Raw genomic sequence first — 288,358 nt, forward strand, 5'->3', positions numbered from 1 at the left:
AATCAGAGGGTTACAGTATAGTGGTCATAGAATCATAACACAACAATAAAAAGTCAACTTCCAGGTAGATGATTAATGTAAACACTATGAAGTATATTAATATAATACAAATAAACACTTCTTAAACACTTTTATGTCCTATCCATTTCCCATATTCCACTGTCCACCTCCATATCTTTGCCTCCAAAAGTCTCCATAAACGACTCCCTGAAACCTATACCATGTGCCTCTCAGGTTTTCCCCTTCACTGCTGTTCTTCTCGAGTTTAATTTTTCATCATATTCTATTATGGAGAAAAGAACCAATGTGGCAACTGACAAAATCTTCTTTTGAGTGATCTAATCTCCCCTTCTTTCCAACTTGGATTTCTGGGTGGGATCAAAACTAAGAAGTGGGGTGTAGCAGTGACTATTCAGAGATATAGGAGACAGAGTTATGAGAAAAGAAGAGTGTTAAGCACAATGTGTCCCTTCTAACTTCTGAGATTAAGCTCTGTGAATGAACAAAACAAAATATATGCGATTAGATGTAACTACAAAGGGAGGGAGAAAGATTCCCAAGCAGGGTCCTCACTGGCCTGGGGGGGTAGATCCAGAGTTCCTTTCTTAACTGACTGAACCACTCAGACGCGCCCAAAACTTATAATTTTAATTAATCTTTTCTCCTTTTTAAGTGTCCTAGTTTGGACAATATATTTTGTGGTTACCATAATTAATAACCTGGCATCTTTAGGAGAGGTGAGATACACAGCCAACTTGTAGCTCGCTTTGAGGTTACAGGTAATCTCAAAGTTCCCTAGTGACCCAGTGGGATGAAGATGTCACCGAGAGAACCATTGAGCTTGCCAAAAGGTTGCCGTGACGTGCAAGTTAAATCCTGTGCAAGAGACACTGCATTACACTGAGGAGCGGGAACACTTAACTCACAAAACCGTTTGCTGTACTACGGAAGGACATATAGAAGAACAACACGCTTCACCATGCGCTTTTTTACTTCTTCTCGTGGTCTGATTGGTCAATTTGGAAAGAGAGCGTTGGCGTTGTGACCCGCCTCTTTCTTTCCTCTTAGGGAGGAGCTGCCCACAGGAAGTGCCCAGTTAGCTCCGCCCTCCAGGCTGTAAGGTTCCCGGGCACCGGTTTTACCTCTGCGCCATCATCACGGTCGTCGCCAAGTCGGTTGGGTGCTGCCTGTGGCATCGTTGGTAAGTCGAATGCTGGGGTTCCGAGTCAGTACGCCTGCAGTTTATAAGCCACGGTCTTCAATATTTTCTCCGGCGGTTACAACGGAATATTTTGTTTTCCTGCCGCTTTACTTCTATTTCTAAAAGAGAGACGTTTACATGTCGGACTCCTCACACCCCGACATCCAAGATACAGAGTGGGAGTAAAGAGAAAATGAAAAAGAAGAATGCTGTGTTGGAAAGCGTGGAGTAGAGCTTCGGGCACGCTTCTGGCATGGCTACAGTGGGAGGTGTTAAAAACTTTGATGATCCCAGACTAGGCGCTCACCACGTATTTTCCGTGGTAGTGGGTTGTTACAGCTCATGGCGGTTTTTTCCACTGGGGAGCGGCTGATTGTATGATGGTAAACACCCATTTGTTTGGTGGCAAGTCTACATGCTTTCGGCTGTAAGTAAAGGCAGGCAAGCTTTGGGGGTGCTCAGCAAGCAAAATCGGACTAGAAGTGCAGACATCCTTACTCGATGCATCCTAGTCAAATTGTTAACTGCTGCTTGACCTTAAACGCGGATATATAATTTTTTTCTTTTTTTATTTATTTTTTATTTATTTTTAAAATTTTTTTTTCAACGTTTATTTATTTTTGGGACAGAGAGAGACAGAGCATGAACGGGGGAGGGGCAGAGAGAGAAGGAGACACAGAATCGGAAACAGGCTCCAGGCTCTGAGCCATCAGCCCAGAGCCTGACGCGGGGCTCGAACTCACAGACCGCAAGATCGTGACCTGGCTGAAGTCTGACGCTTAACCGACTGCGCCACCCAGGCGCCCCTATAATTTTTTTCTAAGTAGCCTTGTGTGAGACAAAGTTTTGGTAATAAAGCAAGCCCTTTTCATGTACCAGCCTTTTTTAGGTGTGTGTGTTAGCTGTACGTGCTGGAAATGTTTAGGGCCAGGCCTAGACTGGTGGCACAGAAAGTCTCAGATTCTCATCCGCTTTTATGTTTTGACTCCTCTTCAGAGTCAAGGGAAGGAGTGTTGGAAGAACAAATCTAGGAATCATATGACTTGTCTATAGGTTTAGAAGTTGTTCTTACCTTTTGATTTCAGGTGGCTCTGAATTTGATCGTTCCATACAGTTTGACTATGACTTTTGATTGCTGAGATTCAGACTGGGACTCCATTCATAGGAGATTGATGGATATCAAATTAAGGAAGAATAGGGGTCTTTACTGTAAAGAGCATATACCTTCTCCTTAAATTGAGGATCAAAAATAAAATGTTGCAAAAAAGGTGGCTTAGAAAGCCATTAAAAAAAAAAAAGGGCTGTGCTTGGAATGCTCTGGCTTTAATAATTGATCTTGCTTAGGAATTTAAGGGGTTAGAGTCACTTAAAACTTGTGCTTCAGTGTTAATGTAGAGTAACGGAAAGAATTGGAAACAAAAAAATCAGCTGGAGGAAAATAAAACTTTTTTAGGAAAAATCTAGAGAAATTAGGGGACGAACTTGATAAAGGTGCCAGAAAATAAATCGACGTTCAAGTAGACATCTGTGAGAGAGAAATGGTGAGTCGGAGGGATGTAAATTCTCTTCAAAAGAGTATTGGAAAAGGGAAAGGGGTTCGGTTGTTACCAGATTGAAATAGGGGGGTAGGTCTCCAGTTAATCAAAAAGGAAGAGGAAAGATCTCAAGTGGAAGGACTCCCTCAAAAAGAGTCGGAAAAGTACTGAGAGATCACAGATAAGGGATGATGTAAAAGATATTATCAGAACAGCATCTTAAAGATTGGGAAAGACTAAGAAGACCTGTAGAATGCACAGAGTACCACTGGTTGATTTTTAAGGTAATATAGTAATTGTAGGTTTGTACAGAAGTACAGTTTGTGCTTAGAAGGAACAACCAAGAATTAGGTCTCGAGACAAGACTCAGCAAATAGGGCATATTGAAAGGAGTCAGGCAAGAGGATGAGTTAGATCCAAGCTTGGATGGGGATGATTCCGTTGGTGGGAGAAAAGATGCTGTGTGGAATTATGCATCCCAGGGAAGCGGAGGAGAAAAAAAAATTTTTTTTAAGAGTAGGTGCTTTTAGTAAACTCAGAATTGAATGGTTTCATCATTGCTTTTAGAGAAGATTCTGGAATTTAATAAATAGAGGCATATATTAGGAAACAAACCCTAACATCTAAAAAACATAAAAAGGAAGCCAAATACTCATTTCCAGCAATCAGCAGTAATCCTGTATGTTTTGAAGAGACCAAATTAATAGATTAAGCAGTTAGAAACTCGCCTTTCTAAACATATTAAACATACTAAAAAATTTAAACTGAAAAGTGTAGACGAGGATGGAAGAAAATGAACACTAGAGGCATATTTCATTGCTGCAGAAAAAAAAATGCTATTCAAGGTCTGAACAATTCGATGATGAAAGACAGTGCCTGGAGGAGCACATGGAAGAGGTATTGGTTCTTACTGGGCCTCTAGGGGTTCAGGCTTCAGAAGCATCGGTTGAAACCTCAGTTCCGGAATCTCAGTTGAGAGTGATTTGCCAGCCGAAACAAATGAGATGAGAGAGAAACCCTCTCTAAGAGGCAGGCCTCACTAGCTTTGCAATTCCAGAATGAGGTGGTGGAAAGTGCCCCTTGTAGTATAGGATTCAAAATATGTGTTTACTGAAGGTAGTAGCCCCTGTTTCATAATATAGAGTCCACTTCGAGCAGTTGCAGAGTGCCAGGGACAGGAGGTTAAAGGAAGGAAAAGAAATGAAGAGATTTTTGAGGTAGGTTGCAGAGGAATATATTGTACTTCAAATACAATTTGGTGATTGGGGTTGAAAATGTTTGAAGTTTTCTGGAAGGCAGGAATGTCACAAATGTTATTCTGTGAGAGACAACAGTATGCTAAGTGCATTGTGTCCCTAGATATGATGAATCTGTAGTGTCAGAATTAGTGCTTTAATAGAAATTTTATGGAATCTGCTACTCACACAAACTGACAAGCATCCTAATTGAGCTGAAACCAAGAATATTGCCAGGTTCGTTTTTCCTTGAGATGTTACTCAGTTCTGGTTTCTAGGAACACAGTGTTTTGGGAAGTAATCTGATCTGAGAATGGCTTGTATTTAAACTTGGATGTGGGGCCAGGTTTGTTAAGTTTATATTTTCATTTACTGTAATTTTTGAATCATACATAATTCAAAAACTAATAGTTCAGAAACTAGAGTGATATAAAGAAAAGTATACATTGACAAGTCTTTTGTCCACTTTGCATTTTACTTATCTAGGTGTTTAACAAACAAGTCTATAATACTAAGTGCCCAATACTGACCTGTGTATTTTGCAAATGTTAGCCCATTTATTTTGTGTATCAACCCTATTATGGAAGAATTCCTATAATTCCTATTTTATAGATAGGTCTAAAAAAGTTAATTAATTTGTAAGTGGCAGAGACAGACCCAGGCAGTCTTGCTCAAGTTAGACTAGTTAGGTAGATGATTTAGTATGTTCTATACTATATATGCCTCTCGTGTCATTTTTTAAAATGCAATTACAAATATATTTTCTTAATTTTTCCTTTTCTTTACAAAAGAAAGCAAACTTTACATACTATCTGCACCTTGGTTTTTTTTTTTTTTCTTCACTTAACTGCATATTCTGGAAATACTTCCATATCAGTATATAGAGGAGCTTTTCACTTGTTTTTACTGCTGCACAGTGTTAATATTGTATTATGTGAATTTGTCACAGTTTATTTTTTAATTTTTACTGTATATCATGTCATAGTTTATTTAAACAGTCTCTTGGTGGACATTTGGGTGATGTCTACTTTTCTGCAGTTACAAATAGTGTGGTAATAAATGTATATACTTGTCATTCTTGGCAGATGTATCATATCTGTAGTATAAATTCTTAGAAGTTGAACTGCTGAATCAGATAAATGAATATGTACTATTGTTTATATATTACCAAATTCCATGAGTCTCATTCTGCTTCATCGTAGCCTTATCAACAGAAGTGTTCACGTTTTTGTCAGTCTGATAGGTGAAAAATATTTTTTCAGGGTTGTTTTAATTTTTTATTTATTAATAATAAGATATGAATGAGTTGAGTGTCTTTTCATTTGTTGAAAGGCCATTTGAATTTTTTTGTGTGAAAAACAAAAAAATTTCTTTGCTCATTTTCTTTGCTCATTTTCTTTTTTTTATTTTTATTTTTTTAATTTTTTAACGTTTATTTATTTTTGAGACAGAGAGAGACAGAGCATGAACGGGGGAGGGGCAGAGAGAGAGGGAGACACAGAATCGGAAGCAGGCTCCAGGCTCTGAGCCATCAGCCCAGAGCCTGACGCGGGGCTCGAACTCATGGACTGTGAGATCTTGACCTGAGCTGAAGTCTGACGCTTAACCGACTGAGCCACCCGGGCGCCCCTCTTTGCTCATTTTCTATAGGGAGTTTTTAGTGTTTTACTTCTGTTAGATATTTACCTGTTCTTTATATTTTGAGGGGAATGGACCTTTTGCCTGTGTTGTGAGTTTTAATTTTTTTTCCCCCAAGTGGGTCATTTGTTTTTTGATCCTGGTTATTTTTTTTAATGTTATGTAATATACAAGTATTTCTTTTATGGTTTTGAATCATGTTTAGAAGTGTCTTTCTCCAATTTATAAAGGAATTTTTCTCTTCTAGAACTTTCATGGTTATATTTTTTTTTCCTTTTTTCATTTAAATCTTTGATTCCTTTTGAATTTTTCAATGGTCATGGAATATGATATACAATTCAACGTCATATTTTTTCCAGATGACTGTTTTTTAGATTCTTTAAAATTTAGTTAGTAAAAACTTGTCTTTGACATGATGCAATTTCTGAATCCCTGAAAGAACTGTACTTATCCTAGACATTGAGAATGACTTACTGAGAGGAAGTAGAAGAAATTTGTAAGGAAGGTATTTGTCTTGGACTTTGAACTAAGTAGTATGATTTTAACTTCATGGAGTTGTACCTTACAGGGGCATGAAAATTTGACTGTAGACATCAATTTCTTTGAACTTTAATTTGTTTTGTATTTGTATATAACTGTCAGGGTAATTTAATCTTTGGACTTTAATTTCTCTTTGGGAATTTAGTAGTTTAAGGAGGTTATTTTCAAATTTGGAATATCTATAATGTTAGACTTTTGTTCTTAGAATTTAAGCCATTCGATCTAATTGTAGCAAATCCTAGATAATAAGCTGTTCATAATTTGGGATGGGAAATAGAATGGAGAAAACATGTTCAGCTTTGGATATAGAATGGCTACATATTTAATTAATGTGTTTTTGGACTATTTTGAAGGATTCTGGGCTCAAAAATCTGCACTGCTAATAGTGGTCGCAGCAGGATACCCAAAATCACAGGTGGGGTAGGTTACTCAAAAAGATAGGAGCAGTAATGTCTTGATAGATTGCTGATCCTTTTCTCTGGGGGGACAATACCTTGGTTCAGCCGAAGCTTCATGATTAAGCACAGTGGTTTAGGAGAATAGAAAGCTGTAGAATATTGGTATGTAGGAGGGATTATTGAATGTTTTCTTCCTACTTCCGATGCTTCCTTTTATGTGTATGATCCATTGTCCTAACATATTAGGCCTCTAACTTCTACTTGAGTAGTTCAGGGAGTTATTTGGTGAATTGAGAAGAGACTGGGAGTCTCTTCTCCCCTTGTTGGGATTGAGCTGTCCTCAGGAAGCTGCTTCTGCTCTCCATTTTACCATGTTACAAGGGTAGGAGAATGACTGTCCCCATACTATCCTGCTGATACTGAATGAGAAAGTCTAATTTTGGATTCAGTACTAGAAAACACTTTAATAGATAAACCTTCCCTAAATAGATAGTCTTCCCTATCTGCTCTCATCAGATACAGAAGTAAAATTTTGATCTCTCCATAAGCCAACTCCCCTGTATCTCTTAACTGTTAGAATTTGAGCAGGAGTACCAGTTATTGACCTTTCCCTCTCCTGCCTTTATCAAGATGAGAAGTCAATGGTATGGACAATAGGGTGATTCATTTGAAATTTCAGAGACTTGATTATGCCTCCTAACTGAGGTGGGAATCAAATCAGCAAGGACATCACGATTTCACTACACACTCCAGTAACCTGTGTTTAATGTCTGTGTGGAGGGAACATATGACAAGTTATGTTGCCATAAGATATGTGTAGAGAAATGAACAAGGATCAAGAGTTGCATACCACTCTTGATGCCTCAGTGTTACATATGGTTTTCTGAAACCAGAGTGAGAAATCACAGGAAAAATCTAAATTTAAAAACCAAGATTGAAGTTTTGTATTAGGCTAAGTTATCAGAGGCAGAAATTATAATGAGATGTGGAAATAAAGTAAGTTATGTGTTGTACGTGTGAATTTTCAGACCTGCCAAGACTGTAAGTTCACACTGTGTTGGGTTTCAGGTTTTTAATATTTATATTTATTTTATTTTGAATGCACACATATGGTGTTTTATATCAGTGACAGATTTTCCTAAATAATAAAAGCCTCTGACCTTACATTTGTGGTGACATAATGCTACTTTGCAACGAAAGTAGCACAGCTGTCCATAGGTGAAGAACATGAAAAAAACCATTTTTCTCTGCTTATTGAGTGGTAAGGAGGCAGCTATCTTTCTCCCCTCCTGCAAGAGTCTCCTTGGAAACATTATGGGCCTGATTGCTAACTATAACACGTTGGTCTGTAAGTAAACTCTCCCCAAAACTCAGATAGCTCTGGGTGTCTCAGACCTAGAGAGGTCTCTAAGTCTTGGGTCTCATTCCTGCATGAAATGTAAATACCTAGAAATAGTCTCCCTAGCACTTTTAGCCAGTACCTAGGTACCTGTCCCAGGATGTAACCTTTTGTCTTTATGGAAGATAAGTTTTATTATTCTTTCAGATCAGAGCAGTTAGCACCATAATGTGGGGAAGAAATGGTTACAGATTTAATCCTGTAATATATGAAAATATTTTCAAGGATAAATGAAAAGATTCTCTAACTTTATAGTAAATATATTGGAACATTGAGAAATCCAGGAATGTTTTATTTTCTTATATATATGTTATATCATTGTTATCATTTCTACTGAATAAAAGATGTTAATACTGTACCTGGGCATAGCAAGTACTCTACAAATGATTGACATTGTAATAATAACTAATGCTTATTATTTTAATATGTTAAAAATGCCTGTATTTATGTTGCAGACAGAATCAATAAAATGGAAATTACTTTTTATTTATTACATGTATGAAATGAATTCGTGGCTGAAATTTAGGTTGGGTAGTGTTTGTCAAGAGCCTTGAAATCTACAGAGAGGAGTCTGTATTTTCCTCATGGAAGACTATTTACCTCACAAGTCAGTAACCTTCCTTGGTGAAAGAGTTCCCCGCATTATGTATATGTACATATATCACTTAGACACATGGGCCTCCTTGAAGTGCTCTTAGGTTTCCATTCTCTTAGGAGCTTTATAAAAATGGGTTTTATGCCTACTAACACATAGAGACTTCATTCTCTACTGGTAGCTAATTCTAGTAGTTAGAAGATAATCTCTTATTTGCCACATTTCTTAACTCATCTTTTAGATTCTAATTATAAAGGTTCAGATTTTTAAAAATTTCTGTTTAATACTCTGATGGCTTTTCAAACAGCGTACTGTAATACCTAGCTGGAAAGACAAAGTTACTTCACATGAAGTACAATACAGGATGTTGTGAATCTGTAGGAATCGATAAAGAAGGATCAGTACAGGTTGAAGTATTGATAATGTTTAGTGGAGGATATGGTATATGAGTTGGGCTTTGCTTTTCATAAGAAGATAGAAGACAGCATATCAGGTAGGGATACTAACGTGAACTAAGACCATTTTCTGAATGCATGTTAATTTTTTTTTTTTTCTAGCGACGTACAGTGGTAAACAAGAAGTGATGAAACAACCCCTTACTTCATGATTTTATAGGATAATTTTAAAGTACACTGTGATTCATTATTGGTTACTTCTGTGATTAGGGGACAGAAAGAGATATGCTATTAGCAATGAACCTATCAGGTTAGACCAAAGAGTTTAAGATAATATGCTTTGGGCAGTGTAGGGTCATCACAGTTTTTAAACAGGAAGGCAAAAGAATGAGAAACAGTATTTTAGGAAAATTTGTCATTGGTAGATTGAATGGAAAGAGATTTGTGTCAGGAAGACCAATTAGGGAAATACTGGCATAACCTAAGCAATAAATGATGAGAACATCTAATTTAATTTTGGCCTTTGGAACAGAGAATTCAAAAGAAGAATCAACAGCTTTTCCAGACTTAATTTATGAATGGAAGAAAGAGGTCATTTAGAGGTAACCTCAGGATTCTGAAAAAAGAATATAATTTTGGAAAGGAAAGCAGTAAATTAGTTTTTATGCATATTTGGGTATTGGCCAGTGACTAGATCCAGGAGAAAAATCTCTGTATAGACATTGAACATATGTTACCAGAATTCTAGTTAGGAGAATTCATCAATCTAAAGGTGGTAGCTTTTATGAGAGTGAGTACACCTTCTGAGTTATAAGGCCCAAAAAGTAGATTAAAAAAATTTTTTTAACGTTTATTTCTGAGACAGAGAGAGACAGAGCATGAGTGGGGGAGGGGCAGAGAGAGAGGGAGACACAGAATCCGAAGCAGGCTCCAGGCTCTGAGCTGTCAGCACAGAGCCTGACATGGGGCTCGAACTCACAGACCGCGAGATCATGACCTGAGCCGAAGTCAGATGCTCAACCGACTGAGCCACCCAGGTGCCTCCCAAAAAATAGATGTTAGAGAGATAGCTCAAAGAGAGCTAGGAGGAAAAACAAAGAGATGAGGTTCAGAGAACGTAGCCAGTATACTTAGGGAAGCTGAAGAAATAGCGATACCAAATTAATGTGGTGTTGTGTGTCAGTCTCAGCCTATGGATAACGAGCGTTGTGGCTGGACTGGAATAACCATCAAGAAACTTTGAAAGAAAGTTTACTACTTAGAATTCTTAGAAGTTACATGGCATACTTGGGGCCACACAACACGGTCCAGAGGGAGATGAGAGAGAAGAAGAGAGGGAGGGAGGGAAAAGGTGTGGACTTGGGGTTCTGCTTGTATTGGGATCCAGGGTAGAGGGTCTAGAGCTGTTTACTGGTGAATTTACAACGTAAAAGTGAGAATTTAAAGTGCAGGAAGAGAAAAGACAAGCAGCCCAAGTGGACAGTTAGTGAAATCAACCAAGATCTCTGAAACAAAGAAGCCTGGGGCGTCACCTGACTCTTTATCTAGTTTCATAGCTAACAGTGTGTTTATTCAGTTTTTACAAAGTGTACGGGGCGCCTGGGTGGCTCAGTCGGTTAAGCATCTGACGTCGGCTCAGGTTATGATCTCAGGTTTTGAGAGTTCAAGCCCCACATTGGGCTCTGTGCTGACAGAGCTCAGAGCCTGGAGACTGACTGCTTCGGATTCTGTGTCTCCCTCTCTCTGCCCCTACCCTGCTTTCGCTTTCTCTCTCTCTTTCTCTCTCTTTCTGTCTCTCTCCCTCAAAAAGAGAGAGAGAGAGAGAGAGAGAATCCCAAGCAGGCTCTGCAGTGTTAGCATAGAGCCCAACGTGGGGCTTGAACTCAGGAGCCTAAGTCGTGAATCGTGAGATCATGACTTGAGCCAAAATCAAGAGGAGGACACTTAACAGACTGAGCCACCCGGGCGCCCCTGACAATGTGTTTATTCAGGAGAGCCATCTTTGAAGGGGATGCCTGTTTGAAGCCAGTGCCTTAATAGTCAAAACTTAAGGGGCGCCTGGGTGGCTCAGTCACTTGGGCGTCCGACTTACACTCGGGTCATGATCTCATGGTTTGTGGGTTCAAGCCCTACGTCAGGCTCTGTGCTGACAGCTCGGAGCCTGGACCCTGCTTTGGATTCTGTGTCTCCCTCTCTCTCTGCTCCTTCCCCACTCATGCTCTGTCTCAAAAATAAATAAACATTAAAAACAAAAAATAAAAAACAAGAAAACTGAAGTCAGGCACTTGCATTACCAAAAACAGAAAACCCAACTGTCTGAGCTTATACAACTTGTGGTTAGCTGCATCAAATTTTGAAGTGAGTTAAAAGAAAATGAGGTCTGAGAAATCCTCATTAATTTCTTGGTTTAAAATATTATCCAGGATGAAGTGGGGTATGAAATGGGGGGAGACCTGAACTCTTATATTCATGTCAGTTTGCACATTAAACCACTGTCACCCACTATTGCAGAATGATGTGTCAGATAAATTGTGAATAAGCCATTAAATTTGAGCAGTGAGAGAGAAGAGAGGTTAAGAGTGCATGTGGTGATGGGCGAGCAGTACAGAGATGGCAGCCATAGGGGTTATCCTGAGGGGTGCTTGAAGAAACAGAATACAGGGGGCAATAATGGTCTGGCTCCTAAATTGTGTCTTCTGTTAATGCAGGCAGTGACTATTCTCTTAGCAGATGCCCAGGTGATGTTTATCTGTTGAGTGGGGATCAAATAAAGATAACACCAAAAAATACAGCTTTTCCTAATACTCGAGAGGATGAGTGCTTGGCTGAGATGGTGTTGGATTGATAATTTTTATGTGGATAAAAATGAGATGAAATCTGGAGAGATACCAACTCTATTTCCACCTAAAGACCTGAAATAAGAGTGGTGGTAGGGGATAGAAGGGTTGAAACCTTAATTTTACAATAGTGCCAGCAGTTCACGATGGGGCTCACAGCCTGAGTGACCTGTATTTCCAGACACTTGACCCTGTTTGTTTCTGGTTCTGTGGCCTGTGCTCCTAGGGTGAAGCTAAGGACAAAGGACAATTGGGAAGCCAGCGATGGCCTACAAAAATAAGCCTTCATTTGTCATTTTAATGGGTGTACCATTTCACCTTAATTTAATTTTCCTACCTCTAAGAATATATCTTAGTTTGTAAGTTCACAAGCTGACACATCATCCAGAGAGACTATTTATTTTCCCTATATTCTTCACACAAAGGCTGAGATTATTCTTGCAATAGTAATCAAGATCTTCTGTCTTTGGCTTGCAAAGAAAATGCATTCAACTGTACTTGAAAGAGAAAATTGAAATTTGGCTGCAAATAATAAAGCACTTTCAATTCTTTCAATTCTGTCTGTTCATATCAGCTGAGCTGCATTAATAAAAGCAAAAAGGTGCCTGTTGCTTGCTATTGGCAAAAAATAACAATGTTCAATTGCCCTAACTGTGTATTAGGTGCGTTGAAGTTTATTCCTATTATAGAACCTTGTGCTTTTAGTCCATTTTTTTCCTTTGTTAGTGCTAGCGTGGTACCAAATGAATTAGGAAAGTAGTCCCCAGAGAAAGGCTTTTCCACCAGCTTTAATAGCAAAGCAACGATGAATCTTCCCCCATCCCCCCCCCCCCCCCAAAAAATCAAATCTCAAAGTGTAATTGGCTTGTCTATCTGCCTGTTGTAACCTTTGTTTTATTGGTGTAATTGTTTTAGGAAATAATCCTGTAGACTTATTAGCATGCTTAATGCTAGTTTCAATTATTTATTTTATTAATTGGGTGTGTAAGTCATGAAATTGCTGTTGAGTACATTTACCAATAGCACAACCACCATAATAATACAAGGCATCTGAAAATAAAAGTAGGTTGGTACCTCTGAGATAAAGATTTCTGTAAACAAAGAGTGTACTGCAGATTTTTCTTTTTCCATCAGACAATCTCATGGGCACGCCAATTGTGAAACCGTAGTCAAATTTTTAGAAATGCAAGGGTACGGACAAAATAAAAGTGTGTACTCATGTACACTTAATTCTTTTTAGCTAGCACTATAACATGAGACCAGTAGCACAAGTCTAGGCAAAATTATGAAGTAGGAATAGGTTATCTTTAGGTACCTCTAGCCTCTTTGTGTGCCTAATAATATCCTTTTCTCTAAAATCCTCATTGATTTTTCTCTCCTCTTCACAATTATTTAGTCTCAAGAGAAGATGAAATTCATTAACACTGAGGTTTGAATGATGAAGGTGGTAATGGTGCTATAGAAAGAACTCTTTGAGACCAAACAGCCCAAAGCTTCAAAGTCCACTTATAATCATTTCCAGCTATGTGATTTTAATGAATACATTTTCCCTCAGGGAGCTGAGGGTTTGGTGCAGACTGGAGCTTACGTAATTTGGGGGAAAATACAAAACCATATATATAAATTTAAGTAAGAAAGTAGATAATTATATGTTAAAATGACAAATGCAACAAAATTTAGAAAAATAAATTTAGTCATTTCCCCAACCATATTTATTAATAAAAAAAATTATTTCCACAGCAACAATAAAATCTCAAAGCAGCTAGTGGTCTGGGGATACAGTGATCTATTTTGGTTCTTATTTTCTGAAGATGTGGGGGCTACTTTGATTTTATTTCCTTGCAATGAGTCATTTTTTCTAAGGAAATGGGATGTGGGGAAGAAAGCCAAAGTTTGGGGTGAAGGAGGCAGGCACCATTGAAGTAAATCACCTTTTAAAGTTCGCTGAGCTCCACCTTCTGTACAAACTGATGGCAAGTCCCCAAAGTAACTCACAGGCAAGGAATGCTTGCCCTTGTGTGCTTCAGTTTCTCTATCATGGCCAAGCCAGTAAATACCAACTGTGAGATACATCATAAATGCTATCATGGATAATAGAAATAAAGATACATGATATTGACTTAAAAGATGTACACTTCTGCTGTCTACCTGTATTAACTCATGTGACTGACATTCCTGATAGAGTTGTCCCACTAATATCAACAATATCAGTGATGTCTGATAAAGAACACTTGTGATACTGTTCTTCTTTTTAGCCTATACTATAACCTATAACAGTAATACCAATAATCCCTGCAATTAATATCAAAGTCAGGAAGACTCACAAGCTGCTGGAGTTAACAAGAGGGAATCTGATTCTCCTAGGAGGAAAGGTGCTTTTTCTTTGACATTGATGTGTTAAGTAGACTGTTATTTGGAACCTTTAGGTTGTACTCAATTATAGTCCTTAGTATTTGCCTTTCCTGAAGGATGCCCAAGAATAGCTAAAAATAAATTTAACAGAATAGGGTGAAAGAATAAGAAAACAAACAAATACAGAAGAGGTCCATTGCACAGAGCTGGCACAAAAGAAACCTACTTATATCTAAGACTCATTTTCTCTTCACTGCGTTAGAATAATATGCCTGTAATTTAATTTTGCTTTACAATGCTCACAAACGTAGCTTTCAGGATGTGTGATTTTTGAAGAATCTGTGGTCTCTTTAGCTTGTGCTTAATCCAGTGTCATTACAGTGATACAGGCTGGAGAAGAAGGGGAAGAACCAAGAGGGCTAAACAAACTTAGCCATAATGGGATGGCCTGGTATTCACTACTCTACTACATACATTTCAAAGGCATGGGGAATACTTAAATTTGACATAAGCTAATGTTTTTCCTGCAGGGCACTGAGATCAGAGAGAAGACAAGGGAACTACATAGTTGTGTTACTCACTGTGTATTCTCTTAGACACTTTGTTCATTTGGCTTTGGGGGCATCTTTTTTCCTGATCTTTTTGTCTCTACTCCCTTTCAGTCCTCTGTTGGTTCCCTGTCTCATTCTGACCTTAATTGTTGAAGTGCCCCAGGACTCTGACCCTGGACACTTCCTTTTTTTCATATGCATTCACTTCCTAGGTGGTCTTTAAATTACCATCCTTATATTAAAGATCACCCAGGTTCTGTGACTTGAATCTTTCCCCTGAACTTCAGACCCATATCCAACTTTGTACCTAAACCTGGTATATCCAGATTGAATTCTTTATTCTTGTGTACCAAATCTGTTTTTCCTATAGTATTCCCCTTCAAGTAAATGCTAGCAGGTCAAAAATTTTAATTTCATCTTGTCAATCCTCATTTCACATCCCACATCAACAAAACTGAATCTGACTGCCTCCCTCCATTTCTGTTGTCATCATTTTTCATTCAAGCCATCATCATTTCTAGCCTGGACCCAATTATGCATAAAAATTAATTTGCTGCTTTCCCTTTCAAATTTATATTCTTTTTTCCAATCCTGAAGTTACCTTGATATTACCTCTTTCTTCTATTAATAAACTAAGTCTAGAAAAACTTTTGATTCTTTTCTTTTTAATTCTCTGTTCCAAAGGCCAAAATTAAATGATGAGATGTTCTCATCATTTATTGATTAGATTGTTCTAGTATCTTATTCTCCTACCTCTTGTATCTATTCTTGTGGGAGATGCAGGAGAGAAGCATCAAAGGAGAAGACTTCAAAAGGGAAAGGCTGGAGAAGGTGCAAGGCCTTAGGCCATGTTTACACAGCTGAATGGGGCTGCAGCTCCTAAGGAATGCCTAGAGCCATTAACATTGTTCAGCCAGGGGTGTCTGGGTGGCTCAGTCGGTTAAGCATCTGACTTTGCTCAAGTCATGATCTCGCGGTCTGTGAGTTTGAGCCCCGCGCTCTGAGCCTGTTTCAGATTCTGTCTCTCTCTCTCTGACCCTCCCCCGTTCATGCTCTTTCTCTCTCTGTCTCAAAAATAAATAAACATTAAAAAAAATAATAAAAAAAATCATTGTCCAGGCTGGATCCTCCCTCAGAGACCTGACCCTAGTGTTACAGAAACCAGTTAACTCAAAATTCAACCTTGAAAAGCCAAACCATTAGATTGATTAAAACACTTGCTTACCTGACTTTATGCACATAGTCTTTAGCAATTATCCTAATAAAAAGAACTTCATTCTGGAGTGGGGCCTCATTCCAACTGAAGACCGTATGAGGACCTTCACTTAACTGTACTTTGTTTGTGGAATTATCTTTTGCAACTCTGGCCATACTCCCTGCAACATATTCTTGCTTCCATTTAGCTATACTTTACACATGGTCAGAAGCATCCATTTAAAGTGTAAATATGCAGTTACACTCCGAATAAAACCCTCTAATGATTTCCTATCACGCTTAATAAAATTAAAAATCTTAACTATGGCCTAAAGGCCATATATTATCTGATTCCAGACTAACTAGTTTCTGTCCCTGGTCACTATTCTCCAGCTGCTTTGCTCTTCAATACAGGAAGGACTCTACGTCAGTCCTTGAACTTCTGTTGCCTCTGTCCAGAGTGATCGTCACCCAAATGTTCACATGATTTTCTGTTGTATTTCTTTCAATCTCTGTTTAAGTGTCAGCTTGAGAGAAAACCTCATTGCTTGTCCTGTTCAAAGTAGCATCCTTCTCCTTTATTATTATTATTTCTTTCATTTTTGTTTATTGCTGTATCTCCAAGTAGAATGTAAGATGGGTGTGTGACCTGACATGGTCTGATTTGTCCTCTCTTAAATTCCCTGAGTCTAAAATGCCTGTTAGGCACTAAGTAAATATTTACTGAATGAATAAATAAGGCATCATTAATGTCCTAGGGGCTCTGTTTGCTTTAGAGCAGTATCCTTCTGTTGGGATAGGTGTAGGGAGTATATCCGTAGTCAAATTCATTATAGTTCCCAGCCAGACCCAGACCCAGCATTTAGCAGCTAATCTATACTAGAACAGAAGCCAAATCCTTGTGATTATGAAAATATGCCATGTACTAAGGAAGGCCTAGAGTTAGGCGGTTTTTCTACTCAAGCACACTAGAGTAACATAAAGCTTCAGGATTCATTCCAGATTCTATGTAGTAGGGGCTTAAGTCTGTTGTCTTACTGCCTTCAGCTAGATTCATTATTTCTAGAGCTGAGCTCTGCTGGCTGTGCAGGTCAGAGGTTTTAATGCTTAGGTGAATTTTCTAGTATTCATGCTGCTGGCATTTATTCATTTGTATAAATCATTTTTTCTAGTAACATATACTAGATTAATGAGGAAATATTGGAAAAACAACAGTTGCAGAAAAAAGCAGAAAAGTCATTTTTTTTCAAAATTCCAGTTCTCAGAAAAATCCATTATTAAAATCTTGATATATTATCACTTTTATTTTAGTGTGGGTGTATCTGTGTATGTGCTTACATAGTTAGGGTCAGCCAACAGTATTTATTGAGCAGTATTTGGATTCATAGCCCTTTGTTCTTGTCTTAAGTATCTTAATAAAAATAGATGGGGGTGGGGGTGCCTAGGTGGCTCAGTCAATTAAGCGTCCAGCTCTTGATTTTAGCTCAGGTCATGATCTCATTGTTCATGGGATGGAGCCCTGCATCGGTCTCTGTGCTGTCAGTGGAGCTTGCTTGGGATTCTCTCTCTCTCTCTCTCTCTGCACCTGCCTCCCCCCAACAAATAAATAAAACTTGAAAAAACAACAACAAGAAGATGAGGGGATTTGACTTTTTGTCCTCATTAACTACTCCTCAGAAGGCATTCTTTTCACTTGAAATTAGACTTCATTCTTTCCATGTTCACCATTACCCTGTACTTTAATATTCATCCTTTTGTCATACCTTTCTAATCTCTCTCTCTTCTCCCTCCATCTCTTCCTCTCTCTCTCTCTCTCTCTCTCTCTCTCTCTCTCTCACACACACACACACACACACACACACACACATATACACATGTAATACCCAGCCTGCTTGGATGCACAAAAACAGCATTGGAAAACAGAGTTGAGTAGTCAGTAAAATGAGAGTTAAAGTGTGTGAGAGTATCTCTGACTTGAAGAAGAGTGATGTGGTGGTAGGCCTGGTGAATATGGGGAAGAATTCAATGCTGAGACTGTTTGTGATAGAACCTAAATCTAGGGAGCAGGTGGCAGGTCTCTAATAGGACTATACTTTAGGTCCACGGCCAGACCTAACAAGGAAGATGGTAAGTCCTTGCCAGTGAGAATGCAGATTATAAGCATAGTTGGTGATGGAAAAATGAGAAATTTTTATAAGGGTAGTTTACTTTCTTCCTGGGTTTGTTGAGTTAATTAATAAATGATCATTATAGGAACACTAGAAAATACAGGTAAGTAGCTGCCTTAAAAAAGCTTTTAGTGGGGTGTATCCAGGTGGCACAGTCAGTTAAGTGTCCGACTCTTGATTTCAGCTCAGATCATGATCTTATGGTTTCTGAGATCAAGCCCTGCATTGGGCTCTGAACTGACAGTGAGGAGCCTGATTGGGATTCTTTCTCTCTGTCTCTGCCCCTTCCCCATTCCCCCCCCCCCAATAAAAACAAAACAAACAAACAAAAAACACTTAAAAAAACCTTTTGGTACTTGCTTTGGAGTATTGGTGGTATCTAGAATGAGGGATTAGGGGAAGAGATAGAACTGGGAATTGAAGAAAGTATAAACGAGATGAAGGGGGGAGAGCTATCTTTGCAATATAATTATTCAGGAAGAAATGTAGTAATCTGTCCTCTTTAGAAATACAGTAACCTGTCTATTACTGTTACTTGTTATGTATTACTTTTGTGATTTGAAACGCATTTATTATTTAAAAGTAATACTTAAATTCTTAAAGTGGCTTTAACAAGGTAGGAATATACCGGGATTTAAGTGTGGTGTGTTTCCTATAATTCTAAAAGAATTCATTAAAGTTTTGGTGGAATGCAGTGTCTGTTACCTGAAGGCACCCCTCTGAGAACCAAAGTCTTTGCCTTAAAGGAAAACACTAAGTTCTTGTGGCACCTTCTAAGGGACATCACTTTGCCACTCCTGTTGTGCTTCTAATGCACAGTATGCAGCATGTGAGTTATTGCTTCTCTGGGAAGTTCTGATAGTCACTGTGAAATGTTGTTTTCCAGATGTTTGAGTCATTAAGAGTAGTGTCAGCACAGCAAGCAGGCTTTTCATTTTGGGCATCAGTGCCTTCAGCAGGGATTGGCAGCCTACTGGTTCTGGCCTGATTAATAGCACCAAGTGGGAATGAGGCATGTCCAGGAGGTGGCAAAGCAGTCCCTGGGCTAGGCTAAGTCCTGCCTTTGTTTTCATTCTCCAAGCTGTCTGCAGGCTTCAGTCTCCTAATTCTGTGGGGGTGAGGGTGGGGAAGAGTCAAGTAGTAAGATGGCTTGCCTGCTTAGTATGAATTGTCAAATAAGGCTTCATTGTCTTCTGTGTTATGGGATATTTACTTTGTAAAGTCTTGCATACATGATCTTATATGAAACCTTTGAGCCCTATATAGTAGGTAGTGTGCAAATGAAGGACATAAGGCAGCCTTCCCTGGTTTTCACAGATGTCAGACGGGCTAGGAGTAGAATGAAGTTTTGCATCTTAAATGAGTCTGTTTGTTTGTTTGTTTCCTAATACCCTTTAGCTAGGAGGACATAGGATCTTTCTTTGGAAAATACACTTGAAAATCTGTCCCCTAAAATTTTTGTCAGAAAAAAAGTGAACAAAATGAAACAGGAAGATTAAGAAGAGATGGGGTTCATTCTGCACCCCCCCCCGCCTTTTTCCCTTGCTTCTTTCCTTTCAATTGGTTTTGTATTAAGTCCTAGATGTGGCACACACTTAATGGTAATAATGCTAATTGTTAAAAAAAAATATGTTTTCATGTTGCCGAGATTTCTGCCTGGAGTAGAAAACACCTGTTTGTGATTTTTTTCCATATCAATTAACAATTCTGTCCAGTAGGTGGACTCCTTCATATTCACATAGGAGTTTTCTTTATTCTTTAATCAAGTGTTCCTTAAGTCTATGGAAAGGCTTTTCCTCATACTGAACTTTGGTTTCACCAACTTATTATCTGAGGCTGAAAATAGATTCTGGGATACTGCCTATTCCTGTTTGAGAAATAACTTCGTCTTTAGTTCCTTTTTTTTTCTTTTATTTCATTTTTGTTTTAATTTATATCTTGGCATTTTTATTTATAAATCAGAGTTCCTGTGCAGTAACTAAACTTACCATCTGATTGGATTTTTACAAAACAAACTGCATTTCTGAACTTAAATTCATCAGAATATACAAATATGTGAATAATTATAATTAATATAATATATTGACACCAAAGACTGATAATTATATTTGTACTGAGAATAAATCTTTTCATAGTCTCTGTAGTTGTTTTCTTCATATCGTTCTATAGCAAATGATTTTTATAATGCGTTATGTAACAAGAAATCTGGCATATGGGTTATTTTTAAATTAGTCCCTTGTCACAATACTCTAGGCTCACCTGAAGTCGAATAGTGTCTTTGGCAATTTCCCTATGTTCACTGGGACAACTGCAGATTCTTATTCTGTGTTATCAGTCTGCCTTTGTCCCTAAATTGTTACCTCTCACCCCTGTTCTTTGAAAATCTTATTTTACCATGGGCTTATAGAAACTGGGATGCCTGCATGGCAAAAATTCCAATAGTTGATTCAATAAATTCTAATATGAAAAATAAATCTCAACCTGGAACCCAATTCAGGAAAAGCCTCATTTAGGTAACCTTTGTGTGCTATTTTTCTGTGACAAGGCTAATGATGATAGCATGTGACTTGAAACCAAATTTCTCTAGTTCCACCTCTAGTGGAAGATATAAATGTGGAGACAAATGGAGGGGGGAAAAAGGCAATCTTTTTTCTGTATAATCAAGTCAGGTTTTTGGTGATTTTATTCTCCATTGTAAATTTGGTGAAGGAAAGGGTTCACATCTTAGTCATCTTTATATTATCCTAGTATCTGATATCAAACATGGAGGCATAGTTGAACAGAATATATGTATTACTTCAAAAATTGAGATAACTTGGATTAGAACCTTATATTTTTTTAATTTTATTTTTTATTTTTTTAAATTTACATCCAAATTAGTTAGCATATATAGTGCAACAATGATTTCAGGAGTAGAGTTCTTAGTGCCCCTTACCCATTTAGCCCATCCCCCCTCCCACACAACCCCTCCAGTAACCCTCAGTTTGTTCTCCATATTTATGAGTCTCTTCTGTTTTCCCCCCTCCCTGTTTTTATATTATTTTTTCCCTTACCTTATGTTCATCTGTTTTTTATCTTAAAGTCCTCGTATGAGTGAAGCCATATGATTTTGTCTTTCTCTGACTAATTTTGCTTAGTGTAATACCCTCTAGTTCCATCCATATAGTTGCAAATGGCAAGATTGCATTCTTTTTGATTGCCGAGTAATCCTCCATTGTATATATATACCACATCTTCTTTATGCATTCATCCGTTGATGGACATTTGGGCTCTTTCCATACTTTGGCTGTTGTTGATAGTGCTGCTATAAACATGGGGGTGCATGTGCCCATTCGAAACAGCACACCTGTATCCCGTGGATAAATGCCTAGTAGTGTAATTGCTGGGTCGTAGGGTAGTTCTATTTTTAGTTTTTTGAGGAACCTCCATACTGTTTTCCAGAGTGGCTGCACCAGCTTGTATTCCCACCAGCAATACAAAAGAGATCCTCTTTCTCTGCATCATCGCCAACGTCTGTTTTTGCCTGAGTTGTTAATGTTAGCCATTCTGACAGGTGTGAGGTGGTATCTCATTGTGGTTGTGATTTGTATTTCCCTGATGATGAGTGATGTGGAGCATTTTTTCATGCATTGGTTGGCCATCTAGATATCTTCTCTGGAGAAGTGTCTATTCATGTGTTTTCCCCATTTCTTCACTGGATTATTTGTTTTTTGGGTGTTGAGTTTGATCAGTTCTTTGTAGATTTTTGATACTAACCCTTTATCTGATATGTCATTTGCAAATATCTTCTCCCATTCTGTCGGTTGCTTTTTAGTTTTTCTTACTGTTTCCTTCCCTGTGCAGAAGCTTTTTATTTTGATGAGGTCCCAGTAGTTCATTTTTGCTTCTGTTTCCCTTGCCTCTGGAGAAGTGTTGAGTAAGAAGTTGCTGCAGCCAAGATCAAAGAGGTTTTTGCCTGCTTTCTCCTCGAGGATTTTGATGGCTTCCTGTCTTACGTTTAGGTCTTTCATCCATTTTGAATTTATTTTTGTGTGTGGTGTAATAAAGTGGTTCAGGTTCATTCTTCTGCATGTCACTGTCTGGTTTTCCCAGCACCACTTGTTGAAGAGACTGTCTTTATTCCATTGGATATTCTTTCCTGCATTGTCAAATATTAGTTGGCCATACTTTTGTGGGTCCATTTCTGGGTTCTCTGTTCTGTTCATTAATCTGAGTGTCTGTTGTTGTGCCAGTAGCATACTGTCTTGATGATTACAGCTTTGCAGTATAGCTTGAAGTCTGGGATTGTGATGCCTCCTGCTTTGGTTTTCTTTTTCAAGATTGCTTTGGCTATTCAGGGTCTTTTCTGGTTCCATACAAATTTTAGGATTATTTGTTCTAGCTTTGTGAAGAATGCTGATGTTATTTTCATAGGGTTACATTGAATACGTAGATTGCATTGGGTAGTATTGACATTTTAACAATATTTGTTCTTCCTATCCAGGAGCATGGAATATTTTTCCATTTTTTTGTGTCTTCTTCAGTTTCTTTCATAAGCTTTCTATAGTTTTCAGTGTATAGATGTTTCACCTCTTTGTTTATATTTATTCCTAGGTATTTTATGGTTTTATATTTATTCCTAGGTATTTTATGTAAATGGGATTGATTCCTTGATTTCTCTTCTGTCACTTCATTGTTGGTGTATAGGAATGCAACCGATTTCTGTGCATTCATTTTATATCCTGCAACTTTGCTGAATTCATGAATCAATCCTAGCAGTTTTTTGGTGGAATCTTTTGTGTTTTCCATATAGAGTATTATGTCATCTGCGAAGAGTGAAAGTTTGACCTCCTCCTGGCCAATTTGGATGCCTTTTATTTCTTTGTGTTGTCTGATTGCAGAGGCTAAGACTTCCAATACTATGTAGAATAGCAGTGGCCAGAGTGGTCATCCCTGTCTTGTTCCTGACCTTAGGGGGAAAGCTCTCAGTTTTTCCCCATTGAGGATGATATTAGCGTTGGGTTGTTCATATATGGCTTTTATGATCTCGAGGTATGCTCCTTCTATCCTTACTTTCTTGAGTGTTTATCAGGAAAGGATGCTGTATTTTGTCAAATGCTTTCTCTGCATCTATTGAGAGGATCATATAGTTCTTGTCCTTTATTTTATTGATGTGATGAGTCACGTTAATTGTTTTGTGGATATTGAACCAGCCCTGCATCCCAGGTATAAATCCCACTTGGTCGTGGTAAATAATTTTTTTTAATGTATTGTTGGATCCAGTTGGCTAATATCTTGTTGAGGATTTTTGCATCCACGTTCATCAGGGAAATTGGTCTATAGTTCTCCTTTTTAGCGGGGTCTCTGTCTGGTTTTGGAATCAAGGTAATGCTGGCTTCATAGAAAGAGTTTGGAAGTTTTCCTTCCATTTCTATTTTTTTGGAACACCTTCAAGAGAATAGGTGTCAAATCTTCCTTAAATGTTTAGTAGAATTGCCCTGGAAAGCCATCTGGCCCTGGACTCTTGTTTTTTTGGAGATTTTTGATTACTACTTCAGTTTCCTTACTGGTTATGGGTCTGTTCAAATTTTCTATTTTTTCCAGTTTCAGTTTTGGTAGTGTATATGTTTCTAGGAATTTAGCCATTTCTTCCAGATTGCCCATTTTATTGGCATATAATTGCTCATAATATTGTCTTATTATTGTTTTTGTTTCTGCTGTGTTGGTTGTGATCTCTCCTCTTTCATTCTTGATTTTATTGATTTGGGTCCTTTCCTTTTTCTTTTTGATCAAACTGGCTAGTGGTTTATCAATTTTTCGAATTCTTTCAGAGAAACAGCATCTGGTTTCATTGATCTGTTTTTTGTTTTTTTTGTTTTTGTTTTTTGTTTTGATAGCATTAATTTCTGCTCTAATCTTTATTACTTCCTGTCTTCTGCTGGTTTTGGGTTTCATTTGCTGTTCTTTTTCCAGCTCCTTAAGGCATAAGGTTAGGTTGTGTATCTGAGATCTTTCTTTCTTCTTTAGGAAGGCCTGGATTGCTATATACTTTCCTCTTATGACCGCCTTTGCTGCGTCCCAGAGGTTTTGGGTTGTGGTGTTATCATTTTCACTGACTTCCATATACTTTTTAATTTCATCTTAAACTGCTTGGTTAGCCCATTCTTTAGTAGGATGTTCTTCAGTCTCCAAGTATTTGTTACCTTTCCAAATTTTTTCTTGTGGTTGATTTTGAGTTTCATAGCATTGTGGTCTGAAAATATGCACAGTATGATCTTGATCTTTTTGTACTTACTTAGGGCTGATTTGTGTCCCAGTATATGGTCTATTCTGGAGAACATTCCATGTGCACTGGAGAAGAATGTATATTCTGCTGCTTTAAGATGAAATGTTCTGAGTATATCTGTTAAGTCCATCTGGTCCAGTGTGTCATTCAAAGCCATTGTTTCCTTGTTGATTTTTTGATTAGATGACCTGTCCATTGTTGTAAGTGGGGTGTTGAAGTCTCCTACTATTATGGTATTATAATCGATGAGTTTTTATGTTTGTGATTAATTGATGTATATACATATGGGTGCTTCCACATTTGGCACATAAGTGTTTACAATTGTCAGGTCTTCTTGGTGGATAGACCCCTCGGTTATGATACAGTGGCCTACTGCATCCCTTGATACAGTCTTTATTTTAAAGTCTAGATTGTCTGATATAAGTATGGCTACTCCGGCTTTCTTTTGTTGACCATTAGCATGATAGATAGTTCTCCAGCCCCTTTCAATCTGAAGGTGTCTTTAGGTCTGAAGTGGGTCTCTTGTAAACAGCATATAGATGGATCTTGTTTTCTTATCCATTCTGTCACCCGGTGTCTTTTGATTGGAGCATTGAGTCCATTGATGTTTAGAGTGAGTACTGAAAGGTATGAATTTATTGCCATCATGATGCTTATAGAGTTGGAGTTTCTGGTGGTGTTCTCTGGTCCTTTCTAATCTTTATTGCTTTTGGTAGTTATTTATTTATTTATTATTTTTATTTATTTATTTATATTTTCATCCTTTCTCCCCTCAGAGATTCCCCCTTGAAATTTCTTGCAGGGCTGGTTTAGTGGTCACAAACTCCTTTAATTTTCATTTGTCTGGGAAACTTTATCTCTCCTTCTATTTTGAATGACAGCCTTACTGGATAAAGAATTCTTGGCTGCATATTTTTCTGATTCAGCACATTGAATATATCCTGCTACTCCTTTCTGGCTGCCAAGTTTCTGTGGGTAGGTCTACTGCAAACCTGATCTGTCTTCCTTTGTAGGTTAGGGACTTTTTTTTCCCTTTCTGCTTTCATGATTTTCTCCTTGCCTGAGTATTTTGTGAATTTGACTATGATATGCCTTGTTGATGGTCGGTTTTTGTTGAATCTAATGGGGGTCCTCTTTGCTTCCTGGATTTTGATGATGTGTCTTTCCCCAGGTTAGGAATGTTTTCTGTTATGATTTGCTCACATAACTGTTCTACCCCCATTTTTCTCTCTTCCTCTTCTGGGACCCTTATGATTCTGATGTTGTTCCTTTTTAATGAGTCACTGATTTCTCTAATTCTTAAATCGTGCTCTTTTGCCTTAATCTCCCTCTTTTTTTCTGCTTTGTTATTCTCTATAAGTTTGTCCTCTGTATCACTGATTCTCTGTTCTGCCTCATCCATCCTTGCCACTGTTGCATCCATCCATGACTGCAGCAGAGTTAAAGGATTTTTTATTTCATTCTGTTTTTTTCTTCCTTTATCTCTGCAGAAAGGGATTCTAATCTGTTTTCGACTCCAGCTAGTATTCTTATTATTGTGATTCTAAATTCTGGTGCAGACATCTTGCTTGTATCTGTGTTGGTTATTTCCCTGGCTGTTGTTTCTTCATGCTCTTTCTTTTGGGGTGAATTCCTTCATTTTGTCATTTTGAAGGGAGAAAAGGAATTAATGAGGTAGAAAAATTAAAATAAAAAGATTGAAATTAAAAAAATACTAAAATTTTAAACGCAAATGGAATAAATGATACTAGATTCTAGGTGTCTTTTGGTTTCGTTGTTGAAAGTGGTTTGACAGATTAGAAAAAAAGGGGTGGGGAAAAAAGGAAATTGAGAATTTGAAAAAATGAATATGCTGAAGTAGACCAAGATGAGATGATCGGAGTAAAATAGAATTTGAAAAAAAATTACACAAAAGTAAAGAATGTAGTAGAAAAAATTAAAGAAAATATTTTTAATAAAAATTAAAAATGAATTTTTTCTCCTTCTGTATTCAAGAAAAAGAAAAACAAAAGAGAAAAAGAAAAAAAATTGTCTGAAAATTGAAAAATGTGAATACACTGTAGTAGACTAAAATAAAATGATGGAAGTAAAATAGAAGTTAAAAAAATTACATGAAAGCAAAAAATATAGTAAAAAAAATTAAAGAAAAATATTTTAATAGAAATTGAAAGTAAAAATGAGTATTTTCTTTCTGTATTCAAGGAAAAGAAAAGAAATGAAAAAGAGGAAAAAAAAAAGAAAATTGAATAGATGGACCTAGTAACAGGTTGAAATAGGACTGAAATTACTTCATTTTCCCATGGAAGTCAGACTGTGAAGCGCTTTATTGTCCATAAAGTAATCAGGTGGTGAGACTTGTGTTCCTGAAGAGTGAGCAAGGTTGGCCTAGTTGGGTGGGGCTCAGTGTAATGGCTCCGTTCTCCACTAGATGTCGCTGCTAGCCTACTTGAGTGGAGTGTTGTGGCGCTCGTAGGTGCATATGCACATGTGCGGGAGCGGTGAAAATGGCTTCACCCAGCTCCCCAGTCTCTAGTATGGGAACTCTGTTCTCCCGGATCAGCAATCGCGTATCTGTCCTTTTCAGCTTTTGTCCACTCCCCACTTTTTCACTGTCCGTGACCAAGCCCCAGGCAATACCTCTCTCCCGGGTTTTGTGTCAGATGTGGCTGTTTTCCCTGTCCCCTTACTTCCGAAGGACTGCGGCTTTGACCTGTTCTACCCCTCTGTGGGAGGGTCTCACTGAGCAATGGCTGAATGTCGACTGCACCCAGGAACGTTTGCTGGACCCTGATGCTGCCGGTGCCCTGAGACTGCGGCCAGGTGCCAGCCTGCCCCAGGAAAAGTTTGCGAGATAGTGTAGCAGCAGCTTTTCAGGGATTATGGAAAATCACCACACACATCTGGCACCAGGCTTCACCCTTAATGACCTTGTTACAGCATCAGCGAATGTGGGCGGTTTTCTGGGGTCTGCTGGGACCAGGTGACTTCAACAGTCTCTACCAAATATCCTTCCAGCAGTGGAACCGCTTTTCCCTGTGTGGCCCAAGAACCTCCTGGACCCACTGTGCTCCTGGGGATTCACCCTTCCCACCAGAGCACGGCCAGGTATTGAGCTTCAGAGTTGCAGACTCTGCACTCCCCTTGTTTACAGTCTTAATGGAATTTAAACCCTCTCCTGTCTCCTTTATCCCTTTTTAGTTTAGTCCCTGTGGCTGTTTCCAACTTTCCACTTTCTTTCCAGCTGTTTTTGGGGAGGGGTGCTATTCCCGTATTCTCCCCCCAACCCGTCTCCATCCTCTCTCCACCTACAAAAATACCTCCCTTACTGTGGCTTCTCGCTCCCCAAGTTCACCTCTCCGTGTCGCGTACCTGCTGAATTCTGTGGTTCAGGTTGTGCAGATTGTTGTGTTAATCCTCCAATCAGTTTTCTGGGTGTGCAGGATGGTTTATTGTTGGTCTGGCTGTATTTCACAGATGTGAGACACAGAAAAAACTTCCATGCTGTTTTGCCATCTTGGCTCCCCCCCATTAGAACCTTCTATGAAAAAGAAGAATTAAGGGTGTCATTATAGAGAGGATTTTCTAAAAACCCACACACAGATATTGAAGACAGGTAGATATAGTTTTATATCATGACTCTTTTTATTAGCTGTCTGACCTTGGGCAAGTTATTGAACCTCTTAGAGCTTTTAAGTTTCTCAGTTTCTAAACTATAAGCAATACCTAGAAATAACTGAGGACAGTATCATATAATTTATCCATTAATGTGTTACAAAAACTGAAGACTTTAACCCAGCTCTTCTCATTTCTACTGTATAACACTGAAATTGCTGTTCTCTACGTTAAGTACTTACAAAGCAAGGACATGATGGGGCGCCTGGGTGGCGCAGTCGGTTAAGTGTCCGACTTCAGCCAGGTCACGATCTCACAGTCCGTGAGTTCGAGCCCCGCGTCGGGCTCTGGGCTGATGGCTCGGAGCCTGGAGCCTGTTTCCGATTCTGTGTCTCCCTCTCTCTCTGCCCCTCCGCCGTTCATGCTCTGTCTCTCTCTGTCCCAAAAATAAATAAATGTTGAAAAAAAAAAAACAAACAAAGCAAGGACATGAATTAGAACTCTCCATACTAGTTATGATCCATCCTGTTCCAGAATGATACAGGGAGAAGAAAAAAGTGTGCTAGAAACTTCATTCTGAAAACAGATTTAATTTTGAAACTTTGCTGTCTTCTCAATCATCCCTTCCAAATTCATATGTTAAAATCCTAGTGCCTAATGTGAAGGTATTAGGAAGTGGGGACTTTGGAGGATGCTTAGGTCATGGGGGTGGAGCCTTCATGAAAGAGATTAATTGCTTTTATAAGAGACACCATGCAGCTCCCTAGCCCCTTCTGTCACATAAGCATACAACAGAAGTCACCAGTCCATAAGAGAGCTTCCACCTGACTACACTGGCACTCTGATCTTAGACTTCCAGCTTCCCAAAATGTGAGAAATAAATGTTTATTGTTTATAAACCACCCAGTTTTTATGGTGTTCTCTTTTAGCAGCCTGAATGGATTAAGACACACCCTGACAAGAATTTTAAATTAATGTTCAGGCAATGTAATTAAATGTTTAATACCATATAAGTTGGTAGGTAAGAATTAATTTTAGAGAAAATTTTAGTGCCAAAAATAATGTGGAAAGATAGGGGATCCTGAAAGGACCAAACTGGAGAGATTATTTCCTAAATTAAGTCAAATAAATGATCGAGCCATACACCATAATATTAAATTTACAAAGTAATTTAAGGAAGCATGAGGAAAAGAAACAATTGGATTTTTTTTTAAATAATTGAATTTCTTAAAGCAATTGAAAGGAATTGATAACATTCTTCACATGGTTAAACATTTTCTTCTAGAATTGAAAAATGTAATCCAGATGTGATTTTTATTTAATTATACCCAAGATTGGTACTAGCCTTACCTAGGATTCAACCTTAAGGATGAAAATATAATGCACCTTGATTTTTTCTTTTTTTAAATCAAAAGTTTAAGGTATAACAAGGTATTTGAAAAGATGTTCAACATCAGGCACCTGGGTGACTCTTGATTTTGGCTCAGGTCATGATCTCACGATTTGTAAGCAGAGCCTGCTTAGGATTCTCTCTTTTTGCTCCTCTCTTGCTCTGTCTCTCTCAAAATAAAGAAATAAACATTAAAAGGTGTTCAACATCATTAATGATTAGGGAAATACAAATCAAAATCATAGTGAGATCACCTCCCTGATTAGAATGGCTGTTATCAAAAAGACAAATGATAAGTGTTGGAGAGGATGTGGAGAAAAGGGAACCCTCATATACTGTTGGTGGGAATGTAAATTCGTGCAGCCATGATGGAAAACGGTATGGAGATTCCTCAGAAAATTAAGAGTAGAGCTACCCTATGATCCAACTATTCCATTTCTGGATATTTATTTGAAGAATATAGAACTGCTGATTTGAAAAGATATATGCGCTCCTGTGCTCACTGCAGCATCATTTACAATACCTAAGAAATGGAAACTACCTAAATATCCATTGATGATATATGTACACCACGTCTTCTCTATCCGATAGAGAAGTGGAACACTGCTCAGGCATAAAAAAAATCTCGACATTTTATGACAACATGGATGGAGCTTGAAAGTATTAAGCTAAGTAAAACTAGCTAGAATGACCAAGGTACCATATGATTTCACTCATGTATGGAATCTAAGTAACAAATTAATGAACAAAACAGAACACAAACTCATGGATACAGAAAACAGAGTGGAGAGGGAGGGGGTTACAAGAGGGCAGGGCAAAATGGATGAGAGTCAACTGTATGGTGATAGAAGGTAACTAGACTTAAAGTGGTGATCACTTTATGTGGATATTGAATTATAATGTAGTTTACCTGAAACTTACGTAATATTATACATCTAGTTTACCCCAATAAACAAAACCAAAAACCCAAAGCCAAAAAAATTTAGAGATTTTATTCCCATGTCTATCAAAAGTAAGGTGAACCTGACTCTATATGTACAAAATTGAACCTTCAAATTAAGTTACCCAAGACCCCAAGTGAAGGATATTGATTAAATGCCTCTTCCCAGTTCCAAAATTCATCACAGGTAATGAGGAATAGTACAGGTATATAGTAATAATGATGGTTGCAGACAGAAAAAGAGTTGAGAATTGTGGCTACATTAGTATTCAAGAAAATAACCAGTTTGTTGATTCTATTTGATTTTTACCCTACCCTGCAGGCAACTATATCTAATGGCATTCAAAGGATTGCTTTCTTTTGGGATCTACCTAATATCCTTTGGGCCTTTGCAAATCTGCATGCTATATTGGAAAAGCCTCAGCTTATAAAATGTCCTGTTCTTACAAAAGCAGAGGAAGTAGCAGAGGAAGTAGTCAGGACTCCTCTTGAGATATTAGTGTAAAAGTTTACTAAGCTAAAATTTTAATTATCGCCCAGCTTCAGCTGGACCCATTAAAATTGTTTATGGTTCAGGGTAATATATTAGATTTACGTATCTATTGGCGTAATTTATAGTGTCCTATAGACCACGTACAGGTGTAATTGAGGAAAAAGATCTTTGTCATTCCTTAGTCTCTTTTGTCTTGGAGATGTGACAGGAGTAGTAGAGAATAAAAGCAAAGCAAGCTGGAATCTATTCTTTATCTTAGATTTGGGATAAGAACTCTGTTCTCACATAGGTGATACATATAATATACAGAGTTTAGAAGGAAGAGAGCTTTGATTGTCAAAGAGATATTTTTGCTATTTTGGGATAAAGGCATAAAAAATTCTAGAACTTTCAGTGAAATATTTTTGCATAGCTTTCAGTCATTTGTACCAGCCACTTCTTCAGGGTGTCTTTTGATCAATGATACCCATGATACTGAAGGAGAGGAGAGAAACTTTCTAAATAGTAGAGTGAAATCTGTTAAGAGATGTCTGGTTGCTGGCTCAAATTTTTAACTGTTCCATCTTTTCTAATGTTTCTTGTTAGATCAAGAATGCATATTTTTATGGTAGTATTTTTATGTATTTTAACATTTTTTTAATGATTTCTGGTTAGCAAGGACTCAGTCCACTATATTTGGACTTAAGCCAGTCATTACTGGGCTAGTCCAACTGCCTATTTGAGATGATTTTTAAGAATTTTATTTGGGGGGCGCCTGGGTGGCGCAGTCGGTTAAGCGTCCGATTTCAGCCAGGTCACGATCTCGCGGTCTGTGAGTTCGAGCCCCGCGTCGGGCTCTGGGCTGATGGCTCAGAGCCTGGAGCCTGTTTCCGATTCTGTGTCTCCCTCTCTCTCTGCCCCTCCCCCATTCATGCTCTGTCTCTCTCTCTGTCCCAAAAATAAATAAAAAACGTTGAAAAAAAAAATTAAAAAAAGAATTTTATTTGGAACGACCAAAGGTTTAGTCTTGTCATCAGTTGTATTCAGCACTGATTAGGTCTAGCAACTCTTCACAGTACCAGCAATGGCGGATACGTTTTCAGCTGTGATGCTGCACACTCCTTTTTGGTACTTGCATCAACCTTTCCTGCTCTAGTTTATTTTATATACATGTGGGTTTCCATTTCCATTTTAACACATTTTGATAATTTTCAAAGTATTTGTTAATGATTTTCTTATGGAATTGCAAGCTTACAAATTGGAAGCACAATACAGAGAATGTTTTTTACTCCTGAATCATTTGTTGAGTAAGTTACTGGTTTGATTCCTTATAATTCCCAAATATTTGTGTTTAAACCCTATAAACAAGGCAATTCTCCCACATAATCATGATATTACCATCAAAACCAGGAAATCAGTTTTGATACATCCAGAGAAATCTCATTCCAGTCAAATTTTGCCAGTCACCCTACATGCATCCTTTATAGAAAAAGCGTCCAGCTCAAAGTCACATAATGCATTTAGTTGTATTGTCTCTTTTCACTTCTTCAGTTTGGAATGTTTTCACCATTTTTTCTTTGGATTTGTATGACCTTGACACTCTTGAAGATTGCGGGCGATTTTGTAGAATGTTTCCTCAGTATGAATTTGTCTGATATTTCCTCATGATTACGTTCAGATTAGGTATCTTTGTCAGGAAACTACAGAAGAAATGCTTTCTTCTCATGGCATCCTATGAAGGGGTGCATGATTTCAATTTGCCCCATTACTGATGATACTCACTTTGATTACTTGATTAAGGTGGAGTATTCTAGTTTCCTTACTGTAAAGTAACTCTTTTCTATGTTGTAATTAATGAATGTTTTGTGGGAAAGTACTTTGGAACTCTGTAAGTATCTGTTCCTCATAAATCTGTTTAATATGTGGGGTTCCTGGGTGGCTCAGTTGGTTAAGTGTCTGACTTCAACTTAGGTCATGATCTCACAGCCTGTGGGATCAAGCCCCGCGTCGGGCTCTGTGCTGACAGCTGGAACTTGAAGCCTGCTTCGGATTCTGTCTCCCTCTCTCTCTGTCCCTCCCACACTCGTGCTTTCTGTGTCTCTCTCAAAAATAAGTAAAAACATTAAAAAAATTAAAAAATATGTTTAATTTGTTAACTTTGCCTATATAAACTAAAGGTTTCTATTTTTGTGCTCAAATTGTTCCCAATTTGGCAAGCATTTGCCCACTTAAACTGACTTATTTGTTCTTAGGGTATGTTCCATTATTTGAGCGCTTCCTTTCTTTGAGGCTTTTCTTTAATTTTTTTTTGCCAGCTTTATTGAAGTATGATTGGCAAATAAAAATTGCATATACTTAAGGTTGTATAATGTGATGATTTGATATGTGTGTACATTGCAAAGGAATTATTACTGTCAAGCTAATTAACATATTCATCACTTCACAGTTAACTTTTTTCCTTGTGGTAAGAAGACTTAGATCTAATCTACTATTTTAGCAAGTTTCAGGTATACAGTACATTATTATTAACTATAGTCATCCTGTACATTAGGTCACCAGAACTTACTCTTCTTGAAACTGAAAGCCTATACCCTTTGACCACCATCTCTCATTTCCCCTACCATCAGGCCCTGGTAACCACTTTCCATTGTGTTTCTATGGATTCAACTTTTTAAAGTTCCACATATAAGTGAGATCATGCAGTATTTCTTTTTCTGTGTCTGGCTTATTTCACTTAGCATAGTGTCCTCAAGTTCATCTCTGTTGTCACAAATGAAATGATTTCCTTCTTTTTATGGCTAAATAATATTCCATTGTGTGTGTGTATCTTTATATATTATATATAAATTTTTGAATTATATATATATAAAGATACATAGATATAGGTATATATGGATGGATAAAGAAAATTTGATATATATGTAATTCTCCTTATCTGTTGATGGACACTTAAGTTGTTTTCATGCCTTAGTTATTGTAAATAATGTTGCAGTGAGCATTGGAGGGCAGGTATCTCTTTGAGATACTGATTTCAACTCCTCTTGATATATATATATATATACACACACACACACACACACCCAGAAGTAGAATTGCTGATGGTAAGGTAGTTCTGTTTTTAATTTTTTGATGAATCTCCATACTGTTTTCTATTTGGCTCTTCTAAATTACATTCCCACTAGAGTGTTCTTTTTTCTCCACATAATTACCAACCCTTATCTTTTGACTTTTTGATAATAGCCATTCTAACATGTTAGAGGTGATACCTCATTGTATTTTTGGTTTGCATTTCCCTGATGATTAGTGATGCTGAGCACCTTTTCATATGTTCATTGGCCATTTTTATGTCTTTAGAAAAATGTCTGTTCAGGTCCTTTGACCATTTTTTAAATTGGGTGTTTCTCTTGATGTTGTTGTTATTGTTATTATTTTGCTATTAAGTTGTATGAGTGCCTTACATATTTTGGATATTAATATCTCCATATCAGATACTTGTAGCTTATCTTATACTTTCTCTGTCTCAGGCCTAGAATCAGCCTTTTCTTCAAGTGGCCTGATTTCTTTTAATAGAGAATGGTAGAAGCTAAAACCCAGGAGTCAGGTATACCATTTGCTTTTGGAGTGTCACTGCTTCCAGACCTTACAGTGGATAGATCTAAGAAATATAAATAAGTATAATGCACACACACACACAAATCCTGTCAATAATTATTTCTGTATAGTGAAATCCTTAAATTCTCATTAGTACAACCAATAGCAGTCTAGAACCACAGGACTTGTTCTAGTTTTCTCCCTTTTTTGTATGTGTAGTTTTCATCTGTGATTCTGAGAAACCAGTCTTCCAAGTTTCTCTCAGGAAATACGTTATCCTAATATACCAATATCTTGTCTTCCCTTCCAGCTCCTCCCCCACACAGATGCCCTTCGTATCCTCTTCCAACTCTGACTCCTCATATGTGGATATTCACTCAAGATCCTATACACTATCCTCGTACCTCCTCCCCCTGCTTGGACTGTGACATCCATTGTTAGCCTTTTCCTCACTTACAAATATCCTTTTCACTCCATTTGAGCTCTTGATCTCCCTGATGGACCAGATTACATTCCTGAAGATCCTTCTCACCTGCTTTAACTCTGACACTTCAAAGCAGACTACATCCATGCATGGACGTTCTCATCGTGCATAGGGGCTGACATCTGACATCCAGCCACCTTTCCATAGGGATCACTTCTCCCTCTGCTTGTTCAGAGTATGTGTATTAGGCTTTCCCTCCTCTCTCTTGTTTAGATGCTTTCCCAACTCATGTCTCACTTCAGTTTGCTCTTCCATGAGGATGCCTTCTTTACCCAGTTCAGACTCTGACACTCTGTCACAGGGAGACTTGGAGACTTTCTCTGTGAATACCCTCCCCCTTTAATTTGCGCCCTCATGTACTGTTCTAGGTTACTCTGTGTTCCCTCTCACAGTAGACAGATATGTCTGCTCTCCCCTGCCTGTTTATTTTTGTAATTCCTATTTTAGAAAATTGAAAAGCTTTTTTCTGAAAAGAGTAATACAGAAACCTGTGTTTGAAGCTCTGAAAATCAGGTGGTCCTCTTATCTTTATAAAGAGACTCACCAAAAGATTGTTTAAATCTCACTAGTGCATTTAACCTTTTATTTTAGTTATAGAAATTTGATCTTAATATTTTGCACCACACACAGATTTGCCCCATTCACATTTCTTAGACAATCATTAATGTATCCTTAGGTAATAGTGCAAGGACTAGAATTGCATTTTGTAAACTTTTTAAAAAAAGATTATCATAATGAGTCCACTTTATGTTCTCGTGTATGTAGTATGTTTCCGGCAATGAAAAAAGTACAGTGGATAATAGGAAGGAAAGATAGAATAGAGAATTCCATGGCCTCAAGCAGTTTATGATCTACTTGGACCAGCAGTAGTTCAAAACAGAAGCGATGCAGTACAGCATATAAACTTCCCGTTGTGTGGTTAGAGGGTGAGTATAGTGTAAGTTCAGAGAATAATATGACTTGAGGGTTGGAGCAGTTGAAATTTTTTATAGGATTTGTGACACTTTAGTTTGTCCTAGAGGACAGATAGGATTTGGATAGCTGTAGAGATGGAGGGAAAAAGAAGAGGTGAATATTTGGAAAATCACTGAGGCAGACTAAGCATCGACACATGGGGAATGAAAAGGAATTTATCCTGGTGGGAGCAACAGTAAATTGGGAAGTCATAGGAGGTTAAATTGATAACTAAAATGAGATACTATATCCTAGCACTGGGAACCTAACAGTGTAAGAAGTGTGGGCTTTTTCCCATAGTTACTAGAACCACAGAAGGATCTTGAACAACACTGTGCCATGATGAAAGTGGTGTTTTAGAAAATTTAATCTAGAGGATGTTTGTAGTGTGGGTTGGAGGTGGGAAAAACTGTCATTTACGCAGTTAAAGATGAGCTGGAAGTGTTCATAGCCTAGGATTGAGGTACCATACTGAAGAGTGAAAATATGGAACAACTCTGAGCTCTTTTCCAAGGACAACTGAGGACACAAGGAATAAAAAAAAAAAAAAAAAAAGGTTAAAAGTGACTCTAGAAGATGGCAGGCAAAATTAGTGGGCAATGCATTCTCTGAAAGAAATATTAAATAAAATGTGATATTTTGCTCTTGCCATTGGATTTAAAATGCCTTTCATTGATCCCTGTTCAGTTAATTGTTTTGTGACACCTCCTGAAAATCTAAAAGATGCCTACTGAAAAAGCAAAAGAGAAAAATGAAAAATAATTAGTAATAAATGATTAGAAACACATGTGCAGAAGATATCATTATATGCAGTATGGTAGTTAACCCATTTGCAGGTACCTGTTCTAGACATGCTGTGCAGTCTTAGTTCCTAGCCACAGTCCTGGAAACAAAGGGAAGATATGAAACATTTTTAATATGCAGTTTGGGGAGACCGAAATGAGCATGTAATTTTCAGAGAATAGTTAGTAGAACAGCAGGTAACCAGAGATATCTCAGATAGGGAGCATTTTAGTTAAACAGTACTGCGGTTATGTCTGTGTACAAACAAACACATAACAGAAGAGAAGCAACCAGCATAGAATTTCATATGCCAGTCTTACCAAATACACAAAAATGTCAGTGTTGAGAGAAATTTCCATAAAACATCTGCTAGATTTGCAGTTATTTGGCCAAGTTTACATTTTAAGGATATTTTTAAAGCCTCATATATTTAGGTACACACAGACCAAAAAAACTGTGTACTTTTAGAACACATCAGGGACTATAAAACCTACATATCAAAGCATAAAATTGATTTTGAAATATGATTAATATACCTGAGAATATATTCTGCTCTTTGAACAAAAAAAAAAATGCAGAAAAGAATCAATATGATGGGCCATATGTTCTTTGGTAGTTACAGAAACGAAATATAAAATGAAGACCAGATAGCTTTCAGCTTGTCGGTTTTTTAGTTTTGCATATTAGATGTTGCAATTGAAACAGTATCTCCCCAGTGAAGATTTCAGGGGTGAAATTCTACTCACCACGTCCTTCCTTTGGGATCTTCTTGCATCTTCACTGTAACTAAGAACACCTCAGCTTTGACTTTAATATATTGTGAATCTTCAACGTATCATGAATTAAGCAAATTCTGACCTTTCTCCCCCCTCCCCAGCTGTGTTGCTCTTATTTTAATATAAAATAAAATTAAATATTGGATTTTGATTATATGTTGTAAATTATGCATTAGATTTAGTTTTCACAGAAGTCTAAGCTTTAAAAAAACATAGATTGGTAAGCTGAAGTTCACCGACTAAGAGAAAACTTGGTTTAATTTGATTCGAGACACAGAGTGAATTGTAATCCAAGAGCAAATATATTTTTCTCTTTATAGTTTATAGTATTTTAATCCATTTATCCACTGGATATCAATTTCAGTCTTCTGATAATTTAGCCAGCAAAATTGACTGTGGTTTAAATGAAGGGCATGATAATACCTTTACCAACAAATGGCAAGATGTTTTGAGCTCCTGCCATATTCCAAGTGCTTTCTACTTTATTTAATTTATATTTAATTAACACCAAAGCTCTATTGGGTAGGTAGCATTGCTGTCCCCATGTTAGATACAGAGTATTGTCCAATGTTACACACCTAGAAGAGGTGAGGACTTGAACTGAGACTCCAACATTCTGACTTTGGTTCATTTTCTTAACGCAGTGCTATAGAACTGCTCTATACCTGAACTTGTAAATGTCAGATTCCGAATTTGAACTCAGATCTCTGACTTCTAAAATCCATGCACATTATTATTATTATTATTATTATTATTAATTTATTTTTAAGTTTTCACTTTAATCCCAGTTAACATTCAATGTTATATTAGTTTCAGGTATACAATATAGTTGATGTAACATTTCCATACATCAGTCACCCTGTGCTCATCACAAGTGTACTCCGACATGTCTATTACCTACTTAACCCATTCCTCCATGCTCCTCACCTCTGGTAACCATCAGTTTGTTCTCTGTAGTTAAGAGTCTGTTGTTTGGCTTTGTCTCTCTCTCTCTCTCTCTCTCTCTCTCTCTCTCTCTTTCTCTCTCTTTTTTCCTTTGCTCGTTTGTTTTGTTTCTTAAATTCCACATATGACTGAAAGAAATCATTTGCTATTTGTCTTTCTCTGACTGACTTATTTCGCTTAGCACAATACTCTGGCTCCATCTGTGTCATTGTAAATGACAAGATTTCACTCTTTTTTATGGTTGAATAACATTCTATTGTATATATATACACCACTTCTTTATCTATTAATCAATTGATGGACACGGGCTGCTTCTATATCTTGACTATTATAAATAATGCTGATATAAACATGGGGACATATGTATCCTTTTGATTTTAGTGTTCTTGTATTCTTTGGGTAAATACCCAACAGTGCCATTGCTGGATCATAAGGTAGTTCTATATTTAACTTATTGAGAAACCTCCGTACTGTTTTCCACAGTGGCTGCACCAGTTTGCATTCCCAACGACAATGTAAGAGGATTCCTTTTTCTCCATGTCCTTGTGAACACATGTTGTTTCTTGTGCTGTTGATTTTATCCATTCTAACAGGTGTGAAGTGATATATCATTTTAGTTTTGAGTGACATTTCCCTGACAATAAGTGATGATGAGAATCTTTTCATGTGTCTGTTGGCCATCCATGTATCTTCTTTGGAGAAATGTCTGTTCATGTCTTCTGCCTATTTTTAATTGGATTATTCATTTTTTGTGTGTTGACTTGTATAAGTTCTTTATATATTTTGGATATTAGTCCTTTATGAGATATATCATTTGTACATATCTTCTCCTGATTCTATAGCTTGCCTTTTGGTTTTGTTGATTGTTTCCTTCATTGTGCAGAAGCTTTTTATTTTGATGTAAACCCAGTAGTTTATTTTTGCTCTTGTTTCCCTTGCCTCAGGAGACATATCTAGAAAGAAGTTGCTATGGCCAGTGTCAAAGGGGTTATTGCCTGTGTTCTCCTGTAGGATTTTTATGGTTTCGGGTCTCAAATTTAGGTCTTTCGTCTATTTGTGAATTTATTTTTATGTATGGTTTAAGAAAGTGGTCTAGTTTCATTCTTTTGCATGTTGCTGTCCAGTTTTCCCAGCACCATTTGTTGAAGAGACTGTCTTTTTTCCATTGGATATTCTTTCCTGCTTTGTCAAAGATTAACTGTGCACATAATTGTGGTTTTATATCTGGGTTTTCTATTCTGTTTCATTGATCTGTGTGTCTATTTTTGTGCCACTGTCATACTGTTTTGATCACTACAGCTTTGTAATGTAAGTTGAGGTCCAGAATTGTGATGCCTCCAGCTTTGCTTTTCCTTTTCCAGATTGCTTTGGCTATTCAATGTCTTTTGGGGATCCATACAAATTTTAGAACTATTTATTCTGGCTCTTTGAAAAATGCTGTTGGGGCTCCTGGGTGGCTGAGTTAGTTAAGCGTCACTTTCTTGAGGTTCGTGAGTTTGAGCCCCTGTGCTGACAGCTCAGAGCCTGCAGCCTGCTGCAGATTCTGTGTCTCTCTCTCTTTCTGTCCCCGCCCTGCTTGCACTCTGTCAGCTTCTCAAAAATAAATAAACATTCAAAAAAACTTTTTTTTTTTAAATGCTGTTGGTATTTTGGTAGGGATTGCATTAAATGTGCAGATTGCTTTGGGTATCATAGAAATGTTAACAATATTTGTTCTTTCAAACCATGAGCATGGAATGTTTTCCATTTCTTTGTTGTTGTCTTCAATTTCTTTCATCAGTGTTTTGTAGTTTTCAGAGTACAGATCTATCACGTTTTTGGCTAGGTTTATTCCTGGTATCTTATCATTTTTGGTGCAGTTGTAAATGGGATTGTTTTCTTATTTTCTCTTTCTCCTTCTTCATTATTGGTATATCAAAATCTGTGCATTGATTTTTGTATCCTGGGACGTGACTGAATTCGTTTATCAATTCTAGCAGTTTTTTGGTGGAAGTTTTGGGTTTTGTATATATAATATCATGTCATCTGAAAATAGTGAAAGTTTTACTTCCTCCTTACTGATTCGGATGCCTGTTATTTCTTTTTGTTGTCTGATTGCTGTGGCTAGGACTTACATTACTATGTTGAATGAAAGCATTGAGGGTGGACATCCTTGTCTTATTCCTGACCTTAGGGGAATAGCTCTCATTTTTTTCCCATTGAGGATGATACTAGCTGAAAGTATTACATAGATGGCCTTTATTATGTTGAAGTATGTTGCCTTTGAACCTAATTTGTTGAGGGTTTTTGTTATGAATGGATGTTGTACTTTTTCAAATGCTTTTTCTGCATCTCTTGAAATGATCATATGTTTTGATCCTTTCTTTTATTGATGTGATGTATCACATTGATGGATTTGTGAACATTGAACCACCCTGGCAACCCAGGAATAAATCCCACTCAATCTCAGTGCGTAATTTTTTCATATATTGCTGAGTGCACTTTCTTAGTATTTTGTTGAGGATTTTTGCATCTGTGTTCAATATCCAATATCAGTTATGTTTACCTATAGTTCTCTCTTTCTCTCTTTTTTTCCCCGTAATATCTTTATCTAGTTTTGGTATCATAATGCTGGTCTGATTAAGATGAATTTGGAGGTTTTCCTTTCTCTTCTATTTTTTGGAATAGTTTGAGAATAGGTATGAACTCTTCTTTAAATATTGGGTAGAAGTTGCCTATAAAGCCATCTGGTCCTGGACCTGTGTTTTGGGGGAGGGTTTTGATTACTGACTCAGTTTTTTTGCTTGTTATCAGTCTGTTCAAATTTTCTATTTCTTCCATTTCAATTTTAGTAGCTTATATGTTTCTAGGAATTTATTCATTTCTTCTAGGTTGTCTAGTTTGTTGGCATACGGCTTTTCATAATACTCTTTTATGATTATATTTCTGTGGTGTTGGTTGTATTTTTCCTCTCTCATCTGTGATTTTATTTGAGTTCTTTCTCTTTTTTTCTTGATAAATCTGGATAAGTCTGGATAAATCAATTTTATTGATTTTTTTCAAAGAACCAGCTTCTAGTTTCATTTATATGTTCCATTATTTCTTTAGTTTCTGTATCATTTATTTTTGCTCTAATCTTTATTATTTTCCTTCTTTCTGCTAACTTTAGGTTTTGTTTGTCGTTCTTTCTCTAGGTCCTTTAGGTACAAAGTTAGGTCATTTATTTGATATATCTCCTGCTGCTTGATGTAGGCCTATATTGCTATAAACTTTCCTCTTAGAAACACTTTTGCTGCATCCCAAATTAGTGGTTATTTCAAAAACCACTAATAAATATGCAAAGAACAAAGAGAAAGAGAAAGACAATAAAGGATCAGAGAAAATCTTCAGAAACAACCACAAAACAAGTAATAAAATGGCAATAAATACATATCTATCAATAATTACTTTAAATGTAAATTGACTAAATTCCCCAATCAAAAGACATAGGGTGACAGAATGGATAAAAAAATGACTCATCTATATGCTGCCCGCAAGAGACACATTTTAGACCTAAAGACACCTGCTAATTAAAAGAGAAGTTGAGGGGCATCTGGGTGGCTCAGTTGGTTAAACATCTGACTTCAGCTCAGGTCATGATCTCACAGTTCATGGGTTCGAGCCCCATGTTGGGCTCTGTGTTGACAGCTCAGAGCCTGGAACCTGCTGTGGATTCTGTGTCTCTCTTTCTCTCTGCCCCACCCCTGATTGTTCTCTGTCTCTCTCTGTCTCTCAAAAATAAATAAACGTTAAAAAAAATTAAAAGAGAAGATTTATGGGGTGTCTGGGTGCCTCAGTCAGTTAAGCATCCAACTCTTGATTTCAGCTCAGGTCATGATCTCACAGTTTGTGGGATCGAGCCCCACATCGATTTCTGTGCTGACAGCACAGAGCCTGCTTGGGATTCTCTCTCTCTCTCTTTCTCTCTCTCTCTCTCTCTCTCTCTCTCTCTGTCTCTCTCAAAATAAACAAATGTCTTTTAAAAATAAATAAAGGTGAGAGAATTGAGAAACATCCATTATGCACATAGATGTCAGAAGACAGCTGGGGTAGCAATTCTTATGTCAGATAAACTAGACTTTCCTTTCTTGCCTTTCTGTGTTGCTGATTTTCTTTAGCGATTTGGATTTCTTTCTCTTTGTTCTTTGCATATTTATTAGTGTTTTTTGATGTTGGGTTACTATTAGGTTTGTATATAATCTCTTGTGTATATAGCAGTCTATGTTAAGTTGATGGTCGTTTTAAGTTTGAACCCATTTTTTTCTCTTCTCACATTTTAGGTATATGTTTTGTATCCTTGTGTGTGTGTGTGTGTGTGTGTGTGTGTGTGTGTGTATGTGAAGTTCCTTGTTTTATTTCTAACAGCAATACTCATTTTTAGTGGTTTTGTGTTTCCTACTTCTATACTGTCACTTTTGGTCTCTCCTTTCCAGTCAAAGAGTCCGTTTTAACATTTTTTTGCAGAGTGGGTTTAGAGGTGATAAGCCCCTTTATTTTTCATTTGTTTGAGAAACTCTTATTCCTCCTCCTGTTTTGAATGGTAACCTTGCTGGATAAAGTATTCTTGGCTTCAGATTTTTTCCATTCAGCACTTTGAATATATCATACCATTCCCTTTTGGCTTGCAAAGTTTCTAATTTTTGTTTTTACATTTATTTATTTTGAGAGACAGAGAGATGGAGCACAGTGGAGGAAGGGCAGAGAGAGAATGAGATACAGAATCTGAAGCAGGGTCCAGGCTCTGAGCTGTCAGCACAGAACCTGATGCAGGGCTTGAACTCAGAAACCGTGACGTCATGACCAGAGTGGAAGTCAGACACTTAACCTGCTGAGCCTCCCAGGCACCCCTGGCTTGCAAAGTTTCTGTTGAAAAATCTACTGGTGTTCTTTTTAGTTTTCTTCTGTATGCTAATGACTTCTTTTGTCTTGCTGATTTAAAATTTTTTTCTGTATCACTATATTTTATAAATTTAATTACAACATGTCTTGGTGTGAATGTGCTTTTGATGATTTTATAAGGGTTCTCTGTGCCTTCTAGATCTGGATAACTAACTGTTTCTGTCCCCAGATTAGGGAATTTTTTAACCATTATTTTTTCAAATAGGTTTTCTGCCCTTTTTCTTTTTCTGGGACTCCTGTAATACAAATATAATTACATTCAATGTAGCCATTGAGTTCCCAGGTCTATTCTTGCTTCCTGTAATTCTTTTTCCCCTTTTGTTCAGCTTGATTACTTACCATTGCTCTGTCTCCTGGGTCATTAATTCATTCCTCTGCTTTTTCCATCTTGGTGTTCATTCTACTGATAAGCATGTTTCTAACTTTGTTTGTTGTACCTTATCTTGGTTATGTAACTCCTTATTTCTGTGTTATAGGTCCCAGTCATCTCTTCTACTCTTTTCTCAAGTCCAGTGAGAATCCTTATGATTATTGTTTTAAATTCTCTATCAGGCATGTTACTTGTATCTATTGTGCTTAGAATTCTGGCTGTGGCCTTGTTCTGTTTTTCATTTGGAATAAATTTCTCTGTCTCCTCATTTTGTCTGCCTCTCTCTGTCTGTTTCTGTTTTAAGGAAGTCACCTGTGTCTTTTGCTATTGAAAGTAGTGACTTTAATGAAGAAAAGGCCCTCAGTGGCTTGCAATTCCCTGTTCCCCGTTCACCAGAACCTGGCACTTCAGGAGAGTATTCTGTGTGTGTTGCTCATCTTTTGCTGTTGTGTCTGAGTCACTTTTCCTTTCAGTGCAGTTGTCTGTACTGACTCTTGGCCTGTTGTGAACTGTGCTTGCTCTGAGGTGTTAGTGAGAACCAGGCAAGCCAGTTATGAGGAGACATGCCCACTGGGGAACTTGGGAGCAGGGCAGTGGTGTTAGCAAAATTTTTGCTGGGCTACTAGTCCTGTGCCCGTCCCCTTTGAAGCACTATGGTGGCCGGGCCCTATGCATGATAGCGTTTGGGTGTGTGGCTGGGTGCAGTGTGGTGGTTTGGCCCTGTGGCTGGGCATTGTGCATGATAGCAGCCGGGGGTGCATGGCTGAGTGTAGTGTGGGTCAGTGCCTGGGGACACTTAGCTAGGCCCAGCATGGTGGATATGCCTGGTGGCAGCTGTGTACCTGGTAGCTGGGTGGGGCACATGTGTGGCTTTCACAAAATTTTCCCAGAGCGTGTCACCAAGGCTAGCCAGCTTGGAGTGGGTGAGCCCTCAGAACTTGTGGGTATGGTGCCCTGCTATTGGGTTAGGTATCAAGTATCTATACATCCCTGGTTCTTTCAGGTGTCTGTATATTTATGGCAAAGGGTGGGAAAGGAAAATGGGGCCTGCCAGTTCTCTTATTTTCAGAGAAAGGAAAATACTCATTCATCAATAGGAATAGATCTGTCTCCCATTTGCTCCCAGAATTGTATAATCTGTGTAACCTGCCATTTTTATGTTGTCTCTCTGTGCAGCCTGCTGTCTCCTTAAGGATGCTGACCCAGCTGTCACTTGCCCTGGTTTGCCCACTGCTGAGTCAGCTGACTTTTAAAGCTCCAGGTTCCAAGTCCCACTGGTTTTACGAACTCATGGAATTCAGCCCCTCTGGTTTTTAAAGCCAAATGTTATGGGGATTAGTCTTCCCCATGTGAGCTTTCTGGTGTAAGATCCCATTTCTCTTCCCTTTCCACATGAGTAGTTCCCTCCCTCTTGTGGGCAGCCTCCCTCAGCCTTTCTGAACTTCCTACCTTTTCAGATGCAGCTTCTTTATATTTGGTTGTGGAGTTTGTTCTGCCAGTACTCAGATTGTTCTCTGGATTATTGAGTTGGATGTGAATGATACCTATTTTGAAAACAATGGGATAGGGTGATGTCAGGCTCCTTTTACTGTGCCAACTTCGCCCAGAGTCCTAAATCTGTGCTCTTTTGCTAGGAACCTGAGTCAAAAAAGAGGACATAGAAGGAGCAGTTGAGTCAGGTTGAGTATAAATCAAAGAGGTTGTACCAGTGGCCATGGCAGTAAGAGAAAGGAGGATGCTTGGTAGGGCTGGGGTCTGGGTATTAAGATGGATAGCAGGAAGAGACCATACTTCGGACGAGAGACAGAGATTTCAACAATCTCAACCCTATTGTGGAGCCCATGGGTGAGGGCTTGTTCATTTATCCATGCATTTTTCATCAGACTTATCCAATGTTAAGGACCACACACAATTCCTGAAAGAATATTTTTTCCATCTTAAGTCAACAGACTTTGAGGTTCTAGTTCTGCCAGCTACTGGATAAATAAATAGAGGAAAATCACACATAGCTTTTTTGAGTGGTAAGCAGCATTTATCTCTCAAGGTTGTGGTAAGGAATATTCATTAATGTTTATGAAATGGATTTTTTTAAGTTTATTTATTTTGAGAGGGGAGAGAGAGAGAGAGAGAGAGAGACCGACCCAAGCAGGTTCACACTGTCAGTGCAGAGCCCAATGCAGGGCTGAAACTCATGAGCTATAAGATCATGATCTGAGCCAAAAATCAGAAGTTGGAGGCTTAACTGACTGAGGCACCCAGGTGTCCCTGAAATGGCTTTATGAAAGTGGTCAACCCTGTTTTATGTTAGTTACTATTATGACTAGTTACCTTTATTTCCAGCTTTAAATGCCTCAAGAATAAGACACTTCTCCATCATCTGCAGAAGGCTAGGGCTGTCATTGAGAATCTTTAAAACACCTGGAACCCAGACAAATATACACATGCATACACACACACACACACACACACACACACGCACGCAGAGTCACTCACACTCGCATATGGTACCCATCAGAATCTTGAGCTGGGGAAATAAAGCTGTATTGTTGAAAAAAGTCTCCTGCCCTCAAGAAATTATTAAGTATTCCCCTGGAGTGTGTGAGCCTATACCAAACCAAATAATTAGGTTAGGTTTAACTTTGAAATGCAGTATATTAAACCACTAGAATAATCTCTATATATTTCCTCCTCCTTCTCTTGTAGTTAATGCAGAGCAAATCGTTTCATGAATGAAAAGTGGCCTGAAACTCACTCACTTACTGCTTGAGTTAGTATACTAAGATATAAGTGATGCTACAATGTTTTCTTCACTTTGTTGGGAAATTTGGGGGAAAGTATGTAGTAAAGAAAGTCAATGAGTGACATTTATGTTTCCCCAATTTAATTAGCAGTATCTTTTCTCTTCACATTTGTATAAACCATTTCTTCTGTTTGAACATTGCCACCATTCTTTCCCACTTAGTCCCCAGCCCTGGCTAATTCCCACATTTTCTTTAGGTCTCAATGTACAGGTTAATGGTCTTGGAAGGCCTTCCCTGTTCTTTAAGACTGAGAAAGTGACCCCACCAATTTCTTGTTCTCAAATCATCTTTTACAGTTTTAATATCTCAGCATTTTAACTGCCTAATAACATCTCTATATCTTTCACTAGATTTTGTCTTTGTGGGTAGGTCCTTGTGTTTTAATCCTATTATATCACTATTGTAGTCTTTATCTAGAGGTTACAAGCTGGGGAAGGAGGAGGGAGGTCTGCAGTTTTTAAATGTAAAAATTTTTTTAAACAGCCAAAGTTTAAAAAATTATCTTCAGCAAATTATGTTGGGAAACTGGACAGTGACATGCAGAAGAATGAAACTGGACCACTTTCTTACACCATACACAAAAATAAACTCAAAATGGATGAAAGACCTAAATGTAAGACAGGAAGCTATCAAAATCCTAGATGAGAATCAGGCAAAAACCTCTTTGACCTCAGGCACAGCAACTTCTTACTAGACACGTCTCCAGGCTCAAGAGAAGTAAAAGCAAAAATGAACTATTGGGACCTCATCAAAATAAAAAGCTTCTGCACAGGGAAGGAAACAATCAGCAAAACTAAAAGGCAACCAACAGAATGGGAGAAGATTTGCAAATGACATATCAGATAATGGGTTAGTATCCAAAGACTATAAAGAACTTATCAAACTCAACACCCAAAAAACAAATAAATCCAGTGAAGAAATGGGCAAAAGACATGAATAGACACTTCTCCAAAGAAGACAACCAGGTGGCCAACTGACACATGAAAAAATGCTCAACATCACTCATCATCAGGGAAATAAAAATCACAACCACAACAAGATACCACCTCACACCTGTCAGAATAGCGCACATTAACAACTCAGGCAACAGCAGATGTTGGCGACGATGCGGAGAAAGAGGATCTCTTTTGCATTGTTGGTGGGAATGCAAGCTGGTGCAGCCACTCTGGAAAACAGTATGGAGGTTCCTCAAAAAATTAAAAATGGAAATACCCTACAACCCAGCAATTGCACTACTAGGTATTTATCCAAGGGATACAGGTATGCTGTTTCAAAGGGACACATGCACCCCCATGTTTATAGCAGCACTATCAACAATAGCCAAAGTATAGAAAGAGTCCAAATGTCCATTGATGGATGAATGGATAGAGAAGATGTGGTGTGTGTGTGTGTGTGTGTGTATATATATATATATATATATATATATATATATATACACACACACACACAATGGAGGATTACTCGGCAATCAAAAAGAATGAAATCTTGCCATTTGCAGCTACATTGATGGAACTAGAGGGTATTATGATAAGGAAAATTAGAGAAAGACAAAAATCATATTACTTCACTCACATGAGGACTTTAAGGCACAAAACAGATGAACATAAGGGAAGGGAAACAAAAATAATATAAAAACAGGGAGGGGGACAAAATATAAGAGGCCTAAATATGGAGAACAAACAGAGGGTTACTGGAGGGGTTATGGGAGGGGGAATGGGCTAAATGGGTAAGGGACATTAAGGAATCTACTTTGGAAATCATTGTTGCACTATATGCTAACTAATTTGGATGTAAATTAAAAAATAAAAAAATTAAGATACTTTACATTTAAAAAAATCCAGTTTCTTTTGAAGAAAATAAACATCAGAGGTTCTGGCAACACTGGTCTGTTTTTCAAGGCTGATTGTGAGATAAATAACTTCCTTTCTCATGTTTTATATTATTTCTGATTTTCCTATTAAAGAGAAGACTGTTTTAATGGGGATAGTACAATTTAGATTTTTAAAGGAATCAAAGTCTTCTTGTGAGTTTGAAACTAAGCAAATTATTTATTTAAGAATGTAAATTATGTTCTTTGCAGTGATCTTTGCAGTGATCAAGGAAGCTTTTTTCTTTGTAATGATCAAGGAAGCTTTTTAACTCCTTTGAGGATGAGATCATGCTCTCTGGGATGTCACAGTAAGACATTTTAAGGGAAACTGAGTATCTTCAGGTGAACATAAAGAATGTAACTTATGAATAATTCATTTAGAAAGGACATAACTTTTTTTTCAAATATGGGAATAACTTTATTTGGGGGTTGCTTTTGGTTGTCTGATTTAGGAGGACAGTACATCAGATAATTTTGTTCATGTACATGTGTCAGCATGATTTTCAAAATCTTTTTCTCTTAGGAAAATAGTAAAGACAATAAAGGATGTTGTTGATTGTTGCTTGACATTGGTAGTACATAAAAGCTAATAAGCTTAAGGAAATGTACTATTACCATTAAAACATGAATAGAAAAAGGCAGTATCTTCAGCTTATTAGCTTTTAATGTTCTGTTTTGTGGTAAATGTTAAATTAAATATTTATGTTTTATATATGATCCACTTTCCCTGATTTTGCCAGTATGAAATATCTACTGTCACCAGGCCAGTTTCCAAGCTGTTCTTTAAAAATACCATGCTCATTCCTTCCCCTCAGTATTCACAAATTGGCTCTAACTAAAACCATTTGGTATCTACCCCCTTGGTTGCTCTTACCTACCATCCCGTGTCTAACATAAAGTTCTCTTTTTCACACATCCTTTTTCTTGATAGAGTTTTATAACAGAAAGGGACATTGGAGTTGGACAAATCTAGTTTTGAAACCAGATTTTCTACTTACTGGATATGTCACTATGTAGACATTATTTAGATTCCCTGATCCTCAATTTTCCCATAAAATTGTAAAAATTGGTATAATAAATTAAGGTTTTTATGAGAAGAAATGTTATAGCATGTTAAACATCTGAAGCATTATAAAGTGTCAACAAATATTTTTTCTGTAGCACTTAATAAAACTAAAGATTGTGAACTAGCAGCTCACAGGCTGCATATGCCTCAGAGATGTGTCTGCTTGATTTATACGATGTTTTAAAATTGGTTTGCAACACACACACGCACACACATACACACACACACAGAAAGAGAGAGAGATTTTACATTCACCTCTAGATTCTTGTTTCTGTTTAAAAAATGAGAAGACCTGGGAACCCTGGGCCTCCATTCATTCCCATTGGCAGCAGTCCACAGGCACTTGGTGAGCAGCTTTTCTGAGAAAGCATACTTCAGTTTGGCTGTGTATCTACTTTGCCCATTGTACTTATTTACTTGGCCTTCCTGGACCTGAAAATCATTTGAATTTATGATCCCACTGTTAAGTCATTTATTTGTCTACTTGAATGCATTCAACCTTTTATCTTTAACTGTGTATATATATCTTATTCTATGGTACATAAAAACACCATATATTTTAATGCACCAAATTATGTATAGCATATCTTATATATAGGCTTATTCTGTGAGATACACACACACACATACATACATACATACATACATACAGGCTCTTAGAGGCCAGACATAAGATTTTTAAAAATTCTTCAAAATCCCCACCTGCTTTTAATAGTTAATAAGCTAACTAAATTAATTACAAGATAATACATACTCGTTAAATTAGATTGTGATATTGAAAGATACAACTGTGATAGTGGAATTTATCTGTTATCAGTATTCCTTCCACCTCTCTATGAGGCTATGAAGGAAAAGAGAAAAAATGCTTACTATATTGTTTCTTACTCCTCTGCTCTCACCAGCATTGGTTTTTCAGGGCTTTTCTTCTGTGCACTGAAATTTTACTACTGCATACATTCTGAAAACTCTTTGTTTTGATCAGTTTTTACTTCTGTAGCTTTCCCACTGGGAAATTGTACTCGCTCTTTGTTTAATTTAGCTGTTACATAAATATGTTGAAATGCTCCACTATTTCAGTTCCTACTGTGAAAATATTTTGTAAGCAGCAGTATTAAAACACTTTTTTTTCCTCCCAGCTATATAGATCATAGGAATTTCAAAGCAGCAAGAGAATGTAAAGCTTACCCCAGTACACCTCCTCATGACACCACTGGGACTTAGAAAAGAAAATAGTGAGGCCACAGTTCACTTCCAGGTAGAAGAACTGCAACTAGAGGCCAGTATTCATGACTTCAGTTCAAACTGGTCTTTAAATTTTAAATAGAAATTAGCATTTTATGGTGTTTGTAAGCCAAATAAAACAGATTCCACTGAAATAGTTATTCAGTACCTCACAGTCCGAATCAGCTAGCACTTATTAAACTTACTATGTGGTATAATTTTATTCTCCTCAGGGCTGTGTGGGGTAAGTATTATTACTGCCTTCCTTTTATAGTAGGGAAATCTGAGGTATAAGAAAGGCTAAGTAACTTGTTGAAGGTTAGACAGCTCGTGATAGCTGAGATGGGATTTTGACTGTTGTTGTCAGGCTTCAGCTTCTGTGCCCTGAACCACTAGGCCACCTTTCTTGTCATTGTGTGCTTGTCCTCTCTATTCTGTTCTTCACTTGTCATGTCCGTGAAAATATTGACAACATTTTCAGTCTTTCTACCTGTGAGCACTTGAACTTTAACTTTTACATTTAAAGATTTGTACCTTTGTTACTAGTTGTATCAAACCATATCACCATTGTTCCAACTACTTTTATTCCTAGTCACCATTTCATCTATCTATGAAATTTTGAAGTCATTATAGTTGTGATTTTCTTCCACTGCAAATATTCTCTCCTCTTTAAAAAATAAAAATAAATAATAAAAATAAAAACTTCAGCTGTGATGACTTTGGACGGGCACAAAAATTGTCATAATAGCTTTGCCCAAGGCTTTTTCTCAATTACTCAAAAAATGTCTTTTCCCCTAGAAGTAGTTTTAGTCTTCAACTATTAATTTTACCCTTTCTATGTAAAGAGAGACTGCTGGGATGAAAAACTGCATCTTCTATTCAAGAGAGAATATCTTGTTCAATTTAATATCTTTTTTTTTTTTTTTTTTTGTAAATCTCCTTCCAGTGCTAGATGAAGTGCACTATGAGAGGAGACTAAAGGAGTGGAAACCAGACTTTGCAGTTGAGGAATAAAACAAAGGGGCAGCATGGCAAATAAAATCCCATATAAGGTAGCCCTGAGAAGTAAAAGTCAATATCCAGTCCTCTAGTGCTGAGCTGAGGTGAGTGTGTGAAGTACAGCTGAGACAGGTGATGTTAGTCAAGGGCTTTTGAAGGAAATCGTACCCCATCCTGGTCCTGTAGTCATATCCTCTCCCTGGCTTTTATCCCTCACTGACCTGTAGGAACTTGGAGGAGCAGATAATTCCGAACTTGGATGTATGTATATCATTTTATTTTTATGATTATAAAACAAAACCAGACTTCATGATGAGCATTTTAAAACTATAAAAAAAAGTATGAGGAAAAAAATTGTTACCCAACACCCAGAGAAATCCATTTAAAACAGTTACTTGTCTATCCTCTGGGTCCATGTGTTTAACTGCCTAAACACCTTTCTGTTGCCTCTACATTATTTAAGTTCAATAAACTTAGGATCATATTATCTATATAGTTTTTAGCTTAGTTTTCTCACTCAACCCATAAATCAGAGTAGCATAATGTACTTGTCTAGTTTGCTGTATTTTTAATATTGTTCAAAAGCATGTTTTAATGCTTTATTATGTTTTCTTCTGTGATGATTGTCATATATTTTTGTTATTCTCTTTTCGTATTTTATTAGGAGTAAATATTGAACACTCTTATATAGAAATCTTTATTTCTTTATAATGAAGTAAAACTTATATAATTATTTTTGATCAGTATATCTTGTTAATTTCTTTGGGAATAAATCCTAGATCTAGGCTGAAGTTAAATGTTTAAGCTTTACGAAACAAACAAGAAAAATCTTGATTTTTCCTATGACAAATTAAAAAACGTTGTTTTAAAAACTTTAGGAAACATAAATTGACAAAACGAAAGTTAGAATATAATCTGATAACTAGGTTTCACTCTCTTTATAGTGTTTATTGTTTCATATTTATTTCCCATTAAAATGTTGCTGTGGCTTATTTTGCTTAACTATAGAACATGACTGTCTTTCCAAGTCATTAATTTTTCTAAATACCCCTTTTAGTGGCTTTATAATATTCCATTATAAAACTATATTATTATTTTGATGACTGCATTTTGTAGGATATACAAGTTAATTTCATTGTCTTATATTATAAAATTTCTGTAATAAATACCTCTTGTTACTTGTTGCTTTATTTTGTTCCTGATATTTTGCATTTAGTCATTGCTTTCACAAATATGTTTTGAGTGGCTATTATATGCCAGCCCCAGGAAACTAGCCTGTAGCCTCATGGAACTTATAGAGTAGAACAGTGCTGTCCGATAGAACATTCTGGAATGATAGAAACATTCCAGACATTCTGGAATGATAGAAATGTCTGACCTGTCAAATGGCAGTTATTATATTTTAACTAATTTCTATTTCAGTTTCAATAACTCTTTATAGCTAGTGGCTACTGTCTTGGATAGAGCAACTGTAGAATTTACTTATTCATATTCTCAAGTCTGTCAGCTATCTTGACCTTTTGTGGGATTCATACTAAGAGTTCCTTTCATGTAGTCTGTAAGGAGAAATACCTTGAGTAATTTTATTTTAGAGGTTTTACTAACTTCTGTAACATTTTTTTAAAACTCAGTGTGTTAGGTAGCCAGTAACTAAGGTAAATAAATGTGAAAGCTCTAAAAACAGTATGTTAATATATGTTGGTGCATGTATTTATATACATTGTACTGTATTTGTTCAATCTCAAAGGATTAAGAGTCACTAAAAGTTAATTAGTAAATCTAACTTAAAAATTACACTCTACTCAGTATATCTTGTTGCTTTAATTTATAGAGTTAAAATATTTTGTTCTGATTAAAATAATTTTAAAGAAGCTGAGTTCACTTGAACTGTCTACAAGAAAGATATTTGATTCTTTTGCTTTTAGATTTTCTCATCCTACCTGTGTGAAAATCTGTAGTTATATAGAACTGCATGTAGCAAATACAGGTTCTAGAATTGAAGTGGAAAACATTTAAGTTCATGACTTGTAAATTAGAGTCAATTGATTTAAAATACACCATTAATGACCCTTCTATTGGCATATCTTTTTGTACAATTCTGACTCTTGGAATAATAGTAAGATTTTACATATCCCCAATATAAACAAATATAAAATTAAATGAGAAAGTAGGGAGAAGCCAAAATAGGATATAAACTAAAAAATAAATCTAACTATATTACAAAAGAGTAATATAACCACATTGAAGAGAATAGGGAAGAAAATAACCAAAATTATTGTGGAAAACAGAATCTTAACTGGATATTGTATAGCCAAAGAGAAAAAAAATGTATATAAATGCTGTGATTTAATTAGTAAAAGTGTTTCTAACATGATTGGAATAGCAAGGCATATATTTTATATACATATTATACACACTAAAATTTTTATGTATATACTAGAATTGGACAAATAAACTTTAGATAATGAGACCTGGGTTTTCTCACTATTGCAGAAAGAGGTTTAAATAAGGAAAGAGGGGAAGGCTAAAATGACTCCTGTGATATTGGATTGGAATCAAAGGTATCAATATAAACTCATTGTGGGTTTTTTTTTTCATTTAACTGATATATATCATTTTAATAATATCATGAAACACTTTTGAAAGAAAAAAAATAATAGAAAGTTTAGAACAAAAATCCATGTCAGAAACCCCAAAAGGTATAGAAATAACTTAACCACATAGTTTTGTAAGATACTAGAGACAATGAAAGAACCATGGAAAAGGAGTGAAGCAAATCAGACATGGGTTGAGAAAACACCCATTGTATCATGCTTGGAACCGTGTAAACTATTAACAAAAGCCTCTGGTACTCAGAAATCTAGTGCTTTCTTTTCTTTCTTTCTTTCTTTCTTTCTTTCTTTCTTTCTTTCTAAGTTTGGTTGACATATAATTATAATATATTAGTTTCAGGTGTACAGTATAGTGATTTGACAATCATATACATTATAAAACTTTAATATATATTCAGGTAGATTCAGGGTATGTGGGGATAGTCAGAGTGGGTGAAGAGGAGTAGGAGATACAGACTTCCAGTTATGGAATAAATAATTCACAGGAATAAAAGGCACAGCATAGAGAATACAGTTGGTGGTATTGTAATACTGTGGTATGGTGACAGATGGTGGCTCCGCTTGTGGTGAGCATAGCATAAGGTATAGGTTGTTGAATCACTATGTTGTATACCTGAATTAATGTAACATTGTATGGCAACTATACTAAAAAAATATACAGTCTATTCTTGTTACTTACAATAGTTATGATCTGTGAAGTCACCACAAACACTGAGCTAGAGAATACCAAACCATTGTTCCTAAGATAAATACAGGATTAGGTTCCTGAAAGCCTCTCTTCACAATAAAAGTGAGTATCATAAGAGGGTGTGGAGAAAAGGGAACCCTTGTGCACTGTTGGTGGGAATGTAAGTCGGTGTAACCACTGTGGAAAATAGTATTGAGGTTACTCAAAAAATTAAAAATAGAACTACCTTGTGATTCAGCAGTCCCACTTCTAGGTATATACTCTGAAGGAATGTAGTCATTTCCATAGGAAGAGATATCTTTACTCCCACGTTTGTTGAAGCATTATTTACAAAAGCCAAGATACGGAAACAAGTTTAAGTGTCCGTTGATAGATAAATGGATCGTGAAAATATGGTGTGTGTGCATGTATATATGGTATATGATATAATGGTATAATATATGGTATATGGTATAATGGTATATGGTATGGTATAATATATATAGTATATGGTATAATATGGTATACCATATGGTAAAATATATATATGGTATAATATATAGTATGTGGTATAATATATATATATATATATGGTATAATAAATAAAATACTATTTACCCATAAAAAGGAAAGCAATCCTGCCATTTCAGCAACATGGATGGACCTTGAGGGCAATATGCTAAATTGAGTAAGTCAGACAGAAAGACAAATACCGTATGATCTCACTTATATATGGATTCTAAAATAAACCTGAACTTACAGAAACATAGAGTCGGTGGTTGTTGCTGGTGTGGGATGTGGGGAGAGGGGTGGGTGATGGTGGTCAAAGGGTACACACTTCCAGGTGTAGGATGAGTAAGTTCGACAGATCTAAAACATAGCATGGTGACTGTAGTTAACAATACTGTATTGTTTGCTTGAAAATTGCTGGGAGAGTAGATCTCAAGTGTTCTCCCCACCCCAAATTTCTCCACACACACAAAATGTTATTAACTATGTGAAGTGATGGTTGTGTTAACTGGCTTTATCTTGGTAACAATTTCACTGTACATATGTATATCAAATCACCAACTTATATACCTTTAGCTTACACAGTGTTATATGTTAATTATATCTCAGTAAAGCTGGGGAAAAAGATAAACTTTTCTTATTTGAATACAGTTTGATTTGTATTGAACTGCAAAGTCAGTACTCTTCAGAGACCACTTACCATCTTGGATCCTATCATGGGCCAAAACACCTCTGATGGCAACTCTGTTATAGTCCTCTGCACATATATCCCCAAATAACTTGTGTCCTTTATCAATTCTATCACTCCTTAATTTTCTTGGCATTACTTAGTTCAGATTCAAAGAGAAAGAAATAGATTGCCACCAGTAATTTTTTTCTAGTTGGACAAGCCCTCATCTAATATCACAAGCCAACCTAATGGATTCACTACCCTTGGATTAGATGCCTATCCTAGCTCTGGTGAGTTATGATTCTGTAGGTGCATGGACATGTGATACACATTATCCCTTATTCATCAGAGGTAATGGCTTCAGCAGCTTGCTATAGTATTGGCAGGCTATGTTTTAGGCCTTTCTAGAGTAACGATTTGTTCTCACTTGTATAACACTGGTAAATAACTATACTTCTTTACAGTGTTAGTAATCAGTTTACATTTTGCAGTGCTTTACAGGCCAAAATTGTGTTCACATAACTTCATATGGTACTGTACATGAAAATGAAGTAAAGCCTTACCCTTTGGGAAGTGGGAAATAGATATTAATATTGAGGTATGTTTTTCATGTGAGTTATCAATACAGTGTGGATACGTTGTGTATTTTGGAAAGTACAAGAAATTTATGTTCATTTAGCAGACTTTTTCTGGTCTTCAAAATGCTTACCAAATTGTCCTAAAAAATAATTATCGACTGATATATGCATCAGTAACACAAAGAGTGGTAGTAGAATCACAGTATAAATTCTGGATGGAGCCGTATATCTTGTTCAGTGCAACACTTTAATTTTAACAATTTCCAGTCAATTTTTCCATCTTGCTTAAGACCATTAAGGGAGATATGTGCTCTGATTTTTTCCTTAATGATCCTTGTAATAAATACTTAGAATTTACCACCCAGGAAAAATATTTTGTTTGTTTTTTAATAAAATGAAATATTTTCTTTTGTTGGAAATAAGGTTACAAAAATCTGTATTTCTCTGTTTGTAATAGCTGTGGGAAAGCAGAGACCTAGATTTAATTTTTAAATATAGTTATACATGAATATTTTTTAAAATAGTTATTGTGTCCAAATTATTAAACAAATTATTGAGCGAAAAGTATGGTTTAAACAGTTTGCAGCCCCTTTTTATTTAGCTATAGTTTGTGTATGTTTATCCAACAGTGTATTTACATGTTTTTGTCTAAGTATATATTTCTGTTTTCACGCAGGCCACCTCAATCATTTTGGAAAGTAGCTAATCAGCTAAGTAATGCTTATCAATCACATACTATGTGCTAAAAGGTCTATTAGTAAAAAGTTAATAGGAATCTCTCCTAAGGAGAAGCTTACATTTCAGGTGAGGATAGGCAGAAAAAAAGGAGAATAGGAAAGCTGTCATTAAAAAAACAGGTTGAGGGGCGCCTGGGTGGCGCAGTCGGTTAAGTGTCCGACTTCAGCCAGGTCACGATCTCGCGGTCTGTGAGTTCGAGCCCCGCATCGGGCTCTGGGCTGATGGCTCGGAGCCTGGAGCCTGTTTCTGATTCTGTGTCTCCCTCTCTCTCTGCCCCTCCCCCGTTCATGCTCTGTCTCTCTCTGTCCCAAAAATAAATAAAAAACGTTGAAAAAAAAAAATTAAAAAAAAAAAAAACAAAAAACAGGTTGAAAACTCCTTCATGACATGATCTAGTCTTACATTTCCCCTTGCCTAAGAGTGCCAAGTATATTATTGAGAATAACAAAGACTGCTAAGTTGAACAGACTGGACCATAATGATTTAATCTTTGGGGCTTGATGATAGAACAAAACCTGGGGAAAAACGGATGGTTGCAAGGGACAGAGTTGTATTGCTAGGTTAGGCAGGGTGTATATAGGCAAATAAACTATAAATGTATAGCATATACACACACATACTATATAGTGTATATATAGATAGGCAAGGTGTATATAGACAAATATACTATAAGCTAGGCAGAGTAAATGTCGATAGATACACATATACACAAGTAAAGAATATTGAGGACATAAATGAAACACATTTTGGATAGTACCATTCTTACAGAAGGAATTGTGAATACTCGTTAATCCAGTTTGCCCCTTTGTATACTTTAGTAAGTGCTCAATACATCTTCACTGAATTAATAAATAGAGGAGAAATTGCTTTCAAAGCATTATAGAAAATGGAATGCCAGCTATAGATAAATATAGATAAAAGCTGAATACTAATCATATTAGGGCACATCATAGCCTTTGTGTGCCACTGCTCTGTACGTAGTAGGAGTGTGCATGTGAATTATAGTGTGTGCCAGTGCTCTATCCATAGTAGGGGTGTGCATACAAATTACACTATGTGTCAGTGCTCTATACGTAGTAGGAATGTGCATACAACTTACACACTGTGTGCCAGTGCTCTATACTCAGTAGGAGTGTGCAAACCATACGTATACAAAAGCAGGAGGGCATCTCATTTCACTGACTATAGCTGTTAATTCAGGGCCTTGCACATAATACATGTTCATTAGATTTGGTTGTATTGATTAAAAAAATAAATTACAAGCCAATCTAAGCATGTCTAATAACAATGCAAAGTTTAAAAATAGGTTATGTGAGCTACTTAGTAATTAAAATGAGCTGACATTGATTGGTATTAAGTGTTAGCCAGTTTTGAAATACCAACTTTCAAAGTCTTACAAGCAGCAAAGTAGCACAACCCTGGCACTAATTGGGTCTTCTGGGGAGACTGTTAAGACTGAATTTCATTTCATTTATTTGGTAGTGCGTTTTACCATTTTCTCCTCAGAAAGAGGCTAGAGCCAAGTAGCACCTGGCTTCTTGTGTCCCTTTCAATGGCGATTACCTGTGAGCCTCCAGTAGGACAGCAGACTCACCTGTCCCATTGCTCTTTGTCTCAGATTTCTCTGAGGAAGCTGGGGATAAGCCTCTTGAAGAAATGCTTTTCTGTTGGTTTTCCTCCTACCTCACTGGCCTCTTTTATTTGGCCTTTTTTCCCTGGCTCTTTCATATCTCCTCACCTCTAAATGTTGTAGTAACTCAAGGCTTGCATTACTTTGCTCTTGGTGTATAAGAAATCACCACAAAATTAGTGGTTTAAAACCACACACATTATCTCTGTTTCTTTGGGTGAGAAGTCTGAGCACACCCTAACTAGGTCTTCTGCAAGACTACAGTCAAAGTGTCATCTGGTGCTTGAGGTAGCATCTGAATGCTTGACTAGAGAAGGATTTATTTCCAAGTTTACTCAAATTGTTGGCAGAATTTACTTCCTTGAGACTGTGACAGTGAGGGCTTCATTTTCTTGTTGGCTGGTGGCTGGAGACCTTACAAGATGCCAGCTAGAGGCTTCCCTCAGTTTTTATAGGCCACACTCGTTTCTTTGCCAAGTGGTTCCTCAGCATGGCTGTTTGCTTCATAAAAGTAAGCTAGCAGAGGGAAAATCTGCTATAATCTTACATAATGTGACAATGTAATCACACAGTATAATTCATATACACCCTGTCTCATGTATCGAGTTAGAAACAAGTTAGAGGTCCTGTCCACATTCTAAGGAATGAAAATCATACAAGGGCATGACCACCAAGAGGCACGGATGATGGAGCCACTGGAGTCTACCATGTTCCTGGCTAGTCTCTGTCTCTGTCCTCTCTTTCCTCTGTCTGCACCCACTTCCTTTTATATATCATGGCTTTAGATATTGTCAGTGAGTGAAAAAAAAAACCACCTTGGTTTATAGTTGAGAGCTTGGTCTCCTCTAAACTCTACACTGATTTGGTTAACTGCTTACTTTATATTGCTCCTCATGAGTCTGTCTGACAGACATATAAAAATTTACATATCCAAAGTCAAAATAATTATTTCCTCTAGTAACTGCTTTTCTTACTGTTTCCCGGTCCCACTAAATGGCAGCTCTATCCTTTCATTTGCTTAGATAAAAAAAGCTTTGTGACATCCTTAACTGTTTCCATTCTCTCATACCCACCAGCCGTTTCATCAAACTATTTTACAAATTTGTCATTTTTTGGCTATTATCCTTATCTTCAGGTGGCACTAGAACCTTATTTAAACTATAGGTCACTTGGTGGCTCTCTGGCAACCATTCCAGTTTAGTGGGGAATAAACTCTTCATTTTCTAGTAACTAAGGGCCCGCTTCTAACAGGATGGACCACATGGAACCCCAAATACCACTGCTTTTTAACTTTGCTGTTGATGGAAAATCATGTGGCTTTACCATATGCCAGATTGGTTCGTGTCAGCTGTTCCCTCTTACCAAACAAGGCTTCCTTTGTCTTGGTCAACAGTAATTGTTTCTTTCACTCATCAAGAGGGAGTAACGTAGGTAAAAGTGGTCACCTGACTCCAAACGTACTTCTTTCTGGAGGGTTCTTTCCTTCATAGCCTGATCTCTTTTCGTCCTGTGTTCTTTTTTTTTTTTTTTTTTTAATTTTTTTAATGTTTGTTTATTTTCCAGAGGGGGCAGGCAGAGAGAGGGCGGACAGAGGATCCAAAGTGGGCTCTGTACTGACAGCAGAGAGCCCAGTGTGGGGCTCAAACCCATGAACTTGCGAAATTATGACCTGGGCTGAAGTCAGGTGCTTAACCTAGTGAGTCATCCAGACACCCCAGTCCTGTGTTGTTTTTTTATTTCCATCCCCTCCATATACTCAAAAATTATATTAAAATCTACTTCTGGGTAGGTAGGACTTCCCATCATTCACATATACTTTGATCCAAAGTAATGAATAAATTTATCTTTAGTCTCCAGGTATTTTTACTTTAAATCCTTACTTTTGTTCTAGAATGAAAAATTTGGTATTGTCAATAGGATTTGAAATATTAGTATTCTGATGAATTTCATGTAGGGTGCAAACAGTAGATAGGTCCATTCATGTGTCCTTGAACTTAGCATTTGTGGTAACAACCTTCTCTTCATTCATACTCTGTTAACCTTGCCCAGAACTCTTCCAGTTTAGGCACAGGTAGATGATGAGTCAGGGAGGCAGCTGGTAAAAAAAGGGGGTGATCTCAACTACATAGGTTGAGAAAAGTTTACAACTCTCTCTACTACATTGGAAGACCGGTAGCTATGTCCTCTTTCTTTCACAAACTTTGTGATTCAACTTTAAGTTGTGTCTTAAAGCTTATTTAATCAGATGTCATTTGTATAAAAATGTTTACTATTGATAGAGTAGTAAATGGTGATTTTCTCTGGGTAACATAACCCAAACTTACTTTTTGCCTCTTTCTATTTTCTTGAAGCCTCACACTGATTTTCTAATTGTATTTTTAGGAGTCTGAATCTTGAACTTCCTGAGAAGAGCGTCTGGGCTTCAACGTTCTTACCAGGTAATGAGAAAATATGGAAAAGTCCCATGCTGCCCAGATTAGAATTTTGCTGTATGTCAATTTTAGATGACCTCTTTTTTTGTGGTGGGAAGGGGGAAACTAGATGGGGATTTTGTAAAAAATAAAGTGGGCAGTGAAACCATTTTTAAAGTTTTATGAACTCTTAAGCAGTTTGTTGACTATTGAGAACCTGCATAACCACAGAAAGAATAAGAGACAGATGCCAGTCTAACTAGACAAATGTTTCCAAAATAAGATGTTTCGTATCAGCAGAAAATGTTTTCCTTGGTAGACTAACTTGATAGTCTTAACAACACAAACATTTTGGATGTAAAAAAAAAAAAAATGTGTGTGTTGCCAGAAAACATTTTCAAGAGATAAGCACTTGTTGCAAGTACTATATGCCTAGAAAAAAATCTCATTTTGGCCAACTGAGACCACCATGTGTTTTAAAATATGTCATCCATCATTTCAGTGTTAAGAGCGCCCCCTGGTGTGGTTATGTAATTATAGATTCATGAGAAATTTATACATTATTTTTTAAAACTCTGTTCGCTATTAGATGGTGATAGTTCGCTATCAACTAGGTTGATTTGGTCAGTATGGTGTGTAACTGTCTAGAAATATGCATTTGATTTTTTTCTTGCCCTAATTTATGGTTATATCTGGAGTCAGTGGTCAGTTTGAAAGTAGAATTTGGAAATATCTAGTCCCTAAACATCTTCATCTCAAGATAATGACAAGTAATATATCATTTAGTAAGTGTGAAATTATATAGTGAGATAAATTTTTACATACTAATCAAATTCTTTGCTGGTAATAACTTTGTTAAGTGGAAAATTGCTATGAGCAGTTTCTTTTTGGTAAACTCATGGGTATTTTAATACTTAAACATGAAAATTCAGACATACATTTTGTTTTTGAAATGTAAATCATGTGAAAGATAATCTAGGTTTTAATATTCCCTTAAAATCCAGCAGCTCCCCAATAGCTACAGAACTTGCAAATATAAACATAGTATTTCATCCGTGAATCATATATAGAGCTCTCATCTATCCCTTGAAATCACTCCCACCAGCACAAACTCTTACTCAAAATTGACAACAAAAAACTCATTTTTTTGTTACTTTTAATTTTTAGTTTTTTGGAAATAGTTAAACCATCCTTGCAGACTGAAAGTATGTATAATCTTTTAAATTACATTTCTGTAAATTTGATAGTTGCAGTTATATTTTCTCCTATTGTCTCTTCTCCAGACTAAATTATCTTGATTGTTTTAACCATTTCTCACAGGTTCTGTGTTCTAAACTTGATCATGTCCAGGGCTGTAGTACGAGCTTTTTGCAGTAGACTGCTTTTGCTCTTATTTTATTCTGTATGTTCCTTTTCCGTCTTTGATTTAATTCTGAAGCCATAACCTCAGCACCGTATTTATGTCAAGTCCTGGCTTTTTGAAAGGATATCTTCTAAAATGTAGAATAAAAAAAATCAGAGCAATCTGCTGTATACCACAGTTGATCTGTACTTGAATCCTTGTTCTGATATTTACTAGCATCGTGACCTTGGACAAGTCACTGACCCTCTCAGAGCCTCAGTCTCATCTCCTGTAAAAGAGAAATGCAAATCACTACTTCCCAAGATGCCGTTAACCCATCTTTTATGTTGATATCTATTTAAGACTTATTTATGCCAGATATGGAACTGGGTGCCTTGTAAGCATTTATTTCTCACAGTAATTCTGTGAACTAGATGCTATTATGTCTATATTATTAATGAAACTTAGAGAGGCTAGGAAATTCTAATACAGATCTTTTTGACTTAAAAGTGAGCTTACAACCACTATGCTATGCATTTGTTTTAATCACATTCATTTCTGCTAATTTGTTGATTTCATTGTCCTTAAGGTCAAATAGTCTCCCAAGGCATAAACGCAGAGGAGAGAAATCTTTTGAAAAACAAGAGATGGATTCTTTAATATGGATGCTCTTCTTGTCTGGAAGCCAGAATTACTTTGGACATTATTCATTCTTCTATACATTTTTTTTTTCAAACCAGAGAATGCATTAAGAGATTCCCTGTTATTAGCATGGTTGAGCTGGTAACAGCAGTGACAAGGCCTATTGGGTTAGTGAACCTTAAGGCACCTTTAATGCATAATATAAAGGCAGGATAATAGAATGCTAATTTTAGAAACTGTTGCACGCTTCCAACGCACCACTTGTGTTGGTTTTCTCTGGACCTGGGACTGTAATCTATTCCTATGTGTCTTGCTATTCTATTTAGGTATGGATTGGCTTTGTGAAGCCTGCATCGTTTTCCTTATGGTTTAATAATTTTTACCTGATATTTTAGATAATAGATTTTATTTTTAATTGCTACAGAGGCCAGTTTAATAAGTTCTTATTTCCTTTTTTTAATTTTATTTTTTATTATTATTTTTTAATATATGAAATTTATTGTCAAATTAGTCCATACAACACTCAGTGCTCATCCCAAAAGATGCCCTCTTCAATACCCATCACCTACCCTCCCCTCCCTCCCACCCCCCATCAACCCTCAGTTTGTTCTCAGTTTTTAAGAGTCTCTTAGTGAAATAAGCCATACAGAGAAAGACAGATACCATATGTTTTCACTCTTATGTGGATCCTGAGAAACTTAACAGAAACCCATAGGGGAGGGGAAGGAAAAAAAAAAAAAAAGGTCAGAGTGAGAGAGAAAGCCAAAGCATAAGAGTCTCATTTCCGTAATAAGTTGTTTTGAAGGCTCCTTAAGTAACTCACTATGGAAACATGGTATTGATCAGGACTGTGTTTTGTTTAATAATATCTGGTGTTTTATATTATTCCCTTGGCCTTTGAGATTTACTTTAGGAAGTAGGCTGTTTATCCATGATTCAAGAGCACATTGTTAGGTTTCTCAGTGGCTGAATGACTGTTTTCTTGGTGAGGTGGTCTCAAGTTGTGCTTGTGTCAGATGTATAGACATTGATATGAAGAGGTGTGTATATTTTTATTTTGTCTTAGCCCAAACATATGCTATCTTTAGGAAAATTGGCTCAGTCATTATTATTGAATTGGTGAATGAGTGAAGAAATGGAAGTTGTCTTATTTTTCTACCCTCATTTCTGCCCTACCTCTATACTTGTTTTTCCTGCCTGCCCTCCACCCCTTGCCATGAACACATGCACACACAGCATTTGGTGAATGTGTTTTTGGCTTTGACTTGTTTAATGTCTTTAGAATCAGTATCCTTTTTTTCCCAATTCCTCTGGCATTGTTTTGAGATGGGCTTTCATATTTTTCACTTGAACAATTAGAATAGTCCTTTAACTGAATTCCCTCTTTCCAGTATTATCTGTTTCCAGTAAACTGTCTTCAGTAGAATCAGGATAACTTTCCTAAAGCATGAAACTAGTATCAGCTTAAAATGGTTTAGTGTCTCATTGTGTAAAAACACCCATCGTTTCTTACATACCTCTCTTTCTAATTTCTCTCACTACCATTGTCCTCACCCTTTGAATTCTGTGCTTTGCACCACTAAAAAAATAATTGCAAATCCCAGAATACTTTTTACTTGTCTTGCCTTCCTGGGCCTTTATGCACTAATACTCTATGCCAGCAGTCCCTTCTGCACGTCAATTGGCGAGCTTCACTTTCTCCTTCTGTAGCAGTTCTTCTCTGACTAAACTCCTACTCTACAAGCACAGATCCATTTTGAGTTAAGTGCCTCTTCAGTGGACCACTGCATGACCCTGTGCTCACTACTGATATTGAAAAGTTCATTTTAATTAAAGTTGGCAGCTTGAAGACAATTATTACATAATTTTACTCAATGTATCACAGTGCCAGATAAATAGAAGGTGCTCAGGAAAACTTTATTTATTTATTTATTTATTTATTTATTTATTTATTTATTTAATGTTTTTATTTATTTTTGAGACAGAGAGAGACAGAGCATGAGCGGGGAAGGGACAGAGGGAGAGGGAGACACAGAATCTGAAGCAGGCTCCAGGCTCTGAGCTGTTAGCGCAAAGCCTGATGTGGGGCTCAAACTCACAGACTGTGAGATCATGACCTGAGCTGAAGTCGGACGCTTAACCAACTGAGCCACCCAGGCGCTCCAGGAAAACTTTATTTATGAATCCCATGAAGAGCTGAATGAAAAATAGAAAGACATTATGTTAGGATTCCCTTGAAACTTATGCCTCAGTAGGGCTTTAAAGCTTATAAATCAAAATGCTTGACTCCTGTCCTCCATTACTGGACAGGATGGAGAAGCAGCCATCAGTTGATTTCATGTGCTCTCTCTTTTATTTACATTGACTCTCTCCTGGCACCTATATACTCATCAATACCCTTCTGACAGAGGTTTCCTGTGACTTACTCAATATTTTTTCTCCTCTCCCTCTTACTTATGGAGTTCCAGTATTGCAGGCAAACAAAGGCAAAAAAGAAGAAAAAAAAAATACAAGCCACCCCCCCCCCCCTTCTCATCCTTTTTGGTGTTTTGAGGAACAGTCTCCTGTAATTCTGTCTAGTGAAATATAACCAAAAATCTGATGATATAATCTGGAAAGGTTTTGCTTTCTTGATACAGATGTTGCTTTGTCCCCCTTCTGGCCCATTCTTTCTTTCTCATTCACATGATGACAGGAAGTGGAGCAGCCACCTTGTAACCTTAAGACCAGGAGTATTATTGATATTTTTAGACATGGCATCCTTGAACTTCCAAAACTATACCAGTAATGTGCTTCCTATAGAATTCTCATTGCATGAGAAAAATCCACCATGCTGCATCAGCCATTGTTATTTAGATTTTCTGTTGTAGCCACTGACTCAGTTCTCTAACTGGTACTTATTAGCACTGCAGTTAAAATAAATGCATAGAGCCTTTAGGGACACCTGGCTGGCTCAGTCAGTAGAGCATGTGACTCTTCATCTGCTGGTTGTGAGTTCGAGCTTCACGTTGAGTATAAAGTTTATGAAAAGAAGAAAAAAAGTAAATACATTGGAATTTTCTCACCTTTCCACCTATATTTCATGTTTATCAGCTCCACAATTGTGTAGTTAGACCTGTCACCATGTGCTACCCGAAATACTGAGGATTGGAATACTATTCCTATGCAGATGGCTTACAGTCTTCTTGGAGGCACAGAAGCAAAATTAGTTACAATATATAATGCAGTATAAGATAGAATATATAATATGGTAAGCGCCATAGTAGTTTATATAGAAAATCCTAAGGGTAGACAGAAAAGAGTATTTGAAATTTGCTAAAGTTCTCCTGAGAATATTAAAGTTTTGGAAATTGGAGAAATGAATCTGCCATCTGGGATTTTAGGCACCCTGGACAGGACTTAATCCTTGTGCTTTTTCAGTGACACAGTATAAGTGGTCACTTACTTTTATGTGTCAGCCTTGCTGCCTCATACTAATAATTAAAATGAACACAGTCTAAGAGACCACAGACAGAATCCACACTTTGAACTGTTGACAGGCTATCTTTGGAAAATCAAATTGGTGAAAAGCAATCTGTGGAGAAGGAGAGGCAAGAAATGACACAGGAAGCTGCCAAGGATTCTATTGACACACAGACTGAAGCAGTAAGCCAAGAGCTGTAACAAGGAAGGCAGTAAACAAGAAACTGAAGCTCAAAGGCAAGAGTTAGTTAATGGAGAGAGACATCAAAACATCAGACAGCCGACAGCCTGGAACAAACTCACAATAAGGGAGGGCCAGGGAACAGGCCTCCTCAAGAGAACACAAAAATAGTCTGTTCTACTCTGGGACTCTCGGCAAATTCTGTGAGGAAAGCCAGAAGCAGACCATAATAAGGGCACTATTTATAAAATCACAGAGATTCAAAGGAGTTAAAATGAGAAAATGGTCTTAAAATAAAGCATAAAAATTATAATCAGTAGATGTTTTGAAAAAGAAGTGCTCAAGAACCTGAGTCAAAAAAGAAAGTCCAGGGACATTGGCATTGATTTCAGGGTTTGATCTTGAGGTTTTTTTTTTTTGGTGCAGATTTTGAAATGAAAAAAAGCTCCAGGAAAGGGAAAATCAATGTGGAATAAAATGTCTGGGATTGAGCCAAATCCAAATGCCATTTAGTATTCTCATATCTTAGGATAAGCTACAGAAAGATATTTGAGTACATTATCATTTCTTCTAACTGTGACACGCAGGATTTTCCCAGAAGATGAATGAGAGGAATGCTGCCAGTGACCCAGGTTTAAATAATAAGGACTGACCCTCTCCAGTCTCCCACACACTTGAGAGAAGCTATAAATACCAGTAAGGCATCTAGACATGTTTGTGCCATCACAAAATACTCCATAATTTTACTCTACCCAGGATTAATGGACCACATTGTGCTTTGATGCATGACCACAGGGTCTGATAGAGAATTAAATACTTTTCAGTGACACAAGTCCAGTCTTCCTGAAAAAACAAAGAACAACTAACATAGATAACAAGTATTTTGGCTTCTGTGACCATGCTCCGTCTGTACTCTTCATCTAATAAGGAATAATAACTACCTCAGCTAATGAAATTTGACAGTGGTTTTCTGAAATAGATATATATCCATATCCATATCCATATCCATGTCTATGTCTATGTATATATCTATCTGTATGCATTTTATATATCTGATACATGAAATAGGTCACCTAAAATATTACAGATGTTCTAAATTATTTTCAGTGTAAGACATATAAGTAGTTTCTTCATGATTTTTTTTGTTGTTGTTTTTACTTTGAAAGTGTTGCCTCTGAGGCCACATAATTATTTGGCATGATTTCAAGTGCTATAGAATAGGGATGAACCTAAACACCTTTTGATTCTCCTTCAAAATTTGATGCTTATCTAGAACATATAAATTCACCTGAATGTTTCTTGAAACTATTTTGCTTATGGTGGGGATGCTGCTTGCTTCATCTCAGAAACAGTAGTATATTTTCAAAGAATATATTGTTTCCTAGATTTATGTTCTAGGCATCTAGGATTCAGTAAATACTCATGCTCACCTTGTCCATGTCTTCTTTGTTTACAGTTATTTCAGGTTTTCAGCCTCAGTCTTTTGAAGTGTAATAGTTCTGATTTTTTCTTTATTCGCTTGTAAATCTGTTTTATAGTTCATTATTTTTCTTGTCCTTTTTTAAATCCTACCTTGCTCTTTGGTGTTTCTGAATTGTGGTAACAAACAACATGAGATAGTGTAAGAACACGTAAAGCAGAAATGTTACAAAAATCCCTTCATGGATATTTGTCATTACTTTTCTAAGAGCCTCATCTCATCCTGATGATGAATCCTGTTGCAAAATTATGTACTCCTGATTTTTATAAACAAATGTATGATTATAGTGGGCCATTAATATGTAATGAATATGAATGGAAGATTGCATTACATTTCCACAAGAGATCAGGGGAATATAATAATCAAGAATTAGTTATGAATTTGCAAAGGAGTTGGATTTAAGGAGTTTTTTGTTTTAGCTTTCCAGTATCCTCCTTAGATTATCAGTACAGGAAGAGATTGTTTTTTTTTTTTTCCTGCTAACAGTTTTCATCTATAAAAAAAGGGTAATTGTTTTATTAATTTATATCTTACACTTGCATGTTTGGGCTGGATCTTATTTTTATGTTGCACATGCTCCCCTACATGAGTCTGATGCACACTAGTTTATGTGGACATTCTAAAATATTCAAGAAAATGATGCAGAGTGACACTTTTTGTAATGAGATGATACTTCAGAAATAGGTTTAAGGTTCTGTGTTGACTTCAAATTAGATACAATTGCAAAGTATGTGCTATGGACTGTTTTCCCCCAAATTCAGTTGTTGCAACCCCAACTTCTAATGTGAAGGTATTAGAAGATGGAGGTTTGGAGAGGTAAAGTTTAGATGAGGTCATGAGAGTGGAAGGGACCTTCATAATGGGATTAGCATCAGAAGTATAAGAATTATTGGTGCGCCTGGGTGGCCCAGTTGGTTAAGCGTCAGACTCTTGATTTCAGGCTGAAGTCATGATCTCATGGTTTCTGAGATCTAGCCTCACATCAGTTTCTGAGCTGACAGTGCGGAGCCTGCTTGGGGTTCTCTTTCCCTCTCTCTCTGCCCCTCCCCTGTTTGCTCTTGCTCACTCACTCTCTCTCTGTCTCTCAAAATAAATAAATATTTAAGAAGTAGAAGAATTGTAAGTATAATTAGTATAAGGAGAGGAAGAGACCAGAACTCTATGTGAGGACACAAGGAGTTAGGACACACTGCAAGCCAGGGAGAGGGCTCTTACCAGGAGCCAAATTTGCAAGCAGTTTGATCTTGGACTTCAGTCTCTAGAGCTGTGAGAAATAAATTTCTATTGTTTATGCCACCCAGTGAGTGGCATTTTGTTATAGCAGCCTGAGAAGATTAATACAGTATTAATTGGAAGCCAGGAACAATTTATAAAATTTCATATTTTTTTCTAACCAATTAAGGTTGACTACTAGTACTAACTCACAGCTGCCTTCAAGTATCAATAAAGAATGGTAACTAAATAACCATTAGTGGGCATTACTGAAAAGGTAATCTCTTAGGAAATAGAATGTTTGGAAAATATTGTGTGGATATTTTCTATACCTAAATTGCATATAGAAAAACTTGGTTAGACAGAATGCCTAGATAACAGCATTCTAATTTAATTGTATCTTTGATAAAAGTCCAGCTGAATGGTTTTTGTGACTCTGTTGTTGTTGAAAATTTTCTTTAACTAATATTGTCCTTACCTTCTCCCTCTGATACAGTGATAGCCAGATCTTTCTTTGCATTTGGAAACTTCTGTGAAGCATATTTCTCATTCTGTAGTCTAGAGGGATAAAGATGAAGGAAGTATAAGCATTTGTTTGTAATGGAACTTTGTAATATCAGCTTTTGTGATTCCATTGTTACTAATGGAATACATGATATTCTAGCTATCTGAAGGTTCCAATTATGATTTTATTGAAAAAAAAAGACTGTTTCAAATCTTAGTTGTTAAAAGTATTTTCAGTAGTTGAGTTTGTAATGAAGAGATTGACACAGTAGCCATTAGTTTGGACAAAGAATACAAAAGAAGGGCGCTTGGGTGTCTCAGTCAGTTGAGCATCTGACTCTTGATTTTGACTCAGGTCGTGATCCCTGAATCATGGGATCAACCCCTGCATTGGGTTCCATGCTGAATGGAGAGCCTGCTTAGAATTCTTTCTCTCTCTCTCTCCCCCCGCCATTCCTCCCTCCCTCCCCCTCTTCTCCCTTCCCTGCTTACTCCCTCTCTCTTAAAAAAAATGTAAAAGAGGGTTTAGGAAGTTGACATAGTCTAAAATAAAGTATTTAAAGCTTTATCCTGATTCTGCATACTACTTTTTAAAATTAATGTAGATCTAAACAGAGTTCTATCTATAGTTTATGTTCTCTATATATTGCTACGCAGTACTAAGTACTTATTCTCTGCTAGAGGTATACACCTATACAATCTCGTATGTTTTATATAACTTCATTTCTATAACAGACTCGTAAAATGAATATGTTGGTGAAATTAACATGAGCTGCGCAATTAACACGTGTTAATATTTACAGTAATATTAAAAAAATCTATTTTAGTATCAATCAGAATATATTTTCTATTATTTTTGTTAGTTAAAACTGTTCTAAAACTGGAGGAAATAGAACAAAAACTTAATTGGACTCTCTCAGAATTGAAATTTGTAAGACTGTCAGAAGAAGCATTTTAGGATGTTTTACAATCAAGTAGAGAAGTGAGTTAGGTAAATACAAATTAATTCTTTAAAATGGCAGTCAGTAGTTATAAAACACTTTCTGTACACTCTTTTTAAAACATTTTTTATTGTGGTTTTATATATATACACATATATTACTTATATGTATTTAATATATGCATATAAATATACATGTATGTGTGTTTAATATACATAAATATGTGTATGCATATTAAATATGTGTGTATGTATGCATGTATATTAAAACATCCCATATTTAAGTGTATGATTTGGTGGCATTAATTAAATTCACAGTGTTATGCAATCATCACCACTATTTTTCAAACCTTTTTCATCACTCAAAAGAGAAACTCTGTACACCTTAAGCATGAACTGCCCATTCTCCCCTCCACTAAGACCCTGGTAATCTCTAATCTACTTTGTGTCTCTACGAATTTGCCTATTCTAAATATTTCATGTAAGTAAAGTCTTATAATATTTGTTCTTTTGTGTCTCGCCTATTTCACTTGGCATGCTGTCTTTGAGGGTCATCCATGTTCTTGTGACCGAATAATGCTCCATTGTATGTATGTATTGCATTTTGTTTATTCACTGCTGATGGACACTTGGATTGTTTCCACCTTATTATTATTTTTAAAGTATCTGCATTTCTTGAACTAAGACCTTTTCATTTCTTAAACTAAGTCCCAGATCATTGTGAAGATCTTTAGGTCCTCTTTCTTTTGGAAACCCGGGCCTGAAGTGAAGTCAACATGTTAAAATGAACTTATATCTCAACTAAATAATTGTTGTACCTAAATGTGAAGTGAGTTAAATTATTGTCTACTTGACATGAAAAAGTATATAGACATTTACTTAATTCATGTTAATTGTGCCGTTTTCGTATTTTAGAGTCAAAATATTTGGTTTTCACACCACACATTTTCAAAGATTTGATAAAGTTTATGCCCTAGATATAAATGTACTGGGTTAGTAGCTGAATTTTAAGAAGCTATGTCCTGGGCAGTCAGTTTCTTCAGTGAAGGCCTTTTTTTTTACTTCTTCTAAATCACTAACGACACTAGCCATGCTTACTATCCCAAAGTGCAGGTATCAAACTATTCTTCCACTTTCCAGAGGTCTGCTTTCTTAGTGTAAGTGAATGTGTGTGTGATGTGTCTGTGTATCTCAAACCAGTTACTGGGTATTTACTTATTTGGAAAGTAGCCTATTTTCATCATGGGATGTTTACAAACTAAACTAGAGGAACATTTGATATGCTAACTTTGCTATTATAAACAATGTTGCAACAAGTAACCTTCTGTGTACAGTTGTGTCTGTGTGTAAGTATACTTAAGGTAAAAATATGCACGTTTATAATTTTGATAGATGTTTCCACATTTCGTCTCTTTAAGTTACACTGTCACACACATTGCCACCAGCAATATGTGAGAACACCCGTGCCTTATACCATTCTCGTTAACACAGTGATTTATTAAATTTTTGAGTCTTTACCAATCTATTAGGGAAAATTTTTTTCAATATACTTATGAATTTTATTATTCTTATTATGGTTAAGAAATTTTTCATGTTTAAGAACCGCTTGTATTTCCATTTTTATAAGTTAGCAGTTTACATACTTGGCCAGTTTTTCTTTTGAGGGATTTTTTTCAAAGAATTTGGACACTGGCATATTGTTTGTGACATTAGCTGCCATTATTTTTCTCAGATTACTTGTATTTTGATTTTATTCCTCCAGGATTTTGTCAGTCATATTTTTTTAAATTAAATCATTCAGCATTCTTGTTGCACACTCCTTTTTTCTTATGTTGTTGTTATCTATAAGTATGTATACACACTGTAATATTATACAACCATAAAAAAGGATGTTATTGTGCCCTTTGTGATGACGTGGGTAGACCTATTGGGTATGATGCTAAGTGAAATAAGTCATACTGAGACTGATAAATACCATATGATTTCACTCATGTGGAAGCTAAAGAAACAAAATGAATAAACAAACAAAAAGGAGAATCAGACCTGTAAATACAGAGAACAAACTGATAGTTGCCAAAGGGGAGAGGACGCAGGATGGGCAAATGGGTGAAGGGGAGTGGGAGATACAGGCTTCCAGCTGTAGAATGAATAAATCATGGGAATAAAAGGTGTAGCATATGAAATATTGTCAGTGATATAGTAATAACAGTGTATGGTGACAGAGGGCAGCTGCACTTGTGCTGAGCATAGTGTAATGTATAGAGAAGTTGAATCACTGTGTTGTACACCTGAAACTAATGACTATACTCAAATAAAATAAAAAAAATGAATTATCTACACGGACTGATGCTTCTCATCATTCACTGACTCTTTCATCCCTTTTCATTTCATTTCTTCTCTCAGAACTATTAAGTCCACATGATTATAAAGTGACATAATAGTCTAAGTCATTCATTCCCATCAGTTTTTCCCTATGTTCATCTTCCTTGCCTGATTCGTGATTTGATGCGTTTTATTGCCTCTTCTTTCTTAAAAACCTTCCACTAGGTTTAGTGACACTGAGTTTCTGGGTCTTACTTCTGAGTCTTTATTTCGTAAATGAAGTTAAAAAAATACATGATTTTTAGGAGCTTCCAGTTTGATTCTACTGCTCCTATATTTACTCTTTTGTATTGTCGTCTGCTATTATGCTTTCTACTTTAAGAATTTGCCTACCACTGCTCACAGAAAAGTGGAAGCCATATGTTAAGAATGGTAGAAAATTTTCAGCCAAGCCTCCTAAATTTCTGTGGGGCAGATTCCCTCCCCTCTTCTACACTCTTACTAGGCTTTACATGAGCAAGAAATAAACATTTATCGTGTTAAGCCACTTAAATGTCGAGGTTTTTATGGTACAACAGCTATAATTGCCTTGACTAATACAATTGCCCTTTGAACATTTCCCTTTAAAGGTATCTTGGAACTTCAAACTCATTATGTCTAGAATATATTTTCTTATATTCTGCTAAACATGATGTCTGGAAAGGAAAAAACTCTAACATTTCTTGTCTACTACTGCTTTGCCCAACAAATGTGTAAAGTTTTTCCCCACACTAACCAATTCTCCAACATCACCGTTGGGTCCTGCAATTCAGTTTAATTTCAGCACTTACTAAAGTTAGCGCAGACCCCACAGGTTAAGAGCTTAGTCCCAGAAGATGCCTCCGTCCCTCAACTTCAGAAGCCCATTGCCAATAACAGGTTCCCAGGTTACTCACAACTTCTGTCCAGCTTGGCTACAAATCAGAGGTTCCCAGATATCCTTGTGTTTGATAATTTGCTAGAGTGGCTGATAGAACCCAGGAAAGCAGTTTACTTATTACTGACAATTTATTATTATGAAGCATATTTTAAAGAATATAAATGAAGGGCCAGATAAAGAGATGCATAGCGTGAGCTCTGGAAGGGTTCCAAGTGCAGGAGTGTTGTCTCTGTGAAGTTGGGCTGTGCCATCCTCCCAGCCCTTTTGTGTTGACCAACGTGGAAGGTCTCTGAAGCCTATATTTTTGGGATTTTTATGGAGGTTTCCATCACCTGGAAATTCCAGGGGATTTAGGAGCTTTGTATTAGATCACTCAGATCACTCAGGACATTGTAAGTATTTCAGGAGCTCTTCCTACATTAAAGATCAAATATTAACCGGAATCAGGGACAGGTATAGATATAGATATACAGATATATAGTTATAGATATATAGATATCTGATCTATATAATATATAATTTCATACCTGATCTTGCTCCTCTTCCTTCATACTAGTAATGAATAAAGTATACTACAAGACACTGAGACTAAAAAAAAATTAGTCATTTGATTATCTCCCCCAATTGCTTCCCATTTCTAGAAAATTTTCTGTACATAAATTGTTCCTCTTCTCTCCGTTTTCATAGCATCTTTTCTATTTCAGACTCTCATTATCCCTTTGACAGGACAGTTATTTTAACTTTCTAACCAAGTTCCCCATGTCATGTCATGTCATATCATGCCATTTCTTCTCCAGGCTCTTTGCTTGCAACTGATTAATACTCCTAACTTGTTTCTGATACACCATTACCTTTTACCCAAATTGCATGTAATAAAGTTCAAATTTTTTATCTTTGATCTGCCTTTTAACTTAATTTTGCTGTCTTATTTCATATGTCTTCCCTGTATGGTATAATAGATTGTGTGAACTAAAATACTCTTTGTTTTCTCACCTCCTTTTGTTCTCTTTATTTGGAACATCTTGCTTCTCCATCTTAGAATATCTGAATTTTCTCTAACTTCAGGTCTGGCTCTAATATTATTTCATCCACAAGGCTTCTCTGGTCTCCTTATTTTGTAATTTCTTCCTCTTCTAAAGGATGGAGTATCATTTATAACACATTGCTATTATAGTTATTCTATGTCCTTCACTACAAAAAAGAGCTTCATGGTGACATTCTTTCATAAAACTATTACTAATTGAATTTTACCTGAAAGTTTTGCATATGGAAATAAAGGTCTCAGAATTTTTTGCAAAAGAATAAAGTGGCTGCAGCTCAGGTAGAAAATAGATCTTGTATGGATTTTTAAGTAGATTATTCATAGACAACATAAGATATACTTACTCTACAATCACCAAATGATTGTTGTGAAATGAGAGACAATATTACTTTATAATGTTCAGCTAAACTGAATCATGGTTCTTGATACATTTTTCAATTTATTCATTAAAGTAATTTTTTTAATGTTTATTTTTGGAAGAGAGAGAGAGACAGAGTGTGAGCAGGGGAGGGACAGAGAGAGAGAGAGGGAGACACAGATCCAAAGCAGGCTCCAGGCTCCGAGTTGTCCACACAGAGCCAGACGTTGGGCTCAAACTCGCGGACCACGAGATCGTGACCTGAGCTGAAGTCTGATGCTTAACTGACTGAGCCATCCAGGCGCCCCCTACATTTTTCAATTTAAAACAAGATTAGTCTTGGCGATATGACACACACCGTGAAAAATATTTGTATTCTCTTTAACGGGAGAAAAAGTAGTAAAAAAAAAATGATCCTTTGTTATTCCTCATGGAATGCTGTATGCATTTTTATATGAAGGAAGACAGTAATCTGACGCACATGTTTAGAACACTGCTGTTGTCTTCAGAGTTTAGGCTATCATTTGAGAAAGGAGTAATAGCTCAGATAAAAGAATATGGACATACCATTACAAAAGTATTGAGAAGAGTGAACATACATAAATACGTTTTTCCTTTATGTATGGAGAATTAATGGTAGTTCTCTGATGTCTATCTGTGTAAGACCTCTCTTGTGTTTTTATAATTGCCTTTCTTGATTCCCTGTCTCCACTGGCATTCCTCTGTACTCATACTCATATTAGACTTTGAGTTAAATATATATTTGCAAATTATATGGTGTTACTCCGAATATGTGTGTGTTCATGTGTTTTTAGTTTATGTAAATCATTTTGAATCATATGTTTAATAGTTTTGCTACTCAACACTTTTTTATTTTGATTTCTTAATTCTACTGTGTGTCTAATTTTATTCTCACTGTTGCCTTGAGTTCTGTCTCATGCATATGCCACATTTTACTTACCTTATCTTCTATGATTGACACTTAGTATTACCTGATGAGGATTTTGCAGGTCCCATGCGCATTTAATTTCACTAAGTACTTACTGATTGCTCTGTGGAATGGCCGGATCAGTTTATAAGCCTAGCAGCAACGCCTGGCAGCTTAAACCCTTATGCTCTCTAATATTTGGTACTGTCCAACTTTCTGATTTTTGTCATTTTGAAAACTGCTAATTTTAACTTTGGTTATTTTGTAGTGAAGATGAACCTCTTTTTCTTAAATACTACCTTTGCCCACCTTTCCTTTGGGGTTTCCTTTCTTCCATGTTGATTTTCAGGAGTTCATTGTGTACGCTCGTATTAATACTTCGTTAATTGCAACATCGCAAACATTCCTACCTAGTCTTGAATCTTTTAACTTTGCTTATGGTATTCTTCATTAAATGGAAATTCTCTACATTTTGTCAAATTCATTAGTTTTTTGCTTATGTGTTAAATTTAACAAAGTATAATTTATATAGAATAAAATGCATCCATGTTAAGTGTACAGTTTGATGAGTTTTGATATGAATACACTTGGGTGCTCATCCCCACAATCAAAATATAGAAAACTTACATCACCCCAAAAAGTCCCTGGTGCCTTTCAGTCAATTTATGCCTTTGGTCCCAAACTCAGACAGGTAGTGATCTGTTTTCTGTCATCAAAGGATACTTGTGTTTCTTGTAAAATGTCATCTAAATGGGATCATGCCATGTGTACCTTTTGTGTTTGGCTTCTTTTATCAGCAAAATGTTTTGAAAGAAAGGAAGAAATGTGTGTGTGTGTGTGTACACATAAATAAGTATGCAGGCACATATACATATGTATATATACATACACAGGTGTGTATATATATATACATACATATACATTATACATATATGTACAGTTTATATGTCTTGCTATGTAACTGAGTTAGTATGTGGTATCATTTCTCTTCAATCCTCCAGACTTCCTTTAACATCTCCTTTAGTGTGTATCCGCAACTAACAACTGACTTTTTTAAAGGTATTGTATTTCAACATCATTTGACAAAGTACAACATCCATTCATGATAAAAACCCTCAACAAGTAGGTTTAGAGGGAACTTACCTCAACATAGTAAAGGACGTGTATGAAAAACCCACAGCTAGTGTCATCCTCAGTGGGGAAAAAAAAAGAGAACTTTTCCTTTCCAGTCAGGAGAAAGACGTGGATGTCCACTATCATTACTTTCATTTAACATAGTACTGGAAGTTTTAGCCACAGCAGCCAGACAACAAAAATAAATAAAAGGTATCCATTTCAATAAGGAAGGAGTAAAACTTTGACTATTTGCAGGTGGCATGATATTATATATACAAAACCTGAAAGACCCCACCAAAAAGCTCCTAGAACTAAAACATGAATCCAGTAAAGTCCCAGGATACAAAATCAATGTGCAAAAATTTGTTGCATGTCTATACACCAATAATGAAGCAGCAGAAAGAGAAATCAAGGAATCAACTCCATTTAAAATTGCACCAAAAACAGTAAGATACCTAAGAATAAGCCCAAAGAGGTGAAAGACCTGTGCTCTGAAAAGTATAAAACACTGATGACAGAAATTGAAGACAACAGGAAAATGGAAAGATATTCCCATGCTCATGGATTGGAAGAGTAGATATTGTTAAAATGTCTATACTACCCAAAGCAATCTACACATTTAATTCCGTCATTATCAAAATACCAACAGCATTTTTTCACAGAGCTACAACAACAATCCTAAAACTTGTATAAAACCACAAAAGACCCCAAATAGCCAAGGCAGCCTTGAAAAAGCAAAGCAAAGCTGGAGGCATCACAATTCTGGGCTTTACCTTCCAGGTTTATATTATAAACCTGATCAGATCACCGCAGTGATCTGTGGTACTGGCACAGAAATAGACACATAAACCAATAGAAGAGAATAGAAAACCCAGAAATGAACCCACAACTATATGGCCAGTTGATCTTTGACAAAGCAGGAAAGAATATCCAGTGAGGAAAAGACAGTGACTTCAACAAAAGGTGTTGTGAAAACTGGACAGCAACATGCAAAAAGATGAAAATGAACCATATTCTTACACCATACATAAAAATAAATTCAAAATGGATTAAAGACCTAAATGTGAGAACTGAAACCATAAAAATCCTAGAGGAGAACACAGGCAATAATATCTTTCACATCAGCAGTAGCAATTTCTTTCTAGATGTTTCCTGAGGCAAGGGAACAAAAGCAAAAATAAACTATTTTTGGGACTTCATCAAATTAAAAGGTTCTGCACAGCAAAGGAAAAGTCAACAAAACTAAAAGGCAGCCTATGGAATGAGAGAAGATATTTGCAAATGACATTTTTGGCAAATGGTTAGTGTCCAAAATAAGGAGTGTATATAACTCAACACCCAAAAAATGAGTAATCCTATTAAAAATGGGCAGAGGACATGAATAGACATTTTTCTAATGAAGACACACATGTGGCCAACAGACACTTGAAAAGATGCCCAACATCACTCATCATCATGGATGTACAGATCAAAACTATAATGAGATATCACCTCACACTTGTCAGAATGGCTAAAAACAACAGAAGAAACAACAGATGTTGGCAAGGATGTGGAGAAAAGGTATCCCTATTGCACTGTAGGTAGGAATGCAAAGTGGTGTAGCCACTGTGGAAAACAGTATGGAGTTTCCTCAAAACATTAAAAATAGAACTACCCTATGATCCAGAGTTGTACCACTAGGTATTTACCCAAAGAATACAAAAATACAAATTCAAAGGGATACATGCACCCTGATGCTTATAGCAGCATTATCTATAATAGCTAAATTATGGAAACAGTCCAAGTGTCCATCAATTGATGAATAAAGAAGTGGTATATATATACAATGGAATATTATTCAGCAATAAAAAAGTGAAATCTTGCCATTTATAGTGACATAGATGTAGCTAGAGAGTATTATGCTAAAGTGAAGTAAGTCAGTGAGAGAAAGATACATTCCATATTAAATTTGTGGAATTTATGAAACAAAACAAGCATAGAGAAAAAAAAGGAGAGTCTTGAGAGAGAGGCAAACCAAGAAACAGATTCTTTTTTTTAATTTTTTTTAATGTTTTATTTATTTTTGAGACAGAGATAGAGCATGAGCAGGGAAGGGGCAGAGACAGAGGGAGACACAGAATCCGAAGCAGGCTCCAGGCTCTGAGCTGTCAGCACAGAGCCTGACGCGGGGCTCAAACTCACTAACCGCAGAAGTCGGACGCTTAACCGACTGAGCTACCCAGGCACCCCGAAACAGAGTCTTAATTATGGAGAACAAACTGATGGTTACCAGAGAAGAGGTATGTGGGGGGGGGGGCAGTAAAATAGATGATGGAGATTAAGGAGTGCACCTGCTGTGATGAGCACTGGATGTTGTATGGAAGTATTGAATTACTGTGATGTACACCTGAAGCTAATATTACACTGTATGTTAACTAACTGGAATTTAAATAAAAACTTTAAAAAGTCAGTATCAATTTTGAAAGGTAGTGTCACTGGATATAGATTTTTAGGTGAGCTTTTTTCTCCTGTACTTTGTGCCATTCTGTTGTCTTCTGTCCTCCACTGTTTGTGTTATAAAATCCATTATTGAATCATTGTTAATATCTATGTAATGTCATTCCAGAGATTTCTCTTTATCTGTAGCTTTCAGAAGTTGGCTATAAAGTATAGGAGTATGATTTTCTTTGTGTTTATCCTTCTTGATATTTGTAAAACTTCTTGGATCTATAAATTAATATTTCTGTTTTTCTTTTTTTTTTCTTCGTACTAAATCTGTGAACAGTACAGCCCTTATTTTTTGAAATATTTTTTTCTTTCACTACTACTACTGGGACTCTTGTGACATGTACATTGAATCATTTGGTGTTACCCCACAAGTCTTTGAGCTTTTATTCATTTTTATTCAGTATTTTTTCTCTCTGTTCTTCAAATTTTGTTTTCACATTTCTGTATTTCTTTTTCTTTCATCTTAAAATTGATGTTAATCCCATATAGTAAATTTTACATTTTGGTTGTACTTTTCAAATCCAGAGTTTTTTTTTTCTTTTCAGGTTTTTATTTAAATTCCAGTTAGAAAACATATAGGGTAATAATTAGTTTTAGGTGTAGAATTTAGTGATTCACCACTCCTGTACGACGCCCAGTGCTCATCACAGGTGCCCTCATTTAATACTCATCATTTATTTAACCCATCCCCCACAGATCAAAAGTTTCTGTTTCATTCTTTGTTATGATTTCTGTTTCTCTGATGAGATTCCCTATCTGTTCCTTCATTGAACTCTGTTTTCCTTTAAGTTTTAAATAACTCTCTTTAATTTTTTGAACATACTTCTAGCTTCTTTGAATTCTTTGCCTGGTATATCCAGAATTGGTACCTAATCAGAGTCATATTTTATTATTTCATGAATAGGCATCACAGTTTTCTGCTTTCACTTTTATTTTGTGCTTGCTTAGTAATTTTCAGTGGAAAAGTGGACATCATAAGTAATACGCTTTAACAACTCAGAAACTCGTGTTTGCTTTTGATGATGATGACGATTGATGATGATGATGATAATGATGATTTTGTTCTTCTCCTTATAAATGAACTTATCTGGACTCAAACTGTGAAATCTGTTTCTCCTGCACTATTCAACAGCTGATACTTTAGTTAAAGATATTTTTTCAGCTCCCAGCTGCTGTTACTGTCTCCTCCTCCTCTTCTCTCCTCTTCCTTCTTCCTCTTTTGTATAGCCTCTCAGACATCTTATATCCTGCAGTTTTAGCAGTTAATCAGGTATTTTATGTGAAGAGTTTATACTCAGATTCTGAGGCTCATGCAGGCTGTTAGTTTATTCATTTATTGACATGAATTTTATTTTTCTTTTTTATGTTCTTATTACTGTGCATTACATTAGTTGGTTTCCAAATGTAAAACCAATTCCTCATTCTGAGGTAATATCTATTTACATATGATTTATTTTCCTTTCTCTACATTTTTGGATTCAATTGACTAATATATGATTAGCATTTTAATGTTGATTTTTATGTATTTTTTTACCCTAATAAGGTCTTACTCTGGTTTTGGTTTCAAGGTAATGTGGGGCTCAAAGAATGAGTTGTGATTAATTCTATCCTCTGTGTAAAAAATAAAATCATAATTGGTATTATTTCTTTCATATGTGTTTGTTAAAATTTTCAGTAAAGCAGTTTGGCTTAGAGCAGTCTTTGTGGAAAGGTTTTAAGTTAGAAATGCAACTTCTCTAGTATATGTAGCTGTGGCTACTTAGTTTTACTGTCTCTTCTTGAATCAGTTTTGGTAATATGTGTTTCTTAGGAAATATTTCCATTTTACCTAAATTGTTGAATTTATTAGTATAAATTTATTAATACTCCTTATTCTTTTAATATCTGTACACTTTTATAGTGTTGCCTCACTTATGTTACTGTTATTAATAGTTTGCGTCTTCTTTTTCATTAGCCAGTCTAGCTGGAAGTTTTACAATGTAATGTTACTGATTTTTTCAGTTAATCAGATTTGGTTTCATTAATTTTGTCTTTTATTTTCTTATTTTATTTATTCCTACCCTGATTTTTTTTTTTATTTCTATGCATCCAGTTACTTTGGGCTTAATTAGCAATTATTTCTGACTTCTTAAAATACAACCTTAGGTTATTGATGTTATACCTTATGAGTTATAATTTTTCTCTAATCTGCTTTAGGTATATCTGAAAAATTTTGACATGTCATTTTTTTAACTTGTGATTTTGGTTTAACCCAGTAGTGTATCACTGATTTTCAAATATCTTTTTGCTGTAATTTTTAAGTAAATTGTTTAGTTTTAGTCATAGAATATAATGTTTGTGGTATGAGCCCTTTAAATTTACTATGACTAGTTCACATGGTTCAATGTATGATTTGTCTCATTGAATGATGGGTGGAATGTTCCATAAATGTCAATTAAGTAACGTTGACTAATATAGTATTTTATATCCTTGATATTTTGTTTATTTAGTCTGACACTTGCTGGGTCAATGATAACTATATGTTTAACTTTCTAAGAATATGCCAAACTGTTTTCTGAAGTGGCTACATCATTTTGAATTCTTACCCTCAATGAATAAGAGTTACTATTGTTTTATATCTTCACCAGATTCTTATTATCGAGATTTCTTCATTTAGTTTTAGCCATTCTAACAGTTACATAGCAATACCTTACTGTGTTCTAAATTTATATTTTTCTAATGCCTACGGATGTTGAGACTTTTTTCTGTGCTGATATACTACCTGTATATTGATGTTGGTGAAATATCTGTTCAGATCTGTTGCTGCTGTTGCTGTTGCTTCTTCTTCTTCTTCTACTTCTTTTTTTTTTTTTTTTTTGTAGATTTTTGGTATTGAGGAGTTTTTTTTCCTTATTTTTATTGAGTTTTAAGAGGTTTTAGTATATTCTGCCTACAAGTGTTAATTAGCTACCTGATTCACAAATACCGTCTTCTAGTCTGCAACTGGTTTTTTCATCTTATTAACAACGTCCTTTGTAAAAACAAGTTTAAGACTTTAATTAAGTCCTAATTACCAAGTTTTTTCTTCTTGTTTTGTATCTTGCTTTTAGTGTCATATAAAAACACTTATTACCAAACCTGAAGTCTTAAAAGATTTTCTTTTCTTTTACATGTTTTTTTCTAGAAATTTTATTTTTACACTTTGCACTTATATGATCTATTATGAATTAATTTTTGAATAAAGTATGAGCTGTATGTTGAGGTTCATTTTTAGAAAATGTTCAGCTGTTGCAGCAATAATTGTTGAAAAGACTATGCTGGTTTTATTCATTTGCTTTTACACCTTTATCAAAAATCCATTGACTCTATTCATCTGGGTTTACTTCTAGGCTGTATCTGTCTTTCTTCCAGTACCACCCTGTCATAATTTCTTTAGTTTTATAGTAAGTTTTGAAATGAGGAGTGTGAGTCTTCTAACCTTGTTCTTCAAGAATGTTTGGTTAGCCTATTTTTTTTTGTCTTTACATGTAAATTAGTATTAACTTGGCAGAATCCATAAAAATACTTGCTGTAATTTTGGTTGTGATTGCATTGAATTTGTAGATCAATTTTGGTAGAATTTATATATATTAAGTTTCATATATTGAGTCTTTCAATCCATGTACATAGTATACTTCTCCATTTTTTAGATCTTCTTTGATAGTTTTCATTAGTATTTTGGAGTTTTCAGTTACAGATTGTGATGGTTAATTTGTTAACTTGACTAGGCCATGATATTCAAAATACTTGATCAAACACCAGTCTGAATGTCACCGTGAAAGATATTTTATAGATAATATTAATATTTAAATAATTAGACTTTGATGAAAGCAGACTGTTTTCCATGGTGTGTGTGGGCTTCATTTAACCAATTTAACTGTTTTCCATGGTGTGTGTGGGCTTCATTTAACCAATATTTTATAGATAATATTAATATTTAAATAATTAGACTTTGATGAAAGCAGACTGTTTTCCATGGTGTGTGTGGGCTTCATTTAACCAATTTAAGTCCTTAAGAGAAAAAGGACTTCCCAAGGAAGAGGAAAATATGTCTTTAGACTGCCTTCAGGTTGAGCTGCAACATCAGATCTTGTCTGGATCTGCAGACTGCCAGCTTACTCTGCACATTTTGGACTTGCCAGCCTCTAAAAACAAGTGAGCTGGTTACTTAAAATCAATCAGTCAATGTCCTCTCTCTCTCTCTCTCTCTCTCTCTCTCTCTGTGTGTTTGTATATAAAGAACAACCCTTGAGCAACATGGGTTTGAACTGTGTGGGTCCATTTTATACATGGATATTTTTCAATAAATGCAGAACAGCACAGCAAATATATTTTCTCTTCCTTGTGATTTTGTTAATAGCATTATACTTACTCTTGCTTACTTTATTATAAGAATATAGTGTATAATACACATAAAATGAAATACGTGGTAATTGACTATTGGTAAAGCTTCTGGTTAATAGTAGGCTATTACTAGTTAAATTTTGAGGGAGTCAAAAGTTATACATAGAGTTTCAACTGTGTGGGGGGCCAGTGACCTTAACCTATGTGTTGTTCAAGGCTCCACTTTACACACACACACACACACATACACATTCTGTTAGTTATGTTTCTCTGGAAAACCTGGCTAATACACAGATCTTACATATCTTTGGTTAATTTATATGTAAATATTTTTGGTGCTACTGCAATTGGGATTTTCTTTTAAAATTTCAGTTGTTCATTAATGCTATATAGGTACTCAGTTCACTTTTGTATGTTGACCTTTACCCTGCAGTCTTGAAATCACTGAATAGGACCTTTCTTTTTAGATTCTTTGGGGCTTTCTCCATAGATACCCATGTTATTTATGAATTGAGGTAGTTTCATTTCTTCCTTTCTAATCTGTGTGCCTTTTATTATTCTTGGCGTTTTGCATTGGCTAGAGCTTCCAGTAAAACATGGAAAAGGAGTGGTGAGAGAAGGTATGTTTTTGTCTTTTTCCTGATTTTAAGGGGAAAAAATTCAGGCTCATCATTTTCTATGATGTTAACTGCAAGTTTTTTGTATATTTCTTTTATTGAATTAAAGAAACTCCCTTCTGTTCCTAATTTGGTGAGTCTCATTTGTTTGATTTTATCAAGAATGAATATCGAATTTGGTTGAGTGTTTTTTGGTATCTATTGAGATGATCATATGTTTTCCCTTAATTTAGTAACATGATGAACTATAGTGATGGATATTTAATGTTAAATCAGCCTTGAATTCGTACAATGAACTTCATTTAGTTGTAATATATTAACTATCGTATGTATTGCTGGAATGGAAATTTGTTGATCATTTTTGCATCTGTTTATGAGGAATATTGGTCTATGATTTTATTTTCTTGAAATATCTTTGTCTTGTTTTGGTTGTTAGAATAATTCTGGTCTCACAGATTGAATTGGAAAGTGTTCCATCTTATTTTCTGGAAGAGATTGCATGTAATTATTAGTTCTTCCTTAAATGTGTGGTAGAATTTGCCAGTGGAAATTTCTGGGTCTGAGTTTTCTTTTTGGAACACTTTTTTCTTATAAATTTAATTCTTTTAGTAGGTATAGGATTATTCAGGTTATCTGTTCTTTAGTATTTCCTTATTGTCTTGTGTGTGTCTGTGGTATCAGTAATGATGCCCCTCTTTTCATTCCTGATGCTGGTAATTTGTGCCTTCTGTTTTTCTTTGTGAGTCTTGCTATGTGTTTGTTAGTTTTACTGATTTTCCAAAGAACCTGTGTTTGGTTAATTTTTCTTTATTTTTCCTGTTCTCATTTTATTGATTTCTGCTCACGTCTTCGTACTTTCCTTTCTTCTGCTGGCTTTATATTTAATTTGCTCCTCTTTAGTTCTTAGGGTGAAGCTTAGGTCTAATTTTACATCTTTTTAAATGTAAGCATTTAAGCTAAAATTTCCCTCTAAACATTTCTTTTAACTGAATCCCACCAATTTTCATATTATATTTTTATTATGTTTTGGTTCATCATTTTAGAAATTTCCCTTGTGAATTCCTTTTTGGTTTATGAGTTTAGAATGTGTTTAATTTCTAAATATTTGAGGATTTTCCATATATCTTTCTGTTATTAATTCCTTTATGGTCTGAAATGTACTTTATTTATATTCTTTTTAAATTCATTAAAGTTTAACATATGTCCCAGGTTGTGTTATAATTTTAAAGTATTTCACGTTCACTTGAGAAAAATGTATATTCTGCTCCTGTTAGGTGGATTATTTTATGAATGTCAGTTAAGACAAATAGTTCAGAGTGCTGTTTAAGTTATTTATATACTTAAAGCTTCTTTGCTTAATTTTTCTGTCAGTTACTGTGAGATGAATGTTGAAGTCTCCACCTATAATTGTGGATTTCTCATTTTCTCCTGTCAGATCATCAGTCTTTGCCTCATATATTTTAAAATTCTTTTGTTAGGTTCATGCACATTTATAATTACCTTCTCAGTGAATTGACCACTTTATAATCATAAAATGTGCCTCTTTATATCACATAATCTCCCTTGTTCTTAAAACTACTTTGCCTGAAATTAATAAGGCTACAACAGCTTTCTTTTGTGGTTTTTAATTTTTTTTATTTTCATGGCATGCATTTCTCTATCCTTTTAGTTTTAGCGTATTTAATAGTTTATATTTTAAAAAGTGGATTTGTTATAGACAACATGTACTTGGGTATTGCTTTTTTATCCAATCTGAGATTTTTGGTCATTTGAATGGTTGTTTGGACCATTCATATTTCAAGTGATTAAATTAAAATCTAACATCATACTAGCTGTCTTCTTTTTTAATTTTATTCTTTTTTCATTATGCCTCTTATTTTTCTTTCCTCTCCTCTCTCTCCTTTCCAGTATCCCCCCATTGCTCTTTCTCTCCCTCCCTCCGTTTCTCTTCTCTCTCTTGCTCCCTCTCTCCTTTCTCTTGTTTCTTTCCTTCCCTCTATCCATCTTCTTTTTCTTTCTCTCTTTCTTTCTTTCTTTCTTTCTTTCTTTCTTTCTTTCACAATATACATTTAAAAATAATTTATGTCTACCTTCAAATAGACATGTAGAATGAGGACCTGATAACAGTATATTCTCAGTTCCTCCCTTCTGTCCCTTGTGCCATTTTTATCATGCATTTTACTTGTACATATATATTAAACACATAACTATGTTGTTATTATCATTGATTTAAACAGCCAGTTATCTTTTAAAGCAAATAAAAACATGATAAATTTGCCATTATTTATTCCATTTACAGTGCTCTTCATGTCGTTGTGTAGATACAAGTTTCTGACCTATATCATATTTCTTCTAATTTAAGAACTTCTCTTATTCCTGTAGTAATCTGCTGGCAATCAATGTCAACTTTTTTTAGTTTCAGAAATGCTTCCCTTCCTCCCCATTTTCATTTTTGAAATTTATTTTTGCTTGGGATAGAATTCTGGGTTGACAAGTTTTGTCAGTTTTGTTTTCTTTTAATATTTTGAAGATACTGCTCGGTTTTCTTGTTTGGTTTCTGGTAAGAAGTCTGTTATAATTTTTATCCTTGTTTTTCTGTAATGTATTTTATTTCCCTGTATTTAAGGTTTTCTGTTTATCTTTTGGTTTCAGCAGTTTGAAAAAGTGCTTTTTTTTTTTTTTTTTTTTTTTTTTTTTTTTAAGATGGTTTCCTTCAAGGGTTTTGGATGAGTAATTTGGTGTCTCAGTAATTTTGGAAATTTCTTAGCCATTATTTCTTCAAATGTAAATATACTTTGTATCTCATTCTCACTTTTTTCTTCAGAGATTACAATTTTATATATAGATTGATATAGATATAACTATGTAGATATAGATCTACATAGATATATCTATGTAGATCTATATATATAGATCGAGATATATATAGATTATATATCTCTATCTATATAGGTTATATATCTCTATATATATAGATATCTGTATATATCTATATATACCTATGTATATCTATATCTATCTGTCTAGATCTATCTATATATATATCTATCTAGATATATATATCTATCTATGTAGATCTATATCTGCTAAACCTGTAGTTTGTTTTAATTTAGTCAGGAGTGATACTGTATTCCAGTGTTATTTAACTCTATATTTAATAGCAGGATAGTGAGGATTAGAAAAACTGTCATGTTTTCATTATACCTGTTTTAGACTGGCACTGTGGACCTAATTCTCTGGTGTGTGGCCTCCACAATTTTTCCTACCCCTTCTTATGATGTAATCCTAGAGATAGCGCATATTGTCATCTCACTCTAGGTCTCAGAGATTTTTTTTTCTTATTTTTTTTTTTTTTTGAGAGAGAGAGAGGAGGGGGGAAGTGTGAGCAGGAAGGGGGAGAGGGAGACAGAGAATCTTAGGCAGTCTCCACACCCAGCATGGAGCCCAACATGGGGCTCAGTCTCTGGACTGTGAGATCATGACCTGAGCTGAAATCAAGAGTTGGACACTTAACAGACTGAGCCACCCAGGTGCCCCTAAATTTTTTCTTTTAAATCTTGTTGCCCTTCCTCAGCTTCACTGTCTTTCTACCAGGGCCTAATGGTTTAATTTTATTGTCTTTCCCCCTGTATATTAAGGCTTTGTTTTCCTGAGGAGACATAACACAGGTGATGGAGTTTGGGTGTTGGCTACAGTTCTCTCCTTTAGCTTGTAGTGGGTTTCCAATGGTTTACTCAGGCTACAGTTTTTGTTGTTGTTTTAATCTTCCCCCTGCAGATAAAGGCTCTTGATATGTCTGGATAGAATTTAGTAACTGGCTTCTGTTTTCCCCAAGCTAGCACCATGGAGGAAGCTCTTTCAGGAATTTCCTTGATTTTCCCCAGTTTACATCCAGTAGATTTCCTGAAGCAAAAGCCTGTAAAATCATGGAGCATCCCTATGTCTGAAGACCCTCAGGGGCTTCACAGTATTAAAACTGGCCCATATTTAGCCTTTAGAAATTATTTAAATTTTTCTAGCTGAAAATCTTACTAGCACTTATGGCATATAGTAATATCTGTACCAGGTAAGCAAGTGTTGGTCTTGTTTCTCCTTGTAGGCCATCTGTTCCCTTCCAGATTTTGAATTAGTTCTTTGTTTGAAACCTCATTTCTCTTATGGGTTAAAGAAAATTGTTAATTTGCTGTTTGTCTAATTTTTATTTTGTTTTTGTTATGTAAGAGTGAGTCTCTATTGATCTCTAAGCTATTTTTTTTAATATATTAGTGTATTCAGTTATCTTATTATTTATGTCTACATTCATGAACACTCTTCTTACCTAGTTTTAGAGTCTGAGTTTTGCCAGGCCTATGAAATAAGTTGGTAGCATCATTTCTTTCTCTGTAGGAATTAATTGTAGGTATTATTTGTGTTTTTAAAAACTTGATACAATTATGAAAACATCTAGGACTTTTTATGTTTTGGTAAAGGAAGGAAGTTCTTTTAATAAAATTTCATTTTGTTTGTTTATTTATTTTATTTAGTTAATTTTGCTCTTTCTGAGCCAAATTGGCATGGTGCTATTATTTTTATGTCTGTGACAATGGGTGAGCAAAAATTCATCTAGCTCATGTGAGAGAGAAAAAAATACACAAACATACTTCTCCTTACCTTATGTACCATAGTCTTCTGCTGACCTCTACCTACTTTCTGTTATTTTTTGTCTCCCTATGGGTATCTCACAGTTTTTATATTGTATTCTGGGCTCTTTTAGTCATACCATCTCACTTTTGAAACATACCCCATATGTTGGTTTTGTGGAAGGGATCCAATTCATGTTAGTGCATCGCTTTCAGAACAGGAATTCCCAGTATTTTCTATTAAAAGCAGTTGAATAAATTGAATTCTTAAAGTGTATTCAACACTTCGAAGCTATGTTGGCAATGTAAGAGAGACATTACAGCATGGCTTCTGTTTCCTAGGCTTATTTTATGGTATAGTTAATCAACAGAGACTCCTCTAATATTTCATTATAATCCGAAGTATTTACAGTGATAATAAATATTTGTGACAATGGTTATTATGTAACTTATATACTTGAATAACACTTCAGAGTTTATACAGCTTATATTCATTATTCAATTTAAGTCTCCTTAAAAGTGTGATATAAGAAATGTGGTCCACATATCCAAGAGTAGGGAACTTGATGGTTAGAGGAATTAAAGGATGTGCTTAATACAAAAAAGTAAATGGTAGAACTACCACTATGTCCGTGTATTCCAAATCCAGTTCTTGTATCACTGAAAACACTGCCGCATGTGATCACTCTTACTTGCCTGTTCTGTTGTCTTGTGTCCTAATTCACAGCTAGGCGGTACCACATAGAGTCAAATATTTAAGGTTAATTTGGGATTCAGTGAAAACTTCAAAGAATATTACTGCCAAATAGAGTTCATGTTTTTTTTTTTTTCTGGAAAAGTAATTTCTGTCAGAAGCAATTATCTCTGCTATCTAATATTCTTTTCTTTGATGAGAGTGACTGAATTATTTCTGGTGCATTTTTCAAAAAGCCCCTTACGGCTTTTACTTCATGACTTCCTACTGAATTTATATGGCACCTTGTTTAAAAATAATTAATTGAAAATCTATATTTGAGTTGAATTCAGAGTAGAAAAGCTTCAACTAGAACAACCAAGTGTAAAACTCAGGGGTGTGTTTTAACTAAGCAAAGTCAGCATAAGGCGGTAGGACTAATTTTAGTATGCATAAAGCCCAACTGAAGAATCAGTTAAAACTCAAATGCCTAGGCTTCAACTGTAATAATTCCACATTTTCAAATTTTTAACCTCTACTTTAGATTGGATTACTTTCTGGGATATACTGCCCAACTGCTGTTACGTGTTAGCAATAGCAAGTCATGAGATTAGAGTTATTCCAGTCTGAATACTTAGCAGTAGTAATACCTTGCAGAAATGGTGCAGCTGCCTGTGGAAATGAAGACAGTTAATTGAAAAGTCTGAAATTTGGCCTTGATCATCCTAATCCCTATTTGGGAGTGGGGGGACTGTCACCACTCTGCTTTGCTTTAGTATTTAACCATGGTTTGTAATTTTCATTCATTGCTTTTATTGATTTATCTGCTTCTGGACTGTAAGCTTCCTGAGAGTGAGGTGTTCGTGTGCTATTTTACTTCCAGCCTTTAGCATAGGTGCTTAATACATCTATGTAGAAAGAATGTAGTTGTGACCTTGAAGTGATAACATAAAAAGGATTTTGGAGAATAAAGGTGGATTGGAAAGTTCTCCAAATCAAATTTACCTTCATTTCACAACTTTTTTTTCCTGTGGAAGTTGGCCACTTAATAATCCCTGCTATATAAGAAACTCTATCTCTTGTTAGTCAAGAAATGCTAACATGTTTTTTTAAAGGCCTTGTTTTAACAAGGGCAAAATTTATGGTGACTGTGAACATGTCAGCATGACTGAAAATATTGTATTTATTCAGTCACTCATTAAAAAATATCTTGAGTACCTATAATATATAAAGCACCACATGTTACATTAATAAGTGGAAATAGTGATCCTTCATTCTTGAAGTTTATCATATTTTGGAAGAAAGACAGTCAAAGGAGTACTTAAAGTGGGTACTTTCTGAAACTTTGGCATGTCTGAAGTAGCACAAGAACAGAGGCTCTGCATTTATGGCACAGATAAGTCAGATACACCATCTGGGGTACATTTCATACACGTGGCAACACATATGTATGCCATGTCAAAGGCCACTGATCATAGTCATGAGCACATTCTGTGTATTTATTTCTTTATTACATTGAAAGATGCTTGAAGTCTAGGAGTCTGTCTTCTATGCTCATGTATTCTTTACAGAGTTCATTGCAATATTCTGAACAAGTGAACCTCTAATAAAAAAAAATTGACAGACTGACCTTTCCAACCTCCTGCTGGATGTGCAAAAGATTAATAAGCTAGTTAATTCAGTAATGGTTGCTGAGTATATACAGGAGCATTGAATAATTGAGAATTGACATGTGATTTTTTTCTTTACTCGTCCTTTCTTGTCCAACCATCCTGGATATTTTTAACAGTCCATCCACTGGCATGGATGCCAGTGTGTTTCTCTTTGTAACCAGGATATAATAAGACTCACTAGAAGCCACTGCACGGTATTTTGGTAAGAAATCTCTCTTTTGCAATTTTGAATGTTTCTGAAATTTAAATTTCTAATCAGTTCATTTTCTAAGTTCTGCTGAGAAATGCGTAGGTTCAAAGAGTTATTCAGACGTCTCATATACAAACCAAGTTCTGAAGCTGAGGGAGAAAATGTGTTTGAAGAGGGTCTCAATAGGGCGACCCTCCAACTCTTCTCAATACCAACACTCTGATCTACTAAGCTGATTAGAGAATCTGTTCTTCTTTCAGCTGCCCCAGTTTAAGGCTTTTCCCCATCTCCTGATTTCTTTAAATTTCATTGAGCCTGACTTTGCAACCAGACTCTTAAGTCTGTTCGTGCTATTTTTGCTTTAACTTCATCGTGTTTCCTCAAGAGGGAAAAGTATTTCAGAAAGTGCTATTTACTCTGTGACCTAGGATTATGCTTTCATTATGTAATTATTCAGAATGTTTAGAGCCAGTAGTTAGATAGCAAATTGAAGTTGTCCAATTAAAGAATGTCTGAGAAAGTAAGAAAAAAGGTATAGTGAAAATGTCAATATTCAGATCATACTAGAGTTTATTCAGCATGTTATAATGGAGAGGCCTGGGGGGACCGATGGGCTAAAATGTGCACCTGGCTTGGCTGTTGACCCTCTAGCTGTACTTAAATCCCCAGATCCTTAACTTTGTCATCAATAGAAAGAAGGATGATGATTCTGCCTCTATCACAAATTGTTGTTAGAATGGAATAAAGTAATCCATACAAATCATTTAGCAGATTGATAAACATTTCACTTGTTAGTTCTTTTCTAATTCTTTCTATCGTCCATCAGACAACAGAAAAAATAGGGATACAGTCGTGCTATTGTAATAGTGTTGTATGGTAACAGATGGTAACTACACTTATGAGCATAGCATAAGGTAGAGAATTGTTGAATCACTATATTGTACACCTGAAACTAATGTAACATTGTTTTTCAGCTATACTAAAATAATAAAGAAAGAAAGAAAGAAGAAAGAAAGAAAGAAAGAGAGAAAGAAAGAAAGAACTTTTTAGGACAAAAGATAAGCCTTTTTAGAACAGCAAAGAAGAGTAACATGTTGTCAGTTAACCACCTGGTCTGTATAAAAGAAGTTTAAAATTCACTTGCTTGCCCTCCCTTCCCTTTCTTGTCTGTCTCTTCTTTTGACTTCCCTTTCATACACTAACTGCTGCTTGAAAATACTGAGCTAAGATTGAATTACTCTTTCTCTCCATACTCTAAATCTAAAAGGCAAAATGAGGCAAAATCCCTAATCTAACTCCCATTTAAAAAAATTTCTGAGGTTCACAAACAAGCTACAGAGCATTCAAAGTAGGATCTCAGTCAATAAGTTGTGACAGTGCAGCAACTGCTTACTAACTAGATGCCTCTGACAGAGAGGTCTGCTTCTAGTCCACAGCCAGGGTTACAGTGTAAACAAATCCATGAGATCTGTAGTATTGTGCTCAAGTGAATACTATGAGATTTGTGAATTCTTTTCTATTATGCAGTAGATTACTTTCTGCTAGTGGATAAAATATTCTAATACAAATAGGATATTATTTTTGAATTAAATATTTTTGAAATTAAATCATATTATCAACATTCATTTGAGTTCCTACTATGTACAAGACATTTGCTAGAAATTGCAGAAGATTTTAAAAAGATTCAGATACCAATCATGGTTATAAGGTGATTACAACATAGTAACAGGTATGATAACTATTAATTATAGTGCAGAGTAAGTCATTTTAAATGTTTCTCATAATGTGCTGTGAGAATTCAGAGAAGAACATGATCACTTCAGCTTGGATTTAAGGAAGGGTAGAAGTTTTGAAAAATGGTAGCATTTTAGATGCACATTAAAGTATAGAAGACAGAAGAATAAATAGAATAAAGAAAGGGCATTTAGGCAAAAAAACAGCCTAAGCCAAGAACTGGAGGCCAGAGAAGAGGTTGTATGTATTAATAATGCCAAATAAATCCAGTATGCATGAGACTTAAAGATAGAATATGGGTTGTTTTGACTGTATCATTAAGGGCATTGAAGACCAAACTATAATTTGTTTCTTTCAGATGTATTCATGAATACAACAATTTTACATGCTGTTGTAAGTGTAGGATATAATCCCAATCTTGTATTCAGTATATATTCTATATATATTTTTTATTGTCAGATGGGCTGAAGATAGGTGACATTTGTGGAAGATATAAGGAGAACCTACATGTTTATTTCTCTGGATATCATCACGTTTTTCTTTTCAGTGCAATAGACTCTCATATTTTTAATTTATATCAAAATCTAACAGTCACGAGTCTCACTTTATTCCCACACATGAGAGAAGAGGAAAGTGTTAAGATCTTCTTGTGGTTTCATAAATCTTAGAGAAGTATTAGTTGGAACCTTTCTAAAACAGAAATGTCAGTTTCACTATCACTATGAAATAAAGTGTTACCTACTTAGGGCAACTAATCTATATTACAAACATTATAGAGGTTAAACTTACTTTCACAGGGCATTGCAGCATTCTGAGAAGCCCTGATATAATCATAATAATGCTTCATTGAAATAACACTTCCAAGGACAGTTTTAATAATAGAAAATAAAAGGATTATATGTTTCCTCCAACCTGAATAAGAAAGTAAGATCTGTAAACTTCTTAATTCATCAGTTGAGCCGAACTGAGTCTACATTTCTCTGGTTGCAGGGAAAGGCAGGCATTCTTAATATGCTGAGGTTTCTTTTACTAGCAGTTGGGGCAGCCTTTTATTTCCATGGCTAAGTTCTGGAATTTTCTTGGTTAGCACTGAAGAGAGGCATGAGGAAGACAGATCTAAGGTGCACAAAATGTACAATATAAAAAGGGAAAGTCTATATTAGAATTATTAATAAGAAGGGTTGTTTATCACATTGCAGGCCATAATGATGAATATGGCTATCATGAGTTCAACCTAAGTAGAGCCAAAACAACATGAACTTAATAGACTTACAGATTTTGTTCATACTTACTTTATAACATTAATTGATAATAACTCTGTCATGTAGAAGAAGAGTTTAGCTTCAGCCCCAACTGGAGATAATTTTTATTTACTGTCTGAATAATGTGTATGCTTCTGAATGACATTTTCTCAAACCAAATCTAATTTCTTGGAACATACCAACAAAATGAAAGAATAATAGGATTGCTAGAATTTATTTTACCAACACATACAAATTCACTAACATATAAAATATTATGAGCACTCTAAGCAACCAAAACTAATGCTAATGTTTATTCAACAAAAGTATCCAGTGACAGTCAACTCATCAGAATTATACAGACATAAAAAGTGATGAATCTTGCAATATAATCTATGAAACCATTCATTGCCAAGAGCCTTATCATAACATATCATCATTCATTAGTATGAATTACAACTTTTACTTTATATACACACATATCTTTAAAGAAGTAAGGTTTTCTATGATGCTTTTATTAAAAAATAGCTTATAGGCTTAATTCATTTCTTAAAGGAATTATGTTGTTTTACAAATGTTCTTCAGTTTGCACTCAGGTCAACTGTGCATATAGTAATTTTTGTAAGAAGATGATTACATCTAGGAATGTCTACACTTAAAGAGACATTACAGACTACTTTTTCCAGGTTGATCCACCTAAAGGAAAGCAGATTCATGTATTAGCTTGCACAAGACAGCTTCTCCAGTGAACTGGGAAAAACAAAATGGAAGTCTGGTTCTGAAATTGCAGCGCTACAAGTTTGATATCCAGTCATAGATCAAGAATTAGACAAATAAGAAGCATTTTTTAAAAGTTTGTCACATGACTGAAGAGGTATAATCAAATTGACCTCAAAATTCAGGTTCAGCTAATTATGTTTTTATAGTGATTGCTGACTGCTGACCAAAATCCATGTTCTACTTTTTCTGGTTATGGTGGTAGGCATTTGCCAACCTTTCTTGCAAATAGGAATTGGATATGTCTGAATTCCAGCAAGCGTAATGAGAGCACAAGTGATACATGCCAGTTACAGACGTGAAAATGAAATAAAACTTCCATGTAAGTGCCTCCATGCCCATTGACCCTTTCAGTGACCTGGAATTCAGACTTTATTTTGCTTGAGGAAGTTAGTCTCACCATTCACCTGCTTTAAAGTGAACAGAAATAAATTTCTAACGCATTTAACTCATTATATTTAACTCATTATATTACATTTAACTCATGATATTTTGGAGTATATTTGTTATAACCATTAGGTTATTATAACTTATAAATGTGTATAAATTTTTTATAAATTATTATAATAATTGGGCAAAATGCTATCCTGATATTGAAAATAGGGAGGCCACACAGTATGTGTCCCCATTTATTAAAAAGAACAAAAATCAAAGCTTACTTATAATAATTATACAAAGAGATGGAAGAGAATTCCTTTTTTTTATTTTGCATCATATGGAAAGTCAATCATTAGCATTGTGATTTTACCTTTCATAAGTCATGTTTATTGTTACTTGACTTGGTTGGTTATATGAACATTAAATATTAGAATGGGGGTATTAAGGTATAGATACCTGTCACTATAAGCATGAATAAAAGGAGAAAGATTTAAAGGGTATATTTAGGGCCAGTACATTAAAAGCCAAGATGAATCCATGTAACATACAGTAGCAGCATAAACATAAGATGAATACACAGTGACAAGAAGATAAATTTGAATCAAACACGTATTTCTTATGAGGCAAATTAAACAGGCACAGACAATGCCTCTGAGATAGATGTGTGCGTATGTTCGTGCATGCACTCACACCTGTCCATATTGATTAAGCATATGTGGTCTTCCAAGAATTAGGAAGATGAAGAAAAAGAAAAAGACCCGGACCCCAGGTGATGAAATTACAAGGATATTCAAGATATTTCAGTAAAGGGCTTGTATGTACCATCCCTTCAAATATTAGAGGTTACCTGGAGACATGGAAAGGTATTGTTTTTCCTTGTTTTAAAAGCAACATCTAATAGAAGCAGAAAGGAGTAAGAGTATATAAAAGATCATACTGATCTATGAAAATCCACAAAATGGGGAGGAAAGGAGGACGTTGTAAACAGAACCAAGTAGGACAAAAAGAAGAGGGATACAGAAATGTTATAAAAATATTAGATTTGAAAATTTTTTAAATCTGTATTCAACTTCTAGATCTGTCATTTGTTAGCCACTTAACCTTGTATTTTACAAGTATTTTTAATTTTTTTTAATGTTTGTTTATTTTTGAGAGAAAGACAGACAGACCGACATTGTACGAGCAGGGGAGGGGCAGAGTGAGCAGGAGACACAGAATCCAAAGCAGGCTTCAGGCTCTGAGCTGTGAGCACAGAGCCAGATGCAGGGCTCAAACCCACAAACCATGAGATCATGACCTGAGCCAAAGTCAGATGCTTAACTGACTGAGCCACTCAAGCGCCCCTGTATTTTGCCAGTCTTAATTCTCATCTGTGAAAAAGGAATAAGAATTCTTTATGAATTTACCTTGCAGGATTGTAATATGGATAAACTAAGATAATAGATGTGAAAGAACTTTGCAATGTATAACATAGTCCCCATACACATAGTTTTTCTATAGAATATTCTTCAATATAGTGTTTTGAGTCTTTTTGTAAGGACTGTATTGATGATATTTTCCTAACAGAGACCTCAAAAGTGCCACAAAGGTAAGATTAAGTAGGGAAGATAGCTTTAGAAAGTCTAATTCTGATATTTTCTTAAATGAGGGGATGGTGTAAGCTGTAATAAATACTTGACTTTCTTTGTGGACAGCTGTATTTCTTGGAAAGTAGAAAATGCAATGATGTAAAAATCAGGCTGATTTTTTTCCACTGAGCGAGAACAGTTGTGCTGTAGAAGCACTACAAACATGTGTCCTGAGTTAGGAGAATAAAGACATGTACTGTGTTTGTAAGTACTAAACATATTTGAATGGGTCAGTGGGAGAAATTGTGAAGTTATGATTGTATAGTCTGATACTCTTAAAGGAACGTCGTCTGAAGACATACGGGAATCTTAAAAATATTGACTCTAATGAAATAAAATATTTGACAGAGAAGTCAGTAGCGTGATAACTGGATCATGGCAACTGGACAGCAATCACTATTGAACTCAGATTTTTAGTAAAAGATCCAGAAAAAAAGCTGAAGGGAAGATCAGTTAACCACAGAGCATCTTGAAGGAATAACTAACAGAGCCCAGAATGAGCTATAATTTAATAAAAGTGCTAAATATAAGAAGGAGGGAATTTTATCTATAATAAAAAAGGTTGGACAGGATCCTAGCAAGGTACAGCTTTCATGATGTTAATATTTAAAAGCAAGAAGTCAGGCACACTGTGGTCTTATTTAAATGAAACCTTAAAAAAATAAATTCCATCTTCTCTAAGAAGTAGAAAGTAGTTGAAACATAGAATCTCTTTAAATCCATATAGGACATTTAAAACCAGTAGGAAAAATTACCCCAAAGCAAATAAGCAGATATAGGCACAATGAAAGATGAGACATGCTGAAATAACTGAAAATGTTACGGCGTAGCTCAGAAGGTAATAAAACTTCCATCTCTACAAGTACTTAAGTAAAGGTTGTATTTTAGTCTCATTATTAATACTGTAACTTTAATAATAAAATAGAAGCTTGAGTTAGACTAATTCTAAATTCCCTACCAATGCTAAGATTCTGCAGTTGTAATTGAGACTAGGGTCAGCTTATTATAGAGTTGCCAAATTTGACAAGTAAAAATACAGGAGATCTAGTTAAATTTGAATTTTAGATAAACAATGAGTAAATTTTTAGTATAAATATATTCCAAATATTTTATCTGGCAACATGACACTTTTTTCCAGTGAATCTCTTATTTGGTTTTTGCTTTTTCTGGGGATATAAGGAATAGGCAATGAAAAAATTACCACCACAGCTCAAAACTGCTCAGAGACCTGACTTCAGGGGCTTTGCTAATAAGATTATTAAATGCTAGAATCCATAGACTTACAAGATTGAAAGGAAACCCTGTGTGACATCTGGGAAATCCCTTAATTTTAAGAGCAAAGTGAACAGTTTGGCTTTTCTAAGACAAAATATGGCACAGAATTATTTGCCATAGTTACTAGTTGCTAAGCAAGTTTATGGCATCTCTTTTATTATAGGTGATTGAAAGCCATCTAAAGGTAATCCTTCCTATCTATGTGGGAGTGGAAGGTAGACTTCTCCAGGCACCATTTAGCTCTGGAAGCCTATTTTTAAGCCTTACCAGAATTCCCCTCAGGTAAAATCCCTTCACAGTTTTATAGGACTAAGTTTTTCAGCTCATCAATTCCTGAAGTTCTAGTAACTTCCCCACAGATAGTTGTGGGGATAATTTAAGCAAGTCCTATATCCCTCCAATTTCCTTTTCCACAACTTTTCTACAAGATAACCCAAGCATGAGACACTTTGCAAATGTGACAGCCTAGTTTTCAGCCTTTTCTGTATTTAGAAACTCTTGTGGCTAACCTTTGGAGAACTAACTCAAAGTAGGCATCTCTCAAATAGATTTCAGTACTGTAGTTTATTCTTTATTGCTTGAATAATTTATATGAAATAGCATTAATGTTACTGGGGGGTGATTCCATGGCCTATAATTAGAGTTGTGTGTCCCCAAAAGGGCATTTTTTAAAACCTGCAAAATTCCTTATTCATGATTTTCTGAAAATTAGCACTTCTATAAAACCAGTGTTTGACATTCCTTGAAAAAAACTGTAGACACTAGTTAAATAAACAAGTTGTTTTCATATTGAAGGACACCTTCCAAGACATTTCATTACATACAACCTAATTTTCTTGTCTACTTTAAACTAGTGGACCTGCCCATGTAACAAGTAACCAAAACCCAAGCAATTATTTGGGCTCCTGGGATTCTGCTCCTCACCTAAACACTGGCCCTTTAGACTGACACACCTTCCTGGTTTTTTATAATCACACAAATAGAAACCAGTGCAAACTGAATTCTCAATATAGAGGTACCTTCTATGGTGGTTGTTGCTATCAGGAGGTACTCTTAAAGTAGGAAAGAACTGTCTATAGGAAAGGGCTCTTTCTTCTCCTATTAACATTGTGTCTGGAGCTTACTTTCGGAGAGGAAGTATACCTACTCCAGGCTGTAAAGACCTGTGCTTACATGGGATACATTCAGAGCTTGAAGGAAATTTTGTGTAAGTCCCTCGAGCTTCCTGGCAAAAATCCCTGTACTTTTATGTTAAGGAAACAAGTGGGGAACTCAGAAGCACCAAGAGTAGTAGGTACTTAATTTGGAACCTGGATTGTTCTTCAGCTTTTTCACATTTACTCATTCTTAACTTACAGTGTCAGTGGGGTGATGAAGATTAGAAAAATCACCAAACGAGATTTGCAAGGCAAATCTAACATGATATGTGGGAGAACAATGACTCTTAGAGCATTTAAGATCTAATTTGGGTGACTTTGGTGCGAAATACTTCATTAAGGTTATATGATACTATTGGAGATTGTCAATACCTAATGAATCATACTCTCCTTGGTTTCCTTGAATCTGGAATGGGAGTAATTTATTTTCAGGATACCTTATAAAAATATTTGGTTCAAATAATATAGCAGTTATTTCAAGGGCATCTTCTCTGGGTCAGTGTAGACCATTTGATTCTTGTTTAAACATGAGGGTGAAAGTCTTAGGCAATCTAATTGAGGAACTGGAATATTCTAAACAAAGTCGTTTCCATCCTAAAAGATCCCTGATCTGTCAAGGACACAATAGAGATTCTTACTACACAGGTTGAAACCTACTTTTGGAAGTTAATTAGGCATCTTTGTGAATAAGACCTTAGGATCTTTGTAATAACTGAAATATTTGGGGGACTTAAGATGCTCTTTGGCCCTGTACCCATATGAACTATGTTACCGGATTTCACTGGTATACGCTAAAGGCAAAATTGAAAACAGCTGTGAATTTTAATACCATATTTTCTTGTAGTGTATAGTAAAGAATTGGGTAGATACCAGTAAGCATCACTGGACAAGCTGGAACTCACGGTTAGGAGGATCCCTTGTTCTTTCAGCATCCTGTGGAACGGAATGCTTGGGTGAGACTGCAATTCTATGCTTCAAGGGTTTGGATTCCAGCAGAGACTCCCAACACCATTGTTTTCTTTAAATAGGTCAAATGTGAGAACACCCTTGCATGGAAAGAAATGCGCAGTTTGGGTTCAGGCGCCAGCCATTTAGTTTGAGTGTTAGAAAACTAGCTGCCCAGCACTTTGAGATCTTGGGGGCCTTTGGGAGTTTAGTTTGGAAGAAAGAGAGCACTTGGTTCTAGCTAACTAACTGCAAATCAGCCTGGAGAAAGCTGCTGAGGTTATTCGCTAGACAGTTTTATACAATATGAAGCAAAAAAGGACAAATGGAAACCTGAAGTCCAGTCAAGATTTATGTACAGATCTTTGTGCAAAATAATATTATTTTGTTAGTATTAGAATTATAATGTCATAAATATTTTCCGTAACTATTTCTACTCAAAACTTGGGCAGTTAATGAGTACATAGTATTGGGCTACAGGCATTAACTCACTAAGGCTAAAATGAAGTACCCTCATGAAATGGACTGAAGTTCACATGGAACTCCACTCTTACTAAGAGGTTTTGGAAAAAATCGGGTAAGTCAGAATAGGCTAGGGCTGGCAACGAGAATCCGCTCTTCTATCACTTGATAGAGGCATGTGATCAGGCACATGCCCAGAGCTCATCCAGTAGTGTTTACCCAGGAGACCCCAGTGAGACTGTTAATATGTTGCTTTCTTTGGACAGATTGATCTCAGGAATAGTAAGAAGAGACTAAGCTTGAAAGTGCCAGGATGATGGAGGGAACTAGAATAGGTATGGGCTGAACATAATTAGAACATATTAAAAGTTGGGATACCAAAGGCAGGAATACGGTTTGGGGTGAGTTGGATTGTCTTTGTCTGAGATGGCACGGCCTGGAACCGAGATACTGGTAGTGACAATGAAAAAGGAGCAACAATAAGACAAACAGCAATAATAAAGGAATGAATTAACCTATGTACATAAATTTGAGTTTTGAAAACAAAGTGACCAAACTTACTGATCAAAAAATGTCATTGAAAGTACTGCAAATGTTATATGTATGAATAAAAAACTTAGGAGTCTGGCTTTTCAGGGGCTATTTAGCTGCCCCCCTGCAAATGAAATAAAACCATACATTTAAGGTACAAACTGTCAGTCATCTGCAGAGCCTAGCCTTAGCTCAAGGCTTAATAAACATTTACGAATAAGTTAATAGAATCACAAAGAACACACTAGGGCAGATAAATTGCTTATTCTAGCCCTGAAATTTCCATTTCCTGATTGTAAGCAGACGTTGTATAAAGATGTGCTTAGATGACAGATACCAAATTACACACTGTATACAATATAAAAGTATACTTGCTTTTAAGATGTGTCATTGTCTAAACCAATATATTTTTTTGCTCTCTGTGTTAAACCTTGTAAGAAAAAAGGTTTTTGATGGAAAATGTACAATAACCTTTATTTCTTTTAGTTATTACTAAGTGGCAATTCCAGAGAGACTCTCACTTTTCTCATGTTATTTTTAAAATTTCAAGAAGTGTCACCTACATTGGAAACATTTGCTAAAACTAAACTTTCAGAATGCTAGTAGGATACACTTTAATTGGATCTATGAAAGTAATTCTCCAAAGAGCGTACCTCTGACCAGTTTACAGAAACCAATTCCGGGTTTATGGAGGAAAAAGTGAAACATCGAAAAACTGGAAGTCTTCCCTTGCTCAGCTTAATGTTTGGAAAAAAGACTGAGAAATGAAGCTTTAGTAGTTCATTTGAGTGACAGTTTATTATTTTTCTTCTCTTGGGTTGGGTGAAATATGATGATCCCATTGCATTGTATGTGGTTTTTTCTAGTGTTGCAAGATCATGATACTATCAATGCCATGAACAGTAAAATGCCCACCAGAAATAGCTCACTTTAAGACTTCCATAGTAATGGTAAGCAATGGTGGACCGATAAAATTGACACATAACTCAAAAGGATCTTTTCATTCAGTAAATAATTTCAACATTCCTAGAGAATATAATTTTTAAAATCTATTTCTGTTTCGAGATTATTTTTTTTTAAGGGTTGTTTTTAACTAGCACTAACATTAACAAGTTTGGAGAGGAACAGTATTGATCTGTTCTAGGATTCACTAGCCTTGTTTACTGTTTACTTTGGATTTTCCTATACTTGAGTTTTGTCTGGTAGAAATGCAGGTAAACAATTGAATAGTGAAAGGAGAGGCAATCAAAAGAAAAGTAAATGGCCTCAATAATCCATACCCTACCTAATCAACCTCCTAATTTTTGAGACTTGATTAGATTCACAGGCCGTGAAATGGAGTCCTGTTAAGTTTTTTTAACTAAACCTCATTTTCGCTTTCTGGTAAAAAACTTTGTGAAGTTTAGAAACCAAATACTAAGTTAGAACACACCAGAGGTAACTTAGGACCCAAAGCAAAGAACAAGAAGATATTTTGGAAAACTAGCTGAATAAGCATGATGTTTGTTACAAATGGTAGCCTTTACACCTAAGTCTCTCTACAATCCTGAGGATAAATAATTTTGTTTCACATCATTCATGTGCTGAGTTAAGTTAGGTCAGCAGTTTTCTGCTTTGCGCTAAGGTTGATAAAATCATGTTTTTCATAAATTTCTCATTTTCTGCAGCGTTTTAGGAACCTGAAACAATATGAGCTTACTGTTAGTTTTGCTTTAATTATGTTTATCTTTTCTTAACTTTTAAAAATAAATTTTATGTATTAATAATATATGTATATGTGTATAAATGTATATACAAATAAACATATATGTATGTATATATGTATATATGGCAAGAATGAGATGTTTTATTCATTCTGGTGATTACAAGGATTTTAAAATTATCATTAAGGTTGAAGTATGCTGGCTAGAATTTTTTTTTAAATTTCTAACTTATTTCAAATTTCTGACTCCTTGAAAATAACCATTTAATTTGGTACAGAGTTTTAAAATGACACGAGCCCTAGACATTAAAAAGTAGTGTGGTTTATTTAACAAGGTAAATCTTTTCAAGGACATACAAATATTATCAGAACTCTCAAAAGGCAGTGTTTGCCTCGTATTGTCCTGTTATGTATAATGTTTTTATTCTGTCACAGAAATAAAATTGGTTTTTCAATTTAATTTTTTTAGTATTATATAATATTCATCATTATTTTTTGTTTTGTTGATTTAAATATAATTGCACTTTCTCTGACTGCCTTAGCATAATACTGTATAGTTCCATTCACATTGTTGCATAAGACAAGATTTCATTCTTTTTTATGGCTTAGTAATATTCCATTGTGTGTGTATGTATGTGTGTGTGTACCATGTCTTCTTTTTCCATTCATCAGTTGATGTACACTTGGGCTATTTCCATATTTTGGCTATTGTAGGTAATGCTGTTATAAACATCAGGGTTGCAGAGTCTGTATGTGGGATTTAAGAAACAAACAAATGAGCAAAGGGAAAAAAAAAGAGAGAGGGAGGCAAACCAAGAAATGGACTAACTATACAACAAACTGATAGTTACCAGAGGGGAGATGGATGGGGGGATGGTTATATAGATGACGGGCATTAAGGAACACACTTATGATGAACACCGGGTGTTGTATGGAAGTGTTGAATCACTATATTTATTGTATACCTGAAAGTAATAGTACACACTGTATGTTACTCATTGGAATTTAAATACAGATTTTAAAAAATTAAAAAAATTACGAAGTAAATAAATATAGTTGGACTGAATGTAAGTGACCGATGTTGTAAACATATAAAACTATGAATTTGGGGGCTTCTCTCCTGATAGTTTGTTCTACAATGTTATTCTGTGACTTTCCCCTTCACATTTCTTTCCTGGACTTCAGTTCATGCCATTTTCAAATCCACATACTTGGCTCAATTTGTGGAAAGCCTTGTTCCCTGAAGTCTTGAGCTTCAAGCAAGATAGCCATAGAGTGAAGAGTTGGTGTCATATTTAATAATATTGTATGGTGCACTTAAAGATTTGCTAACAAGGTAGATCTCATGTAAAATGTTGTTACCACAATTAAAAGAAACAGGAGAGAGATATTAAAAAAAAAAGAGTTGGGGATCACAGGCCGCATATTTCAGAACTAAAAGCCATCCAAGAGAAGTGGAGTGAGGGAGAAGACACTTCAGGTAGTGAGATTACATGGGTGTTCGGGAACTAGGTGAGTAGAAACCACCAAAACTAGAATTGACTGAAGCCCCAGGAAAGAAAATAGGGAGAACACAGAGTATTAAAACCAAGGCAGGGTGTGAGAGTAATTTCAGAATTCATCTGTAGCCTCCTCGCAGGCTAATGAAGTGCTGCCGAGCAGGTGCTGAGGTCTTCATGTATCTGAGTCTGCCAGACCCTGATTCTCATCCTAGACATTTGGTCTTCAGTAAAGGCTCTTCATTGTCCTCCAAGCTACAATTAATATGTTACCTCAATATTTTGCAGTATCCCCATTTTATTCTTACTTTATGATTCCATTCAGTAAAGTGTGCCAAGCATTCTGCTAGGAAATTCCTTATCAGTCTTTATTAATCTCCTGTTCCCTCCTAAAATCACACAAGGACAATTTGCAATGATTAGGAGGTGGAAGATGGCAATGACTGTTTCCTCTGCCATGGTTGTTTGTGTGTTGTTTCTTTATATTAAATATAATTTATTATCAAATTGGTTTCCATACAACACCCAGTGTTCATCCCAACAGGTGCCTTCCTCAATGCCCATCACCCACTTTCCCCTTCCCCACCTCCCATCACCCCTCAGTTTGTTCTCAGTCCTTCAGAGTCTCTTATGGTTTGCCTCCCTCCCTCTCTGTAACTTTTTGTCCTCTCCCTACTGGTCTTTTGTTAAGTTTCTTGGGGTCCACATATGAGTGAAAACATATAGTATCTTTCTCTGCCTGACTTTTTTCACTTAGCATAATACCCTCCAGTTCTGTCGACATTGCTACAAATGGCCAGATTTCATTCTTTCTCATTACTGAGTAGTATTCCATTGTATATATAAACCACAATTTCTTTATCCATTCATCATTTGATGGACGTTTAGGCTCTTTCCATAATTTGGCTGTTGTTGAAAGCACTGCTAAAAACATTGGGGTGCATGTGCCCCTATGCATCAGCACTCTCGTATCCCTTGGGTAAATTCCTAGCAGTGCTATTGCTGAGTCATAGGGTAGATGTATTTTTAATTTTTTGAGGAACCTCCACACTGTCTTCCAGAGCTGCTGCACCAGTTTGCATTCCTACCACCAGCGCAAGAGGGTTCCCGTTTCTCCACATCCTCTCCAGCATCTATAGTCTCCTGATTTTTTCATTTTAGCCACTCTGACTGGCGTGAGGTGTTATCTCAGCATGGTTTTGATTTGTATTTCTCTTTTTGATTTGTATTTCCCTGATGAGGAGTGACATTGAGCATCTTTTCATGTGTCTGTTGGCCCTCTGGATGTCTTCTTTAGAAAAGTGTCTGTTCATGTCTTCTACCCATTTCTTCACTGGATTATTTGTTTTTCGGGTGTGGAGTTTGGTGAGTTCTTTATAGATTTTGGATAGTAGCCCTTTATCTGACATGTCATTTGCAAATATCTTTTCCCATTCTGTTTGTTGCCTTTTAGTTTTGTTGATTGTTTTCTTTGCAGTTCAGAAGCTTTTTAGCTTGATGAGGTCCCAGTAGTTCATTTTTGCTTTTAATCCCCTTGCCTTTGGAGATGTGTCGAGTAAGAAACTGCTGCAGCTGAGGTCAGAGAGGTTTTTTTTTTCCTGCTTTCTCCTAGGGTTTTGATGGTTTCCTGTCTCACATTCAGGTCCTTCATCCATTTTGAGTTTATTTTTATGAATGGTGTAAGAAAGTGGTCTAGTTTCATTCTTCTGCATGTTGCTGTCCAGCTGTCCCAGCACCATTTGTTCCATTGGATACTCTTTCCTGCTTTGTCAAAGATTAGTTGGCCATACATTTGTAGGTCCAATTCTGGGGTCTCTATTCTACTCCATTGGTCTATGTGTCTGTTTTTGTGCCAACACCATACTGTCTTCATGATTACAGCTTTGTAGTAGAGGCTAACGTCTGGGATTGTGCTGCCTGCCGTTTTGGTTTTCTTCTTCAATATTTGGCTATTCGGGGTCTTTTGTGGTTCCATACAAGATTGCTTGTTCTAGCTTTGAGAAGAATGCTGGTGCAATTTTGATTGGGGTTGCATTGAATATGTAGATTTCTTTGGGTAGTATTGACATTTTAACAATATTTATTCTTCCAATCCATGAGCACGAAATGTTTTTCCATTTCTTTGTATCTTCTTTAATTTCCTTCATAAACTTTCTATAGTTTTCAGCATACAGATCTTTTACATCTTCGGTTAAGTTTATTCCTAGGTATTTTATGATTCTTGATGCAGTTGTGAATAGGATCAGATTCTGTATTTCTCTTTCTGTTGCTTCATTATTGGTGTATAAAAATGCAACTGATTTCTGTGCATTGATTTTGTACCCTGCAACTCTGCTGAATTCATGTATCAGTTCTAGCAGACTTTTGGTGGAGTCTGTCGGGTTTTCCGTGTAGAGTATCAGGTCGTCTGCGAATACTGAAAGTTTGATTTCATCTTTGCCAGTTTTGATGCCTTTGATTTCATTTTGTTGTCTGATTGCTGATGCTAGAACTTCCAACACTATGTTAAACAACAGCAGTGAGAGTGGACTTCCCGTCGTGTTCCCGATCTCAGTGGGAAAGATCTCACTTTTTCCCCATTGAGGATGATTTTAGCTGTGGGCTTTTCATAAATGGCTTTTATGATGTTTACGTATATTCCTTCTATCCCGACTTTCTCGAGGGTTTTTATTAGGAAAGGATGCTGTATTTTGTCAAATATTTTTTCTGCATCTATTGACAGGATCATATAGTTCTTATCTTTTATTAATGTGATGTATCACATTGATTGATTTGTGAATATTGAACCAGCCCTGCAGTCCAGGAATAAATCCCACTTGATCATGGTGAATAATTCTTTTTATATGCTGTTGAATTCGATTTGCTAGTATCTTGTTGAGAATTTTTGCATCCATATTCATCAGGGATATTGGCCTGTAGTTCTCTTTTTTTCTGGGTCTCTGTCTGGTTTGGGAATCAAAGTAATGCTGGCTTTACAGAATGAGTCTGGAAGTTTTCCTTCCCTTTCTATTTTTTGGAACAGCTTGAGAAGGATAGGTATTATCTCTGCTTTAAATGTCTGGTAGAATTCCCCTGGGAAGCCATCTGGTCCTGGACTCTTATTTGTTGGGAAATTTTTGATAACTGATTCAGTTTCTTCACTAGTTATGGGTCTGTTCAAATTTTCTATTTCTGCCCGTTTGAGTTTTGGTAGTGTGTGGGTGTTTAGCCATGTGTTCATTTCTTCCATGTTGTCCAGTTTGCTGGCATGTAATTTTTTCATAGTATTCCCTGATAATTGCTTGTATTTCTGAGGGATTGGTTGTAATAAACCCATTTTCATTCATGATTTTATCTATTTGGGTCCTCTCTCTCTTCTTTTTGAGAAGCCTGGCTAGAGGTTTATCAATTTTGTTTATTTTTTCAAAAAACATCTTCTTGGTTTCATTGATCTGCTCTACTGTTTTTTCTTTTTTTTTATTTCTATATTGTTTATTTCTGCTATGATCTTTATTATTTCCCTTCTTCTGCTGGGTTTGGGGTGTTTATGCTGTTCTGTTTCTACTTCCTTTAGGTATGCTGTTAGATTTTGTATTTGGGATTTTTCTTGTTTCTTGAGATAGGCCTGGAGTGCAATGTGGTTTCCTCTCATGACTGCCTTTGCTGCATCCCAAAACATTTGGATTGTTGTATTTTCATTTTCATTTGCTTCCATGTATTTTTAAATTTCTTCTCTAATTGCCTGGTTGACCCATTCATTCTTTAGTAGGATGTTCTTTAACCTCTTTGGTTTTGGAGGTTTTCCAAACTTTTTCCTGTGGTTGATTTTAAGTTTCATAGCATTGTGATCTTAAATTGTGTATTGTATGATCTCAATTCTTTTATATTTATTAAGGGCTGTTTTGTGACCCAGTGTGTGATCTATCTTGGAGAATGTTCCATGTGCACTCGAGAAGAAAGTGTATTCTGTTGCCTTGGGATGCAGAGTTCTAAATATATCTGTCAAGTCCATATGGTCCAATGTATCATTCAGGGCCATTCTTTCTTTACTTATTCTCTGTCTAGATGATCTATCCATTGTTGTAAGTGGAATATTAAAGTCCCTGCAATTACCACATTCTTATCACTAAGGTTGCTTATGTTTGTGATTGTTTTATATATTTGGGTGCTTCCGTATTCGGCGCATAGACATATAATTGTTAGCTCTTCCTGATGGATAGACCTTGTAATTATTATATAATGCCCTTTTTCATCTCTTGTTACAGCCTTTAATTTAAAGTCTAGTTTGTCTGATATAAGTATGGCTACTCCCGCTTTCTTTTGACTTCTAGTAGCATGATATTTCTCCATCCCCTCACTTTCAATCTGAAGGTGTCCTCGGGTCTAAAATGAGTCTCTTGTAGACAGCAAATAGATGGGTCTGGGGTTTTTTTATCCATTCTGATACCCTGTGTCTTTTGATTGGAGCATTTAGTCCATTTACATTCAGTGTTATTATTGAAAGGTATGGTTTTAGAGTCATTGTTTTATCTGTAGGATTCATGCTTGTAGTGATGTCTCTGGTACTTTGTGTTCCTTTCACCATTTCACTCACAGAGTCCCCCTTAGGATCTCTTGTGGGGCTGGTTTAGTGGTGATGAATTTCTTCAGTTTTTGTTTGTTTGGGAAGACCTTTATCTCTCCTTCTATTCTGAATGACAGACTTGTTGGGTAAAGGATTCTTGGCTGCATATTTTTCCTGTTCATCACATTGAAGATTTCCTGCCATTCCTTTCTGGCCTGCCGAGTTTCAGTAGATAGGTATGCTACTACCCTTATGTGTCTAACTTTGTATGTTAAGACCTGTTTATCCCTAGCTGCTTTCAGAATTCTCTTTATCCTTGTATTTTGCCAGTTTCACTATGATATGTCATGCAGCAGATTGATTCAAGTTATGTCTGAAGGGAGTTCTCTGTGCCTCTTGGATTTCAATGTCTGTTTCCTTCCCCGGATCAGGGAAGTTCTTAGCTATGATTTGTTCAAGTACATCTTCATCCCCTTCTCTCTCTCTCTTTTCTTCTTCTGGAATTCCTATGATATGGATATTATTATGTTTGATTGCATCACTTAGTTCTCTACTTCTCCCCTAGTGCTCTTGGATTTTTTTATCTCTTTTTTTCTCAGCTTCCTCTTTTTCCATAATTTTATCTTCTAATTCACCTCTTCTCCCCTCTGCCTCTTCAATCCACACTGTGGCCGCCTCCATTTTATTTTTTACCTCATTTATAGCATTTTTTAATTCATCATGACTATGTTTTAGTCCCTTGATCTCTGTAGCAATAGATTCTCTGCTGTCCTCTATGTTTTTTCAAGCCCAGCAATTAATTTTATAAGTATTATTCTAAATTCTTGTTCACTTATATTGCTTAAGTCGGTTTTGATCAATTCATTAGCTGTCGCTACTTCCTGGAGTTTCTTTTGAGGAGAATTCTTCCGTTTTGTCATTTTGGCTGGTTCTTTATCCCTTGTGCGTTTTAAAAGCTTGTTGTGTGCTCTGCACCTGCGAGCACTGCTATATTAAAGAAGGGTCATACACTGTCCAGGGCCTGGCCCGTCAGGAGGTGTTTTTTTGGAGATTGTTACTTGTTCTCTGTTGTTATGACTTTGGTTATTTCATTACCCTACTTGCAGTGATATTTTGGACCCACCACCAGGTGTGCTTTGATTTGTTCCTCAGAGTAGCCCTGGAAAGGAAAACAGCACACAGACAAATAGGAGACAAAAACACACAAACAAATAACACAAACAAAAACAGAAAACTAAAAACAAAAAACCCCAAAGCATCGACTACAAGTAAAGAACAAGGTGGAGGCGGTGTTGATGGAAGAGCACCGTACATAGAGAGAAATGACAGGAGTGGGGACAAAGAAAAAATAAACATTGACTAGGCAGAGAGACTAAAAGGCTGAATCTAGAGAGAGAAAAAGGAAAATAAGGAAGGAGGCGGGGAAAAAGACATGAAGATAAAGTTATCCAGACAGAGAAACTATATGGCTTGATTATTCCAGGGAGAAAGGAATGTAAAGAAGGAGGTATAGAACATGAATCAAGAGAATGGATTAAATATATCTAGACAAACCACTAACCAGCCTAGAGGAGGGAAGAGATAAGAAGGATAAATGGTGGTGGGGGGGTGGGGGGGAATATATCTATATATCCAGAATTGACCTAGAGTTAATCGAGACAGTGCTGCATCACTGGTCTGGGGGAGCTGTCCGCAGGGTCTGTCCAGCTCTGGTAGATTCGCAGTTATCTGGTGGGAAGGGGCATGGTCTGGTGTAGACTGGACCCACCTCCACTATGGGCCCCAGGAATGATCCCTGAGGCCCCGCCTTGGTGGTGGTGGTGGTTGGGGAAATGGTGATTCCCCAGTCTCTTCTCCACGGACCCAGACCCTGTGGATTCCGTTTGAGTTGTCCTCACTGTGCCACAGGCTAGGATTGCACTTGCAATCCCTAGGATTGACCCTGCACTTGGCTAGGATTCAAAGTCTTGCTCTGTGGGCTCTGGCACTGGGGAAGCACCTCTCGGTGCGGCCTGATATGTGGTCCCGGCTGGCTTCGTCTGTGCCACAGCACTTCAGGGAGAACCACCTTCTACTGCTGACTGTGCCACTAACCTCACCACAGAGCCCCCGGGGGTGGTGGACACAGGCAGACGTAGGCAGGCTTTGTCTTTTTCCACAGCACTCCAGGGAGGGGGCCACTTTTTCCTACTGCGGACTGCACCCTCGGCCCAGCCACTGAGCCCGAGGGTGGCGGGCGCAGGCAGGCTTTGTACCGTCGTGCAGCCCTCCAGGGAAGGGACTGCTTTCTCCAACTGCAACTGCACCCCTGACCTACCACCTAACCCAGGTCTAGCTCCCCTCCTCCCCAGGTGCGCAAACAGGGAGTTGGCCCCAGTCCGAAGAAAGCCCCGCAGTTAGAGATTGGATCCCTCTCAGTCCCAGTCCGAGGTCTTTCTCCTGTCCAGATAAGGTCCTACACTTCCCTAGCCGCTCTTTCTCTTCCCTTTGTCTCTCTGCAGAAGGGGATCCCTCCCCTTCGTGCCTACACAGCCTGTTTTATCTCCCCCAGTTCGCAATCACCCACCTATCTTTTCTCCAGTTGACCCATTTTCTTCCTGGTAGATTCAGTCTCTTTTCCTCCCAGACTCTGGGCTTCAAAGTCCTTTGGCTTCAGCACTTCTCTGAGAGACACAGGAGGTATGGATCCCCCTACTTCTCTGCCATGTTGGCACCTCCCTCTCTGCTATGGTTGTTTGTATCATTGTGTTTTGCAAGCCCACAACAGATGCTAGAAGTCCAGGTTTTCTCTGCTATCTTACATGTGGAGTGGCAGTTTTTTGCTGGGCTTCAAGTTTCTTAGAAGTGCTATTCTGCTACCATACTCTCTTGGGTCTGGCCACTTCCCTGGAGAAAATCAATGCCTGTGTCACCAAAGGGACCTACAGATCTCTCTCTCTCCATGTAGGCATCCTTACCTTACTGCTTTCTACTCCACAATATCTGACATAATCTCCTCTGTGATTTAAAGCTTTTTATAAATGACAGACTTCTTCAGCTGCTTGCACTTTCTCCCAGATGGTGAATTCTTGGGGAAAGAATTACTAAGCTAGATTATATCAGTCAAAGAAGGAAAGGAAAAAAGAAAATATATTTGAACCTTTCAAAAATTTATTTGCCAGTCTAAAATGGAAGACAGTGACTATTGAACAGGTGACTATTATTGATAAGAAAAATGATTGTAATTGTAGCTGCCAATTACACCTAAAAGATTTATTCCTTAAAAACAAGCAAACTAATACTTAGATACACTTATTCCTATCACAGTATCACTTTTTAGAGAAAATGAATGGAATCAACATTAGTGCTTAGCAATGGAAGGATAGTTAAAACAAGTATGTTGCCTCTGTGCAAGGGTGTACTGCATGTGTACATGGGTGTCAAAGAGATGTTGATACGAGAAGTTTTGCATGATATATATTTATGTACAAAATAAAGGCTGCAAAGAACATGAACAACAGATACATCCCAAAATTTTATCAGTGGTTATGACTAAGTGATCTAGTTGGTTGGGAATTCAAGAGTTTTCAGCCTTACTCTTTTTGTTCACTTGCATTTTTTCATTTTTTCCAAAGAATATTTCCTTTTAACTATGAAAATAAAGCCAAAAGAACTATTTTGAATTTCAAAAAGATATAATTGCTTTCATCTACAAACTGTTTACTGTGTCAGTCACTTCAGTAGGCACTTTACATACATTATTTCTGTTCCTCTCAACCAATCCTTAAAAATAGGTATAAGGTTTTTTTTGTTTGTTTGTGTATTTTCCATCTTTGTCCTTAGAAGAACAAAACATTAATCAGACTGGCAGATAGAAGAGCCATGGTCCCTACTTGACAGTATTGCTCTCTGGTGACAGGCTCCTCTCTCACGGGTCATTTGTCCTCTACCCTACCCATGTGGTTAGGTGAAGAAAATACCACCACCCCCCACCAAGTTTTTTTTTCCCCCATTCTCTTTGGTTAATATCTTAGTATGCTTGTCATTGATGTTAATTTGGGTAGAATGTGGTGATGGAGTGAGAGCAAAAAGACTTTAAGCTGGGGATGAGAAGAAATCTGAATTTTAATAAAGATAACTCTTGAGGAATTTCCACACAAATTGCTAGATCAGATTTTCTGGAATTCTTTTGCATTCATTTCCCAACAAAATTAGAGATTTCTCAGGAAAGCAGTATTACGTTAGATCCAAACCTTTGGCACTATGTTTCATACCATTGATGCTATAATGTTCTTTAAACAGGGTATCATTCACTTATTTAGTGTGCATATGAGTGAAGTTCTACTGATTTGGGACTCAAACAACTGCACACACAATGAGACTAGAGCGATATAAGTTTGTGCTTTATCTGCTGATTTTTAATGCCGTTAAAATAGATTCTTAAAACTTGAAGTGATGAAATAGATTCTTTTTTAAGGTATATTTATCATATTTATTTTTGAGAGAGAGAGGAGGGACAGATAGAGGGGGACAGAGGATCCAAAGCAGGCTCTGTGCTGACAGCAGAGAGCCTGATGTGGGGCTCAAACTCACAAACCATGAAATCCTGACCTGAGCTGAAGTCCGACACTTAACTGACTGAGTCACTTGTGCCCCTGAAATAGTTTTTTAAAGTTTATTGAGATCCTTTTACATTTCTTTTTCCTTGCAATTTGATGCCAGACTCTTTTCACATGCTTTGAGCATATTATATTACTATAATTGTTCCCCTTAATAAATACTTTTCAGTAATTAAATAAATAAGAAAATAACTTGTATGAATTTAAAGATAATCAGGATCATCATTCCTGTTGAGATCAAGGAACCTAAGGGTGCCTGGGTGGCTCAGTCGGTTAGGTGTCTGACTTTAGCTCAGGTCACTATCTCATGGTTTGTGAGTTCAAGCCCCGCTTTGGGAGCCAGTGCAGAGCCAGCTTTGGATCCTCCACCCCCTCTCTTTCTCCAACCCCCACCCCCCATTCTCACATGCTCCCTCTCTCTCTCTCTCTCAAAAATAAACAAACATTAAAAAAAAGATCAAGGAGCTAATAATAGCTGATGACCTTTGATATTTTATAAACATAATACTGAGTATGAACAGTTCTTCTAGATAGCAGCAAGGATAAAGCTAAGTAGTCAACATTTATTGGTAAGGCATCCATTGAGTCATGAGAATTATCACCTGTTATGACAGAAGCATAGATCCTGAGGTTGAGAATTCTATTGTTGGTTTTCAATAATATAGAAGTAGACTATTCTACCTCTGTATTATTTACATAACTTCTATTTCTCTGAAACTTTTCAGTCTTTACTATCTAAGGCTAAATTTGTATAGTACTTTAGGTTTTAGAAAATAGTGTTGTTGTTGTTGTTGTTGTTGTTGTTGTTGTTTTTATAAAGTGCGGTTTGATTTTTGTCTACCCGGTATCAGTTTTACTAATAATAGCACCATCTTCTTTGTACTTTGACCCTTTTTTAGTCCATGAGGTTCTGATGGGACTGATGTTCACAAAAGTAACTGCGTTGTGCAGGAGGGTTGTAACATAACTTGTCTGGCTGTGATTGGGATGAACATATAACCTGAGATGAGTGAGTTAGAAGCTCTTGATGAAATATTATATACAGACACTGGGAAATAAAAGATAAGTTCATGATATTGTTTCAGTCATGTGCTCTGCCAAAGAGATGACTCCTACCTTTATTGGAAAAGAATGAGGAAACTATACAGAGAAGGAAAGGTGACAAATTTAGAGAACTGATAATGTTTGATTAGTTGATAGCTGATGTAGGTACCACCTCTAACCTTTCTGGGTAAGTAAATTAGATTAATTTTTTTTTTCTTTTAGATCTTTTTTCTTTTATTTTTCTTCAGCTAATTTGAGTTTGATTCATATCATCTGTAAACAGAATGTGAAGTGACCTCATGAAATGGGCCCAATATGTGTGGTTTTTCACCTGCAAGACCTTGCTTCAAAGAAGGCTCTAAGTAAATAGGTAAATAGAATGACCCACTTCGTAGGTGCAGTAATTCTTCTTTAGTCAACCCAGGGCTTATTCATTTACAGAGTGGCAGAATAGGGTGAGTACAGAAGTGATGGTATGTTCAACAATAGGGTTTTTTTCTCACCAAGACCGACATTGCTATTGCCACAGCAGTTTTTCTCAGTAATTGGTGTGCATCGGGGCCCTGAGATGAAATGGTATTTCTAAGAGATCAGCCAGCTACCTGGTTATAGGTCAGCTACATTGGGCTTTTTCTGTTTTACAAAAGTCAACAATCTCTAGTCTCCAAAATATCTGTTTTGAATTTGTTTTTGTTTTCCTACCTGTATTGCTTCTGTTGGATCCATTACTCATGGGCTTACTGCATATTCTGAATATTATCACAATTTTCCACACAAATCATCTCTCATCTTCTGACTTAGTTCACAGTAGAACATACAATACAATGGACCAATGTTAGATTTCCCTGGGTTTTTCATATACCTCACTTGTAATAGGTTATAATTTATAATTATAGTTACTTTAGTAGTGAGAGAAGAACTAAGTCAGACATAGGATACGTAGGAAAGGATTGAAGAGAAGGTTTGAAAATCAAGCCTTGAGATGGGCAGAAACCAGGGCAGCTCTGGTTCTGTCTCTAGTAGGTGATGCTGACTGAATCTCTAATGTACTGTCATCAGAAACAGCTCTAACTGATTTTGGGTTCTGAGTGTGTTTGATTGTTTGTCTGTTTTTACCCTGAGAGTAAAATTTCTGGAGGATAGAATCTGGTTGGTTTAGTTTTGGTCGTGTGCGCACTTTTATGATCATGGTAGGGAGGAGTCCATTATCAGAAGAAAGAGTTATTAAATATTAGCATCCAAGGACTGGACTGTGATAGCTACTACTTTTGCTTTCTCAGTATATGTCCTATGTGTCCCTTATCATCTGTCCTGCCCACTCTCTCTGATTATTATATCTATTCTCCTAGCTATATGGTTGACTATATGATCCAACCTGTTGATAAACATATTTGGCTGCTACTAGGGTGATTTTTTCTAATGTCAAAATGGTAACAGTCATCTTGTCTGTCATATTGAAATCAATCACCAGGCATAAATTTTTTTCTGCAGGGATAATTATAATGAAAAATATAAGACATTGACTTTGCATAATGAAAATGACATAGTGTTGTGAACAATGCACTATTTTAATTTCATTAATTTTATGGAGATGATGAGTATGGACCAAGGCCAAATGTTACTTATGGTATAATGTATGAATAAAGATTTTGTAGTTGTTCAAATAGATTAAAAATGGGAGCAAAAGTGACTCTTTGTATGACACATAGAAACATAGGCATGCCAACCTGAAGTCAAACAAACAGACAAACAAAAACATAGCAATTAGGGTTGTATTTGTATGTTTCATGTGTATGTAATCAGAGATCTGATGTTTTAAGTTCTTAGGGAACAAAATTCTGCCAGACACAGATATTATGCCTACATCTGTTCTATACATTATTCTTAAAGTAATTTATTATATCAGTTTTGAAATTTTTGGTTTTATAGTCTTATGTCCCCCAACCAGACTGTGAAAACTCTTAAGTCCCCCAACCAGACATTTAAAAAGGGACTGTGTCAATCATTTTTGCATCTCATAACCTGGGGAATCACACATGTAAAGTAAGGGCTTTGGCTTAGGGGCGGCCAAGTTTGATTACTGGGTTTACCGTATTCTAGCCATGTAACCATGGATAAGTCATTGAATCTAATCAAGCTTATTAAATTATTTACTTGTGTTTTAGGAGTAACATTGCCTCTTTAGGTAGCCATGTATTTTACATGGGAATTACATGTGACAATTTAAGTATATTTCTAATCATAGTCTCTGGCATATAAATTTTAAGTAAATTATGGCCAGTAACTTCAGTTATTTAGTGAATATTTGTGGATGGTTAGGTGAATTACTTCTAAGCTCTTCTTGGTAAACCCATGCTCTTTGTCAAAAGAATTGTATCAATGAATGTAGAAATTTCCAGTATCTACAGTGCAAAAGCAACATCTAATATGTGTTTGATACTGTGTTTTTTGAATGTATACAATTATGAAAACTCATTGTTTTATTGAATGAGAAAACATGCATACTACACAGAATATTTTTATTTGAAAGGAATAGGAGCTCACAATTGAATAAACTAGGCAGAAGGAGTATTAAATTTTTTTTAATTTTAATGTTTATTTTTGAGAGACTGAGAGAGAAACAGTGAGGGGGCAGCAGCAGAGAGAGAAGGAGACACAGAATCAGAAGCACACTCCAGGCTCTGACCTGTTAGCGCAGAGCCCAACGCTCTGTGAGAAACTGTGAGATCATGACCTGAGATCATGACCTGAGCCTAAGTCAGATGCTTAACCAACTGAGCCGCCTAGGCACCCAGGAACTATTGAATTGCTATACAGTGAAAATGTAGTTTCATTGATTATTCTGTTAACTGAATTAACAGATGTTCAAAATACTGGCAAATACTTTAATGCTGGTGGAGCTAATTGATATATTATTCAGTGCATCATCAATTGATGATTAAAATGCAAGCTATATGCTATTTTTTAAAAATATATCCTGATTCTGTATGCTTCATCTCATGAATTAGCATCAAGTGTACATTTTTAAATTTGAGTGTAACAGTAGGAAACTGTTTGAGTAAGTCACCCATAATTGAGTTTGATATATGGTGTTTAGTTTTCTTGTTCTGCTAGTCAACGAACATTTTGGTTACATAGTCATGAAAAATAATGAAACTCAAAATCTGCATACATTTGCCTATATTTGCACTATTTTAAGTGAAAATACAATAGTTTGGAGAATTCAGAAGGTAACCTGGTTTGCTGAATATGATTACTGTCATGGTTACTGTATATTGAGAAAGGAAACAATGAGAATAGAAGATTCTGCAACTCCTTTTAAGAAAAGTATAAATAGAAATGATAGTGATAAGAAAGGTTTTAGCCTTGTTCACGGATACTTAGGAGAATCTGGAAGCTTTCAAAATAATTGTAACTTTGAAGTAAGAATCAAATAAGAATTTGATTTTCACATCACACCTCTATACCGACTCTTCCCCTAACTCTTCTACCCACTCACATCCACCTCAGCAACAGGGAAATGTCCTATGTCTTTATTAAGGAAGGTATCATTTGTCTTTATTAAGGTATCATTTTACTGTGAACAGCCAATTAAGGTGTTAAAATCAGTAACTGGTGGTAATAATAATTGGTCACATTTATTAAGCACTTACTATATGCCAGGTACCATATAAGTATTTTTCATATGTTGTTTAATCATCATTAGTTGTGTGCCTGTTAAGTCTCGAACACTTAAGCACTAGGGATAAAATTTTTAAAAAAGGTGGAAATGCATGTCCTCATGGAGCTTATATTTTATTGAGGGAAGATAGATACATTATGTCATTTAATCCTTTTCAACTTTATTATGTTGGCACCAGTATTATCTCCGTCTACCATTGGAGAAATTGAGGCATGGAGAATTTTGGTGATTTGCTTTAAGTCATATGGCTAGTTAAGGACTAAACCAGGATCTTAATATCCTGCAGTGTCTTTCTCTACCATGATACTCTGCTTTTCCTAGCCTACGACTTCTTAATTTACAACGCTATGCATTTCTTGAGAAAAGTGGAGCTTATCTACCTGTCAGCATCTGTACCCACATACTCTGCCTTCATTATTTTAATACAGATGAATTCTCTGAGTACCACTCTGAGGCCAGCCCTTCCATTTGTACCCAGGATCCCTTTCTTCTTGTCTAGTCAAGGGCCTTGTTTTAGCAATTTTCCCCTTTTTCTTCTATTTTTTTCCTCTCTCTTTATGGGATCATCTTCAATCAGAGGACAGAAATGCTATTATTCACCATTATTTAAAATTTAAAACACACACTCACACACACACACACACACACACACCCTTTTTACCTTACTTTCCTCTTCAGTTACTGACTGGTTTATCTGCTTTTTGTTAAAAGCAGAATTCCTCATGAGTTATGTATACTGACTATATCCAGTTGTACTTCTTCCATTTTTCTTAAAACCATTGAATTCAGACTATTGCTCTCCAGTGAAATTTCTTTGTTTAAGTCCAAAGGCTTTCATATTACTAAAGCCAGTGGTCATTTGTGAGTTCACATTAACTTATTGACATTTGACACAAATAATAACTGTCTTTTCCTTGAAATTCCTTTTGTAGTTGGCTTCCAGTTAACCACACTCGCCTGCTTTTCTGTTTTACTGGTAGCTTTTTCTCAGTCTCCTTTACCAGTTTTTTTCTCATCTAGTCAACCGTCTAATGACAGAATGATCCAGCACTCAGTCCTTGATAATTTTTCTTCTTTTTCTTTATTCACTTATTTGGTGATCTAATTTAGTCTTGGGGTTTTAAATACAATTGTATATCTGCAATAGATTATAGCATTGCACTCAATCATTCATTCTCTGTTGTCTCTGTAACAAGCTATCACATTTTTCTCTTACAGTGTGGCTAACATTGGACAGAGCCTCCTTGTAGGTGGAGTATACATCACTACTCCTTTCTTTGGCCTGATCATGTGATTGGCTGGGTCAGGCTGATGAAATGTGAGTGGAAGTGACAGTACACCACTTCTAAGCAGAAAATTTATACGTTAAATTCTTGATATCTTGCTATACGTTATATCTTGCTATATAAAACAAGACTGATATATCCCAGAAAGAGATTCTTCTCTCGGCCAGAATACTGGAATAAGAAAACAGAAACAGAAGTGCAGCATGAAGCCCATAGAGCTACCAAGAAGTAATGTGAGAGAGAAATAAATATTTGTTGTTGTAACCCAATGAGATTTGGGGAATGGAGTTGTTACTGCTGCAGAGCTAACTAAAATACCATCAGTGTGCTGATGACTGTGTAATTTTTATCTCTAACTCATCCTTTTTTTTGTGCTCCCAACCTACATATCCAAATGTTTACCCAGGATTTTTAATTAGATGACTAGTAGACATCTCAAACCTAACATTCTTGCCTTTTCCCCCAGCATACTCCCATCCCCTCCCCTGTGGATGCCACCCTTTCACTTGCTCTGACTGACAAAACATGGAATCATCCTTGATTCTTCTCTTTATCATCATTCCCACATTCTAGTAAGGAAATGCTGTTAGCTCTGCTTTGAAAATATATCCATAATTCTGCCAGTTCTCACCACTTCCATTGCTACTTCCCACTCTAAGCCATAATTATTTATTGCCTGGATTTGAAAGAACCTCCTTCCTCCACCCTTATTCCTCCATAGCCTCTTTTCACACAGAAGTCATATTTTAAAATGACAATTGAGGGGTGCCTGGGTGGCTCAGTCGGCTGAGCTTCCGATTTAGGCTCAGGTCATGATCTCCCGGTCCATGAGTTAGAGCCCTGCGTCGGGCTCTGTGCTCACAGCTCAGAGCCTGGAGCCTGCTTTGGATTCTGTGTCTCCCTCTCTCTCTGCCCCTCCCCCGCTCATGCTCTGTCTCTCTGTCAAAAATAAATAAACATTAAAAAAAATTTTTTTAAATGACAATTGATATTGTCTTTCTTTTGCTTATTACTTCTTATTAGCAGCCTATCTCATTCAGAGGTAGGCCAGAATCTTTAAAGTAGCTTTTAGGGTCCTTGCCTGATCTGGTCTCTTATTTCCTAATTCCTGCCTACTTTCTTTCTTGTTTACTTCATCCAGCCCCACTGGCCTCTTTATTTCTGGACTACATGAAGATCACTGTGCTCTGAGGATTTTTTTTTACTTGCTTTGCCTCTGGTCTGTTCTTTCAGTTAGCCACATGGTTTACTGTCTCATTTAAGTCTTTGCTCAAATACTATCTTTTCAGTGGGGGCTTTTCTTCACTACCTGCTTCTAAATTACATACACTCATTATACAGCTCCTATGCCCATCCCCTTTGTTTTGTCTCCTTAGCATTTACCATTTGTTACATTATAGGACTTGTTTTGTTGGTTGTTTCCTCCTCCCCCATGATAACTTATGCTATAACACTACAGAAGTTTCTGTCTGTTTTGGTCTTTCCTATATCCACAGTATCTGGCATATAGTAGGTACAATAAATACCTTTTAAGTGAATATGCTGAGGTTTTCTTGGATACTCTCATACATGTTGTTATGAACTAAATATTTGTATCCCCACCAAAACTCATATATTGAAATCTGAAACCCTACTGTGATGATATTTGGAGCTGGAACCTTTGGAAGGTAATCACATTTATATGAGATAATGAGAGTGGGGCCCCCATGAAGGATGAATGTGTCCTAATGAGAACAGACTGGATCTTGCACTCTCTCCCAACATGTGAAAAGGCAGCAGTCTGGTCTGAAAGCTAGGAAAAAAGCTCTCACCAGGAGCCAAATTGGCTAGCACCTTGATCTTGGACTTCCCAGCCTCCAAAATTGTAAGAAATAAATGTCAGTTGTTAAGAAATAAATGTATGCCACTCAGTCTGTGGTATTGTATCACAGCACCTCAAGCTGACTAGGGTTTTTGGTATTAGGAGTGGGTTGTTGCTGTAACAAATAGTCTAACATGTGAAGCAGCTTCAGGACTGGGTAATGGGTAGAAGCTGGAAGAGTTTTGAGGTGCATACTAAAAATATGGACGTTAAGGGTAATTCTGTTGAGGTTTTAGATGTAAGTGAGGAATATGTTGTTGAACACTGGAGGCAAGGTGAGCCTTGTTATCAGGTGGCAGAGAATTTGCCTGAACTGTGTTCTAGTGTGTGGAAGATGAAACCTGTGAGGGATTAGATTGGGTATCTAGTTGGGAAGATGCCTGAACAAAGTGTTGAAGCAGTGATTTGGTAAAATGCAAGGAGACAGAGATTAATCGAAGAAGAAATTATTAAGCAATAGGGACCAGAAATGGAGGATATAGAAAATTCTCAGGCTGCTTTTATGCAGGAACTGAGAAAGCATGTTCCAAAGCGAACACCAAAGGTATGGCTGGACTGTCACTGAATGAAGAGTTCATGGGGTTATACAGGCAGAAACATGGCCAGTTTGAACTGAAGGGGATGAAGATGGGCTGAAATGAAGGAAGACTCCTTGGGTTTGACAGGATGGGATGATCGAGTTACTCAGCTGTGGACATGTGCTATTCTTCAAGAAAAGGGAAAAATGACCTGGAAGGCGGTCCAGAGATTGACCACTGTTTTAGTATGAACAGACCAAATAGCTTCCAGTTGGAGCCTTGGAGGCATGATTATTACCTTGAAGAACCATGGGGCAGAGCCACAGAGACAAGATTTCCACCCCAGTGCGTCGTGAGCATCAAACCAAAGAAGATTATTCTTGAGCCTTAAGGTCTGATGGAATTTTGATGGAATTTACCTTGCTAAGTTTGGACTTTCTTGGGACCCATCACCCTTTCCTTTCCTATTTTTCTCTTTTCAAATGAGACTGTCTATTCAGTGCCTGTCCCACAATTATATTTTGAAGCACATAGTTATGTGTGCTTCTGTGTCTTGTTACATAGGTTCACAGCTGGAGAGGAATTTTACCTCAGGATAATTCCTACATCAAAACATACCCCTATCTAATTTGGATGATATTTAGATGAAACTTTTGGACTTCGGACTTTTGAGTTGATGCTGGAATGAGTTAAGACTTTTAGGGTTGTTGGGATAGAATCAATGTATATTGCACAGAAGAAGGATATGAACTCTGGAGGGCCACGGGCAGAATGGACTAGGTGTTTATGTTCCCCCCAAATATACATGTTGAAGCCTTGATCCCCAGTGTGATGGTGTTTGGAAGTGGGGCCTTTGGGAGGTAATTACTTTTAGATGAGACCATGAAAGTGGGACCTCCATGATGGGATTAGTATCCTCAGAAGATGTGGAAGAGAGACCAGAGCTTGCTCTCTCTCTGACTTGTGAGGACACGGTGAGAAGGCAGCAGTCTGCAAGCCAGGAAGAGGGCTGTTCCCCTGAACCCAATCAGCCAACACCTTGATCTTGCACTTTCCAGTCTCCAGAACTGTAAGAAATAAATTTCTGTTGTTGAAGCCATCTAGTTGATGGTATTGTGTTAGAGTGCCTTAAACTAAGACATATACCCTGTTAAACTCTAATGAAAGTACAGTCTTCTAGGTTACCAAAATGTTTGAATCTCAGTGAGAGATGACTTCCAAATCAGTGTATTTTGACACATCAAACAGAGATTTCCTGAAAAATCTTGATTTTCAGTCATGTAACATTAAATGAACTATTAAATGACCTTGTATTTCAGCCTGACAGATAGATTTCCTTGTGTACATTTCCCCATGGAGTAAATTTTAAAAAAAAGAAAAGAAAGAAAGTATAAATTTCAGATCCAGAAAATGCATTTTTAAGCCAGTTTAATATCCTCAGTTCCATATAGGACTAGCTGTTTTCTATGGAATAAGCTTATTAACACATATATACATCATATTCACCCTGGATGATGCAGCAGTCTCTCTCTACCTTTAAAACATATGTTTTTCATATGCATCCAGTGAAAGGATATAAATGGTAAGAGGAAATGGGCATGTTGACTTAAAAATAAGGTTGACTAAGACTGCCTTGTTGCACGTCTTGCAGATTATTTGCTTTTTAACATGTAGGTTAAAAGGAGAAAAACAGTCTGTAGCACTTAACTTTAAACTAGCTAGCTATTGGATGGTGATCAGGAGAAACCCTGGATATGTGGGACAGAATTCTTGGAAATTCTTTTGTACTTTTGTAAGATCTAGGTAAAGGGTGTGCTTCATATGTTTTCTGAGCTCCCCCTGAGTGCATGGAGAAGTCCAAAGGCTTATTTTATTATTCAGTCTCCAGCTGCTAAAGTAAAATCATTGAAAAAAGGCAGAAATCCAAGAGACATTATTCCTCTTATCTTTCTTCTCTAAAACTAATCAGTCACCACATTCAGGAAAGGCTTATATTTCTTGATCTTCTTCCCTTCTCTGCATTCCAGTTGTTACTACCTTCAATTTTTAATCATTTCCCACTGAGTTTATTTCAGCAGTGCTCATCTTGCTACCAGGTCTGCCCCTTTACATACTGTACATACAGTTACTTTTCTGTAACATGTAGATCATCAGACTACTCTGTACCTTAAAATTCCTTAGTGGCCCCTCATTGCCGTCAGGACCTAGTTCAGACACCTTAGCAGAAAATGGGAAAATCATTCCGAAAAAGTTATGTTTTTGTCATCTTGTCATCATCACTTTCCTGTTTTATATCACATGCAAATTTCTTTAAAACCTAATCTTTTTTTAAGTTTCCTGCTTCTCTGATGCTGCAAGCGTAGGCTTTGGCGGTCTACTTAAGGTAGCCTTTCACTGCCCCATATATTTATAGAACCAAGGGCATATGCTTTTCCAACCCATCTACAGTTTTCTATTGTCTGTTTTCTCCAATAGACTGGAAGCTTCATGAAGTCAGAAGTATGTCTTTTTAGCTATTGTATCTCCAGGGCACAGGAAAACTTCTAATATACAACAAATACATGTTTAGATAAACTTTCTTCCATTTAAATAAATATTCTGTCTTTTCTAAAATTGCCAGTTATTAGCATTCTCACCTTTTGACAGGGACTTGAAAATAATGTTAGCTATTGTTCTGCTTAGAATTTGAATTTTCCACCACCATTGGTCCTCATTGAACACCTCAGATAAAACAGGGATCTCACTACTTCCTAAGAAAACCTGTTTCCTTATAAGATAGCTTTAATGTTTATAATTTTCTTCTTCACGTTGAGCCAACGTCTGCCTCTAAAGTTCTATTCTAATTTGTCTTACTTTTGTTCCATTGTACCCCATTCACTTTTCTTGAAGACATCATAAATAATGGAAAGTTTTGGCTCTCTTTGTTTCTTGCTGCTGTAACATATTTTATATTGTATGTGGAGAAAAAAGACATTACTCAGGAGCTTCCTCGTATGCATCCATACATAATGCTGGGGGTCGTTCATTACAATATGACCCAATTACACAAAAGCATTTAAATAACATATTTATTGAACAGTAAAAGATTATGCTAATAAAAGTAGTGCACAAAAATGCAATATACTTCAGGGAAATGTGAAATTCTAGGCATTGGGTATTATGCCTTCTATGATGAAAGATTTTAAAGTCATCCTAAGGTCCAGTGACTTTTTACAGTTGCATTAGAGCACCAAACTGAATAGAGAGGATTCTTGTGACCGTATATGACTATAATGCTAAAATTTGGCTCCAGAAATCTTGAGACTCTGGTTTGCATAATATAGTCTTAATAAGATATGCTTTTCATAACATACTGGAGGTCATATTTATACCTTTCCTGTAAAGAATCTAACTTGTCTTTTCATAGTCATTATCTTAAGTAATACTAAAGAATCTGACTAGCAAACCTGATATACTTGCAGTTTATTTTTAAATATCAAGCATTATCACATATAATATCCTCACCTAAGGTAATTATGTAGTTGAAGTAACAAATCAGAATGCTAAAACTTATAGAAACCTAATTTTATTTCAGCAATATGGGAACATCAGTTATATATTTGAAAATTAAATGGTGCATCTTTGTATTTAAAGAAAACATAAGCTGTCTTCTATGGTGCCTTACTTTCTGAGTGAATGACTTGCTATGTGGATTGAACAGTGGAAATGTAAATTTTACATTTAATCAAAGCTCTGAAAAATTTAAATTGGTTCCCTTTTGGAGAATCAGAATCAGCCCTAGGAAAAATGTTCCTGTACCACTCCCAAGAAGGGTTATTATCACCTACCACCTTTATCCACCAACAATGAAATTTGAGGGGAAGGGAGGTCTAGGTAAAATATTTTGAGCTTTCAAAATGGATAGAGATAGGAAAGAGAAGCAGGGTGTAAACTACATCCTGAGTAAACTACATATAGCCATTAATACCAATGAGTGATACTTTGCACGTGGAATTAGAGGAAGTAGACAGGTCTACCAGTGGAAAAAGAATAAGCGAGATATCACCTTCCCTTTCGTGAAGTACTTCACTTTGTGCCATAGTAAGACTGCAAAATATATAGAGTGGTAATATGCATCAAAAGTTAATAAAATGAGGGCACTGGAGTACTAGTGAGTATAATCGGACAGGGAGTTAGTATAATTTATCTGAATTTGAGAACAAAGTCAGGTAAATTTAAAATCCAACACTGAATCATTGAAAGTAGCCATGGGTAGAAGAACCAGGTCCTAAGATAATAAGTTATAAATGTATTTGCTAGCTAAAGCAAGTCAGAAAGTCAGAGAATCACTTGCAAAAATTGGAAACACCTTCCAAGAACGGAATAACGCTTACTTGAAAACATTAAAAGTCTGAACCTCTTGACTGAAAAATAACCACGAAAAGCATAACTTAACCAACTCTGTATCTGATTTTCTAGAAAGAAACTGATAATGAGCCATCCATGGAATTGTGAGAACCAGAGCTTGAGAGCAAAAATCCACGTCAGCCCAAAGAGAACAACAGAATGAGGGAATTATGAGAGCACAGATTTCTTGTTACTGTAGTAAATGTTCTCAGTTATATAGTCTCTGGATTGTAAAATTAAATTAGTCATTGTCTGACTGAAACATCTATCTTAGTACACTGACTGCTGTAACAAATCTTATTCAGTAAGTAGCTTATGAACAGTTTTGCAGGCCACAGGTCTGAGATCAGAGTGCCAGCATGGCGGTGTGCGAGCCCTCTTCTGGAGTACAGGCTGCTAGCTTCTCACTGTGTCTTACATAATGACCAGGGCCAGAGATCTCTTAGGAGCCTTTTTTATAAGGCACTAATCCCATTCATAAGGGTTCCACTTTCATGATTTAAGCACCTCCCAAAGGCTCCATCTCCAAATACCATTCAAGTATTAAGATCATAGCAACATTCCTCTAGATAACTTTTTTTTTAATGTTTTTTCCTTCCTGCCTGCCTGCCTTCCTGCCTTCCTTTCAAGCGTGAAGGAGGGGCAGAGAGAGAGGCAGACAGAGAATCCCAAGTAGGCTCCATACTGTTAGCGTGGAGCCCAACGCTGGGCTCGAACCCACAGACCTTGAAATTATGACCTGAGCTAAAATCAAGGGTTAGAAGTGTAACCAACTGAGCGACCCAGGTGCCCCTGTAGATAAAAGTCTTAAAGAAGCAGGGCATAGACTGAATATAGCTTCCAGATATGTTTTGTTTGCCCTGCACCTTATTTAGAAACTAAATCCACTCCAGGGGCACCTGGGTGGCTCAGTCAGTTAAGCATAGGACTTCGGCTAAGGTCATGATCTTGTGGTTTGTGAGTTCAGGCCCTGCATCAGGCTCTGTACTGGCAGCTCAGAATCTGGAGCCTGCTTCGGATTATTATGTCTCCCTCTCTCTCTCTGCCCCTCCCCAACTTGTGCGCTCTCTCTCTCTCTCTCTCTCTCTCAAAAATAAATAAACATTGAAAAATTTTTAAAAAGGAAAGGAACTAAATCTCTTAAAAATCAGGATATTTCACATTCATAACTTAGATATTCAGCACCTCTTTAAAAATTAGATCTGGAGGGGCTCCTGGGTGGTTCAGTCGGTTAGGCGTCCGACTTCAGCTCGGGTCATGATCTCACGGTTTGTGAGTTCGAGCCCTGCGTTGGGCTCTGTGCTGACAGCTCAGAGCCTGGAGCCTGCTTCCGATTCTGTGTCTCCCTCTCTCTCTGCCCCTCCCCCGTTCATGCTCTGTCTCTCTCTGTCCCAAAAATAAATAAACGTTGAAAAAAAAAATTAAAAAAAAAATTTTTTTTAAATTAGATCTGGAAATCCAGCTCAAGTTCCAACATGGCACAAAAGTCAAGTACAGTTAAAGAACATTATTTCATTGTTAGTCCACCATGGTTTCCAACTGTCCCCTGACACTAAAGCTTAGTGTTTGTTCTCATTTTTTATTATGCTTACACCATGGGTTTTCTTTGGAATAGTAGAGGAGTATTTCTCTGCGTCCCTGACTCAGAATGGAAAATCGAATCAGCTTCCAAATGGACATTGCATTTCATATATTTTAAAGAAACAGAGAATACATACATTTTTATTGAAGTGTAAAAAATGCCTGATTCTTAAGGAAACCTTCAGCCTATTTGCCCCTTTTCTATTATTTTTCTAGCTTCTGTGGACATTTAAGTCATGCCTTGTGCTCTCGTATATCCAACAATCAAATTTTTTAAAATCTTATTTAAAGCTTACCACACAAACTCCTTAGGTAATTTGGTTTCCTGGATCTCTCCTTACAGGAGATAGGTACCCTGAACACACTAAGCAGTAGCAGTAAATCATCCTGGTGTCTAAGACTGTGGATTGGACAGTATGGTTTGAATATCTGAACCTAAACAACCTACATAAGTTGCTGGATAAAATCAGGAAGTTCTGTGAGGATGAAAATCAGGTACTGGATTGTGATCACTCCATTTAAACCCCTAAAGTAGCTGACCCTTTGTTTCTTTTTGTTTTAAGTGAAAAATTCAGGGGCTCCTGGGTGGCTCAGTCAGTTGCGTGTCTGACTTCAGCTCAGGTCATGATCTCACCGTTTGTGAGTTCGGGCCCTGCATCGGACTCTGTGCTGGCAGCTCGGAGCCTGGAATGTGCTTCGGATTCTGTGTCTCCCTCTCTCTCTGCCCCTCTCCTGCTTATAGTCTGTCTCTCTGTCTCTCAAAAATAAACATTAAATATGTGTGTGTGTGTATTTAAAAAATGCATTTTATCGTTCCAAATTTTTTCATGTCAATATTTCTGAAATTTAATAATCAATGTATAAATTTCATGTGGTAGTATTTTATTTTTAAATCTCTAAACAAATGTTATTGAGTGGTAGCATCTACGCAAAGAGGAAATTAAGTAAAACTCACTGCCTTAATATACACACTTAAATATCCTAAATAGCAAACAAAAATGGTAAAGAATTCTGGCATAATAGCAGTTTGAAAGAACAGTTTTAAAAAGGTAATCTTTTCAAATCACTTCAGTTGAATCACATAGGTGGTTGCCTACTCCCTGAGTGAAGCTTTCCTGAGTGTGTTGTCATTGGACATATTTTTAATTCAAAACTATTTTTTGTCTTCTCTAACATCCTATAAGAGTCTGAATTACTTTCCTCATGGAGTCAACTTATCCTCATGGTGCATGGAGAGATTCAGAGATGCTTGTAGAGAGTCAGTTTGTTGCTGAAATCATTAGTTATTTGTTAGTTGGGTATACATGTATAAATGCATATATGTTTACACATACACACATATATGGATATAACTTCAAATATAAATGATATTTGAATTCTCAGGTTTTTCATCCTTAGTCCATATAATTGAAACTTTTATTTTCAATTTAAGAAATCATATAGAACATAAACTACCTGCCTTGTGCTGAATCTCTTGCCTCTTAAGTTCATAAATTATGACTTGGCAGGGGTGGGGAAATAATTATGTAAGTATATAAAGTCTGAATAAATAAGGACTAAATTTTGTTGGATTATGATCATGTTCATAAACTCTGGTAGAAATGTCAGGAGCATGGGGCGCCTGGGTGGCTCAGTTGGTTGAGTGTCCGACTTCGGCTCAGGTCATGATCTCACGGTTCATGGGTTCCAGCCCCACGTCGGGCTCTGTGCTGACAGCTCAGAGTCTGGAACCTGCTTCAGATTCTGTGTCTCACACTCTCTCTGCCCCTCCCTCACTCGTATTCGGTCTCTCTCTATCTCTGTCAAAGATAAATAAACATTAAAAAAAAATTTTAAAAAGGAAGAAAAAAGAAAAAAAATGTCAGGAGCAGGTTAAGAGACCTTATTTTGTACATGAAAGTTTAAATGTTGTATTCCTCTGGAAAATATATTAAGGAAATTTTAGGACCAGCTCCACCACATGGGTCACCATTGGTAGGAATAGGATTCTATCCTTAGGTCTAAGACCATCCAACATAGAGAACATACATGCACACACACCCACATCCACACGCCCACACCCCCCACACCCACATCCACACAAATAGGGAAATGGGAAATGTCCTTCCTTCTAAGTTCATGAAGATATACCCTTTTAAAAAAAAAGGAAAATTGAAACAAGCTATTCTATATATTTGTAGATAATAGCTGGTTTCAATTTTCAATATTTATATTGAAATATATTCAATATATAAATATATTATATATAATATATATATTATATATTTCCACTCAACTGATACGACATATAAAAACTGGGATGCATAACTCTCCTTAATCCCTCATTTCCTTATCTTCTCCAGTATGGCCCTGTGTCTGGATTCTTATCTTGACTTAGCTTTATCAGAATTCATTCATTCAGCAAAGTTTATTGAGAACTTTTATGTGTAAGATATTCCATAGGAACTAGGAATTCAAATATGGATAAAAGAATTCCTGTTCTCAATAAGTTTCGGGTAAGTGGGGGAAAAAAGAGAACAAGGATTTTTAATAAAGTTTGGTATATACAATGATAGAGCTAAGAGCCATTTTACCTCTGCTGGGTACTATATTCCATTGTTACCTATTTCTTCTCTCATTAAACTTCCTATAAGTCATTTCTCCTTAGACCACAATAGGTATTTTTATCTGTATTTACATATGAGGAGAATGAAGCAAGGTAAGTTTGCAGCCTGTCCAAGGTCACAAAGTTAATCAAGTTGCAGATCTGAGGCCAGAATTTCCTGGATTTTTCACCCAGGATCATATTGTTCATATGATTATTTGCAGTGTCACCAATGTGGTTTTAAAAAATATAGACAATACGCAGATAGATGACAGCTGTGATTAAAGGGATCAGTAAGATGCTTTAATGGATGATGGAATTTTTAGGCCTCTTATAAGTCACTCTGCTCAACAACTTCTGACCTACAGTTAGAATTTCTGATTTCTCCTGGGCTTTCTTGATTTTTAATCCTTAATATTTCCAAAGGTCTGAGAAGGGCATAACAAAAAACAATTCATCATGTTGGCCAGCAGAGATCCATATTTCCCTGGGGCAAAGCAATGAACCTTTGAGTTTCAAAGAGCTTGGGATATCCAGTCCAAACATTCAGATTCAGGCATAAAACCTTTTAGTTTATTCCTTTATTCCTTTTAGAATAGAAAGCCTCTAAAAAATGTATTCTCAGCCTTAATTCTATTCTTACTTCTTCAGCCAGAAACAGTGTTACCGTTAACACATACAGGAACAGTTCAGCTCTCTCCCCTGTCCTGGGACCAGGAGAATACAGTAGGAATGACTGAACAATTAAAGCAATATAATCTATATGTGGAAGAAAGAGGAGACTGTGTATTTAGTAAAGGCCATGTCTAATGTGCCTCTGGAAGCTGTTCCAACTCTTTAATGGATACCTTGGTTTCATGAAAACGGCAGGAGAATATACTGCACTCCAGATGCTACCATTTAGGTGGCCCCCTGCTACTCGTTCTGATGACAAGTATACATAGAAGCAGGGGCTATTTTTCAGGGAGCCCTGGCTTCTGCTGGCATAGCATCCTTTTTAAAGCCTTTTCTACTCACTTAAAATGATTCTGATTAAGAAAGAGCTGAGGCCCTGCTAAGAGAACACTTAACTTGATATGTAACTCACCTGCCTTCCGAGAAGTTTTCTTGTGTTTGATTTGCAAGCAGCTTAAGTGACTGAGAAATTAAGGGCCAGGGTGGTTTGAAGGATCAGAAGGAGGAATTCTCTAGCCCAGTTGGAAGACATATTTTACTATAATTTGCTTCTGTGTATACTCACCAGTGTGATTCTGAGTTCTCTTCCAGACATTTGAACACATCAGAAACCTTTTTTTGTGTGTTTTTTCTTTGTTTCTCTCTGCTGAATTCTGAGTAACTTTCTCAGATTTATCTTCGTGTTCAGTAATTCTCTCTTCAGTTGTGATTGCCATTAAACCATTCATTGGATTTTTTAATTTTAATTAGATTTTTACAAATTCTTCTTGGTTTCTTTTCAAATCTTCTTAGTCATCCTTTATAATTTCCTATTCACAGAATATATTTTAAGACTTTAAAAAATTCTTTGAATGTAATAAGTGTTTATTATAGGTCTATCTCTGATAATTCCATTTTCTGAAACACTTCTGTTTTTTCTTCTGGATCTTATCCTTTGTGCCTTGTTCCTTTGTGTTTGGTAATTTCTCTGTGAACTGCTCATTTTCCTTAGATTTTTAGTTGTGGGAATCCTCTGAGATCAGGGATAGAAGTGTGTTCTTCCAGAGAGAATTTACATTTACTTCTGTGACTTTAGTATCTCTAAATTATATTCTCAACTTGAGAGCTTGCAGCTACCAAGACAGTGTGAAATTGGACTGTAAAACCTGCAGGAGGGACAGTTGGTGGTTCCAAAATCTTAATCACCATTTTTAACCAATGTTCTCCAGGCACTTTCAGGGTTTAAGATAATTAGTTTTGTTGCAGTTTTCTACAGAATGTGTTATTTCTGGTCTATCCTTTCCCTGAAGATACAACCCTCTGAAATCTTAGTTATAAGAATATAGGTTTCCTGCCTTGGACGAGTTTGGGTTTTGGTTACTAGTTTCAACACACAGTGAAATCATGAAAACTGAAATTCAAGTTCAAGTTTTGAGGAAAAGATCTCAGAATAAATGCTGATTAAAACTCCTGTATTTGTCTGGGTTCCACTATCATTGAACCTCTTCTTTGAGAATATATAGACTTCCATGTGTCCTGCCAAATTACTGTAAAAAGAAAGCTTAATCAGAAACGCACTGGGAAGGAGATTTGGACCCATACATAGCTATTCTTCTCATTTACTCATTTTCTTTTGTTGTTGTTGTTGTGGTTGCTGCTCAGGTAGAATGCCTTTTTATTTTTTTCTCCATGTAATTTCAGCTTTTTTTATCTGCATTTCTTGAGATTGGAAGTGTATGAAACTTTCATCAGTTAAAATAACCACACAGACTTATTTGCATGTTTAGGCACTTGACAGTATGCAGAGACATGAATTGACTATTATCTAACTACTGCCCAATATATGGCTAAGATAATGGCTAGTTGAGAAAGAGAAGGAGACTGACTTTGCAAGGGCCATGCGAGCCACACACTTGTGTAGATTTTCTGTGCTCTAGGACTCTCAGTTTAGAACATTAAAAAGCAGTATATCTAAGGGCATCTGGGTGACTCAGTCGGTTAAGTGACAGACTTCAATTCAGGTCATGATCTCACGGTTTGTGAAGTTTGAGCACCGCATCAGGCTCTGTGTTGGCAGCTCAGAGCCTGGAACCTTTCTCGGATTCTGTGTCTCCCTGTATATCTGTCTCTCTCCTGTTCATGCTCTGTCTCTGTCTCTCAAAAGTAAATTAACATTAAAAAAAATTTAAAAAAACCTTACATCTATACTAGGTTATCTTAAATTGCTATCAACAGATTTAACTGAACTTTGAATAAATATTATCCCAGTTTCTATAAAACGGTACCATAAGAAATGATTATATAATGAAATTATAATGAAGTATTGTGCTTACAAATAAAATCCAAAATCCCTTTGAGGCATGCAAGATTCTGCTTTACTGGCTCTTGTCAACCTTTTCTAACTTACCTGCTGATAGCTTCCCTCTAGTTCACAATGCTTTGGTCACACTCAGCTACTTTGTTTCCACCTCAGGGCCTCCATGTGTGTTGCATCTTTTTCTTAGAATTTCCTTCCCCATCTTCTACTGGAATGTTTCATTCTGATCATTGTATTGTCTCACCCTGTCTTTTCCTCAAATAAGTCTTTTCTGCCTACAGAATATTAACATTGCTTTTCTATTCCCATTTTATAATACTTAGCATTTTTTAATAGAATTTATAACATTGCATAATTATAAAAGATTGTGATTGTTCCATGATTTGCTCCCCACTGAGCTGTGTAAGCTCCACAAGGGCAAATAATACGTTTGTTTTTTTTAAAGCTGCTATTTCAATAAATACTTAGATTTACAGATAATAGCATAACATAAAATCTTCTCATTTTTGTTTGCTTTAAAATGAAGATAACTAATTTCCATGTTTTCTGATAGAAGTTAAAAGTGAATAAAATACTGATGTAAGAAGTGGATTCTAAAGTAGACATACAAATATTAAATGGTGTGCAATGCACTGCACCACCAACAGTAAAAAATTCATATGCCGAATCCCTCACTAAAATTCCAAATGATGCATGTCATAGAGTAAATTTATTGCTTTTAAGTAGTTGAAACAATAAATGAGGGAATATAAAGATGATCTCCCTGAGAACACTTTGAGCAAATAACAGAGGAATGAGTTAGAATTTACTATGTGAAGTCAGAGGAGAAAGAACAGCAGACTCGGTAGAGAGAAGGAATAAGTTTTCCAGAAACTAGTGGAAAGCCGCATGTAACCAGAATATAGAAAGTGAATAGATTTGTGTAAGATGCTGCTGGATAAGTGAATAAGGGTCAGACAAGCCTTATAATTGATCGTTGTTATGGACTGAATGTTTCTATATCCCCAAAATTCGTATGTGGAAGCCCTAGTCCTCAGTGTGACTGATTTTGGAGATAGGGCATGTCAGGAGATGATAAAGGTTAAGTTAGCCATATGGGTGGGGACCTGCTTCTAGGGCTGGTGCCTATATAAGAGAAAGAGGATACCAAGTTAGCTCAGTCTCCATGTGAAGACAACAAAGAGACAGCCATCTCCAAGCCAGGAAGAGAATTTTCAACAGAAACTGAACCCTGCCAGATCTTGATCCTGAGTTTTCCAGCCTCAGAAGTGTGAGAAAATAGAATTCTGTTGTTCAAGCCATGCAGTCCGTGCTTTTTTTTTTTTTTTTTTTTTTTTTTTTTTTATGGTATCCCAAACAACCTGAGCAATCATGTCAAAGATGTTAGTCTTTATCTTAAAAGCAGTACATTCCAATGTCTGGTGATTATGTGACCACTAAAGGCAAATCATTAAATATAATATATAAATACAAGTCATTTATTTTTGTTCCTTAAAAAAAAAAAAGAAACAAGGAAACTATATTTTGTGGTACTTTGTCCTGACCAAAGACAGTTTGGCTTTTCAGCCATTGTTAGGTTATTTTGGTAAATGTTTGTACACTCTAATAGTTTGAGTAGGTTGTGTGCACAGCAGACCTTGATGTTAGATCGTATTAGGATGAAAGAAATTCTTAGATATATGGAATTCAGTAGAAAGAAAGCACAAGAACACAGGTTCAGGCAATGTCCTAAGCTGCTTTAGCACACTTCTTACATTAAAACAAGGCCGATCATGTTCTAATGGCAGGAGCAGCCAGGCTGATAGTTGTATCAGATAACAGAATGCTGGGAAAGAACCCAAATGTCTATCAGCTGATGAATGGATAAAGATGATGTGGTTTATATATACAGTGGAGTACTACTTGTCAATGAGAAAGAATGAAATTCTGCCATTTTTAACAATGTGGATTGAACTGGAGGGTATTATGCTAAGTTAAATAAGTCAGTCAAAGAAAAGCAGATGTCATATGTTTTCACTCATATGTAGAACTTGAGAAACTTAACAGAACACTATGGGGAAAGGAAAGGGGAAAAAATGGTTACAAACAGAGAGGGAGGCACACTCATAATACACTCTTAAATACAGAGAACAAACTGAGGGTTGATGGGGGGGGGGTGGGAGAGAGTGAAAATGAGTGATGGGCATTGAGGAGGGCACTTGTTGGGATGAGCACTGGGTGTTGTATGTAAGCGATGAATCACGGGAATCTACCCCGAAACCAAGAGCACATTGTATACACTATTAGCTAACTTGACAATAAATTATATTTTTTAAAAAAGGTGGGGGGGACCTGGGCGGCTCAGTCAGTTAAGTGTCCGACTTCGGCCCAGGTCATGATCTCATGGTTCGTGAGTTCGAGCCCCACGTTGGGCTCTGTGCTGACAGCTTGGAGCTTGGAGCCTGCTTCGGATTCTGTGTCTCCCTCTCTCTCTGCCCCTCCCTAGCTCATGCTTGCACTCTGTCTCTGTCAAAAGTAAATAAACAATAAAAAAAAGATAACAGAATTTTGTGTTCAGTGGAGAAACTTAGGACCAATAGAACTCTAGATCTAAAGTGCTGTTCCCAGTGTATCAGGCACCTCTGCTTACCAGATCCTCAATCTTTATTTATGCAAAAGCATTAGGCCTGATATAACCCTTCTAGTTAACTGTGTGTCTTAAATACTAGTCATCCTATCAATAAAAAATTATTTCTCACATCCTCTAGGTTAATTAGCAAACCCTTCTGATTTATATTTCTATAATTAGGTTTCAGGTACATATGTAACCATTCCTGAAATGTGGATTTCTGGTTACTGTTTTTTAAATTCTAACAACTCCTTGACTGGAAACTAAGATTAATTTGTTCACATGAATATCATACTATTTATATTGAAATCTTTTTAGAGTACATCAGAGATTATAACAAGGGTTTTTGAGTAAATGTTATATAATCATGTTTCTGCATATAGAACATCAGTTGTGAAGAATGATTCAACATAAATAAATGAATAAATGCAATAAATCACATTAACAGAATGGAGGAAAATCATTGTCATCTCAATACATTTAGAAAAAGCATTTAACAAAATTCAACATCTTTTCATGATTAAAAGAAAAAAAATCAAGAAATTGTATATAGAGCGACTATACCTCAACATAATAAAGGCCACGTATGACAAGTGCATAGTTAACATATTCAACACTGAAGGGTTGAGATTTTCCTCCCAAGATAATGAAGAATACAGGAGTGTCCATTCTCATCTCTCCTGTTCAACATAGTACTAGAAGTCATAGCCAAAGCAATCAGGCAAGAAAAATGAAAGGCATCCAAGTGAGAAAGGAAGAAATAAAATTATCTCCATTTGCAAATGACATGATCATATAAACAGAAATCTTTAAAGACTCCATCAAAAAACTGTTAGAACTAATTAAGTAAATTTGCAGTATACAAAATCAATATATGAAAATAATTTTCATTTCTATGCACTAACAATGAACTTTTGGAAAGAAAAGTTAAGAAAACAATTTTATTTACAAAAATATCAAAAACAGGAAAATTTTTAGAAATGAATTTAACCAAGGGGTGAAAGACTGTAGAACAAAAGCTGTAAGACATTGATGAAAGAAACTGAAGAAGACATATATAAATGGAAGTATGTCCTTTGTTTATGGCTTAGAACAATTAATACTGTTAAATTGTCCATACCATCAAGATAATCTACAGATTCTGTGCAGTCCTTACCAAATTTTCACGTAAGTAGATAAAAGTAATCCTAAAATTCATATTAAATCACAAAAGATCACAATTAGCCAAGGAATTTTGAGAAAAAAGAATAAAGGTGGAGGCTTTATACTTCCTGATTTAAAACTATATTACAAAGCTATTGTATTTTTAAAAATTTTTTAATGTTTATTTATTTTTGAGACAGAGAGAGACAGAGCATGAATGGGGGAGGGTCAGAGAGAGAGGGGGAGACACAGAATCCAAAGCAGGCTCCAGGCTCCAAACTGTCAGCACAGAGCCCAATGCAGGGCTCGAACTCATGGACTGCGAGATCATGACCTGAGCCGAAGTTGGACGCTTAACTGACAGAGCCACCCAGGTGCCCCTACAAAGCTATTTTAATATGCACAGTAGGGAACTGGATGAAAACAGAACCAAGTAGAGAGCCCAGGAATATACCTGCATGTAGACAGTCAACTAATCTTTGACAAGGGAACCAAAATCATGCAATAGGGAAAGAATAGTCTCTTCAATAGATGATACTGGGAAAACTGCATATCCACATACTGAAGAATAACACTGGATCCCTGTCTTACACTACTCATGAAAATTGACTTGAAATGGATTAAAGACTTAAATGTAAGACCTGAAATGATAAAACTTCTAGAAGAAAATACAGGTAAAAAGCTCTTAGGCATTAGTCTTGGCAATGATTTTGGATTTGACACCAAAAGGCAAAGTAAACAAGTCAGAGTATATATCAAACTAAAAAGCTTCTACACAGCAAAGGAAACAATCAACAAAATGAAAAGTCAGTCTACAGAATGGGAGAAAATATTTGAAAACTGTGTATCTGATAAGGGATTAATATCCAAAATATATAAGAAACTTATACAACTCAGTTGGAAAAAAATCAACCTGATTAAAAAATGGGCAGATGACAGTTTACCAAAGAATACCTCCACATGGCCAACAGGTACATGAAGAGGTACTCAACATCACTAACCAACTTTGAAATGCAAGTGAAAACCACAGTGAGATATCACCTCACACCTGTTAAGATGGCTGTTAGCAAAAAGACCAGATAATAAGTGTTGCCAAGAACGTGGAGAAAAGAGAACCCTTGTGCACTCTTTGTGGGAATGTAAACTAGTATAGCTATTATGGGAAGAAGTATAGAGGTTCCTCAAACAATTAAAAATAGAACTACCATATGATCCAGCAATCCCACTTCTGTACATATCCAAAGAAATGAAGTCAGTATCTTGAGATATCTGCACTCTTGTGTTCATTGCAGCGTTATTCACAAGACTTGGAAAAACCCTATACTTGCTGACAAATAAATGGATAAAGAAAACCTGTTATATATATGGAATGAAGTATAACTCAGCCGTAAAAGAAGTAAATTCTGTCATTTGTGACAACATTAATGAATCTGGAAGGTATTATTATGTTACAAGAAATGTCACTGGGACGCCTGGGTGGCTCAGTTGGTGGAGTGGCCCACTTTGACTCAAGTTATATTCTCATGGTTTGTGGGTTTGGGCCCTTTGCAGGCTGTGTGCTGACAGCTTGCTTGGGGTCTGGAGCTTGCTTCGGATTCTGTATCTCCTCTCTTTGCCCCTCCCCCACTTGGGCTCTGTCTCTCTCAAAAATAAATAGATGTAAAAAATAAATGTCAGATTGAGAAAGACAAATACTGTATGATCTCACTTATATGTGAAATATATAAAAAAACTGAACTCATAGAAACAGTAAAGTGGTAGTTTCCAGGGACTGGGGGATAGAGGAAACAGGAAAATGTTGGTCACAGGGTACAAACTTCCAGTTCTAATGAGCTTCTAATATGTGCCATAGTAACTATACCCATAGTCACTCTTGATTTTGTAGACATCACATTATCTTTGCATTATCTTTTGAATATCTTAGAATTTGAATTATCTTAGGAGAAATGTTATGAAGGAAGTTTCATGTAGTGTCCTTGAGTGAGGAATGAAGAAAATGATTTATATGTGGAGATATAACTTGGGAGTTATCTAATTGCCCATAATAATTACTATGGCTTGGAAGAGCTAGAGAGCATATAAAGTGAAAATAAAGGGGAAAGTTGTGGCTGAGCCATTAAGAACTTTTACATTAAGGACCTGTTACAGGAAGAAGAGTTTGTAAAGAAGAAATAGCCATAGAGATAGAAAACTAAGAGAACATCATAGGAAGTAAAGGAAGAGAAGGCTTCCCGAGGAGGGATGCATCATTGGTGCTATTTTAGCTGAAAAGTTAAGACAAGTGATTTAACATGTCCACTTTAGAGACAGAGAAGCCATTAATGACCTTTGTATTACCTATTTATATAAAATGATGGGGTGGAAACTGGATGGAGTGTAAGAAGAATGAATGGTAGATGAGGAAATGGCCAGGGTTCATTTAGTAGTTGTCTGAAACTGGTTCCCCTTTTTTTTCTTTCTTTTTTTTTTAATAATTAATTAAGTGTATTTATTTTATTTTTTTACTCTGTTGATGTATTTAAGTATATATATGTGAAATTTTTGATTCCAGTGTAGTTAACATACAGTTTCATGTTTACTTTTTAGTGATTCAGCAGTTCCATGTATTATTCAGTGCTCATTAAACTAAAATCCTGTTTCACCCGTCTTCCTACCTACCTCCACTCTGGTAACCAACCATCTATTTGTTCCCTATAGGTAGGAGTTTGTTTTTTGGTTTCTTACTCTTTTTTATTTTATTTGTGTTTTTTTCCAAGTTTTTATTTAAATTACAGTTAGTTAATGTACAGTGTAACATTAGTTTCAGGTGTAGGATTTAGTGATTCATCACTTACAACCCCCAGTGTTCATCACAACATGTGCCCTCCTTAATACCCATTACCCATTTAACCCATCTGCCTGCTCACCTCCCCTCCAAAAACCCTCAGTGTGTTCTCTAGAGTTAAGAGTCTGTTTTATGGTTTGCCTCTCTCTTTTATTTTCCCCTTTATGTTCATCTGTTACATTTTTTAAATTCCATATATGCATGAAATGATATGGTATTTGTCTTTCTGTCACTGATTTAGTTTGCTTAACACTATGCCTCTAGATCCATCTACGTCCTTACAAATGGCAAAATTTCTTTCTTTTTTATGGCTGAATAATATTCTGCTATATATGTATACTATTTTTCTTTATGCATTCATCTATCAATAGACACTGAGGTTGCTTCTATAATTTGTCTATTGTAAATAATGCTGCAATAAATATAGGGGTGCATGTATCTCTTTGAATTAGTGTTTTTGTATTCTTTGGGTAAATACCGAGTAGGGTAATTGTTGGATTATGGAATAGTTCTATTTTTTTTTTTAATTTTTTTTCAACGTTTATTTATTTTTGGGACAGAGAGAGACAGAGCATGAACGGGGGAGGGGCAGAGAGAGAGGGACACACAGAATCAGAAACAGGCTCCAGGCTCTGAGCCATCAGCCCAGAGCCCGACGCGGGGCTCGAACTCCCGGACCGCGAGATCGTGACCTGGCTGAAGTCGGACGCTTAACCGACTGCGCCACCCAGGCGCCCCGTAATAGTTCTATTTTTAACTTTTTGAGGAACCTCTATACTGCCTTTCATCAAAACTGCACCAGTTTACATTCTCACCAATAGTGCAGAAGGGCTCATTTTTTCCCACATCCTCACCAATACCTGTTGTTTCTTGAGTTTTTTACTTTAGCCATTCTGATGACAAGTGTTAGGTGGTGTATTGTTTTGGTTTTGATTTGCACTTCCTTGTTGAGTGATGCTGAGTAGCTTTTCATTTTTCTGTTGGCCATCTATATGTCTTCTTTGGAGAAATGTCTCTTCATGTCTTCTGCCATTTTTAATTGGGTTACTTTGTTTTTTAGTGTTGAGTTGTATAAATTCTTTACATATTTGTTATATTAAGCCTTTATTGGATATGTCATTTGCAGATATCTTCTCCCATTCAGTAGGTTGTCTTTTAGTTTTGTTGGTTGCTTCCTTTTATGTGCTGAAGCTTTTTCTTTTGATGTAGTGCCAAAGTTTATTTTTGCTTTTATTTACCTTGCCTCGGAGACATATCTAGAAAGATGTTGCTATAGCTTATGTGAGAGAAATTACTGCCTGTGCTCTCTTTTAGGACTTTTATGATTTCAGGTCTCACAGTTAGGTCTATAATCTATTTTGAGTTTATTTTTGTATATGGTGTAAGAAAGTGGTCAAATTTCATTTTTTTTGTATGTAGCCGACCAGTTTTTCCAACATCATTTGTTGAAAAGACTGTCTTTTTCCCATTGCATTCTTTCCTCCTCTGTTGAAGATTAATTGACCATATAATTTGGGGTTTATTTTGCACTTTATATTCTGTTCTGTTGATCTATGTGTCTGTTTTTGTGCTAGTATTGTACTGTTTTGATTACTGAAGCTTTGTAATACAACTGGAAGTCTGGAATTGCAATACACCTCCAGTTTTGTTTTTCTTTTTCAAGATCACTTTGGCTATTTGGGGTGATTTGTGGTTCCATACAAATTTTCTTCTGGTTCTGTGAAAATTGCTGTTGGTATTTTGACAGAGATTGCATTAAATGTGTGGATTGTGGGGCAGCTGGGTGGCTCAGTTGCTTGAGCATCTGACTTTTGAGTTCGGTTTAGGTCATGATCTCAGGGTTGTGGGATTGAGCCCCACATCAAGCTCCATGCTGAGTATGGAACCTACTTAAATTCTCTTTCTCTCTCCCTCAAGCCTCTCTATTCTGCTCACTCTTTCTCTCTAAAAAAAAATTAAAAAATTAAAAAATAAGTGTGTAGATTGCTCTGGGTAGTATAGAGATGTTAACAGTATTTGTTATTCCAATCCATGAGCATGGGATGTCTTTCCATTTCTTTGTTGTCTCTAATTTCTTTCATCAGTGTTTTATAGTTTTCAGAGTACAGATCTTCCACCTCTTTGGTTAAGTTTATTCCTAGGTATTTTGTTATTTTTGGTGTATTTGTAAATGGGATTATTTTCTTAATTTCTTTGCTGCTTCATTATTAGTGTATAGAAATGCAGCAGATTTCTGTGTATTGATTTTGTATCCTGCCACCTTACTGAATTCATTTATCAGTTCTGACAGTTTTGTGGTGGAGTCTTAGGGTTTTCTATATATAGTATCATGTCATTTGCAAATAGTGAAAGTTTTCCATGGCCTTTACCAATTTCAATGTCTTTTATTTCATTTTTCTTCTTCTTATTTCTTTCTGATTGCTGTGGCTAGGACTTTCATTACTATGTTGGATAAAAGTGGTGAGTATGGACATCCTTATCTTTTCTGAGGAACCTCCACACTGCTTTCCAGAGCGGCTGCACCAATTTGCATTCCCACCAACAGTGCAAGAGGGTTCCCGTTTCTCCACACCCTCTCCAGCATCTATAGTCTCCTGATTTGTTCATTTTGGCCACTCTGACTGGCGTGAGGTGATACCTGAGTGTGGTTTTGATTTGTATTTCCCTGATAAGGAGCGACGCTGAACATCTTTTCATGTGCCTGTTGGCCATCTGGATGTCTTCTTTAGAGAAGTGTCTATTCATGTTTTCTGCCCATTTCTTCACTGGGTTATTTGTTTTTCGGGTGTGGAGTTTGGTGAGCTCTTTATAGATTTTGGATACTAGCCCTTTGTCCGATATGTCATTTGCGAATATCTTTTCCCATTCCGTTGGTTGCCTTTTAGTTTTGTTGGTTGTTTCCTTTGCTGTGCAGAAGCTTTTTATCTTCATAAGGTCCCAGTAATTCACTTTTGCTTTTAATTCCCTTGCCTTTGGGGATGTGTCGAGTAAGAGATTGCTACGGCTGAGGTCAGAGAGGTCTTTTCCTGCTTTCTCCTCTAAGGTTTTGATGGTTTCCTGTCTCACATTTAGGTCCTTTATCCATTTTGAGTTTATTTTTGTGAATGGTGTGAGAAAGTGGTCTAGTTTCAACCTTCTGCATGTTGCTGTCCAGTTCTCCCAGCACCATTTGTTAAAGAGGCTGTCTTTTTTCCATTGGATGTTCTTTCCTGCTTTGTCAAAGATGAGTTGGCCATACGTTTGTGGGTCTAGTTCTGGGGTTTCTATTCTACTCCATTGGTCTATGTGTCTGTTTTGGTGCCAATACCATGCTGTCTTGATGATGACAGCTTTGTAGTAGAGGCTAAAGTCTGGGATTGTGATGCCTCCTGCTTTGGTCTTCTTCTTCAAAATTCCTTTGGCTATTCGGGGCCTTTTGTGGTTCCATATGAATTTTAGGATGGCTTGTTCTAGTTTCGAGAAGAATGCTGGTGCAATTTTGATTGGGATTGCATTGAATGTGTAGATAGCTTTGGGTAGTATTGACATTTTGACAATATTTATTTTTCCAATCCATGAGCAGGGAATGTCTTTCCATTTCTTTAAATCTTCTTCAATTTCCTTCAGAAGCTTTCTATAGTTTTCAGCATACAGATCCTTTACATCTTTGGTTAGATTTATTCCTAGGTATTTTATGCTTCTTGGTGCAATTGTGAATGGGATCAGTTTCTTTATTTGTCTTTCTGTTGCTTCATTGTTAGTGTATAAGAATGCAACTGATTTCTGTACATTGATTTTGTATCCTGCAACTTTGCTGAATTCCTGTATCAGTTCTAGCAGACTTTTGGTGGAGTCTATCGGATTTTCCATGTATAATATCATGTCATCTGCAAAAAGCGAAAGCTTGACTTCATCTTTGCCAATTTTGATGCCTTTGATTTCCTTTTGTTGTCTGATTGCTGATGCTAGAACTTCCAGCACTATGTTAAACAGCAGCGGTGAGAGTGGGCATCCTTGTCGTGTTCCTGATCTCAGGGAAAAAGCTCTCAGTTTTTCCCCGTTGAGGATGATGTTAGCTGTGGGCTTTTCATAAATGGCTTTTATGATCTTTAAGTATGTTCCTTCTATCCCGACTTTCTCAAGGGTTTTTATTAAGAAAGGGTGCTGGATTTTGTCGAAGGCCTTTTCTGCATCGATTGACAGGATCATATGGTTCTTCTCTTTTTTGTTGTTAATGTGATGTATCACGTTGATTGATTTGCGAATGTTGAACCAGCCCTGCATCCCAGGAATGAATCCCACTTGATCATGGTGAATAATTCTTTCTATATGCCATTGAATTCGATTTGCTAGTATCTTATTGAGAATTTTTGCATCCATATTCATCAGGGATATTGGCCTGTGGTTCTCTTTTTTTACTGGGTCTCTCTCTGGTTTAGGAATCAAAGTAATACTGGCTTCATAGAATGAGTCTGGGAGTTTTCCTTCCCTTTCTATTTCTTGGAATAGCTTGAGAAGGATAGGTATTATCTCTGCTTTAAACGTCTGGTAGAACTCCCCTGGGAAGCCATCTGGTCCTGGACTCTTATTTGTTGGGAGATTTTTGATAACCGATTCAATTTCTTCGCTGGTTATGGGTCTGTTCAAGCTTTCTATTTCCTCCTGATTGAGTTTTGGAAGAGTGTGGGTGTTCAGGAATTTGTCCATTTCTTCCAGGTTGTCCAATTTGTTGGCATATAAGTTTTCATAGTATTCCCTGATAATTGTTTGTATCTCTGAGCGATTGGTTGTAATCATTCCATTTTCATTCATGATTTTATCTATTTGGGTCATCTCCCTTTTCTTTTTGAGAAGCCTGGCTAGAGGTTTGTCAATTTTGTTTATTTTTTCAAAAAACCAACTCTTGGTTTCGTTGATCTGCTCTACAGTTTTTTTAGATTCTATATTGTTTATTTCTGCTCTGATCTTTATTATTTCTCTTCTTCTGCTGGGCTTAGGCTGCCTTTGCTGTTCTGCTTCTAGTTCCTTTAGGTGTGCTGTTAGATTTTGTATTTGGGATTTTTCTTGTTTCTTGAGATAGGCCTGGATTGCAATGTATTTTCCTCTCAGGACTGCCTTTGCTGCGTCCCAAAGCATTTGGATTGTTGTATTTTCATTTTCGTTTGTTTCCATGTATTTTTTAATTTCTTCTCTAATTGCCTGGTTGACCCACTCATTCGTTAGTAGGGTGTTCTTTAACCTCCATGCTTTTGGAGGTTTTCCAGACTTTTTTCTGTGGTTGATTTCAAGCTTCATAGCATTGTGGTCTGAAAGTAAGCATGGTATAATTTCAATTCTTGTAAACTTATGAAGGGCTGTTTTGTGACCCAGTATATGATCTATCTTGGAGAATGTTCCATGTGCACTCGAGAAGAAAGTATATTCTGTTGCTTTGGGATGCAGAGTTCTAAATATATCTGTCAAGTCCATCTGATCCAATGTCTCATTCAGGGCCCTTGTGTCTTTACTGACCGTGTGTCTAGATGATCTATCCATTTCTGTAAGTGGGGTGTTAAAGTCCCCTGCAATTACCACATTCTTCTCAATAAGCTTGCTTATGTTTATGAGTAATTGTTTTATATATTTGGGGGCTCCGGTATTCGGCGCATAGACATTTATAATTGTTAGCTCTTCCTGATGGATAGACCCTGTAACTATTATATAATGTCCTTCTTCATCTCTTGTTACAGCCTTTAATTTAAAGTCTAGTTTGTCTGATACAAGTATGGCTACTTCAGCTTTCTTTTGGCTTCCAGTTGCATGATAAATAGTTCTCCATCCCCTCACTCTCAATCTAAAGGTGTCCTCAGGTCTAAAATGAGTCTCTTGTAGACAGCAAATAGATGGGTCTTGTTTTTTTATCCATTCTGATACCCTATGTCTTTTGGTTGGCGCATTTAATCCATTTACATTCAGTGTTATTATAGAAAGATACGGGTTTAGAGTCATTGTGATGTCTGTATGTTTTACTTGTAGTGATGTCTCTGGGACTTTGTCTCACAGGGTCCCCCTTAGGATCTCTTGTAGGGCTGGTTTAGTGGTGACAAATTCCTTCAGTTTTTGTTTGTTTGGGAAGACCTTTATCTCTCCTTCTATTCTAAATGACAGACTTGCTGGATAGAGGATTCTTGGCTGCATATTTTTTCTGTCTAGCACCCTGAAAATCTCGTGCCAATTCTTTCTGGCCTGCCAAGTTTCAAAAGAGAGATCAGTCACGAGTCTTATAGGTCTCCCTTTATATGTGAGGGCACGTTTACCCCTTGCTGCTTTCAGAATTTTCTCTTTATCCTTGTATTTTGCCAGTTTCACTATGATATGTCGTGCAGAAGATCGATTCAAGTTCCGTCTGAAGGGAGTTCTCTGTGCCTCTTGGATTTCAATGCCTTTTTCCTTCCCCAGTTCAGGGAAGTTCTCAGCTATGATTTCTTCAAGTACCCCTTCAGCACCTTTCCCTCTCTCTTCCTCCTCTGGGATACCAATTATGCGTATATTATTTCTTTTTAGTGTATCACTTAGTTCTCTAATTTTCCCCTCATACTCCTGGATTTTTTTATCTCTCTTTTTCTCAGCTTCCTCTTTTTCCATAACTTTATCTTCTAGTTCACCTATTCTCTCCTCTGCCTCTTCAAGCCGAGCTGTGGTGGTTTCCATTTTGTTATGCATTTCGTTTAAAGCGTTTTTCAGCTCCTCGTGACTGTTCCTTAGTCCCTTGATCTCTGTAGCAAGAGATTCTCTGCTGTCCTGTATACTGTTTTCAAGCCCAGCGATTAATTTTATGACTATTATTCTAAATTCACTTTCTGTTATATTATTTAAATCCTTTTTGATCAGCTCATTAGCTGTTGTTATTTCCTGGAGATTCTTCTGAGGGGAGTTCTTCCGCTTGGTCATTTTGGATAGTCCCTGGCGTGGTGAGGACCTGCAGGGCACTTCCCCTGTGCTGTGGTGTATAACTGGAGTTGGTGGGCGGGGCCGCAGTCAGACCTGATGTCTGCCCCCAGCCCACCGCTGGGGCCGCAGTCAGACTGGTGTGTGCCTTCTCTTCTCCTCTCCTAGGGGCGGGATTTTCTCTGTGGGGTGGTGTGGCTCGTCTGGGCTACTTGCACCCTGCCAGGCTTGTGATGCTGGGGATCTGGCATATTAGCTGGGGTGGGTAGGCAAAGTGCACGGGGGCAGGAGGGGCAGGCTTAGATCGCTTCTCCTTAGGTGATCCACTTCAGGAGGGCCCTGTGGCAGCGGGAGGGAGTCAGATCTGCTGCCGGAGATTTGGCTCCGCCGAAGCGCAGAGTTGGGTGTTTGCGCGGAGCGAGCAAGTTCCCTGGCAGGAACAGGTTCTCTTTGGGATTTCGGCTGGGGGATGGGCGGGGGAGATGGCACTGGTGAGCGCCTTTGTTCCCCACCAAACTGAGCTCTGTTGTCAGGGGGCTCAGCAGCTCTCCCTCCCTTTGTCCTCCAGCCTTCCAGCTTTCCGAGCAGAGCTGTTAACTTATGACCTCCCAGGCACTAAGTCGCGCTTGCTGTCGGAACACAGTCCGTCAGGCCCCTCCGCTTTTGCAAGCCAGACTCAGGGGCTCTGCTTGGCCGGCGAGCCGCCCCTCCGCCCCGGCTCCCTCCTGCCAGTCCGTGGAGCGCGCACCGCCTCGCCGCCCTTCCTACCCTCTTCCGTGGGCCTCTCGTCTGCGTTTGGCTCCGGCGACTCTGTTCTGCTAATCCTCTGGCGGTTTTCTGGGTTATTTAGGCAGGTGTAGATGGAATCTAAGTGATCAGCAAGACGTGCGGTGAGCCCAGCGTCCTCCTAGGCCGCCATCTTGAAAAACCTCTGTGGGAGTTTTTGATTACTGATTCAATTTCATTGCTGGTTATCAGTCTGTGCAAATTTTCTATTTCTTAAGCTTCAGTTTTGGTAGATATGATTTTAGGAATTTATCCATTTCTTCTAGGTTGTCTAATTTGTTGGCATATAGTTTTTCATAATATTCTCTTATAATTGTTCATTTTCCTGTGGTGTTCGTTGTTATTTCTCTATGTTTCTGATTTTATTTTCATCCTCTTTCTCTCTCTCTCTCTCTCTCTTTTTTCTTTCTTTCTTTCTTTCTTTCTTTCTTTCTTTCTTTCTTTCTTTCTTTCTTTTTGATGAGTTGGCTATAGGTTTATCAATTTTATTGATTTCTTTTAAAAAACCAGCTCTTGAGGCACCTTGTTGGCTCATTCAGTAGACCATGAGACTCTTGATCTTGGGGGGTTGTCAGTTCAAGCTCCACATTGGGTGTGGAGCCTACTTAGAAAAAAAAAAAAAGAACCATCTCGTGGTTTCATTAATCTATTCTATTGGGTTTTTGTTTGTTTATTTCTATTTATTTATTTCTAATGTATTTGTTATTACTTCCTTCTTTCTGGTTTGGGATTTTGCTTGTTGCTTTTTTTAGCTCCTTTCAGTATAAGGTTAGGTTGTTTATTTGAGATTTTTCTTGCTTTTTGAAGTAGGCCTGTATTGATCTAAACTTTCATCTTAGAACTGTTTTACTTTTTCTCAGAGATTTTGGACCATTGTGTTTTTATTTTAATTTCTGTCCATGAAACTTTTGATTTCTTCTTGATTTCTTGATTGACCCATGCATTGCTTAGTAGCATGTTATTTAAACTCTTCCCAGATTTCTGTGCTCTTCCCAGATTTTTTCTTGTGTTTGATTTCTAGTTTCATAGAGTTGTGGCCAGAAAAATATGACTTCAGTCTTTTAAAATTTGTTGAGACTTGTTTTGTGGCCAATAAGTGATCTATCCTGGAGAATGTTCCATGTGCACTTAATAAGTGTGTATTCTGCTGTTTTAGGGTGGAATGTTCTGAGTATGTCTTTCAGTTAAATCCATTTGGTACAGTGTATCATTCAAAGCCAATATTTCCTTGTTGACTTTCTGTTTTTAATGATCTATTGATGTAACTTGGGTGTTAAAGTCCCCTACTATTATTTTATTACTATCAATTATTTCTTTTATGTTTATGTATTGGGATGCTTCCATGTTGGGTGCGTAAACATTTACAGTTGTTATATCTTCTTGAATTGTCCCCTTTATGATTACAGTGTCCTGCTTTGTATTTCTATACAGTCTTTGGTTTAAAGTCTATTTTGTCTAATACAAGTGTTACCACCCCAGCTCTTTTGATATCTATGTGCATGGTAAATATTTCTCTATCCCCTCATTTTCATTTTACAGGTGTCTTGAGGTCTGAAATGAGTTTCCCATGGGCAGATGAGTCTTTTTTTTTTTTAATATATTTTGTTACTCTGTATCCTTTTATTGGAGCATTTTGCACATAAATGTTAAAAGCCATTTTGGTATCTGTGTATTTATTGTCATTTTGTTACTTGTTTTGTGGTTGTTTTGTAATTTTTCTTTGATCCTTTCTTCTCTGGGTCTCTTTCATGGTTTGCAGGCTTTTTTTAGTGATACATTTGGATTGCTTCTCCTTTATTCTTTGCATATCTACTACTGTTTGTTGATTTGTGGTAACCATTAGGTTTACATTTAATATCTTCCGCATATAGCAGTTTATATTAAGTTGATCGTCACTTAAGTTTGAAGCCATTCTTTATTCTTCCTGTCTCCACATTTTATGTATATGCTGTCATAATTTACATCCTTTTGTTTTGTGGCTCCTTTGACTGGTTTTTACAGACATTCATTTTTACTGCGTTTGTGTTTTCTACTTTTCATACTCTTACTTATGGTCGTCTTTCCTTTCTACTCAAAAAGTCCCCTTAAACATTTCTTGTAAGGTTGGTTTAGTGGTCATGAACCTCTTTAGCTTTTGTTGCCTGAGAAACTCTACCTCTTCTTCTATTCTGAATGATAGCCTTGCTGGATAGAGTATTCTTGGCTGCAGATTTTTTTTTAAATTTTTTAATGTTTATTTTTGATATAGAGAGAGACAGAGCATGAGTGGGGGAGGGGCAGAGAGAGAGGGAGACACAGAATCTGAAGCAGACTCCAGGCTCTGAGCTGTCAACACAGAGCCCAACACAGTGCTTGAACTCACGAACTGCGAGATCATGACCTGAGCTGAAGTAGAGCACTTAACCGACTGAGCTACCCAGGTGCCCCCAGATTTTTTTCTGTTAGCACTTTGGATATATCATGCCACTCCCTTCTGGTCTTCAAAGTTCCTGCTGAAAAGTCCACTAATAGCTTTATAGGATTTTCCTTGTATGTAGCTGTGTTCTTTTCTTGCTTTTAAAATTATCTCTTTATCACTACTTTCTGCCTTTTAATTACCGTGTCTTGGCTTGGGCCTCATTGGGTTGATATTGTTGGGGGATCTCCATGCCTCCTGGATCTGGTATCTGTTTCCTTCCTCAGATTAGGGAAGGTTTCAGCTGTTCTTTCTTCAAATAAATTTTCTGCCTTTTCTCTCTCTTTTTCTTCTGAGATCCTTATAATACGAATGTTATTATGCTTGATGGAGTCGCTGAATTCTGTATGTCTATTCTCATTTTATATAATTTTGTTTCCTCTCATCACTCAGCTTGATTACTTGTCCATCACTGTTTCATTCTTCTGCTTTCTGTAGCCTGCTATTTATTCCATCTCGTATAGTTTTAATTTCATTTATTATGTTCTTCATCTCTGATTGGTTCTGTTTTATCTATTAAGGGTCTTACTGATGTCCTTCACTCTTTTCTCAAGTCCAGTGAGTATATTTATGGTCTGTACTTTAAATTCTCTATTAGGCATATCACTTATATCCTTTTTGCTTAGGTCTCTTGCTATGGTTTTGTCCTGTTCTTTCATTTGGGACACATTCCTCTGTCTCCCCATGTTGTCTAACTCTCTGTGTCTGTTTCTGTGTATTAGGAAGTCAGGTATGTCTCCTGTTCCTGAAAGCAATGGCCTTATGAAGAAGAGGTCCCACAGTGCCCTGCAGTGCAGTATGTCCCCTATTACCCAGAACCTGGCATTTCAGGAGGTGTCTCTTAAATGTATTTTGTGTGCCCTGCTGTTGTGTCCTGGCCACCTTTTCCTTTAGTCCAATCATGTGCAGAGGCTTTCTTTGTAATATTTGTTCCCTGGCTGGAGTGAGGCGTGCAGTTTTAACAAGGTGTTCAGCATTGGTCTGCTTGTGAAATGAGACCTGCAGCTGCAGTTGCAGGTGGAGCTGCATGTGGGCGGTGAAGGGTTGGGGGGTAGTGTGCCGTTTTGACAAGGTGTGCCTCAGGCTTCCACAGGGCCCTGCCACTGCTGCTGCTCCTGCTGCTACTGGCATTAAGACCCCACAAAGCGCGCTACTTGAGAGATGCAGTGTTGGCAAGGTTTGTGCTGGTCTTCTGGGGAGGGGGACTGCAGCTCCAGGACCGAGGCACCTATGACTGGAAAGGGCAGATCTGCCAAAACTGGGGGGTCAGGCTTGGTGTGGGCAAATTAGGTAATGAATGTCTGCTGTTGCTGTAGCAGGCAGCGTGTGTTTATGCTGTCTACTGAGGGACTGGTAGAGAAATGGCTCCTGCCAGCTCCTTTGTTCTTGAAGGGGTCTTCCTGTGATCCCTGCCTCTATAGGACAGGCCCAGAGATGAGTAAATAGCTTTCCCTCCAGTATGCCCTGGACATTTTTCAAACTGCTGCTTCTATACTGTGTCTCCCAGTATAGAACAAAACAGCTGTTTTGTCATGCTGTTTCTTTAAGGGTGGGGATTCAGCTTCCTATTGCCCTTGGGGCTCCCCCAGAACAAAACCACTGATTTTTAAAATTCCAGGCTTTAGGTCCCACTGGTTGTAAGAACTCCGTAAATCCAGTCTTTCTTACTTTCAAAGCCAAATGTTTTATGGGGATATGTCTTTGGGATCCCCAGTGTGACCGTCTCTTTCTTGCCCTTCTCCACACTCGTGGCTCCTCCCTCCTCTGGACTACTGAGGTCCATTTTTTTCCCCACAGCATCTCCATCCTGCCTACACTCTTAATTGTGGCCTCTACTCTACCTTTATTTGTGGAGTTTGTTCTGCCAGTCTTTAGGTGGTTTTCTGGGTTATTTACCAGAAATAATATTTAAACCAGCTAATTTGATGTGAGTGTTTTCTTGTTGTATCCATGGGACAGGGTGAGCTCAAGGTCCTGTTACTCCATCATCTTTCCAGGCTCCCTTGATCTCTTTATGCTTGGGGCAATATCCTTCCATACATTCTCACACTGAGTACAGTTCACACATTATAAACTGATGTTTTGGCTTAAAGTGGTTGTTGTTGTTATGGGGCTATTTTTTCAGTCAAATACATGAATGTTTTATATGGGGAATTCCTGGCATTATCTACCTGCTGGGTGTATGTTTTACCAGTATTTTAGACTTTGCCAGTATTTTGACAGTTACCATTTGCAGGCTGTTAGATTACACGTGGCATTTTAGAGGAGTACCTTCATAACCTAGCTTCTGTTCAGTCCTTCATGAAGCATGGCTACTATTCATTTCCCAATATTAATCCCAAAATTTTCTTAGTTATTCTCTGTGGCTCTTTAAATTATAAAGTTATAGGGGATCCTGCAACATCATGAACTCAGAAGAAAATGCAGGAAATGGCTCCACCTTTGTTCAGATATTATTAATTCTGAACAAAATTAGATTCTAACTATCTTAACTCTGATTATTTTGTGTCTACTCAGTCTTATAAATTGCCTACATTTATTTTTAAGGAAGTCTTCCAAGCTTACTGCTATTATTTCTTAGTAACATTAAAAGCAAGTTTTTATGGTGATTATAATATGAGGTTCAATCAAGATGAAAATGTATTATAGAATAGGCAAAAAGCCAGAAGTTTTATTTCAATATGATGCTTATGTGCCACTGTTACATGTGCTGCTGTTTTGAGCTTGACATTAAAAAAGACTGTCTTGATTTACATATGTTTTAACTTGAAGGTCTCCATCAAAGGAGAAGTATTTGAAAACTAAATTTTAGCATTGATAGTTGGAGAAAAGGCCTTAGTAAGTGTCTCCATTCCCATTCTTTGTGTCTGGTTGAGTGTATTTGAGAACTTAACTCATCCACCATTATTAATCCAGGAAGCTCCTCATGAATCTGGATGAGAAAGGTACCTTTCATTTTTGATGACATAGCATCCTGATCATATCTGTTATAACACTTTTCATATTGAAACCTTATGATTATCTGTCTCTTCCAATAACTGAGCATTCCTGAAAGAATGGGCCGTTCTTATCCATTTTTGTAACTCCAGTGTTGAGCAGGCTGTAGTCACATAAGAGGAGCTCAGTGTAAGCATGCTTAAGCAATAAAATAATCTCGGTATTATTTAGGGTTTCTAGAGGATCTTTTCATTATGCAAAAAAACTTTAGAGGGCAACTTTCAGTTATAGAAATAAATAGAAGAGTATGTATGGGCTCATTCTCACACAGTTGTAATTGCCCATAACACTGACTTCTCTGGGCCTGTGCAGCACATTTATTTGAAGCTTTTGACACAGAAACAAAATTTTGGAGATAGAACAAACTGTAGAGAAGCTAATTCCTGGGCCCTGTCATTTGATGAATAAATCTCTGGGTTTTAACCTCTACCCCCAATGGACCTTTGATTTGATCAAAATTTTCTTCCATTATAGTGGACTTTTTTTCTCTCTCTCATTTTAGTATGCATTCCACCTTCCTCTTTTAACAGCATTCTATTGCTTTTAGGAAGCCATCCATCTTCCATTCTCAGTCAATGTTCTTATTCTAAGGAGGGCAAAGGATTCAGGTCCCTCACCTATTTCTATACTTAGATCTTTGTGCCTTTTTCTCAGAATTAGCTTGCATTAGAAAAACACATACATGAGTTTGGTTCTCCACCTTTCTTTCAAATAGAATATAAGTCTAAGAAAGGCATAGTTAGAGTTATGTATTTACTATCTGCCCCCCATACTCTTATTTCTACCCATGTTCTTCCTTAACTATGTTTATAATATCAAGTCATGAATGTCCAGTGACCAATTACTGAGGACATTAAAGGACAATTTAAAGTGATGTCTGTGTCTTTAGATCTTATGATTTGGATTTGACAAATGTGATAAAATACATTATATAAACAAACCCACAATTTCATCATCAGCAATGGTTGTAAGCCATATAAATGGCTTGCGTAATCAAAATTATGGCCTGTTTGTGTAGAAATCTTATTTTCCAATTAACAAATGTTCAAATGGTTAAATTATACTAATTTAAGAGTGCCATTTTTAGTCTGTGACATTTTAGACTCCATTAGATTAATGAAAGAGAAGCTGAAAGTAACCTCTTTGAAAATAGAATTCTAACTTGGAAGTCTTATACTTTCAAAACAAGAATCTGTGTTCTGAATTTCTGTTGCATGTGTTTAGATGGGTAACCTCCTCTTTTTTAGTGTCCTTCCCTCAGGAACTTAAGAACTAAAATGAAATATCAGCTCACTAAAGCAGAATCCCTGCCCCAAGGTTTGGCAAAGTGCATCCTGTCTCACTGTTTCTTCTGAGGCATTTACAAGAAAGAAGAAAAAAAATCAGTTTACTAGAGTCAGCCCCTCTGGCCAAAGTCTTTCTCACTTCCAAATAATGGAGCCTAAATGGAAGAACAAAAGAAGAACAAAAGAACAACATCTTGTTAAAAGTTTTCAAAATTATATGAAAGTGAAAAGAAAAAAGAAGTATACTAAAAGAGAGAATGGGCCTGGAAAAACAACTTGGAGGGTTATCATAGTTACTACTTCAGGGCTGTGAAGTGCTCTTCTCATCAAATGGAATTTCTCTGCAAATGCTTCATAAGTTTCCCAGATGATGACAAGAACAAAAGCCTTACTCATAAAGGTTTTATTTACAGATGTATTTGAGCAGAGTTTAGGAGGGCAGAGATAGTCTAAATCGGAAATAAAAAAATCTGGAGATTTCAGAAACATGGAAGAAAGGATTATTTTGCAGCACTAAATGTTCCAATCTGAATTTGGGATTTGATCAAAATTAACCTCTGGAGTAGAACCTTACTGGCCTGATTTCAGGTTAGAAATCAAAGACAGTTTGCGTGAAAAATGGAAGCATTCAGTTAAATGTGTCTTTCAGATTTCAAATGTCTTTGATATCTAAAAGTTAAAATTTAAAATTTTATCAGTGACATATTTAGATTTATCAGTGACATATTTAGATTAAATGCAGGGATGGCTTGTACAGTTGCATTTCAGTATTTAAATGGAAGTTTCAGATGATGCAATGAGGGGTTATTGATGTAATTCTAATGGCCACTGTAGAATCATGCTATCTTTCTATTCATAGAGCATTTAATGAATAAAGGTAGATGTGGAGAGGAGGGAAATATATGCACAAATATTAAACTGCAGAAATAGAATCACATAATGAAGGCTAGCGTTAATTACTCCTATGAGTGTTGTTAAGACATCCTGAGCTTAACACACACTCTAAACTCCTTCAGTCATATGTTAAAAGTCCCCACTAAAAAGTGATTTTGTTGTGAAATTTCCTTCTGGAACTATGAAACTATTGGAAATGAGTACAATGATGTAACAGCATTGAGAGCACAGAGACATTCGTTGGTGTTCCCTAAAGTGTGTTCTGAAAAACACTAATACAGAGATACGCTCCGGGGGGTGGGGGGGGGGTTGGGGAGCATGGCATGTTCTGCTAAGTTTGGAGAGTCCCACATGCCATTCCTCTCAGAGAATAGCCGTGTATGTTAGCACAATACAGGTTTAGAAAATACTTGAAAAAAAAAGAGTTTCACTTTATTACCTGTGTATTTCCTAAACTTAGATGACTTTGAAGCTCTTTTTAAAAGTAACACCTACTAACATCAAACAGAACTAGTAAAATAGGCACATCTTTTGGGAAATACTGATAATAAGGTTACTTTATGATTGAAATCAGTGTCAAGCTAGTAGAGCTAAGAGATAAATGATGTATTCCAGTCACTGGAATGGAATATTTTTCTTTTGAAGTTAAAAAATTAATTCCCACACTCTATACATCAAGTTCTGAGATTTCCAGTGGCATGAGATAGCTCCTCAGAGGCTGTCATCATTAGGTGCCTGTGCCAAAGAATTGTGTTCTGGCTCTGCAAAGCTGAGGATTAGATACAGAAATATGACTACAGAAAGAAGAGATTGGCATATGCTGAGACCTTAATTGCGTGAACTGTCCAAGTTCAAGTCCTTATCATTACTCATTGAACATTTGCAGTATTCTTCTGTAAATCCTTCCCCATACTTGTACCAGAGTAATGTCTAAACTGCAAATCTGACTGTGTAACTCACACCCCTCATGTCTCTCAGTGACTCCATATCATTTTCTGTACAAAATTTTCAAAGTTTCTAGAATTTATTATAACCATGATATTCTTATTTTCCAAGATTAAGTGGGAGAAATGCTGTGCATTTATCCAGATGTTTTGACTTGCTGTATCCACTGAAATAGCCTCTTCTAGAAGGACCTGACTATACAGCAGTCTATGAACTATGGAATGCAGTTAATATAAAATCTTTATTTATTTATTTATTTATTTAGTTTGAGAGAGAGAGAGCATGCCTGCGCAGAGGAAAGGGGCAGAGAAAGAAGGAGAGGGAGAGAATCCCAAGCCGGCTCCACATTGTTAGCATGGAACCCGATGTGGGGCTCGAATTAATCAACCATAAGATCATGACCTGAGCTGAAGTCAGACACTTAACCGACTCAGCCACCCAGGCATGCCAGTATAAAATATTTTGAGAGTAACCACAGAAGCCCTTTAACACTTAATTATATTACCTAAAATAACAAGGTCACCTATTTCTAGTCTTTGAAATGGATTGAAATGTAAAATTAACATGGACACGTGGACATCCACTTTGAGGAAATTTGCTGGGCCTACCAAAGTTTAATAGAAAACAAAATAAGAATTATTGCACAATCATGCCACTGACTCGGGGTGTGGCATGGAGAAAAGCCCTCAGTCTCTCTGTTACTGTTGTATTCTCTTACATATAGCTGTCAGAAAGGGTGGAGATGAGTATAGTTGAAAGCACTTTGTGATTAAAAAAATATATATTGGGTACTTAACGGGTGAATCACATTAATGTGATCAGGTCCATAAAAGAAACTGTCTGAATGAGCACTATGACTATTCTCAGGATGGACTTTATTGAATACTTCTAGCATTCTAAATAGGATAGAATTGGTCTGTTTATTTAGATTTTGACTGTGAATAGAATTTGAAGGAGACTACATACTTTATATCCCTTCCTTTTTCAGGCAACATTTGCCATTTGAGGACATGAACTCACAAGTTGTCCACTCTGTTACTTTTCCCTCCTGACATAACCGCTCAGTACTGTGATCCGCCTTTTTATTTGTTCAGGTAACATCCATTTATGTAACTTTTTAGGCTTAATGAAGTGACATAAAACACAGCCTTAAGCAAATGGTTGTACCGGCCATCAATTTAGTGACTCAGGAGATGATGCCATTACATATGAAATAGAATCGTTGTTCGGCATTTCTACCAGCAGCATCACTGCTTGCAGGGCTTCCATACTTCTTAAGGAGTCGTGATGGGAGACGCTTTGCACTGTGTACCCTTAATCCTTCCCTGAGCAGCATAGTCTTCTGAGAAATACATCTATGAACAGAAGGCACCACAGGTTATGTGCATTTTCATTTCAAGAGGATTGCCTTTTTTATCGTTTCTTATCGTGTGTCAATATTCTGACGCTGTAAAAAAGAGTAAAAATAAAAGCAGGTGGAAATGAAGGAGTTACAATTGAGTAATGTCGTCTAGGAGCATCAGCTTTGAAAATACCATTCACTATACAGCATTACTAGTACTTTTCATGTTTTTAAATGCTGCCAAATGTCTCTGTTGACTAACTTATTCCCAAGGGCTCCCTATCAGTGAGGTCACTCAGGTGCTGCTTTTTAAATTACCATAGTGGTGATTCAATTACTACTCTACTCCTCCAGTGGCCTAAAAGAATAAATGGTCTTCCTAAAATGTTTTTCTCTTTGGAAAGGTCTAGTGTGTTAGGGCTGGATAGGACCTTAGAGATCATCTAATTCAGTGTTCCATAAACTTGTCTGATGACAAGACTTCTGAGAACTTGCTTAAAAAAATATAGATTCTCCGGCTATTCCCCTGTATGCTCTGTTAGTCTAGGAATGTACATTTTGTAACAAAGATTCCAGATGACTCTTAGTATTAGGCAGGTTGGGAAAAGCCAAATTAGTCCCACTTTTTTCTTTTATTTTATAGACGAGCAAGCAGATGCCCACGTAGACTAAGTGATTCCTCTAAGTTGTATACTGCACAACATTTTAAAAATTGAGATTAGTTTGAGAAAAAATGTTGGTAGGCAACCTTTATGCAGGCCATGGCAGGGAATGGGAGTATGTTTTTTCTTAGAATTTAAGCTTCTGTATTGAATAGAACATTAGAAGATTAGAACATTTAGAAGATTATGGGAGAAGTGATAGGAGACACTTTGTTCTGAACACAACAGTGGTTCTTAACTGGTGATGATTTTACTCTCTAAGTGACATTCGTCAATGTCAGGAGATATATTTGTGGTGTCACGAATGAGGGGAGGAAGATACTACTTACCGGTATGTTGTATACAGAGGCAAGGATGCTACTAAACATGCTGCAGTGCAAGAGTATCTTCCCCAACAAGAAAGAATTACTTGGCCCAAAATGTCAGTAGTGCCCAGGTTGGGAAACCTTGGTATTCACTCAATCCCATCTTGAGTGCCATCTCTCTGTGAGATACTTACTAGTAATATTTAGGCACATTTGAGAAATAGGACACAGTTTCTCATTTTCTTCCTAAAGTTAGATAGAAAACCTTAATATCAAAACTAAGCAGGACATTTATTGGTCTGTGTTATGCTTCCACTTAGACTGGATGAAGTTGATATTTTTTCCTCAAAACTGTACAGTAAATCCTTTTAGGAGCCTCCCTCCTTCTACTCAGGTATCTCGACCTCCCTGTTCCTAGAGTACCTCAAGTATGTCTGATTTGACCTTGCTGCATTCTGTACCTAGATCACACACACTCTAATTCTCTGGGGTCAGCTACAAGCTACAGTGTCAATGTCTGTTGATTTTTAACAGAAATAGAATTTGGGGCCATAATCTTAAACCAGAGGCTAAGTGAAGGAACTTAGTCAGTTTACTTAGAATAACTTATTTTCCACATCAGACTGATTGTTTTCCCAGTATTTCTCAATTCTAGTTTCTTTCCATCTCTGTTATCAGTACTTAATTCAGATCCTCATCATCGTTTTCATGAGCCATTGAAATAAACACTTAACTTTGAAATAACCTGTTACCTTTTCTGCCGCTTTTCCCATCTTCATACCCATTCTCCACCTCACAGTTATCTTTGTAAAGTGCTTCCCTTCCCCCAGATTTTCCCCCTCTTGTAGGTGGTTTCTCCTCACCTGTGAGAATGTTTCTCAAACTTGGATTACATATGGAATCTTTTTAAAGGGGAAACAAATTCTTTCATATTACTTGTACCCTCTTCAATTATTTTATTTTAAAATCACTTATACATGTATAAACATAAAACCAAATTTGTCCTCTTTAATACAGCTATGAAACCAAAATATTTTCAAATTAAGAATGAACCAAACCATGCAATAAAGAAAATTCAAAATTACAGTATTATTTCAGTATGACCATTAATTAATATTGTCCAGAATCTGTAGCGGTGCTTGCTGTGGCCATAGTTCTTTTATTTTCAGATGACTGCCATATAGTGAGCTGTGGCGTAGCTTGCTTTGTCTAATTCTTCATTTTTTCCCTGGTGTGAACACATACTTAAATATAAAATCTGCCTCCATTCTTTTCACATTAGCCCAGGATAAACAAATGTAAACGGTGCAAGCAAATTTGCAGAGCAAAGATAAACACAGGAACCAAAAATTGATAAGCCACATCATCTAGGTCTCATACTATTGTCTTACATTTCTTTAAATTATGAAAGTAAAAATACAGAACACAGAACTAAGAATTGTCATTGTTAACTCACAGTTAACTCACAGTGTGAGTTTGCACACTGTTTTCTCAACCGTGAGAAACACTGATCTATAGAATTGAGTCCAGATGTCATAGCCGGGCATATAAAGTCCTCATTGTACTGCTGTTCTTTCCTCAGCCCTCCAGGCTCATCTGCAGGCATTTACTTTCACTTACTACCTGGTGTTACTGAGCTCACCAGATTGCCCTGTCTGCATACTATTTCGCCCCTCTCTGCTTTTACTTTTGCTAATGTATCTACACCCCACACTCCAGCTTTGTTTTTTATATCTTTTTTCTTAAATTTATTTATTTACTTTGAGAGCGAGAGAGCAAGAGAGTGTGCCAGAGCAGGGGAGGGGCAGAAAGATAGGGACAGAGAGGATCCCCAGCAGGCTCCATGCTGTCGTGCACAGCCGGATGCGGGGCCTGATCTCACAAACCTGGTGAGGTCATGACCTGAGCCTGAAACTGAGAATTGGACACTTACCTGACTGAGTCACCCAGGCGCCCCTGTTTTTTATGTATTCATCATTCTTCAAGATCTAGCCTAGGTGTCATTTCCTCTAAAACCGTTTCTAGAACTCCAGGTTGAAATGTAACTCCTCCTGTGGACCAAGGACATTCTGTGTTCATCTCTAGCGTGTCTCTCCCGTGTGACAGTGACTGTTCATTCCCTCACTCTCCTATAAGCTTCTTGAGAGTAGGCATGGTACCCTGGCACCCAGCCCAAATCCTGACACACCGATAGTCACTCAGTAAATACAGTAAAGGGAAGCAAACCGTTTTCAGTTAAAGGGTCATCTCTAGTAACCACATTGGGGTTTTTTGTTTGTTTGTTTCCAATATTCAGAATTGGATATACTTTCAGAAAACATGACAGTTGAAAAACGTACCAGATTTAGAATCAGAGGACTTGAATTCATGTCTTGAATTCGTTTGTTCTCATGTATAAAATGGAGATAAATATCACCATTGCAGCACTGTTTTTACAAATGTGCAAAATTCTGGGACAATGTCTGGCAAACAGGCATATATCCATTAAATATTGGTTTCCTTACTATATTACTGCTTTGCTTCTTTTTATGGCCTTTAGTGATTTGAAATTATTTTTGTTACCACTGAAGCTTCAAATATATATACTGCCTTATTGCACTTAGATTGAAGTCTAGTATTAGTTATTTTTCCTAAAGTGAGTTTCAGCATTGCTGTATAAAATAGATGACACGATCACTTTTTCCTTTTTATCCTCATAGAATACTTCATTCTCTTTAACTATTTATATTTATTCAGAATGTATTTTTCTTTTATTGCCACAGGCATGAGAGAACCTCTGCTTTGTTCTTATTACCTAGAGAAATCTGTCTTCTTCCATCTCTTTGTAGTCTGTTTTCATCAGAAAGCATCTACTTTGAGAAGTATTTTCTTTACCTGCGTTACATTATTGAATTTCTTTTTTTTTTTTATGATTTCATATGGATATTAGACCCTATAGCTTCAATTCTTTGGTAATAGGCTTAGGACTCTTGATAACATGAAATTTATCATAAAAATAAGTTATGTAGAGTTGAACAATATGGAAAATTTTTCTAATCCGTGGGTTTGCAGCTCTTAACATGCATTTTTTAAGCAAAAAATAGATAAATGTAGATATGAAAGCAACCGAGACAGATGCCGCTGATGCTGACAAGGAAAAACAAAAAAGGAATGAAAGACTGCAGTTTGTTTATTACAGTATGAAATGCCAACTACAAACTACAGGAGTTCCTAAAAGGAAATCTTAACAGTGGATACTTACTAGTACAAGAAAATTCAGGCTAGATGGAAAAGAAAAGCTTCACAGATATGGGAATAACCAAAGGATGAATTAAACTACAAAGGGATGTGATCAGTGTCACTAGAGACAAAGTATCTGAGTTTCAACTTAATATCTTGAAGATAGGAATAATGAAATCAGTTTGTCATAAACTAGCAGGAATACATGAATGACCTACAAGAAATCCGTTATCGCAATTATTCTCTGGTTTTGTGCCATCCTATGTGGCACAAGTATTTTTGTATTGAATTAAGGCTGCACCTGTCATACCCTGACCCTTTTCACCTTCAGCCTACTTTCTGAATTCAATTCAAATTAAAACTTTAGTGCCTTTTGGTGGAGAGATTCGTGACTAACAGGAAAAGAAAAAAAAAAAAAAACACAACTGAGTATTTGGGACCTCAGAAGAAAGGCATTTGGTTCTCTTTTTGTCCCCTTCATCACAGTCATGAAGAGTACCACTTTACCATCTGGTAGGAAATAAAAGAGAACCTTAGGGTCTTGTTCTCTAAGTTGGGAATCAAGTCATTTGAGTTGGCAAATCTCAGTGAACAGTTACAAGTTTACAAGTACTGACCTCAGGCATTTTTGTGTCCATGTTGCCTGCATTTGGACCGCAGTTAACATACGTCATTGCTAGAGACGGAGCACTGTTTGACAGCTTGCACAAAGAAGAGAAATCGACAGAACTCCACGTTTCTGCTTCCAGATCTCTTGTTCAATATAGCTATCTGTTTAAAAAGTAAAATTATTAGGGCTATTATGACATGTTCATCTGATTTCATGATTTTTTGACTTGTGCAGGGCAGGAGTTACAGGTAGAGAAGGGGGAGATGAGGAAGGGGGTTAAAAGGGGAGGAAAAGGAGCAGCATGAGGAAGAGGTATGACATACTCTGTGAATGCCTTGTAATTCTGACTGAAACCTGAGTTTTGGTATCACTGGACTAGTGGGACATGTTGTGAATTGTCATTTTGTCAGTCATGCTGATTAGTTTGGAGTCTTTCTAGGGAGCAAGTCCTTAGCTGTTTGTGAAGAATAGAGAAGATAACACTGTGTGCTTACTTTTGTTGTTGTTAGGGACTATCACATGTAATATTCATGTTACCGAACCCAAGTTCAGCTGCCCATTACCTGGAAGATCACCACTCAAGAGACAAGTTTTGTTTGGAAAGGAATTTGAACTTTATTCAGGAAGCCAGCAACCTAAGGAGAAGGTAGACTCTTGTCCAAAAGCCAACTCAAAGGTTTCTGCCTGGCCTGAGGGCGTTTAAAGACATTTAGGGTAGTTAATCAGCAAAGGGAGTGCAGTGGCCTGCAACATTTCTTGATTACATGCAGACTCGATGATGCCAGCTATAAAAGTTATCTTGGTGAGAGAGTGTTGTGCAAGGGGGTCCAATTCTTATTTCGTGATGTGCCAGAGTACTCTATTCTTTCTGCAAAGGAGGTCAAGGTCTACAGATGCACAAAGCGAGGTGGTAAAGTCGTATGTGTGATTTAAAAAAGAAAAACATTCTGCTAAAGAACTGCTGGGCTAATCAGAAGGCCGAAGCGGCTTCAGACAGACTTGTTGTTTTCTATGGCCTAGGAAAATTCTGTTCCTTCACTCCTTAAGGCCAGTGGTCTGCAAATCTCAAAGAAAGTGAATTAGTTATGTTATAGATCAAGGACCCTGAGGTCAACAGGTAAGGAGTGTGTTAACTTGAAGCAGGTTAACCTTTAAGACCAGCCAGAGTGCTGTTCCACTCACAGCACCCTTTTTGGAGCTAGACATTATTGTCTCCATTTGCCATTGAAGAGATTAAAGCAATGAGAGGTTGAGTAACTGCCCAGGTTCATACAGCTAATCTGTAGTAGAGCTGAGACTCAAATCCAGACATCATGTTATCAAAGCTACATGACTGGTCACTCCGTAAGGAGTAGTGGGAGTAAAATATTCCGAGGGAGGAACTGAATGTAGATCAGATGTCATTGCTCATCTTTTGTTTTCCCAGGTCTCTTTGCAAGGAAGTAGACCAGCAGCTGCAATCAGCTGCAGTCCTATCACACCTTCATGATGTTTCTCTTGACCAGAAATGCACTAAGAAGGTTCAAGATTCGAAGCATTCAACAAATTAGACAAAGCCATGAAAAACACTCACCAGATTTTCATGACAAATATGGTAATATTGTGCTGGCCAGTGGAAGTGCTTTCTGTGTTGTCGCATGGGTGTTTACAGCCACACAGATTGGAATAGAATGGAACCTGTCTCCTGTTGGCAGAGTCACCCCAGAAGAGTGGAATGATAAATAACCATCCAAGTTACTGTAATACAAAATTGTTCCCAAGTCGACTTGTTGTTTAAGCACTCTGCTTCTCATTAAAATATAGCATAATTAAAGAAATAAAATACATTTGAAACCTTCAAAAAGTCATTGAAAATCATCATTATAGTGCCTAGAAGCAAGGTAGCAGCAGTCGGTATAGATTATAGGAAGTTATGAATAATACTTGAAAGTGGAATTAATAAAGCATATATTCTTCTGGCTTAATGATTTACACTAGGTATCCTTCAGTGGATATACGCACATATGTATCTTACAAATTAGTTTAATTATTTGGCAAATTCTGTTGAATCTTCCTTGAAAACATATTCATAATCTGACCATTTTTCACATCCTTCATCTTTCCCACCATGATCCGAACCACCATACTCTCACTGGGGTTATTAGAAAAACTTCCTAGCCAGTCTCATAGCTTCTACACATGATGGCCCCTGCCAAACCTGCACCATCTACCCCACCACACGCAATGTTTTTAACACAGCAGACACACTGATCATTTTAAAACATTAGTGATATCATTCCTCTTTTCAAAACCCAGTGACTCCCTATTTCATTCCGGAGTTAAAGCAAAAGTCTTCTGAAGGATACACAGACCCCTTGGATGCTGCACTGGTCAGTTTTACCCCTGCATCAGGACTTTTCCATTTGCTCTTTTCTCTGCTTGGAATGCACTTCCTGCGGATCTTGTATGACTCATTTCATCATACTTTCCAGGGTTTCATTCGTATGTCGTCTTTTCACAGGAGACCTCTGACTACCCTTTTTAAAGTTGCAACCTTTTTAAAATTGCAACTTAGATCGGTCTTTGTCCTGTTTCCTTGCTTTATTTTTCTCCATAGCAATTACCATCTCTGACATAAGATATATTTTGTTTACTGTCTTTGTGCAAAACTCCATAAAAGCATAGTTTGGAAACTGGGTTTTTCATGACTTTATCCCTATAATAGGGCCTGATAGATTAGACTTTTGGTAATTATTGGTTGAATTTATGAATATTAGCCTGAAAACAATGAATTTGTTTACCACTCTGGGTTTGCAATGATTATTGGAGAGTGTATTGGTTATCTATTGCTATTTTATAAATTATCCTAAAACTCAGTGACTTAAAACAACGAACATTTATTATCTCATAGTTTCTGTGTGTCAAGAATCTCAGTATGACTTAGCTGGATGTGTCTGGCTCAGGTTCTCTCACTTCTGTAATCAGAGTGTCAGGGCTATAATCATTTCGAGGCATAACTAGGGGAGGATCTATATCCAAACACATATGGCTGCTTACTGGCCTTAGGACCTGGCTAAATGTCTCAGGCTCTGAGTCTGGAGTTCTCTCTTGTCCAGCAAGAGAGCAGACGCAGAATTGAATACGAGAGAGGCTAATGTCCAGGAGGAGATGAGCCCCAAACAGGGGTTTCATCTCTGTATTTATTGAGCTCACAAGATATTACCCACGTGGTGAATGTGAAGGAAATAAGATCTTACACATATGAACATGGAGAAAACAATCAGACAGTAATCATTAACTTGTGTAAGAAGCAGAGGGTCTGGAAGCAAGTGGTGTTTTTGATCAAACTACAATAGTATAATTTCCTGCAGGTTATATAACAAGTTACTCGTGATCCCATTATGATATCTCGCTAGCTAACCTCTGGGGCTTTCGCCCCGGGCTGGCAACTTTCCACCCTAAGCTTTTTTCTAACCCATTTATGTAAGTAGAACCTATTTCCGCACTGCTGATTATTGGCTGGAGACATCGTTTCCTTTTGTGTGGGTCTTTCCGTAGGGCAGCTTACAGTGTAACAGAGTAAGAGAGACAGAAGCCCTGTTCTTTTGTAACCTGATCTTGCAAGTGACATTCCATAATCTCTATCATACTTTTTGTTCACTAGAAGTGAGACACTAAATCAAGGCTATAAAAAATGGGAGGGGATTATGCAAGGGCATGATTACCTCAAGGCAGGGGTCTTTGGGGGCTGCATACTATAGTTGACAATGAAGACCATTTTCTCCCGGATGACTAACCTCAAGATAAATATATTGTTTCTGAAGTTCAAGTATACGTTATTAATACTATTCTGTAGACAAAGGACATTATGTGTTCCTTCCCAGTTTTACTATATGAGAATTCCTCTAGGGTCCTTCCTAGGTGTAGAATTGGTAGTTCTTAGGGAATGCTTTTTAGCTTTATCAGTATTGCTGGATTATTTCCCAAAGTGGATAGTTTACAATCTCACCGGTAATGTATACAGCTTCCTTTTGTTAATCCAAACTCACTCTTAAGACTTATCATGCATTATAATTTTCACTGCTTTGCTGAGTGTGAAATAGTAGCTCATATTTTAATTTGCATTTCCCTAATCTAATTACTGATGAGGTCCAACATTGTGTGTGCGTGTGTGTGTGTTGTGTATGTTGTATGTGTGACTTTTCTGTTTCTTTTTCCATTTTTTTATATAATTAAAAAAAATTGTTAATGTTTATTCTTGAGAGAGAAATAAACAGACCATAAGCAGGGGAGGGGCAGAGCAAGAGAGGGACACAGAATCTGAAGCAGGCTCCAGGCTCTAGGCTCTGAGCTGTCAGCACAGAGCCTGACGTGGGGCTCGAACTCACAAGCTATGAAATCATGACCTGAGCTGAAGTCAGGTGCTTAACTGACTGAGCCATCCAGGTGCCCCTCTTTCTCCATTTTTCTATTTAGTTGTTTGTCTTGATCACTTTGTAGAAGTTTTTAAATAAATTCTCCATACTAATTCTATCAGTCAGGGTTTAATCAGAGAGACCGAACCAGTGTAAGTCATATAGAATATCAGATTAATTATGGGAATTAGAACTGATGCAATGGTGAGAGCTAGTGGAGGCTGTTGCCTCGCCATTTGATAATAAGTTCTCAGTAAAGGTGGGAAGCTTGATGTGAAGTAGGGGAGAGCAAAAGCCAACTGAAATTGAAAAGTGATGCATTGGAATCATGACTGTGAACTAGAACCTGGGCACATTTGTCACTGCCTGTAACTAAGATGATGCGGATGACTTCTGGGAGAAGTCAGTGCCCTTCATGGTGTCAGTGCACATTCACCTGCCCCCGTTCTCAAAAAAGCTGAAAAACTGGTAGAAGTTTAAATAGCTATAGGCCCTGGGGCTGTTCCTTATCAGTAAAGCAAGCCAGAAGATCAGCAATGGCATACACAACTTGCACAGTGCTCCGTGTTTTATGCCTGCCTTCCAAGGACAAAATGCTTGCTATTTTATGTCTGCCATCCTTATATATTTCTCCCTTGTGGTTAACCCTAACCTGAAACCACAGAGGGAAGGAATTCTGGAGAAAGTAGTTGAAGCCTAACCAAGTTGACACTTAAAAAGGCCACAGTAGTCTACCCCTTGTCCATTTGACGTAAGTGCACATCTTTCCCAACCATATCTATATTTCAAGTAAAGACAACAAAAATAATGCTTTTACCTAACATGATGCAACTTTCCCTTATAAAACCAATACACTAGTCCTGTCTCTAAATGAGGATATGAAGTCCCTCTACCTATGGCAGGGTGACACTGTCAACTTCCAGTTTAATGGAACCATTACTGTGATCCATAGTAGAAGCCTAAGACTTCTAGACCAGCAAAACCCAAAGTTATGGAAATGAATATTTTTCTAGTAGATCACTAGAGGTAATTGTGGAGGACCCTCTCATCTCCACCTCTTGATTCTCAGTCCTGAAATTCCCAGCTCTGGGAAAATAGCACCATATATTGGTTATTTAGAGCATGGGAGACATTACGTCAGCCTGGCAAGGCAGTATTATCCAGCTGTTGCTATAACGAGTACTTCAAAAGGTGGCTGCAGCATTCTATCTATCAGTGATGGGAAACATAGTAAGATCAGTGAATTCCATAAGCATGAATTCACTTATGTATTCAATTTTCTATAAAGTAAGTTTCTTGGTCAGAATCAGTGCTTTGAACCAAGGTACTAAATAAGGCATTTAGCAAGTTCATGGATGATGATGGCATTCACAGAAAAGTTGCAGGGAAAGAAGGTAAATCTACGTTGTCAGTTTAAGTGTCCGCTAAAATGGTAATAAATCACTGCCTTTTCCATGATTGAAGTGGCCCAATGAAGTCAACCTTGCACTGATGGCTAACTGATTCCCTACCCCCCCCCCCCACTTCAGCACCCAAGGAATGGTGCTAAATCTAGGTGCAGGGGTGGCCTGTCTGTTGGTAGATTGGGTGTACTCACTGGTTCCTGTAGCCATACTAGTCTTGATAAGTGTAAGTCCACATTGGGAGGCCACACATAGTCATCTATGCTGTCATGGTCACTTTGTGTCAGAACCATTGAGAAGGCATATGGTGGCTGAGAAAGTAATAGCCATAAAATGGGTCATCTTGTCCGTCTGATTATTAAGATAATACTCTGCTGACTATCCTTTCGATGACTATTTATATGGGAACTGAATATCATTTCACTCTATGCCCGTTTAGAGAAGTCTGTTCACATAATCCACTCCTAAACTTGCTGTCACCAGTTTTCTAAGTGTTCCTTTTAATTCCTGATCAGCCTGTCAAGCCATTAACTGATCTCCGTGACTTAGTACAGAATTGTACCTCTGGTAATTTCTCCTTCCAGGCAAAATGATCAACTATGTATGCTACTTAAAGTACTGCCTACCAGGAAGATTTCCAGTCTTCTTCAGTACCAGCTTGGGATTAAACTGTATTGCCAAAGCCCTCCACTTTCAGTTATGGCCAGCTTATTTTGCAGAACCAGATTTGAAATTCTTTCTTCCTAGGTCCACTGGTAATAGGAAACTCCACATAGGGCCATCGATTTACACACCTGTATACCCTAAGTTCAGAATGAATGAAACTTTCCCAAACACACGACTTGTAAACAGTGGTGTCAGAAGCCAAACTTCAGACCTGTTCTTTTACTTTCAAGTTAACACTGTTCGTCTTTTTTTTCAGGTATACAGGTTGGAAATTTTGGAAAGATTCAAGCTGAAACTAGAGAAGACAGGGAGCAAATAACAGATTGTTGTGAAAACCTTGGGAGTGAAAAACATTATGAAGAGAGTAGATCAATAAGGAAGTAGAGTTAAGGAATGCATGTGGCACGTAATGAGTATTTTTTAAAATGGCAGTTACTGGGGCGCCTGGGTGGCGCAGTCGGTTAAGCGTCCGACTTCAGCCAGGTCACGATCTCGCGGTCCGGGAGTTCGAGCCCCGCGTCGGGCTCTGGGCTGATGGCTCAGAGCCTGGAGCCTGTTTCCGATTCTGTGTCTCCCTCTCTCTCTGCCCCTTCCCCGTTCATGCTCTGTCTCTCTCTGTCCCAAAAACAAAAAAATAAACGTTGAAAAAAAAATTTTAAATGGCAGTTACTTTCTTTAGCTTCACCCTGAATATTTTATTATTTGAAATGAGGGTTAAAGCCTACCTCTTCAGGTTTATATATGTATATATAAGCCTGTGTGTGTGTGTGTGTGTGTGTGTGTGATGTATTTATGTGTAAAGAGACTGCATGTTTATACATCTATATATATATATATTTATACATCTATATATATATATAGATGTATATTATATATATCTACATCTACATATATATATAGATATGTATAGATGTATATTATACATCTATATATATATACATCTATATATATATATTTATATATATAAGTAAATATATATATATTTATACATCTATATATATATTTCTACATCTATATATATATAATATATTATAATATATAGATTTTATATATATTTTTATATATAAATATAACTAAATATATGTAGATATATAGATTTATATATATAGATTATTATAGATTATATATTTTTATAGATATAGATTTATATAGATTTATATATAAATAAATATAAATAAATATAAATAAATAAATATAGAGATATATATAAATAATATATAATATATAGATAATAATCTATATATAGATATAGATACAGGCATAGACATACACAAACCTATAGAGAGAATATATACACATACATATCCATGTATATTTTTTAAGAATACAAGTATTTTAAGGAGTGTATATATACATATATATACTTAAAAATATTGTGGTATTAAAATTTGTGGCCACTGGTTTCTTATAATACAATTTAGATATTGAATCTTTTACTGCTTCTAACCTTTCTCACTGGTTATTATATTTTGATCATATGTAAAACATTGGAGGCAAGCCATGTTGTTGTTCTCCATGTGCCTTAAAGCAAATTTTGGATGCATTTATAAAATTAAAGCCACAACATAGTCCTTACATTGTCTCATGCCCTTCTTGGAAAATTACATTATTATATATTATCATTATAAGGAAAATATTACTTGGCAGTTATTGAATACATTTGCTTGCTGTCAGCAGAGTTGGATAACTTTGTTTTGATACATATTCTCCCTTTATTTGGAAAGACTGAGCTGCCAGGGCTATATTCTGCTATTAGGCTGTAAATAAGCATGAATAAGTGAAGAATGAATAATTGTTTTCCATATCTATGTGCTGTTACAGCTGTTAAATTATTGGATTTTTTTTCATTTGAAATTATACTAATCCTGTAAAGTCTGTAAGCTGGTCATGTATCTTGCTGAATAGATATATGCCCATGATTAGCCATGGATTGGCTAAGTGACATTGAAGTATATAAAATGAAGATGAGGGGCGCCTGGGTGGCTCAGTCGGTTACGTGTCCAACTCTTGGTTTTGGTTCAGGTTATGATCTCATGGTTCTTGAGTTTGAGCTCTGCATCTGGCTCTGCACTGACAGCACAGAGCCTGCTTGGGATTCCTTTCTCCCTGTCTCTCCTTGGCTTGTGCCCTCTCTATTTCTCTCTCTCTCTCTCTCCCTCTCTCTCTCTCTCTCTCTCTCTCTCCCTCCCTCCCTCAAAAAATAAATATGTAAACATAATTTAAAAAAATTTTTTTAATGAAGATGAAATAGAGTTCACATCTCTCTGTTTTGGTGTACTGCTCCATTAGGAATTTCACTGACTTCCTAAGAAAAGACAATCTTGATCTTATCCCAAGTGGTGATGGTGTGTTGATAAATACATGCTGTGGATGCATGCCAATTATTGAGAAGATTGGTAAGTAAGAGTCAGGCTGGAGAATAGAGCTAAAGGGGTGATATGTTTGATCAGTCTAATTATATGCACCACTTAATAGGATTTGAATATGAGATCCACTGCTTGTTAGTTCTTGCTTCATAACACAACCTTACAGATAAACAATAACAAGTATCTAAAAAAACTGCTAAATTCTGGTTTCAGTTATAAGCCATGAATAAAGAGCTGTCTCTGTGTCAGTTTTCCCCTGCTCCTTAACTGATTTAGCAGATGCACTGTGTTCTGTCTTTAAAGATGTGATGCAAGAAAAGTGAACTAGATCGCAAGCCAGCTATTAGTACCCATTGTTAAAACATTGAAACAATGAATTCAGCCCTTTTAAGAGAAGTTTCAGCTAATTTTGGAAGTTGTTTAAGTATCATGATAGTCCCTCATTTGTTACCAGTATAGAAAAGTGCATGGATGGACAACATGCATCTTCAAAGCTTTCATGTTTTTTGGTAACAGCAGTTGCTTTCCTGGAAGGGGATGACATTAATTTGAGCAGTATCTCTTATTTTCCAATAACCTTTTACATGACAAAAAAATCTGCAAGTTCATTTTCTTCCCCTATCTGGAAACCATAGAAACCAATGTGAAATTATAGCTAAGAAGTTCGTCACTGGGCTATCTCAAGCTGATCTCCATGGAAACATTTCACATTTTCTTGAAATGAAAGATCTTCCAATCAGGCACACAACCATAACTGATGGCTGTCTGACAAATATAACAACAACAACAAAGAAGTAGACAGATATTTTATTAGCTAACACATGCAGGAGAGTTTTAAGACCACTTCATAAATGAGAACATTTAAATTGTAAGCATGATGCCAACTACAGAAATAAACATACAGTTTTGAAAACAACGTTCTGTCACTCTTTTTAAATGGTATCCTTTCTAGATTTTTGCATTAAAGGCAACTTCCGAAAATAGTGTGGACTTTGAATTCAGAAAGATCTATATTCAGAATCTAGTTCTGCCCCTTAGCTATCTGGCTCATTACTCCCATTTTCTTATTGTAACGTTGAGGGAAATCATGCCTGATTTAGATTATTTGCAGATTAAATTGAGTTAAGTTAAATTCTTATTAATAAGCAATCATAAATTTTTACCTGGTAAAATGAATACATGAGTGATGGAGGTATCGAGGAGGTAGAGGATTTCAAGCCTTTAATACATGGTTAAGTGATAGTACTGTTCTAGGTGGCATACTAAATATGAATGCTGCATTCTCTAATATCAAGAATTCTGTTAGTTAATCTTGGTAATACACAGGCTGTTCCCAGTTCAAATCTTGGATAATTTCCAAAAGTTCATTTTTGAGATTGTTGCTTGGAACTTAGGTCACATGAACAGGGTGGGTGGAGGAGGGGCTTCATCCCTCCTGTTGTAGGAATGATCTCTAAAACAGGCCTGTAACATAAAAATACTATTTTCAAAATCTCTTAAATTATAAAATTATAAATTTTAAATTACATAATCAAAACTAATGACAAAATATAGTTTATAATAAAGTTCAGTATTCACTTAATATAGTTTTCCGTCCATATATAGAGTGTATACAGTAGTACACATTTACCAAGACACGTACATGACTAATGGAATGGTGCAGTAGGCCGACACAGAATGTGAGGTCATTCCCTTTTCCTTTTGGTTTTTTTTTGTTTTGTTTTGTTTTGTTTTGTTTTGTTTTTAATTTATTTATTTTTGGGACAGAGAGAGACAGAGCATGAACGGGGGAGGGGCAGAGAGAGAGGGAGACACAGAATTGGAAACAGGCTCCAGGCTCTGAGCCATCAGCCCAGAGCCTGACGCGGGGCTCGAACTCACGGGCCGCGAGATCGTGACCTGGCTGAAGTCGGACGCTTAACCGACTGCGCCACCCAGGCGCCCCTCCCTTTTCCTTTTGTGAGAGCAAAGTGAAAACGAGAAACCACTCAGGAGCATGGAGAGCTACTGAGCAGAAAGAACAGTAGATGGAATGTTCTGTGCTGTGTACATTTGTTTATCTTCTATTTGTCTCTGTCATCTGTATGTTTTAGTCTCTTAGTTTCTCCCAACTCTTCTCTCTGTTTGCCTTCCTTCAGTTCCTGTCCTTCTTTTTCTCCAAGCCTAATGTAATTGAACGTTTTTAAGTTAAACACACACACACACATATACACATATATATCATATATATACATATATATCATATATATACACATATATATCATATATACACACATATTATATATATACACATATATATATGATATGACTCTATATTGCCATCAGAACAATATTAAAATTAAGTACTTGCTAAATGAGGGATATATGACAGATTTCTGTGGGGGTAATCAGAGTTTGGTTTTTTTAAAAACTAGAGAAATAAAGTAATAGGAACCTGCATATTTTGTGGGTTAAGTCAGGTATTAGGAGTACTTTAAGCATACATAATTGCATTGATTATAGAATCTCTCAAACTGTTTTTAAGGAAGTAACTAAAGATTAATAAGCTATATGGTAATTTACCTCAAGTGTGTTAAAGAACTATATTGAAACTTTTGCTTACCTTATGCTAAGATAGGCTTGCAGTTAAGTCACAATTTGAAGTACATTTTGTTTAGCCAATTGACCTTGTAGTCTCAATGAAACACATTCAAATGCTTATATGTATGAGGGACATGTACTAGGAAAAACCTTAGATGCACTCCAATTTCTGTCTTTTTGCTATATACCTACCTCCCTACCTATTAAATAATTTATGAACTTGAGTTTTTAAGCTGTTATTACTGTAGTATTCAAGACATTGCATTATTTTTTTTTAACGTTTATTTATTTTGAGAGAAAGAGTCCCAAGCAGGCCCCTCATTGTCAGTACAGAGTCCAACATGGGGCTTGAACTAAATGAACAATGAGATATGACCTGAGCCAAAACCAAGAGTCAGATGCTTAACCGACTGAGGCACCCAGGCGTCCCAACATTGCATTATTATTACATCACTCAACGTTATGAGAATGGTGGTTAAAGTAATATACTACCCTACCAAAATCTGCTTACCTTATAAGATCTCTGAATTGTGGTACCAGGAAAATTTTTGCAATTCTGGTAACTTTATAAATTACTCCCAAAGAATCCTGAATAAGGAATTGAAGCTGTTAGCCCCAATGAAATAGGATAAGACTTTGACCATGCACTCATTTCAAAAATGTTACTCATAAATTGTTTTTAAGTAAACCACCCACTTCATATATGTGAAAATTCAATTTTCAACTTATTTTTGCAGTATTTTTATCTGAAATACAGATAAATTTGAGCTGTGCCTGTTATTTTCCTAATGTAACAACATGAAAAAAATAAAAACATTGTTGTACTTCATCTTGATGGAACAAACTGGATTGGAGGTTGGCCAGTTAAAGAATCTAACCAACTAAACATACATTTGTTAAATGTTACACAACTTCAAAGTGGTCATTTCTTCAATTATTACCTAAGAAATGAGGAAATTTAGGATGATTGCTTATGTAAAATGAAGCAATACTATTAATAACACCTAAAAGGAAGTTTCCAGGACAATTAGGAGAAGAGGAATTTTATATTCTTCACAACTAATGTATGGCATACAGTTTTTAAGTAGGTTGCTTGGTCTTTACTTATGTGTCACATGTTTATATAGTCATTTAAGTAATACAGTGTTGGTACAGATTGAGTGTTTGTGTCCCTTCAGAATTCATGTTGAAATTTAATCCCCAGTGTGATGGTATCTGGAGGCAGGACCTTTGGAAGGTGATTAAGTCATAATGGTGAAGTTCTAATAAATGGAATATGTGCCCTAATAAAAGAGATCCCAGAGGACTCACTCACCCTTTCCACCATGTGAGGACACAGCAAGAAAATGGCCACCTATGAACAAGGATGTGGGCTCTCACTAGATGCCGAATCTGCTGGCATCCTGATCTTGAACTTTCTGGCCCCCAGAACTGTGAGAAATAGCCACTCAGTTATGGTATTCTGTTGTTACAGCAGCTCAAATGTAATAAGATAAATATTTTATACTATTTATTCAAAATTAATAACTTATTGTCTTGTGTTATAAATCTTTGGATGCAAGATCATTGATTAGTCTGTGGAATATAATTATTAGAATTTTAAGTAGTTGTAGGGAAGAGAGTGGCAAAATAATAGAAAGCATCTTCTATGAATTACTCCCAAATGTGTGCCACATTTTATTTGCATTAGTTAGAACTATTTTGTAAAGCTTCTTGTCACTGAGCCAGTCTCTCTTCAGAGCTACAGACTTGGTAAGTTTGACTGTGGTTAGTTACATACAGTAAGGCAAGCTAAAGAAAGAGATCTAAAATGCAGTCTCAAGAAAATAGAAGTTGATTTCTCTCTGATTTAGTAGTTCAGGGTAGGCAAACAGTCCAGGGCAATAGGTTTCATCCCACAGCAATAACTTCCATAAAATAGTAGCCACAGGAGACCCAAGGACAAATAGGAGACATCAATAACAGGAAGGAGAAATACACATTTCTCAAGCCAAAACAAGTTCCTCCTCCTCTCCAAAATAGGATGGTTATAGAAACAGTAAGGTTGTGTGTGTGTGTGTGTGTGTGTGTGTGTGTGATAGAAATAACAAAAATAGCATAACCAGATTGCAATTAAAACCAGAAGCATTCCAAAGTTACAAAAGTACCTTCCACCTGGGATTTTAAAAATAAATCAATAAACAACTTGTATTAGGGTTATCCAGAAAAGCATATCTCATAGATTATTTTTTATGTATCTATCTATATATCTATGTGTCTCCCTTCCTTCCTTCCTTCCTTCCTTCCTTCCTTCCTTCCTTCCTTCTTCCTCCCTCCCTCCTTCCTTCCCTTTCTTCCTTCCTTCCTTTCTTCCTTTCTCCATTCCTTCCTTTCTTCCTCCCTCCTTCCCTCCTTTCCTTCCTTCCTTCCTTCCTTCCTTCCTTCCTTCCTTCCTTCCTCTGTCTCTCTCTCTCTCTCTCTCTGCAGAGAGAGAGGGAAGGAGAGATATATTACAAAGAATAGGTTGGCATTTATGGAGGCTCACAAGTCTCAGATCTGAAAAGTGAGTCGACATACTGGAGACCCAAGAGAGCTGATGTGTAATTTCAATCTAAGTCTGATATGGAAGTCAGTAGTCTCAAGGCCCAAGAAGAGCAGATGTTTCAGTCTTAATCCAAGGGCCAGAGAAGACTAATAACTCATATCAAACAATCACAAAGAGGAATTCCCTTTTTATTTGCAAAAGGATTAACTTTTTAATTCTTTTCAGGCCTTCAACTGATCGGATGAGGCTCACCCACATTAGGGAGAGCAATCTGCTTTGCTTGGTCTACCACTTCAAATGTTTATCTCATCCTAAACATCCGTACAGACACACCCAGAATAATGATTGACCAAATATCTGGGCACTTTCTGGCCCAGTCAAGTTGACACACAAAATCAGTTGTCACACAACTCTTGGGGTCAAAGAAGAAACCAAAACTTCAGATGTTCTTGAAAATAAAGTTTTATGAGAACACAACATATCAGAATTGATGAAACACAGCTAAATTAGGTACTAGAGGAAAATTTGTAGATTAAATACTTACAACAATAAAAATGAAAAGGGAATTAAACACCTAACTGCTTAGTAAAAGAAACTTTATGAAGAACTATATAAACCAAACAAAGCAGAAGAATTAAACCAGCTCCAAAATTGAAATGTATAACAAAACATTATTAAGAAATAATAAATTAAGCCAATAGTGAACTCATTTATTTGAAATTAACATGGAGCGCCTGGGTGGCTCAGTCGGTTAAGCGGCCGACTTCGGCTCAGGTCATGATCTCGCGGTCCGTGAGTTCGAGCCCCACGTTGGGCTCTGTGCTGACAGCTCAGAGCCTGGAGCCTGTTTCAGATTCTGTGTCTCCCTCTCTCTGACCCTCCCCTGTTCATGTTCTGTCTGTCTCAAAAATAAATAAAACGTTAAAAAAATGAAATTATAATAAAAAACTAATAGTTAACCATACTAATTTTTTAAAAAGTGTAGGGAAAAACATGAATACATAAATTTAGAAATTTTATATATATGGGAAATATGTCATTAGTCTGCATACCTCTATGCAAATATATATGAAAATCCAGATAAGATGAATAATTGTCTAGCAAAATAGAATTTATCAAAATAAAAATTTATCCTTTAATCCTAAAAGGTAGTCTAAACAGATCAATTATCATGAAATAAATAGGGAAAGTAAGAGATTACTCCAATAATAATAATAATAATAAAGACTTTGAATGGATCGAGATGAGAATTTTGCCACACTCTGAAATAAGAAAATCTTCAGTCTATTTACACTATTCTAGAACAGAGAAAAGAAGGAAAAATACAAATTCATATCCGGAATGAAATGGGTGAATTATTAACCCTAAACATAAAAGATTGTACCGAAAATAAAATTACAACCCAATCATATCAACATGGAATATGTGATGCTAGGAATGCAATGTGCAATGATAGTTAAATATCAACAAACACATTTACATAATCTGTTGTATTAATAGAGCTAAAGAGATAAATCATATGCTCATATTCAGATATTTAAGAGTATTTGAAATTTATTGTCCTTAAAGACAAAAATCTGATTTGTGCATGCACGTACACACACACACACACACACACACGCACGCACACACCATTGCCCTAAAGTTGGTATCTTACCCAATGGGAAAACATTAGAAGCTTTCTGATTAATGTCAGATGTAAGGCAAATACATTTTGTCTTTCTATTACTATTTAGCATTTTTATTAGAGCTATTACTTATAAAAGCAGTCAAACACAAAGGCATAAGGATTAGAAAGTAAGAATTCTATTAGAAAGTAAAGATAGAATTATATATGTGGAAAATCAAAAAAATTGATGGGGAAACTTAAACAGAATTCCAGGGTGATATCAGATTATAAAATCATGAAATCAATATTTAAAAAGATGCTGTGAATGAGACAATTCCATTTACAAAAGAAAAATCATAGCATACCTGTATATAAATTTATGTCCAACAAATGTGTGTGTCTATATAAACAAATGAAAGCACATACCATATTCTTAGACAATGTTTTATAGAATTCATTCTTCCGTGCAATAATTTATAACATTAAAGCTTTTCCAAGAAAATATTAATAAGCTAGTTTTCTTTGGAGCTTGGCAAGTTAATTATAAAAGTCATTTAACAGAGCAAATAATAATCAGGACATAGATTCCAGAAGTAGTGACTAACTCTATTAAAACATTTTCCAGAGTTTCCATTTCTTAATCACTATGCTATGTGTACAAATGGAAACCAGGCCCGTATAATAGAATAGGTAAGCCATAAATCGATCTTACTGCATATGGAAATTTAGTAGACGATAAAAGCATTTAAACATTGAGGAGAAAATGAACACTTAATATGTAGTGTTGGGATACCTAGTTAACCATAAAGAAAATAGATAAAATTATATGTATTTCTGACACTGTAGACAAGATAAATTCTAACAGAAAATGAAACTATAAAGCAAGAAGGAAACATGAGGGAATTCATTTATAACATGACAGGAAAATTTTCTAAACAGGAGTCGAAATCTAGATGCAGTAAGAAAAAATACTGATATATTACATTTAACCGTATTAAGAAATAACTTTCCATTGCAAAAAATCCAAAAAGCAAAGTAAGAAACACAGTGACTAATAGGAAAAAGGTTTGAAAATTGCATCAGTTCAAAGAGTTATTACCTCTAATATATAAAAGCCTTCTGAAGGCAGAGAGATAAAACACAAATGGGCAATGTACAGATAGGAACAGATAGGTCACAGAAAAAGAAATGCAAGCAGCTCTTTATTACATGAAAATGTCCACGACTCTCCATAATAAGAGAAATGTGCTAATTAAAGCTGAACTACTGTTTCTCACCAATCAGATTGGCAAAGGATCCCAAAGTGTAACTATATTATGATGAGACTGAAGGAAAACCAGCACTGTCGAACCTTTCTGTTGGGAATACAAAACGGTAAATCTCCCTGGAGGAGAATTTGGCAATATTCTACATTATTCTTTGACCCAGCAATCTCATCTCTAGGTATCTCAGAATGCACCAGCAAATCTATGAAAAAGCATGTGCGCAATGCTGTTAGTGGCAATTCTATAAGAGCAGAAGACTGTAAACAACCAGTTGTCACACTCTTGTGTCTCCATTTCAAAATCTGCCCCTGCCCGTGTATAATTGACTAGATTTGCAGTCTGGGCCTCTACTAACCACTTTTCTGTTCGTGCTCTGGCTTCAGTAAGTCTCTGCCTGATGGGGGTGCTGCTGCCAAGGCTGGATCTTGGAAGGGAAAATTAAGGATGCTTAGCCTCCCTGTTTTGCCTCACTTGTTCTGAGTGTCACAACAGCAGCACTTCTTCACTCCAACAAGAATTTGTTCCCCACCGACTTAAATACTGCCTTTATCATGTATTCAATGCTTTTGTCTGGAGCTTGACATGTTGATTATACAATACATTTAGAAGAACAAACAATATCCAAGAAAACCTGAGCTTTTCAATAAGTACTGTTGGACTAACTAGTTAAACCACAGGAAAAGTAGATGAAACTGATTCCATTTCTGGCACTATTCATAGGGTTGATTCCAGATTGTTCTGGGATGTCCATATGTAAAAAAATGAAATGATACAACTCGAAAAAAATCATATAGGTAGTAACTATAGGGAACAACAACCACCTACGCCCGGGAAAATAGGGAAAAAGTTGCAATTATTAGATCTTGGAAGCATGAAGAAGCAATAAACAGAACTGAGACCTCGACCTCGGAAGAAGGGGCACTGTTTGGCTGGGGGTCCTGCAGACCTGGCATACAGACCTCCAATGAGGGGCGACCAGCAGGCTTGTGCTAGAAGGTACGTGTGATAACATATGTATCTCTCTGTAAGGATCAGCAAAACTCTAAGACAGAATCAACAGCTCCCTTCAAAGAATATTAGGAAACCAACTTATTGCAAAAATTGGAATATATAAAGAAAAGAAGCTAGGATTCATCCTGCTTCTTCTAAATGAATTCTAACAAAGGATAAACGGTGAGAAGTTTCTTTTCATATTATTCTAGGTAATAAAAAATAAAATGAGAATTAGAATATTGCCATTCAAATGGTAGAACAGATCTAAGCAATGATAATTAGTGACTGCTTGCATAACACAAAAAAGAGAAAATCAAACATATATGCCTACTGGTGAAAGTACAAAAACCGCCTATGAATGACTCTTGCCAAAAAAAAAGCGAAGTTAGATATAAATTTAACTATCAATACACAGGAAATAAAGAGGAACATTTTCGGCAGCACCATGGGGCTGCAGTAAGCAAAATTGAGGCTGGAAACCCTTGGACAAATATCCCATTTCTTCCGCAAGTGGCAAAGAAAGAAAAGGAGTGGATGAGAACTCACGTATAAAACTTGAGACAAAAGTACTGTAACGTATGGACCTTCCTCGGGCCTGGATTCAAAGAAACAAAAAATATAGGAGACAATAGGGAGGGAACTTGAACCCTAACTGGGCTTTGCTGATTTTGCAGAATTGCTTTAGATGTGATGATAATATTGGGGTTATGTCAAAAATAAAAGAATGCCCATATTTTCAAGCTATCCCAGAGACATTTGTAAATAAAATACTGCCTAGAGTTTCCTTCAAAATAATCCATTGCATGTGTTGAAGGTGGATGCATAAATGAAACAACAATGTCTATTTGTCAAAAACTATTAAAACTTAGAATTACATGCATGAGAGTTCATTTTCTTATTACCTCTATTTTTGTATTATATCTTTTTTGAAATTTGCTACAATAAAAATACATATATTTAGTATATTATTTTTGTATATTTTGTTAATAGTAATAATGACAATGTGCCTTTTATTTGAGTACTACAATGTTTTGGTACCCATAAATGCACTTTAAATGCATTATGTCTTTAAATCTCCCCTCAAAACAGGTAATCTTTGCTATTATTCCCATTCGTTTGATTTCAAAGCCTTTACTCTTTCCACTATTTACCTGCCATTCTATCTAGTTAGTGGTAGAAGGTGATAAAAATTTCAGTGGCAAATTTGCCAGTGAATAAGCTTTTAATATTATTATTAAATAATTATTTATTTATAATGGTTAATGTTTATTATTATAATGTCCAGGCACTGTTCTAAGGGTTTTATGTGTATTTATTTGATATTCTTTTAAATTTTTTTTTCTAATTTTTATTTATTTTTGAGAGAGTGTAAATGGGGGAAGGGCAGAGAGAGAGGGAGACACAGAATCTGAAGCAGGCTCAGAGGTGTCAGCACAGTGCCTGACGTAGGGCTCAAACTCACGGACCGTGAGATTATGGCCTGAGCCAAAGTCGGATGCTTAACCAACTGAGCCACCCAGGCTCCCCTATTTACTTGATATTTTTAACCACCCTAAATGAAGTAGGACATTTATTAGCTAAATGCATTTTTTTTTTATTCTTGGAAAACTTGCATGATGTGAGAGTCACCTATCCAGAATCTATTTAAGTCATTTCTCTTGTTAGACATATAAATTCTTTCTTTGCTGCTGGTATTAGAAATGATACTATTTTAAGCAGCCTTATACAAAAATTTTGAGTCTTCATCCTTAGGTATTTTTAAGTAGAGTAACTTTTTGAAGTGTATTTATTTACTTTGAGAGAGAGAGAGAGAGAGCGTGAGCCAGCAGAGGGGTGGAGGAAAAGAGGGAGAGAGAGAATCCCAAGCAATCCCACCCAAAAATCCCAAGCTGATGGCACAGAGCCCGATGTGGGGCTTGAAATCATGAAATGTGAGATCCTGACCTGAGCCAAAATCAAGAGTCAGACACTTAACCAGCTGAGCCACCCAGGTGCCCCAATTTTTAAGTGGAGTCTTACAAGAGAAATTAACTAGGTATAACCATTCTTAAACTTTGATATATATTATCCAAAATGCTGTTTAGAAAAATCTTGCCAGCTTCCACTGGTACAATGCTAACTTGTACCAGTTAGCATTATATGGAGTTCAGTATACTTTACTCTTTCTTAGTAATCCGATCTTTAAGAAACAAGATTGAAAACTGAGAGGTGAAGGACGCCTGGCTAGTTCAGTCAGTAGAGCATGAGACTCTTGATCTGGGGGTTGTAAGTTCAAGCCCCACGTTGGGTGTAGAGATTATTTAAAAATAAAAAATTGTTTAAGGAGCACCTGGGTGGTTCAGTCTGTTAAGCATCTGACTCTTGATTTCAGCTCAGGTCGTGGTCTCACGATTGGTAAGATCGAGTCCCACATCCAACCTGCTTGGGATTCACTCTTTCCCTCTTTCTGTGCCCCTCCCCGGCTTGAGCTGTCTCTCACTTTCTCTCATTTTCTCAAAATAAATACATAAACTTAAAAAAAAAGATCTTTGAAACAAGAAAACTGAGAAAAAATGCCAAGTAATTTGAAAATTAATTCAAATTAATTAATTTTGAATATTAATCTTCATTTCTTTGATTATAGTATGTGATGTTTTCAAATGAGATCGTGTTACATGTGAATGTGTGTTTGTGTATGTATGGATTGTCCACTACTTTCCTTTATCTGTTTGTTGTTTTTTTTGTGACTGACATTCTTGTCTTATTAAACTGTAAGACTTCTTCATACAGTAAAATACTAGTTCTTTTCAGTCATATGTGCTGCATTTTCTTGTTTGCCTTTTAAATTTGTTCATGATATTTTTTTTCCAACTTTTTTTTTTTAATTTATTTTTGGGACAAAGAGAGACAGAGCATGAACGGGGGAGAGGCAGAGAGAGAGGGAGACACAGAATCGGAAACAGGCTCCAGGCTCTGAGCCATCAGCCCAGAGCCTGACGCTGGGCTCGAACTCCCGGACCGCGAGATCGTGACCTGGCTGAAGTCGGACGCTTAACCGACTGCGCCATGATATTTTTGACAGGTGAATTTTCAGTTTGATGTTGTCATTTAATCAATCATTTACTTTGACCTTTTCCACTGAACTTTTTTGCTAGGTGGGCAGTCTTTTGGGATCACAATATCAGAGAAGCCTCACAGACTTGTGCTTTAGTTGATTTGTTTTTGAGACTTTATTATTCCCTTTGGCCAAAATGCTGTAGTGAACTGATTTCCTTTCATATCCTTGCATCTACGCTCTTTGCCAACTTGAGTTGGGAAAGGCATGTTGTAGTGGCTGTTCTCTAGGCAGTTCAAAGCAGGACCAAATTGTCCAAAGCTGTTTTGTAGTCTAAATTGGTTGAAGAATCCTGGCTGTCAAAGAACCTGATCTCAGCAGGGAATTTCTGGCATTGAGCTGAGGAGTATTATTAGTTTAAAAGCTAGGGAAGCCAGCTTGTATCAGAGAATCACCAATGTCTTATAATATGAACACATGGCTTTGATGCAAATAGGTCATGAGTAGAAAAGACATAGAGGGTAATTAATTGAAAAGCAATATTTTAAAGCAGGATTTAATGTTGTTGGCTGCACTTTAACTATGACATAGGAGATATTTAGCAAAATGCCTGAAGAATTTCATTCACGGACAGAGCTTATCTAAACCACAGAAATCTTGAAGTTTTCTCTCAATATTTGACTCACACAGAGTACACATTTGACCACAGAATCTCAATGACAACAACAAAATAAATCATTGTTACTACTTTAGAGATGAGTTTCTGTTTCTGTTTTCCATACTCAGCATTAAAGTGATAGAGGAAGGGTAAATTTGAAAATCTGACTTTTGTTTGGAAATCTTATTTTGAGAAGGAATGTTTTGAAACACATTTTTTCTGCAATTTTTAACGTTTAAATTTTGCAACAACATAACAGAAATACACGGTTTTGAAAACTCAAGCAGTGTAGAAAGGCTTCAAGCAAAAACAATGGTCTTCCAGACTACCTCTTTTTCTTCAGTCTTTCATTAGAACCATTTTACAGGGGCACCTGGGTGGCTCAGTTGGTTAGGTGTCCAACTTTGGTTCAGGTCATTATCTCATGGTTGTTGGGTTTGAATCCTGCATCAGGCTTTGTGCTGACTGCTTAGAACCTGGAACCTGCTTCAAATTTTGTGTCTCCCTCTCTCCCTGTCCCTCCCCCATTTGCCCTCTATCTCTCTCTCAGAAAGAAACATTAAGAAAAAAAAGAATGTATGAATTAAAGAACATTTTACAATTTTCTAATTGTTTTCCTCGTTGTTCTTTTTGTATCTCTACATTGTTACATTGATTTTTCTTGATTAATCCATTTCAGTCATTGTCTATGGAAGTTTGTGTATAACAGAAGAATATTTAGCAATTCCTTTCTTACATCACCCTGTTCTCATTTTGGAGATTGCAAAACCTTTTCAAACTTCTGTGCATTAGGGTTAAATTCTTTATTAAAAATGTTCTATTAAATTCTCCAATAATTGATATTCCGACTGTGGTAATTTTTTTCTATTTGTTTATCCCGGTCTTTGTCTTGCTACAGATTTTTCTTCAATTTCTAGCAATGCTTGAATATCATTTTGTGTTGAGAATGCCTGGCAATATTGTGTGGATGGGTGGCACCTGTCAACTGGCAGAGTTCACTTTGAATAATTAAGCAGGAAACTGGAATGTTTCTGAAGACTAGAATTTGAACAATTTTGCTTTCGAGGCAAATGCTCAACTGTCCCAGTTTGTGCACAGACAGCGACTTCTGGTTCATTGGAAAGAAACTCCTAGCTCCACATCACACTGCATTGTGTGGGGTTTGCATTGCATAGAGGTGGGAGTAAATGGGGACTATTTCAGCCCTTTTAAAAATTAACACCGAGATGGTATATCTGGAAGGTCAACCCCCTCCACTTCTGGGCCCTTCTCCATAAGTTCTAGAATGGCTGTCCTCTGTTTATTCATGTTTTATAAATGTTCTGTCTACTGAAAGCCTCTTTGTCACTCTTTTTTTACTTTTTTCTCTTTATTGTCCTTTTATGAGGATCTTGACGTAAGAGAAGAAAAATATTTGCTTTTAGTCAGCAGCCCTGGACCAGAAGCCACAAGTTACTTTTAAAAATAAACTTTGGGGGCGCCTGGGTGGCCTAGTCAGTTGAGGCTCAGACGACTTCGGCTCAGGTCATGATCTCATGGTTCGTGGGTTTGAGCCCCACATGGGGCTCTGCGCTGACAGCTCAGAGCCTGGAACCTGCTTTGGATTATGTGTCTCCCTCTCTCTCTGCCCCTCCCCTGCTCACACACTGTCTGTTTCTCTCACTCTCAAAAATAAATAAACATTGGGGCGCCTGGGTGGCTCAGTCGGTTAAGCATCCGACTTCAGCTCAGGTCATGATCTTGCGGTCCGTGAGTTTGAGCCCCGCGTTGGGCTTTGGGCTGATGGCTCAGAGCCTGGAGCCTGCTTCGGATTCTGTGTCTCCCTCTCTCTCTGCCCCTCCCCCGTTCATGCTCTGTCTCTCTCTGTCTCAAAAATAAATAAACGTTGGCACAAAAACAGACACATAGACCAATGGAATAGAATAGAAACCCCAGAACTAGACCCACAAACGTATGGCCAACTCATCTTTGACAAAGCAGGAAAGAACATCCAATGGAAAAAAGACAGTCTCTTTAACAAATGGTGCTGTGAGAACTGGACAGCAACATGCAGAAGGTTGAAACTAGACCACTTTATCACACCATTCACAAAAATAAACTCAAAATGGATAAAGGACCTGAATGTGAGACAGGAAACCATCAAAACCCTAGAGGAGAAAGCAGGAAAAGACCTCTCTGACCTCAGCCGTAGCAATCTCTTACTCGACACATCCCCAAAGGCAAGGGAATTAAAAGCAAAAGTGAATTACTGGGACCTTATGAAAATAAAAAGCTTCTGCGCAGCAAAGCAAACAACCAACAAAACTAAAAGGCAACCAACGGAATGGGAAAAGATATTCGCAAATGACATATCTGACAAAGGGCTAGTATCCAAAATCTATAAAGAGCTCACCAAACTCCACACCTGAAAAACAACCCAGTGAAGAAATGGGCAGAAAACATGAATAGACACTTCTCTAAAGAAGACATCCAGATGGCCAACAGGCACATGAAAAGATACTCAACGTCGCTCCTCATCAGGGAAATACAAATCAAAACCACACTCAGATATCACTTCACGCCAGTCAGAGTGGCCAAAATGAACAAATCAGGAGACTATAGATGCTGGAGAGGATGTGGAGAAACAGGAACCCTCTTGCACTGTTGGTGGGAATGCAAATTGGTGCAGCCACTCTGGAAAACAGTGTGGAGGTTCCTCAAAAAATTAAAAATAGACCTACCCTATGACCCAGCAATAGCACTGCTAGGAATTTACCCAAGGGATACAGGAGTACTGATGCATAGGGGCACTTGTACCCCAATGTTCATAGCAGCACTCTCAGCAATAGCCAAATTATGGAAAGAGCCTAAATGTCCATCAACTGATGAATGGATAAAGAAATTGTGGTTTATATACACAATGTAGTACTACGTGGCAATGAGAAAGAACGAAATATGGCCCTTTGTAGCAACGTGGATGGAACTGGAGAGTGTGATGCTAAGTGAAATAAGCCATACAGAGAAAGACAGATACCATATGTTTTCACTCTTATGTGGATCCTGAGAAACTTCACAGAAACCCATGGGGGAGGGGAAGGAAAAAAAAAAAGAAAGAGGTTAGAGTGGGAGAGAGCCAAAGCAGAAGAGACTCTTAAAAACTGAGAACAAACTGAGGATTGATGGAGGGTGGGAGGGAGGGGAAAGTGGGTGATGGGCATTGAGGAGGGCACCTTTTGGGATGAGCCCTGGGTGTTGTATGGAAACCAATTTGACAATAAATTTCATATATTGAAAAAAATAAAAAAAATAGATAAATAAACGTTAAAAAATTAAAAAAGAAAAAAAAAAGAAGGAATTAACTATCAACTTCCACAGTATGGCCAGCGATATTAGCTAGCTCTCACTCTACTCTAACAGGGCAGCAGCCTACCAGAGACCGAACTGTATCTGCCTCTATGTCCAGCAGACTCACCTTCAAGTTTTGTTCACAAAAAGCAAGCAAACAAACAAAAAAAAGCTGGGAAGTTTTTATTAATCCTTTTTTTAAATTTAATATAAAATTATAGGAACCTGAACTTTAGTAACACAGCTGGAACGGTCTGCAGCAGCAGGGGCAGCAGTGGGAGATTTAATTTGGTTGATTTTTCTGTGGTTGTTGGTTGTTCGCAGTCTCATGGTGATGGAAGCTGCATCTTTCTTCGAGGGGACCATGAAGTTGCGGGAGGTTTAGTTCTCCAGGGAACAGCCCGACGCAAACCAAGAATCTGAGGATCTTTACACCATCCCAAGATCCGAGGGGGACACACTTTTTTTTTTAAATTTTTAATGTGTATTCATTCTTTGAGAGAGATAGAGACAGAGCGTGAGCAGGGAGAGGCACAGAGAGGGAGACAACGAATATGAAGCAGGTTCCAAGCTCCAAGCTGTCAGCACAGAGCCCGATGTGGGACTCAAACCCACGAACCATGAGATCATGACGTGAGCTGAACTCTGAGGCTCAACCGACCGGGCCAACCAGGCGCCCCAAGTGGGACATACTTTTGAAAGATGTGCAGTGCTCACAGTAGCTTGTTTGTCTCCAAAAGACGTTTCATTTTGAAGGCGTGGTACCAAATCTTGCTAGGGATTACAATTGAGTTTCACTCAATTCAAAGCTTCTTTTATTCTTGTAAGAATTTCATGAAACCTTCTTACCAAGAGTACCCACACCGGAATTTCAAGGAAGAAATAAAGTTTCTTAATGCAATTCTCCCAAACAGAGCAGCATATTATATTGTATGGGACACATGCATTCTGACTGTTGGTACATGTATACTTTGTATTTCCCAGAGACTCAGGTAATCAGTCAACCAGATCAAACCCTGGAAATTCTGATGTGTGAACTTGACCCAGCAGTTATGGACCAGTTCTATATGAAAGAATGTGCGACTGCAAAGGATGTCACTCTTGAGAGTAGAATTCGTGACCTGACCCCGGGTTCTGTCATTGATGCCACACTGTTCAATCCTTGTGGGTATTCAGTGAATGGAATGAAATTGAATGGAACTCATTGGACTGTTCACATCACTCCACATCCAGAATTTTCTTATGTTAGCTTTGAAACGAACTTAAGTCAGACCTCCTATGATGACGTGACCTGGAAAGTTGCAGAAGACTTCTAGCCAGGAAAAGCTGTGTCCACACTGTTTGTAAATAAGAGTTCCAAATGTTGCACAATGCTTTCTTTACCCCAGAAGATTGAAGGTTTTAAACGTCTTGATTACCAGAGTGCCATGTTCAATGATTATAATTTTGTTTTTACCAGTTTTGCTAAGAAGCAGCAACAACAGCAGTGTTGATTAATAAAAATGAAGAAAAAACGTAAAAAGAGAACACACAGAGAAGAAGGGGATGGCTGCTTTTTAGATATCAAAAGCAGGGGCCATACGTTCCATTACCATCACCTTGTAGCTGCAGAAAACCCTAGACGTAATGATAGTGTAATCATTTTGAATTGTATGCACTATTATAAGAAAGAGTTAGATATCTTGCATGAATGCTCTCTTCTGTGTTTAGGTATCTTATGCCACTCTTGCTGTGAAATTGAAGTGCATGTAGAAAAAACCTTTTACTATATGTAACTTCACAACACTTGTGAAAACAACTTAATTTGGTTTACGCACAATGTAATATTTCTCTAGGTATCATCCAAAATTCCCACCAGACAGGGCTTTCGTCTTCATTAGGTGTTGGCCTCAGCCTAATCATCTGGGACTATTCTATTAAATTGCTGCCAGGATTTTGCATCCAGTTACCTCCGCTTTCTAGAACATATTCTCTACTAATATTACTGAAACCAATTTCTACTTCATACAGATGTTTCTTGCAGCAACAAAGTTTATCTTCCACGAGTCGAGTCCTCTTAAAATGACTGCAGTTATCCATTTTATTACTATTTTAACATTATTGCTTCCTGTACCTGTACTTCCTTTAATTGATTTTGTTCCTTGCCATCATGTCTTGCCTCCTGACACCCCCTCAATAAAGCAATGTGCTATTAAAAACCAAAAAAAAAAAAAGGAATTAACCATCAACAGCAGTCTCATCATTAATGGTAGTGGCATTTTGGTATTTTTTTTTTCAAAGGTACATCTATAGCTCTAGTATACCTTTGTATTGGACTTTAATCAGAACATTGTGTAGTAAAAATTGTCCATGTGAATAATAATCACTCACAGATAAATTTTAAAGGAAATGTAACTTTTCATTTTGTTCATGAGTTTATCATAACGTAATTTGCTATTCCCTCATAGCTACATTTTAAAATGTTCTGTCCCTTATCACTGTTATAAGTAATGCTACAATGAGAATTCTTTACAGAAATCTTTACCCCCATCCCTTGTTATTTCCTTGGAATTTTCTCTTTAAAGTAAAATACTTGAATCAAAAGATGTAAAAATTTTAAATTTCACAATTCATGTGCTAAATTGCTTTACAAAAAATGTATCTGTTAGCAGTGTATAAGGGTCCCCTCTCACCAGTGACCTTACAAAATATAATATTAACATTTAAAAAAATTTTTTTTCTTATGTTTTATATTTGAGAGAGAGACATAGAGCAGGGAGGGGTGGGGCAGAGAGACAGAGACAGAATCCGAAGCAGCCTCCAGGCTCTGTCAGCACAGAGCCTGATGCAGGACTCGAACTCACAAACCGTGAGATCGTGACCTGAGCAGAAGTCAGACACTTAACCGACTGAGGCATCCAGGCTCCCCTATAATATTAACATTTTTAAAAATTTCAACATTATACACAGAAATTCCATCTTGTTTTACTTGGCTTTCCTTTCATTATTAACAGGGTGGCTGCTTTGAAATTTTATTTGGCTGTTTTTGCTTTTTCTTTCATGAATTACCCTGCTTTGGTCCTTTGATGATTTTTGCAATCCTGATATAATGGTTACATTTTAGAATTTTGTCACAAATCAAAACGTGTTCCCTACCAAAGATACTTCTATATGGTACCAGTTTTGTTTTTGTAAATTTTGTAGTGTATAACCTGTCTTAGATGTCGAGTCAACTTTTAGGTTTTCTGTGGATATTGTCATCATCTGCCCATGGTTATGCATGTTGCCAAAATTTTAAAAATAAATCATAAACACAAGAGATGCATAAAGAAAAGAAACATGTAGCAAGAATTATAATAGTTCTATTCTTAGCACGGAAGAAATAATTGGAAGACAAGTGCAAAGAATGCAAAGAAGTGCAGTATCCAGTATGACACCTGCTGAGAGGCAGTCACTCCATAAATACTTGGTGAGTGGATGAGTCAAGGAATTATGAGCAAGCAGAGGACTGCAGACACAGCTGGTGATGAGATCCCCTCCTCCTTTTAGTCTTTTCCTGATTTGATAAGTAAGTGAGGCAGACCAGGCATTCTCTCTTCATTTTAGTTTTTCTGTGTTACAGAAAATAATCTTATGTACAACATTCCTTCAGGGCGGTGTTGTTTTTATTATCTCGTGCTGTCAAAAATGGTCTAAACTTTTCAAAATACAGTTGGACAGATAATTCTTATCAAGTTATCACACATAGTGGAAAGGTTACTGATTCACATTCAAGTCAGAGACAGTGGCAGAAGTTAGTGTTTCTTTAAATAGCAGGTACTATGCTTGTTTCTATGGTAATAGAAACAACCTTTAATATGTTTTAAAGTTACTCTCTTTGGGGCCAGAATTCTCTGTTTTTCAAAAATGTTAAATGTAAAAATAATATCAGAATCATATTAAAGATAATTGGGGGGGGGGAGGAAACAAAATTGTTGCAGGGCACAGCTGTTACTAATTTACATTCCATTTTCTTAACTGTTAATGGATACATATTTGTTAGAGGTCATTGTGGACAGTTCAAACTAGGTATGAGAGTTAATAAATTTTCAGTGACTTTGAACTGTATGTGTAAAAAATAAGTATAGAAAAATTATAAGGTTAGGGATAATTTCAGTTGCCTTTTCTAGTTGTCAAAATGCATTATTATGAACATTTTTGGTGACTCTGCAAGGTTACAAACCACAGAATTTACCTTTGGCCTTTATATCTTGTTCATGTACCTTACTTTGGTGGAGTCCCCTTTCCTGTATGTGGGACTCCTCCCTACAGGAGAAAGAACATAATCCAGGTTGACCTGTAAGAACAGTCCTTGCTCTTAGGAACAGTGACAACTCCAGAACTTTTCAAGGGATTGATGTTAGGAGAAAAGGAGCCATAATATTTTGTGGCATGAATATTTGGTATAAAGGAACAGTAAATCCAGAGCTCCCATCTTTATTAAGATGTGGATACTGTCTAAGAATGAAAAGACAGTAGCTTCTTCATAACACTTGAACCTTCGCTTCCAACCAAGCCTAAATCAAGAACTACCACGTGTATTTTCTTATTAAATGAGCCAGTACAGTTGCTTTTTAGCTTAAGCTGATTTGGGTAGGTGTTCTTTTTCTTGTTAGACACTGGGTATACAGCTTCCATCTTTAAGTGAAAAGAACAAAAATAAGTACTTGTTGCACAGTGTAGATTAGTATCGATGGTTGGTAGCCCGTGCACAGAAACCCAGCCAAGTAAAGCAACTTGTGTAAAGGCATTGAGGTAAGAGAGATACTAGGATCCATTAAGAAAATTGACAGTAGACCTGGAATTTTCTGGTCTGGCATCTAAGGAGCTTAGAAGTCTCCACTCTGTTCTAAAAACAAGTAAAAAGCAGAACAAACTACAAATCCCCAACTCTTAGATCCATCAGAGAAGTGAGGTCACAGAGCAAAATCACTACCCTCAAAGTTACAGAGATAGACAGAAAGGCACAGAGAATCACAAGGTACTGGAGGAGAAACCCAAATGGTAATTGACAAGTTGTTAGAGCCTCAGTGTGCACAAGTCTGTGATTTTAAAACTCTAGGGGCCTAGGATGGGGCGACCTCACACTAAACATATTCTTACAATACGATCCAGTGGTCACACTCCTTTGGTACTTACCTAAATGAGTTGAAAACATGTTTACAAAGAAACTTGCACTTGGATATTAATAGCACCCTTCATCATAATCGCCACAAACTGACAACAGCCAAAATGTCTGTCCTTCGTTAAGTGAATGGACAAATAACAATGATACACCCATAAAGTGGAATATTATTCAGTGCCAAAAAAGAAATAAGCTATTGAGCCATGAAAAGACACGGAACCATCTCAAATGCATATTTTTAAGTGAAAAGAGCCAATCGGAAAACGCTTTAACTGTATGACATTCTAGAAAAGCAAAACAGTGGAGACAGTAAAAAGATCAGCGGTCGCTGGTGATTAGGAAGGAGTGAGTGGTGATGAATAGGCAGAGCACAGAGGATTTCTTAGGCAGTGAGACTCTTCTGTATAAAAGACAATGGTGGACACATTCTACATTTGTAAAACCCATAGACTGTGCAACACCAAGCATGACTTTTAAACTATGGACTTAGGGTGATAATGATGTGTCAGTGTAGGTTTGTTGACGGTAACAAATATACCACTCTGGTGTTGATAGCTAGGGAGGGTGACGTGCGTGTGAGGTCAGGGGGTATATGGGGACTGTCTGTGCTTTCTGCTTAGTATTACTGTGAAACTAAAACTGCTCTAAAAAATAAAGCCTATTACAAAAATTTAGTATGACCAAGAATAAGGTATATGGAAAATGACAGATTTTTTTTTTTTTTTGAGACAGAGAGAGAGAGCAGGGGAGGGGGGAAGAAGGAAAGAAAGATATTCTTGACAGGAGCCTGATCCCACAACCCTGGGATCATGACCTGAGTGGAAATCAAGACTTGGGCACTTAATCGACTGAGCCACCCAGGCACTCCTGACAGATGATTAAACACAGAAGTTATGCAGTGTCTTTGACTGTCATGATAACAAATTCAGATTTTATTCATAAAAGTCATTTGGGGGCTGATTATGCATTTATGTATTTGGTTTTTTTTTTTTTTATCTTTGAGATTCTGTGATTTCATTGAGAGTCTGACTCAATACTTATAGTGACTGAGATATTTTCAGTCTGATCATTCTATCCATCACCACCCTTACAACCACCACTGCAACTACCCCAGTAGGAACTGGCTTAGTTTTACACACTTTTTTCTTATGTTTATCTGTGCTGATTCCTAATAATCACCATATTCTTTTCTAAACATTTACCAACTTCACTTTATTTACTTAAAAAAATTTATTTTATTGATATATAATTGACATATTAAATTGTAAGTTTAAAATGTAGAGTGTGTTGATTTGATCCAATTGTGTGTTGCAATCTGACCACCCCCATGTCACTGCATGACACCTCTGTCAGGTCACATGATTATAATTTCTTTTTTGTGGTGGAAACAATTAAGATGTAGTCTTTTAGCAGCTTTGAAGTTTGTCATACAGTATTGTCTATTATCACTTGTATTAGACCTCTGGGCCTTATTTATCTATTAGCTGCAAATTTATGCCGTTAGTGTTATTTTTTAAGTGTTTACTTTTTATTTTTGAGAGAGCGGAGAGAGAGGGCAAGCAGGGGAGGGACAGAGAGGGGTGGTCAGAGGATCCAAAGCAAGCTCCATGCTGACAGCAGGAACTCCCAAACCATGAGATCATGACCTGAGCTGAAGCCAAGCCAAATTCGGATGCTCAACCGACTGAGCCACCCAGGCACCCTACAGGTGTGTGCCTTTAAACAACATCTCTATAGTTCCCCTACTCCCTAGCCTCTGGTAACCACCATCCCACATCGTTTTTATGAGTTCAGCTTTTTTAGATTCCACATGGAAGTGAGATCAGACAATATTTGTCTTCTTTGACTTATCTCACTTAACATGGCTTCAGGGTATTTAAGGATTTAGGGGCCCCCCTGGGTGGCTCAGTCTGTTTGAGTGTCTGACTTTGGCTCAGGTCATGATCTCATGGTTTGTGAGTTCGAGCCCCGCATTGGGCTCTTTGCTGTCAGCCTGTCACTGCAGAGCTCACTTCAGGTCCTCTGTCCCCCACTCTCTGCCCCTCCCCAACTTGCCCTCTCCCAAAAATAAAAATAAACACTTAAAAAAGGAGGTACTTGGGTCACCTGGGTGGCTCAGTTGGTTGAGTGGCCGACTTCAGCTCAGGTCATGATCTCACAGCTTGTGAGTTCAAGCCCCACATTGGGCTCTATGCAGACAGGTCAGAGCCTGCTTCGGATTCTGTGTCTCCCTCTCTCTCTGCCCCTCCCCTGCTCGTGTTCTGTCTCTGTCTCTGTCTCTCAAAAATAAACATTAAAAAAATTTTTTTGAATAAAAAAGAAGGTATTTAAGTATTTAAAGCAAGGCAGTAACATCATTTGTTTGATATGTAGAAAAACCACTCTTGATATTCTGAAAAATAGATTTGAGGACAGGGATACTAGAAGAAATGGACCAGCCAGAGGACTATTGTTATTATCCAGGTTAAACCCATGAGAACGTGGAAGAAAAAATATCAGAGAGGGGAAAGATCCAAGAAGCACTTAGGAGCTGGACGAGCCAGATGCAGTGGTGAGGGGTTGGCTTTGAGAGGCAAGGGAATGGGAGGGGATTGGAAAGAGCTGTCTGGCCCCTCACATTTTAAGGTCCCAGTGCGTGAGTCAGTGCAGGCCAACATACCATGAATGTTTAAAAGGTATAAATAAAGCTAACAACTCATTAAGTAAAGCATGTTCTATTCTAGCTTGAAAAATATAATTCTAATACTGACAGATTAACTATAATGTTCATCTATGATTTTCATATAACAATGCTGGCAAAATATCAAAGGTAGCTAGACTGAATTATTATCATACATATCTGAGTGTTCAGCAAGTTTTTTTTATGAAAACAATGCCTAAAACATTAAAAACTAAAATGTAATTGTACTCAAAATACATATAATTTTTAATATATTTTCAATAAAATGGTGAATTTAAATAAACTTGAAAGATTACTTTTTCTAATTTTAGGAGAGATTTTCCTTCCAAAGCAAACCGAATTATCTATTACATTCAGATGCAAAATGCAAATGATAGTGAATATCATAATTTCAAATATAATTCTAGCATTTATAATCCATCTGGCTGTCAATGTAAATAATTGATATCATACTTTATGTATGTTTTCTCTAGACCTTTATATATACAAATTTAAAATCTGTACGGATTGTTAATATTGCTAAATGTAGTACAGGCTCCCTTGAGCACTTGCTACTACACTACTCATTCTGGAATACCTCTGGAAATGCAAATTGAAGCACCAAGAGAACAAGAAAATGGATGCTTGGCACTAATGAGAAGTGATAATTATTACAAGAATCCATTGTGTTCATGCTATCTAAAGAAGCATTTGTCAAGTTCGTTAATTTCTCTTTTTATTTACCTAGACATATCTACCACTAAACCTTCCTCGTTCTTCACAGCAAGTTTCCTCTCTGAAGTCAGTAGTCACATAATCCCCACACCGTCCCCATATGGAGAAGTAGCTTCCTTTTGTTTCAAGGATATACAGCAAGAGATAGGAGAAACATTTTGGTGGAACCTGAAGGGTACTAATCAAGAGAAAAGATACTAGTATTTCACCTGGTGCCAGTCTGGATGCCAGATCCTGAATGACAGAGGTGCCCATAACTTCCCTGTAGTGTTAGTAAGTGTGTGTCTGTGTGTGCATGCGTGTGCATGTGTGTATGATATCCAGAGTTGTCTAAGGTGTGTGGTTCAATGCAGGCAGTTCCTCTCGCCTCAGTTCAATGAGGCTCGGAGAAATATCATGGCATTTTTACCTTAAGTGTCTAGGTTATTGGTGGGCCCATAACTGAAACAGGGATTATCATAGTAAGAGGAACAGGTTTAGGGGAAAATTATAATTCAGTTTGGGACAAGTTAATTTTTAGATAATGATGAGATATCCAAATTAAGAGATTTAGTTGAGTTAGAAATATAGTCTCAGTCTCTAAATCCAGGACTCTAGGGGCGCCTGGGTGGCTCAGTCGGTTAAGCGTCCGACTTCGGCTCAGGTCATGATCTCACGGTCTGTGAGTTCAAGCCCCGCGTCGGGCTCTGTGCTGACAGCTCAGAACCTGGAGCCTGTTTCAGATTCTGTGTCTCCCTCTTTCTCGGAGCCTCCCCTGTTCATGCTCTCTCTCTCTCTCTCGCTCTCTCTCTGTGTCAAAAATAAATAAATGTTAAAAATTAAAAAAAATTTTTTTAAATAAAAAAAATAAATCCAGGACTCAATTTCCCATATGGGCATAAGAGTTGTTCACATTGTAGTTTATAGGAGAAAAGTCAGATTTTAAGGTTCTACTCTCACATTCTCCTTATTTATCCCAAAGAAGAAATCCATTTATTGAATATCAAACACCAAATGGACTGTGTGAGCCAATGGGTGAAGTTAATCCATAGGTTAAATGCAAGCTCCACTTGAATTTCTCTCTCAGTGGCCTCTACTCTTACAGTTCCCTAACTTGGCTATCTCCACAGCCCTGGAGCCCACACTTTATCTTTCTATACATATCTTCTCCCTCGTCCTGCCATGAAATTAGAATGTGATAATATTGAAAACCTGCTTTAGGTTGAGGAGGTAGATGAGAAAGGTGAATTTAAATGAAGTAGAGAAAGTGCCAGCTCAAGCTCCAGAAGTCCCAGCTTCAAATGGTTACACGCTTTGAGGTTTAGGGCCCAAAACTGCTTCTTTCTCCCCATTGCCACCGCTGTGAATAAATCTCTAAGAAGGGTGATACAGTGTAGGTTAAAATGTTAGTAGTTGGATAACCTGTCCACCTGAGATTAGTGAAAATGCCAGGATATTGGATAGTAAAAATCCTATTATGAATTGTATTACTATAAATTAAATAACAAGTTCAGGGGGTGCCTGGGTGGCTCAGTGTCTGATTCTTGGTTTCGGCTCAGGTCATTATCTCACAGTTTCGTGAGTTTGAGCCCCACATTGGGCTCTGGGCTGGCAGCACAGAGCCTCCTTGGGATCCTCTCTCTCTCCCCTGTCTCTGCCCCTCCCCTACTTGTACTGTCTCGGTCTCTCTTAAAATAAATAAATTTTAAAAGTATAAATAAAAAATTAACAAGTTGAAATGTAACACCTGAACATGTGTGCAATAAAAAGAAATTTTCTTTCTAGTCTGTGTCCCAGGTCCCAAATATCAATACAGATAGGAGCATTCCTTACATATTGACCACTGCTTCACTTTTCTCACTCAACAAAAGCCATCAGACAGCATTGTTAATATGGGTGCATATACTTTTGGGCACATGCACACATAAGAATAAATTCCAAGTAGAAAAATTTCTAAATCAGAAAATATATCTTTTACACTTTCTGTCACCAAATTATTCTCCAAAGAGATGGAGCCAATTTATGTTCCTTTCACCAGGTGTGTGAGGATGTTGGATTAATATTAATTATTTTCACTTTTGGAAACCAGGAAGGTAAAAAAGTTACTGAATTTTTGTTTTAAATTGCATTTTGTTGGTCAACATGGTGGAGGAACAGGGGGACCCAAAGTTCCCTCATCCCTCAAACACAGCAGTATTGAGGCCAGAAGACTTGGGGTTCCAGGAATCCAGGTTAAAGAGTGACAGAAACATCTCCAGGGGCCCATGGGGACAAGGTGGCAGGCCATAGGTGCCTGATTGTGAACTGGGAGAGAGAAAATGGGTGGCGTAGGCTTGGAGGGGAGGGGTCCCCTTCTGCAGAGAGACAAAAGGAAGAGAAAGAGAGGTTGTGGAATGTAGGATTGTATTTGGACAAGACAAAAACCATCAACCCGGGAACGGATACAATGGAGAAAGAACCAATTTCTAACTGCGGGGCTTTCTCCACCCTGTTTGAGCGCCTGGGGAGGAGGGGAGCCAGCCCCCCTACCCTGGGCGCAGTTGGAGAGAGCAGTCCTCTCCTTTGCTGTGGGAGGAAGGCAAATAGCCATTGCAAGGACAAAAGACCCTGCAGCAACCCCTGCCCCCCGCTCCCCAGCCAGAGGCCCTTTGTCATCTGCCTGGCAGAGTGACAGTACCCCAGAACTGGGGCATGTGGAATGGGTTTTAAGACATTGGGTTTGAATCCCAGCAGAGTGCATTGGAGGTGTGGGAGACTGTAGAGAGGAACAGAACCAGCCCACTAGCACTTGCGTGGCACTGTGAGGACCGCCTGAACAGAGTGCTTTGGGACACCCGGTCCGTGGAAGAGAGATGGGGGTGTTGCCATTTTTCTCCCCATCACCAACAAGGTGGGGATTCAAGGAATGGACAACAGGCACACAGTGGAGGCAGCCCGCCTACACCAAACCACGCCCCTCCGTGTCTGGTAACTGCATATCTACCAGAGCAAGGCTGACACTGACGGAACCAGATGGTCCCCTCCTCCAGCCCAGCGCAGCCACCGGGTCCAAGGCACCCCCAGATATTTGCCCAGCGGTTTTGCAATCTCTGATTTGATTCTTGGTCAATTCTTATTTTATGTATATAAAATTCATTTTTTTTTCTTCCTTTGATTTCTTCCCTTCTCTTGTCTGGTTATTCTGGTTGTTGGTTTGTTTAAGCAGACATTTTTAATCTATTCTTTTTACACCTCTTCTGTATCTCCCTCGTTATTTTTTTTTTTTCTCTCTGTCTCTGGACTAAGCTGTATAGTTTCTCTGATTCTCTGCATGGTCATTTTTTTTTTCTTTCCCTTTTCCCCACCCCTGTCATTTCTCTCCTTGTATGGGATAAAGCCTCTTCCACCCCACTTAAAAAAAAAAAAAAAAAAAACTTTCCAGGGTTGCTTCAACGAACAAATCAGAGAACACGTGGTGGAGGTCCAAACCACCACAACGAGTAGGGAGATAAAGCAACCATAGTCTCAACAACAGAAAGCAGAAAACACACTCCAAAAACACTTCCTGAAGGGCCAGGCCCTGGACAGTGTTATGACCCCTTTTTGATAGAGTAGTGCTCACAGGTGCAGGATTCATAAAAGTTATTAAAACACATAAGGGACAGAAAACTAGCCAATATGACAAAATGGAAGAATTCTCCTCAAAAGAAATTCCAGGCAGAAATGACAGCTATAAGAATTGCTCAAAACAGATATAAACAATATGACTGAGCAAGAATTTAGAATAATAGTGATAAGATTAATAGCTGGGCTTGAAAAAAGCATAGAAGACACAGAGAACCTATTGCTGCAGAGATTAAGAAACTAAGAAATAGTCACGACGAATTAAGAAATGTTGTAAATGAGGTACAAACGATGCAGAGATAGTAAGGACAGAGCAGGCAGAGGGGAGATTAAGTGAAATAGAAGATAAACTTATGGAAAATGATAAAGCCAAGAAAAAGAGAGATAAGAAAATACTAGACCACAATGGGAGAATTAGGGAACCAAGTCATTCAATGAAATGTAATAATATCTGTATCATAGGAGTTCTGGAAGAAGAAGAGAGAGAGAAAGGGGCATGTTTCCTTTAATAAATTACAGGTGAGAACTTCCCTAATCTGGGAAAGGAAATGGACATCCAAATCCAGGAGGCACAGACAATTCCCTTCAGATTTAACAAGAATAGATCTTCTCCACAGCATATCATAGTGAAACTGACAGAATACAAAGATAAAGAATTCTGAAAGCAGCTAGGGACAAACGGGCCTTAACCTACAAGGGTAGACACATAAGGGTAGTAGCAGATCTATTCACTGAAACTTGGCAGACCAGAAGGGAGTGGCAGGAAATATCCAATGTGCTGAACAGGAAAAATATGCAGCCAAGAATCCTTTATCCAGCAAGCCTGTCATTCAGAATATAAGGAGAGATCAAAGCTTTTCCAGACAAACAAAAACTGAAGGAGTTCATGACCACTAAACCAGTCCTACAAGAGATCCTAATGGGACTCTGTGAGTGGAATGCTGCAAAGATTACAAAGAACCAGAGACACCACCACAAGCATGAAACCTACAGATAGCACAATGACACTAAATCTGTATCTTTCAATAATAACTCTGGATGTAAATGGACTGAATGCTCCAATCAAAATACATAAGGTATCAGAATGGAAAAAAAAAAAACCAAGATCCATCTATATGCTGTCTACAACAGACCCATTTTAGACCTGAGGACACTTTTACATTGAAAGTGAGGGGATGGAGAACCATCTATCATGCTACTGGAAGTAAAAAGAAAGCTAGAGTGCCCATACTTATATTAGACAAACTAGATTTTAAACTAAGGGCTGTAACAAGAGATGAAGAACAGCATTATATCATAATTACAGGGTCTATCAAGAAAAGCTACCAATTGTAAATGTTTATGCTGCCAACTTGAAGTACCCAAATACATAAATCAATTAATCACAAACATAATAAATCTTATTTATAGGAATGCTATACTTGCAGAGGACTGTAATACTCCACTTACAACAATGGACAGATCATCTGGGCAGAAAATCAATAAAGTAACAATGGCCATGAATGATACACTGGACCTGATGGACTTGACAGATACATTCAGAATTTTTCATCCAAAAGCAGCAGAATACACATTCTTTTTGAATGCACATGGAACATTCTCCAAGATAAATCACGTACTGGGTCACAAAACAGACCTCAATAAATATAAAAGAATTGAGATCATACCACGCATATTTTCTGGTCACAACATTATGAGACTTGAAATCAACCACAAGAAAACATTTGGAAAGCCTCCAAATGCATGGAGGTTAAAGAACATCCTACTAAAGGATGAATGGGTCACCAGCCAATTAAGGAAGAAATTTAAAAATATATGGAAGCAAATGAAAATAAAAACACGACAGTCCAAACCCTTTGGGATACAGCAAAGTCAGTCCTAAGAGGAGAATACATTGCAATCCAGGCCTAACTCGAGAAACAAGAAAAATCCCAAATGCAAAATCTAACAGCACACCTAAAGGAACTAGAAGCAGAGCAGCAAAGAAACTCCAACACCAGCAGAAGAGAAATAATAAAGATTAGAGCAGAAATAAACAATATAGAATCTAAAACAAGAAACAAAACAAAACAAAAAAACACAGTAGAACAGATCAATGAATCTAAGAGCTGGTTTTTTGAAAAAATAAAAAAATTGATAAACCCCTAGCCAGACTTCTCAAAAAGAAAAGAGAGAGGACCCAAACAGATAAAATCACAAATGAAAGAGGACAGATCACAACCAACATCACAGAAATACAAACAATTATCAGAGAACACTATAAAAATTTATGACAACAAACAGGACAACCTGGAGGAAATGGACAATTTCCAAGACACCTACACACTACCAACCCTCAAACTAGAAGAAATAGAAAATTTGAACAGGCCCTAAGCAGTGAAGAAATTGAATCAGTTTTGAAAACTCTCCCAACAAATAAAGAGTCTTGGGCCAGAGGGCTTCTGAGGGGAATTCTACCAGACATTAAAGCTGAGTTAATACCTATCCTTCTCAAGCTGTTCCAAAAAAAAAATAGAAATAGAAAGAAAGTTTCTGGACTCATTTTCTGAAGCCAGCATTACCTTGATTCCCAAACCAGACAGAGACCCCACTAAAAACAATTATAGGCCAATATCCCTGAAGAACATGGATGTAAAAATTCCCAACAAGACACTAGCAAATAGAATTCAACAGTATCAAAAGAATTATTCACCATGATCAAGTGGGATCATTCCTGGACTGCAGAGCTGGTTCAATATTTGCAAATCAATCAATGTGATACATCACATTAATGGAAGAAAGTATAATAACCATATGATCCTGTCAAAGATGCAGAAAAAGCATTTGACAAAATACAGTATGCTTACTTAATAAAAACCCTCAGGAAAGTCAGGATAGAAGGAACATACCTTAACATCATTAAAGCCATATATGAAAAGGTCACACCTAATATCATTCTCAATGGGGAAAAACTGAGACCTTTCCCCCTGAGATCAGGAAAACAGCAGGGATGTCAACTCTCACCACTGTTGTTTGACATAGTGTTGGATGTCATAGCCTAAGCAATCAGACAAGAAAATTAAATAAAAGGCATCCATGTTGAGATAGAAGTCAAACATTCACTTTTCGAAGCTGACATGATACTCTATGTGGAAAACCCAAAAGACTCCACAAAAAGCTGCTAGAACTGATACATGAATTTATCAAAGTCTCAGGATACAAAATCAATGCACAGAAATCAGTTGCATTTCTACACCAATAATGAAGCATCAGAAAGAGAAATCAAGAAGCTGATCCCATTTACAATCACACTAACAACCATAATATACCTAGGAATAAACCTAACCAAAAATGTAAAAGATCTGTATGCTGAGAACTATAGAAAACTTATGAAGAAAATTGAAGAAGACACAAAGAAATCAAAAAATACTCCATGCTCATGGATTTAACGAATAAATATTGTTAAAATGTGAATATTTCCCAAAGCAATCTACACATTCAATGCAATCCCAATCAAAATTGCACTGGCATTCTTCTCAAAGCTAGAACAAACCATCTTAAAATTTGTATGGAACCACAGAAGATCCCGAATAGTCAAAGTTATGTTGAAAAAGAAAACCAAAGCGGGAGATATAGCAGTCCCAGAATTTAGCCTCTACTAAAGGGCTATAATCATCAAGATAGTATGGTTCTGGGAGAACTGGAAAGAAACATGCAGAAGAATGAAACTGGACCACTTTCTTACACCATAAACAAAAATAAACTCAAAATGAACGAAAGACCTAAATGTGAGACAGGAAACCATCAAAACCCTAGAGGAGAAAACAGGCAACAATCTCTTTGACCTCAGCTGCAGCTTTTTCTTACTCAGCACATCTCCAAAGGCAAAGTAAATAGAAGCAAAAATGAACTATTGAGACCTCACCAAGATAAAAACTCCTGCACAGCAAAGGAAACAATCAACAAAACTAAAAGGCAACTGATGGAATGGGAGAAGATATTTGCAAATCACATATTGGATAAAGGGTTAGTATTCCAAATCTGTAAAGAATTTACCAAATCAACATCTGAAAAACAAATAATCCAATGAAGAAATGGGCAGAAGACATGTATAGACACTTTTCCAAAGAAGACATCCAGATAGCCAACAGACACATGAAGAGATACTCAAGATCACTCATCGCCAGGGAAATACAAATCAAAACCACAATGAGATACCACTTCACACAATTCAGATTGGTTAAAATTAACAACTCAGGGAACAACAGATGTTGGCAAGGATGTGGAGAAATGAGAACCCTTTTGCACTCTTGATGGGAATGCAAACTGATGCAACCACTATGGAAAACAGTGTGGAGGTTCCCCAAACAATTAAAGATAGAACTATCCTACAACCCAACAACAGCACTACTAGGAATTTATCCAAAAGATACAGGAGTGCTGATTCGTAGGGGAACAAGTACCTCAATGTTTATAGCAGCACTTTCAACAATAGCTAAATTATGGAAATGGCCATCAACTAATGAATGGATAAAGAATATGTGGTTTATATATACAATGGAATAATTACTTGGCAATGAAAAATAATCTTGCCATTTGCAACAACGTGGGTGGAACTGGAGCACATTATGCTAAGTGAAATAAATCATTCAAAGACAGATATCATATATTTTCACTCATATGTGGAAGCTGAGAAACATAACAGAAGACCATGGGGGAAGGGAAGCAGAAAAAAATAGTTTCAGAGAGGGAGGTGAACCATAAGAGACTCTTAAATACAGAGAAACTGAGGGTTGATCGGGGGTGAGGAGAAGGGAAATAGGTGATGGGTATTGAGGAGAGCACTTGTTGGGATGAGCACTGGGTGTTGTATGTAAGTGATGAATCATGGGAATCTACTTCCAAAACCAAGAGCACGCTGTATGCACTGTATGTTAGCTAACTTGACAATAAATTATATATGTGTGTGTGTGTGTGTATATGTGTGTGTGTATATATATGTATATATATATATATATATATAATAAATTGCATTTTATGATATTGAGTGGTTTATAAATTGATAACATTTCTTATTTATATAATCTACCCATATTTTATTGGGTTATTGAGTTATTCTTTTAATGTGTAGAAAAGCTTCTAGAAACATTATCCTATCATTAATTCATCATTTCCTATTTTTACTTTCTTATATTTTTTTCTGCATTAACATTTAGTAATTATGGTACATATAACTTCAGTAATACTTTTTTCTATAGTTTCTGGGATGTATGTCTCATGAAGAAACTCATACCTCACTCTACTCACTCTAAGATAATGAATAAATACACTCTTTTTTCTATTTCTTATAAGATTAATTTTCACATCTACTTTGAACTCTCTAAAAGCATTCTGGTAAAAACAATGATAGTGGGACCACTTTATTTGTTTCTAGTGGCTAGCAGTCATTCTAAAAACTTTTAAGAAGAAAGAAATCCAGGGGTGCCTGGGTGTCTCAGTCAGTAAAACATGCAGCTCTTGGGGCGCCTGGGTGACTCAGTCGGTTAAGCGTCCAACTTCGGCTCAGGTCATGATCTCACAGTTTGTGAGTTTGAGCCCCGCGTCGGGCTCTGTGCTGACAGCTCGGAGCCTGGAGCCTGCTTGGGATTTTGTGTCTTCCCGTCTCTCTGCCTCTCCCATGCTCATGCTCTGTCTCTCTCTCTCTCTCTCTCAATAATAAATAAATGTTAAAAAAAAAAAAAGCATGCAGCTCTTGATTTCAGCACAGGCCATGATCTCACAGTTCATAGGTTCATGCCCCACATTGGGCTCTGTGAAGAGCCTGCTTGGGATTCTCTGTCTCTCCCTGTCTCTCTGTTTTGTGTACTCTCTCTCTCAAAAATAAATAAACTTTTTAAAAAATCCATCTTTTTGCTATTGAAGTGAAATGCCACATTTTGCTCTTTGCTAAATCCCAATATGCATTTGCTTCTATTTCTGGTCTCTATTCTGTTACTTTGATCTGTCTACCTTTCTCACACCAAAGAAGATCAAGTGAACAAAAATTATGAAATATAAAAGATGTAAGTAAAACCAATGAGGTAGAACTTAGTATATAAATGCACATACCTACACACAAAAACACATAAAAAACAGCAAATATAGAAGAAAAATTTCAAATGTCTTGTAAAAATCAAACTATGCCCAACTGCACTCAGAATTAAAGACATGCAAATTAACACTACAATGACATTCTATTTTTTGGTCTATTATGTTCACAAAAATTAAAATGTTTGATTAACACAGGTATTCCCTTACTGTTAATAGAATGTAAATTGACACTTTGGCTTTGAATTAACTACTTTATAATAACTATCAAGACTTAAACTGTGTATACCTTTCAACTCAATAATTTCCTTCAGATATGCTGGTATACATTAATACACACACACACACACACACACACATATACAATGTGTAACATTTTTATTTGTAATATCAGACCAGAAATAATTAATGACAAGGGATCTTTTAAAAAAATTTATATACATACAAGGTGATGTTATTTGCCTTTAAAAAATGAATTAGGTGTGTATTGATAAGAAAAAAATCCTCAAAATGTACTGTAAATGAAAAAAATACTGAAGAGTTTCTAAGTTTCCCTGTATGTTAAATGGTACATCCCTTATATGAAAAAGTTTAAAATATATATGGTTGTATATGAATAGAACATTTCTGGAAGACTATGTAAAAGCATAGTAATAAGTGGGGCTTATGATAAGTGGCAGGATGGAGTCTTTCCAACATAACTAAAGAGTTTACTTAACTATAAGATCTTTTTGTAAGTAATAGAGGATATCAACACCTCTTAAAAATGGGCACAGTAAACCAGTAAATATTTCATAGAGAAAAAATTAAATATGGTTGGCCAAGCTTATTCCAAAATGTGCATTATTATGAGATTACATTTTTTGCCTATCAGATTAGAAATGTCTGGCAATATGAAATGCTAACAGTTTTTCTTCATAATTCGTACCTTGGGATCATTTTATTTCCAACGATAATTGAATACAGCCGTGTGTGTGTGTGTGTGCGTGTGTTTCTGCCAATTGTAACCAGAAATCCTTCACTGTCTGTCTGCCTTCACCCCCAACCCAGATACTTTCTCTGATATCTCTGCACAGCTCTGGTCTCCAGGAGGCTGACCTTTTAGAGACTGTATCCCTCAAGCTTTCTGGTTGACTTCTAGTCATGTGTGACCAAAAGGAGGCAGTGAGATCATTGGAGAGAAATCAGAGAAAGATTGGGATAGTTCCTTTTCCCTGGTCCCTCTCTAACTTGGTACTGCTCCTCTAACACTTAATCCGTCTGCAATAAATGCATTCACTACTTGGCCTCTCTTCCATTGACTCCTCTCCTCTAGGGGCGTCAAGAACAGTTTCTTCCCCTTCCACCTTCTGGCCCAGAGGTGGTAATGTCTGTCTTCTCTGAGTTGTTGAGTATTCTATTTCTCCTGTTTGCTGTCGTTTCTTTTAAATACATATTTTCATTTAGAGGGGCGGGGGTGGCAGAGAAAGAGGGAGAGAGAGAATCCCAACCCCAACCTGGGGCTCAATCCCACGAACCATGAGATCATGACCTGAGCCGAAATCAAGAGTCTGATGCTTAACCTACTGAGCCACCCAAGCACCCCTCTCTTGTTTGTTGTCTTAACCCTTCTAATACATCTAAAAATATTCCCTCAATAAACTTTCTTTATTTAAAACATTAATACAGGAAGCACTTGAAATTTGCAAATGAACAAATGCAGATAAAAGCAAAACTAAGAAAAAGCATTTATGCACAAAACAATGAAGAAATGAGTTTAAATTCCTAAGCATTTAGGGGTGCCTGGGTGGCTCAGTCAGTTAAGCATCCTACTTCGGCTCAGGTCATAATCTCATGGTTTGGGAGTTTGAGCCCCGCATCTGGCATTGTGCTGACAGCTCAGAGCCTGGAGCCTGCTTTGGGTTCTGTGTCTCCCTCTCTCTCTCTGCCCCTCTCCCCCACACATTATGTCTCTCTCTCTCCCTGCCAAAAAAATAAGATCTATCAACATTAAATTTTTTTTTAATTAAAAAAAAATTCCTAAGCATTTTAATGAGATCATATGTCAATGGCATCAATAAATAGTAAGTTCACATTCAGTATTAGAAGGACATTGGTGACTTGGTGGTCTTATTGTGGGTAATTCCAGCAAAGGATTAGGGACAGAAGCAATAGAAGGAGTAGATGAATATTGGAGTAAAGATGGTTCCTATAGATTATATAGAAGCTTTAAAAAAATCCTGTTGTATTTATTTCAGATAAAACTGGACAATTCAGCAAGCCCGATTAAAATACTATTTAATTGGCTCCTTTGGACATAGCACATTATAGTTTTTCATCTTCCTGAAATTAAAAACATGGTACCTGAAGGCTATAGCCAAAAGATTTGGAGTATTTTTCTTCAAGATTATTCTTAAGCCACTTGGTCACCAACCTGTTTCTTCAATATACCAAAAACTGCTTTTGTACAATCACTCCTATTCTCTAATATAACTCCAAGATAGAACAGTGCCTCCAAACATTTATTATTCCCCACTAGAAGATCATTCCTGTATTGCCTGTCATTATTATGAAATATTAATAACCACGTATCTTAGTATTTTAATGGGAAGATGTCAATATATAAAAATCAAACATCATTAGAACAATAGGTACATTAGAGTTGATAAATAAAACATAAATAAACCAACTAATGGAACTTGCCAAAAAAAACCCCTTGAAAACGAACAAAAAATAGTATATCTTAATGGAGAGTCATATATCCTTTGCAGTGTTCCCGAGAAGAAAATTTTGGGATAGCATCTTATTTTGTTGAATTGCAGCTGAGTCATGTCAATTTTGGTACAATTTTCAGTATGATATATCAGCTTATAAATGTAATTTTTTCTGGAAAATTAAGCCCTAAAAAATTAAAATCAAACCTTTACTCAAGCTCTTACGCAATGTTGACAAGATACCATATTCTGGTATGTTTTTCAGGCATAAGTCAGAAGACTGTAGGTATTAATTAATATCAGACTTTTTAAAGCATTTGTAATTTCAGTGAAGTCATTTCCATTTGTTTTAAAATGAGTATTGACTTTATATTAATGACAGTTAATATTATCAGATTTAGTTGTGAAGAAAAGCATCCATCTTCAGAAGAGAGTCATTTTCCATACTGTTTAACTTGGACACAGGATTAGAACATTGTGTTTCTCACTGCGAAGTCACAAACATCATACCATTTTATGAAACCCAAGAGAGCACAGAATCCACAGGTAGAACCAGATGCAAAAATCACTTGATTAAAATGATACCAAGAGAGTCAGGTACAAAACAGAGCCCTGTTCCATGAGGAGAATAAAATATAAATGAAACTGAAGGAAACTTTTTCTGCATGATAAAGTAATTGGTTCATGGTCAACGGTCTAGTAATCCTGTTTTGCCATAATCTGCTTACCCAATATAGCTCCATGTGGCATAGCCAATTGTGTCAGGATAGAAAGCTGAGCTTTCTATAAGGATATAAGATTAAAACTTTTGATGGAACCTCATTTTTCTCTTCCACAGTCAGATTATTTCTCTGTCTAAAGACTTGGAAAAGAAGGTCATGGTTTCCATAGAGTACAGGAGGTCTAGATGGGAAAGAGCTTAATGACCTGTTCTGTCTTTGAGATTTGGAAACTGAAACCCAGAGGAACAGAACAGAAACACTATGTTACATAATTTACAGTAACACAGGGAGAAACTATTTTCCTTACCATGGGTCCATGTTTCAGCTTCACCATGGTGCTGATGCTTCTGAAATAAGTCTAACTGATAAATATTAACTGTATTTCTCTCAAGCCATCAAGCCGAGAGAGAGAGAAAGAGAGGGAGAGAGAGAAATGTTTTTCTCTCTTTGCCTCTTTCTAAATTATTGGGGGGGGGGAGAATGTATGATAATTGATTCTGTTTGGGGGTAATGTTCTAAAATAAGTAACACTGTAGGGCAGTATTTAGCTGAAATTATCCTAAAGCAGTACTGTCCAACTGACATACAATGTAAGCTACACATGTTGTTTTAAATATTTTAGTGGCCATATTTTTTAAAAAGTAAAAAGTGAAAATAATTTTAATAGTAGATTTTAGTTAACTCAACATATCCAAACCATTACTGTTTCAATATGTATTCAGTATAAAAATTGTTAAATGAGATACTTCAGATTCTTTTTTTCATAGGAAGTCTTTGAAATGCAGTCCTTTTTTTTAATACTTGCAGAGTACCTAATTCAAATTGGCCACGTTTTGTGTGCTGAGTAGATGTATGGAGCTACTGGCTGCTAGGTAGCACAGCACAGCACAGAAGATCAGAGGCAGAGAGGGGACAGAGAGGACAGCCTGATGTCGGCAAAAGATGAGATTCTTGGACTGTGAGGATTGAGGGGTGTTAGAGCTCTGCTCCCTGTTTCCCTAATTATATACTCTACTATGTGGCAAGATTTCAAAGGGGCTGGCTGCAAAATGCTTTGGAGGTCTATGAGCCAGGATAATTTGGCTTAAACTATGACATGTCTTGCGGTTGATTATTCTTGAATATATTCACACCTGTTGCATGGGTGTTCCCCTCCAAATAGTTTTTTTTTTATTAAAACTTCTAAATAGAGTAATATGTACTTAACACTTCTATTTCAAAACCACTCCTTATGGCCTAAATTCTACCTCTAATACCCTGTTGAAATTATCCACACGAAGAGAAGGAATGAAGAGGGTTACTTAAATCAGAGCAAGTTTTATCATCAGAAATTGTCATGGAGAATTTGTGATACCATTATTATTTTCTTCTACAACAAAGTGAGGAAGCTGGTTGGCAGAATAAACTCTAGCTGCCACGTAACTTGATATTTATCTAATACTAAATATTTTACTAAAGATTTACAGTGTACTCAGTATAACTATAAACCTGGGATAAAAGGTTGAGAGTAGACTGAGCATAGCAAACCCTCTTTCATTTTATATGTTAACTCTGAAGATTCAGTAATGACCACCGTCAGTTCTTTGTGAATAAAAAAATCTGGGGCTGGGGTGCCTGGGTGGCTCAGTCAGTTAAGCGGGCGACTTCAGCTCAGGTCATGATTTCGCGGTCCGTGAGTTCGAGCCCCGCGTCAGGCTCTGTGCTGACAGCTCAGAGCCTGGAGCCTGTTTCAGATTCTGTGTCTCCCTCTCTCTGCCCCTCCCCCGTTCATGCTCTGTCTCTTTCTGTCTCAAAAATAAATAAACGTTAAAAAAAATTTTTTTTTAAATCTGGGGCTAAATTTCTCTTTTTTCAGCTTTCTTGAGGTTATAATTGACAAATTAGTAAGATATTGAAAGTGCACGTCGTGATGGTTCAATACACATGACATTCAAAGGGAGACTTCTCATCTGGTTAATTAAGCTGAAGTTGATTAGCAATGTCGGCCATGGGTTCAGGAGGTAGACTAGATCAGATCATGTTTGAATGATATAACTGTATACATTTCCAGTGAATGTTTTACACTGTATGCCTTCAGAAATCAAGTTTGGAGAGTCAGACATACCCAAGAACTGTTTCTGCCTCATGTTAGTGTCCAGAGCCATTTCACGGCTCCTTTTCCCTGCTGTGAAAACCAGGAGCTGATGGCACCAAGCGTCAGTGTGGTGCCGTAAAATGAGAATGGCCTTTGGAATGAGAATACTTTGACGTAAATTGTAACTCTGCAAACTTAGTTATGTACCTTTGGGAAAATCCATGCCCTCTTCTGTAAAATGAGGATAATAATAATACCTGTCTCACAGAAATGTTGCAAAACCCTCTTTAATGTATAAAGCATTTGACGTTTGTTGTTCTTAGCTAAGTGTGCTTTGGGACCACTATGAGATTTTTTAAAGGTAAGGGCCATGACTTACGTTCTTTTGTACGTAACTGGCATAGGTAATCAATAGGTGTCAAAACAAATTAAATGCCTTTAAACTGGAATGTTACCAAGGTTCCTTTTCTGTGTGCTTCAAAGCAAAAAGATAAATTAACTCTCTTTTTTGGGTAGATCAAAGTATAAGCTTTATTAGAGACAAGAGAAGACACTAAAGTGACTTCTTTGAGTTCCTTCCAACCTTTTTCTATGCAACCTAAACAAAAAGGCAAAAAGGAAAGGCCTGCCCATAACAATTTTCAGCAGGGATTCATTGGTAGTCATTGTGTGGTTGTTGTAAAATACAGCTTAGTATTTTATGGCAGCTTAATCCACTTTGCCTTTCATCTGTGCATCTGTGAAAAAATAGTGACAACATGGAAAATATTCTAAATCAAACATATGGAGTGCTGGAGACTGCAGCCAAATCCTGTCTTTACCAAACTGTAAGTAGAAATTCCAAGACTGGTTTTGAATGCTAGATGGCTGTAATGTACTCAGATGGCCACTCCCTCAAGTTGATTATTATTTAAAAATATCCCCCAAATAGAAAAAATACTCACATGAAGCATCTTTTTCTTCTGATCTGGCCAAATGCTTTAAAAAAGAAAAGAACGTACAGTAAATTAGTGTATAAGATACACACACACACACACACACACACACACACACATACACACTGATCATACATACTTAAGGAGGTTTTGAACACAAATCAAGATCTATGCATTCAAAATGATAGAGGCTTAACACTAAATTTCAAAACCAAAAAAAAAAAGTTGATGACATCATGTCATAACTGTTTATCACAGTTTTTGTTTTTGTTTTCACGCTGTGCCTCATGAATACACAGGGGCGTAAAGAATGGAGTTCATGGAGGGTGCTACTGGCAACAGAACCGTGTTTTGTTACCGAGACTACCGTACATATCTGTAGGAGGGAGCAGGCACATAGATTATGATGTGAAGAGCACCCCTTTGAGTTGTACGTTGGAGCAACACCCAGTCTAAAAAAACGCATTGACATTAACAAACTCCACACAAACGACTTTTTTGTGTGTGGGGGGGTGATGGCAGTATCTTCAGTATGACCATATATTATGTTGTAAACCACTTGATTTTCTACACCTTGTACGATGTGCATTGCAATGTCTCTTCTAGGGAAATGTTCTCAAATGTTAGCTGCATTATAATTATTGGGAGACTTGTTAAAACAAAGACTTCTGGAATCAACCCCCATAGTTTCTATTTCAGTATGTTTGGGGGAGAGAGAATTTTTATTCAAATTAGCTCCGAGGTGATATTGATTCAGCTGGTCCAGGAACCACAGGCCTAGAATCACTTTCCTGAAAGTGATGATTATAATTATATACATATAAGTTAATGAGCTAAGCAGCAGAATTACATTTGTTTTTATTTTTTCTTTACAATCTTGGGCTGGGTGGATACTATGGGCAAGTGGTTTTTTAAAGCATTCTTAAAAGAAGCGACATTGGCTGAGCCATAACACTAGCGTAGAGTAGAGCTGGTGATTCATATGCTGATGGAGTACCTAGAATATAGAGGGAATACTAATGGGGAAATAAATGGCCTCTTGAGAATGGGATTAGAATTTAAACATAAACTGATGAAATTGCAAGTAACAGAAAGCAAAGTGCAGAATCCACGGAGGGAGCAAAATGTTCCTCCATATTTCATATGAAGGGAAGTAGACAGGACTTCCTAGGAGAAATCAGTATACTCAGGCCATTAGAATTGCCTTGAATTTTATGATGAATACCCTTATACTTCATAGTAATTTTGTTATAACTTTAATAGTTTTATTATGGACTTATTAGAATTAGAGAATAGTTTAGTGGCCTCATTATGTAGGCCTACTATTATTACCTAGTTTTGTCTGGTTATGAATCTTTTGTTAGGTGCTTTCATATTTACTATAGAAAGCTTCAAATTTAGAAATATATAGATTTTCTTATCTTAAACTATAAATTTATGTTACTAACCAATTTTTAACAATTTAAGGAATAAAATCTGATGATATGCCTTGTCATTTCTACCTTTCACAATCTAAACTTTAACTTTTTAGTGGTTTGTGGCTGAGAGTGATGACTCATACCAAATAATAAAACTCTCTCATTAAAAAAAAAAAAAGACTTTTTTCTGTAGTTTTAAAAATAAGTTGATTTTAGCTAATTAATCCTCAATATTGACCATAGTCGTAAGTGGTAAGAGGAACATACTTTTTCACCAAATGGAATTTTTTCACTGAACTATACCTTTAGAGTTGGAGAATTAGCTAGACAGATTAAAGGTCATGGATGATTTTCTATTCCCAGAAAAACAAAGTTCCCTTTTCTGTTATTTTCCCTAAACAGTTTATGTACTTTCTCTACTGCCTTTTCTTTACATAATAATCTCTCTAATCCAATGCCACACATTACTTAACTACCTCAACTTCCTTATGCATTGGGTGTATAAAGTAAGAGAGGAGATGATTGGAAAGGTAAATTGAGGTCAAATTTCTGAATTATCTTGGAGGCATTCCCAGGGCTTCTGGGCTTCTGACCCTTGAAATGTGTTGTGCCTTACATTTAATTTAATTTAACTTAGGGGCGCCTGGGTGGCTTGGTTCGTTAAGTGTCCAACTTCGGCTCAGGTCATGATCTCACGGTCTGTGAGTTCGAGCCCCGCGTCGGGCTCTGTGCTGACAGCTCGGAGCCTGGGTCCTGTTTCAGATTCTGTGTCTCCCTCTCTCTCTGCCCCTCCCCTGTTCATGCTCTGTCTCTCTCTGTCTCAAAAATAAATAAATGTTAAAAATTTTTTTTTAATTTAATTTATTACTTTTTTTTATTAGCACATTGTCTTTATTTATTTTTTAAGTTTTTTTTTTTTGAAGGTCCCTCCATAGGCTTTATTTTTTTTTGTTGTTTGTTTGTTTATGAAATTTATTGACAAATTGGTTTCCATACAACACCCAGTGCTCATCCCAAAAGGTGCCCTCCTCAATACCCATCACCCACCCTCTCCTCCCTCCCACCCCCCATCAACCCTCAGTTTGTTCTCAGTTTTTAACAGTCTCTTATGCTTTGGCTCTCTCCCATTCTAACCTCTTTTTTTTTTTTCCTTCCCCTCCCCCATGGGTTCCTGTTAAGTTTCTCAGGATCCACATAAGAGTGAAACCATATGGTATCTGTCTTTCTCTGTATGGCTTATTTCACTTAGCATCACACTCTCCAGTTCCATCCACGTTGCTACAAAAGGCCATAATTCATTTTTTCTCATTGCCACGTAATATTCCATTGTGTATATAAACCACAATTTCTTTATCCATTCATCAGTTGATGGACATTTAGGCTCTTTCCATAATTTGGCTATTGTTGAGAGTGCTGCTATGAACATTGGGGTACAAGTGCCCCTTTGCATCAGTACTCCTGTATCCCTTGGATAAATTCCTAGCAGTGCTATTGCTGGGTCATAGGGTAGGTCTATTTTTAATTTTCTGAGGAACCTCCACACTGCTTTCCAGAGCGGCTGCACCAATTTGCATTCCCACCAACAGTGCAAGAGGGTTCCCGTTTCTCCACATCCTCTCCAGCATCTATAGTCTCCTGATTTGTTCATTTTGGCCACTCTGACTGGCGTGAGGTGATACCTGAGTGTGGTTTTGATTTGTATTTCCCTGATAAGGAGCGACGCTGAACATCTTTTCATGCGCCTGTTGGCCATCCGGATGTCTTCTTGAGAGAAGTGTCTATTCATGTTTTCTGCCCATTTCTTCACTGGGTTGTTTGTTTTTCGGGTGTGGAGTTTGGTGAGCTCTTTATAGATTTTGGATACTAGCCCTTTGTCCGATATGTCATTTGCGAATATCTTTTCCCATTCCGTTGGTTGCCTTTTAGTTTTGTTGGTTGTTTCCTTTGCTGTGCAGAAGCTTTTTATCTTCATAAGGTCCCAGTAATTCACTTTTGCTTTTAATTCCCTTGCCTTTGGGGATGTGTCGAGTAAGAGATTGCTACGGCTGAGGTCAGAGAGGTCTTTTCCTGCTTTCTCCTCTAAGGTTTTGATGGTTTCCTGTCTCACATTTAGGTCCTTTATCCATTTTGAGTTTATTTTTGTGAATGGTGTGAGAAAGTGGTCTAGTTTCAACCTTCTGCATGTTGCTGTCCAGTTCTCCCAGCACCATTTGTTAAAGAGGCTGTCTTTTTTCCATTGGATGTTCTTTCCTGCTTTGTCAAAGATGAGTTGGCCATACGTTTGTGGGTCTAGTTCTGGGGTTTCTATTCTATTCCATTGGTCTATGTGTCTGTTTTGGTGCCAATACCATGCTGTCTTGATGATGACAGCTTTGTAGTAGAGGCTAAAGTCTGGGATTGTGATGCCTCCTGCTTTGGTCTTCTTCTTCAAAATTCCTTTGGCTATTCGGGGCCTTTTGTGGTTCCATATGAATTTTAGGATTGCTTGTTCTAGTTTCGAGAAGAATGCTGGTGCAATTTTGATTGGGATTGCATTGAATGTGTAGATAGCTTTGGGTAGTATATTTTTTAAGTTTTTAAATTGGGAGCGCCTGGGTGGCTCAGCTGGTTAAGGGTCTGACTCTTGGTTTTGGCACAGGTCATGAGTTCACAGTTCATGAGTTTGTGCTGACACTGTGGAGCCTGTTTGGGATTCTCTCTCTCGCCCTCTCTCTCTCTCTGCTCATCTCTCTCTCTCTCTCTCTCTCTCTCTCTCTCTCTCGGAATAGATAAGTAAATTTAAATATATTTGTCAAATTTGTTTAAGTTTTAAATTTTAATCCCAGTACGGTTAACATACAGTGTCATATTAGTTTCAGGTGTATAATATAGCGATTCAACAATTCTATACATCATTACTCAGTGCCCATCATGATACCGCTTCCCCTATTTCACCCATCTCCCCACCAATATCCCCTCTGATACACTTTATTTTAAAAGATCACCCTCAATTGAAGTTATTTAAAAGAGTATTTTAGTAATCCAGTTTCATATAGTGGTGCTTTGAACCAGTGTGATAGCAATGGAGATAGTGAGACTTTGGTTTCTGGAAATATTCTGCAGATAGAGACAACAGGATTTTGTGACAATTGAATGTGAAATATGAAAGACAAAAATGATGTAAGAATGTCTTTAGGGAAAGATGGAGTGGCTATTAAATGAGATGGAACAAGTTGCAGATGGAGAACATTTGGGGGCAAGAATGTCAGGGATTCAGTCTTGGATATGGTTAAATTTGAAATGGATGTTAAGGCATCTAAGATGAAGTATTGAGTGGGAATTTGAATTCTACACTTTTGGAGTTTAGGCGAGAGGTCAAACTTTGACGTAGACATTTGGTAGTTCTCAGTTCATAGGTTAGACTACCTAGGGATATAGTAAGGAGGTCTAAGTGATGAAATTTGGGGGTGATAGTGGGGTCTGGAGCTGATGGCCAAGAAATAATTCTTGAAGACATCTTTCGTGCAAAAGGTGATGTTATTAAAGCACTGGGACAGGGCCTGTGGGCAGTAAGAGCTGCACTGGGGTGTAACTGGTCATATAGCCTCAGGTTGGGAGGGGACTAGGGATAGAGTAAGTCTCTAAGGGATTTTGGAAACAAGGTTTCCAGGACCTTGAGAGGCTAAGTGTTGTGAAGAAAACACCATACAACACCCAGTGCTTCTCCCAACAAGTGCCCTCCTCGATGCCCACCACCCACTTTCCTATATGGAAACCAATTTGACAATAAATTATATTAAAAAAATAAACTCAACTAAAATAAAAATAAAATAAAATAAAATAAAATTCACTTCCTCTGTTTAAAAAAAAAAGGATATGCCATTTATTACCATTTAGTAAAACCTCAGTCATGAAACCCTTCAGCTATATATCAGGGGTTCATATGCTTGAAGTATGATTGCCAGCATATATCTTGGGGAAGTTGAGGAAAAGGAAGTTTCCAAAGGAATTTTTATATGTTGAAGTAGACTTACATGTTCCCGGGGGGTCAGGATAATGTTAGGTCAGGATTCTCTTTTGCCCCTAGCAAAGTGTCATCATCGAGACAGCTGAGCTCCTACAAGATCACTCTGCCGGCTTCAAGGACTTGTCGATGGGCTGTGGGCAGTAAGGGAATTTAATTTTTCATTTGCCTTAGTTTCCCACATCACCATGGCAAGCACTTAAACGCCTTTCCTTTGTTCTTGGGTAGCCAGGAGTGTATGAGGAATATCACACATATTCCACTTGGAGGCAGGGTGCTGTTAGCCTGTATTTTGCCTTCAGCTTGCCCCACACTCCCTCATCATAAGGACTGAAACCTGGAGGTTTCACCAGGTCCAACACCAAGAGGTTAGGCAGATGAGGAGGAACAAATTAAAGAGACAGGAAAAGCACCAGTGAGGTGGGAGAATATTTATAGATCATGGTGTCTTAAAAGCCAGGGGGGAAGAAAGATTTCAAAGTGGAAGAGTGATCAAATGAATCAGACATTGCTGATAATTCAAGCAAGAAGCCTAAGAATCGACCTTTCTATTAAATAATAAGATCTTTGCTGACCTTCACAAGAAGAGGCTCTCTGGGGACATGGGAGTGAATATATTAATGAATTGTGTTCAAGAGACAATGAGAGTAGAGAAATTGGAACACTGAAGAGCTTTGCTTTAAAAGACCCAAGAGAAGCTATCGGAGGATACAAGAAAAAATTTGATGAGATAAAAAGGAAAGGGTTTTTTATTTATTTATTTATTTTTTTTATTGCCCACCTCTCCCTCCAATAAAATTGGTTACTGTCCAGATTGGTGATATCATACATGTACCAAGAAATTATGAAAAGGTTTGCTGCTTATATAAGGGGACTATTTGGTGAGAGTAGGGCAGGCACAAAAAGCCTGGGCAAAAGGAAGGACCTTTGTTTTTATTTTGGTCAGAGGACAGGACTAGAGTAAGGGTTCTTGTATGGGCTGAGTTGGCATAGTTGAAATTCCTGCTGGTGCCAAGGGAGGGTGGATGAAGACTTTCTCAGCGGCTTTCCCAGTTGTGGGGCAAGAGAAAGGAAAAGATGAGACTTGAAAATTGTCAGTGGTCAACCAGAAAAAATAGAGTCAGATTGTAACAAAAGGGGTTGGTGAAAATTCTGGGTGAGGCTTCAGAGAAGTGATGAAGATTGTTCTCTAATTTGGAGCCTAAGGATTGAAGATAATGTCATTTTTAAATAAGACAGTAAACAGCCGATGAGGATCAGGCCATGCCTAGAAATTCTAGCCCATTCCAGCCATAGAAAAGAAGCAGGAGGAACAGTGGGAGAAAGAAAAGCAGAAAGTTGAGATATAGTAGTAAATCCTAATGGTGTGAATTTTGGCGTTGGTCCTTAAAGAAATATTCTCCTGAATAACAGTTTCTCTGTATGCAACATGCTTCCGGTTTAGCTAAGTTTTTTTAGAATATGAGAAGCACTTTCTTATTTGATACATTCAATTTGATTGGAGATGGTAAATCAATTGAAGGCAATTCGTTGAAGGCAGAGTCGTAAAAATGACAGAGAAGTGCTGCTCTACTTGGGGTCGTTAGACACCTTGTTACTATAAACAATCTGGTAGGGTCTGAGATGCTCCCCATGAATTACAAAGACATTCCTATCACTTGGGAAATTCCAAGGCTTTAAGAAGTTACATCCCAGCCACCTGGGTGGCTCAGTCGGTTAAGTGTCCGACTTCGGCTCAGGTCCTGATCTCACCACTCATGAGTTCGAGCCCGCGTCGGGCTCTGTGCTGACAGCTCAGAACCTGGAGCCTGCTTCGGATTCTGTGTCTCCCTCTCCCTCTGCCCCTCCCCTGCTCACATTCTGTCTCCCTCAAAAATAAATAAAAAGTTAAAAAAAAAAGAAGTTGGAGCCCAGGACAAGGGCAAGAGCTGTTTTTGAGCAAGACCAGATTAATTACTACACAGATCATAATTATAAACATTATATAATGTAATACAAATATAATAATTGTAATTATATTTGTGTACATCTGACACAAATGATTCTGGCAATGAATACAACGGTCTCTCTGCAATCCTAAAGTTCAATTCTTGAGAACAAAAGTGCACATATATCCTAGGAAAAGCCTAATAGAGGGAGAGTTCAGTTTCGTTATACTTTTAAGGAGGCTATCAATATGCTTTATGTCAATTGAACAAATGAGTGAGTTGAAGTCTTGAAGATCTTCTGTTGAGTTTCTTCCTTTTTTTACGACTATAAATTCCTTGAATTACAAACACGCCTATTTAAAAAAAATTGTAAAATGCTTTAAAGGTAAATTTTTTGAGTTTCGATGTGGATTAAGTGAATAGAATTAAATATATGGCTTTGTTTGAAAAGTTTATTTTTAATTGCATTATAAAATATCATTTTTTTTCTTTCACCCGTTATTTATTGTTACCTCACCCTCAAATGTTATAATGCATAGTGTTGGAGGTGGGAAAAATCGTCAAAGTCCCTTGTTCAGGCTCTCCTTTTTCAGAAATGGAAACAGATATTTTTTAAGTAACTTGCTCAGTAGCAAACAAATGCTGGAAGAGCCAGCACTGCAGTTCATGGTTCTTGAGTTCAGTCCAAAGATCCTTATCTAGAGTTGAAAATGCAAAATTTATGATGATTGGTTATGTCCTAATTGAGAGATACCATGAAACAGTGAAAAGAGCTTCATTTTTAAATCAGTTCCACAACTGTGTCTCAGCCATTTCCCCTGGTCAGGTGCCTTTGATCAAATTACTTAACCTACTTAACTAGTTTTTTCCCCAGTTTTGGAATTATTAAGTAAGGTATATGCTATAAAGAACTGCCACTGAGAGTCCTTCTATGGGTATTTGTGCTGTACGCCCTTTAGTTAATAAACATCTAGTAATTTCAGACCTTCTCTATTTCTATTTGAAATGGAATATGAGTAGATGTTGTACATTTCAAATCTGAGCCCCTCTGATTTCCAAATCCAACCATTTGAGTTCATGCTTTGCAGTTCATTGCTTCTTTAACTCTCCCATGGAGACTGCTATTGCTGCTTCATTCAGACTTCTGAAATGAAAGATTTCTCTTCTTCTGTAGTATTTTATAAATCACTAAGAAAGTTCACTGAGGCTTAAAACTTTGCAAGAATGCTCAAATACCAAGGCAGGCGTCTCATGTGAAATCTAAAATATTTTGAGGTAAAAATGTGGACGAGTGACTAAAAAGAAAGATAATATTATTGTAATGATTTCTCAAAAAGGATCAATGTAAAAACCAGTATTGTTAGCTTTCAAAAAAAAAAACACTTTAAAATTTTGGCTGAATGCTGAACTCTCAGTTGAATGTGATTTTTTTAAAAGTCATATACAAGTAATTTCATATTTTTAAGATCTCACTTGTGCTTTTCTTTATTTGTCAAATCAAAAACTGTTTAGTATAACACCTGCTCCACATTACTCTCTCTCCATTGTTATCTTACTCTCACAATGAATTTATGATGTTAAAGAAATTAGGAATTATGGGGCCCCTGGTGGCTCAGACAGTTAAGTGTCTGACTTTGGCTCAGGTCATGATCTCATGGTTCGTGAGTTCGAGCCCCACATCAGGCTCTGTGCTGACACCTCAGAGCCTGGAGCCTGTTTCGGACTCTGTGTCTCCCTCTTTCCCTGCCCTTACCCTACTCATGGTCTGTTTCTCTCTCTCTCAAAAGTAAATAAATATTTAAAAATATTAATAAAAAACAATTAGGAATTATATGCAGTGACCGTAGCACAAAATTCTAAACATAAACCTATAAAAAAGAGTATATAATCTAAGTTATGGATCATTATTTAATTTAAAGACATAAGGAACCTTGGCTTGAATTCAACAAATGTATTTTTTGTGTGTCAGGCACTCTGTTAGGAACTAATATGGAACTGAATAAGACGTGACTCCTTTCTCCTGAAATTCTCAAACTAGTGCTGTAAAATCGCATCTATCCATTTGCTGTGGGCAGTTGGTTCTCATTTACCTAGAGATATATGATGATTAGGAAACTTCCAAACCTCCAGTGCAAACAATAGGATGTAGACTTTGCAATTTATTTAATTATGTGTTGTTGAGAGTTACCCAAAGGCATGTTTCTGTGCATCATGTGATTAGTTTCTCTTAGAATATTCTTTCACTTTGACAGAAGACATTGTTTTCTAAGACTCTGAAAGGGAAACTAATTGCTGCAATAATACACTACCACAGTATTTTTTGAGGCTTAAATTGACATTGCTTTGAGTTACCCAAGAAGATGTTTTGGGAATCAGTCAGATCCCCAAGCAGTGCTCCCAAGGACACAGACTGCTCAGATCATGAAACCCGAACTTAAGAGAGGGTTTAAACTATGTCCTTTTCCTGACAGAATTTTATTGAAACCATGCACATAAAAAGGTCTTGCCTCTTTTGTGATATGAAAAAAATAATCAATAAGGATGGAAAAAGGCATAAGTCAGGTACTCTATGCTTTGATAGTAAAACCACAGACAGTCAGAGATGTGTAGTATAACTTTGTTCCACAAAGGGAGCAATGTAATTGAAGAGGTCAAGGTTTTCAATAGCAATGATCAAAGGAGCACATAAGAAAGAGAGTACCAGGGCCATCACTAATAGATTTCCAGTAGGCTAAATTATATAGCTGGAACACAGAATTGCCAGGCTTAGAACATATTTCTTGGATACATATTTTTTAAAGGAAAGACATAGCAATAATTAGAATTTAACATGAAAGAAAAACAATGACATTTTAGTAATAAAAAAAAACTGAGACAGAATTTGAGATGCTGCCCCCCCAAAGGTTACAGAGGGATAAAAATGTGTTTCAATTGATGGACAATGACTAGGGGAAAGTAGACTTAAATTTCTAATTACAAAAATCATGTGTTTATGTAAAGTTCTAGTCAATTGTGCTACAGTACGCTGACTCACTCAACACATCAACACATAGCCAATTTTGAAAAGCATTTGGGGAGATAAAAAGTAATCATTTGGGGTTTGAAATTATGAAGGAAGTAATTGTAAACAATTTTCAACTGTTCAGCTATTATGAAAGGAAAGCTACATTTTAAATAAACAATTGAGTAAAAATTTAAGTTGCATTATAAAGTTTGTGAATTTTTTATTGTTTAAAGCATAAATGGGAGACAAGGGCTTTACCAGAAATGTCAAATATACTACACTCCTGGGGTAACTGAGTAAAAAGAAGGTTTAGCAGTTATTGTTTAAGTGATATTGGAAAGGGAAATATAAGAAATTTCATTTTTAATGCAAAAAAACCACGCTGGAATCTGGCTTATTTTAGAGAGAATGAAAAAATGATTCTTCTGTAACAGGCAACTTAAAAGTATTTTCAGTTAAATTAAGTTAATGCTTTGGCCACAAGACATATGGTTACAAACTATGCATACTGTATAATGAGAATGTGCAGTTTACTTCTCTACTGTATTTAACATTTATGTACAAATGGAACTGTAAAACACTCCACGAATTATCGAGATGAGAAAAAACGGATCTAATAATTGCGCAGTGAAATATGGAATGAAGCAAATGTATTTAAAAATAATGTATTTTTAAATTGTGCAGTGAAATATGGAATGAAGCAAATGTATTTAAACTCATGAAGAAAAATATCATGTCAGAATTGATTGATTGCTGGTTTAAATCCTTCAATTTTTTTGATTCCATAATACTTCCAATGCATAGACTATTTTATTCTGAGAAAGGCAAAAAAAAAATTTGTGTATAACTTCCTTTGCATTTGTAAACAGTGTATGGTAGATAAGAGGATATTACTAACACTTAAGAAAAGGTTCCAGTGTCTTTCGGAGCCTATAATCTCCACTATGGGATTTCATGACAGTAAATCTTTTCAGTAATGCACACCGGACCAGATCCAGCCCCCAAATATGTACTTGGAAAGAATAGAGAATGTAAGCATCTTAAGTTTCCAGAGGCCCTGTAGCCCACCTCCTTCATTTCCCAGGCATGACTTGGAGTTCTGCTACTCCAAGTGTGGTCCACAGACAACACCATCTGGGAGCTCTTAAAAATGCAGACCCCCAGGCCCCACTCCATACTTACTAAACAGGAATCTGCATTTTCACAAGATCCTGGATGATATATAGCATAATAAAGTTTAAGAAACACTGGCCTAGGGGTGCCTGGCTGATTCAGTTAGTTGAGCGCCCAACTCTGGATTTCGGCTCAAGTCATGATCCCAGGGTCATGATCAAGCCCCACATCTGGTTCTATGCTGAGCATGGATCCTGCTTGGGGTTCTCTCCCTCTCTCTCTCCTTCTACCCCAACCCCCTGCTTGCACCCCCTCCATCTCTCTCTAAAACAAAAACAAAAACAAAGCAAAACCAAACAAACAAACAAAACAAGACAAAAAACACTGGCCCAATAGAACATAGAGACCACTCCTAGATCTTGTGGCTGGTGTCAGAGATTGGAACTGGGAACAATTCACTCATGACTATGTAATGCGTCACTAAGATCTTAGTTCTCAAAGCATCACCACTGAAGTACCATGAGACCTGGAATGTAACTTAAGATTCAATTTAGGTATTTATGTATGTATGTATGTATGATTTTTGAGAGAGAGCATGCACAAGTGGGGGTGGGGCAGAGAGAAGGAGAGACAGAATCCCAAGCAGGCTCCATGCCATCAGGGCACAGCTCCAGCAGGGCTCGAACTCACAAATCATGAGATGATGACCTGAGCCAAGATCAAGAGTCAGATGGTCAACTGACTGCATCACTCAGGCGCTCCTCCATTGAGGTATTTAGATTTCTTTCTCCCTAAGTGATACTCTTTAGCTTTCCGATTACCAATTTCTTTTTATTCCATTTACATATGTTACAAAAACTTATGTTCTAACATAGCTGGATGATACAGATCATTATTTCCTTGCTATATCTGACAGAGAATTAAGTTGCTCAATAGAAGAGGATAAGAATTGTTATAAAAAGGATCAGAAGTGAGTGGTTTGAGGAAGGGCCATCCTCTGTTGTGTTTATAATGAGATGGATTCAGTTTCAGCAGATCCCTGACATAAAGATAGCAAAAGTTTAAAAAAATATATACGTGGAGGGCAAAAAGCCAGGGAAAGAAATGGTGAGTCGCAAAATTTTATGCAGTTCGAGAAGAAAGAAGAGGCTAAGGTGAGAAAAGCTTGGCACTAAGCACAGGTGAGTCACCAAGCTTCAGTAAAAGTAAATGTCATAACATTTCCTTAAATAAGGGCCAGGAGGGGCTGATGTTGAAGTAAGGAAATGAGAGGCACATTGTCAAGTCCAGAGTTGGGCCGATCATTTCTTTAAGACCTAGAAGACCTATAGTTTTTGATGTGCCTCTTAAAAAAAAGAGGCAAAACTTGCAGCCTAATGTTTAACTTGTTTCTCCAGAGGAAAATAAGTAACAATAATAACAAATAAGACTAAATATGATTCAAGTTAAAAGGAAGAGAACCTACCATAAAAATTGTAACCACGGCAATTGTGATTTATGATGGTATCAGAAATTAAAGCAATTTATAAAGTTGATTTCTTTGTCCTCCCATACATAGTTCTTAGGTATGTTCTTACACGATAGTTCTTACACCAGCTGGATGCAAAGAGCTATAAGTCCTGGGAGATTGCACAGTCCTAACATGGAAATTACCCGAATCCCTGATTCACCATGTGAAGGAAAGCAACAAGGAGCATATGCGTGGAACCTGCTATATGATTGAAAAATACTTTTATCGTCTGTTGAGCCACTGGAATGGTGGCAATTTATTGCAGTAGCTAGGTTACCCTAACTTATATAGAAATTTGTATCTAAAATGGGGCGCTACTGTAAGAAAACACAAAGCATTGGCTTAGCAGTCTGGTTGTGAATAGCAATAAAGAAGGCTATAAAGGTGGGGATTCTTATTTACTATGGCAAAAAGTTGATAAAACTGTCACCTGGGATAAGTTGGAAGGTAGATCAAGTGCCTACTCAAGCTTAGGAAAGTAGCTCTTAGGAAAGTTGTTGGAAAGTGCCAGAATGTTAGGTAAGATATGTTGGTTACCTCTTTCTAGAAAGAATAATTGACCAGCTTTCAAGCAGAAAGTGTAAGGCCATGATTGCAGATGATTATAAAAGCTGACCAGTAGTTTCCAGAGTTCAAATAATAGGAAATAAGACTGAAAACACATTCAGGGCATAAAGACCATATAGACTTCTCAGGTTAAAATGATGATTCAGTCATGGGACCATATAAGATAAAGAGAATTGTCCTTTACTCCCGGCCTATTTTGTCAGATGCCCCCCACACACACACCAAGGTAGTAAGAATACAGCTTTCTTCTTCTTTTTCCTCCTTAGAGAGGAGTGGTTGTTGGAGGGAGAAGTAATACTTGAAAGTAGGAAAAACTTCTGAGTGTGGTTACTGACCATGGAAATGAAACAAAAAAAAATAGGTAAAGTTTTTGAGGGAACTATGTTGCTGTAATCCCCTAGGTTTTGGACAGAATTGAATTGTTAGGGAAACCACAAGTCTATCCAAAATTAACTTGTGACTCTGAACCAACTCTTAGCCCACACTTCCAACTTCCCGTTCCCTAAAGACAGCAAACTTGCCTACACTCTCCCAGTGGACAGAGTCAAATGTATAATGGATGAAGTGGTTCCTTCAAGATAACCAAATCCAGGTCTAAGCAAACAGCAGAGGATTCTTCAAAATGCCCCACCCAGCAGGAGTTCATCATTGCCATGTACCAGGGACTGCTGTATGTTTCCTATTTTCACTCTTTTGATTAGAAGTTTTTAATGGGCATATCCTGTCACTGCCCCCTCATTGTATATTGGCTTCTTTGTATTAGCTGGGGATGCAGCAAGTTTATCATTTTAGTTTATATGTTGCTATGCTCACGTGGAATTACATTAAGACCTAAGAAAGAAGATAGCATATTACCTAAAGATCTTAGATTTCAAGCTGGGTTCAGTAGCTAGATGGGGCTTTGGCCTATTTCCCTTTGAGACAGGAAGGCATGTGACCGTAGATTGAATGTTTGTGTCTCCCCCAAATTCATATGTTGAAACCTAATTCACAATGTGATGATATTTGGAGGCAGGGTCTTTGGGAGGTGATTAGGTCATGGGAACAAAGTCCTCATGAATGAGATTAGTACCTTTATAGAAGAGATCTCCCAAAACTCCCTCTCCCCTTCTGTTATGTGAGGATACATCAAGAAGATGGCTGTGAACTTGGAAGCAGATCCTCTCCAGACACCAAATCCGCCAGTGCCTTAATCTTGGACTTCCCAGCCTCCAGAACTGTGAGAAATTAATTTCTGTTGTTCATAAGCCCAATGGACTAAGGTAAGTGCATTGAAAGACTGGAAAGAGGGGCGCCTGGGTGGCGCAGTCGGTTAAGCGGCCAACTTCAGCCAGGTCACGATCTCGCGGTCCGTGAGTTCGAGCCCCGCGTCGGGCTCTGTGCTGATGGCTCAGAGCCTGGAGCCTGTTTCCGATTCTGTGTCTCCCTCTCTCTCTGCCCCTCCCCCGTTCATGCTCTGTCTCTCTCTGTCCCAAAAATAAATAAACGTTGAAAAAAAAAAATTAAAAAAAAAAAAAGAAAGACTGGAAAGAAAAATGAAAATGCATGATTGGTATAAAGAAGGATGATCTGTAGCAAAAACAGCTAGCTTTCGCCAAATCCATGTTTTCCTTTTCCTGGGCACACAGGCTCCCTTGCAGTTAGGTATATACATGTGACTGAGCTATAGCCAATGGAATGTGAGCAGAAGTAATTTTCACAACTTAATAGACATGACCCTGAAAATCTTAGATACTTGACTTTTTCCTGTTGGATTCATAGGTCTTGAAGGACCTAGGGAAGGGTGGAGCCACCATATTGAAGAAACTTGGCTTCTAACTTGCTATGTGAAAGAAAGTCCCTTCTACATCTGGAAGTAGAGGACAATAAAGAATAGTACTCAAGAGCATGGACTTTGGACTCATACTTGAGTCCCACTTCCCCCATTTACAATCTGTGAGTTTAGTAAGTCAGTCAGTTACCTTCTCTACACCATCATTTCCTTAAATGTGAAGTGGAGATAATAATAGTAACACTATTGAAGAGTTGGCCTAAGGATTATCCCCCTTGAATCTATTATCTTCCATAAATTACACTATTCCTTTTACTTGTTATCTGAAAAATCCAGTGGAGCCATCTGATTTTATGCACTGCTATCACCCCAGAACCGAGAACAGATTCTCTTACACAGTATGTGGACAAGTACTTTTAAATATGTGAACAAGACCTGTAAAACACTTACTAAGGTGTATAGAACATGGAAGATTAAATGAATATTATATATGATCACTATAATATCAAGATATTATAAATTATAAAAGTTATTCCAGCCCTGGCATTTTTATTTTGTACATATATTTTCATGGAATGGCAACCTTCTGTTACTATGCTTTTTATTATAACTATCCTGCTTTGTCAGTCATTTTTTATTTGTATGTTTAGTGATGTAGAATATACATAAAATAATTGACAGGTAAATACATTGCTTTTCGTGGCTTAACTTTTATTAAGACAAGGCATAATGGCAATTGATGATTATGTTTATCTATTTAATAAAAGTTTATTAAAAATTATAATTGAGATGGGGCACCTGGGTGATTCAGTCGGTTAAGTATACGACTTCGGCTCAGGTCATGATCTCACGGTTCGTGGGTTCGAGCCCCGCGTTGGGCTCTGTGCTGACAGCTCAGAGCCTGGAGCCTGCTTCGGATTCTGTGTCTCCCTCTTCTCTGTCCCTCCCCTGCTCATGCTCTGTCACTCTCTCTGTCTCTCTCTCTCAAAAAAGAAATAAACATTAAAAATTTTTTTTAATTCTAAGTGAGAAAATTTGGTTCTAAATTAATTACATCTATGACCATAACCATTAACTTCTGATAGTTATTACTATGTTCTTAAAAATATATAGTTTTTTTTTTTTTTGGTTTCTCTACAGCAGAATTTTTCAACCTTGACATTAATGACATTGGGGCAGATAGCTGTATTTTTAGGGGGGCCGTCTTTGCATTGTTGAATGTTTAGCAGCATGCCTGGCCTCTCCCCTCCGGCTGCAAGTAGCATTCCTCTGTCCCTGCTGTGACAACCACAAGTACTTTCGGACATTGCCCACAAGTCCCTGGGAAGCAAAATTGCTCCTGGTTGAGAACCACTGATGTATAGCTGCCATCCACTTATTTATCGGCTAATTTCAAAACGATTTCTTGAACATTTACTCTGCACTTGGCACTGTCCTAGCGCTGGGAAAACAGCAGCAAATAACAACAGAAAAGTCTCAACTCTAACGAAACTTCTATTATGGAAGGACAGATATAGAAGAAACAAATAAAGTGATCCATAATATGAGGTCGAATAGTGAGAGGTGATATGAAGAAAATAAAGCAAGGTATGACGATTGTATTAATTATGTCGTTTATTTTCTTTGTCCTGATGTTTTGACATCTGGAACTTCCTGACTCTGAGGGAACTGCCCCTCTTAGAGTTAGCCAATTTCGAGAAACAATAAACAGCTTGCCAGTCCATGGTTTTTTAAATACAAACTAAGCCATCCAGACCCCTACCCTCAACCACTTCCTTTACAAGGTTTTCATACTCTGGACCACTATTCTGCCCTAATCACACCAGGGCCAGGTATCAGATAGCTAGAAACAGTCCCTAGTCCCCAGAGACTGCTAAAATTATCCAAACTTAGCCAATCTTAAGCCTACCTTTTTACTCTGACTCACCTATTTCTTTCCAAGGAAACCACAATACAATTTCTTACTCACAGTCCTCCCCCCACCCTTTCTCTTTGTGTCGTGACCAAGCCTGGTACTTCTCCATGTGCCCCCTCATGGTGTGGTGTGCCCTCTCTTGGGATCTACGTATAATAAATTATATTTTCATTGGCAATCATCTCCTGATCTGTTGGCTTTACTGTACTGAAATTGTGTATTAATACTTAAAAGAAGGATAAAGAGGGGTGCCTGGGTGGCTCAGTTGGTTAAGCGTCCAACTCTTGATTTCGGCTCAGGTCAGGACCTTGCGGTTCGTGTTTCCAAGCCCCACATCGGGCTCTTTGTTGACAGTGCAGAGCCTGCTTGGGATGGTCTCTCCCTCTCTCTCTGCCCCTCCCCCGCTCTCACTCTATCTCCCTCACAATAAATAAATAAACTTAAAATTTTTTTTTAAATACAATAAGAATAAAGAGTGTCAGGACTCCATTTTAGACGAGGTGGTCAGGAAAGGCCTTTGTGAGGGAGTAACATTTGCAAAACCATAATAAATTGAACGAACCATGCTGATACTAGAACAAGAGTGTTCCAGGCAATAGAAAACACAAAGACAAGGATCCTGAGACAGAGGCAGGAATGTGTCAGAGAAAAAGCAAATAGGCCAGTGTGACTGAATCACGGTGAATATGAGGAACAGAAGGTGAAATTGGAGAAGTATCTAGACAGGATCATACAGGCTTTGGTGGCCTTTGTAAGGTCTCTGACTTTTAGTTTGAGTGTGATAGGAAGCCAATGTAGGCCTGCTAGCAGGGAAGTATGTAATTTGATTTGCACTTCAAAAAGTTTCCTGTGGGTGCTATTTAGAGAGCAAAGTATGTAAGAAAAAAGAGGGAAGCAACAATTCAGCTTGGGGTGTGTGAACTTTGTGGTGCTTATTCAGTATCTAAATACAGCTGTTGAATAAGTGATAAACGTGTGTGTGTGTGAGTGTGTGTGTGTGCACGCACGTGTGTGTGTCTGATGTCTCAAGGAATGGTAAGGGCTGGTGGTAATCATTTTGGATTCATCAGTGTATAGACAGTATTTAAAGCCACTGGGATAGTTGAGATCAACTCATGACAATATAGTCTGGTTCTAGATATAGAACGATAAGTGAAAATAAGTAGTATCATGAGTTTAGACTCAGAAAAATACGATGTATAAAATGTTACAAGCATAATAAGGACTAAGGAAGGGAAAATCTTACATGATTTTAGGTAATTTATAATTAGCAATGCTTCAAAAAAAACCAAAACACATTTCACTTGGGTCCTGTGCAGATTTTTGGCAGCTGTCAATTTCTTTCCGTCATTGCTAAAGTACAGGATTTATTGAAGGGGAGAATCAAAAAATGGGATAGTGATCTTTTTTTCCCTCCTCTTCCATATTTGTAGATTTCACGCAATCAAGTGAAAGATAATTCATTATTCATTTATTTTAAATTCTTGACCTGGATTATTACTGCCTCATCCTCCTTTTTTAATTTCTGCATTTTGGCAGGATGTTAGACAACAGCACTCATGATGGTAATGCATGGTGCAATATTGACTCCAATTGGTCTTTGTGGATTAGGATAATGATGGGTCCACAATAAACTCCAACTACTATTCTTAAAAGCGCCTTGCCAGCGTAAACACTAATGAGTCCTTTGGAGCTATTCATTTGCTTCTGTCTTTGCTACACTGAGGCAGATTTTCGGAGTATAGTCAACTGAGTTCAGGTTCCATTTGAGTCCTTTTCCTGATCTATTCTAGTTCTTGATAAATTCTCAGTATAGAAACTATAAGAATGTGAAAATTTAAATATATGTATCACACAAATATAAAATGTATTTTCTGATTTGTATTATGTATGCATTTTATATGTGTTTTTATTCCTGTTTACCTACCTACCTATCTAATGACCTGACCGCCTTTCTGTTTAATATAAATAATGATGGAAAGATCATATATTTGTGTTTATTTTGAAAGACCAATATTTTGAAGGCCTTGGAGGTAGGTAGGAAAATGACAGAGACTTATTCATCTAACAAGTTTTCGTAGAGGGATAATAATTGCCAGCAATGATAGGGTGGGGAGATGATAAGCTGAAGAGGTGAGTTAATCAAGGAGTGCAACTGGTTATGAACAAGATGTGCAGAAATTGAACAAAAAACCAAATTCAGAAAAGGAAATCATGGAGGGTTAAAGCAAATGGGCTATTGAAGAGCCAAAGTAAGAGGTTATGTGAAATAAAAACGACATAGTTTTATAATTGAAGAAATGTAGAAAGGAAAGCCTAGGTTCATATGTACTACTGGACAGAGAAATCTAATTTTCATGAGAAGAAATGTTCAGTTATCCTTAAATGCACATAGGGCATACACACAAGCACATACCTTTCTGTACCACAGTTTATAGTTATAAAATAACATTTTACATGACTCTCTCTATGGTTTGCTAAGCAGAGGGACATTTTAACATTAGCGTGGATATGGATGAAGTATCTCCAAGTGACATTCTTCTTTATATTCCCTTGTTGGAGTCTAGAATTTGATTAGATATCTCATTTTGCCATATGTTTCCTTGACCAGTTGTTCTCAGGCAAGGCTGAGACATATTTGGACTTGAGATGGAGATGTTTAATTTACAAGTGTGCTGATTTGGTGTAGCTGAGGTGAAATTCTTTCCATTGCCAAAGGTCTTTAGCAGAGATGTGGTCCCCTCTAATTAGTTCCTATATCTAAGACCTAATGAACGATAAAAGCTCATCAAATCAACAAAGGCACCTTTGGTTTTGTTAAAGCAAAGATCGTATGGTCAATTGTTAACCAGTCCGCTGAATCTTCAGTCCATCTCATCCCATATAAATGCAATTACACGAAAATCAACATGCAAACACTCTGAATATATACAGCCCACTCATTCCCTTTATTTTATTCTCCTTGATCTTTGAACCATGAAAGTAGGTTAAGTATTGACCCAATACCACTAATATGTTTTATGTTTGCATGCTATAATTATTATCCCATCATCATTATGAGTTGTTCTTATTATGATTAATAATTGCCATTACAGTTATCACTGTCCTATGACCCATAACAACTAGTCTCTGCAGGTACATGCAGAGTTTGAATGTGTATGGGGAAGGTCAAAGATAGTTCATAATTCAACCTGTGAACACTGATTTCCTGCTAACATTTCCATTTTATGGGTAATCCAAGATTTTATTGGGAGTTAGAAGGGATAGGTGGTATGGAAAATAATAGAATGGGCTAAGCGGGAACAGGAGTAAAGGGAAGTTTCAGGACTGATGGAAGTTTTAAATGTGATAGTCTAAGTGGGCCTACCTGAGAAGGTGGCACGTGAGTTGATGTGAAAAGACGAGGCATGCAGACATCTGGGAAATAAACCTTGTAAGCAAAGGCCCTGGTTGCCAATATTATTTCCTATACATTCCCACCTGCTGGATGTTGTTTGCACCAACCTTTACTGGAAATGGAGATTTCACCAGAATTCTGACAAAACACAGAAATATCTGACTCCCGGGGCACCTGGGTGGCTCAGTTGGTGAAGCATCAGACTCTTAATTTCAGCTCAGGTCATGATCTCATGGTTTGTGAGTTCCAGATCCACATTGGGCTCTTCACTGACAGTGCAGAGCAGGCCTGGGATTCTCTCTCCCTTCCTCTCTCCCTCTCTCTCTGCCCCTCCCTGATTCATGCTCGCTCTCTCTCTCAAAATAAGTAAATAAGCTTTAAAAAAAAAACTAACTCCCCACCACTAGGCATAACTAACTATAGGAAGAAAATTACCTTACATAACAAGGTCATGTGATACTATCTGCTTTTAAATTTCCCAGCTTAGATAAAATTCCCCTAAAATTTTATTGATGTCCACAAGAAGTTAACAGTACACTCTAATACTCACATATTTCCACCAAGTGCCCTGAAATTTTAGCATTAATGGACACAGAGTTTGAAACTTATATATTAGATAAAACATTAAGCAGAATTTTGCTACCACTTAAAGATTTACGAAATTTTAGCCAGGAGATTGGGACTCCATATGCACTCAATTTACCATGTTTCATTGCTTATTTCTTTATTCTCCATTCCTGTTATCAATTTTTATAACAGGCACAAAAATGACAGCCTCAATAGAATCGTGGAATAGGGAGGACTTGTTCTAAAAAGGAAGAGCTTCAGTGCAGACAAGAGTAAATGCACTTACCACAGTTGTTCACTAGTAATTACTTTAGGTTTTTATTTCATTTTAAATTCACTGAATATCCCAATGCGAAGTTCATGATGGTGAAACATTCCATAATGTTTATTTAAAACTTTTGAACTATTTTAAACTATTTTAAACTTAATTTTTATTTTAAAACTTCGTTGGTTTAGAGATTATTTACTGTGTCACGATTTTTATTTCATCCAATTAGGAAGGTGAATGACTTTTGGTTCATTGTCACACACACAGAGCACACATAATTAACAGGTTAGAGCAGTGGTTCTCAAAGCTTAGTATGTACGAGACTTACCCAGTGAGCTTGTTAAAACACAGATGGCTAGGCCCCAGTCTCAGAAGTCTGAAGGTGCACGAAAATCTGCATTTCTAACAAGTGCCCAGCTGCTGTCCATGCTGCTGGTCAAGGGCTACACTTTGGAAACCAGTGGAGTACTCTTCCTCATTGGAGTCTCAGAATCATTTACAACACACAGCTCCAGGCAATTAACCATCAAAATATTTTTCAATCTTAAGAATATCCCTATGTAATGGGCAGATTAAGAAATGATCCCAATACTTCAGGGAAATTTTCTGCTAATTTCGCTAAAATCAGTGTTTTTGATTCTGAACATTTTTACTGGCTGAAACTCTAGGTCTTTCAGAATTTGCCATTGGAGTGAAAGAACAGCTTTTAAGATTTTAGTAAGACGCATTTTAATCACTCTTCCTCTTTTCTCAGAACTCCTGCCTTTGTCATTAAGTAATTAAGATTCAAACATACCAATATTTGGGAGAGCAACCAAATTAAACATTTAAGCTTTAAGCACTACTGGCATCCAAATTATAGTAAACTCTGTTTGGAAACATGTAATACAAATTATGAACTAAATGGACTTAAATCTTAGAAAGATGTCATTGGAGATATTTTAAAGCCTTAAAATACCAGAGTGCAGGATTCCTGTGCTCTATAGTTGGGCATCTTTTTGAATTGTGGTTTCCTGTCTTTCCATTTAGAAATTGACAGGTATAGGAAACTGCAGGGAATAGAGAAGTTTCTTATAATTTCTGATATATTTTTCACTAAAGGAGAAAGTAAGCAGTAAGGACTCAGAACTTACCAATCTAAGCAGGAAATAAAAATGAAGGGTAATCATGTGAAGAAAAATAATCTGACACAGTTACACTGTCAGAACAGAGAGTTGGATACAGAAATAGACCAATGGACAGTCATAGTCAGCCAATTAGAAATGGCTTTTAAATGTGTTTTTTTCTTTTGAAAACCAAAGCATCCTATGCTTGTGTAATAAAACTATATTCCTGCTCAAGCCAAGTATGTTCAAAGAACAATAATATTATGTTAAAACTTTCTAATCTGAATATAGAAAGAGTTTAACACAAAAATAGCAGCTATAAAAAGAAGAGTCATGGTGTTGATTAGAGTGGAAGATAAATATTCTTTAAAAAATTTTTTTAACATTTATTTATTTTTGAGAGACAGAGAGAGGCAGAGCATGAACAGGGGAGGGGAGAGAGAGAGAGAGATACAGAATCCGAAGCAAGCTCCAGGCTCTGAGCTGTTTGTTAGCACATAGCCCGATGCGGGGCTCAAACTCACGAACTGCGAGACAATGACCTGAGCTGAAGTCGGACACTTAACCAACTGAGCTACACAGGCACCCCAAAGGAAGATAAATATTCTTTTTTTTTTCAATATATGAAGTTTACTGTCAAATTGGTTTCCATACAACACCCAGTGCTCATCCCAAAAGGTGCCCTCCTCAATACCCATCACCCACCCTCCCCTCCCTCCCACCCCCCATCAGCCCTCCGTTTGTTCTCAGTTTTTAAGAGTCTCTTATGCTTTGGCTCTCTCCCTCTCTAACCTCTTTTTTTTTTTTCCAAGAAGATAAATATTCTTAACGAATAGATTCACAGCCAAGTGAACTATAATGGTCTATTCCAGGGTCAAGTGTACTACTCATATTTTCCTTAGGTGTTCACCTGACTGACTCAAATGACCTTGGGAAGGTGTGCCTGGAAACATTTGACAAAATTAATCTCAGAGACACTGGGACGCTCAAGCTCTCCAACTGAAACCTCCAGAAATAGATAAGGAATAGAGTATGACTTGGCTACTGCATTGAGCTTAAGAAGAAAAAAATAAAAATAAACAAATTCCCTCAAGCATGAATAAGTCTTAGTTTAAGGGAGTTCCATAACTTCTGCCTGACCTACTATTTTTGTAGTTAAACTACAGGTATTTTGATGCCAAGGATTTCTGGTTTAGAATCCTGTGAATTGAATAGTGATACCCATAGAAGGATTATTTGGTAACCTATTAGCATAGACGATGTCATGAGATTGACATATATGCACCTTTTCTGATATATACTGTAGCAATAAATAGAAGCAGCCAACTAAACTTAAGAAGATTGAAAAATCAGGGTGAATGATAGGATTTAAGACATACAACTGGAATTATCAGTTTTCTGACACTACATCTATTTAAGCATTTTTAGAGACGCTAATGCAGATTATAATGTCAAGTTCAACAAATTCTGATCTCCATGGCAACATTTGGGCATGCTGAAGTCACTCACATGGTTGTGAAACTTTTTGGTGTCACATCCTGGAGTCAGAGTTGAATCAGTTCTCTCTCCAATTGGGAATTGGAAAAGTAGAGGAATATAAAGGGAGTCAGTATCTACTGACAGTTGCAATCTGTCACTTTCATTTTCCTGAAGGCTAAATTATAAAGACCTTTCCCAGACCAGAGATTGGGGTTTCAGGCAAAAATTTGTCTCTTTTGCTGGTTCCAATAAAATGCCGCCACACTTTCTTAATATAATTGGAGATAACCCTTAGAAAGTGTCAAAGAAAATTCTCCTTTTCCTGTTCAGTTAAATTGTGCCATTTCCCCCAATGTACCATAGATCTCCAAATTGCCACTAGAGTTATTTAGCAAGGCTAAGATTATACTGGATGGAATACAGAGATACTATTTTGATCTCTATCCTGTTTATCATACTTCTTTTTTTATCATACTTCTTTTTTTTTTCAGTTTGCCTCAATTACATAGTTTTCCAGTTAGAGCAGAATCACAAAATATACATAACAGCCAAGAGGAGGTCACCATGATATTTTGATGTATTGTATACTTCTCATTTCATAGGCTGCAGATGAGGGCCTATCCTTGATTAATGTCAATGAAATATTATGTCAAGGATTCTGTGTGGGTGTGTGTGTGTGTGTGTGTGTGTGTGGCTAGCAGGCAAAATATGATATTTCTCCCATAGCCATGTGGCTATGGATATGGCTACCACAAGCCATAGCAATTACAAAGATCTGAAGTAGAGTGGGCTGTATGTTGGTAGGTTTTCAGGAGTTATAACTTCAGATAATCCATAAAATCTTACTTGAACTTTTGGCTAATACAAATACACAAGCTATGTTCAAACTTGGTAATTCTTATCTGCAGCTAATAAAATAAATATATACTTAACTGCAGATATAATCAGGGTCATAGAAAAGCCCTAACCTTCTATTAATCTGTAAGTTTTAAGCATGGGTCTCTAGAGAACAAGCATATGTCTTCAACAGATTTATAGCAATATTTAATTTTCACTTAGGGCCTGAATTTCTCCCCCTTCCCCGGATGACTAGGTATAACACTTTGTTTTTATCAGCAGTTTCACTGAACCCCTTTCAATAATTTAATAATTATAGGATTTCCAATAATGGTTCCAGAGAAGGTAGGTGATTCCCTTCTGTAGAAAACAAATATAAAAAGTTCAGGAAAGGTCTTAATTATTTAGCCTTTAAGATTAAATGGGAGGGCACCTGAGTGTCTCAGTCAGTTAAGCGTCCGACTTCGGCTCAGGTCATGATCCCGCAGTCTGTGAGTTTGAGCCCCGCGTCGTGCTCTGTGCTGACAGCTCAGATCCTGAAACATGCTTTGGGTTCTGTGTCTCCCTCTCTCTCTGCCCCTTCCCTGCTCATGCTCTGTCTGTCTGTCTGTCTCTCTCTCAAAAATAAACATTAAAAAAAAAAAAGATTAAATGGGTAAAATGATTAAAAAAAAACCCCAGCCATTTAAAGGCATTAGATACTGAGTAGAGGCATGCAACAAATTAAGAAGTGTTTATTCAAAAAAGTATAAGAGCTCCACATAAGCATGATGAAAGGCATGACTTTCTTGCCTAGAACTTCTTCCCTTCTCTACGTCCCTTCAACACATACCCAGCTCAGTCTGGAAGAGCTATAACTTTACTTCAAACATAATAGACTCTTCTGCCAGAGGTATCAAGCAGAGAGTGAAAACCTGCAGATTTGGCTTAGAATCACAGAAGTGATGCTCAATGTCACTCATCATCAGGGAAATACAAATCAAAGCCACACTGAGATACCACCTCACACCGATCAAAGCGGCTAAAATGAACAAATCAAGAGGCTATAGATGTTGGAGAGGATGTGGAGAAATGGCAACCTTCTTGCACTGTTGGTGGGAATGCAAACTGGTGCAACTGCTCTGGAAAACAGTGTGGAGCTTCCTCAAAAAATTAAAAACAGATCTACCCTATGACCCAGCAATAGCACTGCTAGGAATTTACCCAAGGGATATGGGAGTGCTGATGCATAGGGGCACTTGTACCCCAATGTTAATAGCAGCACTTTCAACAATAGCCAAATTATGGAAAGAGCCTAAATGTCCATCGATGAGTGGATAAAGAAGTTGTGGTATGTGTGTGTGTGTGTGTGTGTGTGTGTATATATATATATATGGTGTGTGTGTATATATATATATGTATATATGTATGTATGTATATATACATATATATGTATGTATATATGTATGTATATATGTATGTATATATATGCACGCATATATATGCATGTATATATGTATGTATATGTGTATACATGTATATGTATACATGTATACATATATGTATATGTATGTATATATGTATGTATATATACATACATATATGTGTGTGTATATATATGGTGTGTGTGTGCATATATATATATGTATATATATATATACACACACAATGGAATACTACTTGACAATGAGAAAGAATGAAATCTGGACATTTGTAGCAACGTGGGTGGAATTGGAGGGTATTATGCTAGGTGAAATAAAGTCAGTCAGAGAAAGACAGTTGCCATATGTTTTCACTCATATGTGGATCTTGAGAAACTTAACAGAAGACCACGGGGGAAGGGAAAGGGAGAAAAAAGTTACAGAGAGGGAGGGAGGCAAACCATAAGAGACTCTTGAATACAGAGAACAAACTGAGGGTTGATGGGGGGTGGGGGAGAGGGGAAAGTGGATGATGGGCATTGAGGAGGGCACTTGTTGGGATGAGCACTAGGTGTTGTATGAAAACCAATTTGACAATAAATTATATTAAAAAATAAATTGAAAAAAATAAAATAAAGTAACTTTTTCAGTTAAAAAAAATCAGAGAAAATCCGCAAATATGATAGATCAAATTTGCATTCTGGCTTGTGGCAATCAGCAGGCCAGAAATTTATTGGAGAGAGCTTAAACATAAAAGAACCTAGAAAAGCAGTGAAATAACCTCTCACCCCTAAGTCTTCTCATGTAAAGCGGACTCTAGAAATCCTGGCAAAATGTGAAAGGCAAGCAAGATAGAGAACAGACCACAACTTCGAATGCATCTCCCAACCCACATACTGTGGGTGGAAGTCTTATAGATTTGAAGTGTTTGAGGACAACTGTGTGTTATAATCAAAGTGCTAAGTCAATGGCAAAGGCAACATCACTTAAGCTACCAGTGTAAAACAATTCATCACACACGGGGACATGTTATCATAATTCTTCATAAGAAACAAGGAACTCAAGGAGGCAATAGGATGACACACTCAGAGTATGCTAAAATAAAAAATTTGACCACCAGGATTCTTTTTCTAGAAAGGCAAAATACATTGTTGAAAAGATCAAGTGTTGGATGTTCTACCACCTGAGCCAGCCAGGTGCCCCTATATGCTTTCTTAAACAAACTTCAGTGCTACGCAAGGGAGTGGTGAAAACAAATATAAAAACAAAACCACAATGATAGTGATGTGTCAAAGATACACAGGAATAACCTGTAAGAGTCCCTAAAGGCCAGGACTGGAGCAATGTGAGCAATAAAATAAAGTAGTAATGGATTAAACTCCAACATATAAGATGTTATCCATGAATCCATACTAACATAAGCAAATGATTGAATAAATACATATTGGGAAGAATAGATAAATCTCCTATGTAGAAAATTCCAAATAACTTACCTAGATACAAGCATACCTAATAGATATTATGGGTCAGTTTTAGACCCCTGCAATAAAGAAGTCAAATTTTTTTGGTTTCCCAATGCATAAAATATGCACTATACTTCATCTGTACACTATACTGCATGCTATTAAGTGTATAATAACATTATGCCTAAAAAAATGTACATACCTAAATTTAAAATGCTTTATTAAAAAAATTAAAAAGTACTTTATTGCTAAAAATGCTAACCATCATCTGATCTTTCAGTGAGTCATAGTCACTGATCATAGGTCACCGTAATGCATAATGATGAACAAGTTTGAAATGTAGTGAGAATTGCCAAAATGTGACATATAAACATGAAGTGAGCAAGTGCTGCTGAAAAAAATTGTGCCAGTAGGCTTGCTCAATTCAGAGCTGCCAAAAATTTGTAAAAAATGCGGTATCTGCAGAGCTCAATAAGGTGAAATATAATAAGACAAGATATGCCAATATCCCTCTTCCCAATATCCCAGAGAAAAGCATCAGATAAATCACAATTGAGGGGCATTTTACAAAATTCCTGATCAGTACTCCTCAAAACTGTCAAGGCCATCAACAACAAGGAAAGTTGAAAGAAACTGCCACAGGAAGAAAGGCCAATGGAGACAACTAAATATGCATAATGTGATACCCTGGATGACATCGTGAAACAGAAAAAAAAATTAGGGGAAAACCAAAGAAATCCAAATGGAATATGGACTTTAATTAATAATATATCAATATTGGTTCATAATTGTGATGAATGTGCCATAACAATGTTAGATGTTAATAACAGGGAAACTGCATGTGAGGTACATGGGAATGCTCTGTTCTATCTTTGCAATTTTTCCATAAGTCCAAAACTATTCTAAGCTTTAAAAAATCATTAGCCGTATTTGAAAATTTAAATGGAAATGTACCTAGAAGATCCAAAACAGTTTAAGAAAGTAGAACAAAGTTGAATGACTTACCCTCCCGGATTTCACTTACTTTTAAGCTACATTAGTTAAACCAGTGTGGTATTGGCTAAACATAGACATAGAGATCAGTGGAACAGAGTTGATTTTTGGTAAAGTTGGTAATTCAGTGTTGGAGTCTCTTTAGCAACTAGTGCTGGAAAAGTTGGATATCAATCTATCAATATGCAAAAACAAACAGAAAGGAACTTTGATATATCTCACCATACAAGCATACAAAATACATTACCTTGAAATGAATCCAGTCTAAATTTAAGACGTAAATCTATATAAGTATTAGAAAAATATATTAGAATAGATAATTTTTGTAATTTTGAGTTAGATATAGGATAGGGGTATAAGGAAATTCTGGACTAAGAAGTGCTTAGTGTTTAATAGTTCTTTGTTAATCTGAAATAGATATACTCCACTAGCTATTGGTAATATTCAAAATATGTCTGTCATAAGGAATCCATCATGGGTACCAGCTGATTAGGTTGGATGCTAATCTTTAATCCTAGCAGAATATCACTCCAGCCATCATCTGAAACAATGGCTGATATATGTCTATTCCACTGTCATAATTCTGGAAGGAGTACAAATTTCAATACCTTCTCAGCCACTTCTTATATAAAGAGCAGGAGGGTGAGAAAAGGAAGAGAACCATATAGCTACCCTGTCTTCAAATGCTGACTGAAAACAAAAACAAGCATTTGGAGAGGATGTGTGGGCTAGGGGAGAAGCAAAAGACACCTGAACACCTCATTTATTCTGCCAAAGTATGAACTAAACTCATACAGTGTATCTTAAGTGCTTTTAGAGAATATTTCATTCTTTGATTCATCCACATGCCAATATTCTACAAAAATAGGAGGGGCAGAGTAGGTGTGAATAAATACAATTTTTAAAAAGTGGTAAAAAGTGCTCTTAAATTGGAATTCTGATTCTGCTCCTTGACCTGTCTGCCTTTATTCCTTTGTTTCCATCCCTTTTTGATCCAGTATTTGGATCCTGTGCTATCTCCTGGACCTTTATTTAGAATCTTTTTTTTTTTTTTTACTGTATAATGAATTTCAAACACTGATAACACTTATGGTAACCAGACGTCATTTGGGAATTGGCAATTGCAACATTGGCTGTATGTTCTGGACCACATCTTTAAGTGGGATCTTCTCCCCAATGTTCTATCTAATAAGCCTGATATTATACTCTGTGTACTACAGTTCCCATCAAATGAGGTTGCCTCTCCTTTAGTAGTGTGGATTAATTGACATGACTGATGGTGTGTTTATTTCCTGGGAAATCCTAGTGCTGCAGATTAGAAGGCAGATGCCAATTTTCTCTTCTACTTCTATCATATCTCTCTTCTCATCTTTGTTTTTCTTCTTCTCAGCATGTAAGTTTAACAGGCATTATCAATGTTAGCATCAGAGAGTCCTCTTGGAGAGTTTAATGGATTTGGTGGCAAAACAACTTTAATTTTGTACACTTAATGAAGGCATCTATTTTTCCTTTTTTTTATTTAATGAGATCTTTAAAAAATGGTGGGTGGGTTTAAGGAAAAGAGCTGCTGGTTGTTTTTTCTTTTCTTTTTTCTTTGTTAAAGAGTAGGTGGGTGATAAAGAGTTGAAATGAAGATCTCTTTATTTTTAATTTTCATTTTTTGATATATTGAAAATTACTCAAAGAGAAAAATTACAGAGTCTGACCAATTTTATTCTTCTTTGTTTTATCTTGTCTTTGCTTGGTACCCTCATTCTATCAATCTTCAATATCCAAATAACTAAATAACAAAATTTCTGACATATATCTGTGTAATTTCTGGAATATTATATTTCAAATGAGTTTTTTTTATAGGAGGGGTTAGTTTTAATGGTAGTAAATGTGATTTAGTTGGAAAAATAAATCAGTGCTTTGAACATTCTTTTCCAAAAATGAGTAGTTACTATTGTGAGCCAATGGCAAATCTACTTTCAAGTAGGTATCAAAATTATTTCTGTACAAGGCTCTCTTTAACTTTCTAGAAAGTAAAATCACCTGAGAAAGTATAGATGGGTGACTTAATGGAGAGCCCTTGATATCAGGGACTCTCTTAATAGGACCCTTGATATCATGGGTCCAATTCAATAAACCCTGAGCAAGAGCCAATAATGTGCAAGGCACTGTTAGGCAAGTGAGGGGAAGAACATAGTGATTATTGTCCTTCATTAAATCATAATTAGCAGGTCAGCATTTTTGAATTATTGAAAGTATAAATCACTCTGCTAGAAATGTGACAAGTGTGTGAATGTATAAGGTCATAGGTTGACAACCATAGAGCTATACATGGATATACACTGATAAACAACCCAGACTTGTATATTTTAGGTAAGATGATCATATAATTCATACATCTTTTATTTCCTTTTTATTTTTTTTTAAATATGATTTACTGTCCAATTGGCTAACATACAGTGTGTAAAGTGTGCTCTTGGTTTTGGGGGTAGATCCACGTGGTTCATTGCTTACATGCAACACCCAGTGCTCATCCCAACAAGTGCCCTCCTCAATGCCCACCACCCATTTTCCCCTCTCCCTCACCCCCCATCCACCCTCAGTTTGTTCTCTGTATTTACGAGTCTCTTATGGTTTGCCTCCCTCCCTCTCGATTTGCAACTATTTTTCCCCTTTCCCTTCCCCCATGGTCTTCTGTTAAGTTTCTCAAGATCCATATATGAGTGAAAACATGATATGTGTCTTTCTCTGACTCACTTACTTCACTCAGCATAATACCTTATTCAAAATGGTACATTTTTGAGAACGAGTGAAGAGGGTAATAATTATTTTAAGGACAACAGTAAAAACTTAGATCATCCCAGCGCAAACCAAAGCATGGCATTATCTAATCCTGATAAATACATTTTATGTAGGAAAGTTTTGGTCCTAAGTATCCTATCATATTGCAGAGGTCAAATTGTTGCCACCTATCAGTCTGGGATGTCCAGACTCCTTTTTAGTTCCATCATGATTTTTTTTTCCTTGGTCGGGCTGAATGACACAAATGCTCCAATGACTGCAGAAAGCAGTTATTTGTCTCTCAGTTTGATTTGCATCTTCACCTTCTTTCCCAATTTTCTCAAAAGTATATCATGTCTACTGTTCAACATCTTTCTTCCTCCACAATTGTATTTTGAATTGTTTCGTGGGACTTACTTTTCTGAAATCCTCAAATGAAAATAGTGAAAAAAGTTGAAACATTCAATTAGTCACTCAATATGTGAAGGCATTATATCCTATGCACTTTAAGGAAGCCAAAGACATTAAGATATCATCTCTACTGCTATGGACTGAATGTTTGTGTCCCTCCCCAAAGCCATATGTTGAAATTCTAACCTCCAAAGAAAATGGTATTAGGAGGTAGGGCCTTTGAGAGGTAATTAGGTCAATGAGGATAGAGCCCTCATGAATGGAATTAGAGCCTTATAAAAAAAGAGACCTGAGAGAAAGCCCTCACCCCTTCCACCATGTTAGGCCACAGGGAGAAGGCATGAGCTACGAACCAAGAAGTGAGCCTTTATCAGAACATGACCATGCCAGCCCTTCCATCTTAGACTTCCGGCTTCCAGAACTGTGAGAGAAATTTCCATTGTTTATAAGCCATCCAGTCTATGGTACTTTGTTATAACAGTCCAAATGAACTAAAATACCTACCTTGAAAAATATTATGATTGAATAGACAGGATTAAACAAATATATAATAGCAAAAACAAGTAGAGTAAGACAAGCTGTAAACAAAGTACAAACCACATTGAAGGAATAATCATCCTATCCATATTGGGGAATCAGGAAGAGTTTCATTAAAAATAATACATTTGAGACAAATCTTGAATAGAGATTTCAGTAGGATGAGGTGGGGAAGAGAGAGAAGGTAGCATGCGGGGGGGGGGGGGGCTGGACCAAAGTAAACAACACAAAAAATAAGAAAAATAAATACTGTGTAAATATGCTATAATTAAATTGAGTAACTGGTTTGGTGCTCAGGTTCTTTTTCTTAGGAAAAGATTTGTGTCATCGATATTAAAACAGCAATTTAAGCTATACGGTTGGTTGGATTAATCCCTAAGGAGAATGTAGTGAAAAGAGAATGGAATTGAGACCCGGACTTTAGAAAATATCTATTTTTATAGTGTAGAAAGATAACAACAACAACAATAAAAAGAACTACCAGACAGTTGGGAAAGTAAAACAAAGTAGACAGACCTAAAGGTAGAAATGATTGCAAGAATTTGGTTAGACCAAATCATTTAGAGAAATCCAGAAGGATGGGAATGAAAATACATAAACTATATTTTATTAACTAGATACTACGAGAGCAGTTTTAGCACAGTAGTAAAGGTCGATGGTAGATCTAAATAGTGTAGAATTGAACTGGAATGGGGTGAAGATAGCCTGTGTCGGTTACCTGTTCGACAACATTGGCATTAAAAAGAGGAAAGAGAGCATGATCCACATCATACCAACAATGAGCAACAGTTAACTGAGGTTCTTAGGATTGTCACACAGTCCTTATATTGCACTAAACAGGAAATGAAATCTTTAACAGAAGACATAAGAGGATAATTCACCCTACGTTTTATTTTCATGCATGTTCCCAATGGCTGAACGCAGACCTAGAAATAAATAGCTGTGGCACGATTTAGAGAAAAAAGGCTAAATGTGACCCAGTATGTGGATTAGAAAGTGATCAAGTATCATGATCTGTGGTAAAAAGCATAAACATAGCACACTACTAAGATAATTCAGTTGGAAAACAGCAAAAGAAGGGTTATAAAAGAAAATGATGGATTTTAAGAAATTGAAACCTCTAAGTATCTTTATTTGATTTGCTATTTTTATGTTGTCTCTCTTTTGTTTCTACTTTTAATTTTTTATTGGAAATATACTAAACTTAAATCAAACTTTTGAGTTACTCGTTTATTTTAAAGCTTAAGATACTTTATATCTTGCTACCCATGCAATACAAATGTAATTATTTTATCAATGTACCATGTAACTAAATTGGCTTAAAATGGAAATATTTGGACGCCTGGGTGGCTCAGTCCATTAAGCGTCCAACTTTGGCTCAGGTCATGATCTGGCTGTTGGTGGGTTTGAACTCAGTGTAGGGCTCTGCACTGACTGCTGGGAGCCTGGAACCTGCTTTCGATTCTGTGTCTCCATCTCTCTCTGCCCTTCCCCTGCTCACGCTCTTTCTCTCTGTGCCTCAAAAATAAATAAACATTTAAAATCTTTTTTTTTAATGGAAATATTAATTTCTGTGGAATACTTCCCAAAGACATCATGATCTTGGAACTAATTTTATAATTATAAAGTTCACATGCAAATACATTTTGTGATTGGTTGCTTCCAAAATTGTCTCTGGTAAAGATTGTATTTTCTTTCATGTTGATATATATATATATATATATATATATATATATATATATATATAACTTAAAATAATCTCTCTTTTTTTGTGAACATTCTCATGTGGATGTTAGAAACTATTTTTAGGCAGTGAATAGCAAATAAATGGTTGCTACTTATTTATTTAAAATGATAAAGCAAATCTTAATGATTCCTTTATCTTAAAAATTAAGATGAAAGACAGTGCCACCAATTTTGCTGATGGAGGAACATTATATATAAGGCAAAGAGAGAGAGGAGGAAGGGTGAACTGGTATTGCAGCATTAAAGACCAGAGTAAGTGGCAAACAGAAATTCAGGGAGAAAATAGCCTAAGTTTTGGTGATTTAGAAGAAATCTTGTGATAGCATTTTAAATTCAGATGGGTAAGGACTAAAATGGGCCACAGGCTAGGCTGTTGTCCAGGAGTTGTCTGTAGGGAAAAGCATAGCTTCCCGCTCTATTAAGAACAGAAATAAGAAAAAGAAAAAAAGAGAAAGAAAAGAAAATGCCTAAATGTGCTCAGAAATCGAATTTAAGGGTTGGGGGAATTGTTACACTAAACACTTCTACTCTGCCAGATAGGAGAAATTTAAAGATTTGTTTCAAAGAAGTAAAGGATGAAAAGTGTACCTTTATTCTTTCTACTTTGTCGTTCAAATAGTTTTCACCTTTCTGGATTTTGTTTTGGATGTCCTTCTAATACTGAAATACATATTACATATTTTGATAGGTCATTGATAATTTGAACAAAGAAAATCATAAACTACACTTCAATGTATTCTAAATATACTCAAGAGACCCCCATGGTTTGCAAGAAAACATCATATTTCTTTGATTGAAATAAAAATATACATACATATTTTTTTCCATCAGCAAATTCACATTGTTTCCTGACCAAGAAACATAGGTTTCTCTACATATTTTTAAATTTTGTTCTTAGTCTAGTGGGCCGATAGGATAGAGAGTGATGCCTTAATTGCTTATATACTTGAAAAGGCTGGTATTTTCTTGACGTGAGACCTTTGGTGCACTTTCTTAGGAAATGACATATGATGACCTGTAGATATTAAAATTATGTTCATCTACAGCATGGGAAGAATTGATGTAAGCTATTTTTGGATGACTCTTTTTATTTATTTATTTATTTTATTTATTTATTCTCATTTTATTAATATTTTTTAATAGGAAATTTATTGTCAAATTGGTTTCCATACAACACCCAGTGCTCATCCCAACAGGTGCCCTTCTTAATGCCCATCACCCACTTTCCCCTCCCGCCCACCCCCCATCAACCCTCAGTTTATTCTCAGTTTTTAAGAGTCTCTTATGGTTTGGCTCCCTCTCTCTCTCTTTTTTTTTTTTCCCTTCCCCTCCCTCATGGTCTTCTGTTAGGTTTCTCAGAGTCCACATAAGAGCGAAAACATATGGTATCTGTCTTTCTCTGTATGACTTACTTCACTTAGCATAACACTCTCCAGGATGACTCTTGAAATTATAAAGTGCATAAGAAGAGAATGAAAAATATTTTAGTTATTTAATAGAAAATCTAGATTATTTTCAGAGAATGGGAATAAGAACTTATAATACTGTAACAAGATTCTGTATTCTCAAACATTGGGCAAAAACTATTGTGTTTCAATTTCCATGTTACAGGCAAAGAAGGCTAATAGTATCAGAATTAAACAGGACAGAAAATTGGAATTTTTTTATAGCTTGCTGTGGGTGACTTCCAATTATTTATCAATAAAGGTTTTGTGTAAATTTTATAAATCTCAGGCATTTCAGCAGATATATTCCTTTCCAGATATTGCAGACATTTTCTTGTTGCATTGTCTAAAATAATTAAACTTTTTGGCTCTGGCAATTTCAATGGATGAGGATCCAGAATGGGTTTATCATATGGAAATAACTTTAGTACAATGAATTTTGCCCCTCTCTTTATTCAACTAGCTGGATTAACTGAGAGCTCTTTGTTGCTGTTATTAAGAGATGTTAAAGATAGGCATAAATAAACATTTCACATTTCATCAAATAACACTGTCTTTAGAAGGACTTCTGTTATTAGAAGACATAAGAGTGGGTAATAGAGATGAGGAAAGACAATGCTAACCAATACGATTTCCCAAGACATCAGATTTGGCCACAAAGGATCTGCTTGCTGAGAAGGAGGCCACTGTGTCTTCTCTCACTAACAGCTCAGCAGGGTTTCTTATAGAAATACTTCCTATATCTGGGGCTCCTGGGTGGCTCAGTCAGTTGAGTATCCAACTTCAGATCAGGTCATAATCTCATAGTTCATGGGTTCAAGCTCCGCATCAGGCTGTGTGCTGACAGGGCAGACCTGCTTCAGATCCTCTGTCTCCCTCTCTCTCTCTGCCCCTCCCTCCCACAAATAAATAAATAAACATTAAAAAAAATACTTCCTATATCTAACTGTCCTAACATGCTAATGTTTCTCTGTTGTATTAACTCTGACATGGTAGTAGGTAGTATTATCAGGTTCTATTAGTTACACAAATAATAGCATTTGACTATAATGGGGAACACTATTACCACATTGAAAAAATAGAATTGCATTCCCTATGAATTGTATTGATAGGTTATTGAAAACCATGTTGCAATTCAATAATGCACCTACAAAAATGACAGTCACTGCAGCAACTAATCACATTTTAGGTCATTTAGAGAAAAAGTATATTCTTGGTTCACACAATTGAAAAAGCAAGGTAAGAAATCTACCGAACATCAATGGCACTTAGCTTTCCACTCAGGGAGGAAAGAGGCATGCATACTCAATTGTCCTTTACAGGATCCCTGATATAATGCAAGGGTGGGGAAGACATTATGACTTTGATTAAAGGTTTTAAAAGTAAAAGAGCTGATCTTGATTAACATTTTATTCAAAAGAATTGCCATAGTCACTTAATAAAACAAGTTTTCTCTAACTTCCAAATACAGGGAGCTGTAGGTATTGAAGAGGAGATCTGCTTTAGTTTGTTTTCGGCATTTCCTCCAGGGACCTCCATAGGGATACATTGACTTTGTATCCTGTATGAGACTAATGATGAAATGCACAAGTCTTGAATAATATTTTATTTTGTACTTTCATAGCATTCCTTTCTTTGGTCAAACAAAAATTCAGCCTGGTTGGTTTCCTAACATCAAATCTTAAAAAACAAAAGACAGTAGGGTGTTTACTTTTTTTTTTTCTTTTAAGAAAATGTCTGATTACATAATAGTCTTTGTTGCTTTTCAAACATTCTATAATATGGTTTTATCTGCATGATGATATCTGCAGTTCATAGAAAAGAGAAGGTGTGCTTGCTTTGCTCAGAGGAATACTAAACTCCGTGGAGTTTTCTGTGACATCATACTCATTAACATTTTGAAATTTATGAAGAATTATACATAATTTAGTTCATATTGTGTGCTATAATTATTTCTACCCCTGGAAACAGGCTGATGAAAAGAATGTCTCTATAGATACCGGTATCCACTGGGAGAAATTATTCCCTCCAGAGAGTGTAGCCTAATTTATTGGTACAAATCTATATATCCATAAATATTTGCAGAACATTTACCATGTTCCTGACATTGTATCATTTATGGCAAGAATAGAAGTATAGGACACTGTGTGTTAATTATCTAGAGCAAAAACTCAGCTTTTAAAAAGTTTGTTTTGTTGTAAAAACTATACTTCTGTAAAATTCAATAAAATGAGTTACTAGGAAAATGAAATCAACGTAAAAACAGAAAAAAATACAAGCCAAATTTTCATTATTGGATTCAACTGAAACCATGTAACATTTTAACAAATATAATCGGAACAAGCATTATGAAGGAAGAAAGATTTAAAAACTGTACATATTGCTCATTGAAAGTTTCCATCTCTGAGATCATATACAGAATCACTATTACACTTGAACTTGTTGTAGGTCCATAATAGAAATGAAAAATTTATGAGTAAAATAGCGATTCTCCATATTGAACACCTATTTTGTCCTTTGAAGACACATCTACACATCAAAATATAATGTTTTAATGTAACAAATGAACCAGTTCCTTGCTTAACTCATCTAACATAGATTCTATTGACAACAACAGTAGTCACAGGGAACAACATATCTAACTGTTCCAATGTTTATAAACTCATCATAGGGAAATCTCTCACAAATATATTTTGATAGCAATGAAAGGAGTGATTTTAAAGCAATTTCTTTTTTTTTTTTTAATTTTTTTCAACGTTTATTTATTTTGGGACAGAGAGAGACAGAGCATGAATGGGGGAGGGCCAGAGAGAGAGGGAGACACAGAACCGGAAACAGGCTCCAGGCTCCGAGCCATCAGCCCAGAGCCCGACGGGGGGGCTCGAACTCACGGGCCGCGAGATCGTGACCTGGCTGAAGTCGGACGCTTAACCGACTGCGCCACCCAGGCGCCCTTTAAAGCAATTTCAACAAGCTCATTTTTAATTTTTTTCTAGGATAAAGAAAGTGATGCTGTATTTTCAAAGTTCAACTTTAATTCTTCATCAGTCTCCCGTGCCAACAATTTATCTTGAAAGTCACTGCTTAGCTTTAACTTACGATGAAATAAATTGATTTTGGATTCCATTGATATCTGATAAATGAATATTCTTTTGATGGAAAAGGAATTTAAGTCATCTACCAAATTTATAAGGTGTTTGTTGATAACTTTACACAGATGTAAATTATCAAGATTACTACCTACCTACTTCAATTGTTACTGAATTCTGGGTCACATCTTAACACGCTGTAGCAGCTCTCTTACTTCAAGCTTCTCACTTTTGTTTTCACCTTTAAGTCTTATCTGCTGTTGAACATCGTTCATTCCTCCTTTGCATGAAAGTATTATGATAATTAGAAATTCCAAAGATACCAGATAAATAGCAAGGCTGGATGCATGCTTAATTCACAACTTTAAAATGTTGAAACCAAACTGGATTCTTACATTGCATAAGCGATGACATTTTATTCTGCAGCCCAAATATTTCAACAGAAGTTTTCATCTTAATAGCCATTATACTTCAGCATGAGACAATTAAATTTTTGATTAGCTTTCATCTTCTCTCCTTATAAAAAAAATAATCTCAAACTTGACCCTTTAGATTTTAGTGATCACAATTTTTATTATATCACTAAGTAAATTATTTAGTGCACCTATAAAAAATCGAAACATTTCAGTGAAGTAAGGAATGTGGAGATTAATAATATTCTGGCACCAGCTTCTAAATCTGGATGATTACTCCAGAATGCTTACTTGTCTTTGCAGCTGTACCATTAGAGCATACTCCTACACAGAACTTGAACTCCAAGCTGAATATTTTTATATACTTCACGTCTAGCTGTGTTTTTTAGCTCTGAAGCTAAAAAAAACCCCTGTTCACGTGCAAATTTGCACAAATACTCAAAGGATTTCCATGCTAAGAATATCCCTGGATTTGTTAAGCCACAATGACAAACACTTTGCTGACTTTATGTATTGTATGAGTTAGTCTTCCCTATCATTAGTTGGTTTCTGAGGTTGATGTATGTTGTCATTGGAAAGCGGTTCTTGAGTGATCTTTTTTGTTGCCTCTTCACTCACTCTTTTCAAGCTAATGCATCTGAAATGGCCTCGCACTGAGCACTCAGCAGTTACCTATACATATACTTTTAGTGTTCACTCATAGTGTTACTTACAATCAGCTCACAAAACACTAATGGTCCTATACAAAATATTCAACATTTACTTCCGTCAGCTTTTTAATTCAATACCTTTTCTTTTACAAGATACTTTTGATTTTGAACATTTCTTTACGTGTGTATTTAACCTATTTAGGTTTCATTGGTTCCATTGGTGTGTTAGGCAGCACGGTTAGCTAAAACACACTGTAATTTTAACACTTCATCATCGATCACAGCTACTAAACAGAACTTAATATAAACACTTTCTATCTTCATTTCTTCTGAATCACTTTCATCATCATATATCAATTTATTACTGCTGCTATATTTTTAAAAGGCTTATCTTCTCTTTTTTAATAAGGTTTTATTTTTTTTTATTTTAGAGAGAGAGTGCATGCAGGTGGGGGAGAAGGGCAGAAAGAGAGAGCGAGAGCGAGCGAGCGAGCGAGAGAGAATCTTATTAAGCAGGCTCCATGCTCAGTACAGAGTCTGATGTGGGGCTTGATCCTATGACCCTGGGAACATGACCTGAGCTGAAATCAAGAGTTGGTCACTCAATCTACTGAGCCACCAGGCACCCCAAGTTTATCGTGGCAAAAATGTCCAATGAAGCTTATTTGGATATCATAATTAAATTAAGGTTAAAAATAAATAATAGAGATATTAATTCCCTGACTTAGCTAATGATGTTAAACTGTAAATTAAAAAATGCTCCTAAAAATAACTTTCAAATGTAAATAAATCTTTAGATAGTCTCATATATTTATACAAACAATCGCCAGTTGTCAAACAAAGTAATTGTAGAGTGTACTGTGGTCTTACTGGGTGTGACCCCTGTGCAGATCCCGCTGTGTTACTCACTGTGCCAGTTTAGAAACACTAAAACTGTTCAGAAACGCAAGTGCATTCATCATGAGCTTGGGTATCATGACAATGTCAAATTGCTACAAAAGTTTCTAAATACTCTCCTTCTGCACTTATATTGTCACAGCCTGTAAGAAATTCATGGACTGGTAGCACTTCGAGTTTCACTGCTATGGCGCTCAGTTATGGTTCCCGAAGAGATGAGCTTAAATCTTGGACCACCTCTCTGATGTGGAGTGTGTGTGTGTGTGTGTGTGTGTATCAGAGAAGTGACTGTTACTATGAGGGAGAGCAACTCTTGAAGGTGGAGAGCCTGGAAATACTAACAGCGGAATCTGATCTCTTAGCAGCAGGTACCTGGGGGCCAGCATGGCTTCTGGGGGCCAGCAAGGGAATAACATGATGCTAGCCATGTTTTAGCAGCCAGGCCTCTGGCAGAATGTTGGAACATCATGATGATCTTGTGCAATTAATGACCTACTCATTTTACAGATAAGAAAAGCATTCACCAATAGAACCAATAGAATAAACAATTCACCAAGAGAAACAAAGCTAGCACCCCAAAACTGAGTACATTACATTTATAAATAAGATGGTTTTGAAAAAAAGAGCTAAATAAAATAAACACAGGAAAAGCGTCCATACATTGCCATAAAGTTAGGTGACATTGGTGGATCCTGAGAAACTTAACAGAAGACCATGGGGGAGGGGAAGGAAAAAAAAAAAGGTTAGAGAGGGAGGGAGCCAAAACATAAGAGACTCTTAAAAACTGAGAACAAACTGAGGGTTCATGGGGGGGTGGGAAGAAGGGGAGGGTGGGTGATGGGTATTGAGGAGGGCGCCTGTTGGAAAGAGCACTGGGTGTTGTATGGAAACCAATTTGACAATAAATTTCGTATTAAAAAAATAAAAATGGAAAGCTATATTTCAACATATAAAAAAAAACAGGTGACATTGGAATGGCAAGAAGAGTTAAATTTACAAAAACACTGTAGAAGACCTTAACTTGACCCTCCCTGAGAAAAATTCTCTGATATTTAATTGTCTTTGCAAAGTTACTCTTAATTCAATGACTTGGGCAGTTTTCAGGTCACTCGATTCCCAAAAGCTATGTGACATGCATTAGCCATGACCATGGAAGCGTGAAGAAATTAAGCAACTACAGAAGACATTAGGGAACTATAAAAACTCAAGGACTGAAAGTGGCAGTATAAAGTTGCAATTAGCCTATTTTTATTCTTTTTTAGGATGACATTTCACTAATGTACATAAACTTGCAAATAGCAGAATAGAATGTAAAGACACGTTCCCTGATTTTTTTTAATTTTTTTTTCTTTTTTTCTCTTTTTTTTTTTTTAACATTTTTATTTATTTTTTTGGGACAAAGAGAGACAGAGCATAAACGGGGAAGGGGCAGAGAGAGAGGGAGACACAGAATCGGAAACAGGCTCCAGGCTCCGAGCCATCAGCCCAGAGCCTGACGCGGGGCTCGAACTCACAGACCGCGAGATCGTGACCTGGCTGAAGTCGGACGCTTAACCGACTGCGCCACCCAGGCGCCCCTGATTTTTTTTTTTTTTTTTTTTAATGTAAGCTTATTATGGTAATAGTAGTTTGAATTAATTTAAAACTATCAATTCTTCCAGGGATATACTACACATTGTGAGATGCCTTTAAACAACCATTTCCCATTTTTAAATTTGGTAAGCATTACTTTGCCACATATGCAAGATCTTTGGAAAAATCTGACTCCATCTCCAGTGCGAGAGCTGGGTGAAGAAACTGGGCCACGATTTAGAGGAAGATAAAACGGAGCACACCTTAATCCTTACATCTTCAGTCATCCCGTAATTACCTCCTGCTACACCATCTGCAACCCACACACAAAAAAGGTAATTACATTCTTTGAGAAAATGAGTAAAGAACCTTATTTAATAGCAGAAACAACCTCAGAAGAATAAGAGCTGGAGGAGAATAATGGATTGTACATGGCGATTTTTCTTTATAGGGTAGCTTGTGGAAATAGTGGTCAGGAAAGGGAATGGCTAGAACTCTATCTATGAAGATAAACTCTGGTCAACAAATGGGGTTCAGTTGCTTCTCCTTTCTCATGATTTTTGCATGACATTGTATCTGAAGATAGCCTCTGTACAATAATCATTGCACTATAATGAAAGCCCTCCACAGAAGTTAACTTCACAATAACAAAAAACTGTTATATATTTATTTTCTTATGGATGAATTAGTAAACTAATTCAAGAAACATTTATTGAAAATCTCTGCAGAGGATATTGGGCACTTTGCTGGAAGTGCTACAGGGTCTACTCTATGGGATTTTCATTATACTTGGGTAGAAAATCAAGAAAAAAAGAAAACAAAAATGTAAATATAATAATTTTAAAAAGTAATTAAGCAAACCAAACATAGTGTTGTGATAGAAGATGACGGGAGTAATGGACCATTCTGTAGGACGATCACGGGGGCCTAAAGAGAGATATTTTACTAAGAACTGAATGAAGGGTAGGTAGATGAATGATAACCAGAGGAATTGCCTTCCTGTTAGATGCGAGCATAAATTCAAAGCCCCCAAAATAGAAAGAGTTGGAATTTGATTTGTCAATTTGCCACTGAATCCCCCGTACCTGGAAAGTATGGAGTACATGTTAAGCGTTAATTAAGTTAATAAGTGATGATATCTTCTTTACATTTGGAAAGACTAAATAAGGGAGAGTTTTATTTGCACAGGGCCATGTACACATTTGAGGAAGCTGGAAGTCATAGATGACCCATGTGCTTCCTTGAGTTTTGTCATAGTTTGTATTCTGTAATATACTGTTTATTAATTTGATTTATCAATGTGTTCTCAAACCCACAAGCAGAATTATATTACTTGTTTCTATTACATATGAGAATTAATTACTGATTTCATAATAAGCAATGTGAAATTTTTTTACTTAAACTCTTAACGGACCCAAAAGTGCTGGAGGATTGACATAAGAAGATGGAAACATGCGGAACTAGACGTTCATGTAGGAGGAAAAACTGAACATGGGAAAGATCTGTTACATAGGCTAAGAGCAATATTTATTTAAATGCATGTGATGAATGTTTTTTACCACCTTGGTTTTTGTTAGAACAAATTTACAATATTCCTAATGAATTATGGAAGGTTTTTTAACTTGGAAAGTAAATAAAAGCAAGGTAGCACTGAATTGTAAAAATACTGGGGATGAAAATACTCAGATGTGTTAAAATATTTTTAGCATGTTGTATTTCTGAAGAGGCTACAACTGCTTCTCTTGTTGTAAACTTCCCACCTGGTTGGGTAGAATTATTTAAAATATGGGAAATGAGTCTCCGTGCAGAGCCTCTTGGCAAACATAGTGAGTGCTTCGTATTGAGTCTGTCATCCTACTACTATGGCAATTTCACACTTGTTACCATAGCAAAATTTAAAATTACTTTTGTGTTCTACCTAAATCTCAGTACATAAATAATAAATATCATAGACTGTTTTGCCTGCAACTTAGATGTAACTTGAAGTAGTGACTTTCTATTTAAAAGAAAATATGCTATACCAGTACAGAAATCTAGCTTTCTTAAATCATCTCTCCCCAGTGCATTGTCCTTCTATTGCTTATGGATTTCCCACTTGTAACTGTCAAAAAACCTGTTGGAATTCATAGTTTAAATTACTTCCAAGGACCACAACGGCCTTAACTTAGTGTTTGCTTCATTTGGTAATGAAAATAATTTTCATGAAAAATTTAAAATCTTTCTTACATGATACCATATTCTGCCTGCAAAAGATACAATCTAGAGACCAAATGGTTTATTAACTAGACGTAACAACAGATAATAGAAATGGAAGAAATTCACTGATGGTTTCTTCTACTGGACGGTGAAATCGTAAAACCAGTTGCATTATATATCTTGGTTACAAGTTACTGTTTAATTCCCTTCAGCTTGCAGAAGCCTTACCTAATTTAGTAGGTACTTTGTAATGTTTGCTCAGAGAATGATTTGATTGGTGATAATCAGTCTTGACTTGTAAAGGCAAGTCAGAAAAGTGATTTAAGAGTTGGAGAAATTTGAAAATGTTGATTAAAAAATAAGCATAATTGGTTTGACAAATAAGGAGCTTAGAAATTGTCACTCCATCCTAACAACAAATAAAAATCTGAATAAACTGAAAAAATAAGCAACTCTCCTTAGATCTTTCAGAGAGTGAGTTCACAAGACAAAGTACTGCCCCCAAAATTGGAGAGACAGGCAGGCAGATACAGAGAATCACAACTTTTCCAGAGCAAAAACCAACACAGAAACAAGTACTGAGGTTGGGAAACCTAAACTGTAATTAGTGAATTGCTGGAGCTTAAACTGTGGTTATGACTGAAATAAAAACTCCAAGGGGACCCAGCCATAGAGAGACTCTATAATTTGTGAGTTTTACCTTCAGGAGCTCTAGCAGGTTCTCACAGTAAATAGTGGAGAAAAATTCCATGATGCTTCCAGAAGGAGAAAGGGAAAAGGAACCATTCTGAAAAAACACCCTTTTTATCTAAGAACAACTCAACACTCTGATGGAAGATATCAAAGAACTAAAGAAATTGAGAGAGACTCTATATTTATGGATAAAAAGACTCGATATGGTCAAGATGTAAGGTCTTCCCAAGTTGATCTATAGATTCAACCGACCCAAATCAAAATCTTATCAAGCTAATTTATAGATATCAGAAAACTAATTCTAAAGTTTACTTGGAGGAGCTAAAGATCATGAAACCCAACATAATATTGAAAGAGAAGACAAAGTCAGGGCACAGATACTACTCATCTTGAAGGCTTACTATACAGCTGTAGTAATCAAGACCGTAAAGAATAGACAGATCAATGGAATGGAATAGAAAGCCCATAAATAGACCCACAGAAGTGTGTCAACTGATCTCTGACAAAGGAACAAAGACAACAGAGCAAAGAGGGTCTTTTCAACAAATAGTGCTGGAACTGGACATCCACATCACTAAAAATAAATCTAGATAGAGACCATATGCCCTTCACAAAAATTAACTCAAGATGGATCACAGACCTAAATGTAAAATGCAAAAGTATACAACTCCTACAACATAGCATAGTAGAAAATCCATGGCCTTGGATCTGGTGATGTCTTTTCAGATACAACACTAAAGGCACAATCCATGAAAGAAACAATTGATAAACTGGACCTTTTTAAAATTAAAAAACTCCTGTTCTGCAGAAAGACAATATCAAGAGAATGAGGGGCGACTTTGTGGCTCAGTGGGTTAAGCATCTGACTCTCAATTTCAGCTTAGGTCATGACCTCACAGTTTGTGAGTTCGAGCCCCACACTGGGCTCTGCGCTGAGAGTACAGAGCCTGCTTGAGATTATATCCCTCTCTCTCTGCACCTCCCCCGCTTGTGCTCTCTCTCTCTCTCTCTCTCTCTCTCTCAAAAAAAAAATAAAGTAAAAAACAATTTTAAAAAATAATAAAGATTGAGAAGACAATTTTAAAAAATAATAAAGATTGGGAGAAAATATTTACACAAGACACATCTGACAAAGAATCATTATCCAAAATACACAAAGAACTCTTAAAATTCAACATTAGAAAATGAACAATCCAATTAAAATTAGACAAAAGATATGAATAGTCACCTCACCAAAAAGATATACAGTTGGCAAGGAGGCAGTTGGAAAGATGTTCAACATCCTATGACATTAAGAAATTGCAAATTAAAATGAGGTGCACCACTCACCTGTGAGAATGGACAATGGAAACTTTCATTCATGGCTGGTGAGAATGAAATGGTGCAGCTACTTTGGAAGACACTTTGATGGAATCTTCCAGAATTAAACATACCCTTAACCATGTGATCAAACAACTGCACTCTATTTACCTGAATGAGTTGAAAACTTATGTCAACATACAACTTGCCCATGGATGTTAATAACAGTTTTAATAATAATTGCCAAAAACTTGGAAGCAACTAAGATACCTTTTAGTAGGTGAATACATCAATAAACTTTGGCCAATCAAAGTAGAATGATATTCAGTGCTATGAAGAAATAACTATCAAGTCACAAATAGACGTGGAAGAAACTTAAATATTTATTATTGACTAAAAGAAGACAATATGAAAAGTCTACATATTGTGTGATTACAGCATATGACATTCTATAAAAGTGAGAATTATGAATACGGTTAAAATAGTTGTGTTTGCCAGGGTATAGAAGGAAGGAAGGAATGAACAAGCAGAGCGCAGAGGATTTGTAAGGCAGTGAAAATGCTCCATGTGATACTATAATAGTAGATGCACCTGATTATACATTTACAAGATTCATATAATGCACAACATCATTAGTGAACCCTAATGTAAACTATGGATTTTGGAAGCTAAAGAGATGTTAAATTAGGTTCATTGATCAAAATGAATGTACTACTATCATGCTGGATATTAATAGTGGGGGAGGTTGTGCGTGTGGGAAGACAAGGAATGTGAAGGAACGCTCTGGTTTCTGCTCAGTTTTGCAGTGAACCTAAAACTTCTCTTAAACATACAGTCTTTTTAAGTTTAAAAAATAAGCATAATTGCATGATTACCGTAAGATAATTGAGTAATGAATAAGTGCATTGGCATTGGAATCAGTCCAACTTGGGTTTGAATCTTGGCTTCATCTTTCATAAGTATAGTGTGACTTTGGGTTTAATTTTTCAAATTTCATTTTCCTTCTGTCTAAAATAGGATTCATAATTCCTAAATTATATGCTCTTTGTGAGGTTTTTGTGAGGTGATATTTGTAAAGGCACCCTCTTCCCCTCTTTTCTTCCTTCTCTTCTCTTGCCCCTCCCCTTCTTTCTCCCTGATCCCTCCTACATACTCTTTAGGCTGGGAATGAAGAGCAATGAAGTCAGAAATGGATGAAAAAAAACCACCAAAATAGCCAGACATCCACAATACAGTAATGCAGAGGATAGGCCAATTGATTCCTCATATGCAGATTTAGTTCAAGTCAGCTTTCTGGGATTCCTTCTGATGTGAGGCATGAGAAACTGATGCTATCCCTGTACCAAGTACCAAGTGCTAATAACCTATCTTCAGCAGATGCCCTGCCTTGTTAGCTAGGCTTCTGATTTGCCTCGAGAATGCCAACAGTCTCTAAAATTCTCAGCCCTTAGAAGGAGTCCATATTTTTGCATTCTTATTGCAGTGCCCTCTTGATTCATGTATTCCCTCCTCAGAATTAGAGTCTCGCCCTGTTCTTGCTAGTTTCTTCCAGGGTCATTAGTCCAGCCTCTGAACTCAAAGACTGGAATGATTTTGTCTGCATATTAGCATTCTTGATGCTGATTGTCAAATTCCAAAAGGTGGTAATAGATATATGGCACAGTCATTATTTCCAATGTCTGAGTTCTTCTCAAATTCTTTTCTTGAATTTAGTCATTTCCTCTCCCCTTCCTCAAAAAGGCTGTTTGTCATACCTGTTCTAGAGGACAGGAGGCATATAAAGCTCAGATAATACTTTATTCTTATTTTAATAAGAAATGAAACCACCTGGTAAGGACATTCTCAACTTCCTTCTCCTATATCTCTGATCTTATCCAAACCCCAATTCATGTGTATCAGTTTCCAAGGACTGCCATGTGGACTTGGTGGCTTAAATCAACAGAAATTTAGTCTTTCCCACTTCTGGAGGCCAGAATTCAAGATCAAGTGTCAGCAGGGCCATACTCCCTATAGAGGCTCTAGGGGAGAATCCCTTCTTTGCATCTTCTTGCTTCTGGTGGTTACCAGCTTCCTAGTTTGTGATCACAACACTCCAGTATCTGCTTCTGTCTTTATTTTCCTTTCTTTTCTGTGTATCTGTGTCAAATCTGCCTTGACTTTCTTTCATAAGGCCACTTGTGATGGCATTTAGAACCCAACCTGGATAATCCAGGAATATTTCCTCAAGATCCTCAGCACAATCACATTTGCAAAGATACTTTCTCCAAATAAAGTAGCATTCATATGTTCCAAGGACTTGACATGGATATTTTTTGGAGGGCTGTTTTTAAACCTATCACACGTTTCTCTCCCTTTCCTATGTCAGTGGAAGAGCCATTCTTTATTTGTTGGTCTTTACCTTTGATCTCATTCTTTTGTGAGGTGACTGTTAGCGTCTTTAACCCATTCTTAAAAATTGTACTGTTTGCCATTTGTTATTGATTTTAAAGAGATCTGTATATATTTTAGATACAAGCACTTTGACAGATTTAACTATTGAAAGTATCTTATTTCACTCTGTGGTCTATCTTTTCACTTACTACCTATCAGTCAGGGCCAAAGAGCTCTCTCTTCATTATTTCTTGGTCATGTCACTCAATCTTTCTAAACAAAGCTTCAATTTAGTCCTATAATACTCACATTACTTTGATTCTTTTGATAAAGAAATTTAATTTTCCATTTCTTGAAATATATTCTGTTATAAGTACATCTATTTCAAAGTGTTAGGTCCCTGTACATTGATTTTCCTAGGAAATTTCATTAGTAACCTCCTGACTTTCACATAGAATAATACACAAAAAGAGCTCTTTGGCTTCTTCTTTTCTAAGTATCCTGAAAACAAGACTTTTTTTTTGCCAGTCTTTTGAATCATACTTTCAGAAAAAAATGGCCTCTCTACATCAGGCCTGTATACATACACACAGTCAATTTCATTTAATTTGGTGCAAATATGAGCAAGATAGACTGTGTCCTGAAGAGGTTTACCATGCAGGAAAGAGAATAAAACAAATGAACAAATCACAGTGAACCTCAAGATAGAATAGACTTTTAAAAAGAAAGTAAAGGAAAGAAAAGTACAAAGTTCGTAGCACACAATGTCTCCTAGAATAGTGCCTGAGATGAACTGCAGTTGTAATTTAAATGACTTGTTTGTTTATATCTCTTTGGGGGGGGGGGTTGGAACAAAGCTAGGGAGAAGGTGGCTGGTGAAGTCAACTTAATAGATGAATGTCTTTTCTTGCCCAGGGTGTAGAAAGTGATACAATCAGATAACACAGTAACAACAGGATCAAAGATGGCCAGTGGTGGAGTTTCGGTTGGTGTCTATACAATCTATGGGTATGCCTTAAGTTTCAACAGCATTGGTTACAAATGAGGTCACATGTGTATTACCACAGCAAAATCCCAACAACTGTAAGTTACTACTCATTTATTAGCAAAATTCTAGTCTCTAGTGTGTCCTCTTTCCTAAGTATTTCTGAAGTTCTTTGGGGGGAACTTTCTATGTCATTGATTCAAGCCTCCTTGTGGATCGATTGCTGTCAACCTATTGGGAATACAGACATAGATCTCAACTCTAATTCCTAGTCTCTAAAGCCTAGCTCGCTTGTTCTTTTGCCTTAAGTGATTATTGTCATGCTACTGATGGTGGGGACTGATAATCATTTGATGCTCCAGAGGGTCCCCAGGAATTTACATCTTTCTGAACTGCTTGTTCAGGTGATCCCAACTACCCTCTCTCATATTGCTGACCTACCCTCTCATTAACCCAGTATTTGTCTTCACTGTATCCTTCCCATCCTATAGTCTGGCAGATATGTTCCACTGCAAATTCAAATTTACACACACACACACACACACACACACACACGCATGCCAAATACTAGAGAATGTTTGAAGGATTCCAGTATAAGCTACACCCAGTTTCCTTTTAACAATCTAGACTCGTGTGAAGTCCAGCTCACTGATTCATAATTCCCACTTTTATGGAGATGGAGATACATATATATCTCCCCAAGACAAACCATAGACCCCCAATGCATATTTTTTAATGACTGAATAAATGCATGAATTGAATTTTCTTCGGTGATTTCAATGTCATTTCTTTCTTTTTGGCCTTTGTAAGGATGGACTCAGTCTTACAATTAAAAAAATCTATATTTATAACTTCCAGAGTGAAAATGTCTGTGAGGATCCTGCAGATTTTCCTACCTAAAACTCCTTTAAAACTTTATAGTTAGTAGATGCAAACAGATGAATGAAGTTGACTGCTTTACCTCTTTGAAGAGCCAACATATGTATTAGACACGAATTTGGGCAACTACTGGGCTCAAAACTGGCCATTTATATGCTAAGACTCCTGTCTTCTGGATATAACTAAATGAGCCAAAGTTCAGTCTTGTGACCCAATCAATCTAGGACAACCAGAATTTACCTTTCAGGTTTTTGAAAAATTACATGCACACAAAGACAGAAGTGGTTGAAACTGAGTCATCTTATGGTAGAACCTGCTGCTAAGATCCCTGCAGCTGCCCTAGTGGTTGCCATTATGATCTTGGAGACTCAGTGTTTGCTTTAATTCTAAGATTTATCCCAACATCCTTCCAATAAACTTCTGTTTTACTTAGGTTAGCTAGTGCCAATGTCTGTTATTTGCAACCTACAGAATCTTAGCAAGTAAATCATATTGCCCTAAATATAAATGACAACACGTGGCAGAAGGATGTTTTACTCACCACAGTAAAATTGGAAGCCAAGTCCTAGAATACAGTTAGGATGTCTTGTCAGGGAGTGATGACTCAATAGAATTGGGTACTCAGGTTTATTAGAAACCCCAAGGACTTTGGCATTAGCAAATCTAAATCTGAATCATAGCAATGTCTTCTTATGTGGAATTTGGTGAAATTAGTGTTAATTATAAAAATACAAAGTTAACATATAACTATGAATAATATTAACATTAGTAAATATTATTTTATACTTCTATAAATTGGAAATGCTAATACAGTACCAGATCACGGAGCTGCTGTAAAAAGTCATAGTGTAGAGTCAGCATCTATAGGGTTTCTGTAGGAGTAGTTGCAGATAAGGCTAGAAAGACAAATTGGAGGTACACCTTGGAGAGCCTTACTGCCATAGTGAAAAATTGAAAGTTGATTTATTTGGAAACTGGAAGGCATTGAAGGTATTTGAGTGAGGAAGTGATATGATTTGAGTACTAATGCAACACCATGATACAAGTTGGACAACTCGGTGATGGTAAATGGCAAATTCTCAGGAAATGTTATTGTAATCCAGGTGATAGCAATAAGAGCCTGCACTAGGCTGGTCAGAGAGAGAACAGAACAGACTGAAGGTATATGAGACACATAACGTGCAATGCGTTGTTTGTGGAGGTAGGTGAAGGAGAAATATTTAGATCAGAGATTCTTGAGGCTCCAAGCCTACTGTCTTGGGATAAAAGCAAATATAGTTCAAGATGCTAGAGATACTACATGAGCTATAACTAAGCAAAATTTAAAAATGGACAGAGGATGACAGAAATCATGCTTTGAACATTGACCGTAACGTTTGTACATCTTATAACATGTTAAGGTTTTGAACCATTATTATCTTTTGTGTTAACTTATCAGTACTGGGTTATGAATCATTCACCATCTATGTATTAAGCTGATTATATTCCTTTAGAATTGTCTTAAAAGCAATAGTTTTTGGCTTTTCCTCAGACCTCCCATGCTTTCCTACGTAGAACACATCCTTAAATTGTTTCAAACTTCTACTTTAATACCACCTACAATTGATTGAGCGATTCCTTTGTACCTGAAATACTGCCATTATTTCACATTAATTATCTGGCTTAATTTGTTTAATCTTCACAAGTCCCTTGTTTGCTGTCATCATTATTATTCTTGTTTCAAAAATAAGGTGGCTGAAGTTCCAAGAGGTGGTCGTTATTCAACCCATGGCCAGACTTACTGCTTGGAATTGCCTTCCGTTCATTTTCCAGCAAATCAACATCATGAACACGCATTCGAGACAAATGAGAAAGGGTTCTGAATGATTATTTTCTCCTTCTGAAGCTTAAATAAGCTTTCCTGGAAAGATTTACTACCAGTGAAGATACGCTACCAAATGTTAAAGGTAATTACTCTGAAATAAACAAAATTAAATTGCAGATAGGAGTCTTAAAATGTGTTTTTATGGCAATGTTTTTCAAACTTCCTTATGCCACAAAACACTGAGTCTAAGTTACAAAACTACCAATGACAATGGTTCCTTAAAGCAGTTGGTTCTTATGGGTTGGGTTAAGTATGGACAGCACAAGCACGTCTGAAAGTGTGTAACATTGCAAAAATGACCAGGTTGCTTTTTTTCCTGATAAGTACTTTTACGTGGTGTGGTGAGCAGACATCTAATCCCTACTTGATCTCTATAAATAATAAATGTATTCTTAATGTGCTAAATCTGTCCCAGCTAAATCATCCTAATTTGTAACTATATTCATAAATTTTTTAAAAGCCTATCGCTTAAAATTCCCTTTGAAAAAGAGGGAAAAAAAACACAAAACAAAAGGCTAAAATAAGTCTTCTTAATTATATATTTAACATTTATGTTCTAGCTATGAATTATTTTCTTATCCTAGATATCACTTGCCAACAAAACAAGGCAAACATATGAAGAAGAAGAAGGAGAAGAAGAAGAAGAAGAAGAAGAAGAAGAAGAAGAAAGATGGACTTTAGAGACAAGTTTAGAGGTATCTGTTAATATCTAGGTACCTGGGCAAGCTCTGGTAAATTTCTGGCCTTTTCTGCACCTCAGCTTCATTATGAGTAAAATAGAGGTTTATGAGGATGTATCCCTGACAAATAGTAGGTACTCTGTAAACAGCTTCCTTCCTACCTCAATGCTTTACTAGCCTCAGCTTCATGTTCTAAGAGGTTTTCTCAGTTCAAGTTTCTTTCCATCGACCACAGGTGCTACATTCACTCCTGTTTTGTCCCCCATTTTCTCTTGCCAAAATCTGCTTTAGAAAACATTTTGAAGTAGTTTAAACTCAATTTCCAAGATATCTGTGTTAACTATTTTTAGTAATTGTGGATTATTAAGTGAATGATTATCTGACAAAATGAGAGAGGATCCTGGAGGGTAAGGTAGACCTTCCTGAATCCAAAACATTTGCCTATGTTGGCCAGTATCCTCCACTGAATACATTTTCACTAAGGAGAGATGGATATATACAATTAACAACAATTCCTTAAAATAAAGGTGTGAACTTAGACATTAGACAATGCAAGAGTGGCATTGATTGATTCTGTCCAAAGTCAGATGGAAAGGAGGAGTGTCAGTGGGTAGGATTGATGCTTAAAGAATATCATTTAAGCGGTGTCTTGAAAGATGAATAGGACTTTTCTAAGTTTAGGAAGAAAAGAAAATGTCTCAATTAATTTACCCAAAAATATATTACTTTATTCTAACTTGTGTTTCCACCTGAAAACTCTGGTCTAGGAATGTTATGTAGTCTTTATACAGAAGTCTTAACTGTTGTCAGTTTATAAAAGCTGACATTCCATGACTAGCTAATAATTTGAGTCATGACTCTATTGCTATCTTAAATGACTCCCACAGAAAGAGAAAATGTGAAATTAAATTGTATTGAAATCATTTCATTTGGATTACTTTATTTCTCAGAAATTTTTAAACTAATATATATCTCAAAGGGAAACCATACAAAAATATGGCCAATTTGGTAACTTGCTGAGTTCTATATTTCTATTTAATTTTTATATTAAAAAATACAATGTACTTTGGAATTAAAAGTGATTCAAATTTTAATAAGATAAATAAAGATATGACACATTTTGGTATTAGTGTATTTATTAACATGGATAGTCACAATGAATGACAAATGTATAAAAAGCTCATAGAATACATGTTCATATATAGTAGCCACATGTACATATTTTGCTATATAGAGCATACTAAGTACAATCTTTTTTTCTGGAGGCTTTTACATATATTTAAGTGTAAAAATCTTAAATACAGCATCCAGTGAATTTTACAGAGTGACCAATATATCAATCAAGATATAGAACATTAACAGCCCAGAAGCAACGCTCATGGTCCTTTTGTAGTCGTAAACCTCTACAAAGAGAATCACAAATAAACCATCAAGACTTTGTCACCATAGATCAATTGTGTCTGTTTTAGAAATTTATGGAAAGGAAATCATACCGTATATATTCTTTTGTTTTTAGTATCTTTCACTTAACATAATGTATGTTGTTGGATAACAGGGATGTACAGATATATATTATGCATATAATATATATGAATCAATTAAATGAATATTTTCTTTGATGACTATATACTTTCTACAGGTGTAGATGGATATTTGAGATTTTGTTCCCCATTTTTGACTATTAAGAATAATGGTTCTGTAGACATTCTTGATTTAATGGTTAAAAGAATGGAATCTGGAATCCCACAGCTTAACTTCAAATCCCAATTTCAAAACATATTAACTGTGTGATCTTGAACAAGTTATTTAGCTATATTTGCCTTAGTTTCTTTATCTTTATAGTGGGTAATTATATTTACACTGCTGGTTAATCTGACCATGCATTATATTAAGAATGCAAAGTCCCTGAAACAGTGCCCATGGTAAGAACTCAATATTTGTTTGTTTTCCAGGTACTTTTTCTTTTTGCCTTGAATTGTAAGTCTATTATTTAAATTTTTTTTTAACGTTTTTATTTATTTTTGGGACAGAGAGAGACAGAGCATGAACGGGGGAGGGGCAGAGAGAGAGGAGACACAGAATCGGAAACAGGCTCCAGGCTCTGAGCCATCAGCCCAGAGCCTGATGCGGGGCTCGAACTCACGGACCGCGAGATCGTGACCTGGCTGAAGTCGGACGCTTAACCGACTGCGCCACCCAGGCGCCCCATGTAAGTCTATTATTAATGTTGCCATTTCTATATATGTTATTTTTATTTCTGTAGTGCATTTGTGTCTACTCCCTTTCTTTCAACAATTCTGTATTAATCTTTTAAAATTTTTGCTGGAACATGCATATGTGGAATCCTTTCAGAAGAAGTTTATGGATAATAAGCTTTTTGAATTCTTGAATGTCCAAAAATGCTTCTAGAGTCAGTGCCATCACATCAGAAGGTAGTTTAACTAGATGCACACTTCTAAGTTCTAATGAGTATTTTTCTTCAGAACTTTGTTATCCTGTAGCTAATTAGCTGGTGTTCTGTCCCAAACTTGCTCTTTCTTCCATAGCCCCCAGCTCTTTTCTTAGCACTCTTCCAGAGTTATTCTAGACTTGGCGGGGGAGCCTCTCTCCACGCATGGGATTACAGATGCCTCAGCCCTTTGGGCTTCCACTTTCAATCAGGTCCCTCCACTGAGCCCCTTGTTGCATGGTAACACGCTTTTTCACTTCTCGCACTGCTATGGATTTATTTTATGCCTTTCTTGTTATTTCAGGACAATTTCGAGAGAAAAGCAGGATAATATCTTGAACAGGAAATAGGATTTTTTTTTGGACATAGTCCTTAGCATTTTACTTATTTTATCCTTTATAATTTAATATTGGGAACAATGTGGCTTTTTATTCAGAGACCTATGCTCATACTCTAGCCCTGCGTCCATAAATAGCTGTGTGCTCACAAGCAAGTAATAGGTCCTTCTTTTAGATCTGGTATCCTCATCTCTAATATGGCATTAGCTATCATGTAGTAGTAGCAAATGTACTAAGAAAAGCAGTCAATTAATTTAATACCAATCATGTGTTTCTCTGTAAGCCTTTTGTGAAATGGGGCCAGGGTTGGAAGACAATGCACGGGGACTTAGAAGCTTGGGATTCTAATTCTAGCTAGCATGGCCTTGTCTTGGTGAGTAAGCCCGGACATGTGATTCCAAGTTTTTGAGCCCCAATTTCTCCTCATTTTTAGAACAAAGAGGGGTTGTATAAAACAATTAAAATCCCACAAAATCCTTAAAATATCATGTGTTTTAGAAGCCTAGGTTTCTAAGCTTAATTTGAGAAGGCACGATTTCGCTACTGCAGAGTTAATGTGTGTGTGTGTGTGTGTGTGTGTGTGTGCTGTGAATGGATATCTGAGTATGTGTGTGTGTTTGTGTGTGTGGTATGTTGTGTATGTATGTGGGGACTCCAGAAGGAAAATTTATCTTTAGAGAAGACATTATTTTTGGTGTTGAAATTGAATGGTTCTTTCGGAATGAATTTAGCTTTGATCTATTTATGTTGGCAGAACTCTCAGGAAGTGTACTCAGTGGAGAGAGGGACTGTTGACTGGGTGTTTGAACAGAAGCCGTTTTGCATATTTATCTGTCATCTCTTCTGGCCCTGGGGGAGCCTGAGGCTTCTGTCTGGTCTGATTTCCCTGCCGGGTAAGTCCAGAGACTGTCCCTTCCCTCTCTTTTCTCCCTTGATATACATTCACATTTGTGAGATTTTAAATACTGATTTCAGAGACAGCCTATGAAATTTTCAACCGTCTATGTTTCTTAAAGAATTATCATTGCTTCTTTAACAAAGTAGTCATAGAAATCTCCATCATACAGCTCACGAGCTGAAAAGGCTCTCTCCACCTAGTGCTTCACTGCAAAGGAAAAGAGCACACAGCACAGTTTCATCACATTCTTTGCAGTTAAGGGATGGTACCTGTGTTACTATTGCAATCCTTTCGCAAGGTTGTTCTGTCTTCCCCGCTCTAGGCCACTTTAGAAATATCTTCATTCAGTTAAGGTTCTGAAGCCACTAATTCTGTCACTGAAGGCTATATCTAATCTTTGAGTGTCGTTTACACTTCAGATTATTATTTCTCATTCAATCGACTATAGCATTCATTTACTCAATTTTAAAAATTCTTTTAGAGACAGAGAAAGAGAGAGTGAGTGTGTGAGCAGGGGAGAGGTAGAGAGAGAGACAGAGAGAGAGAGAGAGAATGAGCATCTTAAGCAAGCTCCACGCTCAGTGTGGAGCCTGATGTAGGGCTCAATCCCACAACACTGGAATCATGACTTGAGCTTCAATGAAGAGTCGGACACTCAACTAACTGAGCCACCAGGTGCCTCTCATTTTTTCTTTAAGTTAGAAAAATAACACATTCATTATGCATGGACACTGGGCATGGTTGAAAATACTCAATGTATGTCTACCCCTACAGAGCTTGGAGATGAACAAAAAACATATGAATAATGAGGTAAACACACATATACAGATTTTGAGCAATGGAGGAAAAAAAACTGGCTGCTAGGAAAGAGGATAGCTGAGGAATTACTTTGTTGGGTCGTCAGGAAGTCATGGAGGGCTTCTCTGAAGGTGATATTTAAAAGGAGACCTGGAAGGTGAGAAGAGTAAGGTGAAGATTTGGGACAAAGCATTCTGTAGGGGGTGGGGCTACTAAAATCTTTTGGGCTTGGGAATTATCCATATTCTGTTCAATTAGCTCCAGTCCTTAGAAGACCACTCTGACAGGTCCAGATGGACCTTTTCTAGTTGAATATGGCTGAAATGGGGGAATGTCAGAAAGCAACGAGTCGTACTTGCTTTCCATGACAACATGAGATTTCTGAGATTATGAAGAGAGATGAGGGGAGTGGAGATGAAGGAAGAGTAGAGGAGAGAGAGAGAGAGAGAGATGGAAGGAGGGCCTGAGAGTGGGACACCAATCAGGGACAGAATTCCAGAGAAAGCACAGAGAACGGTTCATGGAGAATCGTAAACGAGGGCATACTTCATAATTTCACAGACACAGTGATGATTAATGTTGATTGTAAAATGTCTCTTGCCTTTTGATGTGATTATTCTCTTACATGTATCAATGTTCTATGAAATTTGTCAAACACATTAGCCTTAAGTTCAGTGGTAGTGGTAATTTTTGAAGAATAAAAGAAGAGAGTTGGCGTTGACAAGAGTAGGAGCTGGGGTAGTCATAGGAGCCAGGTAGAGTGGAGGCTCAGGCTGCCACATGGATGGAATCAGGAGCAACTGAAAAGCCCACCACCAAGTAACCCCTGCATGTAACTGGATGGGAACTGAGGATACATATTGAGATACTCAAGAAGAGGATGATCCTGGAAGCCTGGAGAATTTGGGACGATCTAGCCCAGCCAATCTCAGCTGGGAGTGATTTTGCCTTCGGGGCACATTTGGCAATATGTGGAGACATTTTTTGGTTATTAGCAACTAGGGAGGCGAGTGCTACTGCTTTCACTGATTATAGGCCAGGGTTACTGCTAAATCTCCTGCCAGGCACAGGAAAACCCACCCCACTCTCTGCACCAAATAAAGAATTATCTGGCCCAGAATGTCAATAGTGCTGAAATTGAGAAACTCTGATGTAGACTGAAGGCATTTTGATCATATCTAGTTCCTAGTCTTGTTAAAAATGTTGGTTAAAAAAATTATTCCTAAAGAATGTGTGTGATCTGTATGTTAGACCCCTCTGTGATTCAATTTACTTCCCATAGTATCATAACAAAATCATGCATAAACTCACATTTTTTGGGTTCAAAAATTTTCCTTGCAGTCAGATCCAGGGCTTTAACAGATATACCAGTTTGATCCTAGTAGGTCTAGACAAGAGAGTCTATATATTTAAATGAAACTTATTCCTACATATATCAATCATTTCAAAATGGCAGTTTTGTTAGTAGCACAATTCATAAGAAATGACATAAGCTGAATTTTGAAAGATGAGCCCATATGACATTTGTGGAAGGACATGAAGGCATATGGCATTTGTGTCATAAAGGAGGCAGTGTGGTGCCATATTGGATAAGAGAGAGAGAGAAGAAGGGATACTAGTGAGGATGCTATAGGGGTGGGTTTGGTTAATTTTGATCAGACTCCTGCAGGTATGAATGAGGAAGAATCTGGAACAATGCTGATGCTCAAATGCCATCTCTTGAATGAATAAATAAATAGAATGGGTATGACTTGATGGTGAATAGTGTATGGGGGCAGTAAGAAACATCTGAGGTGACTCTAGGGTTTCTGAAATGGGAACACTAGGTGAATGGCTGTGTGTAGCATGGAGATAGGAAAGAGTGGATTTGTAGGCAGGATGTAGAAGAGTTGGTCAGAACTGGAGAAGCAGAGCTGAAGGTACCTAGATATCCATGTGGACATATATGACAGTGAAGTGTACCTAGACGTCTGGGGTTCCAGGGAGAATTCCAGTTTAGAACTAGCCATTGGAAACAGTTTGCACAATAGGAAAATGACTTGGCCAGGACTAGATGGCTATTTTCCTGACTTTCCAGTTCACTTAACAGAAACGTCAAGCTAACCTGCCAGTGCATTCAGGCACAGTGACAAGATCATTTAAATAATCACTTTTGCTTACTATTACCGCAGATGTCTTGAGAAGCATTGAATACAAAACCCCTCTCCTTCTTGGAAGCAGCTGCCTCAGAAATGCAGCAAACTTGTTACGACGATGCTGCCAATACTCACATTTTTAGGTTTCCTTTTTAGGATTTCCCTGGAAATTTTACAGATCTTCTCTAGGAAGCTCACCTTTTCAGAAATGCATTTAAATGCATATGCTGTTTGAAAAATACAAACTAAAAATGGTGACAGTAACAACTAATGTTGACTGAGCACCTACTCTGAGCCCTGGACAGAGTACTTAATGGACATTGTCATATTTAGTCTTCATAAATCCCCGGTTTTCTATGTTTCATATTTTTAGTTGAGAAAACAGGCTTAAAGGGGTTAAAATAATTTGCCCGAGGCCACAGGGGTCTGCCTGACTCTCAGAGAGTCTTTTGAATAGCTGGAGTAATAATAATTTGATCTTAAAATGTAAGTATAGAATAACGAAACTAACTTCTTATGGTATCCCTGGAGAACCCCTTTCCCCCTCAAAAAACAAAGAAATTCCAGGACTCCTGGGTGGCTCAGTCAGTTTAGTGACCGACTTTTGATTTTGGCTCAGGTCACGATCTCACAGTTTGTGAGTTCCACCCCGCGTGGAACTCTGTGCTGACAGTGTGGAGCCTGCTTGGAATTCTCTCTCTGTCTGCCTCTCGCCTGCTCTCTCTTTCTCTTTCTCTTTCTCTCATTCTCTCAAAATAAATACGTAAACTTAAAAAAAAAAAAAAAGAGCAGCGCCTTTGTGGCTCAGTTGGCTAAGCATCCAACTTCAGCTCAGGTCATGATCTCACTGTTCGTGGGTTCAAGCCCTGTGCTGACAGCTCAGAGCCTGAATACTGCTTCGGATTCTGCATCTCTCTCTCTCTCTCTCTGCCCCTTCCTCACTTGCCTTCTCTCTCTCTCTCTCTCTCTCTCTGATTTCAGAGATAATCAAAAATAAAATAATCAATCAAAAATAAATAAACATTAAAAACAAGGAAAAACATTTAAAAAAAGGAAATTCCAAAAAGGACTGAAGTGTGTATGTATTAAAAATATTATTTTGAGGAATAACCTCCGTTTAGGTTATATTTTGTTTGTGCAGTGTCTAGCTACCCATTTTGTTCTAGTCACAGGAGGAAAAGAAAAACTGAATTATGACTCCTCCACTCATTTGGAATTTAATCACAGATCTCTTTCATTTTTTAGTTTTCCAGATTTGTTCCATTTGTCCTTCCTAGATAACATGGTCCTGAGACAAGTGACTGATTTTTTAAAACTTTCACATCATAGAGGTATCACACACTACTTTGTATAGAAGGGAATCAATTAAAACTTGTTAGGCTAAATGAATGAAGTTAAAATATTCAGTATTTTCAAGCACCAAAAACAACAACAACAACAACAACAACAACAACAAAACAAAGCACAAAGGCACACACTCCAGGAGTGAATCCATACATATATCTTTGGTGTACTCTAATTTCTTCCCATAAGTAAAGTTTCCAATAGTCACCCAAGAAGTTATTTTCAAAGATTGGTAACATGATAAATATTGACTGTTAAAGTGAATAGCTTCTAAAATCTGTGATTTTACTAAAATGCACAGCTACAGAATATTTTTGAGTGTTCATGTGAGGTCAAGTGCTAGTGTCTTGCTTTTTGCTGGGTAAACAAATGATAGAAAAGTTTCATCTTCTTTTTTTCCTGCTTTAGTTATATGAAGAGGGAAGGAAAGAATATCAGTTAAAACAACAACAAGATTCTACCTCCCCCCCCAAACCCTATTTCCTTCAGTAATATCTTTCTTGTTAAATTCATGAATGAGGACACCCTTCATGTATACATTGCCTAAAGAGTCCAAGTTTGTTTGTTTGTTTTTTTTAATTCTTGGAATGCTTAAAGAGTCAAACTATTTTTTTAATCTTTTTTTAAATTAAAAAAAAATTAACGTTTCTTTATTTTTGAGACAGAGAGAGACAAAGCATGAACAGGGGAGGGTCAGAGAGAGGGAGACACAGAATCTGAAACAGGCTCCAGGCTCTGAGCTGTCAGCACAGAGCCGGACGCAGGGCTTGAACTTACAGACCGTGAGATCATGACCTGAGCCGAAGTCGGCCGCTCAACCAACTGAGCCACCCAGGCGCCCCAATTTTTTTTTAACTCTTAGAAATATCTGCTGGCCATTTCTTTGAGTAATTATCAAAATTAAAAATGAAGTGAATTTTTTTAGTCAGTGGTGCTTGTATGATTTTAGTGTAGTGCCTTGGAGTCAGACAAAGCCAGGATGTCACTCAAAATCCAATAGAAACTAACTTGAGATCTACATCAAGTCTGTGGGGGTTGTGAGACCAGAAAAAGGAAGAATGTGGAATTTCATCTGCACAGTTCAAATGGTAAAATTCAGAAGCATTGCAAGAACCATTCAAGGGAATGTTATTGTAGCATCTTCAGAGATAGAAGACAATACAATCTCTTCGAGAGCCAGTCAACTGAAAAATCAGAAAAGAATTAGTTAAAGCTCGATGAATACGTGAAAGATTTAAGTCAGATGGACTAGTCAGACTAATGTGGAACTTGGATGTAGGGAAAGAGGAGGGTAAGACCAAACACCCTTACAAATATGGAGTCTGTTTAGTTAGCACATAGGCTTCAGCATTTTCCAATTTCCTTCTGGGAGGAAAAAGGAAAACAAAGGGAAGGGAAAGAGGAAGGGAGGGGAGGGGAGGAAAGGAAACCCTCTTCCCCAGGGTTCCGGCTAAACCTTTCTTTGGTCAATATACAACCTCATTTTTCAGACATGTAAATCCTAGTTTGCTTGGGAAAGTATAACAGTTTCTTTATTGGGTAAATATCTTTGATCAAAGATAAAAGATTTACTCCATACAATGAAGCAAATCAAATATACAGTATTAGTACTTTTATGTTATTTTAAGAAAAAAATTGTGTGTTTTGATAAATTGAGGTGCTTGTTTACTGCTTATTTCCTTAATTGTATTATATTACGGTATCTAACCGGTAATTTCAACTTAAAATATTTTTAATGTTTTAAATATTGTTTAATATTTCAACTTAAAATAATTTTGGATTGAAATTTTAATTTGAAAATAAGAATATTATTCTGCTGTTTGAAAACAATGAGAATGATTTCAAAAACGTGAATGTTTGCTATATTTAGAAGGATAACTTGTTCAGGGTAAAATTCTTAAGTGAAAGAATTACTTACAAATTTGTGAGATCGTTGTTTGTTAGAAGAGCTTTTGCCACTCTTTTTCATTTTATGCACCTAAAGACACGGGAGCTCCAGGCATGCAAAATCCCACCCAGACATCATCCTAAAGTCTGAGGAGACAGATTTGGTAATCTCTGCACACCAATATGCTTTTGCATCTCCATTTAGAAGGCCTTCAGTGATTTAGTTACATCTCACATAATTGAAATTGAATATTGAGTATTTATGGAGCATCTGGGTGGCACAGTCGAGCCTCTGACTTCGGTTCAGGTCACGATCTCAGTTTGTGGGTTCAAGCCCACTGTCGGGCTCTGCGATGACAGCTCAGAGCCTGGAGCTTGCTTCAGATTCTGTCTCCCTCTTTGCCCCTCCCCCACTCGTGCTCTCTCTTTCTCTCTCTCTCTCTCTCTGTCTCTCAAAACTAAGTAAACGTTAAAAAGATGAATATTTAAAATGATAAATGCAGATTAAATATTTTGGGGAAGCGAAATATAATTATAAATTGGGCAAAATACTAATCAAAAGCTACCTTTAAAGTGATTGTTAATTACTGGATTTATACTAAGAGAATAAGATTGTGAATTAACTTACAAAGTTTAATGGGTAACTTAGGATAGTAGGGACCAAAAATATTTTCCCACCAGAAACAACTGAAAAAACAAACAATATGAAACAGTTCTCAAGAAATCAGACACGCGGCAACAGTGACCACTGAGAGATGGGAAACAAATAAGGTGAGCTTTTTGTTCCATGTTACTTCCAGAAGGAAGTTTCCAGGCAACGGCACAGAAAGCACATCTCTGCCATCCCCCTAGGTTAAGGAGACACAAGTGGGAGCCCAGGGAGGCCAAAGCAGCTACATTTTGCAGAGCAGAATACCAGAGAGAAGATTGCTGCCTAGAGAAACAACCAGAGCCCTGCGAGGACCTCCCTGGAGTTTTCAGCTGCGTTCTGATCAGCACACATGTGTAAGGAAGCTATTCGCGGCGGAAAAAAGAGCTATCCAAAAGGATTAGAGGGAAAAACACTTGGAGCTCACACAGGGTCCAGACAATGCTGTCCCCACAGCCAGAGTGGAAAACCTCACAATTCACAGGACAGGGGTAAATTACTGAGAAGGTTCTCGCATCTTTAATGCGGGGGAATTAACCCTAGACCATACCCTGGTCCTGCCAAACAAAACTTAAAGCAGGCCTAAAAGGATTGGATTGTTTCCAAGTAACCTAGTGGCTTCCTATAACAAAGCTCAAGAACTGTCCTGGAATACAGACATACTCAGCATCCTCAGGGTGGAATTCACAGTTTCTGAGATCTAATTAAAAATCGCCACACCCACAAGCAAGCAGGAAAATACTAACCATAACTAGAAGAAGCCCCATCAAAACTGATCCAGAATGACATAGATAAATTATTAGAAATACAATTCACAAGAATTAAAATTGATTCCTGATAAAAACCTCAATTAAAACTGAAGAGAATCTTCTCACCTTGCTAAGGAACATGTTTGGGAAATCTACACCTAATAACCTAATTTATAAATGGACAGCAGATTTGAACTAATAATTCACTAAAGATAAGCTACAGGTGGGAAAGTAAGTGCATGGAAGGAACCACGGCATCAGTGGTCATAGGAAAATGCAAACTGAACCCACAACAAGAAGCTCCTGCATGCCTACTGGAATTAGAATCAGTCTAACATTTAAAATGTTGAAAATAGAACTATGCTATGACCCAGCAGTATCACCACTAGGAATTTATCCAAAGGATGCAGGAGTGCTGATTCATAGGAGCACATGTTTTTAGCAGCACTTTCAACAATAGCCAAATTATGGAAAGAGCCTAAATGTCCAACTGACAAATGGGTAAAGAAGACGTGGTTTATATATACAATGGAATACTACTCGGCAATGAGAAAGAATGAAATCCTACCATTTGCAGCAACACAGATGGAACTGGAAGGTATTATGCTGAGTGAAATAAGTCAATCAGAGAAAGATATCATATGTTTTCATTCATATGTGGATCTTGAGAAACTTAAATAAAGACCATGGGGAAAGGGAAGGGGAAAAAATAGTTGCAAAGAGAGAGGGAGGAAGGCAAACCATAAGAGACTCTTAAACACAGAGAACAAACTGAGGGTTGGGGGGGTGAGGGAGGGGAAAATGGGTGATGGGCATTGAGGAGGGCACTTGTTTGGATGAGCACTGGGTGTTGTATGTAAGTTATGAATCACGGGAATCTACCCCAAACCAAGAGCACACTTTATACAGTGTATGTTAGCCAATTGGACAATAAATTATATTAAAACAATTAAAAAAATAAAAAAGAACTACCACGTGTGTTGGTAAGGTTGTGAAGCCACTGGATCCCTCAGATACTACTAGTGATAATATGAAAGAGTACAACCACTTTGAAAAACAATTTGGTAGTTTAGCAAAAAATTAAACATGTACTTACCACATGACACTACTGTTAAACTTTCAGTATTTACACAAATGAAATGAAAGCATTGTACATGCAAAGACTTGTACAAAGATGTTTATTTCAGCTTTGTTTGTAATAGACAAAATCTGGAAATAATCCAAAAGTCCATCAATAGGAAAATGCATAAACCAATTTTGGTATATCCATATAATGTAACGCTACTCAGAAATAAAAGAAATTGGGGGCACCTGGGTGGCTCATTCGGTTGAATGTTTAACTTCAGCTCAGGTCACGATCTCATGGTTCCATGAGTTCAGGTCCCGCATTGGGCTCTGCACTGACAGCAAGGAGCCTGCTTGGGATTCTCTCCATCTCTCTCTCTCTGCCCTGTCCCATTCACGCTCTCTCTCTCTCTTTAAATAAACTTTAAAAAAAGAAATAAAAAAAATGAACTAATACTACATATATAACATATATGTGTCTCGAAATTATTCCGAATGAAAGAAACCAGAGACCTTTCCCTCTGAAAAATGAAAGAACAATAATATATTCTATATGATTCCATTCATATAAAATTTGAGAAATACAGCTAATATCTAGTGACTGAAAGCAAACCAGTGATTGGCCACGAATGGGAGGAGAGGTGCAGAGAGAGAAAAGGAGCATTACAAATGGGAACGAATGAGGACATTTTGAGGGATGATGGGTATGTTCATCATCTTGAATGTGGTGATAGTTTCATGGTTATATAATTTAAATATATGTAATCATATATCAATTACACTTCCTTAAAGCTATTTTTAAGATCATAAGGGGAATCTGGATTTCCAAATTCATTACCTTAATAAATTAATTGTTAATTTTTAAAAGCAAATAATAAATTAAAGGTCTTCTCTATAAATAAATGTCTTAAGGGCATCCAAAAGATTGCTACCGTCAGACATACACCAGATTTATTAAAACTCTTGGATGTGGGGTTCAGAAATTTCTACAATTTTAAAAACAGTCCCAGTTGATTCTTATGCACATGAGGTTTGAGAATCATGCCCTAAAGCAGTCAGAAGGTTTATAAATTTTAAATTTTGCACAAATCAATTGAGGGTCTTATAATTCCCCTAATAATCTTACAACTTAAGCTTAAAAGTTTCTCAAAGGATGCGTAATACTTGAACTGTTTGGCCAGGGAGATGATAGAATATATCCAAGAATAAATAAACAAATAAACTGGCTTGGTATCGTATATATTTTCACATGCTGGAAAAATATTAGAAATAATTACCTAAGAAACCCACAACATTGGAGCTCTTTCTAGCAAATATCACTCCACTGCTTCTGGAGTTTCATTAATGCAGCAGGGTGTAGTGGGAAACTAAATGGCTAGCGGCAGAGAAGATACATAGGCTGATGCCTCTGTATTTCTGCTAAATACCATTGAGAACAGGTGGCTGAGATGTTTGAAGAGAGGAATCTGAGGAGATACTAGTAAAAAATACAGAGAAATGCCAAGAGGAAAGCGACAAGAACAGAATGTCACAGTGCCGAAGAAAGGAGCCTTGAACGTAAATGGAGCCCCAAAACATGGTTATAGTAGGTTTATTGCTGTGTATACTCGCCTTTGTTTTATGCCAAGAAGAGCAACTGAGTCATAATTAGCTCAGTAAATTAGGAAATTCTCAATTCTCTAGGTAATAATCCTCACCTTTGTATACATTTTAATTATTGATTTTTTAAAAATAAGTCTGGAATAGCAAAAACATACTATTTAGTGGGATTCTGATAGTACTAATGCTCGCTCCATTCACTCATCCTCATTGCTGAGGACTGAATGCGATATGTACCATTTTCTTAAACCACAGAGCTGTCTCTCAAAGTTGTGATTGTAATTCAGAGTAGTAGCTGGCAGGGGTGGATTCTGCAACTGCTTACAGATTCTCTCTGTTGAATTAATGTTATTGAATATATAGTACGGACCTTGCAATCAGTTTAATTCAATGAAGGATGTTTCCTCCTTGCTTGTTGTAAGAATTCATTAATGTAATGCATGAAGAGCACTTCACCATTGCATGGGACATAGTGAGTGTCCAACAAATATTAGCTACTAGATATAGTATGGAGGCAACAGGGCACAGCTAAGAGCCTCCAACTTACGAAGAAGACCAAGCTACTAATTCCCTCAGCGTAGTAATTTGGGAAAATCTCTTATCCCACTCAAGATTCCTTCATTTAGTCTGTAAAATTGATTTAATATAATCTTTGACTGGGAGCTAGATCTCCAGTTGGATATGTTGAGATCCTTTTCAGGCCTAGGTTTTCTTCCATCAAAAGAGGACCTCAAAAAACAAAATGAAAAGTCCCAAGGGATTAGATAGAGGCCTGTTTGGAAAAGCTACGTTAAAATGACATTCACAAGGTATATCTTCGATGTGTTGATCCTGTTGATCCTGACGTGTTGTGACTTGCTGCTTGCCCCCCAAATAATTCTGTTGGAAACATTTTATAATAAGATAGAGTCACAATAGAGGCAGATAGAATGAGTGGCGCTCTCGTTGTGCATGGAACTAGATGAAGAAAAATAATGAGTTGAAGAGAACTGCTAAACAGACTGAGTACTGAGGTTGCTGATCCATTTCTGATTCCAATTAACCTTAATTTGTTTAGAGGCTCGGCAACACCAAATGAATCTAACTGGCCAATTAGCAGACCAGCAACATGAGTTCAGCTCACCAAAGGCTGTTTATCAGCTGGACATGATGAGGGCGAAATTCTGCTAATCCTGTGATAAGTGTCGGGGCACGGCTCCGTCTTGTAGCACTCCTTGCCTTGGGAGCTACAGAACGTACACATTCTGAGATGCTAAGTGTAGAGACTGCGGGAGGAATGGCCTGCACTTCATTTGGGGATTTTATTAACAAGTACAACTGCAGCTACTTACAAGAGAATATTAATAGGACTATTGCCTGAGCCCATGAGGTTTCAACTATGATTAATTTTTTTGCCACATACAGTTCTTAGCAAGGACTCAGTGTTCAACAAATGCTAATGAGGATATTTCTTTCATTTTTATTTATTTTTTTTAAATTTTTTTTCAACGTTTTTATTTATTTTTGGGACAGAGAGAGACAGAGCATGAACGGGGGAGGGGCAGAGAGAGAGGGAGACACAGAATCGGAAACAGGCTCCAGGCTCTGAGCCATCAGCCCAGAGCCTGACACGGGGCTCGAACTCATGGACTGCGAGATCGTGACCTGGCTGAAGTCGGACGCTCAACCGACTGCGCCACCCAGGCGCCCCTCTTTCATTTTTAAACTTTACCAGGTATTTCCTTGGTATATATATTCATTAGTCTTGCCGAAAGTCCATTCTACCTATTATGGTAAAAATATGATATGTCCTATTTTAAGAACAAAATTTTAAAACACAGATCTGCTAACACACTTGTTGAAAATAGCATCATTTCCTCCCTGGACAGCCATCATCTGCTCCCTTGTTTAAAGGTGAAATCCTTCAGTCATTGTCAGAACAAGCTGAAATAAAATCTATTTCATAGCATTACCAGTTACGAGACTTGAATTTGCCATGTCCAAAATTATTAAATACACAAATTGTATTTGCAACACACTGTTGATCCAGTGGAAACTATGTACAAGGTGGACTCGGGTTCTTATTAGGACAGGAGGGGACCTGGTGAGGTCTTCAAATGAGAATGGGAAGCAGCGCCTCATTCCAGCTCTGATAATAACTTGATACGTAGCCTCCGGCAACTCAATTTCAGGGAGGCTCCGGTTTTGTTACGGTGGTAATAACGTATACCTGCTTCCCAAATGTGTTGTGGGGATTATCTAATGTTTACCAAGTCTTTTGAAGATGCAGACAAGATTAGATGCTAAGTTTATTACTTGGAGTAGGATGCATCAGGAAGTTGCATTCTTTTTCTCCAGTGAGTGCCGGTGTGCAGCGAGGGAAGCTTGAAGCAAGAACAGCTCAAAGTGTACAAGAAATGAAGATGAAATAGCCACTTCTCAATGGATCAGAATTTCTTTCCTGCCCTCTACTTTTGAAGAACTGTGTTTGACAGCTAAGCATAACAGGAATGTATTTAAAAGTTACATCTGGAAAATATCTCCAGGGCCAAAGCAATGTCAGCTTGATTTTCTACCACACCTATATCAACTGCACAGTGAGAGTTTATATTCTAAATAATGGCTTTCAGACAATAGGAACTTCCTTCAATGAAGAACGGCTTATGTTTAATCTACTTGTTAAAAAGTAATAAACTGGACAAATTTAAATTGTTGGTTTGAATATGGTTTTAAAATTAAGAAATAGAGGGGCCTGGAGCCTGTTTCCGATTCTGTGTCTCCCTCTCTCTCTGCCCCTCCCCCGTTCATGCTCTGTCTCTCTCTGTCCCAAAAATAAATAAACGTTGAAAAAAAAAATTTAAAATTAAGAAATAGAAATAATTAAAATTTATGGTTTCTAATAGGGGTAGAAGCCAAAAAGATTTTCTAGCTAATTGTAAACAGAAAATCATATTGATCAGTTAGTGTTCTTGTGCCCATCTATTTCCTAAGCATTGAAATGTGCAAGGAATTTAATTAGTAGATTTGAGTGGTAATGAAAGCTCTCTTTTCTATCAGAAGGATTCTGCAGGAGGCTTTATAGCAAGCAAAAGTAAAGGTTAGTAATTGTTCATTTGGTTAATTCAAAATTAATGCAGTGCTCTCTTTTAAATATTGTGAGTCACTAGCCACAGATTGAATGACCAAAGACCTTTAAGAGTTTGCATTTCTTCTATGGATGAATTCTGGACTGCTACTAGAAAAAATCATAGAAATATGGAAAAATGAAGTTACCAAGTTTGCATTATGCAAATGAAGAAACCAAGGCCCGACAGTTGACCCAGTTAGACAAAGTTTTCACTGCTAGTTGATAGCTGATACATATCCTGATATGTATCATTTTTCTCTTCCACACTGAACCCAATTAGTTATGTTCTAATGGCTAAAAATAACAAAAATATAACACAAGGGATTTACTTATATTTGCATGTCCAGATGATGATCTTAGAAGAGAACACAGTGAACTTTTGCCAGACCATTATTCATAGCTGAACACATTTCATTCTTCTACAGAAACTTCCTCTACCTGAATCCCAAGAACTGAATGTGAAGGCACCTTGTGATGTTTATAGGGCCAGGGAGTGCTTTCAAGATATTTGGCTCCCAACTAAGGGCAGAGCCAACCTCAGATATTATGGCAAATATGGTTTGTCATTTAACTACCCTTTCCTTCTATCACATCTCTCTGTTGATCGGATTTTTAGTCCTCACTTTCTGCTGACCCAGATGTTCTATATATTTCTCTATGTTTTCTTCTTTCTCTGGAACCATTGTTGAATTTAAAGCTTGAGCCATCTTTATAAAGTCCTTTTTTAGTCTTCCTCCTTCTTCCTCCTCCTTTTCTCTCATTGTGATCCGAAGTGAAGGACAGAGAAAAGAAGAAGGCAACAAGATGAAAAGATGAAAAACAAAAGAGAGGAGGATATTCTGGAAGGATGAAAGGCTTCCATATTCTTTCTCTTTGAATTAAAGATCTATTAGTGTAACAAAAATGGCTTATCACTAACCTTTGTGAAATCATACTCACTCTGCTAAACCATTCATATATCATTTAATCCTGTAATATCCATTGAAGTAGTTTCTATTTTCTCCCCAAATTATTTGCTTAAGATCGAAAACAAGTGTGAGAACTATAATTTTAAATTTGATTTTCTGACTCTAAATGATTTGAGAATTCGCTGAGATTAATTAACTGAAGTTGAATAAATGAAAAGGAATGTTAGCACCTCTGAAAAAGATGTGTAATGGGAAGTATGAACAACGATAATCAATATACTCCTTTCCTATGTACCCCTAAAAGAAAAATTCCATGTTCATGGTTTGGGAGAACAAGTATATTGTTAAAATGTCTATACTGCTGAAAGCAATATACAGATTTAATGTAATTCCTGTCAAAATACCAACAGCATTTTTCGCAGAACTAGAACAAATAATCCTGAAATTTGAATGGAACTACAAAGGACCCCAAATAACCAAAGCAAGCTCGAAAAAGAAAAAAACTGTAAGTTTCACAATCCCAGATTTAAAGATATAGTACAAAGTTGTAGTAATCAAAGCAGTATGATTATGGCACAAAAATAGATTTAAAAATCAATGGACCAGAATAGAAAGCCCAGAAATAAACCAATTATTATATGGTCCATTAATCTTTGACAAAGGAAGTGAGAATATGTGATGGGAAAAAGTATTTTCAACAAATGATATTGGAAAAACTGGACAGCTACATGCAATAGAATGAAACTGGACCACTTTCTTACACCATACACAAAAGTAAACTCAAAATGGATTAAAGCCCTAAGTGTGAGACCTGAAACCAGAAAAATCCTAAAAGAAAGCACAGGCAGTAATTTCTCTGACATTGGCCATTGCAACATTTTTCTATACATGCCTCCTGAGGCAAGGGAAACACAAGCAAAAATAAGCTATTGGGACTACATAAAAATAAAAAAAAAAGTTTTGCACAGCAAAGGAAACAGTCCACAAAACTAAAAGGCAACCTATTTAATGGGAGAAGATAGTTGCAAATGCCATATTTGGTAAGGAGTTAGTATCCAAAATATATAAAGAACATATACAACACAATACTCAAAACCCAAATAATCCAACTAAAAGTGGGCAGAAGACATGAATAGACATTTCTCCAAAGAAGACATCCACATGGCCAACAAACACATGGAAAGATGCTCAATATCACTCATTATCAGGGAAATGCAAATCAAAACTACAATGTGAAAACATGTCACACCTGTCAGAATGGCTAAAATCAACAGCACAAGAAACAACAAAGTTGGTGAGAATGTGTAGAAAAAGGAACCCTCATGCATTGTTGTTGGGAATGCAAACTGGTGCAGCTACTGTCGAAAACAGTATGGAGGTTCCTCAAAAAGCTGAAGATAGAACTACCTTATTATCCAGCCATGGCACTATTGGGTATTTACCCAAAGAATACAAGAACATTAAATCAAAGGGATACATGCACCCCCATATTTATAAAAGCATTATTTACAATAGCCAAGATACAAAAGCAGCCCAAGTGTCCATCAATTGATGAATGGATAAAGAAGAGGTGAATGGAATATTGTTCAGCCATAAAAAAGAATGAAATTTTGCCATTTGCAACAACATGAATGGCTCCAGTATTTTGCTTTACTAACTAGCAAAATAAGTTAGTCAGAAAAATACAAATATCATATGATTTCACTCATATGTGGAATTTTAAAAACAAAACCAGTGACAAATTTTAAAAAGAGACAAACAGCAAACAGACTCTTAAATATAGGGAACAAATTGATTGTTCCAGAGGGGAGTTGGTTGGGGGGGGGGGGAATGGGTGAAATAGTTGAGAAATATTAAAAGTACACTTATCATCATGTACACTGAGTAATGAGTTATTGAATCCTATATTGTATACCTAAAACTAATATAACAATGTATATTAATTATACTGGAAAAAAAGAACATTTCAGAAGAATATTTAAGATACTTGTTTAAAGTTTAAGGCATGCAAAATAACATATGTTGTTTATGAGGACATGTGTAGTAAAAAACTATATGAATGGAAATGAAAAGCATCACATACTAGGGAGGAATTGCTTCAAGGGAGAAAAGTTAAAATGTTGTATCTTAAACCGGGTGATGGGAATACAGATGTTGATTGTAATACAGTCTATACCTTTTTATGCCTAAACATTTCATGATAATGTTTAAAAGATGAGTCAACCTGGCATGCTATTGTGCTAGGGCGAAATGCATCTCTAGCTATGTCCAACCATCATTGCAATTGTAGCATTCCACCCAATCCATGGACTTGGAATGCAATCCACAATGCCCACTACCCCATGTTTCTGGAAACTCAGGAAAAAAATTAAGAAAAGGTTATATATTTGAAAATCCACAAGATTTTACTTCCATTTTCAATCTCATGACCTCTGAAGCATCCTTTCCTGTGCCCTTAAGTATAAATATTAACACACCCAATTATGATTAATATACAATTACAATTGTACTTTGTACTTTGACTGAATTGGACCCTCAATATTTAGTCACTCAGCTCCTATTTGGATCCTCTTTCTTCAACTCCTAGTTCTACATTGCTGTGTTTTGTGATATTGTGTGTTTGCACGCTAGTGTGTCTTTAAATGATCCCATGCTTATGTTGGACCCGAAATTCTAATTCACATGCTCAGCCTCTTGTTAGTCTAAGACTAAACATTCAAAGTTTAGTCTTAGAGGGAGGAAATTTCAGCTTTATATCTGTAGCTTTTCTATTTCTATTTCCTTTTAGCTAAAGCATACTCTTTACGAAGTTGATTCTTGTATGTGTGCATTTTCATATTTACTTTCCACTATGGGAGAGAATGACTTTCTGAAAGTTATGTGGTGAGAATAAGGCTCATATAGACGTTTCTGGCTTTTGGCCAAAAGAGAAAATCTTTTCTTCTTTAATGTTTGTTTTTGAGAAGGAGAGAGAGAGCAAGCAAGGGAGGGGCAGAGAGAAGGGAACAGAGGATCTGATGCAGTCTCTGCAGTGATAGCAGTGAGCCCAATGTGGGGCTCGAATTCACCTGCAAGATCATGACCTGATCCTAAGTCAGAGATGCTCAAACCACTGAGCCACCGAGGCACCCCAAGAGAAAAATCTTTCTGTTTGAGGGTCACTTCTGAAAGTATCTCCCTCACTTTATGTTTGCTTCCAATAGTTTTCTACACACATTCCCCTGGCTATTGCACCCTCAGATTTGGATTTTTCTGTTTCATACCCAATCATGTATTCTTACAAAAGAATAGAAGGAAGGAATATAACAGAAAAATGAAAACGTGGAAGAGAACAGTTCTTTGAATCATTTGTTGGCCCAGTCACTTTTCAATGGTAAATACTTGTAGCTAACAGACATAGCTGTGCCATCTATGGGATATTTCCACCTGTTCCACAGCAATGACAGTAATACTTCCAATAAATAACGTATAATATTTTAAGTCAACTAAATACTTCAACATATGCTATAGCATTTAGTCTTCACAGTAACCCTTTGGCTTTAGTATTCTCCACATTAATGTCAACATAGGAAGAAGGAAGGCTCCAAATTCATAGCTGTTGATATAATGATAATGATAATGTTAATAGCAGTAACAATGATTATAACACTAATAATTTACAGAAGTGCTTTCTGTGTGCTAGTCTGACAACTCATTTAATCCTAACAATTATGACAACAGTTTATTATCGTTAATGTTCAATGGCAGGGTAGATGAAGGTCTGCAGGTCAACGATGACACAGCCATTAATTCACAAAGCTGGATTCAAATGCAAGTCTCTCCAAAATGGTATAGAGGTTACTGAAACACAAGTTCCAGACTGAAAACTTCCTGCCACTCTGTGCTGTATTTTGTTTGTACTACAGACATTACATGACTCCATTATGAGTCATCTTTCATGTATATTCATCTCTGAAGGCAGAAACTGTGCCATTTACCTTGTATCTTTACGGTTTCTAAATTGTCATCATTACTAGTATTAATAAGT

The 288,358-nt window shown here is 36.9% G+C and overlaps 1 protein-coding gene and 1 pseudogene across 2 annotated transcripts; both read left to right on the forward strand.

Moving 5' to 3' along the window:
• Nucleotides 1-633: 633 nt before the first annotated feature.
• Nucleotides 634-165,581, forward strand: LOC122478926 (cytochrome c oxidase subunit 7B2, mitochondrial). Of its 2 annotated transcripts, XM_043572737.1 has the most exons (4): nucleotides 634-1,201; nucleotides 61,282-61,337; nucleotides 158,595-158,700; nucleotides 165,171-165,581. In XM_043572737.1, exon 4 carries the CDS (start codon nucleotides 165,230-165,232, stop codon nucleotides 165,467-165,469), a length of 240 nt encoding a protein of 79 aa, XP_043428672.1. In that variant the 5' UTR covers nucleotides 634-1,201; nucleotides 61,282-61,337; nucleotides 158,595-158,700; nucleotides 165,171-165,229; the 3' UTR covers nucleotides 165,470-165,581. The 2 variants fall into 2 exon arrangements, with proteins under 2 accessions (XP_043428672.1, XP_043428673.1); XM_043572738.1 differs by lacking the exon at nucleotides 158,595-158,700.
• A 23,020-nt stretch (nucleotides 165,582-188,601) lies between these two features.
• Nucleotides 188,602-190,127, forward strand: LOC122468354 (annotated as a pseudogene).
• The last annotated feature ends 98,231 nt before the right edge of the window (nucleotides 190,128-288,358 follow it).

The sequence above is a fragment of the Prionailurus bengalensis genome, chromosome B1, assembly GCF_016509475.1.
Source record: "Prionailurus bengalensis isolate Pbe53 chromosome B1, Fcat_Pben_1.1_paternal_pri, whole genome shotgun sequence".
In the NCBI taxonomy this organism is placed as follows: Eukaryota; Metazoa; Chordata; class Mammalia; order Carnivora; family Felidae; genus Prionailurus; species Prionailurus bengalensis.

Excerpts from the sequence above, each read along its gene's own strand:
- LOC122478926 (XM_043572737.1), top strand. The coding sequence starts at position 165,230 with ATGATGTTTCTCTTGACCAGAAATGCACTAAGAAGGTTCAAGATTCGA.